The sequence below is a fragment of the Bufo gargarizans genome, chromosome 6 (assembly GCF_014858855.1).
Source record: "Bufo gargarizans isolate SCDJY-AF-19 chromosome 6, ASM1485885v1, whole genome shotgun sequence".
Taxonomy (NCBI): Eukaryota; Metazoa; Chordata; class Amphibia; order Anura; family Bufonidae; genus Bufo; species Bufo gargarizans.
The window spans coordinates 292526515-292793712 of NC_058085.1; the positions used below are offsets into that span (position 1 = coordinate 292526515).

The 267198-nt window shown below is 45.4% G+C and overlaps 1 protein-coding gene across 1 annotated transcript; it reads left to right on the forward strand.

The window, feature by feature from the left end:
- The first annotated feature begins 10450 nt into the window (after positions 1–10450).
- JMJD1C (jumonji domain containing 1C) lies at positions 10451–238670 on the forward strand. The gene is given in 27 exon segments (XM_044299158.1): positions 10451–10827; positions 97454–97618; positions 151946–152059; positions 181870–181975; positions 183590–183714; positions 186058–186201; positions 186764–186923; positions 189903–190531; positions 190533–191585; positions 195842–196011; positions 196154–198372; positions 201852–202053; positions 209340–209554; positions 213611–213763; positions 217820–217909; positions 218075–218202; positions 221574–221787; positions 222497–222702; positions 224769–225047; positions 226493–226661; positions 226764–226854; positions 227188–227318; positions 229878–230000; positions 230948–231087; positions 232818–232994; positions 233764–233895; positions 237713–238670. Coding segments are annotated over 27 exon segments (7596 nt in total). The 5' UTR covers positions 10451–10656; the 3' UTR covers positions 237803–238670.
- The last annotated feature ends 28528 nt before the right edge of the window (positions 238671–267198 follow it).

A 267198-nucleotide genomic window follows, 5' to 3' on the forward strand; every position in this document is an offset into this window, starting at 1 on the left:
AGCTCAGGAGGTGTGTCCTTTCTGCTGCAGCTTAGGAAGTGTGTACTTTCTGCTGCCGCTTAGGAAGTGTGTATTTTCTGCTGCAGCTCAGGAGGTGTGTCCTTTCTGCTGCAGCTCAGGAGGTGTGTCCTTTCTGCTGCAGCTTAGGAAGTGTGTACTTTCTGCTGCCGCTTAGGAAGTGTGTATTTTCTGCTGCAGCTCAGGAGGTGTGTCCTTTCTGCTGCAGCTCAGGAGATGTGTCCTTTCTGCTGCATCTCTCTCCTTTCATTGTACGGGGATGAGTAATGGTAACTGCCATCTCTCTGCCTCCTACAGATTCATTGTTTCTGGGTATCAGATCGCTGTTTACACAAGACTATCTGCTATCTAGAAATGATGATTTTCATTTCACCAGACGATTGGCAGCACCTTTACGCAGGGCAATTTTTGGGAATCAGCATTGCCCCAATCATCAGCCTATATAAACATCCCCTTTACAGCGCCCCCTATCTCACTTTGATCAGGGCATCCAACAGCGCAGTGATTTTCTAGAAAATGTTTTTAGCTATTTCTATTCCAATACTGTAAAAATATCATTAGGGAATTAATTACATGTACAAGACACATGCAATGAATGGGAATCAGTATTGACCATGGATTACTCCTCAGTTCATATAAGGTGTACACATCCATGTTCTGAATGAATGTGTCCAGCTACTACTTCTTAATAATAAAAATCGGGAAAGGAGTGGATGTGCCTCCTGCTTCAGAACATTCTGTCTATGTCTCGATGTAATCCCCTTCAAAGGGAAGAGTTCAGACACAATGCTGTGGGCAGATGATTGTCTGTATTATTGATGCACCTGCATCATGATGATTTGTAGCCACAGCGGCATAGTCTTATATACTTCATGGAACATTACTATTTGAGATGCAGGATCGGTTTTCCTCCTTTGTTTTCTGATGTATGCCACAGATGTTCAAGCCGACTGTGTTACTATCATATGATGGCAAATAACGGTAATATGTTTGCATGTGCAACGCGGACGGTTCAATTCTTTGCTTAAACTGTCTTATGAATCGGAATTACTTGGGTTTTTATATATTATTTGTATATATGATATTCCTAGATAGATAGATGATGCCAGCAGTCCGTGCCCATCAGCATCTCCTTTCCCCCGGAAGGCACAGATGATAGTGTACTCATCCTCCCCACTGACTTTCCGTCTGCTTCCTGGTGCTCTTTCCTTACACTGCGCATGCGCGTTCTCCTTTGCTCTTTAGGACCACCTTCTGGACCTCTAAGTATGCTTGAGCGAATGGATCTTTAGATCATAGATCTGAAGTCGATTTGTTAAAAAAACTTTGTTAACAGTAACTAAGCTTTGCTCGAGACTTCGGGGAATGACTTCAGTATTTATTTTTTATTTAAAAACCCCCATAAACATTAGACATGTATGGCTCTCTGTACTAGCTTATATAGGAGTGCTGCAAGTGGGGGACCCCTTTAAGATTTCCATGTGCACTAACAGGACATAGAGATGGGTTGTCTTTATGAGATAACTCCTTTAAGTGCACAGACGGTTTTAGGCTGGGTTCACACCTGAGCGTTTTACAGCGCGTTCAAACGCGCTGTAAAACGCTCAACACATGAAAACCAATGCTTCCCTATGGGAATGGTTCTCACCTGGGCGTTTTACAGCGCGTAGGATCGCGCTGTAAAACGCCCGACGCATAATCAAGTACTTGAGCTTCTTTGGGGCGTTTTGACGCGCGTTTGTGGCCATAGAACACTGCAGTCAATCACACAAACGCGCGTCAAACGCGCTTTTACTATTACAAAAAACGCGCGTAAAACGCGCGTTTGAGAAACGCTCAGGTGTGAACCCAGCCTTAGGGTATGGCCACACAGTCAGGTATCTGTCCTTAATACTTTCTCTCCTTCTTCCAATACTGTATCAGGAAACGTCACCATTTAGCTGTACCCTTAAGGCCCCTTTACTTGGCCTAATGGAGCAGACGATTGTCAGGAAGGAAGCATTTCTTCCCGACGGTTGCTTGCTCAACAATAGAGGAGAAAGCTGCATTTACATGCAGCGATCTCCTCCACAGTATGGGGATGAGCGATCACTAATGCCATTGCTCGCCCCCATACAGAATCATTGTTTGCCGGCAGCAGAGGCTATTTAGACGGTGGAGATCTGCAAATAATAATTTAGGTAACTGCACAAAGAATCCTATTAGGCTAAATGCACACGATTAGGATTGCGTGCAGATTTGTGTGCAGAAAATCCACACCGTAGGTCATGTACATTGTATTCTATGAATTTGAAATTCTCTTGCACACGACGTGGATTTTTTCTGTGCAGATTTTGACCTATTGTGCAGATTTTAAAATCTACAGCACGTCAATTTATTTTATTTTTCCTGTCCGGATTTTCTCCATTCCCTTCAATGTGGACAGTAAAATGCACATGCGGAATATCGGCACCAATTGATTCAAATTGACCACACGGATTTCCCTGCGAACACCTGAAGATTTCAGTGCAGATTGTCTGTACATAAATCCTGAAAGTGTGCATTTACCCTTACTCAATAAACGCGCGTTTCGCTCATTCATCGGGTAATCGGCGGTACCTTTACACTGGCAGATTATCGCTAAGGAGTGTTTATACGAATGCTTGTTAGCAATAATCTGCCTGAGCATCGGGCAGTGTAAGGCCCCTTTCACACGAGCGAGTTTTCTGCGTGGGTGTAATGCACGACGTGAACGCATTGAACCCGCACTGATTTCGGACCCATTTCTATGGGACTGTGCACACGAGCAGTGATTTTCACGCATCACTTGTGCGTTGCATGAAAATCGCAGCATGCTCTATATTCAGCGTTTTTCACTCAACGCAGGCCCCATAGAAGTGAATGGGGCTGCGTGAAAATCGCAAGCAAGTGCGGATACAGTGCGATTTTCACGCACGGTTGCTAGGAGACGATCAGAATGGGGACCCGATCAGTATTATTTTCCCTTATAACATGGTTATAAGGGAAAATAATAGCATTCTTAATACAGAATGCATAGTACAATAGTGCTGGAGGGGTTAAAAAAAAAAAAAAAGATAATATAACTCACCTTAATCCACTTGATCGTGCAGCCCGGCTTCTCTTCAGTCTTCATCTTTGCTGTGCACAGGAAAAGGACCGTCACTGCGCTTATCACATGGTCCGTCACATGATCCATCACCCAATCATGTGATGGGCCAGTGATGTCATCAAAGGTCCTTTTCCTGTGCACAGCAAAGAGGAAGACAGAAGAAAAGCCGGGCTGCGCGATCAAGTGGATTAAGGTGAGTTATATTATTTTTTTTAACCCCTCCAGCCCTATTGTACTATGCATTCTGTATTAAGAATGCTATTATTTTCCCTTACAACCATGTTATAAGGAAAAATAATACAATCTACAGAACACCTAACCCAAACAAGAACTTCTGTGAAGAAGTCCGGGTTCGGGTCTGGGTACCAAACATGCCAATTTTTCTCACTCGCCGGCAAAGCGCATTACAATGTTTTGCACCCGCGCGGAAAAAACGCAAACATGGAATGCAATCGCAGTGAAAACTGACTTGTTTTAGTGTCAAAATCGCACCATTTTCCCTGAACGCATCCGGCCCCAATCCGTAACGCCCGTGTGAAAGGGGCCTAAAGGGGCCTTTAGAAAGACGGCCACAGGCTCAAGGAGACTCGTGCACATTTTCTTTTTCACTCACGCAGATCTGTTTTAAGCAGAAGAGTTGTAATTGGGGTGTGGATGTGTAATCTGAAGCTACAGGAGGATAGTTGTGAGAAAGCCACGGTATATAATTACACTAGAAGACATTTCCAGCAGTGGATAATTGATCTGCAGAGTGCAGAGTACAGACTGGCCATAAAGCAGCCTGCATCCTGTACAAGTGCAAGGAAGCTCTGGTGCATGTAATATTTGAAAATGCAGTTCTTATGATATGAGCGATTATGCACAGATCAACTAAGGCTGGGGCTATGTGGTGATCGTGCCCGTAATACCCGTCCCATGACCAAAGACTGCTATGCAGCAGTGCAGACATTGAACCGACTCTCAAACTCCCAGACTCACAAAATATCCAGAGGTGTGTGAATCCTACACAAAGCGCCTGTACGGTTTGGAATGGCAAGCTATAGGAAATTATTACTGGAAAATACTACGGTGAACAATGATAATTATCCCCATCATTTGTGACTGCTATCTCATAGTAATCTGTATTCCCTTCATAAAACAAGGGTAGAAACAGAATGGACTGAGATTAATGCAGTCTCTGTGTGGGCCTGGCACCCTCTCTGAGTCCTCTCACGTTGTTTAGAAATGTTTGCTTTTGTCACTGAAAATGAAGAACCATTTGATCTGGAACATCTGTGGATTCTTCCAGGACGCTTACCACAATACCACATTATATCTTTTCATATACTTGGATCTTAAAAGAAATGCTGTCCTCTCTTCATAATATCTCTAATGTCATCTGACCCTGATGTACAACCTCCAATATTCATTCCACAGATGCAGCTAATGTCTACGCATCATCTGAGGACTCGCCAGTGGCAGGACATGAAGTTGCTTCAGATTCCTACAATCATATTTGTCTAATGCAGCGTTGGAGGACAGACACTAATCAGGAACTATCTCAGAGATAGGCCTCATACACACGGCCGATGTGCGGCCGTTCCGTGCAGCGGGCCGGACCTATATTTTTTTGCGGTGCAGAATCACAGAAAGAAACACCACGGAAGCACTCCGTAGCGCTTCCGGTGTTCCGTGACTCTGTACCGCATCTCCGGAAATTGCAGACCCATCCAAGAGAATGGGTCCGCATCTATGATGCGGGGTGCACACAGCCGGCGGCCGTGGATTGCCGACCCGCCGTTTGTATGAGGCCATATGGCCAAAGGTGGTTCCAGAACAAATGCACTGATTTTGACTTATATTGGTAGAGTCTGATTTCCAAGTATTAGAATGTCAGTATGTTCAGTGCACTCGGTATCGAAGCGACCCTCTGGTCCTTATCTAATGAAGACGCTCAAGTTTTTCAAAAGGAAGCAGTCACGGTGATCAGCTGATATTCAAAGGTCTGGATTATTACTACTGGGGGAAGTCATGTCTACAAAAGAAAATGTAAAAAAGAGGAATATGCACTCCTATGTTTTTTTGTGAGGTGCTGTGGTATACGGGTCTATGCCCATAGGTACTTGTATAGCGAAAACCACGCACTCTCTATATAAAGTAGGCCGAATCCACACGGCCGTGAGCGGTCCGTGGTATGCCGGGCTGGATTCCTGTTCAGAGCAGGAGCACACAACCTCATTGGTTGCTATGACGCCGTGCGCTTCATGTCGCCGCTGCACTACAGTAATACACTATATGAGTGTATTACTGTAGTGCAGCGGCGGCATGAAGCGCACGGCGTCATAGCAACCAATGACGCCGTGCGCTCCTGCTCTGAACAGGAATCCAGCCCGGCATACCACGAACCGCTCACGGCCGCGGAACACGGCCGTGTGCATTCAACCGTAGATTTATAGTGATACACTCCAAGGTTGTGCAGAATAGTGCAAATAAATAAGTAATAAAGAGAGATTGGAACTAGGTTTACAGGTGGTTGCCTGAATCCGCAGGCAGGTGTTGTCTGGTGACAGACATATATATTAAGTATCTCTAGGCTATCTATAATAGCTGTATGTCTGAGAGGTACAATGCTGGCTTCAATGAGCCGAATCTGTGACCAGTGTGAATAAACAGGTAACATTCAGAGTAACTTTAGTGTATGCTATCAGGCAAATCTGATGCCGATATAACATTCTAATGTATAATAAGGCCCCACTGAGCACATGCCAGCTTCCCTCAAGCACACAACCGGAAGTTAGGGATCCCGGGCATATTTAAAGGGAACCTGTCACCAGGATTTTGTGTATAGTGCTGAGGACATGGGTTGCTAGATGGCCGCTAGCACATCCGCAATAACCAGTCCCCATAGCTCTGTGTGCTTTTATTGTGTAAAAAAAAAAGATTTGATACATATGCAAATTAACCCGAGATGAGTCCTGTCCCAGACTCATCTCACGTTAATTTGCATATGTATCAAATCGTTTTTTTTTTACACAATAGAAGCACACAGAGCTATGGGGACTCGGTATTGCGGATGTGCTAGCGGCCATCTAGCAACCCATGTCCTTAGCTGTATACACAAAATCCTGGTGACAGGTTCCCTTTAAAGGGAACCTGTCATCAACTATATGCTGACCTCACTGAGGCTAGCATAAATTAGTGACAGAAATGCTGATCTCAGCGGTGTGTCACTCATGAGACAAAAGTAAGTGGTTGCTGAGAACCAGCATCATAATCATTGCAGCCCAGGCTCTGAAAAGAGTCCTGGTTATTCCTAATCTCCTGTTCTCCCGCCCGTCTGCTGATGATGATTGGCAGTTCTCTCCTAGAAAGAAAGGGAGAAAACTAAGTAGAGCAGGAATTCATGAATAACCAGGACTCTTCTCAGGAAGCCGTGACTCTTTTCCAGGCCCAGTCTGCAATTATTGTGATGTTGGTTCTCGGCAACCACTTACTTTTAACTTATAAATGACAGACCGCTGAAATCAACTCACCTGTCTCTACTTTATTAGTATGGGCAGCATAACGTTAATGACAGGTTCCCTTTAAGAAAGCCTGCATCTCTGCTCCATACCGCAGCTCTGTGTCATTCTACATTCCCTCACACTTCTTTCTCTTACTATACCGTGCTCCCCCTTTTCCCTCTAACCCAGGACCTGTTCCATTCATGACCTACATTGTTCTAGGCTCACTCCTCTCCACCTCGTATCTTGAGATACATTATTCTGTGCTCTTTCCTCTCCACCTCGTACCTTTATTATACATTAGAATGTTATATCCGCATCAGATGTGCCCGATAGCATACAGTAAAGTTACCTGTTTATTCACACTGGTCACAGATTAGGGTCATTGAATCCAGCATTGTACCTCTCAGACATACAGCACCTATAAATAGCCTAGAGATACTTATGTTCTCTTTTTACGTTACAGCGATAGATTGATAAAGGTCAATAACGACCGAAACGTCTCACATATCGCAGCCTCATTGGACAAGATTAACGATCCAACATACGGCAAAACCAAGAATTCAGAGCTGTGATATATATGTCTGTCACCAGAGAAGACCTGCCTGCGGACAACCACCTGTAAACCTAGCGCCAATCTCTCTTTATTCCTTATTTTTTTGCACTATTCTGCACACCCTTGGAGTGTGTCCCAATATATCTACTTTGCATACTTCATATAGAGAGTGCAGGGCTTTCTCTATACAAAAGAAGATGTGGCATTACATGTCGGCTATTCATATCAGTGGTTGCATCTATGCTAAATGGAAGTGCTAGAGCTGGAGCTGTTTTCTTAAGGGGTATTCCAGTTACACAAAGCTATCCGCTATCCACAAGATAGGGGATAACTATTAGCTAGGAGGGTACCCTACCGCTGGGACCCCCACGATCATGAGAACGGGTGCCCCTTACCCCGTGGAGCCCCTTGAAACTGAACGGATGAGCCAGTCAGGCATGTATGTGGCCACTCCAATCATTCCTATGGAAGTCCCATAGAATGTGTACTCACTCTGATCAAACCTATTACACCAGACATACTGCTTAGCAGGGTTGATCATGATGACTAAAAGGAGCCTTTATTTCTCTGCAATTAATATTACTGTTGCAGAGAAACTCTTATCTTTAGTTATATGCAAATGAGGTGCCCAGAGCACTGAGGAGCTGGCCTCGCCGCTCAGAGCACCGGTTCACCTCTCCACCAACTCCCATCACATGCACTGATCCCCACTCTAAGATCTTCACTGCACATGTGTTAATAGTACTGCTGCCAGCACATGGGCAAGATTTCAGGGCCCGGCATTGGAGCAGTGAAGATGCCTAGCCCTGTCAAATTCACTGGGAGGGGAGGTGAAGTGGTGCTCTGAGGGGCTAGTCCAACCCCTTGGTCCTCTGAGCACCTCATTCACCTATACCAAAAGATAAGAATTTGTCTGGATCTGTAATACCCATTGCAGAGAAATAAGGCTCAAGTCACTATGATCAACCCTACCTGGCAGTATGCTCATTTTAATTGGGTTGATCATGGTGACTGATGCACTTAAAGTGAATATGGCCGAGCCCGAGCTGCAATTTCAGACGCAGCTCATCAGAGACAACCCCCCTCAGTATGCGGTGATCATCTGATTACCATGGGTCTCGCTGCTGAACTCTCTGCAAGCTGCTCATTTTCTAGGGGAAAACCATGACCAACCAAGCAGAAAAACCATGACCAACCAAGCAGAAATACCATAACCAACCAAGCAGAAATACCATAACCAACCAAGCAGGAAAACCATGACCAACCAAGCAGGAAAACCATGACCAACCAAGCAGGAAAACCATGACCAACCAAGCAAGAAAACCATAACCAACCAAGCAAGAAAACCATAACCAACCAAGCAGGAAAACCATAACCAACCAAGCAGGAAAACCATGACCAACCAAGCAGGAAAACCATGACAACCAAGCAAGAAAACCATAACCAACCAAGCAGGAAAACCATGACAACCAAGCAAGAAAACCATAACCAACCAAGCAGGAAAACCATGACCAACCAAGCAGGAAAACCATGACCAACCAAGCAGGAAAACCATGACCAACCAAGCAGAAAAACCATTAACCAACCAAGCAGAAAAACCATGACCAACCAAGCAGGAAAACCATGAACAACCAAGCAGGAAGACCATGACCAACCAAGCAGGGAAACCATGACCAACCAAGCAGGAAAACCATGACCAACCAAGCATTTTGCCTTCGGTGGTCACTGCAGGAAAATGTAATATTACATATGGCCCATTCAGATCAATAGCCGTCCTTGTAATAAAAAGATGGCTCGGGTCTCCAAGAATGGGTAAAGGGTGGATCTATGTTCAGGCTCATAGAGGGTCTTGAATGGGGATCTCCCTCTACGATGCCCATATGTCCTAAAAGGACATATGGACAGGGGTCGTATTTATGAGACCACCCCTTTAAAGGTAAACGCTGCCACATAAAAACGCCAATAAAAGCAACTTACCAAAAAATCTATTCCATTCATTTGAATGGGGCGGGCATGTCCTTTGATTTCTGCAAGCCCCATTCAGGTGAATAGAACGGATCTCCAGTCCCCGAAAATTCTGCAAGAAAATCTGCAGTGCCCCTAAATGTTGGAGAAAACCATGCCAGCCTGAGAGACTAGACAGATCTAATGTTTGCACAAAGTCAGAAAATTTTCTTGGTAAGTTGCTTTTATTGGTGTTTTTTAGACTAAAAAAAGAATGCACCAGCTCCAGATGTTGCATGGAAGTCTATGGGAAATATCTTGTTGCCCCTGACACCCTCCCACTCCGCACCCGTCCTGCCCAACATGGCGTGAAACAGGTCGTGAGTTAATATTTCATTAAAATAGGGACTTGTGACAATTTTTTTTTTTTTACTAAAATTGTTGCAAGTCCCTTAATAAATGACCTCCCCCACCATGTATGACACCAGCCTAGGGGCTCATGCACACGACCGTATGTATTTTGCAGTCAGCAAAAAAACTGATACGCAAAAAATACGGATGACGTCTGTGTGCATTCCATATTTTGCGGAACGGAATAGAACAGTCCTATCCTTGTTTGCAATGCGGACAGTAATAGGACAAGTTATATTTTTTCCGGAACTGAAATAGGGAAACGGAATGCACACGGAGTAACTTCCGTTTTTTTGGGGGGGACCCATTGAAATTAATGGTTCCGCATACAGTCCGCAAAAAAAAACGGGACGGACACGGAAAGAAAATACGTTCGTGTGCATGAGCCCTTAGGAAACAGGAGCCCAGTTGTGTTGTCAGACCCCATTACCACACAGTGGACTATCTGGAAGATTGGGGGGGGGGGGGGGGGGCAGAACCCTCTCCCCCATGTTTGCACCCCTGAGGTAATAACTTTCCCACACAGAAACTCTCCAGTCTGAGGTAATGTTATCTACCACCCGCTGCCACATTGCACCATGCCCTGTGCCCTCCAGCCCTGGTGTAAACAGCCGCTGCCAGTCTGGACCTTCGTCCCGTTGCCTTCACCTCACTCGGGGTGACTGAGGTCTTTCAAGGGAAAGTCATTAATATTTCCCACCTACGATTCCCGCACTGCCTCAGCCATTGGCCGGGGCCACAATACAGCCTATGACTGGGTACGAGCCGACGCGACCCAAATGGGATTCCGCGGGGCTCGTGGCTGAGGTGACCGGGGAGAATTTCGGGGGCACTCTTTTCCAAAGCCATAGTGAAGTCTGGCGGAAGGACACAGTCTGCGCCGTGAGTCTCTTTAGCATCTGACACGGGCGGAGCGGTACGAGTGAGTGTGTGAGCGCAGCCGGCGCTCAGTGTCAGGCTGCCTCGGGCTGTGAGGGGGACACGGCAGCGGCGGCTGGAGCCGGCAAAGAGTTCACTTGAGCAGCTCCAGTCCTGTCTCCGCCGAGCCGGGGCGCAGTGTCAGTATGCGCGGCCACCGCTGATAGCAAAGACGTCTCCCTGGATCCTCTTGTCTATTCTTCCCGGGACTGGAGGCCATGGCGCTGGGAGCGCGGCCGGAGCTGGTTGGGAAGCGATTCGTGTGTGTGGTCCGAGGAGGAGAGGAACCGCCGGAGCTCGGGGAGATTGGGCAGATCGGCCGATGGGGTTGGAGAGCCGGGGTCATACGAGCCGTGTCTCACCGGGACAACAGCAACCCCGAACTATCGGTAAGAGAAGCCGTGTGTGGAGAGGGGCTCCGTGCCTGGCTCTGCGGGCACCTCTGGGGCAGGAGCCCCCTGGATGCGGCTGCTGGGGGCCACATGGTTACTTCCGATGATAAACACATGTGCAGCAAGTTCTGTCTCATGAACTCCACTCCTGGGTCCAGAGGAGGCAAAATAACCCCTTCCCAGGGCAGCACTGGCCAATTCTGCCCCGGGGGCCCCTTGCCACCTTCACATTAGCTACATTCCTGGGCTGAGATTAGGGCCACACTTTCTTCTCACTAATTAGAGGAGCCTGGAGTCCTCCTGTTTACAGGCGGCTGGTGACTGTACCTTTAGTAAGGTTGAGTTCACACACACCACGTTTTTTGCCGCCTTCTACCTTAGTGACCGGTAGTGGCATGCTGATGATGGGCATGACCCCTTTATGGGGGTAGGACGGCTGTATTATGCTATGGTGGGGGTTATTTTCTATGGGAACGTAGGGAAAGGTCAGCGTGTGAATGAGCGACTCCGAAGAGCACCCCAGTAATGGGAAACGGTGTGTAAACTGAGCTGGCACCCCACTTTGTTGACTATGTACCCCCTCCATGGACAGTTGTTGGGCCATGCCGCTACTATAGTTACTACTCTTGTTATTACAGTGTTGGGGGGCTCCCTCTGTTGTGGGGGGGGGGGGGGGGGGGAGAGGAGATAGTCGCTGACTCCATGTTTGTAGTCCACACGTGTAGTTGCCAAAGTTGTCGGTGCCCCTGATTGTGGTGCCTCGTCCCCTACTATTCCTATAACTTGGACTCTTGCACGCTGTCACACGTTGCGCCGGGGGCTTGTCTATTCTTGGGGGTTTGCACCACGTCCGGCAATTTCCTTCCATTGGGGTCACCCAAGTTTTTGTTTACGTCCTCCGTCCCTGTCCTCTCCCAGTCTTGAGCGTCACGGTCCCCATCTGGAGCTGTCGCTCTGACTTCATGTGGAGGAGACTGTGGAAACTATGGACGATGAATGAATCCGCGTGGGGGATGTGCAACTCCTGCAGGTTTGTTTTGGGGGTGCATGTGTATATTGGGGGGGATCTGGGATGTAGGCAGCTAGAACCCATGTGCTGACAGATTGTATGGGGATCTATTTTTGGGGTGCTGGTAGGGTATATGTGAAATCTATAGCATTATATGATGCCTGATTTTCTTGGGGTACAAACATTGGGGTTCTGCGCAGTGTCTGAGCACTGGATGAATGAGTGGGGGGTCCTTGGGGGCTATAGGTGCTATAGTTAATGGATCTAATCCCTAGGATTTTGTAGCAAGTGGCGGATTAGTGCCAGATATCAATGTTTGTTGTGTACTAGAAATTTCCCATTGCCCCCCCCCCCTTTCCTTTTGTGTAACAGGATAGGAAATTTCCTGCTGAATGGCAGCGTTGTAAGGGTTAAGTGTCAGTAGGCTTCATCATAAAACAGCCTCCTTTTCAATTCCAGAAGGCCCCAGAGTAGCCCCAGTTGTGATATATTACCGCCACCCCCACCCCCCAGCCTAATAGAAACAATCTGAGAAGGGGGGATGCATGGCTACAGATGTGCCCCCCCCCCCATCCATTTTCATGTGATTTACTGTAGTTTCTGCTTGTCCAGTGCTTTACATCTCCATCTCTCGAGGGGGTCTTACAGCCCTGGAAAAGCTTGTAGGAAGGGATAGAATGGAAAAGAGAGAAAAAAAGGGTCTGCAGCAGACCCGGCAGGCGCTGTATGTGCCCCTGTAGCTGGGACTGTTATTGTAAGGGGTGTAGGAATGTTCAGCAGCGCCCAGGGAGCTGGAAGCGCCGCTGATCACTGCACTACATTGTACATGGAGTCATTTCCCCCTTGTTCTGCCCGTGTCAGCCTGGGACAAGGCAGCCTATCATTCAGCCAAGACGTCTTTCCCTTCCCCCAGCATTTGCTAAGGTTCACTGAGGTCAGCAGACTTCCTTCACATTGTGTAGCTCTGTGCTCTCCGGGATACCGCCGGTGGAATCCCCAGGAAACGGTTCTGTGTGGGATTTAAGGCTTTTCCAGCCGAAAAAGGGGGACCTGGTCGAACACGCTGCTTAGGAGATCCCAGGAGCTGCTCAGCAGGCTTTATATCATCTTCAGCGAGCTGAGCTGCAATACCAGACACAGACGTTAGTCAGGAGTGGCGCTGTTTAGTAATATTCTCCTAAGAACCAGTCCAGGACTAGGAGAAAACATGGCGCCCAGGTCCCAGACCCTGTGCTTGATAAGGCTGTGTTCACATTAGCTTTGGAGTCTACACTAGGCGTATGACCGGAAAAAAGTTCTGTCATATGCGCCAAACGTATCAATAGGTGGGCATAAGAAAGACCCTGGTATACGTGGGCACTTTTATTTGTTTCATTCTCATCTGTGTGCTGTCTGTCGTTTTGGTGATGACACATTGACCCATTCATTTCTGTGGGGTCACACACTTTCGCAAATTTAGAACGTCCTATTCTGGTCTGTGTTGGCATTTATCACGTAGAGAAAGTCAGTACAAGGCACTTACTAATGTACTGTGATTGTCCATATTGCTTCCTTTGCTGGCTGGATTCATTTCTCCATCACACTATACGCTGCTCGTTTCCATGGTTACTACCACACCGCAGTCCAGCAATGGTGGTCGTGCTTGCACACTGTAAAATAAATAAATAAATCGTCAGCCTATGCGACTTGGTCTCTGCCACAAAAGAGACTGGTGCATTTTCCTATGGTGTGCAAGCACGGCCACCACTGCTGATGGATTGCAGGGTGGTCGTAACCATGGAACCGAGCAGTGTATAATGTGATGGAGAAATGGATCCAGCCAGCAAAGGATGCAATATGGACAATCGCATTACATTAGTAAGTGCCTTGTATTGACTTTCTCTATGTGATAAATGGCACTTGCTGAGGTGAGACAGCCCCGGTGATGATGGGAGTGATAATTACAGAATGCACAAGGAAAGGTTCTGTATTTTAGGGTTCTGTTTGCAGACTGGGCGCAGTATGGAGTAGTGCAGTAGATGACGCTATTCTATTCAGAGATGTACAGTAATACCACATGGTGTGTGTATATAATGGGTGCCTATATGTCACAGCCTTCCATCAGTGGTATGTGTTGGGAAATCCTCCCATCGTATACCTCCGATGTGAACAGCGCCTTATTGAATGCCAAGCGAAGTATTAACTCATCAAATGCTGTACAAGGCCCTCCTGTCACTTCTGTTCCGGGCTGTGGTATACTCTAGGTCTCTGTATTAATACATAATGTGCCCCTATCCACAGACCTTGCTGTGGTAACTGGGCACGTTCAGTGGAAGTGCCCGCTCACACACTGGCACATAAGCTGCCCGCATTGTGCTTTCACCCGTTCTCTCATTTTCACTCCTCTGCTTAACTTTCTTAAGTTTTTCTTCCCTTAGGTGCATTCATGGGCAGACGAGGGGGGTTCTGGCCCTTTTAGACAGGTAGCCTTTTGTCTTGGCCCGGCTCTTCTGTATATTCTCTGTCGTCATTCAGTCTCTGCCAGCAGCATCCTGGTATGGAGAGAGGCCAAACAGCTGGAAGGAAATTCTGTGCAGCTGGCATCTCTTAGCCGTGCGCGCCCATCCTCCTCCTCCGAGCCAGAGGCTATTGCCAAATGTAATGCTTCAGATTGTGTGTAGTAGTAAATGACTGGGTGACCTCTCATCTTTGTGCCTTCATAAACAGCGCCCGTTCCTTCTGCTTATGCCAGGGGCAGACTGAGAGATTTTTATTTTTTTATTTTTCCCTGCTGATTTAGAATATTATTTAGTTCCTAGTTTTAACATGCACTTGATGATTTCGAGGCAATGGTAATGCAGTATGCAGGTGTAGCAGGGCTGAGTTGGCAGTTTGGGTACGTATCTGGCGATAAGCTCTCGCTTTTGGTTTTGCATAGGACTGACTGTAACCCCCTCAGCTGAACCTGAATTACGAGGATAGACAAAGGAGACTGTAGGGTATTTTTGCAGCATTTATTGTGCGTCGTAGTGATTTATAATTGTATGTAAAAGTAATTTGTGGCTTTGAACATGGCTGCCTCCTTGAAGATCCGACATTGGCAGTTGCCATGGCGATGTTAGCGGCTGTAGTTTGGCCCTTGTGCCTTGCACTTACGTGCTCAGACAGTGAATGAGCTGGAATATGAAGGTAAGCGTGTTCTGCTGTTGCCTGCCTATTGTACTGTGCAGGATGGTGGCCAAGGCCGGGGTATTATATTAGTATTCACGCTGCTAAGGACATTTGGGATATTTTATTTTACAATTTGCATTGGTCTGTGACGGGGAAAAAAAAGTCTTTCACAGCAGCTTTGGTGGAAAAATGAATGGCAAGCCCCGAATCCTAGTGGCCTCCCCGTGTACCCCATCCTTGGCTTGACCGGAGTAAGGCATGTTTACCCAGTAGGTTCTGGCAGCTTCCCTGATTTGTCTGCCATTATTGCCGGCCATGTATCCTGCACCAAACCTCCCAATGAATGACGGCGCCAGGACCTCGTGTGCTGGGAGGACCTGTCGCCTCTCCTGACAGGCCCGATTTAGTATCAATTCTGGAATATCTTTCTTATGATTCTGTGTTGTGCTATCCCTATATTATTCCTGCTAGAAGTTATGAATAAATTGTTAGCAGTTTGCAATAAAGGTTCAGATGGGTGTTACCAGTTGGGGGTGGTGTCCCTGCACATCCGCTCAGTGCTGCCTGTGTCAGACTGCTTACTATGGTGTAAAACAGAAGAAGTAATACATTTCTAATCCCCTGCAGTCTCTGGTCCCCCACCGCTCTCTGGAGACCACCAATGGCATGAGGTGTCCACTCGTGGCTGACACATCCAGTCCTTGCCTATAGCGATGACATTGGCTGCAGCGGTTGCATGTTGTGCTGGGGGAGCAGGGAAGCATCCTCATGGGAGCCACTAGTAAGCAATTACTGATTTAGTTACTCTATAGCAGTGATGGCTAACCTTTGGCACTCCAGCTGTGGTAAAACTACGACTCCCAGCATGCTCCATTTATTTCTATAGAGTTCTGGGAGCAGCCAAGCAAGGGGGGCATCTTGGGAGTTGTAGTTTTACCACAGCTGGAGTGCCAAGGTTAGCCATCACTGCTGTATAGCATTGTAAGCAGTTTTTAAAGAGAAACAAAGAAAACTGCACTGTATGAACTAGTCCTAGAGGTGCAGCGTAGTCACCGCAGGCCTCTTCTGGGGTTATACCGAAGATTTCTTACAGAATTTGACGCCCTCCATTCCTTTCTTTATGTTTTATTATACAGAAAGTGGTATTTCCCAGTTTTCTTATTTTCCTTGTACCGTCGCCTCTTCATGAATAAATTTCCCTTTGTGTCATTCCTGTCATGAAAACTGGCGCTCATACCCACGACAGCGTCTTCATACGTTGTTCTCACGGTCTGTAGTACTGCCGATTACTGTCATGATGGGGACTCTACTCCCATTTGTCTCTCTGACAGAGGGCGTATGTCCACGGTCAGTCTCGGCGGTGTTACGCTCTGATGTTGATGATGCTCCTCTCGTGACAGGCAGAAATGATTTGGTGCTGATCTAATAGTCAAATTTGAGACTTCATCTTGGACCCTGGACTGGATGGAGGTCTTCAGGTACCTCGCTGCCTCTCTGTGTCCCGGGAGGTTGTGACGTCAGATGCAGCTGCAGAGAGCATTGGGGGGGGGGGGGGGGGGGGTGCATGGCGGCTTCTGTAGGGGCTGCAGCAGACAGGATCACCTCCAGGGATGAGGGTTGCATCAGGGACAGCGATTTATTTTGCCCGGCTGCTTGTATCTTGGCTGCAGTATGTGACGTGTGACCCTAATGTGTAAATGTGCATATAACATACATGAATATTGTTCACACGGGGAGCAGTGACTACAGAGAGCACAGGCTCACTAAGGCTGGTTGCTTTACTTATGAATTTATTATATAGGTGTATTTGTAGATAGATGTACGGTATATATTTTATGACCGCTTTCTCCTGGCCCAGTGGTGTGGCTCTAATTATTGGTTGTTCTTTGGCTTTTAGGCCTCTTGCACCGCAATACACGGTGCACTGGCTGTGTGCATCATGGATGCGGACCGATTCACTTGATTGGGTCTGGAGATGCGGAACGGAAGCACGGAACGGAACTCTACGGAAGCACTCGAGTGCTTTTGTGGGGTTCTGTTCCACAAAAAGATAGAACAAATGGATGGGGTTGCGATCCCCATGCTGCATCCCCACGGTCGGTGCCTGTGCATTGGGGACTGCAGTTTGCGGTTCGCAGCACATGTTCTGATTTAGGGCTCACGCACACAACTGTTGCCTGTTGCACAGTCCGCAAAACATGCAAACCAGCCTTGTACGTTCTGCATTTTGACCCATGATAACGTCTGACCCATAATAAATAGAACAGTCCCTTTTTTTTTTTTTTTTTTTTTTTTTTTTTAAAACAGCATGCCCTATCATGGGGCAGAATTATAATCAAAATGAATGGGAAGCATAAAGGTCTATTTGCAGATCCGTGTAACCTCAAGCTGAAAATGCACCTTTGTATCGAAGTGAACACCCATTAGTAAAAAAAAAGGCATAAAAACGTGCTGAATACTCCGATTCTGTTCTCACTCAGTGTTGTGTGAACTGGCCCTAAGGGTACCTGTGCACGATGCGGGTTATGTGCAGAAAAACCGCAGCGTAGTACACTACCAGCAAAGTGTAGGAGAGAGGTCGAATGTCTTGTACACGTAGCTTTTTTTTTTTTTCTTTCATGCGGTAATCGACCTGCGGTGCAAATGTTTTACATTTGCAGCGTGTCAATTGTATGTGCGGATCGTTAGTGTGAGCAAATCCGAATGTAACACTGATTTGGTGCAAGTTTACAGCGAAAAACTGGAAAATGTGCATAAGCTAAACTGGTGTCTGAACGTGGCCCTGGGTCCACTGTTTTCTATGTGCCGGCTCGGCTCGTGTTGGCACTTTCCTTATATGTAAGGTGGAGCCCCGCAGGAAGGACTTTCTGTGAGGCCATCCTCAGCCGGTGAGAATAGACTCTGCACCGCTGAGCACTTCTGCCTCTTTTAAGGATAGTTTTCCTAATGTCCAAATATAAATCCTGCTCCTGATATACGGCCAAAAAACGCAAGAACTGTAAATGATAATGAAATGTATTTCACGTGCTGTACATGCACTATTGCCCCCTTCAAGACATTTTCACTTTCTGGTGGCTGCGTCACCCTCATTAGGACACTGCTGGCTCTCTGACATCTGGGTCTCATTCTGTAGTTCCTCAGGCTTGTTTATGTTGTTCCCTATCTCTGAGAACCCCTGTGTCTTAAGGCAGGATGCAGCTCCCCGCTCGGCCGCTTCCTGCATTTCTTGTTGGCAGCCGCTAGCTCATCAAAAGAAAAAGAAAAAAGAAAAGTCTTGGCATCAATCTAATCTTTTGTTTTAACTGCTTACCAGACGGGACTTAAAAATGTAGGAAAAGGTTGAAATAGCCTTGGCTAGTCTGGTGGTCCTGCAGTGACCCCCACCCATGCATCAAACGTGACCTTGCTGCATATAATGGGCGTGAAGAAATTTGTATTGCTTTTATCACAGTGATAAATTGGCAACACTGGACCCATGGAGAAGCAGAGATGTAGGGGCGGAGCAGCCATAGACCCTACAGGGAAATTTCCTGGTGGGCCCTTACCCAAGGGGCCCTGAGAAGGGTCTGAGCCCTTCTCAGGGTATATACCGATTTGATGCTCTCAGAATTAATTTATGCAAGGGGCAATCAGGTACTTATGCTCTGGGGCCAGAAGATGCTCTCAGGATGATGATACAGCTGAATACTTGACGAGGCTGGCCATATTCTGTGTTGCGCTGGGGTATTTAGATCTGCTGGACGTGTATTTTGTGCCGCACTATGGTATTACGTGCCCAGCTTGCTTCAACCTCTGTCAATTTGGACCCGCCTACAACATGTGGCCACTTTATATTTTTTTTTGCAGGACCCTTTTAAAGAGGAGCTTTCATGGGGCCAGACATTATGAAATAAGTATTAGGTTATGTAGGGCATAAAGCAGGGATCTAAGAGTGCTTACTATTTTTCCTGGGTGCCGCTCCGTGCCCCCGCTGTGCCCCTGTTGAATTTTCCTGCCTGGTATGCTAATAAATAGCATTGGAACAGGGAGGAGGAGACTGCCCTGTTTCTCAATGGGCGTCTCCCTCTCCCAGGCTGTGCCGCGGTCCAGTCACAGCGCAGAGTGTCACAGTCAGGGAGAAAAACTCTGATGTGATTGGACCGTGGCACAACCTGGGAGAGGGAGACGCCCATTGAGAAACAGGGCAGTCTCCTCCTCCCTGTTCCAATGCTATTGATTAGCATAGCATACCAGGCAGGAGAATTCAACAGGGGCACAGCGGGGGCACGGAACGGCACCCAGGAAAAATAGTAAGCACTTAGATCCCTGCTCTATGCCTTACATAAACTGCTACTTATTTCATAATGTCCGGACCCATAAAAGGTCCAGCCTGCCCCTGCAGTAATGACAACAGCACACTAGGGGGCTGCGCCAAAAACCTGATGTATGATGTATTTTAGGCTTTCTTTGTAATGTGACTTCTTGGAGGTGTATGTCCAGGTGTATGCATTGCATTTCCTGCTTCTGCGTGATCCGTCCGCCCGCCCGCCCACTGAGGTCGACCATTTATATTGTAATAATGCAAAATCCATTTCCAGATATAGAAAACAGAATTAGGTGACTTGCAACTGGCCTCATGCGTTTTGAATGTTAGCCATTCATTATACAGAATATTGAGCTTTGTCACGCCTGGAATAAAATAGTGTAATGTGAAATACAGATGTGCAGAATCCCGGACAAACATGTGAGTCAGCAGAATGGTCTGGAACGTGACATCAGTCATTGTGAAAGTGCTTGGAGCGGTGTAGAGGCAACATTTCATTATTGTGTGGCGGTATTCCCTGCAGCTTTCCCTTTCATGAAGTCTGGGTGGAGGGGCTGTAGTCAGTGAAGTGGCAGATTTATTGCGCTCCCTTTTCCCTTCCCATACTTACCTTTCCTATATGCTCTTTAATTTCCTTAGAGGCTGACTAGGCCAAGGGGGCAAGATGTAAGTCAGATCTTGACTCTACCGGGGATCCCCAAGATGGACGATAAGAGTCTGCAAAGGAGCAGTGGACTGTCCCGAAGGTCGAGCATGCCTTCAGGGCCCAGCAAATGGCCCTGGGCACTACTGTCTCTTTATGCAGGGGTACGGTGGTACATTCTGGGGGCAGGGAAGCTTTGATTTATTTTTTTTAACCTAGGGCCCCATAATAGTATAAGTATTCTTTCTATCATTACAAGTTGCGCTGATGCACTGATGTTGCTAACATCTGGACGTTGCTCTTTTACCAAAATTTGCCAAGCGATTGCATATCAGCGAAGACTGACAGATCCTAGTTTCCATGACAATGCAGCTTTTCTAGTGCTTTAATATTTCTAGCAGATCTGGCAGGAATTCGTAGAAACTAAGCATGGCCGAACATGTGGTCCTAATCACTTGCAGGGTTTTCCTGGGTGTTTGGGTCAGCTTGGTTCCTCGGGGCAATGACTCAAGCGGTTATGCATTTCTCGAGGGGCCAGGAGTTCATTCATACTGCTGATCCTATTGTAAGATTGTGCAGTAAACAAGGGGCCCCTGGATAAGGAGACGTAAAACGTCCTGGTGTTTCCATCACTGCTCAGCTCTGGGGGGGGGGGGGGGGGATCTGTAATCTATGTCTGTCCATCTATCTTGTGCCCTGAATGAAAAATTATAGTTGGGCTTTGTTCTTTGTGAGCCTTGTTAGGCTACTTTCACACTAGCGTTGTTTTAATCCGGCGTTCAATTCCGACACTGGAACTGCCCGCCGGATCCGGAAAAACGTGTGAAAACGGATTACATTTGAATCCTGATCAGGCTTTCGATCACAATGGAAAAATGCATTGGAAAAAACGGATCCGCCATTTATGGACTTTAACTTTTTTTTCACATTTTTCGGGTTTAACATGCAAAAGCCGGATCCGTTTTGACTGAACACACAGGGCCGGATCCGGCGTTAATGCAAGTCAATGGGAAAAAAGCCTGATCAGGCGTTCAGTCAAAGTGTTCAGGCTTTTTGGCCGGAGGTAAAAATACTGCATGCTACGTTTTTCTGAAAAGCCTGATCAGTCAAAAAGACTGAACAGAAGACATCCTGATGCATCCTGAAGGACTGACTCTCCATTCAGAATGCATTAGGATAAAACTGATCAGTTCTTTTCCGGATTTGAGCCCCTAGGACGGAACTCAGCGCCGGAAAAGAAAAACGCTAGTGTGAAAGTACCCTTAGCCTCATACAGGTCCACATTTTTCAGGGCTGAGGTTTCAGAGAAATTTGAAGTGATTGGTACTAGTATAAAGTCACAAATCCAAGTTTATGATATGGCGCCCTTAGTTTTCTACAGATCCATGCCAGCTTGAGAAAAATGTGGCATGTTCCATCACATACCATGTTAAACGGAATCCGTCACCAGTTCTAGGCCTCATGCACACAACCATATGTTCAGTCCACATTTTTGCAGACCTGTTCATTTCAACGGGGTCGGCCGCAAAAGATGCGGACGGCAGCTCAGCCGTGTCTGCTTCAGTGGAACTGAGGTGCAATACCAGACACAACCCATTGACAAATGAGCTGCTGTTTTTGGAAGAAAGCAGCCAGCCCCTTTAAGATGCTGATCTCCTCTGGAATCGAGAAGAGTACTGTGCTTCATGGATGCAGGTGTAGTGGTTTATAACGTGTGCATGAGCCCGAAAGGTTTATAGGACCGTCCCAGTGCCTCTGGAGTCCTGCTGCAACGAACCGGGAAAACTCAATGGGGGTCATTTATCAAAGACCGGTGTTTTACAACAGTCTCTGAGAGCCCCTGCGCTGCCAAAGGATGCGCCTAGTTTATGACGAGGCACAGGCGCATCCACCATCCTAATTTATTTATTTGCCGGGGCTTAATGCCAAAAATGGGCAATAAATGACCCCTAAAATCTACCAAAAAAAAAAAATGCATCCCTCCTCATTGTACTCATTACACCCACTCCAGTATAGGCTCACCGTGCCGCAGTACAGGGGGTTAATGCACAGGCATTGCTTGTTCACGTGGCTTTATACTTCAATTGGCCAGGGATTTGGTGAAATTTACATTACTTCTCCTTAGTTTCTTAGTAGTTTTGATCACCTTTTTACATATGTGGATGGCAACCGATCTCTTTACATTTTGTGCATTGCTGTACGTAGGGTTGTGTAAAAGAACCTGTCCTGACGTGTGAAGACTGGAAACTCGAATCCAGAGCAGCTGTCACAGGCAACTCAGACATAGCTCATAAGGGCGATAACCGTGAGAGTTAGTTTTTTTTTTTTTTTTTTTTTTACAGAAGAATTTTTTTTATATTTTCTTGCAAAATTGGGGCAGGTTTTACAAAATGTTGCCTTCTTGCTGCAAATATCACTGCAAAAAGTGTGAAAAAGTCACATGTGAATACATCCTTACTGCACTCATACATTGTATGTTTACATTGCACACTTGTAGGAGGGAGAAAAAAATCCCAGAAGTCATCAATGCCATGCAAGACATCATCTATCCACAAGAGTACAGCGCTCGGCTCTCCATAACTCCTATAGACGTAAAAGTGGCTTTTAAAAAAAATAAAAATAAAAAAAAAATGCTGCATATTGTAACTTTTGCAGTTTTTCAAGGCGTTTTGACATCCCCTTCAGTATAGGAGAAAAGCTGCTTGAAGAAAATGCCAGTGGTAATACACACTGGGCCAGATTTCCTAATCGTGTAGATGGTGTATACTGAGACCGGCTGACCAGACCTGCACCAGATTCATCACAGGGGCTCGGGCTGGGTGACAAATGTGGAGCAGAACAGCTTGTATTAGACGCCCCTTTCCAGCAAAGCTCCACTCCTTTCGAACAAGGCAGAAAAAATTGGAGAACTCTTTGTTGTGCCACTTTTTCTACAGATTTTAGCCACAGGTACATTCGTAAGTCTGGGCCGTTATGTGCAAAAAATGCCAGAGCAAATGGCACAAAAACGACAGCATAAAAGCGCTTACCAAACCCTTATTCTGTGAATACCCTTAAAGGGGTTGTTCACTCCAGGGGACCTTTTTTGCTGACCCTTTGCGGAGGGAATCGCATTTGCCTGATCCTCGCTGCTGGGTCTCAGCTCCCCTGTTGCAGATCTCTGGTTTCAGCGGATGCTGCCGCAGCGGTGACATGAGTGTAATGCGTCACATGACGTGTGTCAAGCCGTATGTTGACAATGGGTGATTGGAAAGCTGCAATGGTGGTGGGAAGGCGAAGGAGCCCTAACTCAGGGGCAGGGATCATGTAAGCAGGTCCAGCCACGCTGGGGTCCCCCAGGGGAGAACAACCCCCTTAAAGTGGTTACCCCACCACAGGCAACCCCTTTAACATGAGTTCCAACAGCTTATTTAGCTGAAGTTGATGGGGGCTGCTCATTTTTCCTGCAGCGGCCACTTCAGGAGAAAAGTAGTATTGCATGCAAACATAGTACGTGGACCCATGCTCGAGAGTGAGAGTCCCTACTTATAAGCAGCTCTTCTCTGTGGCTGATCAGGAGGGGTTAACTGTTTATTTTTGTCGAGGAGATGACACCATAAGAGTAGATGGTTGCTTTAGTGAATTTAAAGGGAACCTGTCAACTTAAAAATGCATCTCCACCCGCCAGCAGTGCCTCATAGAAGCCCACAGTCTGATAATCGTATGTTTTATGTGCTTATTGTGCAAACGTCTCCTCGGCAGAGAAGAGTTAAATGTGTTGGCCCAAGCTCCCTTTAAAGCTTAGGGTGGAGCAGTTATTGGAAACCTAGATGGAAAGTGCACCCAGGCTGGGTTTCTCTGCCAAACTCCTGGCCTGTAATGTGCAGTCTACACTCGGCAGTGCTACCGTCCAAGTCATGGTTGCCGATCTGCCAGCGGAGGACACTCGCAAGCGTGAAAACTGTTTTCCTTTTTCCATTTTACCTCCAGACAGAAGCAGCCACCAGGAGAGCGGGGTTCTGCCCACCTGTCTCGACAGGAAGAGCAACCGCATTGACCCCAGGGTAGGGAGGAAACACTACTGACATGGTTAATTATGTTAAGCCCTTGAAGGGGTCCTCAGCTGGACTGATTTAGGGAGGCCACCCCGTGGCATTGCTGTCATAATAACAAAGCAGGGTGTAACATTTTATTTAGTCACCCTTGTGGTTTATGTGTGCGCTTAAGACTGAAGTTTATTTAACTTATTCCAGTATAATGATGATTTTATTGGTTTATGGAGTCATTGGCTGGTTCATAAAGAGGAAGTGATGGTTTATTATAACCGTATAAGACTGACAGCGCCACCTATCAGTGTCTCAGTATCATTAACGTTAGATCCACGGCCAAGTCATAAGACTTTACTAACAATCAGCTCGCTCGTTAAAGGGGTCATGCCATGATTGATATAAAATAATGAGCATCTGACCTCCTATAGTACCTGACTGTCTCTAACAAAGCTAGAACCTGCCCCGTACTTCACATGGGTTCAGAGATCTCTCCGTTCATTGCTCCAGTGGCTCTGTTACATTTATTTCATCCTGGCAGCATCTCCCTTCTCAGGGGGTGCGTCCTTTCTGCTGTAGTGTTTTCCTTGTAACTACCACAGTTTCTTACAGAAGATATGGCTGGGGAAAGGTAAAGATTGAAACTGAGCGCGTGTGACCATCTTATTGAGGTGGACAGAGCAAAAAGGAAAAGAGCAAACAGCAGGTGGCGCTATATGGATACATTGTATTAAATAGCTCAGTGGCTAGGTTAAAGTTTTAATTGCATGCAATTACAAAAGTATTTAGATCCGGAGGTCGGTTTGAAAAATGCTCGTGGTAATGCCTTTAAAAGTAAAATTGTAATATCTGTTCTAATGGGGATAAATAATTCCATTTCCTTCTATGACTTTAAAGGTAATGGACTTTTTTTTTTTTCTCCCCCACTTCCGTCTTTAATAACCCCTGTGGAGGATGTGCTTAATTTATGATGAGGTACAGGCCTTGTCATAAATTAGGCGCATCCTCCGCCAGTCCATGCGCCTAGATTTAAATCTACTCCAGCCCCTGATTTGAGCAGATTTCAATAATTGTTTAATGAATGTGGGTCCAATGGGCCCATCTCCAACACTCTTCAGTGGCTAGGGTGGCTTAGACACTCGACATGCGCCTACGTTTATTGTCTGCCTTTTTTTTTTTTTTTTTAAATGACCACCCAAAAGTAAAAAACACCCTTCTAGGGGGTACTCTCAAAGATGATTGACAATATGCAAAATAGTATGTGATGAAACTGAAGATCTGCCACTGGAAATCTGCTCTTTATAAGGGCCCATGCGCACGACCGTATGTATTTTGCGGACCCATTGAAGTGAAATGGTTCCGCATTCTGACCTGTAAAAACAAAACAAAAACTGAAAATAAATAAGTTTGTGTGCGTGAGCCCTGAAGGGGAGGTTTTACTCGGCCTGTCTTTCCGGTGACTCTGTGGCACTGGATTCAGCCTGTCTTTCCGGTGACTTCGTGGCACTGGATTCGGCCTGTCTTTCCGGCGACTCTGTGGCACTGGATTCGGCCTGTCTTTCCGGCGACTCTGTGGCACTGGATTCGGCCTGTCTTTCCGGCGACTCTGTGGCACTGGATTCGGCCTGTCTTTCCGGCGACTCTGTGGCACTGGATTCGGCCCGTCTTTCCGGCGACTCTGTGGCACTGGATTCGGCCCGTCTTTCCGGCGACTCTGTGGCACTGGATTCGGCCCGTCTTTCCGGCGACTCTGTGGCACTGGATTCGGCCCGTCTTTCCGGCGACTCTGTGGCACTGGATTCGGCCCGTCTTTCCGGCGACTCTGTGGCACTGGATTCGGCCCGTCTTTCCGGCGACTCTGTGGCACTGGATTCGGCCCGTCTTTCCGGCGACTCTGTGGCACTGGATTCGGCCCGTCTTTCCGGCGACTCTGTGGCACTGGATTCGGCCCGTCTTTCCGGCGACTCTGTGGCACTGGATTCGGCCCGTCTTTCCGGCGACTCTGTGGCACTGGATTCAGCCTGTGACTCTAATGTCTGACTCCATTCTCCTGTAGATGACAGGTGCACTTTCTACATCACCGACTCCTGTCGCAAAAACAGGGAACTGTAAAGTGAGAACTTTTACTTGGTGTGCATGTGAACATAATCCACTTTGTTTAAGGGCTTATTTGTTTTCTCAGACATAAAAGCTTCTTTTGCTTTTCACAGGAACATGAGATTTAGTGTTTTTGCTGAAGACAAGCTCTGACAGGCAGATAATGGAGACCATGTGCACGCCAATTTCTGACTAAATACGTTCAGTGTGATCGAAGGTGAAATGAATGGATCGCATTGTCCTGGGGGGAAGTTGTCGTACAGTCCTGTACATCCAGGCAGTGCACAACCCTGCACCTAAAATCACATTGATCGCCGCTCTAGTCTGTGTAGTAACCTAAGAAATGTACTTACTATGAATACTGTACTAACAGCCCAGCGACTGGCACAAGTTGGCACATGGTCTCTCAGGAGAATAGCTGGAATACCAGACCCTCAGGGGGCACAGCGTGTGATGCTTTGCTCTGGTAAAAGCCTGGAAGTGAGTCACAGCTTGAAGACCTGAATTTTTACATTCAAAAGTATGAAAAAGACGGGAGGCAGAACTCTGGTAGATCAGCAAAACGCGAACAACTTTAATCCAGTAGTGATGTCTACTACATGGCGTTCTCAGGCCTTTTCACATTGTCCTCTATGGAGAATTGGAGGCTGCACTAATGCATGTTAAAGCTCATGCACACGACTGTAGCAGGTCCGTGCCCGTAGATATGGTGAGGATCGGAAGTTTTCTGTCCATGTCTCTGCACCGCAAAAAAATTTTTGGCAGCGTGGACCGTTGGATGCGGATGCAGATGGCACATGGTCAGTGCCCGTGCATTGCAGACCACAATTTGTGGTCCGCAGCACTGCCAATGCGGACATGTCCGCGTGCACAAGTCCTTATGCATTGAACCAAGATGGATATATTTAAAGGGCTTCTGTCACCCCACTAAACCGCCTCTCAGTGCGCCTGCGCCAATTGAAGACAGGTACGGCCGCGGCGCAGGCGCAAGATTTTAAATGCAAACAGGCAGGGCCAGCAGAGAACGATCCCGTTCCCTGGCCCTGTCAATCACAATGTGGAGGGGGCGTCTTTACGATCGGAGGATGCGGCTGCTACCAGCAAGTAGCCGCCCTACTTGCTGGTAGCAAGGTAATTAGCATATTTTAAAAGCTGGTTTTAAACTAAATCTACAGGACCAAAATGATTAATTTGATCATGTAGCCATAAATCGCAGTGTAGGGATTATAAGTAAGCAAAAAAAAAGTTTTAGTGGGGTGACAGAAGCCCTTTAAAGAAATCTTCCATCTTTATATTGATGATCTATCCTCTGTTTGGGTCAGCAGTATGAGATCAGTGGGGTTCTGACACCCAGCACCCTCCTGATCATCTGGTTTCGTGGAAACGAAACAGTGGATGGAACTGGGTGCAGAAGTCTCCATTCACGGTGACGTGGCTGTTCTGCTCCCATTCAAGTGAATGTTTTCCATTTCCAATGCAATTTAAACTGACCGTGATAAATGTCGGGTTATGGTTCACCTGTATTTTCAAAAAGCCATTTGACCACTAAAATCCTTTGTACGTTTATTGCTCAGTGTGCCCTTCTGTACTTACCTTTTATTCCCATACTGCTCAAAATATACTCTAAGGGCTCGGGCATATAAACAGATTTTTTTTGTCCGTTACATTTCTTTTGTGGCCCCTGTGCGGAACCATTCATTTCAATGGGGCTACAAAAACACGGAAATGACTTGATGTGCATTGTATATCCGCAAATCTGTTCTGCTAAAAAATAGAACATGTCCTATTCTTGTAACTTTTTTGGACAAGGATAGGTATTGTCCAAAAAACAGATGTAACGCGGACGTCACACGGATGTCATTGTGTTTTTTTTTTTTGCGGATCCGTGTTTTGTGGACTGTAAAATACCTATGCTCGTGTGCATGATCCCTAAAGCTAATTGTTAAATACCCTGTCACTGCTGCGGCGCATCTATCCGCTTGGGATGTGGTTGGCGCACACAGCCCATCTACCCCTATGACTCAGATACTGCGGTGTACTTGTACTTCTGAATAACAAGCTTGCAGATAGTGACAGATTAAAATTCTGACTCTGCCCACCGACATTTTTCACCAGACACCTGGCGTCTTCAGGGGTTAAGGGCAGTACACAGTATACCACGCCATATGTCTGACAGACATGTGACATGGTGGCGGAGGATACTGGGAATCTAAGCCCCATTGATCAGATATTGATGACCTGTCCTGAGGATAGGTCATCAATAAGTACAGGTTTGGGTAACAAAATAATAAAAAATATAATAGATAAAAAGTATTAACGATCTTTACATTACCAGTACTCTGCACCCCTAGTAAAACGGGTGAAAGGACAGCTGTGGAATTTTTACATATTTTTTTTTTTTTTTTTTTTTTTCCTGTATTCTTTTACAGGGAACGGATTTTGAAAATTTTAAGCTGCTTTCGTTTTTATAAAATGTGTTTTTAAAAAGTGACAAATGCAACATGTAAACCTGCCACTAAATTCCCACCAATGCCGTTAGATTGGTCTTTAATGAATGTATCCAGGAATCCTCCCACCATGACGCCTACAGATGCGCGTGCAGTAATAGAATATGCTCTTTGTCTTGTGGGTCTGTAGATGGCCGGTATTTTGCAGTGGCGCGCGCCCCCCATTTACAGTGATGACTTGGCACAATGGAAATGATTGAGGAGGGTTTATGTTTTGCATTGAAGCAATCAGGGAAATGAAATGCAGACCTGTTCTTTCCCACTTGTCTGTATTACGCCTATATTATATCTAGCGCATTCCTTGCCGTGGCGTTGCCTTTAAATGTCTCTTTTTCCCGTCTTTTCTGAAACCTGCTTACATGGTAAAAAGTGATCTGCAGCTATTGTCACAGGCAAATGCAAGGATGACCCGGGCGCTGCTGAGCTCGCTGATTTCACACATATGGTTTGCTTTATATAGTTTACTGGAAACTTCCTGGCCCGGCTCCAGCGGAGATGAGAACGAGGAGCTGGAGCTTGTAACATGCCCGTCCAGCCTCAGCCATAATGTTTCTTGGAAAAATGTAGACGGCGCTCTCGTTCAGGGACTGTTGTGCAATACAGCCTGCATTTCTTTACCGTTCTGTACTTGTGGGTTTGTGGCTTTGGGCTACTTTCACACTCACGTTTGGTGCGGATCCGTTTGTATTATCTGTAACATAGCCCAGACAGATCAGTCATGAACTTTATTGAAAGTCAATGGGAGACGGATCCGTTTTCTATGGTGTCAGTGAAAATGGATCTGTCCCCATTGACTTATATTGTGCGTATGATCAGTTTGGCTCCATTTCATCAGACGGACACCAAAACACTGCAAGCATTAGGGCAAAACTGATCCGTTTTGGACCGCTTGTGAGAGCCCTGAACAGATCTCGCAAACTGAAAGCCAAAACGCCAGTGTGAAAGTAGACTCTCCTGATCAACCCGAGGGCACCATAGTAAACCGCCTTTACAAAAAACCCAGAAGCGAACAGAGTCTAGTATTTTTTTTCTTTCGGTCCTCGAATGAGCATACACACAGATATTTTTTCTGAATTTGAAGGATTATCTACACTGAAAAATCATTCATGTTGCGTCACTTTTCTCGGAAGACAGTGGGGTCGAGAGGGTGATGTGCTGGAGGGTCGGCAGATATTAGCGTGTAATATAACAAGAACAAACAGGCCCGCCACTTATGGCGGATTACAGCACTCTAATGGTTGTTAGAGTCAGCTTAAGGCCACAAAACTATATTCTATCCTCAAAGCAGTCTGATAATTGTCTGCTCCTGACGGGACACAGATGTATGGCAGACTGCTGGACGAGGGAAACGGAGACTCTGCAATCTACCCCATGGTCGCTCCGGCGAGACCGGGAAAGGAGCTGAAAGGAGCAGTGTGCCGCTGGAAAAAAGGATTTTGTTCCACCTAAGGCCTCGTCCACATTTCCGTTTTTCACTGACATGTGCTGTCTGCTTTTTCCATGGACAGCACACGCACCCATTGATTTAAATGTGTGTTCACATTACAGTATTATATTTTATTTTTTTACTGACTATGGGTCAGTAAAAAATTCAGAGACATGCACTACTTTGATCCGTGATGCAGACCAAGCATTCCCATAGAAGCTTATGTGTCTGTGAAAATCGCAGACACACCACGGATGGTTTTTCACTGAAGACTGATGGGAGATTCTTTGGAAATACATTTTTAGCTCAGCAGCGTTGGTGAATTACAGAAGACACATGGATGGCAAAAACGGACATATGGACCCTGCACGGACATCTTCATGGATGAAACACATAAGGCTTTTATTGGTGGACGTGTCACTGACACGGAAATGTGGACAAGCCCTAAGGCCACTCTTTTCCATAAACGGTGTCTGGAACGGAAGTACTAGATCAGGATGCGTTCAGTGAAACTCGCACCATTTTGCAAGTTCAGTCAGTTTGGTCTGCAATTGCGTTCAGTTTTTTCTGTGCGAGTGCAATGCGTTTTGATGTGTTTTTCACGCGCGTGATAAAAAACCTTAAGGTTTACAAACACCATCTCCTAGCAACCATCACTGAAAAACGCATCGCATCCGCACTTGCTTCCAGATGCAATGCGTTTTTCACTGAAGCTCCATTCACTTCTATGGGGCCAGGGCTGCATGAAAACACAGAATCTAGAACATGCTGCGTTTTTCACGCAACGCAAAACTGATGTGTGAAAAAAAGGCTCACGTACACAGACCCATTGAAATGAATGAGTCAGGATTCAGTGCGGGTGCTATGCGTTCACGTCACGCATTGCACCAGCGCGGAAAACTCGCTCATGTGAAAGGGGCCTTAGGCTAGGCCATCATTTAATAAAAGATAGACATCCCCCTTTAAGGCTCTGTTCACACTTGCGTTGTGCTGCTCTGTCACAGCAGCTAACGAAAAGGACAGCAGTGCTGGAGTAGTCAGAGGACAGCCACCGCCGCATGTTATGGGGTTCGTTGGGTTCCCCTTATGGTGTCTGGCATTTTACCCGACAAATCTGTGACAGAGGCTTCAACACGGATGTGAACAGAGCCAAAGAAAGCATGCAAACAATATAAACACTTGCATATGGGACACAGAGCCCATTAGTATTTCAAGGCTACGTTAAGGATATACGTTAATAGCAGGGACTGTACGTGTTCTTTAGGAAACACATTAACAGTGACAGAGTTTTCCTGGGTTTCCCCTTTTTACGAGGCAGCTTCATTTATAGGCCGAGCTCCTTTTTCCTTTTCCCACATTTGTGACATGCTGAAAAGCAATTAGAAGTCCCCGAAGAAAATCAGCACCTGCAGGGCTCGTCTGGCAACTGTGGACATTGCCCGCTTCTTCCTCACAATTCTCCAACCATGCGCCCCCTTCCTGCGGTCCGACTGGTGGAGTCTGAGAACAGGGATCCCAGTGTTCCCATTAAACCCCCACAAGCAGCTGAATCTGCGACATTCTTCTTTTGCCGTCTTTATACCAAAGAGCCCAAAATGAAATCACACGACATCCAGATGCGGCGGCTTCATCAGAATAATTTAATTCCTCGCATTTTCAGTCCAGATGACTCCAATTCTGGCTAATCACTTTCTCGACACCAGCGTTCCCGTACTGCTCCAGTGAGGAAGCCCTAATAATACTGGTCCTTACTGGCCTCACTGGTGCAGGCACAAACTGGGGCAAAGCATGGATTTTAACTTGTACGGGAAGGAGCGAGCTGGTTTTCTATACGATCCCCCTCCACCATTTCCTTGCACATATTCATACGTGGCGTAAAAAGTGCAGCTTTGCCACAGCGAATTTGCGTGCGGTAAATCTGCATCATTTTACACTACTAGCAATGGTAATGGGATTTTCAGAAAACTCATCCACACGCTATGAATAAATAGAAAGTGTAAAGATTTTAAATCTGCGGGGTTGTCACTTCATACTAGGGATCGACCAATATTTCAGAGCCGATACCGATAACCTGTGAAATTTCAGGCCGATAGCCGATAACTTATACGGATATTGAAAAAAAAAAATTAAATTCCTGCACAAATCTGCTGGTAAATGAACATGTTTTATAATATAAATCTAAGGGCTTGTTCACACGACCGTGTGAACCCCGTGCTGTGGACAGCAAATTGCGGTCTGCAATGCACAGGCATCGACTGTGGCCCAGCCATATAGGAATCGCGACCCCTTCACTTGAATGTGTCCGGGATCCCTCCGTTCCGCAAAAAGATTCTATCTTTTTGCGGTGCGGAGGCACAAAACGGAACCCCAGGAAGCACTCCGTAGTGCTTCTGTAGTGTTCCGTTCCTCATCTCCGGATCTGCGGACCCATTGAAGTGAATGGGACCACATCCATAATGCGGACAAGAATAGGCATTTTCTATTAAGTGCCGGCGATGTGCGGTCCGAAAAATGCGGAACGCACATTGCCGGTATCCGTGTTTTGTGGATCTGCAAAACACACACGGACGTGTGAATGGACCCTAAAACCACTTCCTTCTCGGTGCAGATCCCAGAGGTGGCACCCACATCAATGATATCCTAGTGATTTAAATTCCACTTCTCTCAGTAAATTCAACTCCATGCAAATGCTAGAAAGCTCTGTCTGCAGTTCTATGGCCCTCGACACACTGGTCATCTGTGTTCAGCATAAATAGTGCAAAATGTTCACAACCAAACGCCAATAGATACAAAACACGTTAAAAAAAAAAATACTCAGTACTTAAACTACCGTACCTCGAGAACCAAGTTTTCTGTGAACATAAGAATGAAAAATCTGTCTGGTCCGCTGATCTCCCTGCACGCTGGCAGCCTCTCAAACATCTGTTAAAGGTCAGATTTCCCCTGCGTGGAACCAATCAATAGCGCTATACAACTCTACAAGAACCAAGACAAGCCTCAAACAAAGACCACTGTTTCACAAGAAGAAGGAATTTTAACAAAAAAGTTCAACACGACATCCTATTTCCACTAACCCTTCCCCCTAGAAGAGATTTTAAAAGGAAAATTCAAAAGCCCTGCACCTTCCCCCCCCCCCCCCCCATCACGCTGGCATTAACACTTGTGCTAGATTTCTGGATGCATTCCCCTACTTTCTAGGACACCAACACTCCACCACCATCATCATCAGAAAGACGAAAGCGGTGAGGTCATTCATAACTGGACGTCCTATTCATCTCTGTGGGACTGGTCTGGGGCAGCCTGTGTGTGCTCCTGAGAACCCGCCACAGACCGGGCAATCGTGGCCAACACAACAGTGAACCAGAGGTGGTCGTACCCGCTCTGTATATTCATGGGCATCAGGAACTTTTGAGCTTAACGTGCCAACACCCATTAGCATAAGGGCTCATGCACACTATCGTATTTTCTTTCCTTTTTTTTTTTTTTTTTTTTTGTGGACCGAATGCGAAACCATTGACTTCAATGGGTCCGCAAAAAAAAAAAAAAAAAACGGAAGTTACTCTGTGCATTCTGTATGTCCGTATTTCCCTTCCGCACAAAAATAGAACATGTCCTATTATTGTCCACGTTACGGACAAGGGTAGTACTGTTCTATCGGGGCCAGCTGTTCCGTTCTGCAAAATACGGAATGCACACGGATGTCACCCGTATTTTTTGCTGATCCGTTTTTTTGCGGACCACAGAATACATACGGTCGTGTGCATGAGCCCTAAGGTCAATCAGTAATGGTAATAACCCTTTAATATAAACCTTAATAGGGACTTTATTGCTGGAAATTGATTGTAATATTATTTTAATTAAACTGCTCCTCCACAAATCCTACAGGGAACCTAAAATACAATCGCTTTTCTGAAATATCAAAGCAAAACTTCAGTATTTCTTTCTCGAGCACCTGTCCGCTCTCCTGGTACGCCTGTTTTAGCAATACTTGTCCTTCCCATTAAATCACAATTTGGGGTAAAATTTGTATAACTCTGGATTGCGCTGATCCTCTGTTATTTCTCCTAGAAATGTATGCAGACATTGACAATCATTCCTCTTTCCTAGGGCTGTGTCTCTATGCAGCCTGGCACTGGCAGCACCGATTGGACAGTGTGTAGGGAGGGGCACACCCCCATCTGGTAACACCCAGAAATAACTGAGGAACAGCACAACTCCGCTGGGAGAAAAGATGCTCTCAACCCGCTATATCACGAGGAACAGGCCGACGGGTCCTCCTTATGTGCAATATAGAGTATGGAGACCACAAAAGCCAGAATTGATATTGAATAAAAGTCACTACATACATAAAAACTTTAAGAAAGGATTTGAGTGTTCAGCAAATGAAGACTATAACCTGCGTACAATTCTCCAATACACTTTTTTGTATAAACTTCTTGGCATTTCAAGATCTGCGCTTGCAATCCGTGAACATGAACCTACACTGTTTTCTACCAATGGTTATTCAATGAGAAAACAAGGCGGCAGATATACTAGGACTGGTATAAAGTCTCAGTATAAAGTTTGGCAGCGCAGACTGCTCTCAATAAATTTGTCGCATTTGCGTCAGAAATTCAAATGTATGCCAGCTATGAGCTGGGGCGGATCTGAGCTATTCTTTGCCAGTCAGGCTGAGCTGCAGGAGGCCACGCCCCTCCAACTTTCCCTCGCCAAGCAGTAAGAGAAAAGTCTAAAATTATGGTGTGGATATGGCGAGCGCCACAATTTGTGTCCCCCCCCCCTCCCCAAATAAAGTTTTAAAAAAAAATGGGAAAAAATAGGGGGGGGGGGGGGAGAGAGAAAAGTATACATATTAAATATCGCCGCGTCCGTATCGACTGGCTCTATAAACAGATCACATGACCTAACCCCTCAGATGAACACCGTAAAAAATAAAAACTGCTAAATAAACCATTTTTTGTCACCTTACATCACAAAAAGTACAACAGCAAGCGATCAAAAAGGCGTTTGCCCACCAAAATAGTACCAATCTAACCGTCCCCTCTTCCCGCAAAGAATGAGCCCCTACCTGAGACAATCGCCCAAAAAATAAAAATAAACTATGGCTCAGAATATGGAGACACTAAAACATAATTTTTTTTTTTTGGTTTTAAAAAAGCTGTTATTGTGTAAAACGTACATAAATAAATAAAGTATACATATTAGGTATCAATCACCGCAACCTTATCGATTGGCTCTATAAAAATATCATATGACCTAACCCCTCAGATGAACACTGTAAAAAATGTAAAATAAAAACTGCTAAATAAACCATTTTTTTGTCACCTTACATCACAAAAAGTGTAATAGCAAGCGATCAAAAAGTCACACGCACCTCAAAATAGTGCCAATAAAACAGTTATCTCATCCCGCAAAAATCATACCCTACCCAAGGTAATCGCAGAAAAACTGAAAAAATTATGGCTCTGACCATTTGCTTCAAAAATGAAATCATTGTGTAAAACGTACATAAATAAAAAAAAGTATACATATTAAGTATCGCCGCATCCGTGACAACCTGGTTTATAAAAAATATCACATGATCTAACCTGTCAGATGAAGTTAGTAAATAACAAAAAATAAAAACTGTGCCAAAGCAGCTATTTCTTGTTACCTTTCCTCACAAAAAGTGTAATACAGCGCAACCAAAAATCATATGTACCCTAAACTAGTACCAACAATACTCCGACCCTATCCCTTAGTTTCTAAAATGGGGTCACTTTTTTGGAGTTTCTATTCTAGGGGTGCATCAGGGGGGCTTCAAATGGGACATGGTGTCAAAAAAAAACAGTCCAGCAAAATCTGCCTTCCAAAAGCCGTATGGCATTCCTTTCCTTCTGCGCCCTGCCGTGTGCCCGTACAGCAGTTTACAGAAACGCCCCATATGTGATCGTAAACTACAGAATCAGGGCCATAAATATTGAGTTTTGATTGGCTGTTAACCCTTGCTTTGTTACTGGGAAAAATGGATTAAAATTGAAAATTTGCCAATAACTCTTGTGGAACACCCAAAGGGTTAACGACGTTTGTAAAATCTGTTTTGAATACCTGGAGGGGTGTAGTTTATAGAATGGGGTCATTTTTGGGTGGTTTTTTATTATTTTACACAATAACAGCTTTTTTAAAACCAAAAAAAAAAATGATGTTTTAGTGTCTCCATATTCTGAGCCATAGTTTATTTTTATTTTTTGGGCGATTGTCTCAGGTAGGGGCTCATTCTTTGCGGGAAGAGGGGACGGTTAGATTGGTACTATTTTGGTGGGCAAACGCCTTTTTGATCGCTTGCTGTTGTACTTTTTGTGATGTAAGGTGACAAAAAAATGGTTTATTTAGCAGTTTTTATTTTTTACGGTGTTCATCTGAGGGGTTAGGTCATGTGATCTGTTTATAGAGCCAGTCAATACGGACGCGGCGATATTTAATATGTATACTTTTCTCTCTTCCCCCCCCCCCCCCCCTATTTTTTCCCATTTTTTTTTTTTAAACTTTATTTGGGGAGGGGGGGAGGGGGGGGGGGGGCACAAATTGTGGCGCTCGCCATATCCACACCATAATTTTAGACTTTTCTCTTACTGCTTGGCGAGGGAAAGTTGGAGGGGCGTGGCCTCCTGCAGCTCAGCCTGACTGGCAAAGAATAGCTCAGATCCGCCCCAGCTCACACAATGACTTCAGACCTGAACTGGTCCGTAAAAATTGGGTTTTTGAAAATTTCTGAAAAATTTCAAGATTTGCTTCTAAACTTCTAAGCCTTGTAACATCCCCAAAAAATTAAATATCATTCCCAAAATGATCCAAACATGAAGTAGACATATGGGGTATGCAAATTAATAACTGTTTTTGGAGTTATTACTATGTATTGTAGAAGTAGAGAAATATAATTTTTCTCAAATCTTGGTAAATTAGGTATTTTTTTAATAAATAAAAATGCATTTTTCTGACTCAATTTTACCAGTGTCATGAAGTACAATATGTGACGGAAAAAAAACAATCTCAGAATGGCCTGGCTAAGTAAAAGCGTCTTAAAGTTATCACAACATAAAGTGACACTGGTCAGATTTGCAAAAAATGGCCTGGTCCATAAGGTGAAATAAGGCTGTGTCCTGAAGGGGTTAACAATGCCTGGCCTGACAACCGATATAAGAGACTAGCGCTTTCCAGCCTTAACTCCATCCAGAGCAGCAAATAATTTCCTTTCTCCCATCTCAACATTGATCCGGTGACCTTCCACCGGATTCATCGCTGACGCGTTCCAGTAGCCACTAGAGTGACGTCTTCAATCTCTATCTTCTCCACTCGGATATAATAACCAATATATTTCAGCCTCAGACTATAGAGATCCCTCCAGGTCATTGCCATGTTTCCTGCTCCACGGCTCCATCCACTTTTATGAAATTAAATGGGAGACGTGAATAGGAGCAGCTTTTCTGTAATATCCTTCCTGAGATGGAGTCCATTCCCTGGCGTCCTTGAAGCAGTCACATGCTCTCGGTCAGATATAATGTGCCATACATAAAACTGACAGTCCAAACAAAGGGAGATATCAGTTTGCAGCAAAATGGAGGCTTTCAACTAGAGATCAGAAAGCGCCTAGAAAATCCTCTGCATCTAGAAGTACAGGAAGCCTATCGCCACCTTTAATAGTTGTCTTCTGCCAACAGCTATTCCTTCCCACTCCTATACAGATTGAGTGCGCATGTGTGGTCATTGGGGAGAAAGCCTGTGCTGCTGGATTATCTTACTAAAGGATCAGGCATGTTGAAATTCAACTGCCTGACCCTTCCATTAAGGCCTCATGCACACGGCGGTGAGCGGTCCGTGGTAACCCGGCCTAGATTCCTGATGAGAGCAGGAGCGCACGGCGTCATAGCAACCAGTGACTCAGTGCGCTCCTGCTCTCGGCAGGAATCTAGGCCGGTTTACCACGGACCGCTCACGGCGGTGTGCATGAGGCCTAAGGGTCATGCACCCAAACGTGTGCTGGTCATGCCCGTATTGCGACCCGCAAACAGCGGATCTGCAATATATGGGCACAGGCCACGTGTGCACTGTTTCACGGATGCAGACTTATTTACTAGTGTGGGTCTGCAATCTGGAAAATATAGTGCAGAGGTACAAAGCGTAAGGCCATGGATTTCGGCCCGTGCCTCTGCACCGCAAAGAAATAGAACATGCACTGTTATTTTTCGCAGTCCGTCAGTGCAGGCCACACAGACGGTGCATGAGCCCTACCTTAGGAGACTCTTATAACCTTGTGGGCCAGTCCTGGGGAAATTGGCAAGCTTGGCCAACTTTTCTCTTAAAGGAGTTGTCCCTTGAAGGATATTCTATAGTTTTTTAAAAAAGCACCTGGATCTGAATAGTTTTGTGTCACCACCAGACATCTGAGAAGCTCTGACAGACGTCTAGAACCTCCTCCCTGAGGTTCCTTTGTTTTGCTTTCATTTTCTCATCTCGTTAGCCTCTCTCAGCTGTCATGTAGTTGCACTGATTGCATCCCTTTAAATCCTTTCCCATAGTGCATCACTTTGCGGTTTATATTCCTTCCTGGAGTGTGTGCATGCTGTTCCTACTTCTGAGTCTTCTACAAGATAAGTTTTGTTCATTCATTTGTGTTTTCCAGGTGACCCTGACTCCTTCCGTGTAGGGAGCCGGTGGTCGTGTCCCCTCACTATTATAGGGTGTTCAGGTGTTATACAGTCGAGGTACGAGGATATGCGATCATCTACCATTGGGATTTTCGCATAGGCTGAGCAGCCAGGGAGAGAGCCAGGTCTGATGCAGGGCTCTCCCTTTTTGTTCCTTAGTTTTGGATCCAGTCAGTCGTATATTCATTTTGTGTTTTCTAGTTTCCTGCACACCTTCCGTGACCTTTTGTGATTGCATGTAATTAAAATGTATTATATCTACTGAGTTATTCACTGAACTCTATCTGTATGGCGCCACCTGCTGTTTACTCTTTTTCTAATTTCTCTGTCGTGCTCACGGAGATGGAAGCACATGCTCAGTTCCATCCTTCAACTGCCACCAGCTGCAGCAGAAAGGTCACACCCATGAGAATGGACCCTCCCCCCACCCCCACCCCCAAGCTGACAGCTTGAAATAACTCAAGCAGCGCTATTGGAACAATGAATGGGGAGATCTCTGGATCCATGTGAGGTACAGGGCTGTCTCTAGCTTTTTTTTTTAAAACAGATGGTCATGTACTATATCATGTATGGTTTTCATACTTGTTTTACATTATTCATGGCATAACCCTTTAAGTAATAGCCTTCCATCCTGCACAACGACTACTTAGTATAATAAGGGTTCTTGCAGAAAAAAACTAAATTAAACAACTTCATTCTACCAAAAATGCTAAAATGACAAACTGTCAATATACTTACCTTTACAATTCTTTACCATTCTTTTGCCATCAAAATTTGGGTCCATCTCTGATTACATCCGATGGGAGAAAACATCCCATATAATGACCTCACTAGACTCCTGTCGCGCAGGAATGTAGGCAGGTACCTGCGAGGGCAAGGTAAATATATAGTGTGTAGCTGAAGGGCTTGTGTCACTAATAACACTGATTACCTATTACCGAATAGGGGGATAAGCATCTGATCGACAGGGTTCCGACCACTGCGACCTCCAGCGATCACATTAACCGGGGGAGGGTGGGGTGCAAGTGCTGTGGAGCTCTGGTGCGCATGTATGACTACTGCTTCATTCACCTCTCTGGACTGCTGTAAGTGCCATATTCTGCAATCCCACAGAAGGGAACAGAGTGGTGGTCACACATGCTCACCTCCACTTCATTCCCATAGGGCAGTTCTGACCCCTTTTCTCCGAATCACTGGGGGGTCCCACCAGTTGGACTCACAGATCAAACACTTATCTCAGAGACAAAACGTAGATCTTTTTCAAGGGTTGCATGGAGGATAAGGTAGGGTTAAAGGGATTGTCCCATCTCCGATATTGGGGGGCATATATCTAGGATATGTCCGATAGGTGTGGGTACCAGAATGAAGCCAGCAAAGTCCTAGAAGGCACACCACGCATATGCGGTCACCTTCCAATCATTCCTTTGGGTGCGCCAACTCGGCTATTTCAGTCAGTCCCATAGAAGCGAATAGAGCAGTGGCCGCGCTTGCACAGTGCGCATGCCATTAGTTTCAGTGAGTCTTCCAAAAATAGCCATGCTCCCACAAGATTGAATGGACCGGGGACCTCCACCTATCAGACATTGGGGGGCATATGCTAGCAATATGCCCCCAATGTCTGAGTTGGGACAACCCCTTTAAAGAGTGGAGGAACACTATGTATGTATATGGTGTGTGTGTGTGTGTGTATATATATATATATATATATATATATATATATATATATATATATATATATATATATATATATATATATATATGTGTGTGTGTGTGTTCTGTGGTGCTCTATTTATTAGGTGTGAAAGGGATTAGATGTTACATAGGCTTTATTGACACAATAATTATTTGCAATGATAACCCTGACCACTAGGAGCGCTGTAGATAGGTTGCAAAATTATAAAATAGACAAGTTAAAGGTCTCAATTCAGCAAATGGCATTTATCATGTACAGAAATACAAGACACTTCATAATATATTGTCATTGTCCATATTGCCTCCTTTGCTGGCTTGATTCATTTTTCTATCACATTATACACCTCTCATTTCCATGGTTACAACCACTCTGCAATCCATCAGTGGTGGCCGTGCTTGCACACTATCGAAAAAAATGCCAGCCTCTCTGGTGGCCAGGACATGGCAGCAGCTCCCAGCTTTGTAGTCTCTGCGCTGCAGGGTGGTCATAGCCATGGAAACGAGCAGTGTATATAATGTGATGGAGAAATGAATCCAGTCAGCAAAGGAGGCAATATGGACAATCACAATACATTAGTAAGTGGCTTGTATTAACTTTCTCTACATAATAAATGCAATTTACTGAAGTGAGACAACCCTTTTAAAGTTGCATCTCCTGTGACTTTTTTCATATTTTGTTAGATTACAGCCTTAAGTTCAATGTTTTGTTAATCAGAATTTTATGTGATGGATCAGAACACAATAGTCTAAGTTGCTGAAGTGAAATGAGAAAAAAATATAAATAAAACTGTTGTTTAGAAATAGAAAACAGAAAATTGGCATGTGCGTATGTATTCACCCCCTTTGTTAGGAAGCCCATAAAAAGCTCTGGTGCAACCATTTACCTTCAAAAGTCACATAATTATTGAAATGTCACCTGTGTGCAATCTAAGTGTCACATGATCTGTCATTACATATACACACCTTTTTTGAAAGGCCCCAAATGCTGCAACACCTAAGCAAGAGGCATCACTAAGAAAAAACACTGCCATGAAGACCAAGGAACTCTCCAAACGAGTAAGGGACAATGTGGTTGAGAAGTACAAGTCAGGGTTAGGTTATAAAAAAATATCCAAATCTTTGATCCCCAGGAGCACCATCAAATCTATCTTTTTTTAAATCAGATGTTTCTTTATTAACATTTTTTTAGACATGTTCTATCACATCAACATGACAGGTCTTTCAGGTCGCAGACCTATACCGTATCTATCGCATATAATATATATACCATATACATTATATTACGCATATCCACGAAAGACATGACATAAATCGTCAAAGAAGCACAGATATCAAAACATATCTAGCACGAATACTAATATTTTCCATGAACAAAAAGACCCATAACCCACCCCCCTCCCATTCCCAATAAGGCAGGACACATATATAGTCACCTCTGTTATTCCAACATTCCCGGGGTGTCGGCACCACAATACCCCTCAGTAAACCATCTTCCACCATCAAGTTCCAATCCCCGATATTTCATAAGACATCACAATCCAGCAGCCATCTTCCCATACAGCCTCACTTCAATGTCAGGTAACCCATTCACCAACAAGCATCTGTATATACACCACACACCTGCTGCCACCCAATATCCTATGTATCCTCCATCCTCGCTGCATTAACCTTATCAAATCTATCTTAACCAAATGGAAAGAACACGGCAGAACAGCAAACCTGCCAAGAGACGTCCGCCCACAAAAACTCTTGGTCCGGGCAAGGAGAGCATTAATCAGAGAGGCAGCACAGAGACCTAAGGTAACCCTGGAGGAGCTGCAGAGTTCTACAGCAGAGACTGGAGTATCTGTACATAGGACGACAATAAGCCGTACGCTCCATAGAGTTGGGCTTTATGGCAGAGTGGCCAGAAGAAAGCCATTACTTTCAGCTAAAAACAAAAAGGCACGTTGTGAGTTTGCAAAAAGGCATTTGGGAGACTCCCAAAATGTATGGAGGAAGGTGCTCTGGTCTGATGAGACTAAAATTGAACTTTTTGGCCATCAAAGAAAACGCTATGTCTGGCGCAAACCCAACACATCACCCAAAGAACACAATCCCCACAGTGAAATGTGGTGGCAGCATCCTGCTGTGGGGATGGGACTGGGAAACTGGTCAGAGTTGAGGGAAAGATGGATGGTGCTAAATACAGGGATATTCTTGAGCAAAACCTGTACCACTCTGTGCGTGCTCTGAGGCTAGGACGGAGGTTCACCTTCCAGCAGGACAATGACCCCAAACACACGGCTAAAGCAACACTTGAGTGGTTTAAGGGGAAACATGTAAATGTGTTGGAATGGCCTAGTCCAGTGATGGCTAACCTTGGCACTCCAGCTGTGGTGCAACTACAACTCCCAAGATGGCCCCCCCCCCCCCCCTTGCTTGGCTGCTCTCAGAACTCTATAGAAATAAATGGAGCATGCTGGGAGTCGTAGTTTCACCACAGCTGGAGTGCCAAGGTTAGACCAACCTATAAGAAAAAACTCACATATAATGTATAGATAACACTGGGGTCTAGTATAATATACTGAGCCAACCCAAAAACAGAACCAATAACCCCAAAGAAAAGTGGGAGACACACATATAAAATATATGTAATTTATTGAGACATGATCACATAACAAACAATATATGAAACAAAAAAGGCACATGTGTACCCCCCCCCCCCCCCCCCCTGTACACTTGTGCCTTTTGTTTCATATATTGTTTATGTGATCATGTCTCAATAAATTACATATATTTTATGTGTGTGTCTCCCACTTTTCTTTGGGGTTATTGGTTCTGTTTTTGGGAGTGCCAAGGTTGGCCATCACTGGCCTAGTCAAAGCCCAGATCTCAATCCAAAAGAAAATCTGTGGTCAGACTTAAAGATTGCTGTTCACAAGCGCAAACCATCCAACCTGAAGGAGCTGGAGCAGTTTTAGGCCTATTGCACACGACCGTATGGCTTTTTCAGTGTTTTGCGGTCCGTTTTTCATGGATCCGCTGTTCCGTTTTTTGTTTCCGTTGTGTTTCCGTTCCGTTTTTCCGTATGGCATATACAGTATACAGTAATTACATAGATAAAATTGGGTTGGCCATAACATTTTCAATAGATGGTTCAGGAAAAAACTGAACGGAAACGGAAGACATACGGATGCATTTCCGTATGTGTTCCGTTTTTTTTTTGCGGATCCATTGACTTGAATGGAGCCACGGACTGTGATTTGCGGGCAATAATAGGACATGTTCTATGTTAAAACGGAACGGAAACGGAATGCATACGGAGTACATTCCGTTTTTTTTTGCAGAACCATTGAAATGAATGGTTCCGTATACGGACCGTATACGGAATGCAAAAAACGGCCAGTAAACGGGAAAAAAAAACGGCCGTGTGCAATAGGCCTTACAAGGAGGAATGGGCAGAAATCCCAGTGGTAAGATGTAGCAAATGCTCATAGTGACTTGGAGCTGTGATTGCCGCAAAAGGTGGCTCTACAAAGTATTGACTTTAGGGGATGAATAGTTATGCACATTGACTTTTTCAGTTATTTTGTCCTATTTGTTTGCTTCACAATAAAAAAAAAGGCCTCTTCATAGTTGTGGGCATGTTCTGTAAATTAAATGATGCAAATCCTCAAACAATCCATGTTAATTCCAGGTTGTGAGGCACCAAAATACGAAAAAAGTCGAGATAGGGGGGTGAATATTAATAAGGCACTGTACTAACCCTTTCCTTGGAGAACACTGCACTATGGAGTATCCTCTTCATTACCTTTATTGCCCTAGGGAACGCATGTGTTATCTTTTTACCCTTGGAAATCATCTATTCAACAAGTCCTAATATACGTTACACTGATAAGTTGTGACAAACACCCTGACCTCACCGCGGGGGTCTGTTCTAATCTGGGCGTCCCCCCCCCCCCCCATTGATTAAAAAATATAAGAGGACACGCTTTTGTCAAATGCCATTTAAAGGAAGACAGACCTATAAATGGAGGCTGTGTTTAGTCTGGGCTCTGCCCTTATCCGCTATCTGAGGAATGCTGGCTCTCACAACAAGCACCGACTGAAAGCTTCACCTACAGCAACACTGCCGAAAAATAAGAAGCACGGACCTTGTCCTGCGGCTCACGTGCAGAGTACTCAGCGCTCAGTATCGCATCCCCTGCATCAACCACATGGTGTGTACGTCCCATTGGGTCACAACACCCAACTTTCTACCTATATCAACGTATTTCTCACCAAGCACAAAGACGACATGTGTGCGCTAGGGCTGCACGATATGGGAATTTTGTGCGACTGCGATTAGGGCCCTAAAAATTGCGATAACGATATGTGATGCGATATTTTAAGGGAATTGTGCTAGAGGTCTATTTGCTTGGATTTTCCCATATGAGCCGCTGACGTGGCTGGGTGTGACATAGTTATGGGGGATCTGTGGATGACTGTGTTGTGGGGATCTGTGGATGACGCTGTCTTGTGGGGGATCTGTGGATGGCGCTGTCTTGTGGGGGATCTGTGGATGGCGCTGTCTTGTGGGGGATCTGTGGATGGCGCTGTCTTGTGGGGGATCTGTGGATGGCGCTGTCTTGTGGGGGATCTGTGGATGGCGCTGTCTTGTGGGGGATCTGTGGATGGCGCTGTCTTGTGGGGGATCTGTGGATGGCGCTGTCTTGTGGGGGATCTGTGGATGGCGCTGTGTTGTGGGGGACCTGTGGATGGCGCTGTGTTGTGGGGGACCTGTGGATGGCGCTGTGTTGTGGGGGACCTGTGGATGGCGCTGTGTTGTGGGGGACCTGTGGATGGCGCTGTGTTGTGGGGGACCTGTGGATGGCGCTGTGTTGTGGGGGACCTGTGGATGGCGCTGTGTTGTGGGGGACCTGTGGATGGCGCTGTGTTGTGGGGGACCTGTGGATGGCGCTGTGTTGTGGGGGACCTGTGGATGGCGCTGTGTTGTGGGGGACCTGTGGATGGCGCTGTGTTGTGGGGGACCTGTGGATGGCGCTGTGTTGTGGGGGACCTGTGGATGGCGCTGTGTTGTGGGGGACCTGTGGATGGCGCTGTGTTGTGGGGGACCTGTGGATGGCGCTGTGTTGTGGGGGACCTGTGGATGGCGCTGTGTTGTGGGGGACCTGTGGATGGCGCTGTGTTGTGGGGGACCTGTGGATGGCGCTGTGTTGTGGGGGACCTGTGGATGGCGCTGTGTTGTGGGGGACCTGTGGATGGCGCTGTGTTGTGGGGGACCTGTGGATGGCGCTGTGTTGTGGGGGACCTGTGGATGGCGCTGTGTTGTGGGGGACCTGTGGATGGCGCTGTGTTGTGGGGGACCTGTGGATGGCGCTGTGTTGTGGGGGACCTGTGGATGGCGCTGTGTTGTGGGGGACCTGTGGATGGCGCTGTGTTGTGGGGGACCTGTGGATGGCGCTGTGTTGTGGGGGACCTGTGGATGGCGCTGTGTTGTGGGGGATCTGTGGATGGCGCTGTGTTGTGGGGGATCTGTGGATGGCGCTGTTATAGGGGATGTGTGCTATGACACATAGGGCCATGAGGGGGGCCAGCATAAGACATATAGCATCTTATGCTGGTCCCCCTCATGGCCCTATGTGTCCCCTCATGTGTCCTAAACTGCGCACATAACTGGCTTTGCGTGTAAAGTATTTTACTAGTGTGTGTGTGTGTGTGTGTGTGTGTGTGTGTGTGTGACAATCTCTCTCCTATTGATAACAGGTCCGGCCTCTGTACTCACTGTCACGATGAATGCAATGCACTGCAGCGAGCTGGCCGGCCGGCCGGCGCGTGACTGACGTCACTTAGTAACGCTCCTCCCACTTCAGGAAGCAGGAGCGTTACTAAGTGACGTCAGTCACGCGCCGGCCGGCCAGCTCGCTGCCGCTCGCTGCAGTGCATTGCATTCATCGTGACAGTGAGTACAGAGGCCGGACCTGTTATCAATAGGAGAGAGATTGTTTCACACACTAGTAAAATACTTTACATGCAAAGGTAGTTATGTGCATGGGGCCCCTTTATATATAATCGCTGCATTTTCGGGTCGGCCAAATCGCCATAGCGCATTTGCCGATTATCGCTATTCGATTTTTTAGATTTATCGTGCAGCCCTAGTGTGCGCTAGTGTCCAACATCACACCGCCATAAAGCACAACCTGGGTTTAGTCATACAGGCCTCCTAAACTAGTGATATCACCAACCCATTACAAAGCTGACCGTACGCTTTATATAACAGTTTGCTGAATATTCAGGTGACTGACAGCTACTCCTTCCAACCCCCACCCAGTTTGCATGTGCAGGGCGAATGAGCAATTATCGGGAAGGCACCGTCCCTTCCCGATAACTGCCTGCAGATCAGTGGAGGTGAAGAGCTTCATTTAAACGCAATGATCGCCTCCGCTGTACAGGGATGAGTGATGGCTACTGCCTCTCCTCGCCCTCATACAGATTCATTGATTCCGGGCAGCAGATTGCGGTTTACACTGTACCATCTACCGCTCAGAAACAATGATTTAAAGAGGACCTTTCATGGCTCCAGACATCATTACTAGTGTGTCTGTCCGGCTATTTTGCACAACATTTTTTGTCATAATATTCAATGATGTCACACCAAGTTGGATGGATTTTTGTGCGACTGTCGCGTCACAATGCGACACCATTGACAATCATTACTGGAAACGTTATTGCTGCAGCAAATGTCATTGTGTAGTCATACTGTACATTTCCAGATGGAAAGTTGCATAAGAAGGGATGCTCTAGAATAGTCTTTGTTTGGGGACTACAGTTGTACTAAGACGACATGTGAGGAGATCCGATGGGATGGATCGCATGATCTCAGTGCAGCGATGGAACACCTGGCAGCGGCCGTGCGTGGCTGCTGTGACTACACAGGTCATCCATTCATTGCGCATTACAGACATGGTACAGGGAGCTACAGGAATAAGGCAAAGGAAACGAGAGAGGAGGGGGGAAAAAAAACCACTCCTCTCTGATGATGCCTGATGACCATCAGTACACTTATGATTTACCCTGTAACAGTTCATCACCTGGCATGTGCCATTTATAAAATTACGTTCTTCTATGGCAGAAAATAGAGCCCTGGGTGTAATGGCCGCCTGTATGCTCATAGCTGCATGCCAGGGCCACCTAGTATTTACTTACTAAACCTACCCTGAAAAGATCTAATCCTAGTACACCAAGTAATGGAGAATCTTTTTGAGTCATCGTGATCATTAAAATAATTAAAAACATCCAATAAAAATTGTGGAGGACGAAGACTAATGTTCAATGCTCAAAACTGTGATTTATCAAACCCTCAGTTCTTTGTCGTTGGTTTTTGCATTGGTGTTTCCACGCAGGACGTATTTCAGTGCCGCACATCCTCCACAGATTTTGCGGAAAAATGTTCAGGGAGTTCATTCGCAGCAGAAATGTGCATCATAAGTTGAAATGCTTTCCATTGTAGATTTTTAGCAGCTTGTGGGTAACAAGTTTGAAATCTCTTCCACTTTGCTGCTCCTATAGGCGCTGAGTATTTTCGAGTTGTAATTCTGCTGTGAAAAATCAACAGCGTATCTGCCACATGAGGCCTTTCCACTGATGGTTTACTACTGCACTAAACAAAATTATCATTGGTGGCGCAGTGCGTGCCCCCCCAGTATTAAAATCATTGGTGGTGCAGTGCGCCCCCCCCCAGTATTAAAATCATTGGTGGCAGTGGCCACAGGGTCCGCTCTTCATTGGTGGCAGTGGCGGCTTGTGATCAGAGCTCCAGCAGTGTAATCCTGGGGCTCCGATCGGTTACCATGGCAGCCAGGACGCTACGGAAGCCCTGGCTGCCACGGTAAGCTCCCTGCTGCTGTGTGTACTATGCACAGGGCAGCAGGGATAGTGTAAAGTCCTATTCATACTAATAGAGATCTATCGGGGTGAATAGAACAAGGGATTAAAAGATCTAGCCCCTAAGGGCAATAGTTATTAAATAAAAAAAGTTAAAAAAAACCCCCATCAAATTATTACGTATAAATCGCCCCCTTTCCCAATTTTACATATAAAATATATAAACATATTACATATCGCCACGTCTAAAAAGTCCAAACTAATAAAACAAACTCCAATGTGGTGAACGCCATAACAGAAAAAATTTATAAAAACTGCACGATTCAGAATTTTTTCTTTTTTTTCTTGTCAGCTTGGCCCCCCCCACAAAAAACGAGGATAGGACTGTTCAATTATGGGTCGGACGTTCCATAAAATGCGGAATGCACGCGGCTTTTTTAGTGTTTTTATTTTTTTCCGCATGGTATCGAGTATCGCAATACTTTTTTTTATGGTATCGAAACCGATTCAAAATCTTGGTATCGAAACAACCCTAGTATGTAGTGTTTGACGAATGCAGACACGCGGTCCGAAAGCTGCAATAATCACGACTTTAAGCCCATTTCATGACCACGAGCAATTAGACTATTTTATTGTACGTGTTGGAGATGTGGGCAGATTCCCAGTGTTTGCACAAATATAGTCAACGTTGCTGCCAGTTTATTGAGGAAAAACATATTTTGTTTTTGTCGCTCCGAGCTTTTGTTCCATATTAGGAACGTCCTGTGAATCAACGTGTTTTGTTAGGCCTTGGACGCGCGCCAGGGTTTGATTTGTCATTGTTGATTCAGATCTATAACCTCCGAGAGCTGCTCTGCAGGCGGAAGTGGAGGCCTCTGGCACGGCACGGGTTAACTGCGCTATTTTCTTAACTCCCTGCACTAATTGAATCCTACTCGGGAAGCTGATCATAAATACTGAATGAATATTACAATTCAAATGGCTAGTCATATCCTGGGACACACATAATTACTCTTCTGATCCCAGTAGGATACTGCAATTTTCAGTCGCCCTCCATTCTGAATACATTTGAGGATAATACGCCCGGCCATACTTGCAAGTGAAGATGACAGAGCGCGTGTTAATTAGCGAGATCAGTAGAGGAAGGAGATTGCAGATTTATTAGTTGAAGTGCATAGACTCGGCCATGATGAGGCAGATTTTTTCACAGCGAGCTTGCAGTCACATATGTTCCCCAATAAACCCCCATCGGCCCTCTTACCCATTGCCAAGAAATAAGAAAATTCAGATTCCAGCCTCGTCACCTGGTCTCTGCAGGACAAAGCCATGCAGCCCCTCGCCATTTTTCAGGAATTTTTCTTTAAACCTTTTCCCCCTATTGTTTCTGTATAATCAGCTCGTCAACCAATATGGCTGCCATCGCGTCTTCCACAGCAGCCATAGTATGGAGGGGTGAATACGTTTGAACTATGTGATGATTCAGCACGCGCTAGTAAGCATGTTTGTTCACTGTTCCCCTGTTCTTCCTCCTGGAAATGCAGGCAGTTACTTAACAGGACAGCAATTATTTATTAAAAGGCATGTGGGGTACTGCTGATACGTCCTTAAAGGGGTTGTCACTTCAGCAAATAGCATTTATCATGTAGAGAAAGTTAATACAAGGCACTTACTAATGTATTGTGATTGTCCATATTGCTTCATTTGCTGGCGGTATTATTTTTGCATCACATTATGCACTTCTTGTTTCCATGGTTACGACCACCCTGCAGTCCAGCAGCAGTGGCCATACTTGCACACTATAGGAAAAAGCACTTGCCTATGTGCAGTCCCATGGTCAGAGGCAGAGGATTTTTCCTATAGTGTGCAAGCCATGACCACTAGTGATGGATTGCAGGGTGGTCATAACCATGGAAACGAGCAGTGTATAATGTGATGAAAAAATTAATCCATCCAGCAAAAGAGGCAATATGGACAATCACAATACATTAGTAAGTGCCTTGTAATCTCTCCTTTTAACATAGTGTGTATGTGTACCTTCCAAACTAGAGCAGGCATTTAGATGGTCAGAGGACATTTGGTTTTATAACATTACCTGTTCAGAGTAAGGCCTCGTGCACACAAACGTTGTTTGTTTCCGTGTCCGTCCCGTTTTTTTTTTTTTTTTTGTGGATAGGATGCGGACCCATTCATTTTAATGGATCCGCAAAAAAATGCGGACAGCTGTCCGCATCAGTATGTCCGTTCCGTAGCCCCGTAAAAAAATAAAATAAATTGTACATGTCCTATTCTTGTCCGTTTTAGGCACTGTTACAACAGATCTGCAAAAAAAAAACAACTAATGGCATACGGATGTCATCCGTTTTTTTTGCAGACGGCAAAACGCATACAGTCGTGCGCATATAGCCTAACGCTGTGGCTTTGTGACTGCTGCTGAAGAATGGTCAAGTGATCGCGGCATGACATTGCCAGTGGTTTGGACCACCTGCCTTAGGACCAGTACGGTCTTGTGAAAGAGATGCCCAGGTCCTACACGTTTGAGGAGCCCTTCCAGAATCCGGTTGCTGTACTTGAGGTTGCGACGAGGGAAAGTTTTTCTTGTGCCCTGAAGTGCACTTTACAGTTTTGTGCAGAAGTTGAAGGCGTCTGAGTGTAACAGCTGCTTGTAAACTTACTGATCCTCTCAAGTACATTCTGTTTCTAAGGCAGAGGACAGAACAATGGCCGGGCTGACACATGATTAATATGTTTACATTCCTTTGTACATACAGGTGGAGAACCCTACTAGGCCCTGGTGTACACTGCAGTGTCCTTAAACGGGTTGTGTCACTTCAGCAAATGTCATTTATCGTGTAGAGAAAGTAAATACAAGGCACTTCCTAATATATAGTTATTATCTATATTGCTTCTGGTTGGATTCATTTTTCCATCACATTATACACTGCTCGATCCATGGTTACGACCGCCCTGCAATCCATCAGTGTCGGTCATGCTTGCACACTATAGGAAAACGTGCCAGGCTCTCTTATGGCCGGTACCGTGGGAGCTCACACAGGCTGGTGCTTTTTCCTATAGTGTGCAAGCACGGCCTCTGCTGATGGATTGCAGGGTGGTCGTAACCATGGAAACGAGAAGTGTATAATGTGATTGATTTAAAAATGAATCCAACCAGCAAAGGAAACGATATGGACAATAACAATACATGAAGTGCCTTGTATTAACGTTCTCTGTATAATAAATGCTGTTTGCTGAAGTGACACAACCCCTTCACACCAGCCTCATCTTCTGCAGCCCTTAGGGCTCATGCTGGCTCTTATGGCTGCGTTTTATACTGAGCTATGGTAGGGTAAAGAATATAAAAAATAAATAAAAAATACAAGGCTCAACCAACCAACAGCGACAAAGGCGTTGGCGAAACGTGTTCCGTTAGCCTTGTATGTTTATATTCTTTGCCCTTCTTCACTGCTGTATTTTATTTTTTTGTTATTTTCTAGTGTGGCACTGTTTTGTTCTTTGTCAATGTGCTGTTGTGCAGATTACATCTTGATTGGCGTTAAAGGGGTTGTGCAGTGGAGTAATATGTGCAGTGGAGTAATATTGATGATCATCAGTATCAGATCTGCGGAGGTCGGGCTTCCAGCTCCCCCGCCGGTCAGCTGTTTGAAGGGGTTGTGGCGCTCGTGTCAGGACGGCTTCCCCTTCAAAGCAGCGGTGCAGTGTAATTACAGCTCTTCATACCATTCATTTGAAAGGAATGAAACCGTTATAATTACACTGACACTCCGCTTCAACCCCTTCAGACAGCTGATCGTCGGGGGTGACGGAAGTCGGCCCCCACCAATCTGATATTGATGACCTTTCCTGATGTAGGTGATCAGTATAATTCAACTTCACAAAAAGGGGTTATTGAACATGAGTGGTTGACCTGTGGTGGTGCTGCTGGGTTCCTTCTCTATTGCTCCATTTGTCATGATACAAGCGGAGCAGGTCACCGCTGCAGCCAACAATTTGCTGCTGCGGTTGGTGAATGGTGATATTGGCGCATCCAGGAAGATAAAGAGCCGGCCGAGGAAGAATACAGGCCGAACCCAGCATGGACCAGGGGAGCGATGACCACCGCGGGCCAGCCACTCTGTGAGGTCTGATATAATGTTGGATAGCCCCTTTAGGTTTATTGGTGATATAATTGTAAGTGTATCCAGCCTCTGTAAGCAGGAGCCTTCTCCTTCATGTGCAGCAAACTAAAATATTCAAATTGCAAGACATTAAAGCAGTTGTAAAAAATATTGAAGGTGGGCAGGAGGTAATAAAGACAAAAATGTACATTCATCAACTGGTACAGAGGAAAACTGGCTTAGTCTACTTCCACACTGGCGTTTTGGCTTTCCGTTTGTGAGATCCGTTCAGGGCTCTCACAAGCGGTCCAAAACGGATCAGTATGCATTCTGAATGGAAAAGGATCTGCTCAGAATGTATCAGTTTTGCTCCGTTCCGTCTCAATTCCGCTTTGGAGGGGGACACAATAACGCTGCTTGGAGCGTTTTGGTGTCCGTCCGATGAAACTGAGCCTAACGGCTCACTGGCACAATAGAAAACGGATCCGTCCTCCTTTGACTTTCAGTGGTGTTCAAGACGGATCCGTCTTGGCTGTGTTAAAGATAATACAAACGGATCCGTTCTGAACGGATGCAGACGGCTGTATTTTCTGAACGGATGTGTTTGTGCAGATCCATGACGGATCCGCACCAAACGCGAGTGTGAAAGTAGCCTTAGTTAGCCATAGCAACCAATCAGATTCCAGCTTTCATTTTCCAAAAAAGTTCTGAATCTTGATTGGTTGCTATAGGCAACTAAGCCAGTTTTCCTTTATACCAGTTCTGATAAATTTCCTAAGTAAAGATATTTTTTTATTTTTAACCTATTCTCCCCCCCCGCCCTTATTTTAACTGTCTGGTACCCACTTTAAATTCTAAATCCTGATTTGTATGAAAGGTCTGAATTGCACGGAGAGCGCCAGGGATGGGACATGCCCTCAGGTCTCCTTCCTGCGGAGGATTATGCTGCAGACATGCGGTGTGAGAATGGACCAGACCGTATAGTTTACACTCCTTTAGGACTGATTATGGCCCTAAAATGCCAGGTTTCCTTGGCGGATCTAGATGAAAGCCGCCACACTGCGTCCCTCTGGCCTGCATTGGTGTTTACAGTCTTGGATTTCGTTTTCTTCCATCGCCTGCTGATTTGTGTTTTTGTCTTTTCTAATGCGGCTAATTGTATTGCTCTGAACGCCAGAATTTGTCATATTCCGGCCTTACTCCAAACTGCACCGGAGTAACAAGCGACGAGGCTCAGGCGTCTTAATAAATTGGTTGCATCTTTCCTTGTCTATGTTTAAAAAAAAAAAAACACCCAAAAACTGTTCTCTTGCGCAAAAGCGAAGATCTGTTCTCACCATTGTCCTTTTCTTGGCCAAACAGAAAAGAGAGCGACCATCTCTTTACCGGGGATAGCAGAGTTACTACCATTACTGCTGCTTGAGTTTGATCTTAAAAACGTAATCCAAAGTTAAGATAAGGATCTCCCCGGTTTAGGTGACAGTACAGTTTCTTTGAGCAAATAAAAAAGTATTCATGAGTGGATGTGACCTGACATACGGTGTAGTTAGCGATACTGTTTGAAAGAGGACCTCTCACCGCTCCTGACAGGTCGGTTTTAGCAACTACTTGGATTCCCCATGTAATAACAACCCTGGAGCATTTATTCTCTTAACTCTGCATTGTGCCATTCCTCTAGTATTCTTGTTAGAAGTTATGATTGAATTCCTAGCACCTTACAATGAAGGTCCAGAAGGATGTTACCAGTTGGGGGTGGTCCCTGCACAGTGTGACACTGGCAGCATTGATTGCATAATGTCATTGTGGAAGGACAAATCCCCAACTTGTAACAGCCATGTAGATCTTCATTGCAAACCGCTAGCAATTCACTCATAACTTCTAGCAGGAATAATAAAGCAATGTCAAGACAATAAGAACAGATGCTCCAGAATTGTTATCACAGAAGGAATGTAGTTGCTAAAATAGACATGTCAGAAGCGGTGAGAGGTCCTCACTAGAAAGCAGGCAATAATTACATTTAAGAAAAGTCATAGAAAAAAAGTTTCCTGAGATTAGTTTGTGATAATGGGAATAATGAAATAAAGTGAATGGAAATAATTTAATATGGTGTTTTTAGATCCAACATTCTGTGCCGATTTATTTTATACTGTGTCTTTTATAGAGGGGCCTAGTTCTTCAACAAATCCCTTACTTCCTTTCACGCTGCCAAATTCTGACTGTCTGCAGTCACCACTAGGGGGAGCTTAAGGGGATAATTGGATATGGTTTATGTATACAGTAAGCTCCCTCTAGTGGTAACTGCAGGAAGTCAGAATTGACGTGTGCAGAGAAGTCATAGGCCTGGATCTCTGTTTCGGAAATATGTAAAAATATGAGAACATGGTAATATAAGATAAATATATTTATGCCTCCTGCTGTTGTGTGGCTCAGAACGCCACTAATTAATTGCAGTTCCTGACAGGCTCCCTTCCTCAGGTTACGTGTAGTTGAGCTGTTTGACTTGGTGAGCGCCTCAGGCTGTGTGCAGTCATAGTTTGCAGTTTTCTGGAACTCTTCCTAATTTGTGGTTTGTTACAGGGGGTGATTAACGCTGCAGAGGAATGTATTGTCAGCTGGGTGTGGACTGGCTGCAGCATGGGGTTGTCCCATGATTAAATATTATTAGTCAGGGATCAGGCAAAACAGGACAATTTTTCAATGGCAGACAATTAAAAACTAGTGTCTAGATATTATTACATAGGTAATACGGCGCCCCCTGCTGTTCTCTTGATTTCCTGGCGGTGACCTGTAGAACCCGGCAGCGCCAAACCCAGTGAACCCCGGCAGACTGTTCTCTGCTGAAACAACCAGCTGGATATTTTCACTGGAGATGTGAAAGTAGCCTTTCCCAGCCAGTAAGGTAACTATAATCAATAGGGATCTGGCGGTACATCATGGTGTCCGGAAGTGAGCTCCGGTAGGCCCGTCTGTCGGATCAGGCTGCTGGATTACCAACGCAACTGAACAAAGTCTTATTGAGTGCCTACCACCCGTGTACATGAGGGTGCAAGTGATAGGACTGAGCTACTGAGCATGGGCGTCCAGCAGCTCTAACACACGAGGTGGACATTCTAAGAGGGAATCAGTGTAACACCAGGGGGCGCCATACCAACCCTTATGAGAGCTGTTAAGCCATTATATAAAACTATGACCAGAAAAAAGGAAAAGGATCTGAGATATGACCCCCATTGAGTGTAGTTGTGTCCGTTGGTTTACCATGATGGTGTCAGTCATTCTGCCAGGCAAAGTAGCTCAGCGTGGTGCGTTATTTAGTCCTACGTTTTTGCCAGAGTCTACTTTGTAGGACCCTAACGGAGCCTCCGCTGCAGCCCTACCTGATGTCAGAAGACAACTTGAGACGGGACACGTGTCATTTTCGGAAGAAACCAGAGCTATGTGTAATGTTGGCTCGGATGTTTTGAAGTAGTGATTTCGGTCTATGGTGGAGTTCCCCTTTTAACCTGTCTAATCTTTTGTGAACGCTCCGGACTGGTAGCCATGTGAATAATATTATTAACCCTTTGTTTGGTATGGAATTCCTGATTTCTATGACTAACTTTCTGGCGCGCTGAGAAGAGGTGGAGCGGTTATTTTTGGCCGGCCTGCCTTCAGGGCATGCACAGGCTGTCAGTCTTGCTGGCTGGAACATGTTGTAGCTGGGGGCTGTGTACTGTCTGAGAAACGCTTGTGGCGAAGTCAGATCTAAAGGAAAACAGTGGAGGCGCTTGGGAAACGCCTGAGTAAGAGTCTATTCCTTCATATTTTGGCTTTAAGGCAAATCAATAGTTGAGCGCGCATCACGGCATGATAAATAGGCTGCGGGGAGTTTCTCAGGCTTCGGCTGCTTCCCGCACTATCTGTCTTGGTGATCTGACCACGTTGGATCACTGGTGGTAATGATGCCGTCGGTGTCCCTGGTTGTGCGTAGTAAAGCTCGTCGTCATTTAGTATGCACTGCCAAATACACAGTGTTCTACTGACGTGATATTAATACATTATATAGTAAGCCATGAAGTCGGTGAGTGTCTGCTTACTGCATAGGACTCGCTGTCAGAAAAGATTGCAAAGTGCAGTCTTAACCCCTAGATTGTTGTTTCTTTTAATCTCAAATTGGAACTTTTACTACGTGTACCTAAAGGGGTTATTCAACCCCTATAATGGGCTCCAAAATGCTCAGGCACCTCATAAAGGTTATACTTACCCCCTCTCCCTGGCACCCGCGTCGCTCCTGATGCCCGCACGGCCACCACTGCATCTCCTAGTTACACGGACCAAAACAGCGGCGGCCGTGCAGGTATCGGGAGTAAAGCGGGTAAGTATAACCTTTGAGGTGCCTGGGAATTTTGGGGGACATTATAGGTGTTGGATAACCCCTTTTAATTTCTTAATGGTTGTTCTTAAAAATGTAAAACTTAATTTTAAAGAGCATCTGTCAGCAGGATCAACCCCATTAAACCAGACACTCTGTGGTAGAGTTGATCCTGCTAAGTAAAACAGTGCTTCATTTATGTGCCTCCGTTGAGAAATTTAAAAGCTATATCCATCTTTGGAGACAATTTTTTTATTTTTATGATTGCATTTTACTCATTTTGGGCTAAAATCATTTTTTTTTATTGGTCTTTATAAAAAATATTGAGCCGTTCTGTCACAAATGGTTAACAGTTTTTTAGCTGTGTGACTGGGACTTTCACTTTGTGTTGGTCATCTAATAATCCTTCTCTCTAAATGACTAAAAGGTCATAAACACTTATTTAAAGGGATTCTGTCACCTGGATTTTGGGTATAGAGCTGAGGACATGGGCTGCTAGATCGCCGCTAGCACATCCGCAATATACGGGCGTCTTCTGTATTTTGTATGTTGTGCTTTTCCTATGAGTCTCCGTGTCTTGCTGTAAAACTGGATTTTACCATTCCCTTTGTGCCTGCGGGCCGGCGCTGACAGCACTGTGCAGGGACACCCAGATGTCAATGTGCTTATACTTTTCTAGTAGTGATAAATGAGGAACAGCACAATATGGAATTGTAAGAAAAAGATGCTCCAGAATTCTTATTTGATGTGGAATGCTAGTCTTTACAGGAATGGGGACAGGTACGCTTCAAATAGATTAAAAAGCCGCACCACATTGGAAAGGTGGAGTTTGAGCGGAGCACAATAACCACAGCGCAGTCGTTCTCACAGACCTATGGCGCTGTCTTGTGGTGCCATCATTAGAAACTTTCTTTGCCTGACTATGGAGCAAGGAGATGGCTTTTCACCAAAATATTATAACTCGTAGAAGGTAAGTTGTTGGTGGTCCACTATATTATAGGCACAGGTAAAGCCATTCTCCAGTGTTATTATCCCAGCACCATACATCTTGTGACCTCAGTTAGTTTGAATCTCCTCTAAACTGTGATCACATCTCTTTATATTTGGAGTATTAGCTGGGAAAAATCTCCCGATTTTATGCTGCTTATGTCGCCCATAGGCCAATAAAACCATACAATAAATGTCTGACTTTTGTGAGAATTGGTCTATAGACTTCAGTGTCGGGGGACTAGGTGTAGACTCTTCTTGTGCTCCTAGTGTGGAGAGCTCAGGTGACACAGAGCACTATAGGACGTCACTATATATCCAGTTATGGACCTTCTCGTGTGAGGCGTGGAAGCATTCGGAGATGCATTTTGATGTGTATCTCGGTGCAATAAGGCCTAATAATAGCTAACTGGCCTCTGCGCAGCGAGTCTGCTGCGTTCAGTGCGGGGTCCAGATCTCCATGAGGACATACAGACGTGGACAAAATTGTTGGTACCCTTTGGTCAATGAAAGAAAAAGTCACAATGGTCACAGAAATAACTTTAATCTGACAAAAGTAATAATAAATTAAAATTCTATAAATGTTAACCAATGAAAGTCAGACATTGTTTTTCAACCATGCTTCAACAGAATTATGTAAAAAAATAAACTCATGAAACAGGCATGGACAAAAATGATGGTACCCCTAACTTAATATTTTGTTGCGCAACCTTTTGAGGCAATCACTGCAATCAAACGCTTCCTGTAACTGTCAATGAGACATCTGCACCTCTCAGCAGGTATTTTGGCCCACTCCTCATGAGCAAACTGCTCCAGTTGTGTCCGGTTTGAAGGGTGCCTTTTCCAGACTGCATGTTTCAGCTCCTTCCAAAGATGCTCAATAGGATTGAGGTCAGGGCTCATAGAAGGCCACTTTAGAATAGTCCAATTTTTTCCTCTTAGCCATTCTTGGGTGTTTTTAGCGGTGTGTTTTGGGTCATTGTCCTGTTGCAAGACCCATGACCTGCGACTGAGACCAAGCTTTCTGACACTGGCTAGTACATTTCTCTCTAGAATTCCTTGATAGTCTTGAGATTTCATTGTACCCTGCACAGATTCAAGACACCCTGTGCCAGACGCAGCAAAGCAGCCCCAGAACATAACAGAGCCTCCTCCATGTTTCACAGTAGGGACAGTGTTCTTTTCTTGATATGCTTCATTTTTTCGTCTGTGAACATACAGCTGATGTGCCTTGGCAAAAACTTCGATTTTTGTCTCATCTGTCCACAGGACATTCTCCCAGAAGCTTTGTGGCTTGTCAACATGTAGTTTGGCATATTCCAGTCTTGCTTTTTTATGATTCGTTTTCAACAATGGTGTCCTCCTTGGTCGTCTCCCATGTAGTCCACTTTGGCTCAAACAACGACGGATGGTGCGATCTGACACTGATGTTCCTTGAGCATGAAGTTCACCTTGAATCTCTTTAGAAGTCTTTCTAGGCTCTTTTGTTACCATTCGGATTATCCGTCTCTTAGATTTGTCATCAATTTTCCTCCTGCGGCCACGTCCAGGGAGGTTGGCTACAGTCCCATGGATCTTAAACTTATGAATAATATGTGCAACTGTACTCACAGGAACATCTAGTTGCTTGGAGATGGTCTTATAGCCTTTACCTTTAACATGCTTGTCTATAATTTTCTTTCTGATCTCTTGAGACAGCTCTTTCCTTTGCTTCCTCTGGTCCATGTCGAGTGTGGTACACACCATATCACCAAACAACACAGTGATTACCTGGAGCCATATATATAGGCCCAATGGCTGATTACAAGGTTGTAGACACCTGTGATGCTAATTAGTGGACACACCTTGAATTAACATGTCCCTTTGGTCACATTATGTTCTGTGTTTTCTAGGGGTACCATCATTTTTGTCCATGCCTGTTTCATGAGTTTATTTTTTTACATAATTCTGTTGAAGCATGGTTGAAAAACAATGTCTGACTTTCATTGGTTAACATTTATAGAATTTTAATTTATTATTACTTTTGTCAGATTAAAGTTATTTCTGTGACCATTGTGACTTTTTCTTTCATTGACCAAAGGGTACCAACAATTTTGTCCACGTCTGTAAATATTGTAATCTGTAAACACGTCGCCTGCCAAAATGGCACACATCTACTTCATGAATTTTAACGAGTGAAATGTTATCCACAGAACAGGGAGTTGAGATTAAGCTGAGCAGAAATCTGGAGAGGACAGAAAGTGAATGGCTGGTGACGCCGGAGGTGGCGGTAATTGACATGGAGGCCTTGGATTGTGTGTGAAAGCTGGTTTAGTGCGATTGCACAGTACCGTGTGGAAACGTTTCCTTCCTCCCAAGTCTACAACTTGCTCAATATCCCAGAGCTCTTCAATCGCTATTTATTGTGATGAGAAGCAGAAATGAGCAGGCTTTCTCAATACTGCGGTCTCGAATAATCGCAGGCCTTAGATTTCTGTTTGCAGACCCCTTATAATTTTGGCAAGTTCCAGGTATCCATTAGACCAAACTCGGCCGAACCCTACAAGCATCTAATGTATGTGAGCGCCTCCCATTCCTCTGCTTACAGTACAGCAAAGTCTTGTGAAACTGGCATGTACACAAGACGGCAGCTTTCGTATGACCACAGCTGTCCCTTTCTAAAAAGTCTCTGTGTAGCCTCAGCCTTAGGCCTCATGCACACGACAGTATTTTTTCACGGTCTGCAAAAACGGGGTCCGTGATCCGTGACCGTTTTTTCGTCCGTGGGTCTTCCTTGATTTTTGGAGGATCCTGGCCGTGCGGAGCCAAACGGATCCGTCCTGAATTACAATGTAAGTCAATGGGGATGGATCCGTTTGACGTTGACACAATATGGTGCAATTGAAAACTGATCCGTACCCATTGACTTTCAATGTAAAGTCTTGAGTCTTTTATACCATCGGATCAGAGTTTTCTCCAATCCGATGGTATATTTTAACTTGAAGCGTCCCCATCACCATGGGAACTCCTCTATGTTAGAAAAAGCTTTTATGCAGACAGATCTACGGATCCGTCTGTATGAAAGTAACCTACGGCCACGGATGCCAATCTTGTGTGCATCCGTGTTCTTTCACGGACCCATTGACTTGAATGGTTCCGTGAACCGTTGTCCGTCAAAAAAATAGGACCGGTCATATTTTTTTGACGGACAGGATACACGGATCACGGTCTCTGCTGCAAAACGGTGCATTTTCCGATTTTTCCACGGACCCATTCAAAGTCAATGGGTCCGCGAAAAAAAACCCAACTGAAAACAGCACAACTGCCACGGATGCACACAACGGTCGTGTGCATGAGGCCTTAAGTCTATGGCGACTGCCAGATATTCTCCCTCTGCCTCTTGTGTAGTATATGTAGCTTGTAGGTCTAGTTATTTGGTGGCAGAGAAGACCAGTTGTATGACCAGAGCTGTGCCCATCCGATAAACCAGGTAACAGATGCCATGGCATATGGGTTTTGTTAGTGGCAGAGCTTCTTGCTGACCCAGTGATGTGACACATGGGGGACAAGTGACTTCTGCAGTAACTGGATGCTGAGATCTTCAGTGGTTGCAGGGAGGTAAAGGAACTAGAATCCAGCACTGGGGATCAGTTGTGTATGATTTCCTCTGCAGGTCGAGCCGTGCTGGAAATGACTGCCTGAGAGGCCCCCTGGGGTGCACACCCCTGTGAAATCTCCACCGTGATGCATGCTTGTGACCACTGACGCCAGTGGTTGGCTGCAACAGTCATGTGAATGATGTAGGTGATGTCATTGCTGCAGGACTAAGTGATCCCACAGAGCTTCCCACTCTTAGACCATCAGACATCATATAGTACATGATAATCTCTTTCCGACAAAGTTGGAAACGGCTCAGTGCCTCACATGGATCCAGAGATCTGCCCATTCATTGCTCTATTGAAGGACTGAGCATGTGTGGCCATATCAGTAATGTTACTGACGAGGACCAAGAAATAAGGAAAGGAACAAGCAGAAGGTGGCGCTATACAAATAGATTTTATTAATTTACTCAGTGGCTATCCTAAATTTTAATTAAATGCAATTTTAACAGGAGCTCTGCGTTCGTGCCTAATCTTTTTTTTTTATTATCTAACTTCTAAGTCTACTTTCACACTGGCGTTTTGCCTTTCCGTTTTGTGAGATCCGTTCAGGGCTCTCACAAGCGATCCAAAAAATTTAATTTTTTTTTTTTGCCCTAATGCCTTCTGAATGGAAAAGAATCCGCTCAGATTGCATCAGTTTAGTCACCATTCTGCTCTGGAGACGGACACCAAAACGCTGCTTGCCGTGTTTTGCTGTCTGCCTGACGAAGCGGAGCCAAACGTTTTCTCTGACACAATCTGGCACAATAGAAAACTGATCCGTCCCCCATTGACTTTCAGTGGAGTTCATGACTGATCAGTCATGGCTATAGAAGACATAATACAACCGGATCCGTTCATGACGGATGCATGCGGTTGTATTATTGTAACTGAAGCATTTTTGCAGATCCATGACGGATCCGCAAAAAACGCTAGTGTGAAAGTGGCCTTACTTTTAATTGGAGACAGTTGAATTTGACACAGTCATGCACTTTGAAAGCGTGGAAAAACACATGAAAGGTACATGAGCTATTTGGAACGTGTTTCGGCTAACCTGCAGCCATGATTGGGAAAATATACCTTAATCCAAAAAGTGTTGTGATGTTTTCCATTGTCGAGTGGCGGTACGCACAGAGATACGGTGAACATCTCCTGTGTTAGAGATTGTTTGATGGGTCTATACAGATCTGTAACAAGTCTTGTACCGTTTCTTGGAAGTGTTTCTTTTAATACCAGGTTTATATATGAATTATATATATATATTTATTTTACCTCTTGTCTTTTACGTTAATATCACTTTAAGGCTGTGTAATTCCTCGGACTAGTGATCGGGGCGTGCACCCGATGACAGCAGTGCTTGCTTTTTTCCCATTTGACTTTAAGGCCTCGTTCACACTTCAGTGTTTGGTCAGTGATTTCCATCAGTGATTTGTGAGCCAAAACCAGGTGCAGCTCTAAACATAGAACAGGAGCAGATCTTTCCCTTCTACCTAATGTCTATGGAGGCTCGACTTCTGGTTTTGGCTCACAAATCACTGATGGAAATCACTGACCAAACACTGAAGTGTGAACTAGGCCTAATTGTTGACATCAGGATTTGCTGCTTCTCTCACAAATAATGGGTGTTGACTGGTTTTGGTGCTGGTTCTAAGATCTTTTCATTTCCTGTCAGCACTGATTTCACTGTTTGGCAACAGGTGCTGTGGGGGTAGGAGCTCTGAATGGTGGCGATGCGCGTGCCCCCGGGGCTCTGAATGGTGGCGATGCGCGTGCCCCCGGGGCTCTGAATGGTGGCGATGCGCGTGCCCCCGGGGCTCTGAATGGTGGCGATGCGCGTGCCCCCGGGGCTCTGAATGGTGGCGATGCGCGTGCCCCCGGGGCTCTGAATGGTGGCGATGCGCGTGCCCCCGGGGCTCTCCAGAACTTGATGGAAGTAGCACCACGATCAGCCGTGCACTGAATACTCAGAAGCATCAATAATACAGGTTGTGGCTGGTGTTTAGCATATTCCGCATCAAAAGATCTTATAACGAGATGGAGAATGGGAGTGATGGAACCCGCTGGATTAGCAAATTCTTGCGACTAATGCTCTCATTGGTCTCCATGGAGAGCAGTGGTCCTCACTTGTCCTGTTCTCTGGCTGAAAATGGAGACTTGGGAGTGGTGGAGTTCAGAGTTCTGACTCCTCTTTTATGACACATCCCTTTTTATCAGACTTACCACAGGCTTAGGCCTCCTGCACACAAACGTGTGCGCCCCGTGGCCGTGCTGCGGGGCTGCAATGCACGAACACCGACCGTGGGGCAGGCGCAGTGTATCGCGGACCCATTCACTTTAATGGGTCCGTGATCTGACTGTTCCGCAAAAAGGACATGTTATATCTTTTTGCGGAACGGAAGTTTTGGACGAAATCCTACGGATGCACTCTGTAGTGCTTCCGCATCTCTGGATTTGTGGACCCATTTAAGTGAATGCACGCGGAACGGTGCACGTGTATTGCAGGTCTGCAAATGCGGTCCGCAATACGGCAACGGGCATCATACGTTCGTGTGCAGGAGGCCTTATAAAAACAAGAATGAGGTTCTCGCAGTACTTTCTGTGAATAAAGCCGGTAGTGAGCATGTGTGACCACTGTCTGAGACTGCCGAGTACAGTGCTCAGCTATATTAGTCCATCACCCCATAGATGTGAATGGAGCAGTGGTCAGGCGTGTGCACTAACCCTTCATTCACTCAGTGGCCCGGTCCCAGTGTTCAGACCATCAGGTATCCTACATTTATCACCTATTCTGTGGGAAGGTGACAAGTGTTCTTCATGCACAATCAACCCAGATAACGTGTTCAAAAAGAACCTGAAATTCTCACCATAAAAATTAAATTTGACTTGAAAATGCCTCAAGGGGTTCATGACAGCTCATTGTGGGGGCAGAATTGGTAAATTGAGGTGACACAGTGGGAGACGTCCTTTCATGGGTATGTTTCCTCGTTATACCTTTACACTCTGGTTGTGTGGTAGTCACAATGTGCTCAATGGGAGTCACCTTACCTTAAGGGTTTTTCCCACACTGTAGAACATAGGTGATATTCAGTATCTGACCATGTCCCCACCAATTTATCTGACCATGTCCCCACCAATTACAAGTACAAGGGTCTTGTGCCCCCTATGAATAGAGCCGGCAAGAAGATGTGCATTGCTGTCCCATACACTTTCCATGGGACTGCTGGAAATAGCAAAGTGCTGTATTCAGAGAATTAATCAAGTGGCTGCGTACATGCTTGACCTGCTACTCCTTGGGACATGGGACACCCTCATTTTTGTGACAGATTGGGCTCCCAACAGTTAAACAACCACAGATCAGATGCATACTCTGTGAATAGGGTATTCCAAGTGTGAGAGAGAGGGAGCAGAATCTCCTGTTTCTTTATGTGCAGTCTACAGGAGACATTATAGTGCTATTCTCCTCCCGTGAGCTCAGGGGACAGCTGAGAATTAGAAATGGAGTCTGAAGAGGTGAAAACTGCTAAAAAATGTCATATTGTTGTCAGAAATAGTGCTATTCTTCATGTATACACGACACCTTATCCTGAAAAGTTATCTGCCTAGCACATTTCAGTTTTTCCAGCGCAGTGCTCGACTGCTCAGATTCCAGACTTGTGGTTAGAAGCCAGCTTTTACTCCTTAGAGGTCATTTTTCTCCCATCTGGCTGTAGCTGTTTGTGGTTGCATCTCATGAGGTTGAGCGAGGCTGAAATGTCTTCTAAACACAACTTGCTTGAATAATCACTGTTTTTGTCTTCCTAATAAATCATGGTTTGTTTTCTGACACTGGCAAGAAATCCAGCGAATGAGCGTTTACTAGCCGAGGTGATACGGTCTTATCCGGGGCTTGTATGGGTATTTCACTTGTCCTGATGCCCTGAGGGTGCAGCCCACACTTCAGGCTGCCAAGTGCTAATTTGGCAAATGACTGAGCACTATCCAGAGATTTCATTGGCTGCATAGCAGGGCGTAATCCAGCAAAGGCCGCTTGTTTCCTCTCATTCCTGTGCAGTCCTCGGCAAAACACCGCTAAATATAACACATGGGCAGGAAACACCGCCCCCCCCCCCCACCCCCGCATTTACTGGCTTAAAAATAGCAACCTGTGATTAATAATCTTTTACTTCTAAGGCTACTTTCACACTAGCGTTGTTAAAAATCCGGCGGTCAATTCTGACACCAGAACTGCCCACCGGATCTGGAAAAACGTGTGAAAACGGATTACATTTGATTCCTGATCAGGATTTTGATCACAATGAAAAAATGCATTGGAAAAAACAGATCCGCCATTTATGGACCAACTTTTTTCACATTTTTTGGGTTTAAGACGCAAAAGCCGGATCCGGTTTGACTGGACACACTGCGCCGGATCCGGCGTTAATGCAAGTCAGTGGGAAAAAGGCCGGATCCGGCGTTCAGTCAAAGTGTTCAGGGTTTTTGGCCGAAGGTAAAAATACAACATGCTACGGTTTTCTGAAAAGCCTGATCAGTCAAAAAGACTGAACTGAAGACATCCTGATGCATCCTGAACGGATTGCTCTCCATTCAGAATGCATTAGGATAAAATTGATCATTTTTTTCCCCGGATTTGAGCCCCTAGGTCGGAACTCGGCGCTGGAAAAGAAAAGCGCTAGTGTGAACGTACCCTTATATTGATGAGTTGTATTCTAACCAGTGCCAGCACACCGTGGAGGTGGCATATTTAGGATTATAACTCGAACCAAGGTTATTAAAGATTATCCAGACACCACATCACCACGTAGATGTCTGTCGTGTGGGGGATCCCTTTATCGCCCGTCCCCTCTCCTGACGTGGTTTGGATCGCTGTTTAGACCGCACGATCTGCTGGCCAGAAGCCATGATCAGTGGTACCTGCATGAACGACTGGATCACCCGAGGAACGAGAGTTTTGCTCGCTCATCGGATGATTGGCGGCACATTTACATGGCCAGATTGTTGGGAACGAACGATTATTGCTCCCAATAATCTGCCCAATTCTTGGGCCGTCTCCATGACTTGTGTTCCCCCTGAAATAACAAATAATGCTGAATTATCATCCACGATGTTCCCCTTTTATTCCTCCTAAATATTTATGAATAAGGCCGAGAGAGATGACATGAAGATCAAGATGTTATGTTATGACATCACATGTAATGTTGGTCTATAGAGTAGTTATGCGACATGCAGTGTACTACAACTCCCTAAAAAGTCTAACTCTACTATAAATACCCCAAAAAATCCAGCGTCGGTTTGGATTTATGGTTGCATGTGACTTTGCTGGGAGTTTTATTTTTATAGGCAAGTAGTCATATACAAGTTCCTCAAATTATCTTGGTCTTGCGACTTTTCTGAGACTTGCTGTCATAATAAAACTGATCCCTTAAAGGGGTATTCCCATCTTGTACATTGGGGGCATATCACTAGGATATACCCCCAATGTCTAATAGATGCAGACATCTCTGAGACCTGCACCTATACTTAGAAAGGAGCCTGCAAAGTGCCGGAGGGCGCACCACACTTGCACAGCCGCCCTCCATTCATTTTTATTGGATTGCCGAAAATAGCTGAGTTTTCTGCTCGACTATTTTTGGAATTCCAATTGAAATGAATGGGAAGCACACCACGCAATTGCCGCCACTGCTTCGTTCACTTCTATGGGTTTTACGGAAATATATGAGCCAATACTCTATTTTCTGGCACTTTGGGACCACACCAATACTTAGAATGGAGCCCGCAGAGTTGGGCCCCGCATCTGTCAGACATTGGGGGCCTATCCTAGCGATATGCCCCCAGTGTCCAAGATGGGAATATTCCTTTAAGGTCCTGTATGCCCAGAGGTTGGGGCTTCAGAATCATTTCCTCTGGTGGTCCGCCACTGAGGGTTTATATTGGTGGCCTATTCTCAGGAGATGTCATCGGTATCAGATCGGCGGGGTCCGGTTCACTTGGATGGGGTCAGCACTTGCAGTCACACTGACAACCCGCAGTGCAATCTTGAAGAGGACGCAGTGCCTGCACGAGAGCCGATACCTCTTCAAACAGCTGATTGGCTGGCATATTGGGGGTCGGACACCCGCCAATCTAATATTGATTGATCTGACCTGAGGATAGGTCATCCATATAAACCCCTGCACAACCCCTTTATATGTAATGGGGGGTCAGTAGACTGGCATGTGTAATTATTGATGCCTGTGAGCTAGTGGTATGTTTACTTCCGTGTATGGCAGCTGTGTCCACACCGGTCATTACCACGCCGCATAGCTGTACACACACCCATTTAGAGGCTGATGGGTCATACGTCAATGCATTTCCCTACCACCGCGCTGTACATTTTTCCCAACTCTATTACAGTCAAGAGTCTTGAAAACAGTTTCGCCATTGTGGCCGCTGCTGGGGATTTCGACATCGCTGTTTTGCAATGTGAAGCCTTCTTGGCAGGGTTTGGCCCTGTACAAAGGTCATTTGTTAGCACTGGGAGAATTCATAAGCCAAGTGCGCATTTTCTGTTTGCTAAGCTCTTTTCTAAACACGGTCTTAAGCAACTTTGTTCAAGTATTTAAAGGTGCATTCATCTACGAGGTCAAAATTACCAATTCAGATGGCATTCTGCTGCGCTTACATCTGTCTCGTCATCTCCAGTGGATTTATTAGCAAAGTAAACTGTCAGATCTTGGGAGCGAAGTATTAATGGAGACAGATTGCATGCCGCACACATCCCCCCGTGCTTGTGTGCGAAGAGTCATGGAGGATGGCGAATGCTGCAGGTATATAAATTATACATCCGTAGCGCCTATAGGTCTAATATATTGTAATATGTGTATCTGAATGGGAAGAAGCGTTTCCATTTAAGGCCACTTTCACATTGGTGGCAGTTCACATTTGTGGTTGACGGGGCTTGAATTCTCGTAGCCATCTTCAGCAGACCAACCTCAGTTCTGTAGCCATCAGTTGAGATATTCAATGGTTCATGTAGTGTGCAATGTATTGGTATCCGAAAAATGGAGGATAGAGTGCAACCTCCGGCACTCCAGCTGCTCTGAAACTACAACTCCCAGAATGCTGCATTCACTTCTATCAATGGAAACAGAAGAAAGGGAGACTTCTCAAGGGTGCTGCTTGCTTAAAAGAACTTCCAAATGTGTAAATGTTTGTGTAAAACTGCAACGCGTTTCGGGACTGACCTAGCCCCTCCTTCAGGCAACACATAGTCTAATTTGAGAGTTACAATGGCAGGTGTGCTTGTTGGGAGCTGTAGTTTCATAGCGGCTGGATGCTAAAGGTTGCTAATTCATTCTGTAGAATATATTAGGTATCACCCATTCTTAGGTTCCATCTTCTGATGTTTCTCAATGAAGACGAAGGTGAACTTATTCACCATATGTATAAAGGACTAATGAAGCTTTACTTCCAGATTAGTGGCTGGTATAGACTGGTGTTACTGGTTTGGTATTTACTCATGATATGGTCACTACCCCTATAAAATGCTGCCATTGTAAAATCCTGTAGACTGATCAGTCTTGTAGAAATCCTGGAGAGAAAACGGGAGTTTAGTTTCCTGCTTGGCTGGTCAATGTTCAGCTCAGGAACTTGGCCAAGGGACAGGTCTTGGTGATCTTTTTGTCCTACTGCAAACAGGTCAGAGGAGGAGGTTCTTTTACCAGCCTGCTGTCTTACAGCCAGATGCAGGACCGTAAGGGGGAGCGTGGCTCCTCTCCTGGGACACCAGATTATTATTTTTTATATATTTCTTAATTTTAGTCGTAAAATGGGACCAGATGGGTCCACAGTGAAGGAAAGCGGAATTGCTGGGATTTATTTTTTTCAAAGCTTCGCGTTTCTTTAAGAAGCACTGGAAACAGACTGGTTTGCCGGCAGTTTTAGTGCATTGATCATCTCCATGTGAAGTGAAGTAAAGTAAGGAAGTGATTATATAAGACTTCATGTTGTCAACCAGTAAGTTACCGGTTCAACCTGATCTTCCTGTTCATCGCAAAGTAGGAATTTCCATTCGGAAGAGCAGATTTTGTTGTACTGAGGTGAACCTCTCTTCCATCTTTCGCCTGTCAGGATTGTGTCCTCAGGTACCTATGGTCTCTCCAGTCTCCACCTGCACTGGTTCCCGTTTACTTGACTGGAAAATGTAACTTTCTAGTCTCCGTTTTTAACCTATTAGGCCTCATGCACACGGTCCGCAAAACGGGGTTCTGTTGTTCCGTGATCAGTGTCCGTTTTTTTCTTCCGTGTGTCTTCCGTGTGTTTTTTGGAGGATCACCAGACATGAAGGAAAGTAAAAAAATAAAGTTGTTTTGGTGTCCGCCTGGCCGTGCGGAGCCAAATGGATCCGTCCTGACTTACAATGCAAGTCAATGGGGACGGATCCGTTTGAAGTTGACACAATATGGTGCAATTGCAAACGGATCCATCCCCTATTTACCTTCAATGTAAAGTCAGGAGTCCCTATCAGAGTTTTCTCCAACCGATGGTATATTTTAACTTGAAGCTTCCCCATCACCATGGGAACGCCTCTGTTAGAATATACCATCGGATTTGAGTTACATCGTGAAAACTCAGATCCGACAGTATATTCTAACAGAGGCGTTCCCATGGTGATGGAGACGCTTCAAGTTAGAATATTTTTAAGAACTGTGGACATGACTGCCCCCTGATGCCTGGCAGCATCCGATCTCTTACAGGGGGATGTGATCTGCACAAACCCCTCAGGTGCGGCACCTAAGTGTACATATCATAGCCCCCTGTAAGAGATCAGGTGCTGTATTAAATTCATTGGTGGCCAGTGCGGGCCCCCCTCTCCCTTCCCTGTATTAAATTCATTGGTGGCCAGTGCGCCCCCCCCCCCTTCCCTTCCCTCTATTAAATTCATTGGTGGCCAGTGCGGCCACCAATTAATTTAATAAAGGGGAGGGAGGGGGGGGGGGGGCGCACTGGCCACCAATGAATTTAATACAGGGGAGGGGGGGGGGGGGGTGCACTGGACACCAATGAATTTAATAAAAAAGGGGGGGGGGGGGCGGCGCACTGGCCACCAATGAATTGAATACGGGGGAGGGAGGGGGACTGCACTGGCCACCAGTGGGGTTAATTGTGCGGATCACAGCCCCCTGTAAGAGATCGGGTGCTGCCAGGCAGCAGGGGGCAGTTATGTGCACAGTTGTTAGTATATTCTAACTTGAAGCATCCCCATCACTATGGGAACGCCTCTGTGTTAGAATATACTGTCGGATCTGAGTTTTCACAATGTGAAAACTCAGCTCTGAAAAAGCTGTATGCAGACGAATCTGCGGATCCGTCTGTGCTAAAGTAGCCTACGGACACGGATCACTGACGCGGATGGCAATCTTGTGTGCCTCCGTGTTTTTTCACGGACCCATTGACTTGAATGGGTCCGTGAACTGTTGTCCGTCAAAAAAATAGGACAGGTCCTATTTTTTTGACGGACAGGAAAACACGGATCACGGACGCGGATGACAAACGGTGCATTTTCCGAGTTGTCTGTAGCATGCTACGGTTTTATCTCCGGCGAAAAATACTGAAGACATGCCTGAATGCCCGCATGCGCAGATCGGTACAAATGTGAAAAAATACACATGACAAGCGGAGAGACTGATCCGTCCTTGCAATGCATTTGTGAGACTGATCCGTATCCGGATCCGTCTCACAAATGCTTTCAGTCAGCGGCGGATCCGACGACGGAACTGCCCGCCGGATCACACTGCCGCAAGTGTGAAAGTAGCCTTAGGCTTCAGAGTGAGGAGGCGTGTCTCTTAGTAATCCAATCTGATTGGCTGGCAGGGAGATGCTGGCTACAGCAAGTGTGTATGGGAAGTGAGGGGAAGCAGTTTTGGCCTCAGTACTGGCAGAGGAGCCATCTTGAGAAGGTCCTCATATTGTAAATGTTTAAACAGCTGTAACTAAGGGAAAAACTCAAGGAAAACTGGTATGTAAAGAAACTAAAGATTGCTTTATGCATAATGCTGCTGCAGCAGTAACATGTGCTAAAATAGAGTTTTTGATGAAAACATGACAGTTAACCTTTAAGAGCAGATACATGGACAACAGGAATGTGTAGTCTTGAGGTGACTCATACTTGTATGGCCTGTGCAGAGGGTCAATGTGGTGATTGTGCAGGGAGAGGGAGAAGGAGTGCTATGACCATCGCCTATTGTCACAAGTGTAATCCTGTATCTCTAAATATAGGTGTTGGCAGTCATTGTAGTCCTGCTTGTGATCATAATGAGATGATTACAAAAATATTTTTTTCGCTTCAGTAGAATTCTGTTACTGTGTGACGCCTTCATTCCCATGATGATTGGTGTCCTGTATGCTCACTGGTTTTTACTGTGGTCAATGACTCAAAATCTGACAAGGCAGAAAATATCAGGTTGGCAGAGGTCTGACCTTTGCACAACACGGTGATGTCCTTGTGACTCCCTGAGACATGTAAGATATGTGCAGGATCGCGTCCAGTTAGTACAGGACGATCATCCAGAAGCGTCTTTGGTTACAAGCGCTGTTGTGCACGATAGATGATCTCCGCAGCTGTTTAATATTCATCCTTTTTAGTGGAGCGGCATCGAGCCACAGACACGATCATGTTACCCAGCTAAAATTAGTTATCTAAATAGTAGTAGGTGTATGAACATGACTGGAGCTGAGCTTATACAGTTAGCACAGCGCAGCTGAATGGAGCATGTCACCGGAGCTGAGCGTCACCTTTCTGAAGGGTCCACATAGCAGTCGTATGAGCTGACGTTCTACTGCGGGCCTAATACTAATAACAGTCCTGTGCCGGCCATTCTCTGCCCCTCCAACGTGCTTTGTTTAAGGCCTCATGAACACGATCGTATCTGTTTTGTGGTCACAAAATCGCGGATTGGCAAAACACGAATGCTGGCCGTGTGCATGCCACCGTTTGTTGTCACACTCCTCTAGAAACGTCCTATCCTTTTCCACAAACCGCTCAAGAATAGGACACGTTCTATCTATTTTGTGGGGCTGCGGAACGGACATACACGGTGTGCTGCCCGGATCTTTTGCAGCCCCATTGAAATGAATGGGTCCGCATCCGATCTGGTGCGGTGCAGATAGTAATGAATGATAGTGGAGCCGTCACTAAAGTGAATATGCCACCTCGAGCGAGCCATGTTATGTACAGTTATACGTGAATAGTACTGCTGTCTCTGACCCCAGAGCAGTCATTTGTATCTCAATACTCACCCGTCATCACCCCACTGCAATAGCAAATAGTCATAAAATATATGGAGAGGACTCTTCATAATGGAGAGGACTGCGGGAGCGGGAAGTATACAGATGACCTGGAGTCAACAGCAGGCTGTTCATCTATTTCTGTACTTTATAGGAATTGGGGGTAGTGACGGTGTGGCTTACCACCACCTCTCAGAAGCAGGGTCAAGGGACCCCTGATCTCCACTTGGAGGGGGTCTTATGTGTGGGACCCTCATCTATCAGATGCTGAGTCTGTACTTGGAGCCTTGGAAAGTAATTTTGTGTGATGTCTGTGTACAAGGGCGCTTCACATTAGGCATCATGCACACATTCGTTGTTTGGGTCCACATCTGAGCCGCATTTCATGCACGCTCGGATGCAGACCCATTCACTTCAACTGGGCTGAAAAAGATGCGGACAGCACTCAGTTTGCGGTTTGCATCCGTTGCTCCGTCACTTGGCCCCGCAAAAAAAAAAATATGACCTGTCTTATACTTGTCCATTTTGCAGACAAGAATAGGCATTTCTATTGTGGGGGACCTGTTCGCATATGGGCGGCATCCGTGTTTTGCTCATCCGCAATTTGTGGACCGCAAAACACGGCATGGTCATGTGCATATAGCTTTATACTGATCCTTTATTTGGGTGTGTCCTTTTGGGAGAGCCAGTGATTTGTTCTGGCGGGAAGCAGGATTCCTTGTTGCCCGTCAGACTGCCAGATCCTGCACGTACTGGCTTGGCTCACTTAGTCTCATCCGTGCCCTCTCCTCCCAAATGTTTACCCATCCAGTGACCTGTGGTACACCCGCTTTGCTTGTGAAGGCAGGCGCCAGGAAAGGTTGTGGGGATTAGTAAAATACCCACTTGCAGCGATATTTTGGAGGGCTCATGGTACGGCTGGTGAATGATTGGTTGTGGTGTGAAATCTGATTTAGCAAAATATTGGAAAAAGTATCGGCCTGACCCGGAGCTAAATCCCCGAGTAATATGAGACCGCCCATACACACTAGTTCAGGCTACTGCTGTCTCTCCTGACTCCTCCATATATGTGCAAGCTCGGCTTACCTGAGCATGCATGTATCCTAAATGGGAAAAGTGGAGAAAGACGTCAGACACCCCTGGCAGCAGAAGGATTGGGCCGATTAAAGGGCAGCAGTCAGTATATTTGTTTGGCACCTGAAGACATGTGTGTAGGTCCCATGTTCATATGTGTCCGCATTACTGAAAAAAAGGATGTTTTAATACATGCAAATCAGCCTCTAGGAGCAACAGGGGCATTACCTTTGCACCTAGAGGCTCTGCTCTCTCTGCAACTGCTGCGCCCTCTACATTTTCATTGACTGGACCATGGAGTATCTGGTCCTGACTTCTCCTAAAGTTAATGAAAGTGCAGCAGTTGCAGAGAGAGCAGAGCCTCTAGGTGTAACGGCAACACCCCTGTTGCTCCTAGAGGCTCATTTGCATATATTAAAACTAAATTTTTCTCAGCAATGCGGGCACATATGAACATGGGTTCAGCTGTGCACATGCATGACCATGACCAGCATGGTAATGATTTAGTCAAAGAGTATAGCCGTTGGCTGAACAGTTCTCTCAAAGCAATGGCACCATGAAAACGTGAGACCAGTCCACTAGAAGTGCCCCGGCCTCAGCATGAAATATACAAAATTGTAGTTTATGTGCCACATGTGGAATGAGTTACACGATGGACCCCACTGCTTGCAATGGGGTCTGTTCAGTTTCCATCTTGCGGACCACCTTGTTACCGGACAATCTAGTTTTTGTCACCAGGTAGATTTGGCTCTCGCCATGTTCTTCCCTCTGTTCCACACCCAACCTTTGTTAGTTCCTGTCATTTACAGTCTCTAATAATTATAGTACCTCTATTGTGTGTGTTTCTTTAGTGTCATGTACCGCATCTATTTTTATCGACGTGGAATGACCCAAATTACAAGTTAATCCAGTCTGAAGAGAGACGCGGTTCCACCGACAAAGCTTGTTGACATAGTTTGATTCATAAGTATACCCGCCAGCTATTTCCTCCAGTCACCTTCTGTAGTAGTATCTCGAATACCCGTCTAGTTTAGCTTTGCTATGAAAACATGGCCGCACCCTGATAAGTCTTTAAGTCAAATATTGTCCTGCGAGGAGCCAGGAAACTCATCCGTGCGCACTTCTATTTATTAATATGTTGTCATATTCGGCGGGCCGAGGTGCATTGTGCCCTACCAGCTGTTGTGTGCCACAAGTCCTGGCCTGTACCTCCACCCTGTCAGGAGCCGTTGTGGGAGGCCGCCGGTCAGGTCTGGACAAATCTTAGCCTGGTCTAGGAGCCGGCAAGAACAGGTCATAGGACGGGGCGCCTGGTTGAGGAGGAATTTGCGCTCATTATGCCAAAAGAATAAACCTGTCCAATGAAAGCCTGGCAACCGGGGACGGGCAAGTCTCGTGCAATGGACAAACTCTGTTTACTTACATTGGGGTCTGTTGGATTCTGATGGGGAAAATGGCGATATGTGCAGAGCTATTCATCCAGTCAGAAATGATAGTATCCGTAGCCGCTAACGCAGATGTGAACTTGGCCGTAAAGGGGCTGTCCTACGAAGAATAATCCGCAGTTTACTTACCAGCACCTGGATCTGAATACTTCTGTAATTGCATGTAATTAGAAATGTTGTATAGTTAGTTGTTTACTGAAATCTATCTGTATAGCGCCACCTGCTGTTTGCGTTTTTTTTCTTCTAATTTTGCTGTCCTGCTCACTGAGACGGAAACATGTGCTCAGTTCCATCCTTCAACTGCCTCCAGTGGCAGCAGAAAGGACCCCCCCCCTTCCCCGAGCTGCTAGATTGAAATCCATGTGAGGACAGGGCTGGTTCTAGCTTTGTTAGAGAGAGATTGTCATGTAATAGATGGTGTATGATCTTCATTTTTTACATTAATCATGGGATAACCCCTTTATTGGTACTTATCATCAGGTACAAATTGTGTCCCATACTCCCCTCTCCGCGCACACTTGTGATGACGGCAGGCACCTCCCCATCAATGATCACAGCTAGGCCACCCCTTTACCTTAGCTCTGTAGGATGGTCCCAGAAGTCACAGCAAGACCTCAGCTTCCCCCATGCTGCTCGCTCCAGTGATATGCCCCCTACTGGCAGAAAGCCAATTAAGAGCTACTTTTTGCTCTGCTGACAGTGGCCAATGCAGAGCTCATGTGTGGCCAAGTATTAAAGGGGTTATCCAATCCTACAAAATGTCCCCCCTTTTGCTGGGCCCCTTACATTGAATATACTTAGGCTACTTTCACATTAGCGTGGCAGGGACGGGGACGAGCCTCCCTAGCGTCACCCACCATGGTAAAGAGGCTCGTCCCCGCCTGCCATTGGCTGCTTCTCCTCGACACCAGATGTTTCATCCGCGCACAGGGAGAAGCTGCAGCGGTGGTATGGGGACCAGGATCAGCACAGGGAGCAGGTAAGTATAGTCAATGTGAGGGGCCCAGCATATGGGGGGACATTTTATAGGATTGGATAACCCCTTTAATGGTATCTTCTTCCTGATCTTCATGTGTGGATAAGTATTAATGGCATGTTCTTCCTGATCTTCATGTGTGGATTAGTATTAGGCCTCTTTCACACTACCGTTTTTTTTCCACATTTTGCAGGCTGTTTTTTGCGTTCCGTATACGGAACAATTCATTTTAATGGTTCCGCAAAAAAAACTGAATGTACTCCATATGCATTCCATTTCCATTTTTCCGTTCCGTTGAAAGATAGAACATGTCCTATTATTGCCCGCAAATCATGTTCCATGCTCCATTCAAGTCAATGGGTCCACAAAAAAACCCAAACACATACGGAAATGCATCCCGTATGTGTTCTGTATCCGTTCCGTTTTTGCAGAACCATCTATTAAAAATGTTATGCCCAGCCCAATTTTTTCTATGTAATTACTGTATATGCCATACTGAAGAACGGAATGGGAACTGAACAACGGATCCGTGAAAAACAGACCACAAAACACTGAAATAACCATACGGTAGTGTGAAAGATGCCTTACTGGTATCTTCTTCCTGCTCTTCATGTGTGGATGAGTATTAATGGTATCATCTTCCTAATCTGCATGTGTGGATGAGTATTAATGGTATCTTCTTTCTGATCTGCATGTGTGGAGGAGTATTAATGGTATCTTCTGCCTGATCTGCATGTGTGGAGGAGTGTTAATGATATCTTCTTCCTGATCTGCATGTGTGGAGGAGTATTAATGGTATCTTCTTGCCGATCTTCCCTGGTGATGCAGAACTCTACAGGGTTCCTTCATGTTATGGATATTATTAGGGCGATGTTTCCATCTGACCTGAATTTACGTTCGCTTAGTTAGACTCCTCAACTACTGAGTGTAATATAAAATATGATGTGAATAATAAAATGATGATGTCAATCGTAAAGCTGCCTGCCGCCATTAGCGGAGCAGTCGGGTGAGAAAACGGTAAGCTCACAATGCATTTCTGGCCTCTGACTACGCTGCTTTCCTTAGGATGTGAGCGCTTTTCCAGCCTTTGTTTTGTTGCTATGGTTTGGACTCCACTGTGCAATGAGGGAAAAAGAAGGCCGTTGCCAGCACACCCTCATCGAGTTTGTAGCGTTCAGCCGTGGAGCTGTGTATCCAGCAGACAGCAACGTCTGGTTAATGGCAGTCACCCCGGCCAGGTTCATTGGAGCGCTCTTGTTAGGAAAACATTGACGTGACACAGAAACCTCGGTCTGGTTGGTCCCCCCCCCCCAATGGTGTCTACTAGTTGGCAGGATGCCGAATCTGCTTAAAGAGACCGGTCCTGTATGGAGACTCAGTATATGGCTTACAGTATAGTTTCGGAAGGCTGTTCCAGCAGAGAACAGGCTGCCAGGGCTCTCTGGATCCAGCATTGCCAGATGTTACCGCATTGCCTGCTGGCCCCCGCAGGTGTGAAACCAGCCTTACTGGAAGTACTCCATGATACGTGGACTTTTTGTTCCATGGAAAATGAATATGCAAAGAGGCATCTCCTATGAAAGAGAAGCATCTCGCCAGTGCCACCTATTGAAAGTGGCTCCCGCAAGATCTGACTTTGACTGTCAATAGGTGGCGCTGGTGAGATGGTTGTCCTTTATAGGAGATACCTCTTTGCATAGTTAGGAATTCAGTATTTTTGCTCTACCCCTGGGTTTTGGGGGATTTCCTCCATGATTGCCACTTTACAACAATAGGGGGTGGCCTGAATTGTAATGTACACCAGAGCGGTCGTGTGAATGCACACTTAGGCTGTAATATCACACACAATTTTTTATGCAGTTTTTATTTTTTAAGCCAAATATTCTAAAGGAGGGACCCCAAACTGCCTCAAAAATTTCAAGCGTGATTCAGCAAACAGCATTTATCATGTAGCGCAGTGGTCCCTAACCTTTTTTCACAGATATTTAGTATTATTACCTCCTTTTATGGCCCTACTTGGTAATCATCCCCATTTAGGTCCAAGTAGATATAATGCCCCCCCAGTAGTGCCTCTTTACATATAATGCCCCCCCAGTAGTGCCTCTTTACATATAATGCCCCCCCAGTAGTGCCTCTTTACATATGGTGCCCCCCAGTAGTGCCTATTTACATATGGTGCCCCCCAGTAGTGCCTCTTTACATATAGTGCCCCCCAGTAGTGCCTCTTTACATATAGTGCCCCCCAGTAGTGCCTCTTTATATATAGTGCCCCCAGTAGTGCCTCTCTTTATATAGTGCCCCCCAGTAGTGCCTCTTTACATATAGTGCCCCCCAGTAGTGCCTCTTTTTATATAGTGCCCCCAGTAGTGCCTATATATATATATATATATATATATATATATATATATATATATATATATATGTGTCCCTTAATAAATAATAATTATATGGTGTTGGACCCGCTTTTGCCTTCAGAACTGCCCTATATGTTGCATTGATTCAACAAGGTGCTGATAGCATTCTTTAGAAATGTTGGCCCATATTGATAGAATAGCATCTTGCAGTTGATGGAGATTTGAGGGATGCACATCCAGGGCACGAAGCTCCCGTTCCACCACATCCCAAAGATGCTCTATTGGGTTGAGATCTGGTGACTGTGGGGCCATTTTAGTACAGTGAACTCATTGTCATGTTCAAGAAACCAATTTGAAATGATTCGAGCTTTGTGACATGGTGCATTATCCTGCTGGAAGTAGCCATCAGAGGATGGGTACATGGTGGTCATGAAGGGATGGACATGGTCAGAAACAATGCTCAGGTAGCCCGTGGCATTTAAACGATGGCCAATTGGCACTAAGGGGCCTAAAGTGTGCCCAGAAAACATCCCCCACACCATTACACCACCACCACCAGCCTGCACAGTGGTAACAAGGCATGATGGATACATGTTCTCATTCTGTTTACGCCGAATTCGGACTCTACCATTAGAATGTCTCAACAGAAATTGAGACTCATCAGACCAGGCAACATTTTTCCAGTCTTCAACAGTCCAATTTTGGTGAGCTTGTGCAAATTGTAGCCTCTTTTTCCTATTTGTAGTGGAGATGAGTGGTAGCCGGTGGGGTCTTCTGCTGTTGTAGCCCACCTTTCTTTCCCATTCTGACATTGTTTGGAGTTCAGGAGATTGTCTTGACCAGGACCACAACCCTACATGCATTGAAGCAACTGCAATGTGATTGGTTGACTAGATAATCGCATTAATGAGAAATAGAACAGGTGTTCCTAATAATTCTTTAGGTGAGTGTGTGTGTGTGTGTGTGTGTGTATATAATATATATATATATTTTTTTTTATTATACATACAGTATGGTGCCTCCTCCTTGGTGCCCCAGCAGTGTTCACAAAGGAAAAAAAGAGCAAAATACTCACCTCCATCTGGCTCCCTGCGTTACAGTACAGGCGGTACTCCTGCATCGGGTCTCTGGCGGTGTGATGACGTTGTCACGGCGCCTCTGACCACAGCAGGTCACAATGATGTCAATATCGCGACCATCTTGCACCTTAGCACTGCCTCATAGGCATCAGGGCTTGAGGCCTTCAGTCTATGAGGCTTAACAACTGTGCACAGAAGCCAAAAGTTCCTGTCCCAGTCATTTAAAGAGGACCTTTCATCAGTCCAAACATAAACTAAGTAGCAGACCATTTTAGGGTTATTGCAGGGTGTCACTGCACTTATTATTTCTGTCCAGCGCTCCGTTCGCCCACCAGGGAGGAGACATCAGCTTCTCTCCCTGGGCGTTCCTTCTCCCTGGCTGTGGCGTTCTGCGCTGTGGCTGGACAGCGCTACAGCCAGGGAGAAGGAACGCCCAGGGAGAGAAGCTGATGTCTCCTCCCTGGTGGGCGAACGGAGCGCTGGACAGAAATAATAAGTGCAGTGACACCCTGCATTAACCCCTACATGTTCTGCTACTTAGTTTATTATGTTTGCACCCATGAAAGGTCCTCTTTAACACCAGCACACTTTGCGGACCAGTACCAGAGGACCTGCAGCCCGGTGGTTGGAGACCTCTGATGTCGAGGAAGTTAATACAAGGGACTTACTAATGTATTTTGATTGTTCATATTACCTACTTGCTGGCTAGGTTCATTTTTCCATCACGTTATACACTGCTCGTATCCAGGGGTTACGACCACCCTGTAATCCAGAAGTGGTGGTCGTGCTCCATTTCGAGCGCTGTGTCTCTGGTGCGCCCACTGTGTGTATACAAAGCTGCAGTAGTGACGTACAGTAGAGGTAAGTCTGTGCAGATAAAGTAGGAATCAGTGGGGCCGGCTGGAAGCATTGTTACTGAGGAATATGACGTCCTTCTCCCCTCCATCTGACATCTTAGAGACTGCTATAGACGGCCTTCTCCCCTCCATCTTAGGGACGGCTATAGACGGCTTCTCCCCTCCATCTTAAAGACCTGCTATAGACGGCCTTCTCCCCTCCCTCTTAGGGACTGCTATAGACGGCCTTCTCCCCTCCCTCTTAGGGACGGCTATGGACGGCCTTCTCCCCTCCATCTTAGAGACTGCTATAGACGGCCTTCTCCCCTCCATCTTAGAGACTGCTATAGACGGCCTTCTCCCCTCCATCTTAGAGACTGCTATAGACGGCCTTCTCCCCTCCATCTTAGAGACTGCTATAGACGGCCTTCTCCCCTCCATCTTAGAGACTGCTATAGACGGCCTTCTCCCCTCCATCTTAGAGACTGCTATAGACGGCCTTCTCCCCTCCATCTTAGAGACTGCTATAGACGGCCTTCTCCCCTCCATCTTAGGGACTGCTATAGACGGCCTTCTCCCCTCCATCTTAGGGACTGCTATAGACGGCCTTCTCCCCTCCATCTTAGGGACTGCTAAAGACGGCCTTCTCCCCTCCATCTTAGGGACTGCTATAGACGGCCTTCTCCCCTCCATCTTAGGGACTGCTAAAGACGGCCTTCTCCCCTCCATCTTAGAGACTGCTATAGACGGCCTTCTCCCCTCCATCTTAGGGACTGCTATAGATGGCCTTCTCCCCTCCATCTTAGGGACTGCTATAGATGGCCTTCTCCCCTCCATCTTAGGGACTGCTATAGACGGCCTTCTCCCCTCCATCTTAGGGACTGCTAAAGACGGCCTTCTCCCCTCCATCTTAGAGACTGCTATAGACGGCCTTCTCCCCTCCATCACATACTGTATATGTTACTTCCCATTGGTATATAGCACATGTTCCGCAGTTTCATACGACACCAATTATCCTGTCCACAGATGAACATTGTATTGCTCATTGTCTGTGGGGCAGAAGAAGACTGGGTAGAGAGACCGTCCTAATACAGGACTGCGGGGTCAGACCACACACAGGGTTTGTTTCTAGTCTGTAACCATGGAGACGCATAGGTCTGCAAAGGTGCTGTATACACAGAAAGAAATATATGGAGTGTTCTTTAATTAAGGTGATTCACAAAGATGATTTGTGCCCTAAAATAAACGGTGCAAAAGCTTACATGTCCTTAAAACCTGCCAAACAGCTACCGGCGGTATACAGGAAAATGGAGCACAGACTCTAACATCTGATTTGATGGGAGAACTCTCCCACCCCTCCTCTAATCCTCTTATTTAAACTGGAGATCAAACAGCTCATGCCTTTCTTTTCAGCTTAGCTTTTCTGAGCCTTTTGTAACATGACGGTGCTATTCATTACTCCAAGCGCTCAGAGACGTAACCGGTAAAATCGCCGGGACTTGTGAGATCCACAGTACGTAGGGACATGTTGTTAGAATTTGACTCTCCTATTCATATAAGGTGAGGGTAGAATGTACGTGGTGAACCCGACAAAACCGCGGCTATAGGGCTGTTTCACAAGAGGGAGTTTTCCGTCCGGATGCGATGCGTGTTGTGCATGACCCATACCTTCAGCATGTTCTATAATAATTGTGTGTTTCACGCAGCCCTGGCCCCTTAGAGTGGGACTTGTGTGAAAAACGGAAGGCATCCGGATGTAGTGCGTTTTTCTTTGCTGGCTGCTAGGAGGCGTAGATTGTTATCCATTTGTTTTTCGTGACACGTGTGATATAATCTGGAAGCAAAAACGCAGACGCTTAACACAATCGCAGACAAAACTGATTGAACTTATGTGCAAAAACCATCAGTTTTTCCCTGAACAGATCCTGACACAATCCGTATCGCTCGTGTGATGGAGGCCTGGCCAGGTCCGTGCGCTCAGAGCATGGTCTTCGGCTCAGGTATCAGGGCCTTTACATTTATTTTACGCTGCAGCCAGTATGTGGCCCTTTGATGGATGCAGCTGTCCCCAGCACAGTGTGAAGAGGTACACCGGAAGGTACAAAGCACCGCTCTGGGAGCCATCAGTTCTTCTGTGCCGCCTTCAGTTTTACACCCTGGAGGTGGCGCCGTTGCTATTTGCTGATGGCTTTCAGTATTCCTTGGAGTTGCACACAGCGGTATTTGTGTAAGGCTACATGCACATGACCATATGTGTTTTGCGGTCCGCAAATTGTGGATCCGCAAAAAAATAAAATAAAATGGATGACATCCGCCTTTTTTCTATTTTTTTTTTTGCAGATCCATTGTAACAATGCCTAAAACAGACAAGAATATCACATGTTCTATTTTTTTGAGGGGCTACGAAACGGACATACTGATGCGGACAGCACATTTTTTGCGGACCCATTGAAATAAATGGGTCAGCATCCCATCCGCAAAAAAACCAAAACTGACACGGAAACAAACAACGTTCGTGTGCATGAGGCCTTATAGGTATCTGCACATAGGTGTAACCTGATGGATAAGCACTGGAAGGCTTCTTTCCCAGCAATGAACACGAGATTGCAATCTCCCATTTATGAGGCTCATATCGTTGTGAAATGTAGGTCAGGTAATCGCCATCACTGTGAGCCTCCAATATTTTGTCATATTTAAAGGGAACCTGTCACCTCTACTATGCTACCCTCACTGAGCGTTTCTAAATGCCCATTGCGTTACCCTGAACATATAATTTACACTTTTTAAATTTCATTTGCAGATGAATTCAATAAGTATTCAGCATTTTTGTACTTTCCGCCTTTTATGCAAATTAACATAAGAGTCATATCTTGTGTGACCAGAGAAGAGTCATATTTTCAAGCTCTGACTCATCTCAGGTTAATTTGCATATGTATCAAATAGTTTTTTTTTTGGCACAATAAAAGCACACAGAGCTATGGGGACTGTGTATTGCAGATGTGCTAGCGGCCATCTAGCAACCCATGTCCTCAGCTCTATACCCAAAATCCAGGTGACCGGTTCCCTTTAAAGCTGACCATAGATCAATATCGGCAAAACGCTGGTTTTGGATGCACTGGCCCACCATCAAGTGTGTATGAGGGGGCTGCCCAACTCTTACCGACTGCAGATGTTGAGGCAGAGAAGGATTTATCCATTTGATTTCAGCATGCCCGATCCTTTTGTTTTTGGACAGATAGGTGTCTGGCGGCAGCAGCGTCCAGAAGACATGCACCCATGACCGAGCAGGCATGTGTAGGGAGAGATAGCTGTCGGCATTGCTGTACAGCTCTGTACTACGCCTTTTCTAAGGTGGCCATATACAGTAGATGAAGGCTGAGCTAACAGTGTGTGGGGGGGGTGTCCATTGCTCTTCCCGGATGGCAGGTGTCAGCGGGGAGCAAGAAGGATCTGCCATGTTCTGATCAATGGTTCTCAAGGGAGACCGCCTGCCGCCAGAAGTGGCTGTCGGCGACTTTCACCCTCACCCCATTGAGAACACATGCATGCCAGAGTGCGTGTGTATGGGGGGCTGGGAGGGACAGCGGTCGGCTGAACAAGCATTTGGACGGCAGCTATGAAAGGCTTCTAACCTGCTTTAGCCATGTTCCGTCTTGTGCTGTATTATGGAGATGTTCTAGATAATGGCCCCTCACTTGGTGGTGCCTAGATCCATGAGGGCCTCAGTGTGAGCCTGATCTGTCACCAATGTAATATGTATGGGTCCTTCCAGCTGTGGAGGAAACAAGAATTGAGCATGATAGATTTCTGCATGCCCAGTCTTCCATTCTACCGGCAGATAAAGGTCCCTTTACACAGGACGATCTACTAGCGGATTGTCAGGAAGGAAGCGTTCCTTCCTGACAATCTGCTGATCGCTAGTGGAGGAGACCAGTGTGTTTACATGGAGCGATCTTCTCCAGAGTATCACTAATACCATCGCTCCTCCACATAAGGACTCGTTGTTTGCCGGCAGGAGATCGTGTTTACACAGCATGAGCTGTCACTTGGAAACAAGGATTTTTTTGTGCCGCACAAACAATCCAATTACCGTACCTGATGAACAAGCGGGTAATCGGCGGTGCATTTACACTGCCAGATCATTGCTAACAAGCGTTACTATGAATGCTTGTTAGCAATAATCTGTTCAATTCTCTGCCCTTAAGCCAATACAGGAAGTGATGTGCAGATGCTTATCTCCCTCCTTTCCTAATTAAAGGGGTTGTCCCACAATAAATATTCTACAGTTTCCAAACCAGCATCTGGATCCGAATTCTTTTGTAATTGCATGTAATTAAAAATTTAGCATAGCCACTGAGTTATTCAATAAAATGTACGTGTATAGCGCCACCTGCTGGTTGCTCTTTTTCTTATTTCTTTGTCCAGCTCACTGAGAAGGCCGTATCCTTCAACTGCCTCCTGAGCTGTGATAGGTAGAGCATGGACACGCCCCCTGAGCTGCAGCAGAGAAGACACTCCCCCTGAGCTGTGATAGGTAGAGCATGGACACGCCCCCCTGAGCTGCAGCAGAGAAGACCCTCCCCCTGTGCTGCCAGCTTGATATAAATCTAGTAGAGCAATGAATGGGGAGATCTCTGGATCCATGTGAGGTTCAGGGCTGGTTCTAGCCTTGTTAGAAAGAGATTGTCATGTACTATATGAGGTCTGATTTGAATTTTTTTATATAAGTCATGGCAAATACCCTTTAAATAAACATGCATGCTCGGCCAATTGGGCCAACTATATGTGTGTAGGGGAGGGGGTCTGGAAACGCAGATTATATTTTTGGCTGTGCGCCATTCATGAATTTCAGAGCAATAAAGTCCTAATAAACGTGTGTACAGGTAACATGTGGCCCTCCATGGATGGAGAAGACATCCATTTGCATGGCTTGATTAATTTCAAAGCACCTGGAAAATTACCTCCCGGAGGTGGAAGCGCGTTTTACTGCGCAGGTTGAAAGAAAGAGGCGTCTGTTTAACTGTAATTGACATCAGCAGCTGAAACGGAGACGAGTGATTGTTATAGGCCCTATTTTCACAATGCAAATGCGTCTGCCGACCAGTTCTCTTCCTGAACCTGCTGTTACACATTTACAGAATCAAGACGATTCTTCCCCCCTCCCCCCGTCCTTTGCAGACATCTGTTGTAAAGCCGGAATACAAGCCCGGACAGTATGGCTGTTACCAGGCAACCACATCCGAGAATTCCCATTTATAATCTCTCTCCGGCCAGAAATTCATAATGCATCTCTGCCACATGTTCGGCTCAGAAATGTCACGTAAAGATCCCTGTCTTCCTTACTGTGATTATCAGACCTACTGAGCCGTGTCCGGGTCCTGTATTCAGGCGTCGCACATGATGGCGCTTGTGCTTTACCTCTCTCCATACGTTTTAGGCTACTTTCACACTGCCGTTTCTGGGTCCGCCTGTGAGATCCGTTTCAAGGCTCTGGCAAGCGGCCCAAAACAGATCAGTTCAGCCCCAATGCATTCTGAATGGATAAGGATCCGCTCAGAATGCATCAGTTTGGCTCCGTTCTGCCTTCATTCCGCTCTGGAGGCGAACACCAAAATGCTGCTTGCAGCGTCTTGATGTCCGCCTGACTATGCGGAGCCATTGGGGACTGATGCATTTACAGTGACACAATATTGGTGCAATTGTAAACTGATCCGTCCCCCATTGACTTTCAATGTAAAGTCAGGACGGGTCCGTTTGACTTAGGCCTCTTTCACACTACAGTATGTTGAATTCAGTCTTTTGCGTTCCGTTTTTCACGGATCCGTTGTTCCGTTTTTTGCTTCCGTTGTGGTTCAGTTTCCGTTCCGTTGTTCTGTTCCGTTTTTCCGTATGGCATATACAGTATACAGTAATTACATAGAAAAAATTGGGCTGGGCATAACATTTTCAATAGATGGTTCCGCAAAAAACGGAACGGATACGGAAGACATACGGATGCATTTCCGTATGTGTTCCGTTTTTTTTGCGGACCCATTGACTTGAATGGAGCCACGGACCGTGATTTGCGGCCAAATATAGGACATGTTCTATCTTTTCAACGGAACGGAAAAACGGAAATACGGAAACGGAATGCATACGGAACACATTCCGTTTTTTTGCGGAACCATTGAAATGAATGGTTCCGTATACGGACCGTATACGGAACGCAAAAAACGGACCGCAAAACGGAAAAAAAAAACGGTAGTGTGAAAGAGGCCTTACACTTAGACTTTTTTTTTTTTTTGCAGACGGATCCGTAATGAACGGATACCAGCGTTTGCATTTATAGGTGCGGATCCGTCTGTGCAGATATCAGACGGACCCGCACCTAACGCAGGTGTGAAAGTAGCCTTATCTGCATTAAAAGGTTGTCCCACAAAAAATATTCTACGTTTTTCAAAGCAGTAACTGGATTGGGATACTTTTGTAATTGCATCTCATTAAAAAGTTAGTGTAGTCACTGAGCTATTCATTGAAATGTGTCTGTATAGCGCCACCTGCTGTTTGTTCTTTTTGTTATTCCTTTGTCTACCTTGCTGAGTGGGAAGCACATGCTCAGTTCCATCGTTCAACTAAGGCTACTTTCACACTAGCGTTCGGGCGGATCCGTTCAGAACGGATCCGCCCATAATAATGCAGACGGAGGCTCCGTTCAGTACGGATCCGTCTGCATTATTTTAGCAAAAAAAAGCTAAGTGTGGAAATAGCCTGGGACGGATCCGTCCAGACTTTCAATGTAAAGTCAATGGGGGACGGATCCGCTTGAAGATTGAGCCACATTGTGGCATCTTCAAACGGATCCGTCCCCATTGACTTACATTGTAAGTCTGGACGGATCCGCACGCCTCCGCACGGCCAGGCGGACACCCGAACGCTGCAAGCAGCGTTCAGCTGTCCGCCTGTCCGTGCGGAGGCGAGCGGAGCGGAGGCTGAACGCCACCAGACTGATGCAGTCTGAGCGGATCCGCCTCCATTCAGACTGCATCAGGGGTGGACGGCTGCGTTCGGGTCCGCTCGTGAGCTCCTTCAAACGGAGCTCACGAACGGAATACCGAACGCTAGTGTGAAAGCAGCCTTACACTAGTGCTATCCCCTGTTAGGCTCCATTCACACATCCGCAAGTGTTGGACCCATTCATTCTCTATGGGGACTGAATGGATGCGGAGAGCCATATGGTGGTGCCATACCTCTCTATGGGGGTGCCAACCGGGTGTATTGCGGATCTGCAATGCACTACGGACGTGTGAATGGACCCTTAGATGCTATGACAGTTGCATGGCGAGAGCTGCTGCAGAAAGGGCACGCCCTCTGAACTGTGATAGGTTGAGAGCTGCCGTGGAAAGGACACGCCCCCTGAGCTGTGATAGGAGAACTGCAGCAAAAAGGAGACCTCACCCAGGAAGAAGACAACGGCACGTCCCTGTGAGTCAACACCCCTCCTGTGCTGCCAGCTTGATATAAATCTAGCAGAGCAATGTTTGGGGAGATCTCTGGGTCCAGGTGAGGTACAGGGCGGGTTCTAGCTTTGTTAGAAAGAGATTGTCACATACTATATGATATCATAGGACAACCCCTTTAATATGTTTATGAACAGCATGTCCACCGCTCAGAGGGGACACTCTGATCACTAGATCGTCAGGTCCTGTGAAATTGAGCCCCATGTGAAGATCCACCCCATGATGTGCTGTGCCCGTCCCCAGGCTTGTGTGTAGCGGGGAACCTGCGACTGCTCTGCGCAGGGGATGTGTCTCCGAGGGCCCGGATTTCCTATTTTCATTCTTATTTTTCTAATCTGCAGAGCGGCGCGGTGGTATTTGTTTTATTGTTCTTTGTTATATGTAAGACGGTGTTTGTATCACAGTTAATCCGATCTCCCCACTGTGCCATTTTTAATACTACTGCAGCAATTCCGTTTCTAGTTGCCTAGCAACCAGCGGCCTCATGTGGCAGTAGTTATTCTCCTAACCGCGCTCCGTGCCCCCTCGTTGCCAGGCAGACATGTGACACTGCTGACTAATATGCTGAAAAACATGGAAGGTCTTCTAGGACTTGCATAGCGCTGGTTTTCTTAGTTTGCATGCCTGGTTTACGGGAGTACGTGTGCACGGTTACGAGTTTTGTGTGATGGAAAGATGGTAGTGTCTTACTATTCGCGTTGTTCCCATTCACTACACGGAAAGCACATGTGACGATTATTCTAGTTTATCGCTTCTATTGCGATTTTAAAGGGGTCTTCCAGGAGTAGAACATCAATTACCTATATCCTATTTGCGGCTCCCCCACTGAGGACGTGACTCTCCGGTGAGCTCCGTGGCCTCCTCACAGCTTACCAAGCACAGTGCCATACATTGTATAGTGGCTGTCCTTGGTATTACAGCTAAATGGGACTGAGCTTCACATAGGCCACGTGCCCGATGAACATAACGTCATTGGCCTGGAAAGAGGCCGTAATACTCACAGGGGCGCCCCTGACTCTTTAAACAGCTGATCGGTGGGGTGCCGGAAGTTGCATATTGAGGGGTATATATATTTATACGTTCTATCTCTATTATGGATCTTGCACCCACATTAGATATTTTCGTTGTCCTTGCTACAGATACTGGTTTACTATCCGTCCATCATGGTTTCTGGGGCGCATAGTTCCTCCCACCTCTTTCTTGTGCTTGGCACCAAATAGTCAGAATTGTGGCCAAGGCTGTTGTCCGGTTTGACAAGTTATCCGGTGTATGATTAATAACATTGAGTTATCCCGTGCACCATTCCCATGTGTCACGCTCAGTCAATATAGCCAGTGCCCCCTTTAAATAATGGTTGAGACCACCCCATTAGCTACAGCAGATAGCTGCATTTAGATATGGTTCTTCTGGTAGAGCAAAGGCTAATGCCCACCGGCGCGTCGTCCACATTGCCCATCGCATTGGGCCAGGCGGTGTCGTGACCTGGAGATTGATGGGTTCTTATATAAAAGGTTGCAGTCATTTGATTGTCCCCAGTGGTCCGCTTGGTAATGTGGCGACCCTTCATTGCTGCAGTGCGGTTGTGATGGCCGACACACCCTTTGCGGAAAGTAACCAGGGAGCTGAACTAATCATCCTCTGTATTAGGCCTCATGCACACGACCGTTGCGTTTTTTGCGGTCCGCAAATTGCCGATCCACAAAACACAGAAGCTGCCCGTGTGCCTTCCACAATTTGCGGAACGGAACAGGTGGGCTATTTTAGAAATGCCTATTCTTGTCCGCAAAACGGACAAGACTAGGACATGTTATATTATTATTTTTTTTGGGCGGGGCTACGTAACCCTAAAGGCTGTCCGCATCTTTTGCGGCCTCGTTGAAGTGAATGGCTCTGCACCCGAGCTGCAAAAACTGTGGCTCGGATGCGGACCAGAGCAATGGTTGTGTGCATGAGGCCTTAACCGGAGCGTATGTGGCGCTTCGCTGGTATCTGCGGTAGATTTGTTTCTTTTCTGTTGTTTCCGCCTGGCAGCACATAAGGCGTCTGAGAACACAAGAGATTTATTTTGGTGCCGTCCATTAAACTAGACGTCTGATGGTACGGCAGCCTCTCGGGTTAGTGCAGCACGTGGGATTGGGTTGTTCCAGTCACAGTAGGTATTCGCCGCTATTCACCGCTGCTGATTGAGTGCTTGTTTACATCCTTATTACAGGCACTGCCGGCACGTTAGGCATCGTTTGTGTTGCACATTAGTAATGAGCTCACTTCTCATTTTATACGTATTATGATTTTTGAAGTGTCTGTCATCCGATCGTACGCTACATCAGTAGATCTTCTGATAAGTATTTTAATTATATTCAGGGATCAGGCACACAAATGTATATATTTTTTTTTCCCCCATGTCCTGTTTTTTTTTTTTTTTTTTGCGGCCCATATGCTGAACCATTCACTTCTATGGGTCTGGAAAAAAATAAATAAAATGCAAATGACTCAGTGTGCATTCCATTTCTGTATGCCTGCATGACCGTTCCGCCCAAAAAAATATAGAACATGTCCTATTCTTGTCTGTTTTGCGGACAAGGATAGGCGTAGTTATAATGGATACCCCCCAAAAACGTCACATGGACGTCATCCGTCTTTTTTTGCAGAACCCTGTTTTGCGGACTGCAAAATGCATACGTTTGTGGGCATGAGCTCTCATAAAAAAATTTTTTTTTATGGGAATGTTATGGCTACGTTTTTTCTTTGTTGTCTATTATAGTCTGCGGATGGCTGGTTCTCTATTACGGTGTTAATTATGACTTATAGGAAGATTTGTTGAAATAAATTCCAGAAGATTCTCCCCTCCCCCCCCCATGCAGTGTCTGCCATTTATCACTCCTGCTCAGAGGATCTCTTATGATGGAGCTGGACCAGGTCCACGATGTACGAGCTGCTGAGGTCTATGCATTCTAATCAGGACTCCCCATCCCTCACCCCTTGGGAATTTTTGGTGGGCTGACTTTGAACATTGCAGTAACAGTATCCGAGCGGTTCATTCAATATTTATTCTCATTGTGTACTGTGCTCCGCAGGACAGGTGGCTCCCGCACCTCCGCCACTGTTGCCAGTAGAAAGCCGTATACCGTGTCACCTTTGATCACCTTCACCGCCTGGAAACCCCTATCTGTCCGTGTCAGAAGCAAGAGCGCTGTGCTAAAAAATGTGTAAGCAAAGGCTGCAGAGCCTCGTCTGTTTCCTGTGGTGATAATGGTTCCTTGAAGACAGGTTGAGCAATAAAGCAAACCCTGTTTGTTAAGCTGATGCTAGGAGAATGGCTTACATTATGTTTAAAGGGTTTTATGCAAGTATAGTTTATTTTCTGAAAGCGTTGTGGACCCTTGTCGTTTTTTTTTTTTAAGCTGTGTTCTTTCTGTCAGTGAATGGAAACCTTCTTGTTTGCATCACACAGATGCACGCCCCGTTTTGTGCCTCCATGTGCTGCAGCGGATTTTCAGCCTCGAATTGTGTACAGTGGGGCAGATTTATTAATCGGATTGAGCCCCAATGCTGGCACACTTGCCATGCTCTGACGGGCGTGACTTAACATGCGACGGGATGCGCCAAAAAACACAAATGTTTTAGTGCAAAGAAAGCCAATAGGGGTGTGCACAGGTAGGCAGAAGTGTCAAAAAATGATCATCCGTCCTGAGATACTGCGTGCGGTCTGGCACGTCGTTAGACTGCCTGCCTGTATCCACACAGTCTACACTTTAGACAGGATTAGTAAATCTGCCCCCAGTGTTTCTATTAACTGCCTGTGAACGGAGATCCTGACCGTTTTAAAGGGGTTAATCGGAAATGTTTTATATTGATGGCCTATCCTCAGGAGCTACAGTGAGCTTACCAAGCACAGTGCCGTACAATGTATAGTGGCTGAGCTTGGTATTGCAGTTCAGCCCCATTTACTTGATGTGGCCTAGGTAAGCTCAGTACCTGTGACTGATGTACAGGGAGGACGCTGACCTAGGAGGAGGCCCAAGTGTTCATGGAGCAGCCGATTGTCGGGGGACGCAGGAGTTTTACCCCCCACAGATCTGATATTGATGACTTGATCTGAGGATAGACCATCAATATCAAATTTGCAGATATCCCCTTTAAGGGATTGTAACAAAGAAATGACTGGATGCTTGTTTGCTTCTAACAGACTCAAAGGGAAAGTCATCAGGAAATGGCCCGTGTAAACCAGCTTTTTAGGTTAAACATATTTTTAGTAATTTTGGTGATTCTTTTTTTCTAATTTCCCATATCGCTCTTTATTAAAAAAAAAAAGTAAACAAACTGAAATCCTATGTGCACCCAGAATAAATGGCCACATTTCCTAATCCTATAGATGGCCCTAGAAGGAAGCGTTCCTCCGCAGTATGGGGAGGAGCGATCGCTAACTTCATTGCTCTCCCCCCCCCCCCTTACAGAATCACTGATTGCCGGCAGCAGAGACCGTGTAGACACCACAATCTGCTGTCAGCAAACAAGGATTTAGGGGACCGCAGAAATGATCATTTTGCTTTTTCATCGGGTAATCGGCGGCACCTTTACACCGGCAGATTATTGCTTCTGGGTGTTCCTACGAATGCTCACAATAATCTACCTGAACATCGGACAGTGTAAAGTCGCCTTTAGGCAGTCTAGACCTGCACCAGATTTAGTGTCTCAGGCTGGATGATAAATCTGGTTCAGGGATAGACACTTATTTTTTACCTTTTATGCTAACTATTGGTTGGGACACAATTTTACTCCAGATTTTTGGTGCAAAATGTTGCAACTTTGGTAACGCCCCTTTCCACAAATTCCCTGCCCTCCCACTAAGCCCCACCCATTCTGGATACGTGAAGAATAATGGAGTTCATATTGGGTTTGCTCCAGCCGCTCTTGTTTCCACCATTATGTATGTATATGAGGTTTCATTGACTAGTGAACGCAATTCAGGGCAGAGGCAGATGTTAGTGATTTCAGACAGGGCTGTGGGATGGCGGTACAATAAGAAACAGGACAAATTCTATGTAAATTTGTCATTCCAGACTGCAGTGTAACAGGGGAATTGAAGTGTAAATGAAGAAAATTGTTCCAGATGATCTTGGCCTTGAGGGTTTTTACAGTACCTAGCGAGGCTGGAAATGTAGCGCCTTATAGCGGTGTAAATATTTCTCATTTGTGTGCGGCTTCCCATTAGTTATATTCAGGCTGGTGAGACAGATACATCAGGCCGAGTAGTGTCTTTTGTGCAAATGTTGCTTCCAAAATAACAGATCTGGCGGTATTATCCGTGGCAGACGCAGCGGTGTTGGTTGACACACTGGCAGATGGGACTAAATTTAGACACGCATTAAAGAAGAATTTCTTTCATGTAGAAGGTGAAGACCTTCTTAGCCAGAGCTGCCGGGAGTTTAAATAGCTCGGTCTCGTGTTCCTTTAGATTGGGCGTTATGCCGTGCTCCATTATGCGGCCTGTGCTCTATAGGGTTATTATTAGCAGTTATATTTTCCCTTTTGATAGAACAATTGCTTTTGTTCAAAACTTTTATTACTCAACTCTGTGGACTTCAACTGAAGGAAGAAAGAAAAAAAGATTTGATGCGTTTTTGGTACAAAAGTAAAGAAATCAAATATTTGAGTGTATAATCAAATGATTGTATGAGTGGCGTCACTCACAGCAGTTTTTTTGAAATGTCACTTTTTTGGGCGACATTTTTCATGATTTTTTTGGTGCTATATATATATTTTTTTCAACTAAATTTCTATAAGAAAATAAGAGACATACTACAAATTAGAAACTACAATTTTTTTTATTTATTTTTTAGGGGGGGGGGGGGTCAGTACCTTTTTTATTTTTTTCATTATTTTTCTTAAAATGCAGCATGCTCTAGTTATGGCCAGTGTCAGATGTGTGGCAGCATGAATTTCCATACTGAGCTCCGCTGCTTTGACTGGACCGCACAGCATTATAATGATTTACAATGCTGTGTGTCTCTGCCCGATCCCAGCTGTAAAGAATTGTACTTGCATAATGCCGTCAGTACAAATCATTACTGATGATGTCGGGCAGAGATTCACAGCATTATGCATCATTATAATGGCAGAGATACACAGCATTATAAATTATCGCTGTGCGGTCAAAGGAGCAGAGTTTGCTACGGGAATTCACGCTCCCACACGGAGCGTGTTTTACGCAATGAACGTGCTCATCTGAAACTGGCCTATGGGGTTTTCCTATAGGCTTCTCTATAGGATATAAAATCATTTTAAAAAAGGCAAGTAGTAAACATAATGAATTGAAAAAAAAAAAAAAGCACCAAAAATGCTTGCAAAAAAATGCATAAAATTCATGATGTTTTTCAAAAAGCTTGTTGTGAAGAAGATGTGATTCATTGTTTGTATGCCGGGCTCCGCAAGCTCTAAAATTCCTGACGGAAAGTGGATGTGAACATAGCCCAAGACGTGCAGAAGCTGACAGCCGTCAGTTCTAGTACAGAACACTGCCCATGTTAGGCTTGGTTCCCACATGGCATGAGAGGCGCATTGTTTAGAAAGTCGTGCTTTCGCCATGTGGGTAGAATTGAGGTCATTCCAGCTGACAGTGACAGGTGATTGTCAGGGGAAGGCATTCCTCCCGCTCTCCCACAACACATACCAGGGAAAGTGGGGGAGGAGGGAAGATCTGCTCTGTTTGTTCCCTGTGTATTTCCTTACAGCGGGGAGGGGGCCGGGCGGGCCTCACAGTCAGATGCCCCCTGGATGTGTTTACACTGACGGATAATTATTCTGGGTGCTTGGGTGGAGCTCAGGTTCGATGGACGCCTACTTCAGGCACTGTCTTCTTGTCTGAAGGCCTAAGGTTACATCTAGGCAGGAGGATTTTAATTTGTGGTTAGTTCCCTGCTGTTAGTTTTCCCAAGCCATGTATCTGTATAAAGAGGGCGCCTCACTGCAATGCCATCATCCCAAGGTTATATTGAAATTATAGCCTGTAGTCGGACATCCTTTTTTGCCATGTGCCCCGTTAGGACATGATCGGTTTATGTATAGAAGTCATCCAACCCATCCTGCAACTCAAAACTGGGAATAATAATTGGAAATACCGGGTAAAGGGCCATTAAAGAGGTTAGAGGTTGTGGCTGTTGTAAAACTACAACTCCCAGCATGCCCTAATGGCTGTAGGCTGTCCAGGCTTGCTGGGAGTTGGAGTTTTGCAACAGCTGGGCTGCAGGTTGGGCATCCCTGGTATATGCCATCAATGTCAGATAGGTGTGGGTCCCGCTGCTCCTATCTAGAGAACTGGGCCATGAGGCAAAGCAAAGCACACCACTCATTTGCAGCATGCTCTCTATTCATCACTATGGGAGTCCTGAAAATAGTCCAGTGACCTATTTTCGCAAGTCCTGTAGCAGTGAATGGTGAGCGGAGGGTGGTCGTGCTTTTGTGGTCGCTCTCTGTTCATGCTGGAGATCCTGTTGTGGAGATAGGAGTGGGTACCACGTCTGGGACCTGCTCCTGTCTGACATTGATGACATATAGTAGTGATAGGCCATCAGTGTTCCAGGTGGGACCCCAACTACCCACGCCAGCCGGTGGTTGCACAATTTTGTGGTTAAAACGCAGGTATTACTATTGGCCACAAAAGAGCTGGGTGACATTTTGGCTGCATGTGGCAGTTGTGGCGTGTCAACCCGGCTTCAGACAGGCAGATAATCTGTTACACTTGCATCCTGTAATTGTGGAGTTTTTGTATGAACATTTCTACAGTCGTTCATGGTGGATGTGGTCAATGAGCGTTTGCTTGTTTATAGGTTGATTGCCGGACTCGTTTACATGCAGCAATGATCAGGAACAAACCCTATGAGTGATCATTAGGTCGATGATCACCTGAATAAACAGTCAAGAAGATGTTCTTATCCGTGTAGTCCGCCCACTGTAAACAGTCGTAATCAGCTCTTCCATGCAGATGACTTACTTGGCAGCCGAGCTACTGCTATCCTCACCAGAGATGTGTACCCGCTATGGTTATGGTGTATATTACTACACGGACCTTACATATTCCCTTGAACGTTATGTCGGTGAGAAGACTCCTTGGCTCCTTCATGAGTTATGGAGGAACAGGACGTTTATGACCACTGCTATCTTCTGTATACGCTAGGCACCATCAACACTCATTCCTCTCTTCATTATGTATGTATTCCTTCCTCGTCCCTGACCCTTATATGCTCCTGAAGGAGATAAAGGATTTATGTGTGCATGAAGGCTGCTGCTTCTGCTTTTCTCAGCTGAGGTTTGCCAAGGCTTCCCCCTATATTTAGAAGAGTTATTTTCGGTCTCTGTGCCCAGAGGGACATTTGGCCTGCCTGACAGACTCTTGCTAATGCATTCAGTCTCCTTGCTAGACAAATGATACCGAAGGGAGCCCAGTGCTAATTCTCAGCATCCCTTTTTGGCGATCTGTCTGAATATGTAGAATTTTGTGCACTTTTGCGATTTAAATCAACACGTCAGGCTCATTGTGAATGCTGAACCAAAGCCTTGCCTGGCAGACAGCGACTAATTGGGTTTAATTAAAGTGACACGATAGGACGGCGTATTAGCAATACAATGACCCCCGACGTCGGGATTTCGAGTTGCTTGAGGGTTAATAAAACTGTATTATTTAGCGTAACGGTATCATGAACATGTAGGCAACTTGAGTTTTATAGGAACCCAAATACTTTAGACTGGTGTCCAATAAATCCTGTCCTTTTTTGACTGTATCTGGTAAGATCACATTTAACTGGGAAACAGACGGATAACATACCAGTTGTTGACCCTTTAATGTGAATTTTAGTTCTATTTTTTTTTCTGGAACCGGAGGGTACGATATTATTGAAGACACAGGCAGTACATAGGGATGCAGAATGCTGCTGTTAGGGGCTGAGGCCATGAGGACTGAAAGTGGCTAATCTGATTATAATGAACGCTGCTGCACATTTTAGTGTTTTATTAGGAACTGTTTTTCTATGAGAACTAATTGCTTTGTCAGGTAGTAAAAACATTTCATAATTATAGCTTTCATTTTTTTTTGTCTGGAAGATGACTAGGGGTAGAGCTTGGAAAATTGGGTGTAACCTGTTACTGACAGAACAGTAGTGAGAGGCCCCTGCTCCAGCCAGTTACCTTACAGCCAGACGTTTCTGGACGAGGAGGGAAATGTGTGGAACAGAAATATGTTTGAATGTATGTGATTAGAAGATTATTAGGAGCAAGTCTGTGGCTAAAGCAATGGGTGGTATCATATGCCTGGGATAATGCTGTACATGTGCGCCAATAAATGAGGTATTCCTTTACTATAAGTCGGCGTCATCTGCTCTGAAAGTTCTCCATGATCAGATCTGTTCCATGTGTTTTTGCCTTTACCTGCACACTGTTATTTCTGCTCTACCCCCTGCATAGGAATTATATATTCTACACCGTGGAGATTATAAGAGAGTTTGAACCAAGACGACGTTTCTCGCGTTCCAAGCAATACTTCTATATTTTATGCGGATATGATTTGCTATATACCGTGATTAGTCTATTGAAGCAGTGCTCTCCGTGCGGACTTACTAATGTGTCTTTGTTGTTTTTAGGTGTACGTGGAATTTGATGACCTAGAATGGGATAAACGAGAATGGGTGAAAGTGTATGAAGATTTTACAGCCTTTTTTGTGGAGTTCCAGCTGGTCTGGGCGAAGAAGAAAGACCCCAGCCAGGCTCAGGGATCAAAGGTCAAGCAAGTCCAGTGGCCTGCCTTGGTAAGAGGGAATCTTAATGACACTTCTTCAATGCCTTGTTCAGTCAAAACCCAATTGTCTTTTCCTTCTGTCGATGGAGCTTCTGGATGTTTGTTGTTCATGTTTTTGTATTGGAATGTTCAACCATTCTTTATTTGTTAGGATCCACACTTTGCAGTGTACGTCAGGAGGACTTCCCAACATAACCCCTGACAGATGCCACTGTGTAGGCATATATAAGTATACCATGTCTCTGTGTGTGTATGTGTGTATATGTATGTATGTGTATGTATGTGTATGTATGTATGTATGTGTATATATATATATATATATATATATATATATATATACAGTACACACCAAAAGTTTGGACACACCTTCTCATTCAAAGAGTTTTCTTTATTTTCATGACTATGAAAATTGTAGATTCACACTGAAGGCATCAAAACTATGAATTAACACATGTGGAATTTTATATACATGACAAAAAAGTGTGAAACAACTGAAAATATGTCATTATTCTAGGTTCTTCAAAGTAGCCACCTTTTGCTTTGATTACTGCTTTGCACACTCTTGGCATTCTCTTTTTGAGCTTCACCCCAAACCATCTCGATTGGGTTCAGGTCCGGTGACTGTGGAGGCCAGGTCATCTGGCGCAGCACCCCATCACTCTCCTTCATGGTCAAATAGCCCTTACACAGCCTGGAGGTGTGTTTGGGGTCATTGTCCTGTTGAAAAATAAATGATGGTCCAACTAAACGCAAACCGGATGGAATAGCATGCCGCTGCAAGATGGTGTGGTAACCATGCTGGTTCAGTATGCCTTCAATTTTGAATAAATCCCCAACAGTGTCACCAGCAAAGCACCCCCACACCATCGCACCTCCTCCTCTCCATGCTTTACGGTGGGAACCAGGCATGTAGAGTCCATCCGTTCACCTTTTCTGCATCGCACAAAGACACGGTGGTTGGAACCAAAGATCTCAAATTTGGACTCATCAGACCAAAGCACAGATTTCCACTGGTCTAATGTCCATTCCTTGTGTTCTTTAGCCCAAACAAGTCTCTTCTGCTTGTTGCCTGTCCTTAGCAGTGGTTTCCTAGCAGATATTCTACCATGAAGGCCTGATTCACACAGTCTCCTCTTAACAGTTGTTCTAGAGATGTGTCTGCTGCTAGAACTCTGCGTGGCATTGACCTGGTCTCTAATCTGAGCTGCTGTTAACCTGCGATTTCTGAGGCTGGTGACTCGGATGAACTTATCCTCCGCAGCAGAGGTGACTCTTGGTCTTCCTTTCCTGGGGCGGTCCGCATGTGAGCCAGTTTCTTTGTAGCGCTTGATGGTTTTTGTGACTGCACTTGGGGACACTTTTCAAAGTTTTCCCAATTTTTCGGACTGACTGACCTTCATTTCCTAAAGTAATGATGGCCACTCGTTTTTCTTTACTTAGCTGCTTTTTTCTTACCATAATACAAATTCTAACAGTCTATTTAGTAGGACTATCAGCTGTGTATCCACCTGACTTCTCCACAATGCAACTGATGGTCCCAACCCCATTTATAAGACAAGAAATCCCACTTATTAAACCTGACAGGGCACACCTATGAAGTGAAAACCATTTCAGGTGACTACCTCTTGAAGCTCATCAAGAGAATGCCAAGAGTGTGCAAAGCAGTAATCAAAGCAAAAGGTGGCTACTTTGAAGAACCTAGAATATTACACATTTTCAGTTGTTTCACACTTTTTTTGTTATGTATATAATTCCACATGTGTTAATTCATAGTTTTGATGCCTTCAGTGTGAATCTACAATTTTCATAGTCATGAAAATAAAGAAAACTCTTTGAATGAGAAGGTGTGTCCAAACTTTTGGTCTGTACTGTATGTATGTGTGTGTGTGTGTGTGTGTGTGTGTGTGTGTGTGTATATACACACACACACACACACACACACACACACACACACACACACATTGTGCTCTATGCCTCTGTATAGAGGAGTAATGTGGTCATTTACACTATTTTATATGCTCAGCACTTTTGGCAGATGTTCATGCAGGTGTGAATGTGCCCTTACCATGGCTCTGTCTTTATTGAATTGTGCAAACATTAAAATGTTTAGAATCGCTGGCCGTACAAGGTATGTGAACCGCCAAATTTTGGTGTAATGGACTGGGCTGTGCTTACAGCAGGTGCTTTCTTAGGCACGAAGCCTGAATGTTCCCCTGATTAGCAGTTGTCCGTCTGTGCTGGTCATCACCAGTTAACCCACAATCCGCTTCCACTATCTCCTTGCGGTGCTTTCTACATTCTTCTCCTCCTATCTTCTCCCACCCTTAAAGTGATTTGCCCAAACTGATGGCTTATTGTTTTAGAAATGCCATCCCTTTCTGATCGGTGAGGGTCTGTCCGCTGTAGCTCCCTGCACATCCGGTGGCCAGGAGTGCCTCTGTTCAGGTGAAAACTGAAGGGGATGTGACTCCTTTGTTTTAAGGATTGTGGGGGGTCTTCTCAATCGGAACCCCACAATTAGAAGGCATATCTTCACCGAACAAGATGAGAAACCACCAAATTGGGAAACGGGGTTCTGAAAAGCAGGCACTTCTGTATGACTTACTACAGACCTGCGGAGGACCATAAGCAATGAGTGGACTGTATGAAGTCACACGGTGTATGAAGTTCATCCGTATATTAGGAGAACATCTTGTGCATGTCATCTGAAGCAGGGAAAGTATTTCATGTGTTTGCAGTGGCACATGAGCAGAGATGCTGTTCCGTGTTGGCGGCACACTCATAGCGGTGCCTACTGAGCCCAAGCTGTGTGAGCCGCCTGCTAGCAGTGTTTTTTTTTTTTTAAGGCTTCTCTGGCCCGTTTTTATTTGGAAGGCTTCTCCTGATGACAAACCTTAGTGAGTCGGCAAGGACAGAAAAAACAATTAGGAAGACCGGGGATGAATGTCAGTAAAATGTCCTTATCTAAATCATACTGAATTTGGGAATCAGAATTTAACACCACTGTTATGTCACATAGTTGTGCAATTACAAAGCTACACAGAGCCCAATGCGGACAGTGCTTCGGGTCCTGACCATAGGGTGAGGAAACATCGTATACCATGATGTGAATTATGTAATGATGGCCTAACTGAATACCTGCTCACTTTATCTCGTTAATTGAAGAGGACCTGTCGTGTTTGATTTAGTAAATTTTTGGATCTCTCTTTAGATAACAGTGCTGGAGCATCTTTTTCTATAAGACCCCTTTCACACGTCAGTGAGTCGCGTCCATGGTGTCCGTTGACTTTAATCTGTGTATTCACACGTTAGTGGTTTTGCATGGTCTGTGGTGACACCAAGAAAGCATGCCCTATTTTGTCCGTGATAAGGAATCCCTTATGCACATCACAGTCTATGGTCCATCCGTGTTTGGTCCATGGTTTTCACAGACCACTGGTAGGAAAGGCTCTGGAAACTAGTTTTCAGCCTTGCAGTGTCTGTGGAATACGGATGACAAGCAGAGAGCATGGACCAAACATGGATCCTTAACAGACATCCTCAAGGATGACCCACTGACCATCTTGTCAGGGTTGTCATCATGGACCTGTGACGAAGGCCTAACTCTGCATGGTGCAGTTCCTTTGTTATTCCTCCCAGAAATTGACAACTCTGTGATACCAGTTGAGAGAACTAAGCAACAGATCACGAAGTGAAAGTTGTCATTACATTCAGCTGAGCTAGCCCTACAAGGCACCGTGCCTGGTGTAACAGTGATTTTCCTGGTGATAGTCTCCCTTTCAAAACAGGTTAATATACCAGAGCATCGTCAAATATCCTAGCACTACCTGGTTACCCAGAAATGGAAAGGGGGTGCTTCTGGAGATTGGGTGTGAAGACCACAGGCGTATCTGCCTCCTCAAGGGTTGTCAATTTATTCATACCTTTCCCGGAGGCGATAAACAAAGGAACTGCACAATGCAGAGGTCTAAGAAAAGGTGCTGCGAAATGATTCCATAGGGAATACAAGTATTTATTAAAATAGACCATCTCAGGAGAGGTGATGGGTCCTCTTGAAGAAGGAATCCTTCATTCTGGTGAAACCAGCACTGCACACGGAGGAATCTGCATAGAGGCTCTGTTGCAATATTCAAGCACCAGGGTGTACAACCCCCACCAGATACAGGATAATGGAAAAGTAAAATTGATTGCGACAAGAGAATGGCAATGAGCCACAAGGACAAAATGCTAATTGCTGCCTTCTTATGGAGCCCAGTGGTACATTTGTTCATTAGGAGGCTGCCGGTTGGCAGTTCAAGTACTGAGCTCCGGTAGTTGGAACGTGGAGAGACATTTGCCGTGCTCGGCACACAGCGAACCTCGAACAGGCAGTCTTTATGTCGCTCTTATTATATTGCGGTTGCACCTGGGAGTGTTGGGTTATATGCCTATACTTACAGCTAGCCCGAGACTTGCATCTTCTGCAGGTTACTATGCGTGTTCCTGACCTGCGAGTAGTTTAGAACTGGTCAGGATTCATATATAATTACCGTTGTATATTTAGCTGCAGGACAGAAAATCTTTGAAACCCACCTATATAATGTTCAGGGGCTTAAGCAGATGGTAGCGGTCTCCCATCCATGCATGTCTCTGAACATTATAGTAAAAGCCCTTTAAAGCTGTCACCCGAAGTCATGAACTTTGTAGGACTTTGTTCCCATCACATTTGTGATGTCTGCTTAGCGTATAGCAGCGAATAGTTCCTGACCTACTGCCAAATGTATCCTTAGCCCCAGTGTACCTTTTGCCCCATCCGGCTGGTATGTATCGGTACACCACAAAAACATATGGTATTCATCAAAGTGTGCTTTTCCCGATGTATGTGTCAAATAGAGCCCAAAACGGTGCTGTCAATGGGATCTAACGTATGCTTGTCTCTACTCTCCCTCGTTTTCCTGCCTTAGGGTATATTCACACCACAGTGAAAAAAACTGTAATTACAAGTGGAAAAACTGTCCATTTTTAACATTCAAAATTTTTTTCCCACTATTCCCATGAATAATGGCCATTAAAAATGACCTCCTTGAATTATATGATTGTTTTCATTCTATGAAAACAGACAAAGTAGTACGTGTCCATGGACTGCAATGGTTCTGAAATCTGCCATGTGAACGTCCCCCTTACTGTTTACATTGTGGTCGCCTGTAATGAGGTGACATCAAATGACAGCAGGCAGATGTCTTCTTCTTTAAAGCCACCTGCCTATTAGGGCTCATGCACACGGCTATTGCTTGTGCACATTCCGCAGACGGATCCAGACCTATTCAACCTGAACGGGTCCATGACCTGTCCACACAGCAAAAAAATAGAACATGTTCATGTTAAGTGAATGGGTCTGTATCCTTGATGCGGTAAAAAAAAAAAAACGGCTGGGGCCCATATATTGCAGACCCACTGTTTGCGGGCCGCAGTACGGACCCGGCCAGCACGAGCCCTTATTGTGGGGGTCCTCCTCAAGTCCTCATGCCGCCAACACAGCTCTGACCCATCAAGACATGGGGTTCACAAGACTTCCTGAAGGTGTCTACACATTACACTTTGGTTCCTGTCAAAGTCACTCAAATCCTTGAGCCAGTTCTTCCTGCTTCCAAGGCTTCAACCTCAAGAACTGACTGTTCACTTGTTGCCTAATATATCCTACCCCACAAGATAATCAGTATTTTACATGTTCCTGATAATTGCCTGATCGTCAGCGGAGATGAGAGCTGCATTTACATGCAGCAATCACCTCTTGTGTATGGGGACAATCAATCGCTTGTCTCCAGAGAAAATCAATGTTCCTGGGCAGCAGATGTTTCACCGGAAGGATGATTTTTGCTGCCGGCAGATCGATCACCCGATGAAGGAGCAACCGTTTATGGGATCCTTTTATACAGGACAATTATTGTGAATGGTCATTTATAGAAAGGCACTTCCCTGATGATCGGTGTGATTATCGGTCCTGTATAAAAGGACCTTGACTTCCCCAGTGTTGGTCATGGCTGATCGGTGTGCTTTATATTTATACGTTGTACCAGCATTACTATTGAGGTGATGGACGAGGGCACAGCTGACTTCTCCTTTAGTGCATCCCGATTGATGAATACTTCTATCCAGGACCCCGGTCAGTTTTCGTGGTTAATGTGTACCTGGGTCTGGTCTCGCTCCCGCAGTATTGACATCATTCCAGTATGTATGTGTAATTGTCTAAATGAGCTGCCATCATTAGCATTACACTGGGTGTAGATCAAGTCCCATGCGTCTTTGTCTTCATGCTCCAGTTGTACTGCCCATTTGTCAAGTAATGATGTGATGTGAGGCCATTACCTGGGATGGAGATCAGGAGAGCCCCTCGATATTGGCTTTTCCTCTGTATCATACATGTCTGGTATTTGTGATGCTTCCCGCTGTGGAGGAGCGGACAACTTTCATTTCAGCAATAAGGACGGTAGGACTTCAAAGTCTACACATCTGACCGCTATACTCCCCAATAAACAGAGCCGCCAAGCGTGTCCGTATTCCAGTAGGAAAAGGAGGAGAAGCTGCTGCTTCTTAAAGGGATATCCCATCCCATGAGTTAATGGCATATCCAGAGGAGAGCTCAGTATTTCCCCTTGCTCTCATAAGTCAGCAGAGGTGCCTGTGTATAGGGCAACCAGTCAGTACCACCAGAAAAATAGTATCTGTGGAGAAAAAACTTTTTTATACGGCCAGCTTCTTGCGTATACTGTGAATACAGTTATATGGTAATTTTTCCCTTTATCATAGACACGTAAAGCCACCTCTTAACTGCGTGGTACCTTCTGTAGCTTCTTGACTCGCCTCTACTGTTTTTGAACCAGGTAGTTTGTTCTCCACCGTAGACGTGGTCCCCCTCAGTATAGTTGGTAGCAATGTAGTGAAGATTCTCTGGGACCAATCACTAGTGAGCAGGGTGGTCATGTGACTACATGGTACCATCTTCACTCACTTGGTTTGAACCTCCTCAGATCAGGTAACAAAAAAGTACCACATTCAACTTTTAGCCTAGCAGAAAAGTGATACACTCAGGTAAAGTTAAACCAGTGTCATGCAGTGGAAAAGGACTAATGTGCAGCAAGGAGAACAGTGGTCAGAACCGCTTCTCGTCTACTTTTGTGTGGACATCACTTGGCGCAACCACGGCCACAGTGGTCAAACTAGAAACTTAATTTATTCATGTGTTTCGCAGTGTGGATACGCCTTTTTCAAGTCTGCGATAGAAGAGCAAGTCTTGGTTTCTTATATTTCTTTTTTTTCCTTTTCCACTTTCCTTTTATCATTCAATCGTCATCGATGATTTATGTCAAAGCAAACAAAGCCTCCTAAGATACAATTGTGCCAACGTTTGTGACTGAAGTTTTGTTGCAGTGCCTGTCTTGTTTTTTAAATGAATAGCACTGCAATCGAGTAGAAAAAGGCTTGATAATGGTGTACGTGTTCTCAATGATGCCACACGAGAAGGACCTTGGCGTGTATTATGTGTCTGTGGAGAAGTGGGCTTTCTATGGATTTGGTTGCTTTGGAAACTAGCATTGCAGATCTCCAGCTCTATCCCCAGTTGAGCTTTAGCAGGACCAAATAATGGAAAAACTCAAGAGCTGAACATGTGTATCTGATGCTATCGAAAGAAGGATCTTTAAGGTGTGAACCCCAAGGAATAGTATATGTTCTAGCTTTTATGCAGGACTACATACGGTGTGCTGTCCTTTTTTTTGCGGCCCCCTTAAAATAAATGGGTCTGCATCTGATCCGCAAAAAATGCAGATCAAATGTGGAACAAAAATCTGGTTTTGTGAATGGGGCCTCAAACTGCTGGCTGACGATACACTAATCTAATAAATCGGTGCAGTTATCGGGTGTGATTTTTGTGCTGTAGGGTGTGGGGGCCATGATGGAAATATGTCTGTCACCAGCAGCCTCATGGCGTTTACCCACTTGGTTAATAATTGACTAGACCATCTGTTGCTCTGATCAGAGCTCTCATGTCATTGATCTGAGGAAAGATTTCATGGGAAAGTGAAATGTCGGTCAGCAAACAAACAACAGAATACAAAAAAATTCCCCCAGGTTTCCTGGAATGAGTAGAACAAGGCAATATGGTTCTCATGTGATGTCTGATCAGCTGAGGGTACAGTAGATGGATAGATATTGGAAAACCAACATTTTATTATGCTTTTTATTTTTTAAAGGGATTTCCCTAATTTTTTTTACTAGTAATTGCTTTTCCTTAAGATAGGTTGTCACTCTCTGGCCAACAGGGGTCCGGGACCCCACACCCCTCCCAATCAGCTGTTACCAAGCAGTGCCGATGCTGGTAGTGGGCACAGTACCACAGCGCTGCTACCATTCACTTGAAGCTAGTGCAGTAACCAGCTCCATCTACCACTTATTGGACAGAGCTGCATATTTTCAACGCCATCAATCGTAAAATTCCTTAAAGGGGTTATCCAACCCCTATAAGGCCCCCGCCCCAGGCTCCTCATATAGATTATACTTACCCACTCCCCGGCACCAGTGTTGCTTCTGATCTCCGCACGGCTGCCGCTGCATCTCCCCGCCGTGCAGATCAAAACAATACTAAGATTGTAGACTAAACACAGTTGTATATATCTACAGCCACCACTAGGGGGAGCTCACTGCATACTCTTATACATTGGACCTAAAAAGGGGTATTCTGGCATTGGGATAAGAAACGTGAAAGAAGGCTGCAGAGTCCTTACACACAGAGCAGCAGTGCAATGCTAATACTACATTCTAAACCTGTAGCTCCCTATGTGCTTCCCCTCGGAGCAGCAACAGTGTTTTTAGTTTAAGCAGCAGCCATTGTGGCAGGAAGACTACAATTCCCATCATGCATTGTTGACATCTATCCCAGGTTGTTCTATCCCCTGTATTCCTCCGGCTAATGAGGAGCAAGTCTCCCCTCTTGTGCATCTCATATTGTGCTCCCTCACATTAGTTCCTAAATCCTAGAGCTAGAACGTGGCATGCTTAAAGGGGTCATCCTGCCTGAGAGCTGGCAACATCAGTGGTCTTAATCTGTGGCCATTAAAAATTACACTTGTGGGCCCTGCAGTGCTTGCGTCACCGCTTCATTCCCGACCGCTTCTGGTCCCCTGAGGGCCAAGAAGTGACCACTGTGACAAGTTACAGACCTCAGCAGTTTGCTTGAACGGCATGTTGCTGCTGTGATGTGCCGTTCAAGCAGATGTGACCACTGAGGCCGGTGATTAGCCGCAGTGGTCATGGGACTAAGCCACTTCCTGGTCCTTATTTTTTGCTCATGGGGCACAGCGAGCTATAAACATCACATTTTGGGCCAGTAAGTAGTCAGGGATTATGTGAATTTGCAGGATTTTAAGGATTTTTACTTTGTTCCATATACATTGTTTTGTAAACCGGAATACCCCTTTAAAAACAGCATAGTTTACATTAAGCTCCCATGCTCCCCCTAGTGGTATGTGAGAGCGGCCAGAATTTTATGTTTTATATCGAAGTCTATACAGCAGGACTTTTGGCTAGAAGTATCACATAGGCACGCTTCGTTCTTGCGTCTAAAAACACAGGGCCAAATAATCATTTTTGGTCACGTTGCGACCATTTTAGACATTATCTGAAGCCCAGTAGAATTGGTTGCACATTTCCTTGTGCCTTCCAGCCAGTGATGGTTAGTTTCGTAGCAGTCAGCATCTTCTTTTAGCAGTAATATTCACACTTCGTTTTTTCTTTCCGTTTTTCAGAAATGATTTGAGTCTTTGCAGGTTGTTTTTATTGCACCTTACTCGTGCTTCACATTAGATTATTATAGCAGCGAGATACGGGAATACCTTCGTGCCAAATCTGTTTGCCTCAGCCTGTGAGGAGCACTGAATAATGTATGAGCTCAAACACTCCTTTTCCAGGCACTTGCTTAATTATTAAAGGGCACACTTCTTTCAGCATGGTTCTTGACGCACTTGTTCTGCAAGTTCCAGGTGCCGCCGTCTCATCTCCTGGAATTCAGCCGTAATCACCAGTATTGTCAGGGTGGACCTTTCTCAGCCCAGCACGGGCAGTGGAAATGGGTGATTGCCAAAGTTGGAGTGAGTCTGTGAATGTTTGACATTCTGTTGTTGGGGGTCAGATCCTAAAAATGTTTTTCTGTAATATACATTAAATTGGCATGGGGATAGGTTTCAGTGACAACCTATGGAGGAGATGATGGATTAGTAAAGCACTTGAGCAAGTAAACGCATGAGCGAGCTCCAGACATAATCTGGCTTGAGGCTTCAGGCCCCATTTGTTGATTCCAGGGACTGCAGTTGAGCATTTTTCAATGCTTTAAAGGGGTTGTGTCAGCCGGGACCTCTATGGCATATTGCTGGGATATGCCATCAAAGTTAGATCCATGTGGGTCCCAATATTCGCGGCCACAACAAAGAGAAGGAGTGTGCCCTACACATGTGCAACATGCTCATCATTCATTTCTGTGAGAGCTCCGAAAAAACGTGGCGGTTTTCTGAATTACCATATAAATGAATGAAGAGCCACTCACTTCGGGAACTCCCAGAGAAATTATTTGGAAGGCGGCTCTTCCCGCTCACTTTGGGCCCATTCTGGAGATAGGTGTGGGTCACAGAGGTGGGACCCACACCTATCTGAGACACAGGCTGTGATTGGATTGGGTAAGCTTATTCTTATCACATCTTTGCCCAGTGCTCTTGCTTACCCATGTGCTTTTAGACTTCGAGGTTCACCTGGGGTCCATCTTCTGGTATCCTGGCCGATTAGCTGTCCTGCACCGAAAAAACACTGCCCACTCTGTATGGATGGAGCTGGCCACTACGGCCCTGCTCTCATTCACTTGGCAATAATTAGCTTCATCCACTAAACAGTGGACAGAGCTGCTGCAGAACAGCTTATCGGCAGGGGTACCGGGAGATAGATCTGATGACTTGTCCATCAATATAAAAATACCTATTGTATGTTAGGTGGAGATGAAAACCTATCTGCATGCCAGGAGCAGTATGGTCACTTAAAATACTTAGGGTGAGAACATGGAAATTTTGAAGTAGTTTAAGAGCTTTTTGGAGTGGTTGTTTAAACATACTCCAACAGGCCGAGGCCTGCCGAGACTATTGCTTTCCATAACTCATATTCCAGGAGAACAATTTGCTTTTGAACTTCCTACAGATGGAAAGGCAGAAAATGTTGGATGCTGTAGCCTCAGAGCTGTAGAAAAGTGTCCACCAGCCATCCCTCCTGACTCCCCCATACACAGACAGGAGAGGGCCACTTCCAGACACCTCTCCCAGAAGTTTATAAAAATTGAAATTCATAGCGCTGCTCCTTCTCTCCATGATATAATCTCCCCACACGTTAGACTATCTGTTAGCCTTTCCCGGGAAAGCAATGGGTTCGGCTGAGAGTATTATGATGTGGGGGTGGTGGGGGGCTTACACCTAGTTGTTTTTCAGATGACCGTCTTGATTGCTCCTTATGATCTCCATAGTGTATAGATGTTCTCCTGCAGTGGGATCATAGTTCTCATTAGATAGGACTATCATGCATGTTAACATGATTGGTAGAAGCGTCCCCATCTTGTACAGTGATGGCTTATTGCTAAGGCATGCCATCTTTATGATTGGTGGGGGTCCCACCTCAGGGACGTCCAGTGGTTCTGTGAATGAAAGTGCTGCAGCACTGATTTAGTGCTACGTTGTCTTCATTGTTTTCCCCTGATTTAGGCCTAAAGCCCCTTTATTCTCAGGATCAGTGGGGGTTACAGAGGTCTGATCCCTCATCACCCCATCATATAGTGGTGCTATATCCGAGCAATATGCCGTGACATTTCATGACGGTAATACTCAAGTGTAATGCAAAAAATTGCTATAGGTAGAATACATGGAAACACCATCATGTGTGACCTAAAGTTTTTAATTGCATCTTTGCAAATTAGAATAATTGTAGCTTGGAAATGGTGTGTTTTGCACATCGGTACCCTTTAAGGCATATAATATACACAATACACTACGACTGGTACCCTTTAAGGCATAGGATACACACACAGCGCACTACCACTGGTACCCTTTAAGGCATAGGATATACACAAAGCACTACAAGTGGTGCCCTTTTAAGGCATATCATATACACACAGCACTACGACTGGTACCCTTTTAAGGCATAGGATATACACACAGAACTTCGACTGGTACCCTTTAAGGCGTATAATATACACAAAGCACTACGACGGGTACCCTTTAAGGTGTATGATATACACAAAGCACTACGACTGGTACCCTTTAAGGCATAGGATATACACAAAGCACTACGACTGGTACCCTTTAAGGCGTATAATATACACAAAGCACTACGACTGGTACCCTTTAAGGCGTATAATATACACAAAGCACTACGACGGGTACCCTTTAAGGTGTATGATATACACAAAGCACTACGCCCTTTAAGGCGTATAATATACACAAAGTACTACGACGGGTACCCTTTAAGGTGTATGATATACACAAAGCACTACGACGGGTACCCTTTAAGGAGTATGATATACACACAGCCAAACTGGATGCATGTGAGTGTCCTCTTGGCACTGGCAGAGTACTATGGTTGATTCTGCAGCCCTTTATATTGCTGTTGTACGTGGTTTCCTCTGTATCCTTTTTATAGATGGGCCAAGAATTTATGTTTAATGTTATACAATCTTATATCTCTCCTTCCTCTGGTTTCTTTGGGGCGGTGGAATTTGTAGCCGGCTGTAAAGCTTTTCATTCCACATGCTGCAAAGTAATCATCGGCCTTGTTCTGAATCAACAAATCAGCCTGACACATTGTGGATGATGTGGCTTCAGCGAAGCTCTGAGGTCATTATCCAAACCAAGAAATCCTGCCCAGACAGCTCTGCCCTTGTGTGAATCATGCCGCGCTCCTGAGCCAAGATTTTCTGAATCTGAAGTCTGGGAGGCCAAGGCTCCGCAGTTTCGACATCAGGATTGTGTGTGTGCAGGTAGCATGGTATGCAGTCCTATGTAAACAGACTACCGCTGCTATTGTATTTATTTACGCTGAACGAGTCCATCTTCTTGTCACGTTATTAAACAAGCCTTGTTCTGGAGGCGGTGGTGGTTAATATTTATTGAAAATGTGTGCGCGCTGCAAAGTCTCTTCTCTTAAAGCAGCGCTGATAGAAATTCAATGTTAAATTTTCAGCGAAATATCACAGACTGATGTTCCACAGGGACTGCACCTCAAAGGGCTACATACTTGTACAGATAAGGCTACTTTCACACTGGCGTTTTTTGCTGGATCTGTCATGGTTCAGCAAAAACGCTTCCGTTACTGATAATACAACCATCTGCATCCGTTATGAATGGATCCAGTTGTATTATCTGTAACATAGCCAAGACGGATCCGTCATGAACTTCATTGAAAGTCAATGGGGGACGGATCCGTTTTCTATTGTGTCAGAGTTAAATGGATCCGTCCCCATTGGCTTGCATTGTTGGTCATGGCGGATCCGTCTTGCTCCGCATCCCATGACTAAAAGAAAACTGCGGCATGCTGTGGTTTGCTCTCCGGTCTGGGAACACAACCAAATAGAACGGAATTCATTTTGGAGCACTCCTTTCTGTTCAGTTACGTTTTGTCCCCATTGATGGATCTCAATACCAGAAAATAGAAACGCTAGTGTGAAAGTAGTCTAAGTCGCTGGATGCACTCTCCTATGGGCGTTGTGTAACCGCCTTGATACGATTCCTCACCTGAGGGTTGTGGCCAGGAGTCCCCTTTCCCAGGATCCTTTATTGGAGCCAGTATCTGGAAGAGTCATCAGTGGGGGAGAAGATGGAGGATAGTTGGCTACACTGCCCAAAGACTGTCGTAGAGATGATTTCTGGGGGTGTACTTACCTGAGGAAAGGGTCAGGCTAACCTAGAAAATTGTTTTAACTACACCAGAATACAGTGATTTTTGCATCTGACAACTCTGGGATCCTTGCTCATGCCTGTAGCGATCCGCCATCTTCTCCTTTGCTGAATTCTTCACCTAGAGAAGCTGATCATATAATAACCCTCAGCTCAGGTCATGATAGGTTTAGATGACGAGGTTTAGGATCATAGTCCCCTATGATTGCCCGTGTTCTTAGAAATTCAGAAAGATGGTCTATTGTACATAAATGGGACTTAGAAAGATATCACAGCCATCCACGTCAGATCCTTTAGTGATGATCCTCCTAAGATGGCAGGTCCTGCAGATAAGCCGTGGTAATTTAAAATGTGCACTTCCATGACAATGTGAATAGATGAGTTTGAAATGGCTGCAGCAAATGTTGGCACTTTGTCTATAAATATAATTTCTGCTGTAGCTTAAAGGGTATTCCCATCTGAGACGTTGATAACCTATTGCTAGGATAAACCATCAATGTCAGATAGGTGTAGGTCTCACTTCTGAGACCTGCTCCTATCTCTACAAGAGGCCCGCAAATTTAATGAGAGAGCACTATGCCCCCTCCGTCTGGCTCAGCAATTTCCAGCAGTCCCATTGCAGTGAATGGAGAGGTGGCTGCGCATGCACGGTACGCTCTCCATTCAACCCAATAGTTGAGCATGCTCCTTTCCTTCACTTTGCGGGCCCCTTCTGGAGATAAGTGTGGGACCTAGCCTGAGATGGGCCAACCCCTTGAAAGGAGTTTTCCAATATGAACATATAATGATTCCTGGATCATCTGAGTCAAGAGAATGGAGAGGTAGAGCTCATGCATGATGTCATGATAGCAGAGCCTAGCTACTCTTGGCCACCAGGGAGGCTTTCACGGGCAAGCACATGGCGGCTTGTTTTATTTTTCGTCTTGTCTTGACAGATTTCAATCCACGTAACTTATTTTGTTCCATCTTCTAAAGTAATAAAGCCAACGTCTTGTATTTCAGAGTTAGCACCTGTAGTAAGACAGAGGTCTCGGCTGCTTTAAAGGTTAATTGCCTGTACTGAAGGACATAGAACGGGGTCATGTATTGATTGTCTCTGCCGCATTCACCACTGCACGGTGAGAATACCAATCACAATGGATTGATGAGACCGGCTTACAGAAAGCAATTTCCATTTCTAATGTTCACAGCGCGTGGATTGTGGAGTCTGGGTTGTGAGTCACACACTCATTATGCCGGTGGAGGACAATGAGCATTGTTTACTGCCGGCTCTATAAGCGCGCCCCTACTACTAATCATAGGCAGGAAACCTGTCCGCATACTGCGAGGTGGTAAAGCCTATGGGATTACATCAGTGGACATGCACTGTAGATATGTCAGCTCAACAAGCCGAATGGAGGCAGATGTTCCTCCCGATTCCCCCCCCCCAATAGACATGTGCACTTATGTTCTGAATGGGGAGTGAGCCTCTGGCAGCGACTTATCACTTCTGAAAACAAAAAGATCGGGCATGTTGAAATCCAACATGTCCAAACCTCATCTCCCTTGACATCTATCTTCCCCGATCTTCACATACATTTGCCTGCACAACTTGACCAATCATGCACATGGAGAGAGGAGAGGGCTGTGGCCAGGGATCTATGCCAATGACTAATCTCCCTAGTTCTAATCCAACATGCTCAATTCTTACTTTTCCCGATATGAGCCTTTGGAGAGAGGCAGGAGGATGCCCATTAGATGGTCAAGCGAACCGGCCAAAATGGTTGGGCTTTGCTGATCGAGATGTAATGTATATTCCCAGCTTCACTTTTAGCAACGTTCCCAATATGACACATCTGGGTTGAAGTAGTTAAATTTGGCATTGCTCAGGGTTAATATCTGTATGGATGGAAAGGCCACAGGTCTGCTCATGTCAGCTTGGCCATATTTCATTTTGGGTTTCCTCTCTGATAGGCTGAATAAGGCGATTGAAGACCCCCAGGGTTATTAGTGTAATGAATGTATGGCACCCTTTGTTTTCTTGTAGTAACCTAGTACCTAGAATGGAGGGGGTAATTAATGGGCATGCACTCAGCCCCTTTAATGATAGACACAAGGCCCTTTACAAAAGATTTTTAATCATACATAGTCAAATATTATGACCACAATAGGGTCTAAATCATAGACAAGTGTGTATGTTATATAATCTGGATAATAAACAGGTGTACCAAGTGGTCAATGTTATTCCCACTCATTAGATAAGCTCTCACATACACAGGGTAGTCCCTCGAGAACCATACAGAAGATGGTGTAGTCCAGTAAAGTAGGCCAGGGAACAAAAAAAAAAATCCCAATCGCTGCGTTTCCCCAGTATTCTCACTGGTTCCTCAGTGGGTAATGTAATATATGGGAGTCAGTCCGATGGTGATCCAATAATCCAGTTCCTCAGTCTAATATCTCCTCCAGACAATGTCCCTGGGGTTGGGAAGTAGACCCTAGATGAGGTTCTCATGTATGGCGTCTATATGTTGCTCAAACTTGGAGCCTTATAAAGGGACATCTCTTCAAACTCCTCCACTATACGTCTGTCCTCCACTTTATACCCTCCATTCCAAAAACAGCAGAAGTGCCTTAGATTAGTTATAAATAAACATTATCCCACTGTGGGGACCATTCCTCCAATCCCCACCATTGTAACCCAGAATCATAATAGACGCCGCTTTGGAATGCATATGCGTTCCACAGCGTGGCGAAGACCGTAAATTACATCCCAAAATATATATATGTATTTCATAGGGACAGAAGATAGAATACTAATCATCAATAAGGTCCCATCCATAAGGTTGGAGATGAGAAATGATTTTTCAATACAATAATAAGGGAGGGAAAGAGAGGAGGGCGGAGGGGGAAAAAAAGAAGAGCGTCTAATTAGGTATATTACCCCAGATGTCTTACAATTGGCATAATTCCACGTTTTGTATAGTCTGCCTGTTGACTCACTCTTAAAGGTTTTTGAGACATTAATAAAAGGGCAAGGCAATACAGCCTCCAGACTTATAAGTGCCCGCTGGTCTATGATCCAACCATCGACCGTGTACATACTGTGAACCAAACGGTCCCTGAGGGATTTTCCTCTCCTAAATGTTACGCTGGGTTCACACCTGAGCGTTCGCGATAGAGCGCTCTGTATGCGCGATTGTACCGGCGTTTGCAATCGCGCATACAGAGACAAGTGAACGCCCATTGTCGCGCGTTCCCGAAAGTCTATGTACGGGAACGCGTGACAAGACGTCCCAAAGAAGCTCATGTACTTCTTGGGGCGTCGGGCGTTTTTCCTCCTCCGTAAAAACTATCCTGTCTTCCCACCAGCCCAGGCCCAGGAGCAAATTCACATAAGTGGGCGCACAGGGGCTACCCATAGCAGTGCCCCTGAGCTGGTGGTAGAACTTGGACATGAAAAGAGTCATTATGCATCAAAATAAACCTAAGTAGGTTCATTATGAATGCATTACGTGGGCGAAATTTTATGAGATTTTGACTGAATGCAGCTGTTCATTGTACTTTTGCTATATTTTTGCTCTTTTTTTAAATCTTCTTGATCTGTTAAAAAAAATAAAAAATTTGACATGCTTTACAATAATTGTGTTACATGTTCTTAATAGGCAAGAAACAGAATCCTCCCCTTCTGTATTTGTCCAATTTAATAAGTTGACGCCATTCTGTCTCTTGGAGTCTTCTGGTAGTTTTCTCCGGGGAATATCATGCCCATCTCGATGAGCTCGCCTGGCATGATGTCATGTGTGTGTTATGTCTGGAGTAGAAAGTCATCCGACGAGGCTGTGTATTGCACCAGAAATTTGGACTGACGCAGAGGCGAAGGGAAACGAACCCTCGTAAGTGCTTGCATTCTAGTTGGCTTTGTGGTCCATGGAATATAATGCAGACTGTAGGGATATCTGTTCACATGTACTGTGTAATGTGCGATTGCACTGCGCTGCCGCTGCAAGGGAGACAACGCGCAATAAAGAGGAAGCAGCGCTTGCATGGATCACCACCTCCTCTTCAAACAGCTGATTGGCGGGGGTGCCGGAACCCCGCCCATCAGATATTGATGACCCATCCTTAGGATAGGTCATCAATATATACTGCCTGCACAACCCCTTTAACTCTTGGGACAGCAGACGGTTTGTCCGCACACCGTCTCTCTCCTGACTAATCTGTTAGGGGTAAATCAGGATTTTGCGCCACGAAAAACAACCAACAGTAGCCCAGTGTGTATCCATTATCTGGATCAGAAGGATCATGCACATTGGGTTTCAATGCCTGATCCTTTTTTTCTTGCCATGAAGTACGTCTGGCAGCAGCTTTCTCGTCTCTCCCCACTGAAAATATATGCTATTGGCAAACTGAGCGTGTATGTGTGCGGGGGATCTGGGCGAGAGCAGACAGCGGACGGAGCAGCACGAGCACCTTTCTAGGGAGATAATCTTTGTATTTTTTGGTCTTTTTTTTTAATTTTATTTTATTTAGGGATAATTTATTTTGATTGTCCAAAATCTAGGTTATCTCACAGGGGTGCCCTCCAGTGTGTACAGACAAGGGGCGCACTTTAGAGCAGGTAAACATCCATTATCTATACAGTGGGAACATTCCTGACAACTGATAGCAAATGTACTCCATTGACCTCCAGTATCTCTTGGTTTAGGAAAGTTTAGAGTACCTGTCCCCTCTCCTGACATGTATTTTTAGTAACTACGCCCATCCCCTCGTCATAACAATTCTGGAGCTTCTATCCTTATGTCTCTATGGTATGCCATTCTTCTATTATTCCTGCTAGAAGTTATGGAATAATTGTCTGCAGTTTATAGTGACGGTCCAGATGGGTGTTCCTAGTTAGGGGTGTGTCCCTGCACAGTCTAAGCTGGCAGGGGGACACACCCCTCAACTGGTAACACCCATCTGGAGCTTCATGGAAATCTAGTAATTCACTTAGAACTTCGAGCAGGATTTATAAAGGAATGACACAGCATAGAGTCATAAGAGTAGATGCTACAGAATGGTTATTACATGGGGATGCCAGTAGTTGCCAGAACAGACCTGTCAGGAGAGGCGACGGGGCCTGTGCATTACTGTATGTGCTACCAAGCTATTAGAGGCAAGTAAGTAGAACATCTGTAGATAGGAACCCGTGGTACTGGTTTCCATGTTCAGGCCAGAAGACTCGTTCTTTTATGAACCGCTCCTGGCTTTGGCTTCAAAAACTGCATAAAAACCTGACTGTGGAAGCCCAGCCTCAAAAGGTACCTATTGTGGTAAGTATTTGGTATCTTAGATTTTTTGGCAAGTCCCTTCCTGCACTAGGAAAATTTCCATCGTTCCTTGATGATCTTTGTAGTCAGTGCGAGAAATATGAAATGTTTCTGAAATGTCCAAGTGGAAGTACCGTACACCGCGGCAAAAAGTTAGGACAAATGGAGCGGCTGAGCGTCTCCCAGTCGCCCAGTTCATTGTGTCTGGCAAACCGGGGATTTTTCTTCTCTGTATCCAGGTGACCATGAAATGGAGCAGTGACACTGAAAATTGTGTTATGTCTGTATTGAAGGATTACTGTGACTCACCCTGCACGAGGAGCCTTGCCTATAAAAGAGCAAAGGATAACCCTGCTCATGAATCATACTTTTCATTAACTGCAAACTTCTCAGAAAAGCCTTGCAATGTGTAAGTGAAATATCGCAACATGTAGGATGGATGCAATAGTTTATTGCTTACCGTTTACAGATTTATAGCTTCTGGAGTGTCATTTCCCATGGGCAATATGAGGCACCTCCCTCCATGAATGATTACTGAGAGGTTGTTGAATGAAGGCCTTTTAAACTTTTTTTAGTTTTTTTTATATCTTCAGCTGTCAATGCATTCAATTTAAAGGGAATCTGTCACCACAATTCTGGACTATAAGTGCAGTAATACCTAGTAATAAGGGTATGTTCACATCTGCACTACAAAATCCAGTGGAGAACAGCCTACCGGATTTCGCCATATCTGGCATTGCTGGATACTGTCGTTCACTGTTGGATCCCCATTGATTATAATGGGATCCGGATGCTTTCCGGCAAAAATGGCAGGTTTTGGCTGAACAAATACCACAGCGTTTTTTGTCCAGCCAACAGCGGTGTGAATGCTATATAGGTGATTCCACCATAGATCAAAATGTTTCATTTTCCGGTCCAATTCTGTGCTGCACCTTTGTTTTGATGCTGCATCATGGCTAACTGCTCCTGCACGCTGCTGTATTACAACATGTCCCAGACGTCTTCCCACAGATCAGATATGATCGACACTGTCTTACCATCAGACACAACAACTGCAGGGTCGGCCTGTCCATTATCATCATCAACTTGTGTAAAACAGGAAAGCTGCAGTATGCAGTGTCTTCTTTCTGACTTTAGGGTGGCTCAGTGGTTAGCATTGGTTCCTGGCTGCGCTGGGGTCCTTGGGGTTCGAATCTGACCAAGGACAACATCTGCCTGGAGTATGTATGTTCTCCCTGTGTTTGTGCAGGTTTCCACAGGACATACTGGTAGGGAAGTTAGATTGAGAGCTCCACTGGGAACAGCAAGAAATATCTGTAAGGCACTGCAGAACATGTCAGCGATATAAAAGTTTTCCCATTAAGTTCAGCTGATCGCTGTGGGTTCAGCTTCGCCAGCGCTGGTCCTCCTCTCCGCCGGCCCTTCCCTCCTCTCCGCCGGCGCCGGCCCTTCCCTCCTCTCCGCCGGCGCCGGCCCTTCCCTCCTCTCCGCCGGCGCCGGCCCTTCCCTCCTCTCCGCCGGCCCTTCCCTCCTCTCCGCCGGCCCTTCCCTCCTCTCCGCCGGCCCTTCCCTCCTCTCCGCCGGCGCCGGCCCTTCCCTCCTCTCCGCCGGCCCTTCCCTCCTCTCCGCCGGCCCTTCCCTCCTCTCCGCCGGCCCTTCCCTCCTCTCCGCCGGCCCTTCCCTCCTCTCCGCCGACCCTTCCCTCCCCCAGCCGGCCCTTCCCTCCTCTCCGCCGGCGCTGGCCCTCCAGAGAAGGAGTACTGACTAAAGTATCCACGTAGTTCAACACAAAATTCAGTAAAAAGAAATCATCGTCCAATTTTATGTGATGTAATATACATGAGGCACCAACCATCCCCCATTCTTCTTCTCTCTCATCTGAGGCGGGGGTTGAATAGGGTCATTTTTCTTAGCTGATGGGGCCACTAGCTGTCGGTTTGGTGTTTTTCTTTCGGAGGGTGTTTCCTGCCCTCTCCTTTGTTGTTCACAGTTATTATCTTCAGTAGGTTTTAGGAATTTCCTGACCACTCTACATATCCGCAAGATATTGGTTCACAATGGCTAATCGGACTAGAACTTTCTCTTTCGGAGGTGTTCCCTCTAATGTCATGTTCTGGATTAGCTCAGCAGCTTGTAAACTGTATGCACTTTGACCACAAACCATTGTCACCAAAAGGGCAGTCACTGAACATGAAACTTGTGCATTCAGATTACATATCTTAGTTTTGTTTTTCTTCCCCAGTTGAAAGCCTAATGCGCCCATCAGAGCCATTCTCAGAGGCACGCAGAGCCCCTATGGCTCCATACACCGCTGTAAGGTGCTGCACATTGGAGCTGGTTCCCCCTAGGGGTACATGTATCTAGGAGGGTATAGCTATGTAATATTGCTTCCAGTGAAACATCAAATTTATTTATTTTTTCAGTTTGATTCAGACAGAATCCCATAGACTAAACCGCTGCTGTCAGGGTAACGGCATAACACAGAATAATGAAGGGTTCATTTAAAGAGGACCTGTCACCTCTCCTGACGTGTGTTTTAGTAAGTGCATGCATTCCCCAAGAAATAACAATTCTGGAGCATCTATTCTTATGACTCTGATGTGCCATTCTTCTATTATTCCTGCTAGATATTATTAATAAAATGTTGGCAGTCTGTAATGAAGGTCCAGATGGGTGTTACCAGTTGGGGTTGTGTCTATATATAGTCTGACACTGGCAGCAGCAATTGGATAGTGTCAGACTGTGCAGGGACACCCCCAACTGGTAACACCCACCTGGATCTTCATAGCAAACTACAGGCAATTCATCCATAACTTCTAGCAGGAATAATATAGGAATGGCACAACATGGAGTCATAAGAATAGATGCTCCAGAATTGTTGTTACATGGGGGACGCATGGATCATTAAATAACAAAATGCCAGTGGAAATACATGCTTGACCATGGATTAAATATTTAGACAAGTGTGTCTGAAATAGAAAAAGTAGCCATATACCTGCTGTTGGTCAAAGGCTTGTTCGGCCTAACCTTCCCCTTCTCTTATACACTTGAACAATGGCTTATCACCCTTGATAAGTTGGGTATGTTGAAATCAGTCATGTCCAACCTGTTCTGCCATCTGCCTTCAGGATGGTCAACCGATGTCATCTGGTTAGGCTAAAATTTAAAGGGGTTTTCCAAGTGTTTTATATACTGATGACTTGTCTCAGGGGCCCCCACTGAGAAATAATAATAACAATGATCTATCCACAGTATAGGTCATCAATATCGCATCAGCAGGGGTCTGAGTCCCAGCACCCCCAGCGATCAGCTGTTTTGGGAAGCAGCTACGCTCACTGGAGCTCTGGTGAGTGCAGCGCCCTTCCGGGCACTTACCAGGCACATTGCTGTGATTGATTTTGAAGCTCATCCCCATTGACTTGAAGGGGGCTGGGTGGCAACTAGTGACCGATGTATGCTGACGTCACATGGCCTAGGAAAAGGCAGTAGTGCTCACAGAGCCCCTGATCTCTTCTAACAGCTGATCAGCTGTAGTCCTGGATGTCCTGAGGATAGGTCATTAATAATAAATCCCGGATAACCCCATTAATGTGTGTGACCGCTTATAGATGTGAGACCACTGGGGACATACATTGATTTCTCCTGTCTCCAGGAGCTGGTGCTATATAACTGGGAATAGATGAGAGTAGCATAAAGCACAACTCCTATCCCTTTAACGCTTATATGGCAGTAACAATGTCATTGGAGGATGTAGGCTGCGGCATGAAGATCTAGCAAAGCAGTTGGAGAGGAGGAGTGTGTAAATTGCCAGCCTGGAGGTGGACAGGAGTAACGTAAGAGATGTGATGACTAACGTCGACAACTATAGTTATGAGTTCATCCGTGTTGCTAACGCGTTTCTGTATTCTCCATTACAAGAGAAACTGTTGGGAAGCAAACTGTTGTGTGGGCCCCGGGTTCTGCTCTATGAGGACCCGAGAATAAGCGGTTGAAAGTTAGGACCGGTGTTCTGCAGGAAATTCTAGGACTGATGACCTTATTACTGCTTTGTATTCAGGGCGGGCGAGGCTGGGGATAATGCAGTCTGTCTGCCGTGCCGGCCTGCTCTTTTTATTCTGGCAGAGCAATACTCATGAATCAGATTTAATGGTACAGAGAGAATACTGCATGCTGAGGGGAATTGCAATCTGTGTCTCCCGCATCTGCTCGAGTCAGCAGCCAATGTATTGTACCGCAGCCCGCTCCTGTCAGAGCAGTCTGGGAAGGTTACTTAAGGGTGCAATGAGTCAAGTCAATGATCCCAACACTGGTTATTAGGAGATGAGTTGTCGTATGATGTCAGCCGGCGCCTAGCTACGTTTCAGCCACCTACCCGTCACTATTAAAAGGGAGAGACACAATAAAAACGGCTTGGAGAGTGATCGCTTTGGGCAAGGGGGCGGTCGTGAATCCAGTATTCACATGGATAAAATTGGCTGGCGAGGAAAGGAAATATGTTGGTATTGCAGTGACTAAGGGAAAATCCTGCAGCAATTTCCATGCTCCTGCATGCATGCATGCTGTCCTTGCAACCCTTGTAGTCCTATTGTATTGTACGTACATGTGTGATCAAACTACAAAAGCAGTTTCTCAACATGGTAGCAAACAAGATGGCAGTCGGTGAGAGTCATGTAAGATGCATTTCTCTTTATCCACGACCTAATGGGAAATGCAGAGCGATACCCTATATATGAAATACTGCGCACTCTGCCTTTCCTAACGTTTCCATCTTCCCCGGCTTGTTCTCCATTTGATAAGTTGTAAAAATCTCATATCATTGGATGGCAAAGAAGAACGTGCGGGGAATTGATGTGATGACATTGGCAGCGTGACAAGGTAGGATTCGGAGGGGGTGCGGTGTGCGTCCGCTGCCTGGTTCAAGGTAGACTATTCCCATGGCGAGCAAAATAGCTGTGCGGATAAAGCTGAATTTACTGGAAAGTTTCTTGGCCCGTCACCCCCATTGTTTTCACCTTCTCGTAATAAATCTCACACAATATCTCTGTGCAGCCAGTGCTCGGCACATTGTGGACAATTTCTCCAGTGCATGCGTCTCTGCTGGAAATTTAAGGTTATATTCACACTCTGCATATTTGTTGCATATATCAACATGCCATTCATCTAAGTGGAGCTTGCAGGATTCCACACGCTTGCCACCGAAACATTGAGGAGGACCTGTACGTAGGACATATTTGGGAAAGCTGTTTATTATGGAAGATTCATACCTGCTCCCTGCCACTCTGGTCCTCCACTGTGTCCATGTTCTGGTCCCTGGCTTGCATGGTCACATATTTTGCTGTAGGCGATAACTAGCTTCAGTGACGTGCCGCTTGTGGCCACATCCCTGCTGAAGCCAGTTTTTGGTTGCAGCAGAGCATGTGACATGCAGCTGCGGAACAAGTCAGGGATGGGAACATGGGCATAGTGGGGGCAGCGCGGAGGACCCGAGGGGACGGGAGCAAGTAAGTGAATCTTCTAATTATGGAGGCAGGCTCGTGGGCTTTATGTAACAAGGCATTATTTCCAGAGAACCCCTTTTAAAGGCTTGTCCTGTATATTTTAAATTGTGTAAAAAAAAAAAAAAAAACACTCTACTTTTAACCTCCTGCCTGTCCGACTGGAAGTGGTGGCCCATCACTAGACCGCTGCAGCCACTCATGGGCCATGGCCGTCACGTGCAAGAACGGCACGTCGGTGCTGAGGCTTAGCATGTGCAAATCTGCAGCAGTTCTGCCATGTCTGAATTCACCCTTGTATTAGTCACTATAAGGATTGATCTGAAAGTATATAGAACCACAGGGAATGGATTCAGTAAGTTCCAGACCACAGTGCCATAGGCACCTGGATTTCTGTATACATAGATATGTGCGTGTATGTGTAGCCATCTTCCTAAAATGTTTTGGTCTACGAGCGTACTTCTTTTAATAGGCCGTTGGAGAGAAGTGCAGGTCACACTGGGTAAGAGCCTCCCCTGCAGTATACAATAAGTGATTATATAAGATGCCGTGTCTCCGGGGCTCTTCCGCCTCTCACCCACACACAGTCTAGCAGAGGATGCTCCCCCTTCTGTCTCGCTTCACTCTGATTAACTCTGTTCAACCTGCTTTCCCTTTCTGGCTTATGTTCCCGTTTATGCTGCTTTGCATCTTTCTTATAAAGGCCAAGTGATTTTTCTTCTCCTGCGGCTGTACGTAGTGGTGACCTCCTTGGCCGCTGCGTCTGTCTTCATGTATGAGGACACATGTTGTGCGTGACACAAGGTATGTACTTTGCATTAGTAATCTGGGCAGTAGAGGCGGTATTAACACATTATGTAAGGCTGGCTGTGACAATTTGCCATGAAAAGTGATTCATTTTCTCTAGTGATTAGTGTGTTTTGTTAATGACTTTACAAGGCATCACGAATCGCGCTGTAATGGCTCCATCAAGCACTACAATACAACACCAGGTCAATTATTGGTCATTTCATGGAGTCATCGGCCCGATGACACGGATATAATCCAGCGCTTGACAGGCAAGGGTCATTTGTTAAGAACGCGGGTGAATAATTGATCTGTGTAGTATCGCTGTTATCACCCTGACGTAGACGTGAGCTATAGTAATGATCTAGGAGGAAGGGGGCAGACGATTTCCTCAACTTCCATTTCATTGCATAAAAAGACTGAGCTGTGTCAATAAACTCTACTTTATGTGGTACTGAAAGTGGAAGGGCGCACCCCAAAGCATTTGTCCTGCGTAAGTAACGTGAAGTAGACTTTAGATTTAGTGTCTCTTCAAAGGGGTTGTCCGCGTCCTTTAAAAAAAAAAGCAATGGGACTCCAAAGGGAGTAAATAAGTCTGCCCTGAGTGACATGTTTGCCTGCTGGGAGACTCAGCAGCATGTTGTATGTGTAGGACTACAAGTCCCAGCTGTACAACGACACTGCTAATACACACAGGATCTTCCCCCTACCTGCAATGCTCTGCAGAACTTCTCTTTCAGCTCCTGTGCATAGCAGAGCAATAAGCAGCAGCTGGCAGTGCAGGGGGGCGTGGCCAGCACAGTGCAGGAACATTATCAGAGCAGGGAGAGAAGCTGACATCACAGGTCATGTGACCCTCAGTGACATCTGAGAAACCAGCCACTGGAGATAGTGAGTTAATTGGAAAGCTGTTACATTTGCTTAGTTAGAAACATAGAAAGAATAAAAAAATAACTCGGACAACCCCTTTAAGTGTGCCCATACACATTAGATCAGGAATGCCCAACCTGCAGCTCTCCAGTTGTTTCAAAACTACAACTCCCAGCGTGCCCTTATATCTGTATGCTTTCCAGCCATACTGGGAGTTATAGTTTTGCAACAGCTGGAGGGCTGAATGTTGGGCATCCCTGCATTACATGGATGTCTGCCCAAAAATGTATGTACGAGGATGATGTGACTCTCAGCTGATGGCAGATTCAGGACTGGGCTGTTTTTCAACATGCCTGATTCTTTGTTCTCAAGGCAGATTAGCCTCCGTCGCAGTTGTCCATCTGAAGACTATTCCCTCTCCCTGTTGAGAAGACATGCATGCTCTACCAAGCTCCGAGTGGGAAGGGATGGAAAGTTGATTAGCTGTCGGCTGGCAACTATGGCCGCCTTTTTAGTTTATGCTTTGTTGCTCATGGTACGGTGGTCTGTGGAGCCTCTACAGGCCCATATACTGGAGCAGCGTGCTGCCGTAGTGGGCATCTGCAAGGTATCTTATTCTCCCACCGAAATACGGGGGAAATGGCTCAGAATTACAGAATATTGGCCGCTTGGCTGAGCTCATAGCTGTCTGTGAACTCTGTATTCTTAATCTGTAATGCCTGATCACCCTGGTGCAACCCCCTTCACCTCAGATCAGTGTGACATCTACTGGTGACATCACTGCTGGTCTATCTGTAACAATGCTCAAGGTCCAAACCAGCCCGGATCTCAACGGCCTTCATACTGGAGGAGGTTTATGAAAACCAGTGAAGTTCTCATAGCAACCAGTCGGATTCCAGCTTTCATTTGTCAGAAGACTGTTAGAAAATAAAACCTGTTGGTAATACAAGGCTTAAAGGGTATTTGCAGCAATTTATATACAAGATAGGTCATCGATATCTGATCGGCAAGGGTCCGACCCCCAGCACCCCCGCAGATCAGCTGTGTGAAGAGGACCGGGCCTGGTGCTGGGTGTCGGACCCCCGCCGATAAGATATTGATGACCTATCTTGTATATAAATTGCTGCACATACCCTTTAAGCCTTGTGTCAAGGAATCGAGGTGGGTATTACCAACAGGTTTTATTTTCTAACAGGCCGCTTCAAACAGCTGATCTGCGGGGGTGCTGGGTGTCGGACCCCCGCCGATAAGATAGGTCAATATAAATTGCTGCACAACCCCTTTAATGCTGACCATAGACGTGACCGTTTTGTCCTCGGACCCTTCAGCAGGCTCGGCTGTCAGTCCTATGTCTATGGGGACATGTTTGGTTCTATTTCTCCATGTGTAAATCTGGGTATTGACCAAGATAAGTGGCTTCCGAGGTGTCTTGTGGCCGCTTATCTCCCCTCCTCAATAGAAACATGATTGGCTGGCAGCTATCTTATGCCTACAGCCGTCAGTGGAGGTTAATATTGGAGAAATCTTGTGTTTTTCCATTATGCAGTTAAATGGGCCACATATATAACGTGTTATTTTTCATTATCGAGCGCCTGGCAGATAGTATCTGTGAGTACCCGTCGTGACGCAGCGCTGGATCCATCACATTGAAATGAACATGTGGCGGTGGCACCAGTTACATGGATCAGTAGAGAAATACAGAGAAAAATGAAAATGCTAAAACGCCAAGAAAAACAAGTGCAAGAGGGGAGGATTACCATGACAACGGCTCGCGCTCCCACAAACCGCTGTCCTCTATTCTGCTGCTAAGTGCAAACAAGACGGCAGGAAAAAAACCTGTCTCTCAGGGTCTGGGTAACGTTCAGACTGCTAAATAATAGATGATTTCCTCCTAGAAAAACGAGAAGTGAGAATTCTGTATCTGTCACCGTGAGGTGGGCATGGTGTGCCCGTGGGGTCTTCCAGCCGTTCTCTCCACTATGCGTCCTCTTATTTCCCCAGCCGAGGACTGTCTGCACTATATATAGCATGTAGGGCGCGCTCCGCTAAAATTCGCACTTGTGACCGTTACACATTTCCACATGAATCGCTGATTTTTGCTCATTACTGTTGCACAAATGACATTTTGCTGACGTTGATACTGTTCTATTGCAACCGTTTCCTGTTCCTAAAATACTCAGTGTTTGGCGCGTTTGCAGTTCCCATATTATGGGAACCGATCTATATGACCAGGGAAAATGAGTGACCGCTTACAGGGGTTCTTCAGGTATGGGTCATCAATATCTGATCGATGGTGGTCCGACTCCCAGCATCCCCGCCGATCAGCAGTTTGAAAGGGCTGAAGCGCTCATCCGAGGTGGTCTGAGACATACCCCTAGTCTCACCAGTAGAGCAGGGGGGTATGTGTAAGACTGTCAGACGCCCTGCAGCCACTATAGCCAAACTGTAGTCGCCTTAGTGGAGTGGAAAGAGATAGAAGCTTGTCATCCTTTGTAGCTCCTGACCAGGGGGGTTGCTGTAGGAACAGTTAGACTATGTATTCTCGAGATTAAAGCCCTGGGGCAGATTTAATGGGAGTCTATCACAGGAGAAATGTGCAAATGAAGGCAGTCCCCAAGCCACTCTGTGCACCCTTACTCCTGCATCTGTCAGTCAAAATGGAGAGGGAGGGGCTGGCAGAGGAAGCAAGGGTGCACAGAGTGGCTTGGGCCCGCCCTTGGTGCACTTAACTGCTCATTTGCATACGTACTTTTTGACAGAATGAAGCAATAGATCACTAAGTAAAAAGTATTTGCTGGCAACAGAATTCCTATAACCGTGTATTAGAAGGTATAAAATGCTGTTAAATGCTTGGACAAGACGACAGCCCTGATTTATTTAGACTGGTGCATGCTAGGCCAGTCTACCCGTGCTGCCGGAGGAGGCCTCATAGTAAATGACCCCCCTCCTCCCACACTCCTTACCGTTCACTATGCCCCATTTACTCCAGTTATTACCTTTTAACGCACTGATAAATGTGGCCATACACATTAGATTTACATTAGATGTTTATGGGGGGAGGATGGGAAAGATGATCGTCGTCTTGGCCGATACCTTTCTACGTGTGGACAGACTTACTCTCCCCTACTATTCCCCTGTGCAAGAGAGAGAGAAAATGGAGGCCGCCGCGCCTAGCAGTAGGTCTAGGTACAACGCTGTGTAATCCACAACAACCTAATCCGCTTAATAACCATAGCCGGTATCCTGGCGGGGGGCTCCTGTGCCGGCTGCACGGCAGTGTATCAGCAGTAGAGGATCCAGACAGGTAAGTAAAAAATAAAACTAAATCAGACTCTTGTATCGGCACTCAAAGGAACGCTTCTCTTGGACCCGAGATAGATAGTAAATAATCCTTTATTTAAAGGCAACGCGTTTCAATCCGCCCTTGAAACGCATTACCTTTTAATAAAGCAAGTAAGATACGCTCCTGTGACTGCACCGATACAGGGGTTCTGGTTTTTATACCTATCTACCCTTCCGGACGCCTTTAGCACCTGCCACTTCCCTAGCCGTGCCATGGGTCCCGGTCACATCCTTGTGTTGAACTCTATTTGTCCTTTGTTCAGGTATCAAAACGTGTAAAGCTTCCCGTCCTTAATTACCCCAGTTCCGTACATTTAACTTGTATGACCCTAGTGCGTTGCCAGGCAACCCGTCTCCAGCTCCATTGTAAATCCCCCGAGCGCCAACCTCATGGAGGCCGTAACCTAATACGCGTCCAGGTGACAGAGAGAGAATGAGGCAAGGAGAGCTCGGCCGGATTAGATGACTGGATGCAGACGGATCCCGCTTCATAAACCCCAGCGTTACAGATGGCTTCTTCAGTCTCCACTATTCAGACAGTGGGAATGAAGTGCGTCGGAAGGAGCGTCTCTCAGACACTGGCCAAGTCCGCACCATCCATACAGTGCAGATAAATGCAATCTCTTGTCTTTACGGCCTGGTTCACACAGGGTTAAGGCATTTTGAGGTTAACTATAGCGTTTAAAGGGATGGCTGTGCGTCTGCACTATGGAGGAAATGGTGGCCATTCAAAGTGCCACATAAAAGGCCAGATCTCCAGAGCTAGAAGCAGTTCTTTCTGAATCATAGAGGGCTCCCTAGGTGATGTTTTCCCGGGTGATCAGAATATTACATAGCTAGGGTTTGATTCTTTATCCAACCACTTCCTATTCTATGGTGAAGGTTAACACCCCTGACTCATTGCAAGGTATTTTATGCGTAATGAATGTTTCCTTTTCTACATTTCTAGTCTTGGATCTCCTTAAAGGGGTTTTCTGGTTTGCATCCACATCCTTTAAAATAATCATTTAGGAAGATAGTGGTAATTCTGTAATGTATTTATTTTACCTTTATTGCTCCTATCTTCTGTTCTGGGCTGTGGTCACATGACCTTGTCCATGCAGCTCTTTCTTATTTCCTGTGATGTGTCCATGGGCGGGGCAGTGATGGGGGAGTGTCTATGTAAATAGCTGGTGGGAGGAGCTAAAAACTAGCTGGGTGTTAGGGGCAGTGATAGGGGAGTGTCTATGTAACTGGGTGGGAGGAGCTATAAACCAGCTAGGGGGTGTTAGGGAAAGAAGTGCATCCTGGGTTTGGTTGGATACCACAACATGAAGTGCTACATACAGGATGGTTTCCATGATATGATATAAGGTCCAAATTTAAAAAAGAAAAGCATGGGGAAGGTGTACATGAGGTAAGCAACTACGTAAGCATAACTGTTAAAAGCCATAGTAATCCCACAAAACCCTTTAAGATGTGTCCTTCAGGTTTTCTGTGGCATCAAGCACTGCTGCCTGGCGTTGGTTACCATGTGCCTGCCTTACTAATGGTGGCACAGGATCCTCGGCATGAATGGTCTCTCTGGATGCCAGTATGCAGATGAATGCACGCTTCGGGCTCTTGTGTATGACCTCCAGAGGACAATACTTGATGGCACAGAACTACTGCAGGGAATGTCGAGCCTTTGGCCTACATTACGGTTAACAAGGACTGAAAGCTTTAGAAATTGAAATTGCAAAAGGAGATTGTGCTGTTCCCGAGCACGTTCATTACTGGGCTCTTTCACATCTGCGTTCTTTTCTTCCGGCATAGAGTTCCGTAGTCGGGGCTCTATGCCGGCAGAATCCTGATCAATTTTATCCTAATGCATTCTGAATGGAGTGAAATCCGTTCAGGATGCATCAGGATGTCTTCAGTTCCGGAACGGAACGTTTTTTTGGCCGGAGAAAATACCGCAGCATGCTGCGCTTTTTGCTCCGGCCAGAAATCCTGAAGACTTGCCGCAAGGCCGGATCCGGAATGAAAGCCCATTGAAAGGCATTGATCCGGATCCGGCCTTAAGCTAAACGTCGTTTCGGCGCATTGCCGGATCCGACGTTTAGCTTTTTCTGAATGGTTACCATGGCTGCCGGGACGCTAAAGTCCTGGCAGCCATGGTAAAGTGTAGTGGGGAGCGGGGGAGCAGTATACTTACCATCCGTGCGGCTCCCGGGGCGCTCCAGAGTGATGCATGGCACGTCATCCATGCGCATGGGGCGCTCTGACGTCACTCTGGAGCGCCCCGGGAGCCGCGCGGACTGTAAGTATACCTCTCCCCCGCTCCTACTATGGCAACCAGGACTTTAATAGCGTCCTGGGTGCCATATTAACACTGAAAGCATTTTGAAGACAGATCCGTCTTCAAATGCTTTCCGTACACTTGCGTTTTTCCGGATCCGGCGTGTAATTCCGGCAAGTGGAGTACACGCCGGATCCGGACAACGCAAGTGTGAAAGAGGCCTTAGAAGATCACTTCAACCTTTCTAAGGCTACTTTCACACTAGCAATTTCCAGTAGTGAGATCCGTCATAGGGGCTCAATACCGTAAAAAAAAGCTTCAGTTTTGTCCTCATTCATTGTCAATTGGGACAAAACTGAACAGAACGGAATGCTCCAAAATGCACCCGTTCCGCTTAGTTGTGTTCCCATACCGGAGAGCAGACCGCAACATGTAGTTTGCTTTCCGTCCTGGGATGCGGAGCAAGATGGATCTGGCATGACCCCCAATGCAAGTCGATGGGAACGGATCAGTTTTCTCTGACAATAGTTCATGACGGATCCGTCTTGGCAATGTTAAAATACAACCGGATCCGTTCATAACGGATGCAGACGGTTGTATTATCAGTAACGGAAGTGTTTTTGCTGAACCCTGCCGGATCCAGTAAAAACGCTAGTGTGAAAGTAGCCCAAGGGAGAACCTTCTGTTATGGTACAACCTGCAAGTATCCTGTAAATCTTTGGCACAGGATTGTAGGATATTTCCATGGATAAATTGCTGGCAGGGGCTGTGTCCCTGCACAGTCGGACTCTGGCACCACTGATTGGATAGTGTCAGGCTACAGGGACACACCCCGACTGCTTCTAGTAGGAATAATAGAGATGATGAGAGAGTGGTGACAGGTCCGTGGACTTACAGGACAGCTGCTTTCCAACAGGGGTTGCTAGAAGCACAGCCTTCTAATAGCTACGGTGCTGCCTATATACAGCATGATATATGTGGCTACAAGGAGCGGCCTACTATGTAAAGAGTAGAAGAAATGCAAATTATTCTTCGGCATAATAGATGTGAAAAATATGACGTTAGAAAGTGCAAAGTTTTAGTACAACAAATAGATTAGCTGAAAAAGTAGCCCTGCTGAACTGTGATGCGGTTTGTGGTTTTTTAGGGAAATTCTGTGCAGTTGCACAGAAAACGGAAAGAAAAATCTGCTGAAAGGGGTTATATGAGATTAGAAACTAAGATTGGCGCATTGCCCTGAAACGGCACCACTCGTGCCCGTGGGCTGGGCCTGGTTTTGCAGCTCTGGCCCATGGACAACGAGACTGGTGTATAACAGGAGCCTTAGATTTATATGTGCAGTGCAGCAGGTTCCACGCGCTGGGACTTGTAGTACTGACTGGCCCCCACACCTTCATCTTTTTTATATTAGTCTTCTAAAACAAGGAAGTTGCATTACTGCTGTATTTTATATTATGGTTTTTACAATCTGTGTTAGGGGTTGTGTCAGCTCAGACATTGATGGCATGTCACTAGGCTAGTGATGGTGAAAGGAAAGTGCACCTTCATTCATTTCTATAGGAGTTGTGGCTACTTTTGGACGTCCCATAGAAATGAATGGAGAGCACACCGTGCAAGCGTGGCCAGTGCTCCAGCTACTTCTATGGGACCGCCGGACATAGCTGAGCCAGCATTATTTTCACCAGTCCCACAGAAATGAATGGAGGGGGCTGCAGGTGCACGGCTGCTGTCCGTACACATCGGTGGTCCCATTCTGGAGATAGGCGCCTCTGGGACCCCCACCTATCTGACATTGGTGGCATATCCCTAGTCAATATACCAATATCGAAGATGAGACAATCCCTTTAAAAAAAAAAAACCTGATCTGAAATTTGCCCAAAGCTGACTTTTCTAGCTTTACAGAGGTGTGCACACCGCCCATATCATCCCTCTTTATCAGAGGGGTTAGTGACTTTAGAATTGTGTTGTAACTGGAAAGTCCCTTTTATTTTGTTTGTCTCATTGCTCACAATGGTTACGGATGGGTGCAGAATTTCTGCCAGATTTCTTTTATTGATTTTGTAACCCACTGAACGTTAGCGGAAACTTTTTTATATTGAACTCCTGACCTGTTAATATAGTTTCTTGTAAAAGTAGGGGTGGTTCTCCTCCCAGTGCAATATCATTTTTGTATGTGGCATTTATTCATATGTCACCAGCTTTAAGAGGTTGTCTCATCAAGAAAATCCTTCTGTGCGTACTGTCATATGGGTGCCATAGGAAGGGGGTCTCCTGTTTGGGACCCTCCCCTATGAACCAGAGTGGAAAACCGCTGCAGTAGAGCTGGCCTGGTCATGGCCATTCATATGAGAGAACACCTTTCATCATCTTTGCACCCCTTGCCATACATATTTGGGGTTTGATATCAATAGTTCCATTTGTAAAACTTATTGTCACAACCAGACAGCTGAGAAGCTCTGACAGAGGCCTTTCAGAACCTCCTCCTTGAGTTCTCTTTGTTGTGCTGTTCAGTTCCTCATCTTGTTAGCCTCTCTCAGCTGTCATGGAGTTGGACTGATTGCATCCCTTTAAATTCCGCCCCATAATGCATTACTGGGCGGCTTATACTACTTCCTGGAGTGTGTGTGCATGCTGATCTTGTTTTCCAGTCTGCTACAAAGTTAAGTGCTGAACATTTATCTGTTATTTTCTGTTTGCTGGATCCCAGGTGACCCTGACTCCCTCAGTGTCTGGTGTAGGGAGCCGGTGGTCGTGTCCCCTCACTATTGTAGGGTGTTCAGGGGTTATATAGTCGAGGTACGTGGATATGCAACCTTCCACCTTTCGGATCTTTGCATAGGCTGAGCAGCCAGGGAAAGTCTCAGGTCTTGTGCAGGGGTCTCCCTTTTGGTTCCTTAGCTTTGAATCCACTCAGTCATATATGCATGTTGCTTTATATTGTTTCCTGTACACCGTCCGTGACACTTATATGCAGTCATAGGTCATCACCGGGTGACCCCCTCCGATCAGCTCGCAGTAGTGCCTCGGCCTTCTCTCAGCTTTTCCTAAGCCGGTCACGTGGCCTAGGAGCAGCTCCGCGCCATTGAATTGAATGGGGCTGAGCTGCAATACCAAGCACAGCCGCTATATAATGTACAACGCTGTCCTAAGTGAGCAGAGATGAGGCCGCGGTGCTGGCAGGAGCGCTGGTGCCTTCTCAAACAGCTGAACGGCAGGGGTCCGGGGTGTCAGACCCCCACTGATCAGATACGGATGACCTAAAGGGTATTTATCAGCAGATCTGCACCTATTGCACTGGCTGTCCTGTTACATGTGCACTTGGCAGCTGAAGGCGTCTGTGTTGGTCCCGTGTTCATATGTGTCTACATAGGTTATTCTTACTGCCTGATTGGAGTCGGGAAGGAATTTTTTGAGGAACATTGGCCTTTACCTTATGGGTTTTTTATGCCGTCCTCTGGGTCACCTTTTCGGGCTAATACTGACCTGGGTGGCCGGATGTCTTTTTTCAGCCTCCCGTACTATACCGCTATGTGATTACATGCTCCTCGGTTATACTTGTATCACCGCAGTGATGAGATGCGATGTGTCATCAGCAGTTATTACAGGAAGTGCTGTAACTGAACATTTCACCGCTCCTCTGATTCATCTGGTATGTATCTCTACCACGCATACACTCCATTAATACAGCACTCAGATTATTAGACTTCTCGGTCTCCCTGCTTCCATTTGACTCACTTCTGCTTCTTAGGCCTTATGCACACGACCGTGGTGTGTTTTGCGGTCCGCAAATCCCGGATCCGCAAAACACGGATGGCGTCTGTGCACGTTCCGCAATTTGCGGAACGGCACAGACAGCCTTCAATATAAATGCCTATTCTATTCTGCAAAGAGCGGACAAGAATAGGACATGTTGTTTTTTTTTTTTTTTGCGGAGCCACGGAACGGAGCAACGGATGCGGATAGCACATGGAGTGCTGTCCGCATCTTTTGCGGCCCCATTGAAGTGAATGGGTCCACATCCGAGCCACCAAAACGGCGGCTCGGATGCGGCCCAAAACAGCGGCCGTGTGCATGAGGCCTTTTGTCTACACACTTCTAGCTTTGTTGTTACTGGACGTAAGCAAAGTAGCAGTACGGCATATAACTTACCTGCAGTATAAATGGTTTTATCCTTGCATCCATACATTTCGAACACTTTCACTATAGGCAGCTGTCTCATATAACCCCAAACTGAGCTTGCTCCCCCCTGAGTAGATCCTTCTCTCCTGTGCGGCTGACTTCCTGTGAAGTACAGGATGACATGATCACATTCCTACTGGCAACTACTCACTGCTCTCCTCTGCCTTCTACTTGTAAGAGGTTTCTCCTCGTCATCTATCACCAGCAGGAGGCAGGGGAGACGGGCTGAAGCTGTGTCGCACTGAGACGCCGCAGTGTGAATTAGGGGACAGAGGCTTTAGGACACTGGTTTATCACTGGCTGGCAAATGTGAACTGCAGGCTGCATTAGGCGAACCGTATCAGAATCCCATGAACTGAGCCGAGTTTCACATCTGCGGCACATCATAAGGTAGACGCAGTGTGTGTGAATGGAGGCGGCTGAGTGATCTGCCCGGTCACATGACCCTCCATCAGCAGCCATTTCATGGAGTGGACCTCCATTTGAACAGCACACAAGACATAACCAACAAAGGGGCATACCTTATGCAATATAATATACAAAGGCTATATTACAGTAGTAAGTGCCATATAGTCGTCTTCCATACACAGTCATCATCAGTAGCCCAGAAAGTGACCACCCCTTTAATACTCACTCATCTCTGGTTTTCCTACTTTTGTTTATTCATCTGGCAGTATGTTCTAATGAAATATCTCCTAAAAGGATATGTACAGTGTTTGAGGGATGTCTGCAGGCTAATTGCATCACTTAAGGGAGACATCATCCGCCAGTACTTCCCCCAAACCGTACGAGTTTCTTACTAATTTGGTTAATGCTGTGTAAGAAGCAGAGCCAGGAGTAGCCTTCCACCATTCACCATGTAATGATGGGAAATTCAGAGGGCAGATGGATTCCAGAGTAGTAGTGCGGGTTTTCCCTGAGCAGAAAGCATCTCGTGGAGTATTTCTAGTATCATCAGGCATTGAAATCCTTAGGAAATGCATGCGTGTGGGGGGGACTGAAGTCCTAGAGGGTAAGATTTAATCCTAGATTCACCAAGGTCCTAAATATCATCCATGTCGTCTATGCTTACAGTGTACTCCAATTACAGGATGCTGCTCAGTATTTTGCACCACTTTTGTAGACCAAATTTTGGCGCAGGCCCATTAGTAAATCTGGGCCAGTGTCTAAAACCATAAATGTGGTGCAAGGCTTGTATGGCCAGTTTCAGAATTATGGCACATTTTAACACCCCCTTCCCCCCAATTGTCTGTACTGTGTGGGCCATATTTTCGTCACACCCCGGGCACCTCCATATACTATACAGCCTACAGAATTCTATGGCTGTGGTATTACAGCTTACACTAACGGGGTGTTCTGGGCACTTAATATTAGGATAGGTCATCAATGTCAGATCCAACTCACAGGACCCCTGCCAAACAGCTGCTGTAAGGGGCCGCAGTGCTCAGTGATCACTGCGGCCTCTTCCTAGGTCAGTGACATCATCCTAAATTGGTCACGTGGCCTAAGAAGCAGCTCAGTCTCATTCAAGTGAATGGGGCTAAGCTGCTTGCAGTATCGGGCACAGCCGCTATCTGGTGATCGGCGGTGGTGCCGGGAGTCAGATCCCCCACTGATCTGATATTGATGACCTGTCCTGAGGATAGGTGATTAGTATCAAATTCCTGGAGAACCCCTTTAAGACCTCGAGCATGCGTCCTCACAACATGTGTTGATCTCCTACTACTCGAGACATTTGGACCGCACGTCATTCCTGTACGTCGAGCGCTGTGTAACCACGATTCTATTAGTGGACATGAGACTCTTACTTGAGCCACAGCCTGAGCCATGAACCAGAACTGTTATTGGAATCTATAGTTAGCGTGAAGCAGGACTTCCTTTTTATTCCAGGGTGTTATTATGCAGAAGTCCTGCCAACTCCACGCGAACAATGGGCATGTGTGAGTCACTGGCATGTCGCATACGTGTTCCGTCTTGTTTGCTATTATTAGGGCAATTTTCTGATGAATATAATTTGGAGCGCTCCATAGTGAATAGGAAGGGAATCCTAGACTAGCAATTCCTTCAGCATAGGAGGGACCCGACTACTGCCCTGCGGGCATCATTCTCAGAATACATATGGCAGCCTGGATTCTGCTGGTGCATACGTCTGTCTATGGGGGCAGCATGACTTTCTGCAGCATGACTGCTGCCTTCCATAGGAGCATATTGTAGGGCTGCTCTGCTCACAAACCTCGGGGCACATTTATTAAGGCCGGCATTTTAAAAGTCGGTCTTAATAAAGTCCATAGCTGGCGGAGGATCTGCCGAAGTTATAAAGAGGTGCGGGCCTCTCCATAACTTTGGCGCATCCAGCGCCAGTTCCAAATGTAAGACTCCTTCCTAGCTGTCTTACATTTAGTCCATTTTCTAAGCTTAAAAATGTCGAAAAGGAATGAGACGGTTCTGCGGACCCATCCCCTTCCCACAATTTTAGACCTGGGGTGAGTGGGGAGAAGTCGCAGATAGCTGCGCAACGAAGCCCCTTGTCAGTTTTTTATTTCTGGCTCCATGGCGGTGACGTACCGTATACAGTCACAGGACTGCAGCGCAGGTACATCAGCCCTTCAGTGATATTCCACTGCTCCTCTGTCTGTATATTTCTAAGCAGCACGTGAATCCATTTTATGGCGCAGTAAAACCGCCGTGCAGCAGAGGACACAGTGTTTCTTGCACAACAAGCATCCACAGGCTTCCAGCCAAGATGGTAATTGAAGGTCAGACTGTTAGCAAAGTGCAGCTCACTGAGCAGTTGGAATCTGTAGAAGCCTGATAGTGCCAGGCTACAAAGACGTCTCTGTTTTCCTGGAGGTATTATACATTCCCCTACAGATACAACGCCTCCTCTGAGCCCTTCTTTCCAGCTTATTACTGTGCCAGGGCTATAATACACGGGTAATGTGGCACATGGCAGTGTAGAGGGCGGATATCTGACCGCCTTCAGTAAACCTGCACAAATATATAAAGTCGTAAACTGCCTGATACACAGTGATCCCCCAAATACAAGCTCCCTTTACTGTGCCGACGTAATCCATGATGGATTTGTCAGCCATGTCTAGCTCCGTCAAAGCAGACTTGTTAAATAGCTGGTGAAGCTGGAAAAAGGCACCGGTCCCTCGAGCCCGGCCTGTGATCCTAAAGGGTTAATCCAGAGGAAGGAAGAGGTCATATCAAAGGTTAAAAATACCTTCCCGACTCAAAGTATGGCGATCGGGATCATCATCCCATCTCCAGAAATCTACTACCCATAACCTGCAGTATTTTTTCATTCAAGAAAGGCCCATTGACTTCAATGGCCCGTGGTCCGCAATTTGTGGACCTGTTATCATTTTGTGGGACAGACATACAGATGATCCGTGTGCTTTACGCAAAAGGATAGAACATGTCCTGTACTTGGCAGCAAAATGCAGACCACGGAGCAGTCGGTGCATGCAAATCCCATGGTGGACTTACACCTTGCAATAATTGGGCAGATTATCGTGATCGAATGTTCCTGCGAACACTTATTCCCGACAATCTGGCCGTGTAAAGGTGCAGCCGATCAGTGAGCAAAACACTTGTGCATCGGGTGATCCTGTCGTTCATACTGTGGAGGTGATCGCGGCATGTAAATTCAGCGGTCTCCTCCACTGAGCGAGCAGCCGGCTACCATAAACTTCAGGGAGTGCATGCTTGGGCCCACATTATTTTTGGGTGCCAAAGTGGCCTCCATTAAATACAGGGAATGCAGGTACCAACATGCATGCCTTGCCCACTCCACACCTCTCCTGGTGCCAGATGGGCCCCCAACGAATGCAATGAGAGTCCACCCTATACCTCTCCTGGGGCCATAAAGTCTTCCACTGAGTGAGGGAGAGCGGGCTAAGCTTTAGGGCTCGTTCACACGACCATTGGTGTCCCGTTCCCGTATTCCACGGGCACCGTTCCATTGTCATTCCGCATCACGGATGTGGACCTATTTATTTCAATGGGTCTGCAAATCCGGAGATACGGGACACTACGGAGTGCTTGCTGGGGTTCCGTTCCGTGCCTCCGCACTGCAAAAAGCTAGAACATGCTCTATCTTTTTGCGGAATGGAGGGATTGCGGAGCTATTCAAGTGAATGGGTCTGAGATCCCCATGCGCCTGCCCCACGGAAGGTGCCCGTGCATTGCGGTCACGGGCACAGGACACCAACGGTCGTGTGAACAAGCCCTAATACACTAATTAAAATCACCCTAAGGGGCAGACAGGCTGGTCAGGAGTGTAGTCTGCCCCATAGGGTGGACTCTCATTGCATTCGTTGGGTGCCACCTGGCACCAGGAGAGGTGTGGAGTGGGCCCGGCATGCATGTTGGTACCTGCGTTCCCTGGATTTAATGGAGGCCATTTTGGCACAAAAAATGAAGGTGGGCCCAGCATGCATGTGGAACCTACACTCCCTGAATTGTATGGTGGCCGTCATGGCACATAACAGGTAGAATTTAGTGTTGGGAACCCATCTTGACAGACGGGCCCAAATAATGTTGTACAAAGTGTATTTGCCAAAATCTGTCATTTCCTTGATGCCCTAGCATTAGCATCAGAGTACTCTCTGTACTTGGTGTGCAGAGCTGTTCCATTGTATCTTTTCCTTGTGTTTTCTCCTGCACATTGGGATGTGATCACTGACCCCCTTTTTTCATGTCCTATTCTCGCCCGCAATCACAGACAGGAATAGCATCTCTATCACAGTGCTGGCCGTGTGCGGTCCACAAAACGCTCCGGCCGTGGGCGTGCGCCCTTACACACAGGCCTAGCGCACACCTCCGTCATTTCCATCAGGAGTGAAGCTGCGCAGACAGGAGGTGTAAGGAAAAGATTTGCATCTGTTCTGTGGTGTGAACTAGGCCTAAAGGGCGCGGTCCGAATTAGATAAAGGGCCTCGGTCAGTAGGTTTGTACCTATGACACTGGCTGACCTGTTACATGTGCGCTCGGCAGCTGAAGACATCCGTGTTGGTCCCGTGTTCATATGTGCCTGCATTACTGAGAAAAAGGATGTTTTGATATATGCAAATGAGGATCTAGGAGCAATGGGGCGTTGCTGTTACACCTAGAGGCTCTGTTCTCTCTGCAGTAGTCCTCACATCTCTCAATCACAGAGAGAGCCGAGCCTCTAGCTGTAACAGCAAGCCCCCTGCTCCTAGAGGCTCATTGCATCTATCTGTAACAGGCCAGCAGCCAGTGACATAGGTACAGAACTGCTGACAGATGCCCTGTAACCTGTGGCTGCTGAGGTAGGACCTGTCTGCCCTCCGCAGGGAGGAGTAATGTGAGCCGCTCTGGAAGTGACTCCATCAGCACCTGTGACGGCGGAGCAGGCCCCGCCCCCGCTCTCCTCCCTCCTTCCTCCTCAGCCGCCGCCGCAGCTCCGCCTCCTCCACCCCGAGATCCGCCATCCTTCCTCGGCAACACTCAGCCCTGCGCCTCCCTGGGAAGCCCCGGCGATGCCCGCGGGGAGGACCCCACCTCCCCCTCTCGGTCACTAGGAGGCTGGTAGCCGTCTCCTGCTTGCCGCCTGTCAGCGACCTCCTCTCGGCGCGGTCCCGGTTACGATGACCCAGATCTGGGCGCTCGGCAGCGTCTCCCTGCTCGGTGACAAAAGCAGGGGCTCGTGATCCGCCGCCCTGTGCCCGCTCAGCCGTGTGGAGTCCAGCCTAGCCCGGCTGCCCGCAGTGCCCCCCCGGATTGGCAGCTGGTGACACCCGGCGCCCTCAGGTATGGAGCTTGTCTTCTTCTAGGTCACCAGCCTTCAGGCCGTGGAGGTGCTGATGGTTTCTCCCCAGCTTGTGGTCACCATCAAGGCAATGGGTTGGGATCCTAAGCCCCATGTATTAGACTCTTCATTGTGATGTGTTGTTGGCAGTGGTGCCCAAAATGTCATTGGGGTCTCGGTAGATGAAAACACGGTGCCCACCGTTTTTCCACTCGGTTAAAACGTATGGGGTCGCTGATCATTTATAGCAGCCATCGTTACGTCTATGGCCGGATTACGGTGCTGCCCATCTGCCGGCGCCTGCCGTTAACCCTTTGCTGGGGGATGTCTGATTATTTGCTGTAAGCGGACCATCTGCCGCCCTGGTGGGTATAAGGCGCTGGCAGGCAGCTCGTCTGTGCATGTGACTCCGGTTTAGCTCAGCCTGTTGGGTTCAGCCATGACTACGGTGCCGTTCACATGTTAACAAGGGCAGGGGACGTGTTGGTGGGCACCAGCCTGGGCGAGGGGGGCTACCAGCCTGGTAGGGACAGGCGGGCAGGTTTGGTGTTGTGGACTGCAGCACATGTCAGCCCTGCGTTTCCTGTGCTCGCCCCGCCGGCGTGGGCTTTTACAGGAGCTGGTTTTCTTAGACTTTCTTGAGGGTTTGCTCTGTGCTTTTTGGTTTTAGTCATGTCAGAGGAATGTGCTGCGGCTCAGAGGCCCGAACGGCGTGATGTAGTGACTGGCACAAGTGCCTGGAAGGGGTTAAACGAATACAACTAGAGCCTGCCGGCGTCAGCTTGGAGATTATACGTCGCCCATGTTTGTGTGGATTTTCTCTTGGTGCTCGGGCGTACATCTGTATTCCTAGGAAATGTGTGAGCCCTACGTGGTGCTATAGGAGTAAAGGATGCTAGTGGACCACAGCGTCTCCTCTATGTAGGGTCTAAAGATGGTCGTATTATACCATTGGATCCAGATCACAAGTAATCATAGTCGTTATCTGGATGTCTATGTGGGAATCTGGTGGCAGAATCGCTTGTGTGTCCCAAAAATAAGATTACATTAGGGGGAGGGTTCAGTAGCTAGTGCACCCCATTATCTGGTTCCTAACCTTCTGGTCAAAGGGTGGTCATCTTCTCCAGCTTGGCCTGGCTTCTAATTAATCTTTGACTAAGTAGTCCTCCTAGCTCCATCTTATACTGATTGGGTATGGACTCCCATCAGCTTTTGGGTAAGTGACCTTGGATATTCCAGATATGATTTCTCCTCACTGGTCATCAGTAGTCTATGTGGGCAGTGAGGTTCAGGGTATGGATGTTTTACCTGGTCCCCGAGAGCTTGCGTCCGACATGTACGAGCGTGAGACACCACCCTGGGTGATCTGCTCCAGTTCTGCCCAGCTGCCATGCTTTATGTGTAGGTCCCTTTTGACAGCTAGTAATTATCAAGCATGGAGATGGATCCTCGTCTTGTGTGCTCCTTGTGACCCAGCAGCAGAGGTGAAGCTCACATACATGTGAAAGGAAGTCCTATTTGCATTTCATGGACTTTAGTCGGGAAGGTAAAACTATGCTGTGCATTGCCCACTTGCTTTACTTTACCCTCTCAGATTTAGGCTGTCACACTAGTGTTTTGGCTTTCCGTTTGTGAGATCCTTTCAGGGCTCTTACAAGCGGTCTAGAACGGATCAGTTTTGCCCTAATGCATTGTGAATGGAAAAGGATCCGCTCAGAATGCATCAGTTCAGTCTCCATTCCGCTTTGGAGGCGGACACCAGCCACCACCAAGCCGGCTCCCCATAGAAGTGAATGGGAGTTTACCGCACAAGCGCGGCCCCCGCTCCCATTCATTTCTATGGGGCCGACGGAAATAGCCGGGCCAGTGCTCGGCTATTTTCGCCGGCCCCATAGAAAATGAATGGAGGGCGGCTGCGCATGCGCAGTGCGTCCTCCTTCACTTTCGGGGGCTCTGTTCTCGATATAGGTGCGGACTTCCACTTATAAAACAATGGAGGCATATCCTAGCGATATGCCCCCATTGTCCATGATGAGACAACCCCTTTAATCAAATGGCAATGTCAACTGCTCCAGACTCGGTACTTGTCTATGTGTAGCTCGCAGGACACATTAGGTGAGGCTGGATTATTTCTTTTCTCCATTTTGATTGAAGACGTTACATTGATAACCCTCTTCTCAATGCTGTAATCTATTCCATTATGACTTTATTTCCAAGAAATCCACCAAATGTGGTGTATACACATAGGCAATCCAGTTTTTTTTTTGGTGGGGGGGGGGGGTGTTAGTAATAAAGGATTAGACAGATCCCAGGTGCTAAGTAGCCTATATGTACCTAGACGATGGCTACTGGTGCCTAAAGGTGGCCACACTCAAGAAATCTTTGACTTCTGGTTTCTGGACAGCTTGGCGGTCATGGTTGGTCAGTGATTGCAGTTCAGAGTGACAGTGCCAGGAGGTTAAGACCATAAATTACCAACAATTTTCAGTTCTTCTGGTACCTTGTTCTATGATTTGCTCTGGGGTTTAATTGATAATTGTGATACAGTCAATTTGAGCATGCCCCTTGATGCAAGACCATCGTGTCGCCAATTGTTCCTCCTCAGACTATGACTGAAACAATCCAACACGTTAGATGTTGTCCTTTGGTCAGCCTCTCTTGCTTGTATCCCTGTCAAAAGAAACCAGAAAATGGTCTCTACCTGTATAACCATGTAGAACATGGACCGGGGCTGTGAGGACAAGGCCTGGTGGCTTGCTTCATTATGTGCATTTTGCATCAGAAACCTTGTCTGTTGTAACTTTGATTTTTTGGGACACTTGAAGTCAACCATGATCCTCTCCCTTACTAACAAGACTAAGGCCTCTTGCACACGAGAGTTGTGCAGACGTTCTGTGCATTAGGAACCTCAATTTGCAGTCCCCAATGCATGGGCAATGTCTGTGCGGCGGCCCGGACGGATCGAGACCCATTCAACTTAAATGGGTCCGTGATCCGTCCGCTCTCCGTAGTGCTTCTGTGGGGTTCTGATCCGTGCTTCCGTTCCGCATCTCCGTGATTGCAGACTGCATCTGTGACGCGGAGTGCACACGGCCGGTGCCCGTGTATTGCAGACCCGCGGTATGCGGCCCGCAATACGGGCACACAACGTTCATGTGCAAGAGGCCCAAGTCAAAAATCTGACTTGTGTTAAGTCCTTATGATCTGCGTACTCAAACAGCTGATCGGTGGGGGTACTAAGAGTCGGACCCCCTCTTGTCTGATATTGACCACCTATCCTGAGGATTGGTCAACAATATTTTACTCCAGGAAAACCCCTTTAAGCAATGTAAATGAGCACCATTAAACTGACAGTTTTCTGAAGAAAAGCTTAAGGCATTGACTGTAATTTAGGTTTTCTCTACCCTTCTGATTGAGGGAGTTTAGTGGATTCCCCCATAAGTGATTGAAATTGTGCCAAGTGACCATGCACGGAGACAACCAGATGTGTCTGCTTCTCTCCCAGGGGTTTATCCCTGTGGATAGAAGCTGTGGGGTCATTTACTTAGTGTATTTGTTGTTTCATGATCATGTCCTTTTGGTCTCTGGTAAGATGAAACATCTGTATATATATCCTCCCTACGTAACTGTCCTCTTTCAGACAGTGCAGATAGCAGCTTGACCTTTGACTAGGTGAGGATAGTCCCAACAACTAGGGCTGGCAAGGCTCTGCCTCTTGAACTTATCTTCAGAATGGACTCATTGACCCGTGATCAATCATTCACCATGGAATGTGCTGCAGGCTGTTGATGTGTCTAAGGACATGTTCAGCTTTTTAAAGAATTTTGGAAGGCCAGCACTGTGCCTTCTACAACCCCTACAAAATGGACTTTACCTGGAACGATGCTGCACCCTCTCCTGCTTTCTCCACCCCTTTGATTTCATGTACGTCCACTACGATTGTACACAGTGTTGGGGCACAACTGTAAGAAATTGGTCACCCTAACACTCTATATCTTTCTCTTTTATCTCTATTTTCTCTATCGGCAGGTTTCTTGATATGTAGAGGACAGCACACTGGTGGACAGAGGATCGACAGGAGGCCAGTTACTGGGAAAAACATTGGCTGAACCCACCAATTTTAGTGGGACCAGTCGACCTCTAATTTGTGTGGGGTCTCCCAACTCTTCCCCAGTGGGTTAAAAAAAAGGCGTGTTTTCAACATGCCCAATCATTTTGTTCTCAAGGGGGATAAGCCATTGTTGGGGTGTCTGATGGTGTTGATTCCTCTCTCCCAAATCATGTATCGTGGGGCCCGAATAATGAGCGTTTGGTGACCACTGTCTAAGGCTACTTTCACACTAGCGTTGTTTAAATCCGGCGTTCAATTCAGACACCGGAACTGCCCGCCGAATCCTGAAAAAACATGTGAAAACGGATTACATTTGAATCCTGATCAGGATTTTGATCACATTGGAAAAAACGTATCCGCCATTTATGGACCTTTTTTTTCACATTTTCCGGGTTTAACATGCAAAAGCCGGATCCGGTTTGACTGAACACACGGATCTGGCGTTAATGCAAGTCAATGGGAAAAAGACCGGATCCGGCGTTCAGTCAAAGTGTTCAGGATTTTTGGCCGGAGGTAAAAATACAACATGCTACGGTTTTCTGAAAAGCCTGATCAGTCAAAAAGACCGAACTGAAGACATCCTGGTGCATCCTGAACGGATTACTCTCCATTCAGAATGCATGGGGATAAAACTGATCAGTTCTTTTCCGGATTTGAGCCCCTAGGACGGAACTCAGAGTGAAAGTACCCTAAGGTGGCCACCTGTTTAGATGTCATGATTTTCATCAGCCAACACAGGGATTTGGCACAGATCTTGGAAATTTCTTGGAATTCAAATATATGTTGTAAATGCCGTTCCACAGATTATGTAATTCTTAATGTAATATTAGGCCAGCCAGCAGCTATCTCTTCCACCTTCCAGATATATGGAAGTGGGAGACAAGGGGTCAAAGATTCAAGGGTGTTGAAATCAAACACCTGATCCTTCTTTCCTCTGATATCTGCTGTTGGAGGAGTGTCTGGTGACCTCATATATCCAGGGCGTTCCTCCAACATTTTGTGTATATGGGCATCATATCATGTAGGATTAAAAAAGGCTGTTTAGAGTTTTCATGTTATCCCCTTTCCACAGAGGGGTCTAACCACTGGGACAGCCACTGATCCCGAGACCGGTGGTACAGCCACTGGTCCCCCTGTCCTGGTGGAGTGGCCGAGTGCGGCATGCTTCATTCATTGTCTGTGGGACTACCAGAGAGAGCGGAGTACAGCGCCTGGCTACTTCTGGCAGTCCCATAGAGAATGAAGGGAGTGGTAGGGCTCATTCTCTGCTTTCTGCTCCATCAGGATGAGGGAAAAGAGCCCCAGTTCACAGGAGTTGTCCCAACTGGAAAGCTCCTCTTCAGAAGGAACATGTTCCTGTATTTCACCTATAGAGATTAGTGGTGAACAGGTGAAGCTTGGCATCCATTCAAATGACCTAAAAGGTTATATGGAAAGGGCTATCCTCATGAGTCAGTCACTCTAAGAGAAAACCGTTATAAGGATGAACAGCACTCGGTGGTCTTAAAGGGGTTGTCCTGGATTAGAAAACCTGGGCTGCTTTCTTCCAAAAATAGCACCACCCCTGTCCATGGGTTGTATCAGGTATTACATCTTGGCTCCACTACAGTCAGTGGGGCAGAGCTGCGATACCGCACACAACCTGTGGACTGCTGTTTTTGGAGAAAAAAGCCACGTTTTTCTAATCCTGGACAAACCCTTTAAGGGATCACATACATCTCTGGAACATGAGCATTAATAGCCATCAAAAGCAAGAAGCTAGGTGACATAATGCTATTGTGCTGGTGGACGTAATGGTTATTTTCTGGGGCTATTATGGCAGGCCAGGTGCGGTGGGGGGCTGGGGGGTATGCAGGCTCTCCATTTTAGTAACCCTTGTGTCCTTAGACATGGCTCTTATCTCTTCTTTATGCATGTCAGTGTGTTTGTACAGTTTCCAAACAGGGCCCTTATCACTTGGGCCTTGGCCCCTTTCCTGGGACTCATTTTCCTCTGCGGCTTTAACAAATAAACAGTTTTAGAACCGCTCATTGAGTAAAAGGGAAAAAATGAGTGTTACGACATTATGTGGAAAGCTGATGACAATGGCTTTGTATGGTGCCAGACCAGCGAGCATACTGGGATATGTGGTGTACAGACTGGGAAGGTATGTGTATATATATACACACACATATATATTAATCATATTAGCAACCTCATATACTTTTAGTTCATATGATAAAAAACTGTTAAAAAGAGGGTTTGCAAAAAATGCAACATAATCGTAGGACGAGGGACACAGACGGGACTGGCGATAACCAAGAGATTCGACTATGCAGATAAAAGGCTAATCATAAAGTGCAAAGAAAGTCACAAGCCTAATACAATGGTCTGCAAGCAGTTATGCAAAATCAAGTATAGCTCAAAATAGAGCCATTACCACCCTTACTGTGCCCCACACTCCAAGATGGTGCCTACCGCAGCGCACGTTTCGGTGTGCCTTTGTCTACATAGTCAAATCTCTTATGAACAAGGCAGACATAGAGCTGGAGAAGGTTCAGAGGAGGGCAACTACACCATTTCTATGGTGCCGCACATGCATTTACATTCTCAAAAAAAAATAGAACATGCCCTACTCTTGTCCGCGATTGTGGACAAGAATAGGCATATTCTATTAGTGCCGGCAATGTGTGGTCCGCAAAAAGCGGAACACACATTGCCATAGTCAAATCTCTTGGTTATCGCCAGTCCTGTCTGTGTCCCTCGTCCTACATTTTTTTGCAAACCCTCTCTTTTTTATCATATGAACTAAAAGTATATGAGGGTGCTAATATCCGGATGTGTGAATGGAGCCTTATTCAGATTGCCTGACTGGAGTCTGGAAGGAATTTGCTTCTACCTCCCAGTTGTTGTTTTGTTGCCTTCCTCTGGATCTACTTGCAGGATATCTGTCCGTCCAGTTCGGCCTGTCATCTCTTTTCAGCCTTATAAACTGCTACACATACACCAGTCCTGCCTGTGTCCCTCGTCCTACGATGATGATGTATTTTTTGCGAACCCTCTTTTTAATGTTTTTTATCATATGAACTATTGCGATTGCGTGCGGTCTGGTAATTTTTAGAGGTTTGTGCACGAATCATTGTTTGGCCTAAAAGGAATAATACAACATATGCTATGGTTTGTTATTCTTGGTTTATGTAGGAATAGTTCGTATTAGCGACCGGCCCCTTTCAGCAGCACCAAATGACCGTCTAATATGTGTATGGGGGGCTATGCCGACTCTGCCCTGACAAGATGGGAGAAAGATCAGGCATGTTGAATTTCATCATGCCGATCCTTTGTTCTCTTGGAAGGTAAGCGAGCCAACTGTGTATATGGAGGGGGGAGGTGGAAGGGTCTGCATCTATCGCAGGTGTACGACCAGCTGTACGTGGAAGGGATGTTCTTCATGACGGAGAAGGCTGTAAATGTGAGTTGGCTGCCCATGACCCGGGTGCGTTTGTCTTCTGTCACATTTTCTCTTGAATATCTGTTGTCAGAGCGAGTTGACCTGAACGGTATCACAGGACCTGGTTAATCATTAAGAGGTTAGCACAGCTCGCCTGAAAGACAATATACGGAAAAGCACATAGGATTCAGATTACAGACATTAAACTCCTGCACTACATGTGGCATAAAAAGGGAAAAGAAAAAATAATAATCCCCCGCCCCCCCTCCCCGCTGGTTCACAGTTCCTCTCAGCTTAACAATTAAGATGGAAAATCAGTCATCCAACTATCAGAAAGGCCAAGATTTACGACCACAACACTGTGCCACAGCTGCTGCACTCGCCTGAACCTGTTTTTAGGGCCAGGTGACTGTTTCCTCCTGTGGGAATCTACTGGCTGTAAGGCCGAGCATCGGCTGACACACCAGCCTCATACACATGCCTGCCCGGCTGAGTAGGCACATCGTCTCAGGAGGAAGAAACTGATGCCAGCCACCTCTGACAGCGGCTTCTCTCACCGAGAACCAAAGGATCGGGCAGATGGAGTCCAACTGGCCCTATCCTTATCTCCTCGATATCTGCCAGCCGGGCACAGATAGGAGGCCCCTATACACACAGATCCTGCCCACATAGCTCCCACTGATGTGCATCTTATGTGTATGGCCAGCTTAAAGGGCATCTGTCAGCAGGATGAACCACATTAAAACCAGCCATAGTGCTTGGTAGAGCCGGCCCTCCTGAATAAAAATACCTATCTTCTCCCTGCATTTTAGAGGAATAAGCACTGTGTAAGTGCAATGAAGGCGGGTTCTAGTCACTCTGTGCACCCGAGCTCTTCCACTTTGCTTGTCTGTCTAAAAACCACGGGCGAATCTAAATTCCACTCGGTCACGAGGGGAATAGAGAAATAAGAGAGAGGGGGTGGGGGCGCACAATAGGGTAGTATGTTCAAAACAAAATAAATTGATTGAAAGGATAAAAGGTGCTCACCTTTTAGGGTTGTGCTAGTAGTAGACACAACTCTATTGTAGATTTATATATATAGGAGGAGTATCTTTGGGATCGGATGCCCAATCCCCCAAAGGATGCTTGTGAAAAAGGAAGTTCTGTTCAGGTGCAAAATCACTGGTTCAAGTCGGTCTCTGAAGGTGAACCTTCTTTTATTTGTATAACAGACGTACTTGAACCAGTGATTTTGCGCCTGACCAGAACTTCCTTTTCCACTCTGCTTGTTTGGACACTTCCCCCTTTACTTGATTGACGGGGCCTGGGGTCCAGGTGAAGGGGGTTATGTCCAGGAGGCAAAGCGGAGGAGCTAAGGTGCGCCTAATTTGCATATTTGTAAAAGTAATTCTCCTAAATGCAGCATTATAACTAGTTTAATAAGGTTGATCCTGCTGATGATCTGACATCTCCCCTGACAGGTCTGTTTTAGTAACTACTTGCTTCCCTGTGTAATACCAATCCTGCAGCATCTATTCTTATGACTCCATGTTGTGCCATTCCTTTATTATTCCTGCTAGAAGTTATGGATTAATTTCTAGCATTTTTCAATGAAGGTCCCGATGGGTGCTACCAGCACAGTGTGATACTGGCAGCACCGCCTGAATGGTGTCAGACTTTTGCAGGGACACCCCCCATCCCCAACTGGCAATGCCTACCTGGACCTTGACTGCAAACAGCAATTCATGCATAACTTAAAGTAAAATAAAGAAGTGGCACAATACGAGCGTAGATGCTCCATTACTTGGGGGGGATGTAAGTAGTTACTAAAACTTGACGTGTCAGGAGAGGGGACAGGTCCCCTTTAAGATTTTGTTGGGTCTGCAGATCCCCTTTCACTGGTCTGCAGCATGGCATTGGTGACTATACAGCTAGTGTGGTAAAAATGTATAGCGGTTTAATTCATTGTCCGTGCTGACATGTGATGGTTAAGATCTGTTACTTCACTTGAAAGTAGTCCTTAAATGAGTTTCCCAGAACTTGAACCTTGAGTTTCCTTGGGACAGGCCGGCGGGTTTTGATTGATGGGTCTGACCTCCATGATCCCACAGACCAACACAACAGGCTTGTCGGTATGTGTATGGTACTGGGACTCAGAAGTAAGTAGGGTCGGGCTCAGACAGGTGAGGAGATCTACCCTGGAAAAGTATCTGTATCTTGCAGATACAAAAATACATCAGGTTGTGTGCATGAGGCCTAAAAGGGAATCCACAGGGGTGAGGGGGAAGGCCCAACTGTCCTTGCCATGTTGGATATTCTCCTTTACAGACAGATCTCTGTTCGCCAGTGTCAGATGTGGAACTCTGCCCTTCACTAGAGCCCCTTGCATCATGGGCTTGTGGGGAAATAGGCATTGGGTTTGGATATGGGGATCTTTGGATGACATGTGGTTGGAGGGAGGTTGCCCAAGCTGGAGCCCTCTGCTTACTGAATAGTAGACCCTTGTGTAAGAGATTACATTGAGCTTTGTCCAGTCTCGTACATGCGCTGTCACATGTCCAGCACATGCTCTTTGAAGAATTAGGTCCATCCCCCGGACGTGCAGCCCTATGACTTTTGTTTACATGTGCGTATCTTTTAACCATTGCTTTTTCATACACGTTCTTCATCAGACAAGTTTTCTTTGCTGCAGCTTAGAAAGATGAAGGATAATTAGCTGCCTGGAATGTAGACAACCCTTGGACACACCCTTTATGTCCCAGGGCTTGGAAGCCACAGAATTTCCTGTTCTCTGCAATACAAATAATACTTCTGCTTGAAAAATGTGAAAGCTTTTCTGGCCACTTCCATTGTCATCTGTCCAGGAATCGCTCTGGGACAAAGTGAAGTGTGTCAGATAGAAGTCATCGAGGAGAGACGATGGAGTCATGATATCCATGACTTCTAATCTTCCAAATCATCACACGTTTAATTGAATTGAGACAGGTTTGGCTCAGATTGCCTGCGTTTTCTATACTTTGTGTATTTCTGAGATGGTGAGCGTTCTCCCTTGAGGCAAATCACTATTGTGGTTTTGTCACTGGCTCTTGCCTTTCACTAATGGAGTTGAGGGCAGGCTATTTGATCCTTGGCATTACGCCTCTGAAACTGAACGCACGGAGGTGTAGGTTTCAGCCAGAGACCCACTGAGATCTTAGGATAAAAACCTGACCTCTCCTCGCTCCCCTGGAGGATCAGATCCTGCATCCTCAGACAGAAACTTCTCTAATGTAGGGCATGAAATCCTCCAGAAGAGTGTATTAGCTCCTTGTAAAGAGTGTCTTACGAATTTGTACTGTCTTCACCAATTCCATATTTTTGTCTTCTGGATGGTTTTCAAGAGTTCTCTGAATTCAGTAAACGACAGTTAAATCTTCTCATAGTTGACTGCTGAATGTATTTACCATAAGTGTGGTGGGGAGTAGGACAGGGTTCCTCTGTGGTTGTCTCCACTGCACCCTGACATGTTGACTTCTAGTTCATATTAGGCTCAATAAATCCTGGTAAGCTATCTTCATTTGTCATGCTGTGATGGATCTATCATGAGAGAGATCCATTCAGAGGGGTTCCATCGACCTATAATGGGTTCCATCTTAGTTGCCATCATTTTGTCAGCAAGAATAGTGCTACAGCCTGTAGATACTTGATAGTTGGGGCAGGCTGTGAAATGGGTAAGCCAAACTTCTGATTCTCACGCCTGTATTTTTCTGTACTCTGACGCCAACCACCCAAAATTGACTTCTATTCCATGATTCCAACTCTATGGCCCTGTTTTTTTTTATAAATATGATCCTTAAAAATGTTATCCCCTCTGGACATTTATGGAGATGCCATAAATGTCCAATCGTTGTGGATCCTATCTAAATAATAGGGCCCCGTTGTCCACTGCTGTGAATGGAGGCAGGCTGCGCATGTGTAAGGGTACTTTCACACTAGAGTTTTTGTTTTCCGGTATTGAGTTCCGTAACAGGAGCTCAATACCGGAAAAAATAACTGATCTGATCTGTTTTATCCCAATGCATTCTGAATGGAGAGCAATCTGTTTAGGATGCATCAGTTCAGTCCCTTTTACATGCGCAGACCTTTAAAAATGCAAAAAATATTTAAGACCAGATCCGTTTTTCTGGATGACACCTGAGAGATGGATCCGGTATTTCAATGCATTTGTCATGCCATCAGTTTGCATTCAGATTGCCAGATCTGGCGGCGGAACTGCCTGCCGGAATCCTCTGCCACAGGTGTGAAAGTACCCTTACTCTCTCTATTCTATACTATGAGACTGCCGAAAGTACCAAGTAGGCTTCTCTATTTTCAGGAGTTCAGAATGGAGAGAGACAGTCATACTGGCGGTGCTGGAGTCTATACTTCTTTACCATCTGAAACCCAACCAAAACTGACTCCAACTCCTTTCTAGCTGGGGGTCCCACCTCCTGTGACCATTGTTTGCCTTTTCTCAGGGTCTACCTTTTTCCATAGATATGATCTGTCTCCTGCTTTGCTCTTTCTGTAACTCATATGGACTTCAATGTCAAAGCCATGTGGTTATCTGTCTATTGATTTCTGTGGGAAAAGTGGCATCTGGTGACTCCATCGTTGGAGAGCCTTATCTATGAGGCATTTAGGTACTATCCACACTGTGAAGACTCAAGATGGAAATATCTTCTTTTGGTCCAATTTTTATTCCCCCTGGTACATTTTACAAATCATTGAGTAGCATTTGGTGTAAGTTGATACTAGTGACATTTTGGTTTGGCTGAGGAACTTCTGACAATTTGGATAAAATGTAGCGTGGAGATGTCTTTAATATGTTCATTTCTTCTTTCCTTTTAGGCTTTCAAGCCCCTGGTTGGGAACGGTGCGTACAAGTCCATAACTGCAATAGAACTTCTAGTGGAGAGACATCTGGAGTTTGCAACTGAAGATAGTGCCTTTCAGCCCTATCAGGTAAGATCTGCTGATGGCATCGCCTCGCCCCGAGAGGGTGATGTATTATTAGATGTGTTTGCTGGCGGGTCCCACAGGAGAGGAGCTTGTTTGTGGCGCAGATTGGAAAGTGAAAATTAAGAAAATAAACGCATAGTCCTATGATTTATGGCCGAGCGGCTGTTTTTGGCTTTCTGCTTTCTAGGGGATGTGTTGCGTAAAGGAACTAGTAATTTATCACCCTGTGACAGATGGATAAGATTAGTAGAGGGATTAGGTTTGTCCCAGAAACCCTACTGTAACTATAGCTGACACAGGATAAGACATTGGTGTCTGTGTCTTTGCAGGTGGCTGTGCTTTCATTTTAGTCCGTTTTATGTTACAAAATGTGCTGCCGGGTGTAGATTTTTAGGGCATTCACTTAGAACGGGGCTTTTCTTTCTGGAAGACTGGACTTTATGTAACCTAGTGTGCTGTGTTTAGTAGGTTGCTTTATAAAATGTAGGCAGGGCGATTGAGTAGATTTTTCTGGGTAAGGTCCTGTTCACATCTTGTTTTTGTCTACGTCTGAGAGAGATGTGGGCTATTGACCCATTGCAAACAATCTAAGGGCTTGTTCACACGACCGTTGGTGTCCCGTTCCTGTATTACGGACTGCATTTGCGGATCCGCAATGCATGGGCACCGTTCCGTTGTCATTCCGCATCACGGATGCGAACCCATTCATTTCAATGGGTCCGCAAATCCGGAGATACGGAACACTATGGAAGCACTGCGGAGTGCTTTCTGGGGTTCCGCTCCGCAACAAGATAGAGCATGCTCTATCTTTTTGCGGAACGGAGGCATCGCGGACCCATTCAAGTGAATGGGTCTGTGATCCCCATGCTCCTGCCCCACGGAAGGTGCCCGTGCATTGCGGATCGCAATTTGCGGTCCCGGGCACAGGACACAAACGGACGTGTGAACAAGCCCTAACGCTGTGGTATATGTTTTTTTTTTTTTTTTTTTTTTTTTTTTTTTTTACTTGTTCCCTCTGCATAGGAAAAAATAGCAGACTAAGCTTTCCTATATGGTGAAAATAAGGTGTGCCAACACAGAACCGGACCAGAATATGCCAAAGGACACTCTTTTGGCATACGCTGAGTGCATGGATACGTCAGAGGAATGTGATCACAGCTTATAGGAGGAGGAATGGTCATGAGTGGTATATGCAGCAGTTATGTGATGTAGACCTGGTAGTATGGAGCAATAGATGCCAGTGTGAGAACAGCGGGCAGACTGCCGCTTCAGTAATTTGGCAACATTGCGCTGTTCAAGAGTATGGCTAAATCAGCAATTTACCTGCAATTCCTGATCTTGATCTTCCATGATACCACGCGAACGGTTGAACTTCTGGAAGTGTTGAGGTCATTTCTATCCCCGGCCTTGGACTTTTGAAGCAAATACATGCATATCATAGCTCTGATAAGACACATTGCAACATGCTACCATGTACCAACCTCTAGTGAAGGGCTAAAGGTGCTACATGGGTGCGCCAGCTGTATTAGGGTTTTCTTCATAATGCAGAGGCTGTACCAGCATGTACAGCTTTACTCTGTGCGGGTACAATGCTGTTCAGTTGTGTTTATGCATCTCCTCAGTTTTTTTTTTTTTAAACCTCACTAAGACACTGTTCACACTGCTATCTGAGGCTTGCTTCTTTGGCAACACTTTTCTTCCTACCTATGTAACTGAACCTGAAGGACCCCATTAGGAGTCGGTAGGGTTCATCGTGCATCGATGGAATCTGTCCTATGACTGATCCAGAGATTTTGCTTCTGTTATAAACCAAAGCCTCAAAAGTAGTGTGAACTCACCCTTAAAGGGGTTTTCTAAGTGATCGGTGGTGGTCCAACACCCGGCACCCCCATGGATCAGCTGTTTGAAGAGGCCATGGTGCTCCAGTGAGTGCCGCAGCTCACCAAGAGCTGTTCATCGTATAGCGGCTGTGCTTGGTTTGGCAGCCGCTATGACTATTGATATGACATCTGGCATACATCCAGGTCTGAGAACCGCCACTAGATTAGATTTAGCCTTACTGTTCCCTTCAGCCCTTGCTTTCTGACTGCAGAACTATAATTGCCAGCATACCTGTGACCGTCGGGGCACAGTGGGAGTTGTAGTTGTGCGACAGCTGGACAGCCAGAGGTTTGTGAGCACTTCCCCGAGACTGCGGTGCCAATGCTTGTCTACATGTACAAAACGGTGTGATCAGAAATACCTGTTTAAACAGTTACCAGTAAAACAAAGGCGAATCTGGTAGCCTCGAGAAAAGCAAGGCCTCCCTGCCTGAAGGCTCCATTAAAAATTGGAAGAACTCCCAATTGCGTGAGAGAGCGCTGGCTTATTCTCTGCCTGTTTTGAATCCTTCCCTCATTTCTAAATGATCTCCACCCTTGGCATCTCGGCAAGGTTTTCCCCCCTCCTTATTAAACATAAGCTATGCATTCAGCGCTCTGGTTCTCGGTCTGGATAGCAGCAGCGTCCCCCTTCCCTTGGTGTACTGTATGGCCGGGGGCTGGTTCCCGTACCGGCCGCAATAGTACATTTGGCATTGTGGCTTTGGAAAAATGAACATATGAAATTTTTAGAATTCTCATATTACATTGTGTACTTTACTTTCTTCCATGAGAATGCAGCATTAATACTACTATAATGTAGCACCGTGTTCCCCACGCAGCGGTTTGAGGACCACATGTTGCTCTCGGGGCCCCATGCCTGAGAGTTGTGCACTCTGTCATATCTTAAAGGGGTGATCACGAAAAAGATGATGATGATTTATCCTCAGGACAGGTCCTCATTATAACTTCAGCTGGGGTCCAAGTCCCGGGATCCCCACCAATCAGCTGTTTCAGGGAGCCGCTGCGCTAACCGGAGCTCTGGTGAACGTTGTGGACTCCCAACAGCTTTCCAAGGACAGCGCCATGCATTGTATAGTGGCAGTGCTTGGTATTGCAGCTCAGCCCCATGTAGTGTTATCACAGGAAGAGGCTGCAGTGCTCAAGGCCTCTCCTAACAGCTGGTTAGTGGGGATGTCGGGCGTCTCACCCACATAGATCTAATATATATATTTTCCTGGATAGTCAAACAGTCAAGGCTATATTGTACCCTGATGTTCATCCTTGTGCCTGGCATCAGTCTTGGCAGTGGATATCTTTCAGCCTACCGCTTCTCTTCAGTGGCAAAATGGAGGAAGGGTTGGTTTGTGAATGTGCTAAGTGAATAAGGCAGGCGGGCACAGCTGATGACGTCACCCGCCTACATTGGCAAGTTCCTAATGATTTGATTAGGACTATGGAGGTGATACATGACGGTCCAGTGTGTTGGACAGTGTTCAGTGTGGCTGACATACAGTATTTGAAAATGTCTAATCTGGCGGTAAAGAACTACTGGGTTTCTATTGGACTTTTAAAATCTGAGATAGACGATTGCTGCTGTTCACTGAGACCCCCAGTGATCAAACGAATGGGGGTCCTATGCCTCCTCTGTACGTATAGAGCGACAGGTTGGACTTCCAGATATAGCCAAGCACTGCTAGTAAGTGAATGGAGCAGCAGCGCACATACGCAACCCGCCACTCTGTTTATATGGCTGCCTGGGACCTCATTTCTCCTGAGATCGAGCCCCATTGATTAGATTCTTATCCCCTATTCTGCGGATAGACTATAAGTTAATGACTTGGAGCGACCCCTTTAGGGAAACCTTGTGTGGACGATTTGTCCTACAACCTGGTCTAATGGTTCAGCGGACTGCGTTTTTGCAATGCTGATGGGAGGATCAGGATTTTTCCAGCACTGTAACCATTCCTCATTTCCTTATTTCCCCCATTATTGACATATTTGCTCTAAATTTCACCCAGAGTAAGACCATTAATGCGTTAGGCTTATCATAGGATTAAATGTCAGATTTCCAAGTCGCAGAACGCCTAAGGTTTCTTAGAGCAGCAACTTTTGCAACAGTTGTAAAGTGGAGTCATGGGCGCTGTTTAATCTAAATAATCCTGGGCCTGTCTGCTGGCACATAATAGTGGCGGTAATAAAATATATTTTATGATGGCTTATGTTATCATTACTGTGTTCACGTGACTGGTGGCCTGGTTATATTTAACGCTGTTACTGGGAGAGAGAGAGATAATGCTGGCCATGAGTTCAGAAGGCTTCAGCACCCCAGCCTGCTGATAAAGTGCACCGGGAAGCAGGCCGCTTGCTTGTTTGTCCTGAAAGCGCTCTTTGTGTCCCAGTTGAGCGAGAGCCAGCGATAAGATCACACCTTATTTGTTTTACTCAGCGCCGTGATCTTTCACACTTTATCTGTGTGCTCATTTCTTCTCTGAAGGTGATCTGTTTATTGGGATATTGCAGGTCATTGTGGGTGGTTGCTGTGAACCTGAAATGACCAATGATGAGCATCCTGTAGAAGACAGTATCATTGGCCCAGAAGAAGATAGCTGACCACATATGGCCGAGCCATGTATCTGGACAACTTCATGACCATGTCCAGCCATTGAAGGGGTCATCTTAAAGACAATATCATTGGCCAAGATAGATAAAGATGACCACCCATGTCCAGGCTTTGTATGCGGTCATCTTCCTAAATGAACAGGGTTAGGCTACTTTCACACTAGCGTTCGGGGCTCCGCTTGTGAGCTCCGCTCAAAGGCTCTCACAAGCGGCCCCGAACGCTTCCGTCCAGCCCTAATGCATTCTGAGTGATGCGGATCCGCTCAGAATGCATCAGATCAGTCATCATTTTCAAACGGATCCGTCCCCCATTGACTTTCAATGTAAAGTCTGGACGGATCCGTCTGAGGCTACTTTGACACTTAGAATTTTTTTTACAATATAATGCAGACGGATCCGCTCTGAACGCAAGTGTGAAAGTAGCCTAAAATCTGGACAACTTTGAGACCATGTCCAACCTTTAGCTAAGTTCATATAGGTGCTAAAGTTATTGTATTCCGTTCCAGTATAGGATTGACTAGAAAGGGTTTCCAGCATGGATACTGGCAATCTGGCAGACAAAATACCACTGCACGCTTTTTTTTTTTTTTTTGCCACCATCTGCTTGTGAGGCTCTTGACTGAACCTCTTCCAGGGATCTGAACCTAGCCTTTGCCAGCCATGCACATGCCCTGCCATTTTCAGCTGGGCTGGCTGACCATCTGATGTATATGAAGGCCTCCTATTTCCAGTCAGTAGATGTTGGGGTTGATGAGAACTGTGCAGTTGATTTCACTCCTTTTGTTCTTGGGGAGGTAAACCCTTGCTGGAGGGATCTGGCAGCACCTGTCTGACCAGCATCCTTTTTATGGGATATTATCTTGGCTTAGACATCAACGGTTTTACTTTCTGACCATTGTTTTTTCCAATTTTCTTCCCAAGAACCAGACTCTTGGCTCCTGTAAGCACAGAAATATATTCTCACCACTTAGTATATACTATCTTTGATGTTATGGGTGCTGAGCATACAACTGATTGTTAGAACAATGGACCAGTATGGATCTGTTGAGTCTTACGCCGTTCTGGATCCCAGTGGCTTTGCTCAGTAGACATACTGCTTGGGCCTTTATTGTCTCTGTGTCAAAGGATAGGATTTTGAGCATATACCGTTTAAAGGGGTTGTCCAGCCATTGAAATATTTTAAACACAGAGCTGAAAATGCCACTTCTCGGGTCCCACACCAGGTTCTGACCTTCCTGCTCCAATGGTGTTGTGTCAACTGCAGCCAATCATTGGGCACAGCGGTTGTCTACATAGTGATTGGTTGCAATAGTCATGTGCCGTGTCAACACATCATTGTTTGAGAAGGAAGGTGGGCCAATTATCTGCACTGGAACATTGGCAGAATAGTAAGTATTACTTTAGTTGTTTTATAGCATTCTAACTTGTCTTTTTATTATAAACTAGGTGACTGGACAACCCCTTTAACAACTTGCAGCCCTGCAACCATTGTTGTGTCCTGCCTGTAGACCTCCTTCCACTGGTAACTTGTCTTCTGTTCCCTATATCGGTGGTCTCCAGCTCGAGGCTCTCGTGATGCAGCGGTCTGATACCTGGGACTGTCATTCTTTAGTTGGTATTTTTCCTCTCATAAGACCTTAAGTAACCTTGTGTTTATCTAAGGAGACCTGAGCTGCGAGATTGCTTCAGCCCTTTGTGCTTTTACACTTGGGAGGCCACATTAGTTTATTTCTGGAACACAAATCCGACTGAACTTGTAGGCACCAGCTGACTTTCTACAAGAAATAGTGTTAATATACGTTTCTACTGCTCCATAATAGGCTTGTGGAAGTAGAAGGACCTGCAAAGCAATGTTCCTGTGATCCAGGGGAGTAACTCGGCACTCCTGTTCATGGAAGGAGTAAGCGGCGCCAGTACCTGCCGCACGTGTTTGGCAGTGTAAAGGTTAACACTGCCAGGTGTATTATCTCCAAAGACAAATACCCTGAGGAAAGCTGGCTGCTGTTGCTACTTGTATGCAAAATTATAGGGTTTGGGATGGTTTATTGAACAGCAGACGTGCATATGGTTATGCAAATGTAAGTAATAATTGACTAGGGCTCACAGGAGCCATGACTGGTGACCTTTGTACAGAGCAAAGGTGTCTGCGCTGAGGTTACCACCATACAAATCAGATGGTTGGATGGTCCTGCTGAAATTGGTAGGTTTGGCCGACATTCATCTAATATGTGGCTGTCTTTGCACCCGATGCAAACCTCTAAAAGGAGGCTAAATGCCCTGTTACGCTGCCTGGTGTGTGGTGGATTAGCAAAATGCTCATTCATCAGGTGATGGGTCATTGGTGCGGTCACCGAAGTTCTCATTCACCGCCTCTCTGCTGCCGGAAAACAATGATTCTGTATGAAGATGAGCGATGACAATCACTCCGCCCCATACTGTAGGTGTTTCGCTCGTTTATCGGTTAATCGGCGGCGCCTTTACACCAGTAGACTTCAACAGTTGGCTGAAGGATTATTCAGCCGACGACTGTCTCTCCCAGCCCTCCCATACATCTGTGTGACCTGGGAGAGAGCCGGTGGCAGTAGCTTATACCCTGAGAACTAAAAAATCCAACATGCCCAATTCTTATCTCAACATCTGCCATTGGCAGAGAATCGAGAGGTCTCCTACACATATATTAGATGGTCGGGCTGACGTCTGTGGGTTCGACAGGCATGCGGTCAGTTTAAGTCACTATTTGATATCATCTATCGATTTGATAATAGTCCAGCAGGGATTTTTCTCAGTTATCTGGCCAATTTACGTATCTCTCGCGCACACAAAGTGGCTGAAAATGGCGCAGGCATGCTATTGAAATTTTAACTTAACTGCCTTGTTGTGATTGCTGAGTGTTTGATTTTTCAGGTCTTTGCTATGCTATTGGTTTACAAAACCTGCACCCATGCGGCCTTACCCTTATGGGTACTGATGAGTCTGGAGGCATACCGCTCCATCGTAAGAATGGCACTCCAGTCTTACAAGAACGCAGTAGGATTTATTTTTATTTTTTATAAATTCCTATGTGATTGTTAGCATTTGACGGCAGTGTGGGATTTTCATAGCAATGTTCTGACCCAGCGGTAGCATCCAGGGAAAGAATAGCCCGTGGTGTGGGAGGCCCTGACCTTGTGTAAGGAGACTGTCAGCCTTTTGTGTGGACGTCAGCTGCTGCTCCCGAAATATAAACCATAGGATCCTGTATTAAAATAACGTCTAGAGCCAGCACTGCTCCTATGACTTCATGATTAGGTCACGGCACAGATGTATTTGGTGCCAAACATTTCACGTAGATCTTTGTGAGTAACACAGCCCCCAAATCCTGCTGCAGCAGAGGTATTGAAAAATGAATCATGTCATTTTTTCCTTAGCTATAATTATTCTTAATTAAGAATTAACCGTCGTAGAAATGCACTGTGCGGTAGACGGGCTCTGCCGGGAGCCGGAAAGAGGGATTTAAAATGAAATGTCATTTCTTGTCTGGAATGGCGCTGTCCCAATAATGTGCTGAAAACTCATTCTGTGCCAGTGTTCCTATTCACTGATTCAAATCCTCCGAGTCCTATTGTACTTCAAAGCTTTCTCCATAAACTCCGGGGTTATCTGAGGATAGTTGTTTTGTTAGCGGTTCCACAGCAGGAATGCTGACACAAATTTTGCAATCTGTGCCTGCCCCCTGTGTAAATGAAGCGCTGCAAATAAATTAGTCGGCAACTGGCCTGTGAGTTTTCTTCTCTTTTATATCTTTTGCATCAGCATCTGCACAGTGTGCTCTTACCGGAGGTACGGGCCTACTGGGGATGGCGTAACGCTGGACTAAACGCCTTGGTGGTCTAGTTTCATCAACAGAATTGCCATATACCAATGGTGGCGTTGCTACAGCTTCAGATGGCTGTACATAGCGTGATGCAGACTGATGCCAACTCCTTAGGGACCCAGTGCAAGAATGGCATTTGGGCACCTTGACTTTCAGCTTGCAATTTTGTGTGTCCACCAAAACAGTGATGTCACAACACTTTACACGATTCAAACTTACTTGTGATGTCACGGCAGCATTCCTGTCGGAACGCCACTTATGATGTCACTGAAGCATTCCTGTCGGAACGCCACTTGTGATGTCACTGAAGCATTCCTGACTGAACGCCACTTGTGATGTCACAGCAGCATTTCTGACTGAACGCACGCCACTTGTGATGTCACAGCAGTTACCTGACTGAACGAACGCCACTTGTGATGCCACAGCAGTTACCTGACTGAACGCCACTTGTGATGCCACAGCAGTTACCTGACTGAACGCCACTTGTGATGTCACGGCAGCATTCCTGACTGAACTCCTTCTGCTGTTAATGAATATCATTAGAGATGAGCGAATTTCAGGTTATGAAATTTGTTCACGCTTCGTTTACTGGTAAAAGCAGAATTACGTTATGGATTCCGTTACCATGGACCATAAAGCAATTCTATGACGAAATGCATAACGGAATGCCTTTATTGTGGTTGCCATAGACCACTCCAGAAAATAGAGCCTTATATGTGATCAAATAAAGGCAAGAGTCATAGGCGTCTTGCCTTGAGGTTCCTGCGAGGCTGCACATATGGTATGCCCATCCGATCTTTGACATCTTGTCCTGAGGTTTCTTCAGATTATATAAAACCTATGTTCATCTGCAATGCTAGAACCATAACTATCATCCATAAAAAATGGCAGGTTGGTCTATGTACCAATTAGCCCTGAAGGCCATCTGCATGAGTTGTGATCCTTCACATACCAAAATGAGTATCCAGCAACTGCCATCTTTGTTGGGGCGTCTTATATATGGTCTTGCACTGATCAAGATGAGAATGATTTGGGCCTAATGTTGGAGTAGAAGCTCTAATATTTCTGTAGCCAGTGATCTCATTCATAAGTGGAGGGTCACAGACAAGTCATTGCTTCCTGATCCTTGACTAGGAACATCTGTGCCGACATGGGTGTCGGAGTAGAAAGCTGCTACGTCAATCACCTCCTCCTGGGAGTTTACCTCATCTGCTTTCCTTGTGAGCCGAGTTCTGGAAGAGAAAACAAACAAGATGGAGATTGCCATTTGCACCCATACAGTTCACTTCCTTTTGGCGGAATTTGTTTTTCCCACTTTTGAAGTAGATGTTTTTTTTTCCCCCCTACAAACATTCCGTTCTTGAACTCTCGTCCATTGCATTAAGTTCTCCTTTATAGGGATGCCTTCAGCCAACCAATCTGTGCAACAATTGACTGCAAGTTGGGCCATAGATGGGACATCAGGAATAATTGGGCAGGTTGTCTTTGCTGCTGGTTCAACTACATCCACAGAAAAACCAGCTAAAGCACTTATTCGCAATGTCGTCTTTGTAGCTCGCCACGTATTCTCCTCCTGTCTGGAAGTCCCCTCCCCGGTCTCATTAAGCAGAAATTATGTGGGTCAGTGACCTTTTTCTTTTCTTCCCATGACCCCTTTATCACGAGAGGGTTTGCAGCTCGTTAATTCCTGCTGATTAATTGACACTTTTGGGGCCAGTTAGGCGGTCCAGTTGCATCTTCGCGTCAGATCCATGTTAGTCACAAAGCTTAAAATTCGCTTTCTTCCAGAATGAAGCTTATTGTCGGTCTAAAGCCACTTACAGGTATCTACCTCGCAAGTCAATGTCTAACCTGTTGAAAAGCTTTGAAACATACGTCCACCAAGAGAATCAGTACCCCTTCCCAAAAGTTATGCAAGAAGCTGGCCATATACATCTTATCTATGTAGGTTGAACCTGCCATTTCGTCGGGTTAGGGCGGCCATGTAAAGTCAGTGGGGATTCCTGATTGCTGGAGTCAGGGGAGGAAAGGCTTGGGCGTGTTGGATCCTTTTGTTCTCAGGGAAGGTGGTCTGTGTGTGGCAAAGGCCTTCTCGGTGTTCAGCTAAGGCTAGTTTCACACTAGCACTAAAATCTGTTACAGGAACAGCTTGCCAGAGCACTGCTGCAACCGGTATTGCCAAAAACTGCCGGAGCACTGCCAGTCCCCATTGACTATAATGGAAACCTGACCGTTTCTGGCGTTAATGCTGAGGAAGGTGCGGAACGGAGGCACGGAACCCCCACAGAAGTACTACAGAGTGCTTCCGTGGGGCTTCTCTGTTCTATTTTTTTGTGGTGCGGAAGGATCACAGAGCCATTCAAGTTGAATGGTTCACAATGCACGGAACGGCGTCATCTGCTCTGAAAGTTCTCCATGATCAGATCTGTTCCATGTGTTTTTGCCTTTACCTGCACACTGTTATTTCTGCTCTACCCCCTGCATAGGAATTATATATTCTACACCGTGGAGATTATAAGAGAGTTTCTCGCGTTCCAAGCAATACTTCTATGTTTTATCCCTAATGCTAGAAACAGCCCAGATCCCCTTCAGGCCCCATTACAGCCAATGGGCTCCGGCAGGGAAAGGTAATATCAGACTATGCAGGATACGATGAACTCCATCAGGCGGTTCTTGTGCTGGAACAACCCGCCGGACGATTTTAATGCTTGCCTTAGTTATCTTAGTTGTGACTGGTTTATGGCTTCTCATCCAGCCAACCCGTGCCCTGCTCTGTACTGATGAGGAGCAAGTACCCCGAAACAGCTGTCTGCAGATGGGGGTCTCTTCCCTCCCTTCTCTGGACACCAATCTGGCTTTGCGAACATCTCTAATCGTGTTTCAAGGCTCCTTAAGAGGTCAGACACTCTTCTTCCTCAGGGCTCCTGCACACGAACGTATTATTTTAATTTTTTTTACCATGTCCTTTGTGTTTTATTTTAATTTTATGCGGAACCATTCACTTCAACAGGACCGGAAAATGAAATGACCCCGTGGGCCTTCCATTCTGCAAAATGCGGAATGCACACGGACGGCATTCGTGTTTTGTGGACCGCAAAACAACAATGGTCATGTGCATGAACCCTCAGAAAGAGAGCTAATTTCCATTTCCCTGAGAGCATTGCCTGCATCTCCTTATAACAGCTGGCGGTCTCCGCAAGAGGAAACCTGTCCTAAGGCCCCTTTCACATGGGTGAGTATTCTGCGCGGGTGCAATGCGCGAGTTGAACGCATTGCACCCGCACTGAATTCTGACCCATTCATTTCTGTGGGGCTGTGCGCATGAGCAGTGATTTTCACACATCACTTGTGCGTTGCGTGAAAATCGCAGAATGCTCTATATTCTGCATTTTTTACGCAACGCAGGCCCCATGCAAGTGCGGATGCGGTGCAATTTTCACACATGGTTGCTAGGTGACAATCGGGCTGGGGACCCGATCTGTATTATTTTCCCTTATAACATGGCTATAAGGGAAAATAATAGCATTCTGAACACAGAATGCAAAGTGAAATAGTGATGGAGGGGTTAAAAAATAAAATAAAATGTACTTGCCAAATCCTCTTGATCGCGTAGTTGCGGATCTCTGTCTTCTGTAATGTTGAGCTGCCAGCTAAGGACCTGTGGTGACGTCACATCACATGATCCTATCACATGGTCCCTCACCACGGTGATGAACCATGTGATTGGATCATGTGATGAGCACAGTGACGGCATCAAAGGTCCTATTCCTGTGCACAGCACAGAAGACAGAAGAGATGCCGGCTGCGCGATCAAGTGGATTAAGGTGAGTTAAATTATTTTTTAAGGGAAAATAATAGAATCTACAGAATACCTAACCCGAACTTCTGTGAAGTTCGGGTTTGGGTACCAAATATGCAGATTTTTCTCACGCACGTGCAAAACGCATTGCAATGTTTTGCACTCGTGCGGAAAAATCGTGCATGTTCCCGCAACGCCCGTGTGAAACCAGCCTAAGAGTTACAGGAATGCTGATTGGTTGAGGACACGTCCAATGACTGCTTTGGTGATGTCACCCACAGGGCAGGTTTCTGTCTAACACCTTTTCTCCTGCTAGACTGCCGATATCTTATTCTGTTGCTGCTGATGGGATAGACATTATTTTACAAGGTTTTTCATATTCCAGCTCCCAATTTCAGGTAGAACATGCTACATTTTATTGCAGGAAGCATGGGGTCACCATGTCGGAGGAACCCAGCGCAGCACCGTGCGGCTCCATAACACTCAGAAAGACTGCCGTCTTTATCCTCTTCCTCCGTCACCTCCCTATCACTTTGCTTTTGCCAAAAAAAACGATGGGGCAAAAACTGAAACTGGTGAGAGAGCGGAATTAAAAAGAACTCCAGATATCCCATCCCTCCCTGTCTGCAGCCGCGGCCTCCCCCATCTCCAGGTTATTATTCTTCTGTCATGATTGCTCCCTTGACTTGCATTTTCTTGGATCAGTGCCTGGACTTTCTGGAGACCGAAATTATACTGCCATCCTCAATCACATCAAAACAGCAGCCTTGCTCACTGAGCATAAAAGCTCTTGAATGGTAGCGGAGCTGAAATCTACCGGTCGTGATATGTGTAAAGAATAGATTTATTCGGCCTCTTTTATTATTGGTTTTATGAAGTTTTGGCGTAGATTTTAAGCGCTCTGCCCCTCCCCCAGGAGATCTCTATAGCTACCTGGTAACTACTTTTATTTCTGCTCTTTTCTGAGCCCCTGTTTTTTTGCAGGCGAGAATAGTGTGGAGAGCCTGAGAGGATTCATATTTGCCTCAAGGTTTAGTGTCGCAAACCACGCAGACGGCGTGAAGTGAGGAGATCTGGATGCGGCTCTAACCTTCCCTCAGGCACCGTTCTGTCCCCAGCTTCTTGCCTTCTAAGTCTTTGAAGCAGAGAATCTGGACCTTAATCCGTATCTGCAGCTCTTTTGTACAATATGTGGCCTTTTGGATGATAGGAACAATGATTTCTGTGCTAGGATATTATCCCCGGTGGGAATAATAATGGCCGTGAGCCCTGACTAATTCCATCATATACTAAGTTTATAGTTAGTGTTACGGCCAACTAAAGTTGGGGGGGGGGGGGGTTGATATTGAAGACCTTTCCTCAGGGTAGGGTATCAATTTTTCTATGGGTGGCGGTCAGACTGTTGGTACTTCCACTGCAGTGAGCGCTGCAGCCACACAACTTGCCAAGTACAGCGCCGTACATTGGATAGTGGCTGTACTTGGTATTGCAGCTCAGGCCTGAATTTGAAAAAGGCGAGCAACGACTAGGCTATGTGCCTGATGAACATGGCCAAGGAGGCGGCTGCACCTCTCGCCGGAGCCCCGCAGCCTGTTCAGACCTCCACCAATCAGATAATAATAACCCATCTTGATGACAAACCATCAATATCAAAATCTCAGACAACCCCTTTAATGGCCACACGATTAAGGGCATATTACCTCTCCCAACATGTCTCTTTTAGTAACTATTTACACCCTTTTGGTAATAACAATTCTGGAACATCATTACAAACTTCTATTTTGCTATTCCTCACTTTATCCTACTACAGGTTTGTCAAAGAAGTCTGCAATAAAGGTCCAACTGGGTGTTACCAGTTGGGAAATGTCACTGTGCACAGTCTGACAGCACTGATTGTATAGTGTCAGGTGCACGCCCCCCACTGGTGACACCCCCTTTTGCAGGTCATTCGTAACCTTTCAGTAGGGATAGTAGAGGAATGGCACAACGTAAAGATGCTGTAGGATTATTACATGGGGAGATGCAAGTAGTTACTAAGACCTGTCCGGAATGCTGACAGGTCCCCTTTAAATAGTGGGGTTCATGCTGCTGGGATTTTGTGACTTACCACTACCTTGCGCCCCACACGTCGCCTCATGTCCGTTAGACTGGCCGGTGGGACCAAGGCTCCTGTGGCAGTTCTGTATCGCTAATTAGAGGAACACATCATATAATGGCAGAGCGTGCTTTTGTGTCTCTTCTTTTTTGTATCATTGTCTGCAGACGTCATTCCTATTTGTGTGTGACGGCCGCTTCCCACGCCTTTTATAATATCTGGGACGCAGGGTACAAGTTGTGTAATATCCTCAGAATCTGGACGTCACTAATCCCAGAAATCTATATTCTTTCTATAACAACAGGCTTACATGTGCAGCAGGGAGCAAACCTGGAGTGACCTGAACGCCGTCAAAGCCCGACATCTAGATTTACCTGTGTACAGGGGCCCTGCTTTCTACCCTGAAGTCGTAGATGGCTACCTGCGTATTTTTAGGCTTTGCTTACAGGTGGCTGGCGCGCCGTATCGGACACGCTCTTCTGTTTGGTCACATTCCCAGTCAGATGTTGGCAGTCTCTTCCATGTCATTGAGCAGTTGAATTGCACCGTCTCTTCCAGGTGGACTGCTCGTTTTAAGATATGGTGGGTAAACACGTGGCCAGAGAAGGGTCACGGCATCCAAGTAAGGGTCAATTCACACTGTCTGAGTTTTCTCCATGTATAGCTCAGACTGCTCCCATGTTAAGAAATACAAGTGTATTTACCAGGGATCAGCAAAATCCGGTACGCCAGCTGTTCTGAAACTACAACTCCCAGAATCCTTTGTACACTTCTATGGGAGTTACTAGAATAGCAGAGTAAGTATGCATGCTGGGAGTTGTAGTTTCACAGCAGCTGGAGTGCTGAGGGTTGCTGATCCCTGGTATATACAGTATATATACCTTGTGGTATACTTTTTTCCCCCCGCAATGGCTCTGGTTAGAAAGAATAATGTACTTAACAACACTACTCTGTCCAGTCCCCAAAAAAGTTATACCGGTCTGGCGGACAAGTGCACACTCTCTTGGCCTCCGTTACGGATCATTTTGACATGTAGGTGGGGAGTAAATGAATGCATATGTGTAGGTACTTCCAGGACCACGAGCCCGGCTTCATCCCACGATGTATGGAGGATGCGCCTGAGCAGAGAGGCAGCCTCGGGCACTGTGAGCTGTCTGCGCCCAAGGCTGTCTGACTGCGCAGGAGCATGCCCCATACATAGTGGGTCGACGCTGTGCTAGGATCGCATGCCTAATGGTACGGCATGTAATCCCAGAGGTGCCCACAACATAATTAGACCGGGGAGATGAGGTGATGCAATTCTTGTAAGACTCCCCACTGGGGGCGAGATGAGATAAACACCAAAAACAGATGACCCCCTTTAAAGGGGTTGTCCCTGATTTAGACAAACTGCTTTATTCATAAACAGCTCCACACCCTTCCATGGTTTGTGTCTGGTCCGGCAGCTCCGCTCCATTGAAGGGACTGGGGTTGAATTTAATACCACACACAACCCGTGGACAGGCGTGGCGCTGTTTTTGGAAGGAACCTGGAACAGCATAGAGTGTGGTCTTGCAATGTATGTATCATGTTGCTTGGATGTCCTCGGCTCATGTTGTTGTTGTTGAGGCCGGGCGTGCGGTGTCCTCACTTGTAGGTCTATCCTAAAAGATTAATGAGTAATCTGCAGCGGAGGAGAGGTCTGTAGACTAGGAACCTGTGAATTATTCATCTGGTTGAGACACTAAATATAGAGGGTGAAAGTGTCACTTTAGAGAACATGTGACGGCACAAGTATTTGGCAGACCTCCTACATGACACATGACTGGGGGCCCACAGGGTAATCTAAAAACAGCAAGCAGAAGGAACACCTTTGTGTCATTTTTATTTGTTCATTACTTTTTGAGCTGGATCCATGTTTTAATCTGTAATATCTAGTGTTCACTTTTAGGGAAAGTCTTTACGAGCTCCTTGTAATTCTGATGTTTATGAGCTGAAGACGTGAATTCTCTGTTGCCGTCATTAAGGGGACATTTGGTTGGAAAGCACGCCTACCCCCCGGGTGACTGACATTATGTACTCCTACGCGTCTGACTTAGACGAAAGCAGTGACTTGCATAGTAAATTTAATTGCTGTAGATCCGCCACATCATTTTGTAGTGGCGGTAATCTTTTTTTTTCTTCTATTGCACCAGTATATTCCACAACGTAGTAATTAGATCATCAATGTCTATCCCAGTGGGTCTCACAATTAGATTCATATATAGCCAATTAACCTATGTTTTTGGGGTGGGATCAGCGTTCAGGACCCCATTCTTGCAAGTGTTAACCATTGAGCCTAAATTAGTGCAACCATTGATAAAGTGAGACAGATTAAAAACCCCCAGGAGGGGCAGGTGACCAGTTTATATATACTGCCGAAGCACTCACTAGTTCCACCCTAGAAGGCCCTGTGCTAGAACAGGTTATACACCTTAGAAGCCCAGTGAGCCAAAAGCAAATACACTCAGCCGAGTTCTCATAAGGCTTCATGCACGTGGCCGTACCGTTTTTTCAATAGATCACAGTCCTACCCTTGTTCGTGATACGAAAACAGAAAGAGAATAAAAAAAAACCAACAACAAACAATCGCCAATCTTGTCTAAGCCATAGATGAATACGTCTCACTATAAAGATGAGATTATTTTGCCCACGTGCACATTAAGGCCAAGAATAGTCATCAGGGGTGATTATCAGTTGATCATTTGTGTGAGCTCTCATTCCCAATAATTGCCCTGTGTTAATTTGCTGCCCGTCACCCGATGGACCTGAAAAGGCATAGGATCTTCTATGCGACGCACAAATTCTTCATCTCCCTGTGTAAACAAGGATCTGCTGGCGGCAAGTGCGACTCTGTATGGGGACGATCAATCCCACTGGCAATTATTCATCCCCATCACCCCCACCCATGATGAGGCAATTATCTGCAACATTTGAATTGTTCCCAACAATTGTCTGGGCCAGTAAAATGGCCTTTAGTCTGATGTCTGTGGACAATTCTCTCCACTGGCAGATCATGTCATTGGAGAAAAGGATCGGGCTTGTGAAATTTCAATGCCTGATCCTTCTGTCCTCTCTGGAGGTAACCTGCCAAAGGCGTCTTCCAAATAATCAGGCTGACAGCTGTTTGTGTGGGGGCCCCTTTGTACCCTCTAGGAACATCAGCCAGACAGTGAATATTGTTGTCCAGTAGTGATACACAAGTGGACCTAGACCCGCATCGGCCACAAAACAAGAACGGTCTCGCTCTTCTTGGTATGTGTGGTCTTTGTGTATTTTTCCCTGGCATGGACATTGCTATGGCATCTGGAGTGATACACGAGACTGGTAGCAGGTGCTCTGACATCGTGTTAATAGAGTCGTGTGGGATCAGTGTGTGTCTCATTGAGACTTGTCTCATGTGACCGTCCCTACAAGTGGATGATGACTAGGGCTTTAAATTGCTGTTCAGAGCTTGAACCTGTTGCTAACTAGGACTATGGTGTATTGTATCGGAAAAAAAATGTGCAAGCCTTTTTTATGCATTTCTAATATTCCCCCTTTCCCCGTTTATTTGCATATATTTTTTTAAAATGTTAGGTCCTCCAGCAACATTTTTTTTCATTTTCTCAATGCATATAAGACAAATGAAGCAGCTTTTCAGTGGGTGTTAATTACAGATTTCCTCTTACTACGGCTCCTCTGTGAATTGTGTCTCCGCGGTAACAGACGGCAAACAGACTCTGTGTAGTCTGGTCCTGCAGATATTCCCATCTATCTGTTCTCTACTTCTGTGTAACCTGTCAAATGTATTTTAACACAACGTAAGGGGTAAATGGAAGAAAGGATGAAGCTACAAGGTTGCAGGGTTAGACTAGGTAGGGAGGGATTGTGGTCTATTACCATGGAGGTGCGTGGTCTGTTTAGGAGCTGTACACACAATACAGTAGGACATTTTATACTTAAAATCTAATGCAATATTGCTTTGTTTTTCAGTTTTAGATGTACTGGGCACAGAAATTAGTTGCAAATTAGTCTTTATCCCTGTCTAAGGCCCCATGCACACTGCCGTGTTTCACAGCTGTGTGCGGGCCGTGGAACCGCGGCCTGGATCCCTCCTGAGAGCAGGAGCGCATGGCGTCACTGGTTGCTATGGCGCCGTGCGCTCCCTGCTGCTGCCGCAATACAGTAATACACTGGTATGATCTATACCAGTGTATTACTGTACTGTGCCGGCAGCAGGGAGCGCACGGCGTCATAGCAACCAGTGACGCTGTGCGCTCCTGCTCTCAGGAGGGATCCAGGCCGCGGTTCCACGGCCCGCACACGGCCGTGTGCATGGGGCCTCAGGGAAAGGTCTTCATATGTTTAATTTTTCATTAGTCCAATATGCAGTAGTATTTGATTAACCTTCTATAGCAGGGATGTTAAACTTGTGGCCCCCCAGATGCTGCAAAACTACAACTACCATCATGCCCAGACAGCCCATAGCTATCGGGTTATGCTGGGTGGGAATAGTAGATTTGCAACAGCTGGAGGCCACAAGTTTGATATCCCCGTTCTGTAGGGTTCTCTGGCCTATCTGTGTTTGGTGGACATCTGACCTCCGGGATCGACCTCCAATGACGACCAGTCAAGGGGCAGCAAAACTCCTGCATCTTGCATGTGCCACTGTCCCCGATACTGCAGCTTGTCCCGTGACGCAGTGTCCCCATTCCATCAGCGGTGCAGGGGACCACCAACACAATAAGACAGGCTTAAAAGCCCTCCCATGTGAGGACTGTCTATCAAGTCCACGTCTGCTTCCTGGGCCCTGTAAAATGAGGGTGTGGGTGCTAAAAATTGCAGTCGGCTTAAAAGACAAGTCAACCTTTAACACAGTTCAGAAGAGTAATTCCATTATACACTGGTGACTATATAATTGGCATATATGGAAATTATTCTGTGGCCTTCTCAGTCAGGTCGTGGACACAGACCTGTTTCTGGACTTGCTATCCGTCATCCCATGGCACATCATGTCTGTGAAATTGCCATGGCTGCATCAGGCACATGTAGGCCTATTTGTTCATGCAGGCACGTATACGTCCATACGTAATGTTCTCTCGCCTTCATGGGGTCTGTTTTCAGTCTCCCGCAGAGCGCTGTGAGAACGTCCCCCACAGCTATAATTACGTGGAATGGATGTGTGTAGTAGCTGCAGCCGAAATGTTCCAAGTGTGTGCTCTGAATCCTGATCCCTGGCCAGACATCTGCTGGGAACTTCAAGTCATTCCACCCAAACCCTAGTCATGTTTCAGAAAACACTGGTCGGTATTCATTTATTTATGTCCCCCTCTCACTGTTCCTAGAACAAGTAGTGGGGGGGCTGGCGGAGGAAAGAAGGAAAGATTTCGTCAAGATTTCTGCCTCCTTAAAGAGCCAGGAGCAGTTTTTTTTTGTTTGTTTTTTACCGTGTTGATCGACTAGTCCTGTGATGGTTGTAAACCTATGAACATTAACTCCTTACAACCCTGCGTGACTAGAAAGGCCTGGGATCTGTATGTTCAGAAAAAGGAGCTTTATTTTTTTGTAAAAAGCCGTTTTCACCTATGTCACCTCCATTATACTGACTGTGGTTCTCTTAGGACTCGTTGCCTATTTAGATATATTCTCCTGTCTGGGGGAGGGGGGGGGATTCCTGGCATTCTTCTTACCTTCTGCTCTATAAGATTTTCTTTCTAGTTGTCTGCTTGGTCTTTCGAGATTGCGAGTATAATGCTTGAGAATTTTGGTACACACGGTTAAGGCTCTTGCACGTGGGCGAATATGTCAGTGTCAGTCTATACTGTACTTTCCCTCCTCATGTCCCCTATCCCCCTTCTCACTGTCCTATGTCTGACTGTAAGACAACTGGCTGCAGCAGGAGCCTCCTCTTTTATGCTCGGTCTGCTGCAGGACAAAAAGACCATTAAAGTTGTTTTCCAGGCTAGTATTGATGACCTATCTTAAGGATATGTAATTAATATCACATCAGTGAGGGTGTGACACCCTGCACCCTCACCGATGAGCTGTTCCCTGTAGCCTCCAGCACTGGAGCAAGCATTTGGAACAGAAAGCACAGCTCCATTCAAAGTGTAGTGGCCATGCTGGGTACTGCAGCTCGGCTACCATTGAAGTAGATGGAGATGAGCCGCACTAACCCAGCACAAGCACTAAACTTTGAACAGAGTTGTAGTTCCTGCTCCATTGACATTGCTAACTTCAGTGCTGGAGGGTGCGGGGAATAGCTGATCGGTGAGGGTGCGGGGTGTTGGACCCCCACCAACCAGGTATTAATTGCCTATCCTGACCATAGGTCATCAAATTTAGGCCTATAGGTAAACCTTGCCCCCTTCAGTCTTCCACCAGCCAGTGGTGGAAGCAATGAGCAGGAGATTATCCCCTGCACGTTCTACAGGATTTCTTCTAGACTACCAATCTGTAGCATTTTCTGCATGCAGAAACTATGGGGCAAGGTTACCTCGTGTTTACTTGTATAGCGTTCCTTCAGAATCCAACATCTGTGAGCCCTGTTTCCTGGATTAGGAGACCTCGGTGGCATATGTTGACATTTAATGGCAATATTTCATAATTTATATTCAGCTGTAGGGATGTTTAATTGGAACAGTTATGATAAAATATTCTGAATAATTGTGCACGTCCTGGCATTATCCCCCCTTCTTAGGTTTTACTCTTACCCAGGTGCACAACGCTTCTAGAAGGCCCCTTTCACACAAGAGTTTTTCGCGTGAGCGCAATGCGTGACCTGAACTGAACTGAATCCTGACCCATTCATTTCAGTGAGTTTATGTTCATGAGCGCTTTCTTTTTTTTACGCATCAGTTCTGCATTGCGTGAAAAACGCATCATGTTCTATATTCTCCGTTTTTCATGCAGCTCTGGCCCCAAGTGAATAGGGCTTCAGTGAAAAATGCATTGCATCTGGAAGCAAGTGCGGATGCGATGCGTTTTTCACTGATGGTTGCTAGGAGATGTTGTTTGTAAACCTTCAATTTTTTATCACGCGCGTGAAAGATGCATCAAAACGCATTGCACTCGCACGGAAAAAACTTTACGCAATTGCAGACAAAACTGACTGCACTTGCTTGAAAAATACTGCGAGTTCCACTGAACGCATCCAGAACTAATCCATCACGCTCGTGTGAATGAGGCCTAAACCTCCCAATAAAATGCTGAACACGTCAGCCCAGTTGTGTAATAGGTGGTGAAGCACGTTGCAGTCATTGACCTGTCCAGTTGTAGAAAAACCTGCTGTGATGTTGTCGGCCCCGTCTTTCTGTAAATCCTCTTGTGAAAGTGCTAGTAAAGGACGCGGCTCCGTTTTTGGAGTCGCTGGCACTTGCAGCAGATAATGACTGATAGAATTGCATGCCACCACTTGTGTACCACTTGGTTAATGAGCCTTCTGGTTTATCTGCTAGAAGACATGTAAAAAGAAAAATCTAAACTGAAGTTGCTGTATAAACCTGTAAAAGCCCTGTGTGAATTGTCACACAAACAAAGGCGACCCTGAGACATTTCAAAAGCCAATATGTAAAGGTTGCGTCTCGCTGCGCCCCCAGTCTGTGCAAAGCGTGTTTCCAAAATCTCCCTAGCTGGTTACCATTTAGTTCTGCTATTTCTGTTATTGTCGGGGTCTCTAGAGCATTGGTGTAGACTGTAGTGTCACTGTGGACCATGCATGAAGACACCGAAGAATTGCCTTCCTTTCCTGTTGCACCAGTATCGTGATACGGGAGATATCTAATTCTAGGACTAGCACTGTCCGCTGCGTTTTGCACCGTCCAGTCAGCAGGAAAGACGTATGAAGCGCCATCCTTCTGTCTTGTATGAAAAATATATTCATTTGCACATCTCACTTCAGGAAATGCCATATAATGGACAATTTCTGCAGTGCTAAAGTGCATTCGGAATCGGGCCATACACATTAGATAAATGTCGGCCAAACCCCCATAATATCTAATTTGTATGGAGGCCACCTGACTCTTCCCCAAAAGCAGATGTCTGAGACGGTCAGGATCAGGCAGTTGGGTTTCAGCTGACTAGTCTTTTTGTTCTTTGTGGCTGGCAACAGTTTTTCTATTTTCACTACACGTACATGCTCAAACTGTCGACCAAAAACTCTCAAAATTGTATGGCCGGGCTTAGGCTATTTTCACGTGAGTGCAAAGCCGATACTTTTTTTTTCTCTCCCATTTTAGTGGCTCAGATCCTGGTTCAACTGTGTGTCTGTCGACCTCAACTTGTGGCATCAGAGCTTGTGATGGTGTTAGTTCAGGTTACTAGATCTGCGATCTAACATGTCCACATTATGGAGCCAAACATCGATCACCAAAGAACCTTCTAATGGTCTGAAGTTTGGTTCAGTAGACCCTTGGTAGGTCTTTGTGTTGCAGCTGTAATATAAACCTTCAGATGCAAAACCAGCCTATAACAACTGGGGTGTCAACTTCACTGAATTCCCAAACGGAGGGGTGGTGAACTGTCTATTTCTTTTAGTGGGACCTTGCTAGGAAACCTTTCTCTGAACGTTGCTTGTAAAAGTGTACACCAGCTGGATATTCTCATTCGAACCCCACCACTCCCCCCCCCCCCCGTCCCCCCCCCGTCTATGATAGAAGCATACATGCTTCATGACTGAAGCTGCATGCTATATACCGGCTCTGACGGTTGATGAACAGGTTCAGTGAAGCCTTACAGCTGTTTCACGCCTCCAGTCTGTTCGGAGGGTTCATGGTGCACCTGCTGTTGTGTTGACACTCATGCGGCTGTCACTGTATGGAGGCGGATAACCCGCTATCAGGAGCTTTCATGGTGTCACGTTGCTGATGTAGCTTTGTGTGGAATGTCCATTACTGAGCACTGCTGGCCGCCTAAATAATCTACACAAGTCATAAAGGACTGATATGGTGAAGGTTCACTGCTATCTCGTCTCCTAATGGTGTGAAGGCCATAGGACAGCTTTGCAGGTAAAGAAAGTTGTGCAATCTGCCTGAGGTTTCATCATTGCCTCTTAGTTTCATTGTTTGGCTATAAAGGAACCTTACTGGATTTTTATATTGAGAGACATGTTGGGAGAGATGTCAGATCTTTAATTATATGCTTTTTCCCCTGCATTTGAGTCAATCTATATTTTGTGGCCTCTTACATTTTTTTTAAGTTGGTTACTCATCTGTTATATGTACATGTCTAGTATCTCCTATCAATAAGATTTTTGATTAAAACATTTGCATATACAAATGAAAGAAATTCTGTATCCCCTTTGTCAAGTCAACGAAAACGCCATGAAAAATCGAGTGCTGTAGCGTGTGGTGGTCTTAGTTTACCGTCCAATCCTGACATTGACGCCCAAACTGCACATAATATTGTCAGTTTGCGTGGCCTGCAGTTGGTCAATTGTGGCAAAAGACACTTGTAGAGAGTAGTAAGGTGTCCAGACAGGCGATACCAACCATCGCTAGGCTTAGTGCAATTTTGCCTCCTGGAAATCGGGCAATTCGAGATCCATTGCATGACAACACATCCATCAGTGCTCGTGTGCATCGGTCTGATTACATTGGCTAATACCACCTGAATGTGGAAGGAAGGATCACGATTATTCACTTCTATTGATGATCAGCAGCACATCTGCCTGTGTAATCAGGGATGTGCTGCCGATAATTAGCCTCAGGTATCTTGATGAAAGATGCCCATCAGTCGTCAAACGAGCATTTTCTTATTTATCATCTGAGTGACTTCTCGATTTATATGGGCCATTATTGGGAGCGAGCATTTCCAATAACTTGCCTGAAAATCGTGTAGTCTGATAGGGCCCTTACGGCTATCTTTCCCAACATCTCCATATACATGTACGTTTGGCTCAGCCGAGCATGCGTATTTAGTTCGATAGTTGGCTGATCCGGATGAAATTTCAGTTTCTAGTTGCATTAATCTAATGTGTATGAGCAGCCGCACAGAATGTAAAAGAAATAACGGCGACTGCTTATCTCCCGGGAAAACAATAGAACGAGGCGTTAAATTGAAATGCACCCGTTCCGCCTCAGCCTTGTCTATCTGTCCCCATATACACTAGGCTACATTCACATGGCCATATGCATTTGCGGACTGTACACCGCAGATCCGCAAAATGAGGTTGTGCATCCTGCACTTTTCACAGGCCCCATTGTCAAAATGCCTATTCTTATCCTCAAAACGGACAGGTATAGGACATGTTCTATAATTTGTGGCACGGATGCAGACAGCACACAGATTGGAGCTGTATGTTCCGTGGCCCCTCTGAACTGAATGTATCCGCGCCTGTTCCAGTTATGTGAAAATTGTAACGTGTGTTGCGCGGTGCGTCTGCTGGTCACAGTGTAGGCAGTCCGGGAAGATGCGGGTCAGTTGACAGTCAGAGCTCTGCCTGTACGCCCTGCTGGAGACGGCACACACCCAGCCCGTGGTGTAGGTGTGCCTCGGACCTGTTGCATGGGTTTCATGTGACACATTAGCGAATAACTACATTACCTGTAATCACTTCCAATTATGCAGGTGACAGGTAGCAACTCTTCAGAAAGCAAGAGCTGGTGTTTTCGCTGAAGCCAGACTCTTCGCTTCCTCTCGACTTTTATTGGACATGTTCTGCTGTGTGTGCTTAAGTCACCGTTTACACAGGTAAGCGCTTCCTTGTACAGGGTCAGCTGAGTTCACAGCAAGCAGAGGTATACCGGGTCGTTAAGCAGAGAGCTGCGAGTACAGCCGTGGACAACTACCAGTGTGCTATCACATGTAAAAGCTACCATCTTTTTAAAGGGGTTTACCAGGAGTTCAATGTTGCCGTTTTAGCATCACTATAGGTAATCAATATCTGATCGGTGGTGGTCCAATCACTGCAGCCCTTCTTACAGCATACCAAGCACAGCGCCGTGCATTGTATTGTGGCTGTCCATGGTATTGCAGCTCAGGCTCATTCACTTGAACGGGACTGAGCTGCTAGGCTATATGACCCATGAGTGTTACTGGCCTAGGAGGAGCACTGTGGCCTCTAAAAACAGCTGATCAGTTGGGGTGCCAGAAGTCAAACCCCCAACTATCAGATAACCATGACCTGTCCTGAGGATAAGGTCATCAGTGTTAAACTCCTGAAAAACCCCTTTTAGTATTTTTCCCCCTTATGAGAGACAAAACATAATTTTGGGTCAGTAGAACCCCATGGCATCTGGGCCTTACATTAGTCCGCTTATTCGCAACAATGTCGGTCTATATCTAGGATACACTTAAAGGGGTTTTCCGAGAATTCTGATTTTGATGACCTAGCCTCAGAACATCTGGGACCCCCACCAATGAGTATTTTTAGGAGACCGCAGTGCCAGTGAGTGCCGCAGCTAACCAAGCACGACTCAGTCCATTGTATAGTGGCTGTGCTTGGTATTGCCTCTTCGACAGAGATGCTGGGGATTGTACCCCCATCAATTTCAGAATCTCGAACAACCCCTATAAATATGAGCCTGGATCTTCCCAGAAGCCTGTTTTACGGGGAAGGGGGGGGGGGGGGGCGCTAGCTCTGCCGTTGCCATAACTCTCACGGAGATGAGAAGATCCAGCTGCCGTAACTCGCACGGCCACCTCCCTGTTCTCTGCCAGGGTGTGGCAGACCCTTCACCGGCAGAGATGGTGTCCAGGAGCCCCTGATTTGTAAATGGCCAGAGGACCAATAGGCTGTAACCTTCAAAATTGGGCCTAGCACTTTAAGGAAACCAATGGACCTTTTGGGGTTAATGGTTGTTTTTAGTGTGAACTGAGTAAAAATGTCAGCCTCATCATCTGAATCATGTGTGAGTGCAGGATGAGTGTTCAGGCGTCGTCATCACGGGTTCCCTCACAGTTCTCCAGTCAGTATCCTATTGTGCAATAGGCAGATATTTATCATACAATCTAGATGAGCAGCGGGCTTCCTGATGTCACCGGGCCTGCCTAGACTTGTAGTTCTACAATAGCAAACTCGGCAGAGGATGCATGGTTTACACAGTGCGGGCATAGATGTGCCTGGAGGTAAAACAGCTGGCATCTGTGTGGCCTTATATTTCCTTCTAGGAATAAACTGATCCCAGGGTCATACCAGTTTGGGGGGGGGGGGGGGGGGGGGGTCCTGCAGGCTCTGATACAGTCCAATCAGTGCTACCAGTGTCGGACTGTGCAGGGGCCAAGCCTTTTTGACAAGAAGGAAGGGTAGAACCCACTTGACAATGAATTAATTTGATAGGCAGTATAACAGAAGAATGGTACAACACGGAATTATAATAGATGCTGCAGAATTCCTGTTTCATGGGGAATACAAGTATTTACTAAAGCGGACATTTCGGCAGAGGTGACAGGTCCCCTTTAAGCTTCATTCTGCTATTTATTTATTTATTTTCCCCTGCTGAAGTCACCAGTTTTGATGCGGATGTGCTTGTAGGTGTAGATTCTGAGCATTGTGGTCCTGATATTAGAGATGCACCAAGGAGATCTGAGAATACACTGTGCTGATCACTCTGCGCAGGTGCTTTTTACTACACTTTCCGTTGGGGCTCACACTTCCTGTTGAGGTAGAAGAAAGCAGCCCACATGAGGCTGTATCCCCCTGTGTATGGCCATGAAAACATCTGTGCACTGCTATTATCTGTATGGTCTCCACCTCAGAGGTGCTCAAAATGTCCTTCTGGAGATACCCATCAGTACAAGGAGAAAGGTACATGCCTGGGCCGCCTCATGTACTCGTTTACAAAAAAAAAGACCTGCAAAGCACCCTTAGGACCCTATGCACACCACCGTGATAAGCCCAATAAACCAAGTCCGTGTGTCAGCCGCAACTCCTGGCCTGCCATGGCTTCCCTGATCATACTAATTCAAGATACAGTCAGTTTGGAGCTATTGCAGTGTAATCACATGATGATGAGCGTGATTTGAGTACACAGCAATGGCCCCGTGATCAGATAGAGACTGGGTCATAAATCGCTGATGCAGCAGTCAGGCCCGGAGATGTCTGACACCGACCATGTTCCCCGAGTTGACCGCGGTCATGTGTTTCAGCCCTTAAAGAACCAGTCCTAGTGTGGATTAACGTATGCAGTATCTGGATGGAGATGACCATCTTTGATTTTGTTACATTACACTACTCTAGGAGTCGATTTGACTGGTTATAAGTGCATGTTGAAAATGTAGTCCCTTCGTGCGACTTTCTGGTTCTTAACTGTCAGATCTCACCTGGTATTGGTTCCCATCTCCAACTGTAGCAAACATGTACATGAACTGATTCCTACAGTGTATCAGTGGTTATTTCCTTTATTTTAATCTATTGACTTGTAAATTGGAAGCTCCCAATTTCTGCTCGCAGCCTCATGAACAAGCAGCGCCTCTTCAGTGAGGAATGAATGAAGCTGGCACTGGAACATTACAAGTATTCTGCTCGCTCGGAGAAGCCGGGCTTCTCAGACAAAGCCATCCTGTTCAAGGAATAGGAGCCCATTGTAGTGCCTCCCTTTATAATAGAACTGTATGCTCAAAATCAAAAGGCAGGTGGCACGGCAGCTGTAAAGGAGTATGCTAAAAATACACCACCTCCGCGCCATGTGCAGGAACTGTACTGATATCACAAGCAGCGGTTATTTCCATCGTCATAAGCAGTTTCTTGTGAGTTCCTTTTAAGACGTGTAATGTAACCGATAAAGAAAATCTGAATCCTCCCCATTTGCTGCACTTTATACCCTCTGTCCGGGGAACTTTCATTGAGGTTTCTATTAGACCCTGGGGCTGCATGTATTCGTCTGTGCGGCATGTGTATATGTATGTGGTTTTCTATGGAGGTCTAAGTATTAATGTTTCTGGGCTGCTAAAAAAATGTCAAACTGGCTCGTGGAGTGGTTTTTACTGGCGCTTAGGACCAGTTCACACGGCGGTTTTTGGTGCTGTTTTCCCGTGCGGAATGCACTGCCAAAATAAACGCCTCTAAACAGCCCCATTCATTTCAGTGAGAGTCGGGATCGTGCTCGGTCTTGGCACGGAATCTGCACTAAGGGAAGCTGGAAAAAAAACGCCCCATACACAGAAAAATTCAGTCTTGTATTGAAGTTAACACCCATTGTTTGTTTTTTTTTTTTTGTTTTTTTTTAAAGGCATCAAAACCGCTCAGAAAACATGCTGAAAAATATAAATATGCGCAGATTCCACTGTGAATTTTGTTGGCGGATTTCAAAATCTATCATGTGAACATAACCACATAGTCAGAATTGTTTTGGCCATCCCTAAAATATTCCCCTTACTGTATGTATAACATTTGGATGCCATATGAAACTGCAGAGGTCAAAACCTAAACGTAGGGGGGGGGGGAGAAAGTAACATGAGAGCTTACAATCTAATTTCCACCGCCAGGACTCGCCATGCCTACATTTTCTTGGCCTACTTTGAGGCATTTGAACATTTTCGGTGTGTTTTTTTTGTGGAATTTTGTGCAGCCACTTACATCATGTCTAGACCACGAGCCATCATCTGGCGGTGACATGGATCTTGTATGCAGAGAAATGCACGATGGCCTTATGCCACCTTCTTATCTGTATGTTGCATGTACATGGAGCGCGATGGTGGTGGACCAGGTGGCATACATGGATTATTATTGCAGAATTGCGTCTGAAATTTAGAAGCTTTACCCTCTAAAGGGGGTTTTCCAGCAAGAGAAATGTAAATGTAAAATGAGTGCACGTACTGACATGCGGTTCTGCCGTCAGCCCATGTCCTGATCACTGCATTTCCGATTTAGTGCATCTTCACAAACAACTTCTGTATTGTTCCAAAAAACAAATAAAGCTTCACAATAGTTCCTAAAAATGTCCTACCGTTTTGTATGTAAAGCTCTTTTTGGACTGTGTCTCCATGGTAACAGACAACAAGCAAAATCTGTGTAGTCGGATCCTGCAGTCATATAGCTCTGCTGCTGGCTGCCAAATATATATTCGCACAAAGTAGGGTACAAACGGAAGAAGGTATTGGGACCAGGACGTGGAATTACACCGCATAGCATGAGTTTGCTGTCTGTTACCATGGAGACGCATCTGAGCTGTAAAAGCAAAAATGGTTGGAAATTTTTAATCAAGACTTCATTTTTAATTTTAGATTTATTGCGACCATAACAAATTGTGAAGGTGTACCTAAAACAGTACATTTCCTTGAAGTACATTATGCGCCTCTTTCCTGGAAGGTGACACCGTAGCTTCTGGCAGTAGGTGTGAATGATGGGGACATAGGTAAATACTTTTTCATCATGTGGAGAAAGTTGTCTGTGTAGCATGCTGGCATACCTCAGGACGTCTAGTCGGTGGGCTATATGCAGTAGACGGCATCGTAAGCTTACTGCTAAAAATAAGTGCATTTTTCTCTCTTGGCCAACATGGTGTCTGCTGTCTGAATTCACGGCTTGTACAACAGAACTCGAGTCTGGATTCCTAGCCGGGCCCTGCATGCTCCTGTTCAGTGCCGTGCTTGTGTACACTCTGCGTCTGCGGGCGTACTAATCTGGTGGTTTTCTTGTATTTATAGGATGAAGTTGACAGTCTAAACCCAGTTCTCAGGGACAACCCCCAGCTTCACGAGGAGGTGAAAGCCTGGGTTAAAGAACACAAGGTTCAGGAGATTTTTATGCAAGGTGAGTGTTTTCTATAGTCTACGGTGCTTGAAGATTGAGCGTACACCAAATGGTACCCGTATTAACAGCTGTGCCAAAACTGAGAACAAATAGTAGCCAATGATAAGGAGATACCAAAGGATGATGCAGAAGAGAAAAGCAGCTCTTGTACATGTGAGCCAAAGCCACACAGATGCTTGTGGAACTTGGGGCATAACCGGCCTACTGTGCCTTTGGTTAGGTCCAGATGTTCCACTAGGACATCAATGTCAAACTCTTGGCCCTCCAGCCTCCTGATAACTGTAGGCTGTCCAGGCATGATGGAAGTTGTAGTTCTGCAACAGCTGGAGCCACACGTTTGACATCCCTACACTAGAACATTCTATAATCTATAATTGACTTGTAGAGCAGCCTCCTTGTTGCCATTATATGCACATTCCTTATTCACTACTATGACCTTCCTGCTCTGTATATCCATCTGCACTGGTAAGCTTGCTCAGCACAGGCAACGGCTTACCTGTAGTTCTTTATTCTACCGATGAGCCTGTTTTATGGAGTTAGTTATATATAGCAGTGTTTCCCAACCAGTGGGCCTCCAGCTGTTGCAAAACTACAACTCCCAGCATGCCTAGACAGCCTTTGGCTGTGCGGGCATGCTGGGAGTTGTAGTTTTGCAACAGCTGGAGGCACACTGGTTGGGAAACACTGATATATAGGGTTGATAAAGTGGAAGTTGATTTGGCATGTGCTCCTTCTGCAAAGTCTTCCTGTGTTAAAGGGATTGTGCAGGGGTTTCATATTGATGAACTTAATATTCAAATTAGGCTTCTGGTGCAATGAGGGTGTCGCTCACCATTATCTTGTTGCACCCAAGCTTCACTCTTTTCCTGTGGTCAGTCCCTCTCTGACTGTTTTAACATTGGCCCTGTCAATCAAAACAGTGAGGGAGGGGCTGCCCCCCCCTCCAGTGCCATCAGGCCTAAGTGGTCACATGCCATACATAGAAGCATCATGTAAGTGAGAGTGAGATCTTCCTCTGCTCCAGTGCAACCTCTCCGGTGGTGCTTTCCGGTCTTGAAGTGATTATGTTTCCAGCATCATTCATGTGACCACTGCAGCCAATCACTGGCCTCAGTGGTGATTCTTGGATGAATGGCTGGTGGCCACTAAGGTGTAATTGGCAATAGCACTGGAGCAGTGAATAAATAATGGTTATTTTTAATGTTTTACAATTTTGTGCAAATTTAAAATTTCTGAACCCCCTTAATGGCCTCAGCATGTAGAAGTGAGAAGTTACCCCATAATGGCATGGCTTCAGCCACTGAACCTGTAGGCACGTCTCCCTTCGGATTTGCTGTAATGATGGGAAGTGACCTGACAATTAGGGATTACCCACGTTGAATGCCGTCCCAAGTATTAAGTGACTAATTCTTGACTGAGTCGGCAAAAAGAAAACTGATGGTGACTTGTAGCCGGGAAGAATGTGAAGATTGAGCATTTGTTTGTGTGTCTGCTGTAAGTGTGTCACTATCTGGAAACAGGGCCCTGGGTGATGTAACTGCTGGAAGGCGATCAAGAGACCTTCTGAGACATGGATTTCCGACTCTCTAAATGTGTCCATTGTTCTTTTCATAGGACCTTATTCCTTAAACGGCTATCGAGTGAGGGTGTACAGACAAGACTCTGCCACCCAGTGGTTCACTGGTATAATTACTCACCATGACCTTTTCACCCGCACTATGATTGTTATGAATGACCAGGTAAGTGGAACATTCCTGATGACTACCTACTGTATGTATGTGGAGAACATTGCACCAGGATAAAAGTTAGGAGTGTTAATAATGCTATTAGGAATTTAGTTTCACCTGATATTTTACTAAAATTTTTTTTTTTTTTTTTTGAGCGCAGTATGGAAGAAGGGTGTCTTTCATTGCATAATTAAAGGGGTTGTTTCATCAGAACCATGCAGTCATCTGATCATTTTGGGGTTCCTCTACTTGCAGCTCCAGCAAAATCGGCTCCTGTAGCAAAGCGAGCATATCCCTTTCAGCAGCCACTGCAGGGGAAATGGAGTATGGCATTCTGATGATTAGCCGTCCATGTGATAAAAGTTCGAGTCCCCTAGAGCAGGAGCCATTCGTAGCTCTCACTTTCGCCACGCGGGGTTGGTGGGAATGATGCCTCATTACTCTGTACTCTAGGTAGAATATGTGACAACAGTTGCACAGCTTTCCTAGAGCCGAGTGAGCCTGCGGAGATGAGAGGTGGGACCAGCACATATCAGACGGTTATGACCTACCCTGTGGAAATACCCCTTTATAAAAGGATAACTGTCATATTTTCACTAAAAATAAATGTTCATATATGTTGCTGCTGCTGTGGTGATAATTCATAATCATTAATTATTGTGTTCACATACCACTTGTTTAATAAGATTCCGTCCATAGCAACTGCTCCTCACAAGACTTCTTTCTGACTATCTTCTCAAGATGGCCGCCGATGTCCTCACCCTGAGGCTAAGACTTCCCTCCCTAACTACCCAGAATTCATTCCGGTCATCTCGGGAACGCGCAGCCTCATCCCAACCAATCGGCTCCCTCCAGACTTAAACACACCCACTTCCTCCTGAGTAGTTGATCGCAAATTTTTATCGTGTATATCGGCACTATCCCGGTCTGACGGGAGCGCGCACGCAGCGTTTGGGACTGCCCACTACTACGTCCTCCGTCTTCTGTATATAGACACACCAGGCAACGCTGTGTTAGCTGCACCACTGAAATGCCTGGGAGAGGAAAGAACATGCTGCAGTTACTAGGCAATTCAATACCTATACAAAAGTATCAACTAGGGAGCTAAGGTAAACTTAGTCAGACCAATCCAGTTATATATATATAACAGTTACCCTTTAATAACAGTATAACCAGTTCTGATATGGTGGTGCAAAGAGCCCTCTACGGATCGTCCAAGAAGTTAAGTAACATGACCACACCTTCTATTTATAAGATCTGTGTAAGGCTGTGGAGGGGTCCCAAAAATTCAGTCTGCCCTTGATCAGATTCTAGCACTAGGCCATGTAGGGTCTGTTCTGAGCCATCCCTTTAAGGGGGTTGGCTGGTTACCCGTATTGATGACCAGTTTTGTCTGCTCCTTCCCTTTGAAGTGAATGGGGACGGAGGAACTGCAGTTACACGGCTCACTGCTCTGATGTCGACAGCGAGGAGGTAAACAGTGAAGAGAAGGCAGCGCTCACATGAGCACCGCATCCTCTCCAAACAGCTGATTGGCAGGGGTACCAGGAGTCGGACCCCCGCCAATCTGATATCGGAGGGTGAGTCATCAATATAGGAAACTGGCCAACCCCTTTAAGTTCACGGGCCATGTTTTAAAAGGGATTTCAGAGATTTAAATACTGATGACCTATCCTTTGGTCTTTGGGTCTGAGACCCAGGACCCCCACCGATCAGCTTTTTGTGAAGACAGTGTCACTCCTCTGAGCTCACCAGGCACAGTGCCATACATTGTATAGCAGTAGTGCTTGGTATCCCGGCCCAGCCCCATTCACTTCAGTGGTGCGGAGCTGCGCCTAGGGAACACAGAGAGAAGGCCTTCTGCACTACTGCGAGCATCAGTGCCTTCTCAAACAGCTGATCGACGGGGGCCCACGGGTATCGAACCCCCACTGACGGCCTATACAGAGTATATAAGTCGTTGAAAAATCCTTTTAAGGATATTTTTAATTCGTATAAAAATGACACTAGGTGGCACATTACCAACCACATGAGCTGCTTTAGAAAATATTCACAGTGACGTATATTATCTGATGAATTATCCCAGCAGATCATATCATCAGTCCTTTTCAGAATCCCTGGTGGTACAGAAGCAGTGAAAATAAAAGGGAGGGGGGGGGGGGGGGGGGTGTACTCCGTTCATCCAGAACTTTAAATATAATCAGTGTTTTCACTTCATTAAAACCCTGCTGCATGAAACTTCAGTAACTGAATATATGTGAAGTAATTGATGTCATTGTTTCATGCTGATTTGTGCTTTGTAGCTTTTAGTTACAGCCGTATTAATGGTCTCTTTGTTTATGCCTTTTGGCCCAGGTTCTAGAGCCACAGAATGTTGATCCTTCTATGGTTCAGATGACCTTTCTAGATGACGTTGTATACTCTCTGCTGAAAGGTGAAAATATAGGAATCACAAGTCGCCGCAGGTCGCGCTCCAACCAGAACAGCAACACAATTCATGTACGTGTTTCGGATGACATAACTGTTTGTCATAATTTTTGAACTTATTAAAGGGCATTTCCAGGATTGTAATCTTGATGACCTATAGGTCATCAGTATCTGCTCCGATCAGGATCTGACTCGCGCACCCCCTGTAGATTAGTTGTGTGAAGGTACCACAGCGCTTAGACGATTACTGAGGCCGCTTCATGGTAGTGCCAAGCACAATTTTATTACATTTGTACTTAATATGGCAGTTTAAGATCATTCACTTGAATGGGACAGCGCTTCACCAAGGCTAGGTGACTGATGGATGTGATGTCACTAGCCAAGAGTGGGACCCCACCAATCACATACTTGTGGCCCATCGTGAGGATATGTCATCTATATTAAAAGTCCAGAAAACCCCTAAACGGTGTAGTGGAATACTAGATTACGTTTTTACAGCATTATCTTCTGAGCTGCTTTCATTGTCCAGAGACCATTTGGAGAATTAATTCGAGCATTAATCGGATTGCAGCAGCACTTTTCCTTTGCACTGGTTTTTATAGTCTCACCCAGTATTTTCTGCTTTCTTTTATAGGGTCATTATACTCGTGCACAAGCAAACAGTCCCAGGCCAGCGATGAACTCCCAGAGCTCTACGAAACAGAGTCAGCACCGAAATGCTCGCTTAAACAAGAGGAAAGGTTCCGACAGCAGCATGCCGGATGAAGATAGGATTAAAGAAGAAAGATATGACGGTATGCAGACCTGTGATGGTTTGTAACCACCATCCTGAGCTGGGAAAAGGATACCACTAAGGCTCCTTTCACACTAGCGTTCGCTGGTCCGCTCGTGAGCTCCGTTTGAAGGAGCTCACGAGCGGACCCGAACGCAGCCGTCCAGCCCTGATGCAGTCTGAATGGAGCGGATCCGCTCAGACTGCATCAGTCTGGCGGCGTTCAGCCTCCGCTCCGCTCGCCTCCGCGCGGACAGCTGAACGCTGCTTGCAGCGTTCGGGTGTCCGCCTGGCCGTGCGGATCCGTCCAGACTTACAATGTAAGTCAATGGGGACGGATCCGTTTGAAGATGCCACAATATGGCTCAATCTTCAAGCGGATCCGTCCCCCATTGACTTTACATTGAAAGTCTGGACGGATCCGTCCCAGGCTATTTTCACACTTAGCTTTTTTTAGCTAATATAATGCAGACGGATCCGTTCTGAACGGAGCCTCCGTCTGCAGTATTACGATCGGATCCGTTCAGAACGGATCCGATCGAACGCTAGTGTGAAAGTAGCCTAACCTGATATGTGTGATTCCACTTCAGTATAAAAAAATAAAAAAATGTTAGATGTTATAGAATTCGTCTCGCTTTGTACATCACACTAAAATATATATATATATATATATATATATATATATATATATACACACATACATACAGTACAGACCAAAAGTTTGGACACACCTTCTCATTCAAAGAGTTTTCTTTATTTTCATGACTATGAATATTGTAGATTCACACTGAAGGCATCAAAACTATGAATTAACACATGTGGAATTATATACATAACAAAAAAGTGTGAAACAACTGAAAATGTCATATTCTAGGTTCTTCAAAGTAACAACCTTTTGCTTTGATTACTGCTTTGCACACTCTTGGCATTCTCTTGATGAGCTTCAAGAGGTAGTCACCTGAAATGGTCTTCCAACAGTCTTGAAGGAGTTCCCAGAGATGCTTAGCACTTGTTGGCCCTTTTGCCTTCACTCTGCGGTTCAGCTCACCCCAAACCATCTCGATTTGGTTCAGGTCCGGTGACTGTGGAGGCCAGGTCATCTGGCGCAGCACCCCATCACTCTCCTTTATGGTCAAATAGCCCTTACACAGCCTGGAGGTGTGTTTGGGGTCATTGTCCTGTTGAAAAATAAATGATGGTCCAACTAAACGCAAACCGGATGGAATAGCATGCCGCTACAAGTTGCTGTGGTAGCCTTGCTGGTTCAGTATGCCTTCAATTTTGAATAAATCCCCAACAGTGTCACCAGCAAAGCACCCCCACACCATCACGCCTCCTCCTCCATGCTTCACGGTGGGAACCAGGCATGTAGAGTCCATCCGTTCACCTTTTCTGCGTCGCACAAAGACACAGTGGTTGGAACCAAAGATCTCAAATTTGGACTCATCAGACCAAAGCACAGATTTCCACTGGTCTAATGTCCATTCCTTGTGTTCTTTAGCCCAAACAAGTCTCTTCTGCTTGTTGCTTGTCCTTAGCAGTGGTTTCCTAGCAGATATTCTACCATGAAGGCCTGATTCACACAGTCTCCTCTTAACAGTTGTTCTAGAGATGTGTCTGCTGCTAGAACTCTGTGTGGCATTGACCTGGTCTCTAATCTGAGCTGCTGTTAACCTGCGATTTCTGAGGCTGGTGACTCGGATGAACTTATCCTCCGCAGCAGAGGTGACTCTTGGTCTTCCTTTCCTGGGGCGGTCCGCATGTGAGCCAGTTTCTTTGTAGCGCTTTATGTTTTTGGTGACTGCACTTGGGGACACTTTCAAAGTTTTCCCAATTTTTCGGACTGACTGACCTTAATTTCTTAAAGTAATGATGGCCACTCGTTTTTCTTTACTTAGCTGCTTTTTTCTTGCCATAATACAAATTCTAACAGTCTATTCAGTAGGACTATCAGCTGTGTATCCACCTGACTTCTCCACAACGCAACTGATGGTCCCAACCCCATTTATAAGGCAAGAAATCCCACTTATTAAACCTGACAGCGCACACCTGTGAAGTGAAAACCATTTCAGGTGACTACCTCTTGAAGCTCATCAAGAGAATGCCAAGAGTGTGCAAAGCAGTAATCAAAGCAAAAGGTGGCTACTTTGAAGAACCTAGAATATGACATATTTTCAGTTGTTTCACACTTTTTTGTTATGTATATAATTCCACATGTGTTAATTCATAGTTTTGATGCCTTCAGTGTGAATCTACAATATTCATAGTCATGAAAATAAAGAAAACTCTTTGAATGAGAAGGTGTGTCCAAACTTTTGGTCTGTATGTATATGTGTGTGTATATATACATATTATTTTTTGCCACTTTGATTCATCTACCGGTGATAAATGCCCCTGACTCTGAGAGTGGCGGTTGTCACACATAAGCTCCCATGTCAAGAACACAGGGCGTGTTTTGGATGTTTCTCTATAGAACTACGTTCTTAACTGCTCCATTCTATACAGCAAAAAAAGATATATGGACTGAGGCCAAAGGGACACCCTTTTGGCCTCTGTTGGGTGACTGGTGGATACGTTTGATGTGTAAGCTTTGAGCTTGTATTGAACATCCACTGAATAAGTAGTATGAATTCTCCCCAGTGCTAGGTTCATATCTATGGCACCCTTCAGTTTTTCTGTTCCATTATAGGAACGAATAAGCAGCAAATCTGGCATATGCTGGACATCATTGTCTCCTGTCAGATCCCATTGAACATGGATTCTAGCATCATTTTTTTTTTTCTAGTATATTTGCCTGAATCTGTGATGGAGACTCCTAACTGAACCAATGCCACAGATGTGAATCCAGCCTTACAAAAAAAAAAAATTATAATTGAAATTCTAGGCAATGTCTGTATATTCGTGGGTGAGGCACATCATTTCCATGGATTCCCTAATTGAGCTACATATAAGGCACGTCATCTGGACATGCACATGGACTAATGTATATTTCTATTTGCAGAAAATGTGAAGAGGAACAAACATTTTCACAGCAAAAGGAGAAAACCAGAGGAGGATGAAAAGAAATTAATTCTGAAAAGGCTGCGCACAGACAATATTTCCGACTACTCCGAGAGCAGCGACTCAGAAAATTCAAATAAGAGAATAATGGATTCTTCCTCTGAGCAAAATTCCGAGAACGAGTTGAAAAGCAAGAACACTTCAAAGATAAATGGAGACGAAGGAAAATCCCAAAGTAGCGAGGGGGCTGAGGAACAGACACTAATAGATAGGCATTCTCACTGGGATGAAATACAGGAAGATAAAAAGCATCAAGAAGCAGAAAGGCTAAAGTCAGCCGACTTACAGCTGCAGAAAGAAAACGCTCAGTTCCTCCTCTCCGAACAGACAGCACTTTATGAGCAGAATTCCAGTAAACTGCTTATTCAAGATAGCGTGGTTGAGCGGCACAACACTAACGAATCGTCACAGACTGATCAGCTTATCAGCAAACCTCCCACGCCGAAAACGTCTGTCGTCTTAACCAATGAAAACAGTTTGGACAAAGCGCCCCAGGATAGCGGTTCAGCAAAGTTTAACGCACAGCCCAATGCTAAGAGAGAGCTACAAGGCGGTGACCCGAAGCAGTCATTTGGCGCCATCAACTATTCCAGTGCAAAAGAAGCAGGAGTCTGAACATGGCTGGAATGAGAATATTAACCATAAGTCAGATTTGGCACTTTCGGGTGTTTTAAAAACGCCCCAGTCAACTAATAAAGAGGTGAATGACCGGGAGAAGATCCACCACACCTCTGTCATCGGTAGCACATCCTTAACGGATGAACAGAAGAGGCTTCAAAAACAGACTCTGGATGCCCTGAAGACAAAGCCGCATGTTTCTGAGAATTCTAGCAAAATCAAATTTAGTTCTTCTCCAGATGTGTTGAAGTCTCGTGCCGTCCACTCTCCAGATTCAGTGAAACTCAAGTTGAACTATCACAATAGTCAGAGTTCTGGAGTCGCTAGGCCCTCTAGTAAAATGGATTGTGATATGCACAGGTCTAGCTTCCACCCAGTGACTGCGAGAGGCAGTGCCATAGAATCTACAAAGAGTCCACTTATCATAGACAAGAATGAGCATTTTACCGTTTACAGGGACCCAGCACTTGTCGGACCAGACACCGCAGCTAATCACATTTCTTCTTATTTGCACCAGCACAATTTTTCTCTTCATTCTCCAGCTCATCGAGCATGTTTACCTCCAAACAACCACCATCCAGCACTTGCAGCTAACCCTCATATGTTAACGTCCTCTTCAAGCCAAACTCCTCTGACTGCTATAAATGCCCATGCGCTGGGTAGCACATCGCACCATTCAGTCCACCATCCTCACTTACTACCTACGGTGCTACCTGGTATGCCCCCTGGGTCATTGTTGGGTGGTCACCCTCAGCTAGAGACTGCACATGCCAGCAGCCTTAGCCATTTGGCACTTGCACATCAGCAACAGCAGCAAATGTTACAGCACCAGCCACCTCATCTTCTCGGCCAAGCTCACCCTCCAGCTTCTTACAACCAGTTGGGACTTTACCCTATTATTTGGCAGTATCCAAATGGAAGTCATGCCTATTCTAGCCTAGGCTTGCCTTCCTCAAAATGGGTACACCCCGAGAACCATGTCAATGCAGAGGCTTCTATAAGAAGGGTGAGTTGTGGGCGAACCTATAGCGCTACTTTGTGTAGTAACAAGTATGACACATACACCGTTTCCGCGTTTGCTTGTCCATCTATTACGACTGTTCACATATGTGTTTAGGTTCTGCTCCACCAGGTTTTTACAGACTGACAGAAAATTGTGGTCAGCTGCCTTATTACCCTGGTTAAATATATATATATTTATATGGAACCCAAGATAAATCTGTTATCTGTAATGGGTCCAGGATTCTGTCCATACAGATTGAGATTGATTAGGTCTGCTGCGGACATAGAGCAGATTGAGTCGGCTCCATGACTAGTCATGTGTATCCATATAGCGCACTGTCCATTCACCCATGATTTACTAAGAACCAATTGAAATTCCTCAGATGTAGAGCCAACCAAAGTACGATGATGCATTTCTCCAATGTGCCCGAGTTCTAACATTGAGATTTTACTATATGGTATGCGCTATGTATGGTCAATCGCGTTGTGCTCTTTTAGTGTATGATTTGTTATCGTTTTGGTTAAAACTGCACCGTGAACTGTAAAAAGTTCTGTGGTCTCCATACTGTTCAGTCGTGGCCAAAAATTTGACACAAATTTTGATTTTCACAGAGTGCCGCTACAGTGTTTTTAGATCTTTTGTCAGATATTTCTGTTTATTGACATATCCGTCGGGTTTAGGGCTCGTGCACACACTCCCTCTTTTTTTAGTCCGCATCCGATCGGCATTTTTTGAGAATCCGATTCGGACCCATTCACATCAATGGGGCCACAAAAGATGCGGACAGCACACCATGTGCTTATCCGTATGTCTTTTTCAGTGCACTCTCAAAAAATAGAACATGTCCTATTCTTGTCTGTTCTACGGACAAGGATAGGACAGTTCTATTATGGGCCGGATGTTCCGTTCTGCAAAATGTGGAATGCACAAGGCCGATATCCATGTTTTGCAGATCCGCCAATAGGTAACCGCAAAACAGGCAACGGTTGTGTGCATGAGCCCTTATTCAAAGACTGCTTTTTCAAGACTTCTGCTATTCACCCTTGCTTGCTTATATTCGCTTCTGGAGCAGATCCTAACTGATGACCCAATCAGTTTTTGGAGTTTATCACAATTTCTGTGTTTGTTTGTCCACCTGCATTTTGAGGGTTGACCACAGGTTAACAATGGGATTGAGATCTGGGGAGTATCCTGGCCATATGTTTTGTTCATCCAGCCACTTCTCAGTCATGCTGGAAAAGACGTTGTTCATCATCAAATGTGAGTGGACGAACAAAAACACTGAAATTGTGATAATCTCCAAAAATGTGTTGACATCAGTAAGCATTTGGCCCAGAAGCTGATATCTGAAATAGAAGTGTCAACATTGGAAATATTGGGGGTCATTTACTGTTAGTCCTATGCTAGTCTGTGGCGCAAAAAAGGTTTGAAGACCCCTTTACGACTTTTTGAATGTCCCGGCAAATTTATTCACATTTACTGTTACTGTTGATTGTTGGCGAAAAACTTCTCCGGTCAGGTGCTGGTGTCGTTTTTACACCAGACGAATGGGGACTGCCAAGGTGCGCTTAAAGGGGGGTTTCCAAGACTTTTGTACTGATGGCCTATCCTGGATAAGTCATCAGTATGTGATTGGTGGAGGTCTCAAACCAGTAGTATCGAATCCCCATCAATCAACAGTATAAAATCTTGCTCTTTTCATACAGACTCCCTGCCGTCCAATGTAGGGGTTTGTACGGTCAACTGGGTTTGTAATACACATCGATTGTGAAAATGTTTGCTTTACGTTGTATTTTCATAGATCTGTTTAATGTGAAGGTGACAGACCCAAGTTAATCGCCCAGGCTGTGATATTTAGCAGTGTACCCCCTTGTGCTGTGATCCCTCCGTAACCCGGGAAAACCATTATTAGCAGAAGTGACGGACTAGACAGGTCTGAGATTCTGCAGCTTCTATCTCTCAAGAGGTCAGAAGTGGCCGTTAAAGGAAAATAAACAGGTTTTCAGCATTTAGCCACCAACTCCCAGATTCTCCACCGCACTGATTGCTAAAGAGTCTGTGGCCCTGAACTTGAACTGCCGTTTAAAGGAAAGTGGAAATAAAAAGCCTGGCATGAGGTATAGTTTGGTCCTAATAGCATCCTTCTGGAGAGGCAGGCCAATGTAAACATCTGGCCGGGATCACTTATACCTTGCATATTTTCCATATGCGGTCATATATCATTTTCCTTTTTCTGTTCTGAGCTTCGAATTACATACAGTGCCCTGAGAGTCAGTACAGTAAGGTCTGTATCAGACCTAGCGATCCTACAGGCGATTGACGGGAGAGAAGCGGTCCTTCCCGGCAATTGCCTGCTCGCTTGCTGAGGAGACCACAGCTATTACATGCAGCGATCTCCTCCTCAGTATAGGGAGGAGTGATTGCTATACCATCGCTCGTCCTCATACTGAATCGTTTTGTCGGCAGCAGTATTACACTGCAAGTTACTACGAATGATTTTGGGAACTTCAAATACTATAGAGATACCTTCTCATCTGAGTGCAGTTTTGTGTCATCTTTTGTCTGTGAGCTGCCATTTTAGTCTAGGGAAGGTTGTTCTGTTGCGGGGTCAAGAATGATCCCCCAGTGATCACTATTGTATATGCAGTCCTAAAGACCCCCATGCATGGATGGTGTCTGCAGCTCTGCATTTATTAAACCATTTATTTTAAATCAAACTAGTTGTTATTTTAGAAGCGAAATACTTATTTTTAGTGTCTTTACTATAATGGGAAGCTACATGCTCCGTGAATCCCCTTACAGCCTCATGATGAACGAGACCCTTCACAACACAGCTGAAGGGCTTGGTTTCACTTCCCGATTGTTAAGAATTCGTGTAGATTGGCATGCAACCTAAAAACACATTCAAAATCTTCTTAAAGGGGGTTTCCAGTTCCAAGACAAGGCTGTGATACTTTACCAGACCCCTGCCTCTCCCGTGCCGATGCTTCTCTGGGCTTTCACTGATCTTTGCCAGGTTTTAGCGATGTTGTGTCGTCTTTGTAGCAGGGACTACTGACTGGCACCACAATATCACTGGGACAAGGTAAACGGAGGCCAGCAGGGAGCGGGTAAGCATCTGTCCTGGAGCTGCAGAGGATTGGTGAGGTGAGTATTACGCCTCTTTTTATTTTATAGCGTTATTAGCTGTTTGTAAAGAAAAAAATTAAAGGGGTTGTCTCATCTTAGGCATTGGTGGCACGTCGCTAGGATATGCCACCAATGTCAAATAGGTTTGGGTCCCACCTCTGGGACCCGCTCCTATCTTCAGAACGGGACCCCCAAAGTGAACATAGAACAGCTGCGCATATGTGCCCACCCTCCATTTATTTCTATGGGGCTGCCCAAAATAGCCTAGTGCTGTCTTTGGCTATCTCTGGCAGTCCCATAGAAGTAAATTAAGTTGCGGCCACGCTTGCACCTTGCGATCTCCATTCATTTCTACGGGACTTCCAAAAATAGCTGAGCGCACTTACTCTATTTGCAGAACTCCCATTGAAATGAATGGAGAGTATGCCGCACATATGCGATGTGCTCTCCTTTGTTTTCGGGGGTCTGTTCTGGAGATAGGTGCGGGTTTCACCCCTGGGATTCGCGCCTATCTGACAATGATGGCAAATTCCTAGCTATATGCCACCAATGTCTTAAGATGAGACAACCCCTTTAAAGGGGTGGGGGGTTGAGTGTATGTCATACATGTGAGTATTTATTTTACGCATTTATATAGCGCTACGATATTCTGCAGCGCTTTGCAGACATTAGCATCAAGCTGTCCCCAATGGGGCTCACAATCTCAGTGTATGTAAATACTTGTAAAGGGTCATTGTGGAAATAATACAATACTTTACAAAATATCTTTAAGGGTGCCTTCACATGTGCCGGAAAAATCTGGCAGATTTTTACTCTAATTTTGGCTTGGATTACATCCCCCATTGAAATGAATGGAGACATTCTGCTTTAGAAAAGCTGCAGCACATCATTAATGACGCAGCAAATTGTTACTCCGCAGCAAAACACAATGCAGGGATTGACCCTTAGGATAACATAGGGATTGTCTTTAAGACGTGTATTTTCTAGCGGATGTTTCCACCACATGTGAAGGCACTCTCATTCTTCTGGGTTGTTCACAAATTTGCCTCTCTTCTACGGTATATTTTAACATCCTTTTTAGCATTTGGGATGAGACTGAACTGACTGCTTTATTTTATTCCTCCTTGCAGAACACTGCCAGCCCCTGGTTACATCCGCCCACGCCTGTGACGTCAGCAGATGGCTTGCTAATGGGTCACCTTCCTGTTCGTCCCTCCAGTGCTGACCCTCTTAGACCACTAAAACTGGCTGCACATTCAAGCCCACCCTTGTCTAAACCATTGACGGATCACCACAAAGAGTAGGTAGTCGTGTCCTCCCGCCTGGGTGTGTGACTAATACATTGCTATGGGCAATAATACAGATGTTTTTGCGTCTGGTATAAAACTGTGTATATTAAATTATGTAAAATCAGAAAATAATGAAATCTTATTTCTCGATAGGGACTTGGAGAAGAAGGCATTTAGTGAACCCTTGCGCTCAGTTACTTCAGCACCTGTAAAGTCTGAGCACGAACACAGCCGAACACACTTGGGCAAAGATGGCCATGTACACAGACATTACATGGAGCCTGTTCTGGGCCACAGCAAGCTGCAGCGCCCAGCTCCAGACAGTGGGGAGAGGCCGAGCAAATACAAGGAAGAGCACAGGAGAATCCTTCAGGAAAACATGGAAGCTTCCTCTTTCTCTATGAAAATGAAAGCACATGAAAACGAACGTGAGAGCTTTGCTAGAGTAACGCCCATCATGTCTTGCAGCCCAACAAGCCACTTGGTGAAACCAGAAAATAATGTGGAGCGCCCCATCTCCGATTTGTACAAAATGAAAAATTCGGTCTCTCAGAGCTTGCCACAAAGTAATTATTTCACCACCCTGTCCAATAGTGTGGTGAACGAACCGCCAAGGTCATTCCCATCCAAGGACGCCGTAAATGTGTTCCCCGAAAAGCAAAATGCCAGCCCTTCTTCAACAACTTCTTCGACTATTAACTCTTACTTGTCCTCCTTATCGAAGCCTCCTCCATTAATAAAACACCAACCCGAAGACGGAGCCGCAAGTAAGTTAAACGAGCAGCTTCCACAGCAGGTAGCAACACACACGATTACATCCTACAGAGGAGATAGCCGAAGTCCAACCCAGTTGTCCGTCTCTTCATCGAATGCACTCCGTAGCATGCCTGCCTTGCATCGGGCACCTGTTTTCCACCCTCCAATTCACCACAGCCTTGATAGGAAGGATGTTGGTTATAGCAATCTCTCTCCACCAACCCTCACTCCAGTGCAGCCTGTAACGACTGGAGCCAAAATCCAGGAACTTCAGAAACCTCCAACTCTAGTTCCCGAGCCCAAGGAGGGTGCTGCAAATTACAAGAAGAACGCAGAGAAGCCGGTCCAGGAAATCTGGAAAACAAGCGAAAAGCTAAATCATAGTAAAATTGAGTGGCTGCCAGAGAAAAATAATGTGAAGTTACCGTCCGCAACCGCATCTGTCATTGTACGCCCACCATCCAGTGCAAAGTATGAGAACGTGCCAGTAACTCAGGCAGCCCCCAAGGAAAGAGTTGTCGAAAGATCCTCAGCTGGAATCAATCAATCCGATTGCACAAAGCCTTTGGAAACCAGAGAGGCTACAAGGATTGCCCAGCCTCTTCTGAACTCAGACAGCGCTCATGTGCTCTTTGAGAAGAACGCTCACGCTCCCTCGCACAACATTCCCAGTTCCTCTGCACCTGGAACTAATATAATGTGCAGCACGAAAACTGATGTGACCACCTCTGCCCCCACGACCACGAGCGTTTCAAGTTGCAGCGGATCTGAAGTAACTTACTCTTACTCCAATGCCGTTTCAACTTGTACAGTGATCGAAAGCATCGGATCAGTATCTGGAAATCCTACCGTACCCCCAACTCAAGAGGGCACAGTCACCGCCACAACCCCAGCCACCTCAGCCAGTAGCAAGACTGCAAGTGCCATTCAGCCCAACTCCTTACATGCCGCTTCAAGTGATTTTGTTCACTTAAAAAAGCACAAGGCGGCTTTGGCTGCAGCCCAGTTGAAAAGCACCAACTCCAATGATCCGGACATCAACGCTGTGAAAAATCAGACCTTTGCAGCCTCAGGCTCTCCAGAAAACAACGCGCCCTGCAGCTCCACAAACACAACAAGCTCGACAGGCACTGGGCAGGCTTCCCAATGCAGCCAGCCAAACTATCACACAAAACTGAAGAAGGCCTGGCTTACCCGACACTCAGAAGAAGATAAAAACACTAACAGTAAGCCGGAGAGTGCTGGCATCACAATGGTCTCTGAAATCATTAAGCCTTGTACTGTTAATCTGATTGCCTCGACGTCCAGCGAGCTGCAGAATAACCTAGACCTTAGGGTGCAGGAGGACAAATCTCCCAAGGAGGATAGACTTACAAGGAGGAGGGTTAAAAGGACTTACGAATCTGGCTCCGAAACTGAGGACTCAGATGAAAGCGAGAGTAAGTCTGGACAAAGGCTGAAACGTCAGCCCAAGCCAACATACAAAAAGAAGCAAAATGATATGCAGAGGCGAAAAGGTGACACAGACAAAGAGGACGAAATCAGACCCAATGGTATTCTCAGTCGCAGTGCCAAGGAGAAAAGCAAACTGAAGTTACAGAGCAATAGTTCCAGCAGTAAGTATCAGGCGTCATGTGGAGAACGTGTTTTTATTCATACCAGGGCTCGGTTCCTTTCGTTGATTTGATCTTGGATACCGTCCACGCGCCATTCCGATTGTGTGTTTAGCTTTTCTTAGGTACAAACATTAGGAAAGACGAGAGTGACCCTGGGAATTCTTAGCAGATAGCATCAGACCTTTCCATGCCACTTCCCAATTTAAACAGTAGACCGGAGGCTATAAATACTAAGTAAGCAGTACAGTAAATACCTCTGAGGTGACAGAACTCTCTTATGTGAAACTTGATGTCTTATGTTGTTTTGGAATACTTTAGTTTTGATACCTTTTGAAATTTTCATGCATTGCTCAGTTCTGGTCTGCAGTTGCAGGCTAAGCTCAAATCGCCCTCCATTCCCTGCATGTTCAGCGTCTTTACCTGGCTTACTTTGGATTTCTGGGAAGCACTCCAGGTGCTGTCCTGTAATCGCTGTCCTGGATGCAAATTCGCTCTCATCTTTACGTTAGATGGACTTATTGCTGGAGGAGTGGAGGTGCCCATTTCAGGAAGAACCTTGGTTAATAGAGCCTTGTATGTGCTTTTTTTGTGCAGAGCTGCTAGGTGCCATTTATCGCAAAATTTTGAGGAGAGAAGTTTTGCATGTCATCTTAGATTAACCACTGTAATCTTAAAGGGGTTGGGCCATCCAGTATCCTATAGTTGTGGGTCCCACCTATAGGACCCACTCCTATTTCCAGAACAGGGACCTCGAAGTGAACAGAGAACAGCCACACGTGTGTAGTCACCCTCTGTTCTCCCCTATGGGTGTTCTGAAAATAGCAAAGCGCCGGCTCTGCTATTTCTGGCTGTTACATAGCGGCAAATAGAGAGGTGCCGTTTTTCTCTCTTTATTCACAGGTACGGGACCTTCAAAAACAGCCAAGTTCTCTTGCTCGTCTATTTTCGGAACTCCCATAGCAAGGAATGGAGAGTACGCCTTGCATGCGCTTTGTGCTCTCCTTCATTTCAGAGTCCCAGTTCTGGATATAGGAGCAGGTCCTGAGGTGGGACCTTCACCTATCTAACATTAGGATATGCCATCAGTGTCTTAGATGGGCCAACCCCTTTCAGAGACTATGGTTGACATTGGGTTTAATCTGTAGTATGTGAAGAGGACTTGTCACATCTCCTGAAATGTCCATTTTAAATACTTGAGTTCCCCATGAAGTATCAGCTTCAACTTTTTTCAATCCAATCCTTTAGCTTCAAAAAAACCTGAACTTGTGGAAACAACCTTATTCCCTATCGTGAGGCTAGGGGACTATTTATATGGAGACATCCCCTTTTTGGGGGTTTTATGGAAGAGATGAGGTAAATACTCAGAGCCCCTCTTCTCCTCTTCTAATGAAGTCATGTTGAGGAGGGGAGCTCAGTACGATGGATGCTGTAACCCCTCAGCCTCAGGATTTCATAAGAACCCCCACCATGTAGTGCACAGAACATACTTTTCTGTAACCGCATTTGGACTGAATGTTAAATTACTAAATCTTTTCATGTTTGGGGATGTGCAATTAAACCTTAAGCAAAGCCAGGCTGGGACTGAAGCAGCATTCACGGGTCCTTCCATCGCTTCATGAGTAGATGCCATACTTCTCCAGGCCGCTGTAGCAGTGCTGGGTGCTGCCGGCTAGGTTTACACTCCAGAAGTGAGTCAGTGGACTGTTTGTCTTTCTGCAGGCTATTTTCTGTGCCTATGAACTGGACGGCTGCTGGAAATATCACCGGCCCACAGCTATTTTTGTTCTGCGGGCAGTCAGTTTTGCAATTAAGATGTTGACATGAAAATTATATAATGAATGAATGCTCTGCTCCATGAGCGGCTTGTTCAGTATACTGCGTAATGGGGTCAGAACTGATTTCTGGAGTTGATATGACTTGTTTTTATTGCTTTTAGGCAGAAAATGTCATTTTTAATTAAGAAATTTTCTCATGAATGAAACCCCTGTCCAAATGTCTTATCAGGGCACATAGACATCCCAGAGAGGGAGTCCTCTAGCAGAGTGGCTCCCGATCCAGCGGAGTGGCTCCCGATCCAGCGGAGTCCTTGCACGTACAGCAGCCTGACCAGAGACTGCTCCCTCTAGCACAGGTATCGTCAATCTTCATCTCTCCAGCTGCTGTGAAACTACAACTCCCAGAATGCACATTTACTCAGCTATTCTTGTAATTCCCATAGAAGTAAAAGGAGGATTCTGGGAGTTGTAGTTTCCGAACAGCTGGAGTGCCGTGGGTTGCTGATCCCCACTCTAGCAGAATCCAATGTTTGCCAGGGTTGCTGGAAGTGGGGCTTGGAGCAATCGGCAGATCCCCTCCCACCCCCACTGGGTGCCTTTATAAAAGGGATTGTCTCAGCCCCTTTAATATATATAATGCTGCAGAGTCTGTGCTTTGTATTAGGGACAGCACGTATTGTAGTCGTTGTATGCACAGATGTTTTATAGACAGGAGGACATCTGCAGTTGAGATCTGATACTCTTGAGGTTTTACATACATGGTACTGGGATTTCTAAAATTACATGTTGAGGGGTAGGAGTCTCATGCTGCCCTATGGTTTTTGAAGATTTATAGTGCGTTTCTTCATAGTCTGATACTAGGACACACATTGACTAATTTACACAGTTCAGTAGTGCCCTGTATGTGTTGCTATGGGTACTGGCCATAGGGTGCTTCACCCAGAACCTGATTAGGGGGCATTCACATCACATTTTGTTTTCCGTTCTTCGGGAAAAAAATCTGTTATTTGGAGCATAAAGTTTGCGCTAAAAATAATTAACTGGTGCTGTAAGAAAGAAGGATTATGATCAGTTTGTGCCATGTCCATCGGAGATCTCCCCCCCCCCCCATTAAGGGCTTATGACCGTTTCCATATTTGTGGTCTGCTAATTGCAGATTCGCAAAACACAGATATCGACTGAGAGCCTGCCGCCATTTTTTTTATTTCTTCACAAATGTCCCATCTTTGTCCACAAAACGGACAAGAATAGGGCATGTTCTTTGGTCACCAACACAAACCGAAGTAGTGCATGCTTCCGTTCTTGTTTTCTACTGACTGATGTCTGAATAAACCCCCCCAAAAAAGCAATGAATGTGTGCTGTCAATGGAGAACACGGACTGCGCACAGACGTAATTCACTGACGTGTGAATAAGCCCCTAAGAGCTTTATAATTCTGAGACAATTGTATTCATGACCTTTGATAATGAAGGCTTTGGCATGTCAGCCTTGTTTCAGTGAGCGATTATATCATTTACATTCTCCAGTTCCTCCAAATAATGAGTTTTCTTGAGTTATGCCCGCCTGAGCTCCTCGCTCGTTTTCATTTCTCGTAGAAAATGATGTTTTTCTGCTAACCGCATCCTCATTAGCACCAGGTTGTGCACATGCAAATGCCACCCTTGTCTCATTTCCTTGCTGACACTTGTTGTGATGTGGTTTCAGCTGGCATACCTCGTTCAGTATTAAAAGACTGGCGGAAAGTGAAGAAACTCAAGCAGACGGGGGAATCTTTCCTGCAGGATGACTCTTGCTGTGAGATCGGGCCAAATTTACAGAAATGCAGAGAATGTCGTCTGATCCGCACCAAGAAAGGAGAAGAGTCTACACACTCCCCGGTTTTCTGCAGGTTTTATTATTTCCGCAGGTAATTGATGCTTTAGGCCCTGTTATGGTCTTAATACATTTCATCGTGGTCTAGTACGTGTACTGCAGTGGTGTTCATACTACTGTATGTATTGCCCTGTATCATTTCCTTAGAGGTCTGGAATGTATTGGATAACACTGACATAATGCTGTCAGTGTTAACCAATACATTCCAGGCCTCTAAGGGTTACATAGCATCATGAACACTCGTTCATCAGGTAGTTGTGATTTTTAAGCACAGCAATCGCTCATCCCCATTCCACAGAGGACATGTAATAGCAGCAGTGTCCTCTGCTAGCTGACGATTTCTGGGAGGGAACGCTTCCCTCCTGACAATCGTCTGTGATATTGTGGTGTCTAATACATACTTAAAGGGGTTCTCCGGGAATTAAGAAAATGAAAATACGTAAATACTACTTTATTTTAAATATATTCCCAAATGCCTTTTATTAGTTATAATGGCTTGTTTTGTCTAGGGAGCAATCAATAGGATAAATAAAATGGCCGCTGTCCTATTAGTACACACAAAACCTGTCCTAATGACATAGGAGGACAAGTTACTTCACAACACTGAGGTAAGGGGCTGCTTCATCCTCCTCTCCTACTTGTCAGGGATTATGATCCTGAATACAGTTTAATATGGTATTTAGCTGAATCTTTGTGGGAATTTAGCTTATGAGGAGACATAAAGTGCAGAAAAGATGGACAGGACAGACTGTGGTAATGGAGACTGCATACAAGTGCTGCTTCTCATTAGCCACATCTGCTCATGAACTCCATTCCTACAGAGATTCAGCTAAAGATTGTATCTGTATTCAGGATCATAATCCCTGACGAGCAGAGAGGAGGCTAAGGCAGCTCTTTACCTCAGTGTTGTGAAGTAACTTGTCCTCCTGTGTGATTAGGACGCGTTTTGTGTGTGCTAATAGGACCGCGACCATTTCTCGTGCATGGCATTGGGGGACACAGCACCATGGGTATATGTCCAACTACCACTAGGAGGCACTAGACACAAAAAGTGTTGGCTCCTCCCAGGTGGGCTATACCCTCTCCACAGGCACGAGGCTATTCAGTTTTAGTCTAGTGTCCGTAGGAGGCAGACCTGTCCTGCTTTTTTGCAGGTTCTGCTGTTTATTTTTATTCTTTTTTTCTCTCTTCCGCAGGTCGGTTTTTTTTCCACCGTTATACCTGCTGCAGGCTGGGGCTCCATCGTGTTCCACTTTAGTTGCCCCCCCTGCGGGCGCGTACTTCGGTACCATCGCCGGTCACCCAGTCCCCACGGACTGCATCCGCAGTGGCTTGCCGGCATTCCCACGGTTCCCGTGTTGAGTCTGCCGAAGGGGTGACCGTGCTGCGCCCGAAGACATCGGATGGTGAGTATATCGGATGGTGAGTATACTCCCCTGTCCCTGTGTCCCTGCCCCAGGGTTAGGTTCCCTTCTGTGGCCAGGGGGATGGGATCCACCTTAGCTGGGGGTCCTGGGGAGCCTCTTCGTTCCTCCTAGCCAACCCCCTCCCCCTCCTGGGGGGGTTATATTCATTTTTTTCCTCCCTTCTTTTCCCCCTCGGTTGGTCTTTTCTCTCCTCCCTGGCCACAGTCTCTCCCTGGCTTCCCCGCTACTTTAGTCCCCGGCTTCTGCCGGGACTAGGCCTCATCTTCTATGGCCTGTCCCCGGCTCCCAGGTGCTCTGTTTGCCCTGATCTGCCTATCCCCAGGTGTCGCTTCTCCCCCCCTACCCTACTCACCTATTTTTATGGTTCGGTGGGCCCTCTGTCGGCCGCGGTTCGCCCCGCCCCCCTTGCTCCATTCCCGGCCACCTCATAAATCGAGGCCCCGGCTTTTGGGCCTGCTAGGCCGCAATCTTCCCGGCCCCTCCCCCTTGCTTCCCGGGCTTTTCTGAGCCCCGCCCGGCCCTCGGGAGGAGCTATCTCCTCACCCTTTCCTGGGCTAACATGTTTTTTCTGTTGGAGGGGGTGGTTAACCCCTCGATTGCTTCATGTCCCCTGCAGCCCTACTGACCACCTCTTTTTTGGGGAACAGCTGCTGCTGCACCTCTTTGGGGGAACACTGCGTCCGGGTCAGGATAGACAGCCTCTGCTGGCTGCTTTTTGAGCATCTCTTCTCCCAACAGCTCCTCGGTCGCCACGTGTTTTCACGTGCGTCCGCTGTCTACAATGGCTGCCATGTGGTCATCCTGTCCCTGCTGGTGTGCAGTACCTCTTCCCAGATCCCATTGTTTTCCCTGAACAATCTTTTTGTGTAGGTTCCCCATGAATGGGTCCCTCCGTGTCAATGCCATGGGAACCTTGGCCGACTCTCCCTGGCAGTGTCGCTGGAACGCTACCAACCCAATATTGCGGCCACCTCTGCCCTCCCAGGGTCCTCCCTGCAGATGGGGCATGCTCAGTTAGGGGTACCTGCACCCGGGTTCGGCGAGGGGTAGCTCACAGTACACCCTCGGGTGGTCTCAACGGGGTCCCACCCCTCCTCGGCATCCTCGGATCCCCCCCCAGGACAGGCCTGAGGCTGGTGACGAATCCTTCCTGTCACCCCATCCGTTGCCTCTGGGGACACCTCTGCACCGATTCCCTCGGAACAGAGCATCAGGCGGTCTTCCTCCATATAGAAGCCCTCTGGGAGGTCAAGACTACGTGCACGGAGGAACCTCTCCTACCTAAACAGGGTTGGTATCCCCTCTAGTGGATTTTCGGATGGTGCTCCCCTGACCGCACAGGTATTCAACCGCACAGGTAAGGCAGCCGTCCCCGTGTTTAGCATACTGAGTCACCTACCCGGTGTCTGATACGTACGCCTTCTCCTTAACAGGGGGGTTCCTGCACCACTGCCATAGGCTGTCCCTGACAAGCCTTCCTGGTTCCCCTATACCAGGGGCTATCCTCTACACATTTGAGAGTGTTTCCGTGGGGTTCCCATCCTGGTGTTGGTGTTCGCCACTCTACCTCATTACAGGGAGTTCCTGTTCTGGGCAAGCGGTTAGCTCGGCTATCGCCTCCTGTAGGTTGGTGAGTTCAGAGCAATTGTACAGCCGCCTTGCCCCTTTTCTTAGGTAGTGTACCTACAGGAGCCATTACTCCTGGCTGGCTCTATGGTGTTCCATACAGCACTATTTCTCCCTTCCGGGTGAGATATACAGGTCGCTTCAATTGCCGTTGCAATTGCACCTGTCTGTTCCCAGCCACTTTGCTCCTGTCATAGGTGGAGTACCTACACCATCTCCTGATGCTGTAGCCGATTCCCCTGGCTTGGCGCTATGGTGTTCCATGCGACACTATTTCTCCCTTCCTGGCGAGATATACAGGCTGCCTTTAATTGCCGCTGCAATTGCGCCTGTCTGTTCCCAGCCAATTTGCTTCCTTCACAGGTAGAGTACCTACGCCATCACCGGTGCTGTAGCCGATACCTCTGGCGGGCTCTGTTGTGTTCCATGCGGCAACATTTCTCCCTACGGGCGGAATATAGAGGCCACTTTCAATTGCCGTAGAATTGCCCCTGTCCGGTTCAGTTACCTGTCTGTTCCCTGCCGCCTTGATCCCTTAACAGGTGGAGTACCTGAGCCATCTCCGGATGCGGTAGCCGTTCCTCCTGTCCGGCTTTATGGTGTTCCATGTGGCATTTTCTCTCCTTACAGGACGAGATATTGAGGCCTCCTCCTATTGCCGTGGCCATTGCACCTACCTCATCATAGTGTGCACCAAACGGCCATCTTACTCCCTTCATGGGTAGAGTCCCTGAACCGTCTCCGATGCTGCAGCCGTTCAACCTGTCTGGCTTCTAGGGTGTGCTATGCGGCCCTGTTTCTGTTGCCATTGCACCTACCTGATTGTGGTGTGCACCTGTCTTGTTCTTTGTGGTACCGTGCGGCCCTACTGGGTTCCATTGTTAACGCGGTTGCTGTTGCACCTCTCTGGGTCTAGGGTGCACCATGCGGCCACATTGCTTCGATCTTAAATGTAGTTCCTCTAACACAGCCATATTTCTACTTTACAGGTTGTGTACCTGTACCCTCCGTATGCTGTCTCATTCCCAGATGCTGTGGCTATGTTTCCACTCTCCTTAGTTGGCAACATGCAGCCACTTTCCCCATATTTTAGGCGTGTGTTTGTAGTACCCCAAGCGCTGGGCCCTGTGGTGCGGTCTGTAGCTCAGACAGTTTCTGTATCACTGGGTGTTTTCTGCCCACGGGTTCTAATCTGTGCTGCGGATGTTGGTTCCATCCATTTGGTTCTTCCATACATCTGCCACTCCTTTACTGTCGCGCTCATTGGTCTCCTTCTACCTCTCAAGGCACTGTCTGCACCAGGCCCCCTTCGTTCAGCGTGTGCATGGTTTCCATGTCTGGCAGGTGTGGGCCAGCCCAACCCCCACCTTGTCGGTCTACTGCTACTTCTGGTAGCTCCAGTATATGACTGATCTGTCTGATCCGGCGGGTGGTCCTCATTCAACCACGCTCCCTACTCCGTGGCCAGGTGGTTGTTGGCCTTCGTGCTGTAGTTGCTCTTGCCTTCTCTTTACGGTACTACGGTATGCTGTGCTCCGCGTTACCCCATGTTATAGGGGAGTACTCGCGTTGTTTCCTAATTGCTGAGCGGCCCATTCCTGGTGAAGTACAAGGATCTCCACTGGATCTTCTACCTTGTTTGGACACGTAGCTGGTGGCATCGGCCGCGGCTGCGGTTTTCTGTCTTCGCTGGATGTCCGCCACACGGAATCCTTCTGGGTCCACGGCTTTTATCATTGCTGGACGTCCTCCCTGATGGGTCAAGGACAGGACCTCTGAGCGCCACACACACCTGTCTGAATTTTCAGCTGCTTGCTCTGGTATCGGACAGGGCCCCGTAGTTCCTTTTGGGTCCAGGTGTTTTCGGTATTCCCTTGTATTTTCTGCTTAGTTGTGCTACATGGCGGAGGGGCAGTCCTCTTGGACCTTGCCGTCGTCTGCACCTGTCTGGTGCTTTCTCCCCCCTGGAAGTTTTCTGTATGCCGGTCGCAGCTGGTTTCTACATTTCTATGTAGGCTACCCCGGTTTTTTCATGGCGACTTCTGCATTCCTTATGCATATGGATGTCTGTCGTTTTGTGGTACATCCCGAGCTGCTGTACTTGCCCTCTCTGGGACAATGTTTAAGGTTTGCTGGTCAATATTCTTGGTACGGCTAGTTGTCCATGGCCTATGCCCCTTCCCCTATGGTGGTTTCTTTTCGCCTTTCCTGGATATTCTGGCTTGCGTTGTCTTCTGGTGGTTCAGTTTCTGGTTCCTTGTGAGCCCATACTGGGTACTCCTTTCTGGAGTCCCTGTCCCTGTTCATTTGAGGTCCTCTTGGGATTTGTGTCTTTTTTTCCAGCCTCCCACGTCAAGTACCTGGTATTGAGTGGTTTAGTGCTGCGGTTTGCAGTTCCACCGTATGGTCTCCTTCGGGAGGGACCTCCTCCTGTTGTAGGACCTTTCCTCTTTAGGTTTTTTGGAGTGCTCTCCTTCTACTCCCATGTCTCTCAGTCCAGTGTGTCCTGCCGAGGTTGCCTGGCCTGTATCTGGCTTCTTTTTTCCATGCTACTTCACATGCCCAGTGTTTCCTCTGGTCTTACGCTTCACGGTGATATCTTGTTTTCGGAGGCTTGCGCCTCGTCTCCTGTTTTTGGGGACGCAGGAGCTATCGTTCTTTTCCTGGTTTTTTACCTACAACCCCCTCCTTCTCCAGGGTTGGCGGTTTCCTCTAGCAGCCTTGGGTTTTCACCTTTACATGGGGCGCTTAGCTTCTTTCCTGGCCTTGCGGTGAGGGGAGTCCCCTCCCTTCACATGTGAGCCTTGCTATGGCTCCCCCACTCGTTTGGTTTTCAGTGCTTCCCTGTTTCTTTTCTCCCCTGGCCTTTCAGGGGATGGCCACAGGTTTTTTTTTTTTGGGTCTGGAACAATGTAGAGCGTTGGGTAGTTTCACCACGCGGTGCTGTCCTGATTTTTTCTCCAGCCCTTGGCTGCGCTCTGTTTCCTTTTGCCACCTTCTTGCATTTGGGATTTTCTTCCAGTCATTTGTCCTGGGGTGCTGGCAGTCTTCCCTGCTTCTTCTGAGGTTTCTTCCTTGTTATGGAACCTCTTGCCCATCTCGTGTTTTTCCCGTTGGGTCACATGGTTCTCCTGCACCTGTATGCCCAACCGGTGGCGCGTCTCTTCTTTTCCCTCCCTCAGGGACTGCTTTGGGACGTCCCATGGTGCTGTGTCCCCCAATGCCATGCACGAGAAAATTGGATTTTTTGTACTCACCGTAAAATCCTTTTCTCGTAGTAGGCATTGGGGGACACAGATCCCTCCCTATGTTTTTTCTTCCGCTTCTCCGGGCTGGTCTCTTGATCTTTCCCGGTACGGGAGTTGTTGGTTCCTTGCTTTTCTTCTCTCTCCTACTGCTTTTGGTACAAACTGAATAGCCTCGTGCCTGTGGAGAGGGTATAGCCCACCTGGGAGGAGCCAACACTTTTTGTGTCTAGTGCCTCCTAGTGGTAGTTGGACATATACCCATGGTGCTGTGTCCCCCAATGCCTACTACGAGAAAAGGATTTTACGGTGAGTACAAAAAATCCAATTTTTGTTTGTCCTAATGATTGCTCCCCAGACAAATCAAGCCATTATAACTAATGAATGGTATTTGGAAATATATTTATAATGGAGTAATATTTAAGTATTTAGATTTTTCTTTATTCCTGGGGAACCCCTTTTAAGTCATGTGTCGGTGAAGTGATGAGTTCAGTTGTATAGTCACAGGAGATAAAAAAATAGTAGACTCGCCTAAGAAAAGGGCATAATACATAACCATTCTTTACCACAAAGTATAAATGTCTATAAAATAGGGTTTTATTGAATACTGCGGTGGATGGAAAAAAAAACTTGCAGTGTATTCCAAAGCTCTCTTTTTCTAAATTGCCTTCAGATGTCATGAAATCCGTACAACAAACCATTGAGAACATCCAAATCCCGAGAATACTCTGTTCTTTACAGTGATTCCAGAATAACACGTCCTGTTCCCTGAAATAAGGGCCGGCCACTGCTGGCTTCCTCTGTGTAGTAATGTGTTGTATCTGCCCAGAAGGGCCTGGTTTGGTTTAAAGTAAACACATTCGATGTGTATTAGAAGCCATAGAAACCCAGAATGTTCTGCTTTATCTTTGCCGTCACCATCCAGCACATGATGGAAAGTTAAGACAGAGATGGATGGTCCGCGCTCGCACAGGGCACAGTGCTGCTGGCACTGAAACAATTATTTTTCTGCTGTGTTCCAGGTTATCGTTCAGTAAGAATGGCGTTGTTAGAATAGATGGATTCTCTACCCCTGACCAGTATGATGATGAAGCACTGAGTTTATGGACGCACGAAAACTATGAAGATGATGAATTGGACCTCGAATCCATTAAGTATATCTTGGGTTACATCGGCGATAAATTCTGTCAGATGGTGACGTCGGAGAAAGCTGCTATGTCTTGGGTGAAGAAGGATGGTACGTGCAGCCTCACACTGTGTGTGTATCGACTGACGCGTTTTTCTCTACAGTCAGATTCTCGCATCCAGATCACACATTGGTTCTCTGTACATAGGACATGTGGGAAAAGTCTGCAACTATATCCATGACACTAGCCGGGAAGATGAATGGACTCTGCCAGATGAGGCTAGAGGGTTTACAAAACGATGGCTGCAAATTTAATTCTGCTTGTACGTCTGAAAAAGAAAGACGACAATATTGTGGTCATTAGTCAGAATTATTTCACGCTGCACTGTAGTAGCATCTTGGCCAAACTAAAGATCAGGCAGGAAATGCAGGGGCCTAAGGCGACCGCCGCCTGTGCCTTGATTGAGGAAATAACATTCGCTCTGATGCTAGAACGTAGCGTGAATAACCCAGCAATATTTAGTGGTCCCTCTAGACATGAAAGTATAATCCTGCTTCTAAGTGCTTCTACGAGACATTTCCCTCCTGCTCCCTATAAAAAAAATACAGTATTGTTGATGCCGATGTGAAGATAAGAAAGACAGATTTTTCCTATAGCTAAAAAAGGGGGAAATAAATTGCATGAATAATTTATAGTAATACATTTTGTAGATCGGGTTTTGTTTCCTTTATTAAACCTTTTTATTTCAGAGTACAATTTGAGTAGTAAGTATATCTGATGAGAACAGAACTTTCGATTACCGTTTTTTTTGGGGGGGGGGTTAAAAATAAGGCAGAAAAGTGCAGAATGCTATTATGGAAAGACAGCCTGCCTGTCAAATAAGAGTTTCCTAATGAGAAAAGGCTAAACTGGGTGACCTTTGAAGACAGGAAAAACATGGAAATTAGTGGAGCCCCTCACGAGAATATTTTTCATCAAAATAAGGCCTCATGCACATAGGAGTGTTAAAGTTCCATTCTTTTGAGTAAGGGCTCATTCACACGACCGTATGCCCTCCGAGACATACAGTCCGTGAGCGAGCCATATGTCCCAGAGGGGCACACATCGTGCGCACAGCATCATAGGTTACTATGATGCTGTGCGCATCGTGCCGCCCGCGGGACTATTGTCCCGCACTCATATGATATAGTAACCTATGATGCTGTGCGCACGATGTATGCCCCTCTGGGACATATGGCCCGCTCACGGACTGTATGTCTCGGGCATACAGTCGTGTGCATGAGCCCTAATATGGAGCCATTATAGGACACCTATAGATGTGTGTGGCACCCTGCTTCTGACATGCATTCCACATGAATCCGACAGAAAAAGATTGTGGTTTGTGCCATAGAACATAATTTTACTGTACCAGATGGAGTGTTCTATAAAGGGGTTGTCTGGGTTCAGAGCTGAACCCGGACATACCCACATCTTCACCCCTCCGGCCCCTTTGATATCAGCATCGGAGTAGTTCATGCTCTGATGCTCTCCCTTGATTTGCGCTGGATCGGGCAGGGCAATGGCTTGTTTGTTTACCTCTGCACACTGCTAGACAAAATGCTTTCACCTAGCAGTGTATTTGGTGACGTCACCATTTCTAATAGGCCGGCTTTACCCCTGCCCTAGCTGTTTTACAGGCTAGGGCAGCGCTAAAGCCCGCCCATCAGTGCCGGTGCCATTACCGGGCTCAATGCTGTGCGGAAGCCTCTGCCTGGCAGTCCCTATGGAGAGCCCGGTACGTCCCCGGGCGATTTATCACAGGGAAAAAGAGCATCAGAGCATGCCATGCTCCAATGCTAATATACAGGTCCTTCTCAAAAAATTAGCATATTGTGATAAAGTTCATTATTTTCTGTAATGTACTGATAAACATTAGACTTTCATATATTTTAGATTCATTACACACCAACTGAAGTAGTTCAAGCCTTTTATTGTTTTAATATTGATGATTTTGGCATACAGCTCATGAAAACCCAAATTTCCTATCTAAAAAAATTAGCATATTTCATCCGACCAATAAAAGAAAAGTGTTTTTAATACAAAAAAAAGTCAACCTTCAAAAAATTATGTTCAGTTCTGCACTCAATACTTGGTCGGGAATCCTTTTGCAGAAATGACTGCTTCAATGTGGCGTGGCATGGAGGCAATCAGCCTGTGGCACTGCTGAGGTGTTATGGAGGCCCAGGATGCTTCGATAGCGGCCTTAAGCTCATCCAGAGTGTTGGGTCTCGCGTCTCTCAACTTTCTCTTCCCAATATCCCACAGATTCTCTATGGGGTTCAGGTCAGGAGAGTTGGCAGGCCAATTGAGCACAGTAATACCATGGTCAGTAAACCATTTACCAGTGGTTTTGGCACTGTGAGCAGGTGCCAGGTCGTGCTGAAAAATGAAATCTTCATCTCCATAAAGCTTTTCAGCAGATGGAAGCATGAAGTGCTCCAAAATCTCCTGATAGCGGCTGCATTGACCCTGCCCTTGATAAAACACAGTGGACCAACACCAGCAGCTGACATGGCACCCCAGACCATCACTGACTGTGGGTACTTGACACTGGACTTCAGGCATTTTGGCATTTCCCTCTCCCCAGTCTTCCTCCAGACTCTGGCACCTTGATTTCCGAATGACATGCAACAGTCCAGTACTGCTTCTCTGTAGCCCAGGTCAGGCGCTTCTGCCGCTGTTTCTGGTTCAAAAGTGGCTTGACCTGGGGAATGCGGCACCTGTAGCCCATTTCCTGCACACGCCTGTACACTGGTGGCTCTGGATGTTTCTACTCCAGACTCAGTCCACTGCTTCCGCAGGTCCCCCAAGGTCTGGAATCGGTCCTTCTCCACAATCTTCCTCAGGGTCCGGTCACCTCTTCTCGTTGTGCAGCGTTTTCTGCCACACTTTTTCCTTCCCACAGACTTCCCACTGAGGTGCCTTGATACAGCACTCTGGGAACAGCCTATTCGGTCAGACATTTCTTTCTGTGTCTTACCCTCTTGCTTGAGGGTGTCAATGATGGCCTTCTGGACAGCAGTCAGGTCGGCAGTCTTACCCATGATTGCGGTTTTGAGTAATGAACCAGGCTGGGAGTTTTTAAAAGCCTCAGGAATCTTTTGCAGGTGTTTAGAGTTAATTAGTTGATTCAGATGATTAGGTTAATAGCTCATTTAGAGAACCTTTTCATGATATGCTAATTTTTTGAGATAGGAATTTTGGGTTTTCATGAGCTGTATGCCAAAATCATCAATATTAAAACAATAAAAGGCTTGAACTACTTCAGTTGGTGTGTAATGAATCTAAAATATATGAAAGTCTAATGTTTATCAGTACATTACAGAAAATAATGAACTTTATCACAATATGCTAATTTTTTTAGAAGGACCTGTAAGTAGGGCTGCCTGTGTGAAAATGTGGGTATGTCCGGGTTCAGCTCTGAACCCAGACAACACCTTTAACAGTCTTTTAGGACTTTTAGCATGGAAGTGATTTATGGGAAAACCACTTGACTGCGGCAGAGCTGCTTCCGTTACGTTGTCTGATTTGTTTAAACAATACAGTCCACTTTACTTGTCATGAAATTTACATAAAATGTAAAATAACCTCCTTAAAACACAACGAAGACCAGAGGCCTATAGATTGACAATCGTTTCCAGTGACGGGCACAGGGAATTTCTTTTCCCAGCTATTGCCCTTTGCTGGCTGGGAAAATGTTTTCTTGCCTCATGGCCAGTTCAGTCAATAAAAAACTATGAAGAGATTTAATTTTCTGCAGTTCACGAATATATTAGCCTGTATACTGTGAAGCCAGTTGGACAGCGACCCGGTCTGTTGAGTGGCCACACGTAATTAAGTGCACGGCTAGAAACCGAAAAAGCTGCAAACTATCATTCAAATTTGAGGGAGCCCACAACGATACAGATTTGTCCTTGGATTGCAGAGTATATACGCTTGAGCGTTTGTATCTGACATCTTGGTGGTCGTCATCTTTGTATCTGAGGCACGTTCTGTGCAGCTGATAGGTTTCTGGGCATATTTTCTGTCTATCAACCAAGGTCAGTGACCAGAAAAAAAAAAGCCCATAAAGCAAATGTTTGTACAGAGCAGATGTTCATGTTTTTCTAAACCATTCTGCATTTCAGCAAAAATAGCCTGGAAGAGAGCGGTGCGAGGAGTACGCGAGATGTGCGATGCCTGTGAAGCCACCTTGTTCAACATTCACTGGGTCTGCCAAAAATGTGGATTTGTGGTCTGTCTGGACTGTTACAAGGCGAAGGAAAGGAAAAGTTCTCGAGGTTAGTTTGCATGAAGCACTCCATTCTGTGGCGTGTTTACCCAGCAGAAATGCTTAGGAAGCAGTCCGCTGCACAGATCCTATCGCTCGTGAATTGCTGTTTCTGTAGGGGAGAAGTACAGTAAGACGTTTCAGAGCTTCCCTATTTGTTTCCAGCTTTTTGGGAGAAAGAAGTTCTGCCGTTTCATGGTTTTGTCTAATAAAAATGTAGCTTAAGGGTCTGAGGTGTAGACGACAAAGTCCTTCCTTTGTGATTTAACATGCTTTACTGGCTCAACACTAGTTCAGTATAAATTGCATATGGTCTGTCATATGTGGTTTGGAATGGGGCCACTTTGCGCTGAAACTGGTTTCTTTTATGGCACATTCCAGCTGAAGAATTGGATTAACCACTTAACAGTTTTGACAGAGCTCTGCTCGGGCTTTGAGAAAGAGATTTAACAGTTCAGCCAGAGCTGAACTTTAGCTGCTCATATCTCGGGATTAGTAGCAGCTAGAGATATGGGTCTTCAGTTATAGATATGGGACTGCCATTTCAAGCTTTCAAACCAGAATCACAGCATTATTATCTGCACTACATTGGGAGTTAAAAATGGAGTCAGGAGTGAAACAGTGAAACCTACTTTTACTTTAACGTTCAGCTGCGTTCACTGCCATACCGATTTCTAACCGCTATATCTGCAGATCTCTATCTGCTACCAATCCAGAGATATTAAAAAAACAGCCCCCCTCTCTTCATTCTGGAGGAAGAGGGGGCATTAGAAGCTGACAGCCTGCAAGAGGAAAGAAACAAATATAAAAAAATAAAATAACCCACAGAACAAAGTTATCATGTTACTTATACCACACAGTGAATGTCTTAAATAAATTCCACAACATGTTAACATTTCTGTTTATCTATCCCCCTAAAAATGAAAGAAGTTATTTAATACACTATGTACCCCAAAATGGTTCCCCAGAAAACTACAACTTATGCCGCAAAATCCAGAAAAGCGTTTAGAAGAAGAAAATTAAAAAGTTATTGCAATTGTGTCCCCAGAGTTGTGCGCCAATAAAGACCTTTTCAGGAGGCTTTCTCCAATTTTAATGTGACTATTAGGAGTTTAAAACAAGATTACTGGGGTTACATCTTGAACACAACCCCACGAAGAGCCACTCTGCTCAAGCAACTCCTGCTCTGGAGGGCTTACTGTCCCCCTGTTATATGGACAACCGTTAACAACTTAAATGGCCACTGTGTAATGCTGCAGGTGAAATGACTCGCTGACCCTCGCCTCTCCCAGCAAAACCCAACTGGTGAGGCAGCCTCTTTAAAGGGCACCAGTCAGCGGGTTTGTACCTATGAAACTGACTGTTGTTTTATATATGCAAATGAGCCTAGAGACATAGTCCTCTCTACAACTGCCGCGTCCTCTGCACTTTGACAGGACCAGGCAATGAAAACATCATCACACCTGGTCCTGTCAATCAAAGTGCAGAGGACGAGACCGCTGCAGAGACCTGAGCCTTCTGGAGTAACGGCAACGCCCCCATTGCTCCTAGAGGCTCATTTGCATATATTAAAACATTACTTTTCTCAGCAATGTGGGCACGTATGAACATGGGAACAACACAGATGCCTTCGGCTGCAAAGTGCACATGTAACATGTCTGTGAAGGTTCTCATTTATCCAGGTCATGGTATATCTGTAAAGAATAAATCAAGGCAACTGGACGTACTGTAGATTTCTTGAAAACGTTTCACTCGTTCTTCCAACGAGCTTTCTCAATTCTGAGTGACTGTACAATAATTCTCTGGGAATAAATATGTAACTGAATCCACATCTGGTAATTATACCCAGCATGGGGTCAGAGGTCATTATACCCAGCATGGGGTCAGAGGTCATTATACCCAGCATGGGGTCAAAGGTGTTGATTCCATTATCCTAATTGGAGTCAGTAGGTGATAATGACCTCCCAGAAAAAGGTGTCAAGACAGCATTGTATGTGGCAGACAATAGATGTCTAACCCCCCTCCCCGCCTCTATTCAAGCTTGGCTTCTCCATTTTTACGTAGATGGCCTCGTTTATACCAATCGGCCTCTTTATCCAAAACACGTACTTGACTGTCTTCAAAGGTGTGACCTGTTTCTTCTAGATGTAAGTACACGGCTGAATCTTGACCAGAGTTTTTTTGGATAAGGAGGCCGATTGGTACAAACGAGGTGTGAAGGAGGTCATCTATGTAAAAATGGAGAAGCCAAGCTTGAATAGAGGCGGGGGGGGGGGGGGGGGGGGGGTTAGACATCTATTCTCTGCCACATACAATGCTGTCTTGACTCCTTTGTCTGGGAAGTCTTTATAACCTACTGACTCCAATTAGGATAATGGCATCAACACCTTTGACCTCATGCTGGGTATAATGACCTCTGACCTGGGTATAATTACCAGTTGTTCATTCAGTTATATTTATTCCCAGAGAATTATTGTACAGTCACTCAGAATTGAGAGCTTGTTTTTCAAGAAATCTACAGTACGTCCAGTTGCCTGGATTTATTCTTTACAGATATGCACATGTAACAGGTCAGCCAGTGTCATAGACACAAATCTGTTGACAGATGCCCTTTGTATGGGGCCCTTCTTCATGTACATGGTCTTGTACTGCATACACTGTCTCTAGCCAGTTATGATGCTGTTTTTTGAAGAAAAAAAAAAAGACCCATTTTTTTTACCCTTTAAAAATGTTTGATAACAGTTCTAGGCCTTGAGTTGCTTTCATCCATTAACGTCGGCTAAGAATATCTTATTACCACATGTGCCCGTGCACATAGCGTCCTGCACCTCAGTAGTGACCTGCTGTCAAGATGTCAGGAGTATAAAGTGAGAAGATATGATTGGGTACATTAATAAATCGCGCTGAGTTTTTACAGGGTCGGCAGATTTTAATCAAATTAACACATGAATCCATACTATGGTAAATAGAATTGATTAAATCCCTGTAAGTTTAATGGCCTGTGAATTCTGTCAGAAGGATAGTAAAAATGGGTAAAGAGGTTCCAGCGCCCGGAGCGGCGGTGTAAATTACCTGTCAAAATACTATGATTTAGTGGAGACATCTCAGGACATGGCGTGTCGTTGTAAATAACCCAGTAGGGATGTTCATTGATCCAAGGGCACCTTGTCCAGACTGGCAGCTTATGATTTTGGCAATTGCCAAGATTGATAGATTAAGTCTTAAAAATGTTCTCACAATATTCAAAGGAACAAATCCCTGTTTAGGTGGCCGTAGATGACCCCCATGTCCCAGCAACACTGAACTCCACCTTTTTTAAAGGGATTGTGCAGGTATACTCCTGCCTAATATATTGGGTTTTTAGAGATGCCACTGCACCTTGGGCAGAGCTGTTACCCGGGCACCATCTAAGGACTGTTGAGTATCGTGCACAGAGGTCCCATTACTTAGAATGGGACATTTCCAAGATACTTGCTGGACATCAGACTGTTACCTCCGCACGTGCTCCGTCCACTATCCGCCGGCGTTTCTCCATACCTGATGACAGATCGGACAAGACAGTATACCTGCAAAAACCTTTCCATTGCACTGGCAGCATCACTGTAAAGAAGAATCAATCAGGCACCAATCAGAGCTCTATTGACTGAAGCTGCAATACAATTTTTCTGTTAGTTCCTATAGTTCATATGTGGTTTTTTTTTTTTTTTTTTTTGGGGGGGGGGGGGGGGGGCAATATTGAGCAACTTTAACCGCTGCAGCTGCTCCATGTGCCCACCACAAAATGTAATTTCAGTAATTCACATCTGCTGTGCACACATTTTACTTTATTTCTGGTCTTGCCTTGGGGCTAATGCATACAGACCTGCCAATGTACATTGGGTCTGTTGGTCACCAAATGTGGTGCCACTGTGAGAGGAGGCGATCTCTGTCCTATGACATGAGGTGGAGAATTGAACAGTCTTTTTTTGTCCACTACTAGATTTATAATATAAAAAAAAAAGGCAGTCCCATTGACAGGGCTCGTATGTTGGCTGCAGGGTATTTTCACGCTCTTGTGTCCTTCCAGATAAAGAGTTGTACACCTGGTTGAAATGCGTAAAAGGACAGCCACACGATTACAAGCACCTAATGCCTACCCAGATCATCCCCAGCTCTGGTAAGTTCCTTTCCCATGGTTAGAAATGTCAAGAAATTGATCCAGCTTCTGGAAGCTCAGATATCTTATTATCTAGACGTTTTTAGTCTCTTTTGGCTTAAAAAAAAATAACATTTTATTCAGTGATTTAAATCTTTGTGTTTTATGTCTTTGATTTTGCTGCAGTTCTGACAGATCTTCTTGAGGCCATGCACATCCTTCGAGACAAGTTTGGGATTAAATCGCACTGCCAGTGCACAGGGAAACAAGCCTCACAAAGCAACAAGTTCCCGGCCATGAACGGAGTGTCGCAGGTGAGGCCGCATTCGCCATGCTGTTCAAAATTTAGCACACTAGTCACATCAATTCTGTCTGGCCAGTGAACACAAGTGGATAGGAGTATTGCATTTACAGTAGCATCTCACTGTTACTGAGCTGACTCCTGTCCATCGGTCTGTCCAACATCTTCTCACAAGAGCATAGTGCAGGGCAGCCTTCGACCCAACATGTAAGTTTGAAGGGCAGTGATGTTAGAAGGGGCAATTAGATGGGCTGTTTGCCAGCCCTGAACTTCCTCCACTGTAGAGAGTCGGTGACTGTAGGTATGATTGGTGGCACAGGCAAGCACTGCATTAGTAGTTTCAGTCCCAAGGCTACTGTACATTCCCTGAAGCTATTGTACACAAACTACCAGCGTAGACACAATGTGGCCTTGACAAGAGCTGCTGCACATGCGTGTCTATGCGCGGCCCCTGCCCCCAGAGAGTGCAATGTAAAACCCCTGACAATGAGCAGTTTATGATGGGATGAAATAAAGGGATTAAAGACCGTAAAGGAGGCAATTTGGAGACATAGAATACTTTAGTAATTGCTTTGTATTAACATTTTTGGCATGGTAATTGCCATTTGATGAATTGAGACAACTCTTTTAAAGGGGTTCTCTGGGAATTAAGAAAATGAAAATAGTTAAAGATTAGGCTACTTTCACACTGGCATTTTGAATTCCGTTTGTGAGATCCGTTTCAGGGATCTCAAACGGTTCAAAACGGATCAGTTCAGCCCCAATGCATTCTGAATGGATAAGGATCCATTCAGAGTGCATCAGTTTGGCTCGATTCCACTCTGGATGCGGACTCAAAAATGCTGCTTGCAGCGTTTTGGTGTCTGTCTGACGAAACTGAGCCAAACTGATCCGTCCTGACTTGCAATGTAAGTCAATGGGGACGGATCCGTTTTTATTGACACAATATGCTGCAATTGAAAACGGATCCATCCCCCATTGACTTTCAATGTAAGTCATGACAGAATAATGCAAACGGATCCGTTCTGAACAGATACAAGTGTTTGCATTATAGGTGCGGATCCGTCTGTGCAGATTCCAGACGTATCCGCACCTAACGCAGGTGTGAAAGTAGCCTTACTTTATTATAAATATATTCCCAAATACATTTCATTAGTTATAGTGGCTTGTTTTGTCTGGGTGCAGTATCAGGGGAAATAAAGTGGCCGCCGTTCTATTAGTACACACAAAACCTGTCCTAATCACGCAGCAGGGCAAGTTACTTCACCTTCAGCTCAGTGAAGTAACTTGTCCTGCTGTGTGATTAGGACAAGTTTTGTGTGTACTATTAGGATGGCGACCATTTTATTTTCTCTAATAATTGCTCCCTACACACAATAAACCATTACAACTAATGAAATGTATGAGAGTATATTTATATTTATAATAAAGTAATATTTAATTATTTTTATTTTCTTAATTCCCGGAGAACCGCTATAACTATCGCCTAATAAATATTTAGCAAGTCATTTGCATTCGAAATATGTGCAACAAGGCAAGACGATAATTGCTTGTAGGTTGTGACAAACAATCTTTCAGTCAGGTTGGAAGATCCTATCAATGGAAAATGAACAGTTTATCGATCGCAGTTTATTCACTGCACACTTTTACACCCAAGGAGAATCTCTCAAATATGAACGATTATAGGAAAATTCATGCAATAATCGCTGTCTAATACAGTCTTAGGTATTACACACATTAATGGAAGTATCTGAGATAATAAAAAAATCTCAGACAACCTTTAGAAAAGATTAAAGGGGTTATCTGAGATGCATCTGCCATCCTGTGCGGCCGCCACTTCTGCTAAAGCGGTAGCACGAGATTCAGACTCTTGCATCCACTGCAGGTTGTAATCCCAGACTGGGATCATATGCTGAATGTATGGCATGTGATCCTGGAAGTGGCGGCTGTACAGGATCGCAGCGACATCTCGGATAACCCCTTTAAGATTAAAAAGAAAAGGTTTTAACAGTGATAATCGCCCTCTTTTTCAGCGCTGGTATTTGTGGTACTGGTTCGGCCCTCCTCATGCTTTTTGATGGCATGCCTGGATGCTGCACATGACCACTGCAGTCAATCACTGTCCTCGCAAAAGACAGTGATTGGCTGCAGCGGTGAAGTGTCGGTGACATGTCAGGATAGTATGACTTGTTTTTTCTTCTATTGAAAGCTACTCTAGGGATTGTCCAAGGGTTTTGAACTATCTCGGTAACAACCTCTAAGACTTAGACATTGCGGTTACTATATTCAGCCTCACTTGAAATAATGTTCTCACTGACGTACAGTAGATATTAGGGAGCCCAGAGTCGTTAGGGGATTCTTTAGCAGTATATTTGAGTCCTACTGGGTGTGGGTCGTGGAAGTTTAGTACAGAAAGTCTGAACTGAAAGGTTTGCTGACGAGGATATTTCCATGCAAACTGAAATAATAGGAAACACTTGGGTTCAGACTACATTGCTCACTGCAGAAAAGTAATCTTTTCTTGGTTTTTGGCCAAGTCATTCTTGTTGAAAACTTCATTTTGGTATTTCGCTTCTTGTCCTGCTGATTCATCTCTTACCAGCGATTGTTGATGGCATCATGAATCGTTGGTTTATCTAGAACACACAGATCTCACACAGTGGCAGCTAAAATAAGATTTGTAGGATACTATATGTACAGTAACACATTCCATAGAACATAATGACAAGTAGTTCCCAGGCTTTGGTACCGTCATGCACCTTCATTGTATGGATTAGCCGCATAGTCTGACACAGTCCTGGCGGTCTGCTGTATGGACAAATTCTTAAAGAAATTCCATACTAGTAAGTGAAGACCTATTGTAAGGATATGCCGATCCAAAAACTCGGACTCCCGCCTATCACAAGAATGTGGTAAGTGGTGCCATGCGCTGCAGTAGCTGATGCTGTTATTTTCACGATCTTGGTGGGTTCCAGCAGTTGGATATGCCCAGATCACGTTACTGGTATAGTAATTGCTAGTATATTGTTAGTATATAACTGTGGAGCCACTTCATAAGAAAACTGTTTAATAAGGCAGCGTTCACATCTACGGCAGCACATCCAGCAGAAAGCAGCCTGACAGATTTCATTGTATCCGACATTGCCGGATTCTACAGTTTACCGCCGGATCCCCATTGACTATCATGAGGTCAGGCGTGCAAGTTTTTCGTCCGGCTAACAGTCGACATTTGCACCGGATCAGCTTGCCGCAGATGTGACCATGGCCTAACTTTCCATATAATTTTGTAGGGCGAATTTTAGGTTGCCAGGAAGAAAGAAGATGGGATGGTAAATATGAAGCGATTTTATGTCACCGATTTAACGGTCGTGTTTAATATTTTAGGTATTACAAAATGTCCTGAATCACAGTAACAAGATCTCTCTGAGCTTGCCAGAATCACAACAGCACAGCCCTTCTCAGAAGCCCGAAACCAATGGCAATGCAAGCCCAGGAAGCGACACGAGCTCAGACAGCAAGTTGGCATCCCCAGAATCTCATTCCTCACTGCACTGGCTGGCAGATCTGGCAGAACAAAAGTCGAGAGAAGAAAAGAAAGGTACGTTTTTAGTAACCAGTCTCTCCGTAATAAAACAAGTACATACATATATACCTCTTGTATGTTTAGTGTCAGGCTAGACTTTACTGTATATCACAGAAAACGAAATAACTTCCCCAAAAATGTAACCTTTATTCCTACAATTAAAAAGATCCCAAAAATATAACCAAGGAAAAGCCCAGGAGAAAACCCTACAAAGTCTCTATTCCACCCTACCTAAGAGCAGAGCAGCTACCCTGAAAAGGGCGATCCCATTGTCGTCTTTGTTGTCCTTTAAAAAAAAAAAAAAAAAAAAACCTGTGCACTGGGGTATCCAAGTAAGGAATGGGGATCGAAAAAAAAGTACTTCTATTTATGTATACTAACATACCTATGTACACATGAAATGGGAAGGGAGGTTTTTAATTGTTCTGATATCTCAGGATATTAGCTATTACTTTTTTGGGGTTCATCAGAGGCTGTTACTATAGAGAAACAGGGGATAGTTGGTAAATTGAGACAAGATATCACCTCCCCAGATAAATATTTCAAGGACTAGATGAAGCGAGACTCGTACGTGTATGTTATATGCAAAAATAATATGGCAGTATGTAAACCCTAGCTCAACTCGGTGTGAGGCGCCAGCCTGCCCAGGAATGCAGGAGGCACTAGACTTTACTGTACAAAGATGAATTTATTTTTGCACTGACCGGAGTATATTCTATTGCAGAGAATAAAGAGGTCCCTGTGACAAAACTTATCAAAGAAGAACAAGATAATGAAACGGCAAACCCCAAATCCTCCTCTCCTGCAACACAAACTAGTGAGCCGGGCTCCACCCTGCGGGACCTGCTCACCACCACTGCCGGCAAACTACGTCTGGGATCCACTGACGCCGGCATTGCCTTTGCACCAGTTTACTCGGTAGGAAATCCAGTAAGTGCAAAAAGCACAGATTTGTTAGAAAGTTACTGTGAATGCTTGTATTCTGGGCACATCCATGTTGAAATGATTTGAATTGCAGAAATCATGGGTAGACAGATATGCTGAGAGAGGAAAGTTATTCTCTTGGCAAAACTCTTCGCAGACTTGGGCTACTTGCCAAAGACAACCAAGAACTTGGAAGTGACCTGCAAACAAAGTTGTCTTTGAATGGGAAATGTGATGCAGTATTTAACATTTAATTGGCGAAGACTAGTGGAATCGGGTTTGAAAACTAGTACAGGGAGCAGCAAAACATTCCCAGGCAGTAGCAAACCAAGCCATGTATGCATGATATATGTCCGTATTTACTGCACAGTGCTGGATGTGTGCATGTGTCATAGTTAGAAATGCTGTTTTTGTATGTTTTAGGCTATGCCTATATCCTGGTCAAGGCTCATCGTCCTATACATTTAATTTTGGTCCCCATGAATGTCATGTGTGCATCTGAATAAAAATGGCTGCTCATAAATACGTTTGCAAGTGGCAGATTTATTACAGAAGTTTTGGCGAATGTAATTTTGATTCGTACCTGGAAACGGGTTGTTTCTGCAGTGTGTATAGATTTCTGCAATTCAGAACAGGATGTCACAGAAATTTCTGCAACAAATCTGTGTGTAAATATACCCTTAAAGGGCATCTGTCGGCAGATTTGTACCTATGACACTGACCTGTTACATGTGCACTTGGCAGCTGAAGGCATCTGTGTTGGTTCCATGTTTTTATGTGCCCGCATTACTGAGAAAAATGGGCCGTTACACCAAGAGGCTCAGCTGCCTGCAACTAGCGTGCCCTCTGCACTTTGACAGGGTGATTACGGCTGCGGAGGGTGTGGCAGTTGCAGAGAGAGCAGAGCCTCTATGTGTAATGTTAACGCCCCCTAGAAGCTCCTTTGCATATATAAAAACATCATTTTTCTCACCCATGCGGGAACGTATGAACATGGGAGCAACACGGATGCCTTCAGCTGCCAACTTAGCTATGTTTCATAGGTAAAAGCCTTCCATGTAAAAATCTGCTGACAGATGCTTTTAAGGGTTCTGTCAGCATCTGTCAAAAACCCTCACTGAAAAAAATTCTCCCTACAGACTTGCTTAGGCAAACCACGCGCATTTATTGACACCTAAGGTTCTTTAAAAACCTTTCCTCCACCTAAAGTTTGAAAACCTGTGAAAGTAAGGCCTTTTGCACACAAATGTTTTTTTTTACACGTTCCGTTTTTTGCGTTCCGTTTCAACAGATCCTCAAAAAAACAGAAGGTACTTTGTATGCTTTCCGTTTTTCTGTTTCCTTCAAAGATAGAACATGTCCTATTATTGTCCGCATAACGGACAAGGATGGTATTGTTCTATCAGTGGCCAGCTGTTCCGTTCCACAAAAAACGGAATGCACATGGACATTATCCGTATTTTTTGCGGACCGCAAAATACTGAAAAAGCCATACAGTCGTGTGCAAGAGGCCTAAATCAGTGTCTACCCAAAATAGTGTCTCTTAGGGCTGTTTCACACGAATGAGTCCATTGCGGGAATCGCGCTCAGTGTGTGAGTGTGATCCTCCGCTCTGGACTTGCAGGAGCGCACATAGTAACCTAAAGCTGTCAGTATGATTCTGTAGAAATAAGGTCAAGCAGAGACACATAGCATTATAAATCATGATAATGCCGTGCGCTCCTGCAAGTCCAGAGCAGAGGATCACACTCGCACACGGAGCGTTATTCCCACAATGGACTCACTCGTGTGAAACAGCCCTTATACCATATGTGGCCCACTTAGTATAAAAAGAATGTAAATATTCACAAGGGAATTACTAGCAGCCATGGATACTCCTGGGGATGGGGCAGGATGCATTCTGGTGCCGATTGCTTCTGCTGAATTACTTGTAGGTTGTTGATTTCTGCATAGGGGAACTCACAAAATAGCACTTAATAAAAAAAAAAGTCATGTTCCTAAGCCTTTTCAAGTCTTCAAACTATTATGGAATTTTGTAAGAGTCAAATATTCTTGTCTTTTTGAAATACCAGAGCGGTAAAAGCGGAAGGTCCATGCCAAACATCTTGGATGACATCATTGCATCAGTGGTTGAAAATAAAATTCCTGCCACAAGACCACCGAAACCCAGCATAAAATCAGAGCCAAAAGAGGAAATTTCGGAGAGCCACAAGCCACCCCTGGACGAGAAGACAAGAACACACAGTGATATTCCACATTCTTGGATCTGTGATCGGCACATTTTATGGTTAAGCGATCATAGGCATAACAGCAACTGGAAGCTCTTCAGAGAGTGCTGGAAGCAGGGGAAGGTTAGTGATTCACACACGGGGACTGGCGAGGGATATTTAATGCACATTAAAATGCTTTTCTAATTTTATGTAAGTAAAGCTTAAATGGGTTTTCCTGAAATAGAAAAAACATGCCACACCTGTCCATTGTTGTATCTTGTATTGCAGCTCTGCTCCATGGGAGTGAATAGGGCTGAGCTGTAATACCATCCTCAACCTGTGGACAGGTGTGGTGCTGTTTTTGGAGGAAAGTGGGAATATTTTTCTAATAGTGGACAGCCCTTTTAAAACTTGTGTATCGAAACAATTGACAGCTATCTAATGTACTCCATTCCTTAGTTTGTATGATATCTGCTTGCTATCTTGATCACATACAACTGGCACAGGTACAAAACTTCAATACGCCATTCTCCTGTATCAGTTGGATGTTATCTATATTTGTTTTCATCCTCTAGGTTCATTGGCCACAAGCAGAGATTTTGTAAATGACAAGAAATTGGAATCCAGAGTTTCATAACTTTTTCTTTATATTCACTTCTCCTGTCCTAACTATTAAGCTATATCCTTGTTTTATATAAGGCGTCATGCACAGGAGATACAAGGTGCACAGGCTGCAGTCCTTAATATGAGACCTTATATCAGTCTGTGTGGTGCCTCAGTATTCTCCCCTAAAAACATTACATAGAGGGGGGAATGTGGTGTTGGGGGGAGACGTCAAGTACAGCATGACACATATAGGGTGTACAAGCCCTTAAAATACTAAGCTGTGGAGCTCAACTGACATACAGCTAGATTATATGTAATTGGCTAGACTTCTTCACCTGTAAGAAGCGCCCACCTGCCATGTGATTTTCAGGGCTGGTCATCCTGCTTGGCCCTGTCAGTCTTCCGCATGCGCCGCTGCCGAAGCTCAAGCTTCGGGAGCAGCTACTGCACACACGCCGTTACACTTCTGGGTATATGTGTGTGCATAAAATGCATGATTTCTAAGCTCTGAGAAGTCAGTACATCACCATATAATCGGGCTGAATGGAGAGAACTGAGATGTTCTCGGCCATCTGTTTACATCCTCACACCCGACAGTTTCCAAGCGACAGCACAGAGACATTTCCATAAGCATATTAATACTGTAATAAACTGCATACAAATTCTAGAAAGAGCAAGCAACTGGACTAAGTGAGTCCGTCTACAAGGGTATGTTCACATGGGGAAGATTTGCACATGGAGTTCTGCAAGTCTCAATCCCCCTTTGTGTGATTAATACTACACTTGCAAGATTGTGGTATAGAAAGTCATACACTGATTGTAAATTGGCTCAAACATAAAGATTTTACCATGTTAATAGTCCAGTCTATGGACCAGGAGGATCCAAAACCAATGTCATTGCTTCATCATTGAGCTCTGAACGCCTTTCTTAGCAATTGGAGCTTTCAGTCTTTGTAATCTGTGATTTATTTTTCTCCTAGACTGTTGTAGTGTCTGGAAATCATAAAAGAATGAACCCAAATCTGTGGAAATGTGAGGCAATCAGCCATGACTTTGGGGACCACCAAGGAGATCTTCTCAACTGCAAGGAGGGAGTGGTGTCGAGCGGGAATGTAAAGGAGTTCTGGGATGGATTTGAGGAGGTCTCCAGTAAGTTCTGCTAGACTGCACTAACAAATTAATAAGCGCCTCATTTTCTGACAGTTGTAAATTGGCCTCCTAATTGTTCTTTGTTTCTCCCCCCTCAAACAGAACGACAGAAACTTAAAAACGGAGAGACTATCCTTCTGAAACTGAAAGATCAGCCTTCTGGAGAAGACTTCAAAAATATGATGCTTGCCAGGTAATAGCCCTGATGCTTTGGCTTGACATCGGCAGGAGATTTTATTACTTGACTCTTTTAGTAAATGGAGACATTGGGGCAGGGTAGATCGGTATGCACCAGAAGTGTAAATCTGTTCCAGCATGTGTCCTTCTTGGAGAACTGCTGGTAGGAACTGTCTGGGCTGCTAGTTCACAAATTATGACCTGAACGGTCTCTCGGATTACATTCATCTACCCTGGAGGCCAATATTTTAGGACTATGGCATGTATTGAAACAATGCATGGTGTTAGGAAGTATTTGCATTATTTTTGCTGAAACCAGACATTAACGCCTGTATATTATTTCCCCTAGACATGAAGATTTTTTTAGGATGCTCCCAGTCCCAGAATACTGCAACCCAGATGGGAAATTCAACCTCGCCTCCCATATGCCAACATTCTTTGTACGTCCAGACTTGGGCCCAAGGATGTGTAGTGCATTTGGTGAGTTCATGCTTCATTTATAACTCTGCTTGATCGAATTAATGTTTACATTCCAGGCACTAAAGATGTATTTCTGATTTTTTATATTAATGACTTATTTTCCAGGTAGGTCCTCACCATCAGGTTGGTGGGGGTTCGACAGCTGGCACATTTGGGCAGGTGCCAGAAACTAAACAGTGGAAGGAGCTGGAAGCTCTGTGGCCACTGCAGCTTGGCTCCCATTTAAACGAATGGGATGGAGATGTAAAACAGCTACTACAAAGTGGGGAGCAGGGGGGAGGCCCTTTGACCTCTTCCCCCTGTATGCTTTTTATGTCTTTATTGATCATCACCTTCCAAGAGCTATAACTTTTTTAATTTTCCTTCTCTGTAGCCGTGTAAAGGGCCTTTTTTTTGCGGGACACATAACTAACTGATTAAGGCTACTTTCACATTTGCGTTCAGAACGGATCCGTCTGCATTATATTGTGAAAGTAGCCGCAGACGGATCCGTCCAGACTTTACATTGAAAGTCAATGGGGGACGGACCCGTTTGAAAATTGAGCCATATTGTGTCAAATTCAAACTGATCCGTCCCCATTGACTTACATTGTAAGTCTGGACGGATCCGTTTGCCTCCGCACGGCCAGGCGGACACCCGAACGCTGCAAGCAGCGTTCGGGTGTCCGCCTGCTGAGCGGAGCGGAGGACAGACGGTGCCAGACTGATGCATTCTGAGCGGATCTGCATCCACTCAGAATGTATTAGGGCTGGACGGATCCGTTCGGGGCCGCTTGTGAGAACCTTTAAACGGAACTCACAAGCGGAGCCCCGAACGCAAATATGAAAGTAGCCTAACCTTTATTAACTGTATGTGGGGGGTTACACCAGTACTGCCACTGAGTTTTTGTTGTAAAGTTTGCGGCATTCACTTTTCTGCATAATTAACTTTTATTCTCTGGGTCAGTAAAGTTACAGCAATATGAAAAATGTTTTAAAGTGATTCTGTCACCAGGATTTACCCTATAGAGATATTTATATGTGCCCATCAGTCTCCTTGTTTTGTATTAAATGATCCCACTCTTACTGCTCTGTGTGTCTTTTATTAGTCAAAAAAGCGATTTTATTGCTATGTAGATTTCCTTGATAAGGAGCCCAGGGGGTTGTCCCACGATCCGTTGGAGCCTGGACGGGCACATCGCTCCAGTGCCCAGCACCGCCTACCAATTCATTTATTCACTGCACTTGCCCTGACGTCATTCCTTCCAAGCGATGTAATCTCGCGTGCGCAGGGAGCCGGCGCATGCGCAGTTGGAGCGACGAAGCCAGTGCCAGGCACAGACTACTGTGTACACTGCGCCTGCGCGAGATTACGGTGCTTGGAAGGAATGACGTCAGGGCAAGTGCAGTGAATAAATGAATTGGTAGGCGGTGCCGGGCTCCGGAACGATGGACACGGCCGGGCTCCAACGGATCGTGGGACAACCCCTTGGGCTCCTTATCAAGGTAATCTACATGGCAATAAAATCGCTTTTTTGACAAATAAAAGACACACAGAGCAGTAAGAGTGGGATCATTTAATACAAAACAAGGAGACTGATGGGAACATATAAATATCTCTATAGGGTAAATCCTGGTGACAGAATCCCTTTAAGTTTACAACTTTTCACAATAAAACCCTTTAAAAAAAAAACAAAAAAACAAACAAACATAACAATACCTGTAACTTTTTTTCTTTTTCTTTCTATGGTGCTGTGTGAGGGCTTTATTTTTGTGGTCCAGCTTGTACTGTACCCTAGTATCATTTTAGAATATATAATACTTTGATCTCTTTTTATTCAGTTATTTTCGTGGTGAATATGCAAAAAACAGCAATTTGGGCATTTTGTTGTTGTGGTTTGTTTATTTATGACGTTCAACATGCAGGATAAATCGCATGGTAATTGTTGTGGGGTTATTAAGGCTGCTGTAATAACAAATATATGGAGATTTTACTTTGGCGAATTTTTTAAATAAAAAAAAATGCTTTTTTTTTAACTTTATTTAATAAAACCTTTTTTTTTATCGTTTAGTAGTTCCACAATGGGACTTTAACAGGCAATCTTCTGATCGCTTCTATAATACACTGCACTGCTTATGGAGTCCAGTGTATTACACTGTTTGTGCTATACTGACAGACATCAGGAGGATATGCCAGAGAAGAGCAGCCGGATGGGCATACACTGCAGGCAGGCCTGAGGGAGAGGCAAGACCCACGCAGCACTTATTCTAGGCCGCCATAAAATAAAGCCCATTTATGACTGCTGTAAAAACACCTAATGGCGGTCATTAAGGTGTTAAACATCTAATTGGCGGAAGTAGAGTCAGTCTGTTCCCACTACAATCTAATATTTCTGACCTATCCTCTCCTGCAGGTTAGCGGTGAAGGGCATTGCCTAAATTCTTAGTGCAGAAGGCAGAGAATAAGAAGCTTGTGATGTGTAACCTCTAATTACAGCTGGATATGGCTAGGACTGCTGCTGAATCTGCACAGTGATCGGCACATTCAATTTCAACCTTTTTCTCTCTTTGTGAATACAGGAGTGGTTGCCACCAAGGATCATGACACTGGTACAACAAACCTTCATATAGAAGTGTCAGATATGGTGAACATCCTAGTCTATGTCGGTGTGGTGAAGGGCAACGTGGCTGCTAGTAAATCAGGTATGTAGATTCCTTCTCTAAAGACCATTGATTAGGCAAGAGCTGCATGTGCTATGCAATACAGAACAAGGGCAGACACCTAGCGTGACCGCTCGTCCTGCACAGGCGCACGAGCGCCGCGTGACATGTCAATACATCTTTAGGGTGATTGTGGTGTAAAGAAAAACTGGCTTAGTTGTCCATAGCAACCAATCAGATTCCAGCCTTCACTCCCTAAAGGAGCTATGAAAAATGTAAGGTGGGATCTAATTGGTTGTTATGGGCAACTCAGCTTTCCTCTTCACCAGTTTTTATAAATCTCCCCTAATGTGTCATCAAAAAATGACCTATTGTTAAAATCAAGTTGATTACGTTCAACATATTTTTAAATGATTTTCGGTTTATTTATAATTTAATTTTCCGTGTCACTATCTGTATTTAAAAACCATCTTTAAAATACTGCCGTTTTCTCACTAGCCACTAAGCCTAATAATAGGCACCACTTCATCTGTACATATCACTTGTCAGCAGTCATCTCATAATCATTATAGGCAGGAAACTGCCAGGACTGATGGCCCTGCCCCTCCTCTCAGTGGCAAGGGTGGCGTAGAAATGCACCATGCTTCTAAATTTAAGTACATGGACATTCAAAATGGAGCCAATCAACTGTTTTACACCAGTTTCTGGCACAGGTTAGTCCTAATAAGGGACCCCCAATATGTATTACGCTATGGAGGAAGTATTCAGAATATGAAAATCTGCTGCTAGTGAAAAGAATGCAGTCTGCTTCACTACAAGTGCAAGGGTTGTAGCTTTTTCACAGACCTTTTGGAAGATCAAAGCCGTGAAGCAGTGTCTGGGTGCTTTATCCAGCTCCTTCTCCCCCTTCCTCCGTGCAGTGCTTTTCACAGATATCTGATCATAGAATATACCAGCGAGTCCAAATTCAACCAATGTTCTGGTTTCAGGTGTAGTAAAGAAGTTTGAGGAAGAGGACATGGATGAGAGTTTGACAAAAAGACTGAAGGACACCACCGAGGTTCCCGGGTCTCTCTGGCACATTTACGAGACTAAAGACGCAGATAAAATCAGAGAGTTTTTACATAAGGTGAAGACATCCTCACGACTTGCATGGTTTTTGTATTTTCTGTTGTATTTCCATGATTCTGTTAGGGCTGTATTAGACAGCTTGATTCTTCAGGCGATTGTCAGGAAGGAAGCGGTCCTTCCCGGCAATCGCCTGCTTGCTAGCGGAGGAGACCGCTGCTATTACATGCAATGATCTCCTCCACAGCATGTCTAGTTGTTTGCCCGCAGCAGATCGTGATTACACAGCATGATCTGCCGCCAGCAAACAGGGATTTTTAAGCATGCAGTATTGCATGCGGTGGCAGTAATAGACTGCCAGATCATTGCTAACGTGCGTTCCGACGAACGCTTGTTAATATACAGGTAAAACTTGAAAAATTAGAATATCATGCAAAATTCATTTATTTCAGTAATGCAACTTAAAAGGTGAAACTAACATATGTGATAGACTCATTACATGCTAAGCGAGATATTTCAAGCTTTTGTTTGTTATAATTTGGATGATTATGGCCTACAACCAGGGTGGATTTAAATCAGATATTTTTTTTTTTTATATATATATAAAATGCTTTTTGAGGAAAATATATTACCATTCAAAGGCTATTCCATCATGAAATAAAGATTTGTTTTTTAATTATGTAGAATAAGGCTGTATATGTTAAATTTTTTTTGGTAAATAAATTCCATTAATCCATTCACAATGTCATGCTCTTCCAGAGGTTTTTATAAGATTATTGGGCAGTTTCTCTGTCTACAAGATATTATCACAGATGCTTGGTTTACTTTTGCAGTTCTCAAAACTGAATTTGACTCAGCAGAGATCACATGCCTCTTAACAGCAAAAATGTTATAACATGAACAAAGTTAAGAAAAATACCTTAATCCTAACTTCTACAAACCTATGAATGCAGAATCAAACTAATATGAAAAGATGTTATTCTAAAAATCTTCATCTACTTGCGTATTATAAGTTATACCAGCAAGAATTAGTCTTTATGTAGAAAACTATGATTTAAATTAAGCCTTACTGACTAGTGATTTAAATCAAATCCACCCTGCTTACAACTTATGAAACCCCAAAGTCACAATCTCGGGTCCCCTTTGCTCAGGGGGTATGGATTAATTAGCTGACTACAGGGTGACACTTTGAGCCTAGAATATTGAACCTTTTCACAAAATTCTAATTTTAAGCTGCATTAATGTAATTCCTTTTAATTTGCATTACTGAAATAAATGGACTTTTGCACGATATATCACGATCTATCACTATAGGAATAGTTAGACCTCTATAAATCCATTATATAACATCTAAACCTTATTCTCATGGTATCTTAATATTAAGCTGTTACTTGTGAGGGATCCAGTGAGTCACTTGAATTATAAAAAAACACACAAAAAAAACACACTACAAACATCAATATTCTTCTGAGCGCACCAGCAGGAGATCTGCACGGGGACTGCCAGTACTGTAGTACAGTTTCTGCCATAACTTTACTTGAGAATGTTTCCTATGACAAAATCCTGTGTCACTTCTAAGAATTTCCATTTTAGTACATTTTTTATTTTTTGTTATTGAAGGCTAAAATATTCTGAAGCAACATGTCTTCACAGGAGACTACAGCTTGGAACGGGATCCTGTTATGTTTTTGGCTTGAGTAGTACAATGGGGAAGAAGTAGATACTGCTGTATGATATTTAGCGTGCCATAGCAATAAAAGTGGACATGTCTTACTCTTCATGTCTTTGTAGGCTGCAAAAGAGCAATGCCTTGAAATCCTTCCTGACCATGACCCAATACGAGACCAGAACTGGTACCTGAATAAGAAACTCCGCCAAAGTCTCTTAGAGGATTATGGTGTAAAGAGCCACACACTGGTCCAGTTCCTTGGTGATGCAGTCATACTGCCTGCAGGAGCCATTTATCAGGTGAAGTATTGAATTCTATTTATATTCCATGTCTAAATCCTGATGGCTTGCAATATACTGGTTTATTGTACCCCTCCACTGACTGCAAGTAGCAGCCAGTCATGTTGCGACTACAGTCTCGCCAGCGCTTTTGCTGGTATCAGAACATGATTGATTCCCTGCAGCCTCTGCATAGATTTCACAATGAAGGTTGATTTGCACGGACATATTAGAGCTTGGTACATAGGGGCCATACTGTACTTCCGTTTGGCTCACATCTCAAATGGAGGCCTACAAAGGTGGCAAGTTCTAGTAAATGCATAGATCTTGGTCTCATGCACATAAATGTATTTTTACCCTTCCCCCCCCTCGGCGAGTTGGATGCAGACCCATTCACTTCAATGCGGCTGCGAAATATGCATATCGTGTCCATAGCCGTATGTCGTTCCGTGGCACCCACAAATATAGAACATTCCTCTGTTTTATAGACAAGGATAGAGGTGTTCTGTAGAGGCCAGGACATTCCACTCTGCAAGATGCAGAACGCACACGGCTATGGTCATGTGCATGAGCCCGTACAGAGATGATCACCTCTAAATCACTACCTTCTTAGAGGAGAACATTGCATTTTCTGCAAAGTAGTTGGAATGCCACGTACCGCTCCAAAGGCTAGCATGTGCATTATAGTGCTATATGCAGCAATCCAGACCACATACCCACTATGTCCATGATGTGGGTGATCAATGATTGGACACTTACACTTTTTGTTTTGCTCTTTCCCCTGTGACAGGTGCAAAATTTTCACAGCTGCATCCAAGTGACTCAAGACTTCGTGTCCCCAGAACATCTTGTTCACTCATTTCATTTAACTCAAGAGCTGAGGCTTTCTAAAGAAGAAATCAATTTTGATGATAAATTGCAGGTAAGATGCGTACAGACATCGTGTTCTGCAGTCCTCACTTAAATTGGCAAGAGAACCCTCATTTTCTACCGATTATTTTACAACAAATATAAATGCCTAGCAGAAAAAAAAGGGTTTTTAGCTGGTGCACGCGCTTGATTCATGGTGTCCATGTCCTGCTGTTGAAGTGAAGGTCACAAAGTAGTATAAAAGAGGAAAGGACAAGTAGAAGTTATTCTGAAAACTGGAATATGACAGCATCTTCTATGTGCAGCAGATAGATGACAGAATGACCCATGTCAAGAACTGGATCAGAGCAAAGAGATATTCACTGTATGTATACCATTCAGTCAAAGGAATGGTCTTCTAACACACACACTGTCCGTGATACCTGCTCAAGAAGTTTGGTACTGTAGTGAGCCCTTCTGCCCAACTATAGAATCACTTCTCCATTTCCAGACTGCAGAGAACACAGGGGTTACTTCCCTCCTGATCTTTAAGGCCTCATGCACATGACCGTTCTGGTTATTTTTGCGATCTGAAAAACACGGAAGCCGCCCGTGTGCCTTCCGCAATTTGCGGAATGGATCAGGCGGCCCATTGTAGAAATGCCTATTCTTGTCCGCAAAACGGACAAGAATAGGACATGTTATATTTTTATTGCGGGGCCACGGAACGGATCAAAGGATGCGGACCATAACGACGGTCGTGTGCATGAGGCCTTAGGCTGTGTTCACATACAGTCAGGTCCATAAATATTGGGACATCAACACAATTCTAACATTTTTGGCTCTATACACCACCAAAATGGATTTGAAATGAAACAAACAAGATGTGCTTTAACTGCAGACTTTCAGCTTTAATTTGAGTATTTACATCTAAATCAGGTGAACGGTGTAGGAATTACAACAGTTTGCATATGTGCCTCCCACTTGTTAAGGGACCAAAAGTAATGGGACAATTGGCTTCTCAGCTGTTCCATGGCCGGGTGTGGGTCTATTCCCTCATTATCCCAATTACAATGAGCAGATAAAAGGTCCAGAGTTCATTTCAAGTGTGCTATTTGCATTTGGAATCTGTTGCTGTCAACTCTCAAGATGAGATGCAAAGAGCTGTCACTATCAGTGAAGCAAGTCATCATTAGGCTGAAAAAACAAAACAAACCCATCAGAGAGATAGCAAAAACATTAGCCGTGGCCAAAACAACTGTTTGAAACATCCTTTAAAAGAAGGAACGCACTGGTGAGCTCAGCAACACCAAAAGACCCGGAAGACCACAGAAAACAACCGTGATGGATGACTGAAGAATTCTTTCCCTGGTGAAGAAAACACCCTTCACAACAGCTGGCCAGAGCAAGAACACTCTCCAGGAGGTAGGTGTATGTGTGTCAAAGTCAAAAATCAAGAGAAGACTTCACCAGAGTGAATACAGAGGGTTCACCACAAGATGTAAACCACTGGTGAGTCTCAAAAACAGGAAGGCCAGATTAGAGTTTGCCAAACGTTATCTAAAAAAGCCTTCACAGTTCTGGAACAACATCCTATGAACAGATGAGACCAAGATCAACTTGTACCAGAGAGATGGGAAGAGAAGAGTATGGAGAAGGAAAGGAACTGCTCATGATCCTAAGCATACTACCTCATCAGTGAAGCGTGGTAGTGTCATCGTGTGGGCATGTATGGCTGCCAATGGAACTGGTTCTCTTGTGTTTATTGATGATGCGACTGCTGACAAAAGCAGCAGGATGAATTCTGAAGTGTTTCGGGCAATATTATCTGCTCATATTCAGCCAAATGCTTCAGAAGTCATTGGACACAGTGCTTCACAGTGCAGATGGACAATGACTAGTGTTGAGCGAACTTGTGTTTTAAGTTCGGCGTCTAAAGTTCGGGTTCGGGTTATCAAAGTATCCCGTTATGGATTCTGCTACCACGGACTATAACGGAATTTAGAATCCATAACGGGATACTTCGATAACCCGAACCTGAACTTTAGACGCCGAACTTAAAACAAAAGTTCGCTCAACACTAACAATGACCCAAAGGATGCTGCAAAAGCAACCAAAGAGTTTTTTAAGGGAAAGAAGTGGAATGTTATGCAATGGCCAAGTCAGTCACCTGACCTGAATCCGATTGAGCATGCATTTCACTTGCTGAAGACAAAACTGAAGGGAAAATGCCCCAAGGACAAGCAGTAACTGAAGACAGTTGCAGTAGAGGCCTGGAAGAGCATCACCAGGGATGAAACCCAGCGTCTGGTGATGTCTATGCGTTCCAGACTTCAGGCTGTAATTGACTGCAAAGGATTTGCAGCCAAGTATTAAAAAGTGAAAGTTTGATTTTATTATGTTCCATTACTTTTGGTCCCTTAAAGGGAACCTGTCACCAGTTTTATGGTGTCCTAACTAAGGGCAACATAAATAAGTGACTGATTCGCTTAGCAAAATGCTGGGTCACTTTCTTTAATTGACCCAGTCAATCTGCCAACATCTTGTATTGAAAAGCCCCAGCTGATAATGATGAGTCATGAATATTCATGAGCTCCTGACTCTCCCCGCCTACCTGCTGCTCAATGACAGTTTGTTTCCATATGAATCAGCAGCAGGTGGGCAGGGGAGTGGCTATAGCTCTGAATTAAATATACGCCGGACTCCATGACATCATGCTGGACTCGAATCAGCTCATTAGCATGCAGCATCTTTGTGTGTATATTATGAGGTAACCATCTGTCACACCAGCAAGTGAATACATCTAAGGCACTTTTTACTAGTTAATGATTGTATATAATTAGTTAGATTATAATCAAATATCCACATGACAGGTTCCCTTTAACAAGTGGGAGGCACATATGCATACTGTTGTAATTCCTACACTGGTCACCTGATTTGGATGTAAATACCCTCAAATTAAAGCTGACAGTCTGCCGTTAAGCACATCTTGTTTGTTTCATTTCAAATCCATTGTGGTGGTGTATAGAGCCAAAAATGTTAGAATTGTCGATGTCCCAATATTTATGGACCTGACTGTACATGCAGTGCCATTTTTCCTGTCAAACCAACTGATCACATTGGGGGCCAGTGTCCGCTGTACAACAGATCCAGCTCTGTGATCTAGTTTCAGATTGAGGAAACCATGGTGCAGATGTGAACAGAGCCTTACATTTTTGGGCTTGCAGAGATGTGGGTCTGTAGTGTGTGAGGGAGGGCTGAATTCCCAGGACACACATAATTATTAATTTCTTAGAGTCCAGGAAAGGATCAGAATTGGAGAGGATAATAAGGTGCTGTGCACACATCAATGGATGATTTTGTTGCAGCAGTTTTTGTGACTGAAAATCTGTTCCATGTCTCCAAATTGGGTCTGTTTTGGTGGCAGGCACATATGATTTTTGCCAGCTCCACTTCGGTGAATGGTGCAGTCTCTGAAGTACGGCCACATGTAGGTTAAATGCTGTTGTTTTAGACAGCAGAATTGCGTGCAGAAAATCCACGGTATTCACAGTAGCAGCAGAGTGGATGAGATTTTTATTTTTTTTAAATATAACCCCCCCCCCCCCAAATCCACAGCATGTGAACTTATGTTGTGGCTATCTTCTGTGGATTTCGCTGTTTGCAATGCCGAGGGTGATATCTGCAGCAAATCATCAACATTTCCAAACCAAATCCTGCCCTACTTAGAGCAGATTTTTATTCCTGTGGTTTTTGCCCATAGGTGGCCGTACTATTAGGGAGGATTGCATGAAAAGCTTGTCATTATGCGGTCAGGCTGTCATATTTAAATAAAGTGTAGCTTACAGGATTTATCATAAGACATACTTACTTGATTTTCTGCACCTCAGGTTAAAAACATCTTGTACCATTCAGTCAAAGAAATGGTAAAATCATTGAAGATTCACGAAGAGGAAATGGAAGACATGGAAGAGTCTTAGTTTATAGTTTTTTTTGTTTGTTCCAACTGGAGTTGAAGAGATTCTTGTGCTGGGAGAGAAAAAGGACACTGGGCGACCCGCTTTTATATCTTCAGTGCCAAGAAACTCTTCTCCAAGTATTTGCTTGTTACTGACACCACACCAGTATAACACGATCACGGCAGATGTGATCAGCCTCCCCCGCAGGGCGGGAAGGTCATTACAGGCCTCCCCAGCGCTGCTGGAGGTAGCACGATTGGAGCCATCAGACTGTGCTACAATGTATCATACTGTATATTAAAAGTTTGTGAAAAAAGAAAAAAATGTCAGATTTAAATGTATTTATTTTTTTGAGAAAAAGAAAAGAAAACAAAAAGTTCTACGCTATATTGTTGATCAAATGTAAATGTGACTTGTATAGTTTGCTAAAAATAATTTGGATATTTTTCACTACATTGACACAATAACTGTGAGGGTAAACAGAAATCACCAGCTATTGCCTGCATTTGGAAGCATTCATAACATAATCTGAAAGATTACTGCCAAATAACTGTAAACTTTGTATATTATAAAATATAACACGGTATTAAAAAGAAGACACTTCAATGATTTATTGAAGCCTACTCAATGTATAATTAGACATTTAAAGAAGATGTAATTTATTTGAAACAAGTTGTCTCATTTTGGTAAAATTTATGTGACATTTTGAAGCTAAATATTAAAACTTAATATGCTATGTAAATATATACATATATACATTCAATGATGTATTTTTTTAAAACATTGGCTTGCTTTAATTTGTTAAAAGTGCAAGTGTTCCACATGCTTTGTACATTGAAGTTCAAAGGGGTTTTACATTTTCCATTAAAAAGAATTTCTCAGATGTTGACTTGTAGCACGTGTGTATGTGGTGTAATGTGCGTCCCTGCGGAGGCAGAAGACTGGACTGGTTACTCGTGTGGAAGCTTATCTCTAAAAATTCCAACATCCAAGGATACTTTCAACCTTTCCCCCCATTGGAGATGTTATCATGGCTGTGATTTTTAGGTCACTGAGTAGCTCCACCATGGTGGTCCTGGTGCATACAGCTCCAGTTCAGTATATCATAGTTAGATGGTTTACACTTCTATGATTTGGAGCACAATTTCTCGTAAGAGAGACTGAGATGGTTTATTATCCCCCACACAGTAGTTTTAATCTTTATTTATATAGTACCAACATAATCCACAGCGCCTTACATTCAGGGGGTTCATGTACAAACAAAATCTAAGATTGGCAGCCTTCTGATGGAGCGCCGTCAGTCATCCTGTGTGGGTAGGGTTATCAGGGCTCTCACTTTCTCAGCTAGGAGTTCTGTCAGGATTTACTCTTTCATCATGTGTGCGTGAGATTTCACATAATCGCTAAATAATTCACCATTGTTGATTCCCCTCTCTATAAAAATCACAATTTAAGAGCCTTTTTTAACCCCTTAAAAGAGTTGTCTCACATCAGCAAATAGCATTTATTATTGTAGAGAAATTAAATACAAGCTACTTCCTAATGTATTGTTATTATCCATATTGCTTCCTTTGCTGGCTGGATTCATTTTTACACTATTATACACTGCTTGTTTCCTTTTGATATGACCACCTTGCAATCCATCAGTATAGGAAACGGCCTCTCTGGTGGCTGAGACTATGGGAGCGCACATAGGCTGTTACTTTTTCCAACAGTGTGCAAGCACGGCCACCGGTACTGGATTGCAGGGTGGCTGTAACCATGGAAACAGGCAGTTTATAATGTAGTGGAAAAATGAATCCAGCCAGCAAAGTTAGCAATATGGATAACAATACATTAGGAACTGCCTTGTTTTAACTTGTTCTACATGATGAATGCCATTTGCTGAAGTGAAACAGTCGTATCTTGTATTTATGGCTGTGCTTCAGTGGAAGATTGTAGCGCTGTGTGCGGCAGTGCCGATCCATAAGCATTTGCCTATTAGGTAATGTCAGAGGTCATAGGTTGGCTGTTAGTAAGGAAATAATGCTGTGAAATACTATGTATTTCAAAACAGAATTGATGAGACAAATCACTGCTTCAAGTCCCTTAGGACAAAAAATGGAGAAAAAAGTAAATAACAGTAAATAAGTAAAAAAAAAAAAAAAAAAAAAACACCATAAAATGCAAACATATTTGGTGCCAATCAAATTGTCGAAACCTATAGAATAAAATAATGTTTTACTTAACCATTTTCAACCAGTAAACAGCAAGTGGCAGAACTGCTGTATTCATATGCATTCCAACCCCCAAATAAAAAATTATATATATATAATGGTATTGCCTTTTTCGTATAACCCCATAGAATAAAGTTTGAGAAAGAAAACGATTCCAGCACTTGGAGATAGAAGATAAAAAAATATATATTTATTGAAATCCATTCAAATAATCCATGTGCAATATCCATGGGGATATATTTTTCTTTGTTGCATATGGATTATTTTAATGTATTTCAATAAAGAACATTTTTATTTTTTCAATAAGTGCTGGAATAGTTTTTTCTCCTTATTGGGCTTTTACTTGCTTCACCAGGATCCGAGCACTGAGATATATTATGGTGGGGAGCTGATTGCGTTTGTGCTGTTGTTTATCTCATATAAAACTTAGATTATTTTTACCACCTGGTAAACAGAAATTCTGTGTACCCCAAAATTAAAAATACAGCTTGTCCTGCAAAAAAAAAAAAAAAAGGTTGCACCACTATATCAATAGAAAAATAAAAAAGGCTCATAAATATGACCATAAAAAGAAAAAAGTTACTTGCTTGCCAACATCGAAAAGATACTGTGGGACATTAAGGAGTTAAGCATAAGTAATGATTTTTGGTATTTTGCAGAATATGTTTCTACCACATTTTTCTATAAAAAAAAAAAATCACCTTTTAACACAAACCAAACCTTGTTCTTGGTTAAATTATGCATTGTGATCTCCTTGAGATCATCTTCAGCAGCTGCCATCTTATACTTTACAAAACCTATATGCGCAAAGTAAAAATCTGACAGCAGCACCATCTTACTGCTCCAGTAAATGACAGTGGTTAGTGGAAAGGATGAAGCCCAATTGTGGGGGCTGCATTCGCTTTTGCTCGACTTTGATCCAGTCGAGAGTACATTGTCGCTTTCATCCCACTTCAAAGTGTTACTTTGTGACCTTTCAAGGAGACTTTCACAGAGCGGCAGTACTTTCATTTTCCAGCCAGCTCTATAGTAATCATTGTTCCTACAGTATGTACTATGACACTCCACTGAGTAAAGGTTTTTAGCCTACACCTTACTAGAAATGCACATGGTGCCATTATACAAGCCATCCATCTCAGCAGCCCCAAGGAAGATTACAGAAAAGCGCATTTCCTAAATCTGGTATTTCATTCTAGCTGTGGTGCCTACAGCTGCTGCCACATGTTCAGGTTTTTTTTATGCATTTTTTTTTTTTCTATCTTTTGCAAATGCGGAAGCGGAGAGCACATAGTTTGCTCTCCGCTTCACGTCCGGGCCCATAGAGAATGAATAGGTCTGCACTCGTTCCGCAAAATTGCGGAACGGGTGCGGACCCTTTTGCGGACGTGTGAATGGACCCTTAAATCAGTGACATTATAATTCTTATTTGATGCAGTTTTTGAAGTCGAAAGCAGGAGTCAATTCTAAAAAGAGAAGTCGTATCTGCCCTTAAGGCCTTATTCACACAGTGTTCGGTCATTGATTGTGAGCCAAAGATTAGGTACGGATCTTTCCCTGATCTCTGTGTAGACTCCTGGTTGGAAATCACGGATGTGTGAATAAGGGATAAAGCTGTACAGTCCTGGCCAAAAGTTTTGAGAATGACACAAATATTAGTTTTCACAAAGTTTGCTGCTAAACTGCTTTTAGATCTTTGTTTCGGTTGTTTCTGTGATGTAGTGAAATATAATTACACGCACTTCATACGTTTCAAAGGCTTTTATCGACAATTACATGACATTTATGCAAAGAGTCAGTATTTGCAGTGTTGGCCCTTCTTTTTCAGGACCTCTGCTATTCGACTGGGCATGCTCTCAATCAACTTCTGGGCCCATTCCTGACTGATAGCAACCCATTCTTTCATAATCACTTCTTGGAGTTTGTCAGAATTAGTGGGTTTTTGTTTGTCCACCCGCCTCTTGAGGATTGACCACAAGTTCTCAATGGGATTAAGATCTGGGGAGTTTCCAGACCATGGACCCAAAATGTCAACGTTTTGGTCCCCGAGCCACTTAGTGATCACTTTTGCCTTTTGGCACGGTGCTCCATCGTGCTGGAAAATGCATTGTTCTTCACCAAACTATTGTTGGAAGAAGCTGCTGATGGAGGGTGTTTTGGTACCATTCTTTATTCATGGCTGTGTTTTGGGGCAAAATTGTGAGTGAGCCCACTTCCTTGGATGAGAAGCAACCCCACACATGAATGGTCTCAGGATGCTTTACTGTTGGCATGACACAGGACTGATGGTAGCACTCACCTTTTCTTCTCCGGACAAGCCTTTTTTCTGATGCCCCAAACAATCGGAAAGAGGCTTCATCGGAGAATATGACTTTGCCCCAGTCCTCAGCAGTCCATTCACCATATTTTCTGCAGAAGATCAATCTGTCCCTGATGTTTTTTTTGGAGAGAAGTGGCTTCTTTGCTGCCCTTCTTGACACCAGGCCATCTTCCAAAAGTCTTCGCCTCACTGTGCGTGCAGATGGGCTCACACCTGCCTGCTGCCATTCCTGAGCAAGCTCTGCACTGGTGGCACTCCGATCCCGCAGCTGAACCCTCTTTAGGAGACGATCCTGGCGCTTGCTGGACTTTCTTGGATGCCCTGAAGCCTTCTTAACAAGAATTTAACCTCTTTCCTTGAAGTTCTTGATGATCCTATAAATTGTTGATTGAGGTGCAATCTTAGTAGCCACAATATCCTTGCCTGTGAAGCCATTTTTTATGCAAGTCATTGCTTAAAAAAACAAGGTGTCCAAGATAGCAGTTTACTTATTATCATTATTATTATTGGACACATATATGCATTGTAAGGCAGCCTCTAATATGTTAATTAAAGGGGTTTCTGTGGCTAGAACACAAAAAATATAATGGAATACAACAATAACAGTAAGACAATTGGGCATGAAAAAGTTAACATTTTCTATATTGGCCATTTCTATTCTTTACAATGCATCTGCAACTAAATATCACTTGAATACATCTGAATGTTTGTAGTAGGTGTAATCTCTATTCAGATTAATGGACAGACACATCTCATAACTTGAGATTTCTGAGGAGTGACCAGATCAGTAGCAGCATAGTGCAGTGTGTCAAACTTTTTTTTTCCCACTCTGTTAACTCTGCACAGTCCCTTTAGTGCCGCCTCACAACAGAATGCTCCCTTAGTTCACCTTCAAAGTAGTGATGCCCCCTGTAGTGCCCCACTCAGTACTGCCTCTTTACTGTCCCTTTACAGTAAGAATGACCCTTAGCGCCCCCTTGTATAAATAACATAAAGTACTTACCTAGCCCCGTTCCCTGATGACCAGAGCACCTCATTTGCCGGCCTGTACTCTCACTGCATCCAGCCTGCTGGGGAGCACACACGCCGGCAAACTGTTGTTCAACTGTATACTCATCCACTCCAATCTGAGACTGTCCTGCTGGATCCCGGATGGTCAGGAGGTATGGACGAAAACATTTCTGCAACAAATCTGTCACGTGAACAGGGACGGATTGGCCATAGACCTTACCGGGAAATTTCCTGGTGGGCCGATGCCTAGGGGGCTGCCGGGTCCCTCCTCATGGACGGCCAGTGGAAGTTTTTGGGGATGTACTTTGTGTTGCTGGCAGTATTTTGTGATGGACTGTGGTATTTGGCTCTATTGGGGGTGGTATAATGTGCCTCAATATGGTATTGCTGGCCCTGCCTTCCATCAATTTGGACCCGACTAGATAACGGGGCCACTTTTAGTATTTTTCCAGGGCCATTTAAGTTCCCAGTCCACCCCTGCACGTGAACATACACTAGTGCTGCAGGCATCTTCTGAAGAAGAACAGGGGTCTGAAGCACAATGTACATTCATTTAGTAAGATTCTAATTAGAATCCTGAATGGCAAGAGCACAATCATGTATTACTAGAGCCAACAGGTCTAATGTCTGGTCTCCTCATAAGGCTAAAATGGGCTCTTAGAGTAAAGGCCTTTATCAGCCTTGAATCAAATAAAAAGTCTTTACGCTTTAGAACATCTATAGCGTAAAAGAGGAAAATATATACGGTGCAACTGAAAACAGTACTGTACTTATCTGGTAAAACAGTAGATTCTGTAAAATTACATAAAAGCGTCTTCGCAGCTTTGAAATAATAGGACTCTATTTCAGACATCAAAAGACTTGAGGACTAAAAAGAGATATGCAGGCGGACATATTTTCCTTTTATGTGATGGATCAGAAAAAAATGATCAGGTGCCAATGCAGTATGTCACCACTAGATGTCAGTAAAAACCTAAATGATTTAAATTTGCCACGCATACAATGCATGAATAGAAACAATAGCGCAGGATGCATTTCTCCAGATAAACATAGATCTGTGGTGCATACCCAATGGCTGCATATATATAGCTGGTGCATAGAGATACATTATTGTACATAAGTGCATACCCAATGGCTGCATATGCCGCACTTCGCAACAATATATATTGTATTGAAACAGCCAATACAAATCAATATATTTATTGAATATAATAAGCAACACAAAACAGATAGGACATCACTGCAGGTCATATATGCAGTGTGATACCAGAAGTCCGTCTGTCCAATTATTACAGGGGCATCACAAAAAAGTAGATACTAACTCATTCCAGAGAAACCATTGCTAATAGCAGTTACCCCTATTGAAACGCGCAATACACATCGTATCTGTTTTCTGTGGCTCGTTTTTAATTATTTATATGGGCAATACAGATATTTATATTCGCACCAGTCACATCATTCTGACCACTTCCTACTTTTGACACCGGCAGCAAGAAGCTCATGAAGGAAGTCCTGTGATGTGAGCTGGTTTGGTGGGTATATAAGGTATCTGCTAGGCCAGGGGTCAGCAACCATCTGCACTCCAGGTGTTGTGAAACTACATCTCCCATCATGCACACTTGCTTGGCTATCTCTGAACATCCACAGAATTGAAAGGATCATGCTGGAAGTTGTAGTTTCACAACAGCTGGAGTGCCGAAGGTTGCTGATCCCTGTGCTAGGCTTTCTGCACACATTTCCCTCATTGCTATCATGATTATTGGCTTTCGGACCAAGGATGGCAGTATTTCTGAAACTGCACAGTTTGTGAACTATTCATATGTTGCTGTGGTGAAAAATGTACCGTGAGTGGACAAATGGCACCATTGCGGATAAGCAATGTGGAAATTAGGGAGCACCACATGCAACCGATGTGAGGTGAATGTCATCTGTGAAGGTGCACGAGGGCTACAGTGGAGCAGCTCACTACCAAAATGAGCCAGGGGGCTACCAAATGGTCTGAGGAATGTTTTTGTGGCATTTTCTGGGGATCCATGTGGATGTGGAAGGCACTCTTAAACGATTTGGGAATGAATAATCCATTCTTGCAGATCATGTACACCCATACATGCTGATTGTCTTCACTGGGGTGGATGGGATCTTCCAGCAAGACAATGCGACATGTCACGTGGCTAGAAATGTCTGACACAGCTTGGTGGAGCATGATCAAGACTTCCAAGTTCTACCCTGGCCCCCTAATTCCCCAGACTTGAACACAGCTGAGCCCATCTGTGGGACCACCTCGATCAAGTAGGGGAATTTATTAAGATCTCCACAATACTGGTGTAGAACAGTCTGGAGATTACTCTCACAAGCGGCCCCAAACGGATCAGTTTAGCCCCAATGCATTCTGAGTGGATGCGGATCCATTCAGAATGCATCAGTTTGGCTCCGTTCCGCCTGGCGGTGCTGAACCAAACGGATCCATCCTGACTTATAATGTAAGTCAATGGGGACGGACCCGTTTACATTAACACAATATTGGTGCAATTGTAAACGGATCCGTCCCCCATTGACTTTTAATGTAAAGTCAGGACGGATCAGTTTGACTTACACTAAGGGTCCATTCACACTTCCGCAAATTTCGTTCCGCATTTTGCGGAACGGAATTGCGGACCCATTCATTTCTATGGGGCAGTACAATGTGCACCACAGAGCAATCTCTTCTGAAAACCGTAAATTCTACGTACAGTGCAAGCTCTATGCTACATTCAAAAATCTGTTCTAGCAGGATCAGATTTCGTCAGCCTAAGAAGTGGACGCTGCTCTAAAATGGTCTGCCTGACAAAATTAGGCAGATCTGAGTAAATGTAATAAGCCAGTCTAATGTCAGACATAACCTACCCAGGGTATGTATGGCGGATCTTAAGCTCATTGTTCCTTCCAGAATTTTAGTAATAAATACTCAACTTTCCTGATCTCATTAGTGTAAACATCTCAGGACATCCTGAAAAATCTCGGAATAGACATTATATTTCTCATTAAAGGAAAGCTCATAACAGACACTGTAAACCGATTACACAGACCGATTGAGCAAGCGATTGTTGGGAGGGCAGCGTTCCATCCCGGCAATCACCTGCTAGCAAGTGAGGAGACCGCTTCTATTACATGCAGCAATCTCCTCTGCAGCATGGGGAGGAGTGATCGTTATGCCATCGGTCATCCCCATGCTGTCTAGTGCTTTGCCGGTGGCAGATCGTAATTAGACAGCACGATCTGCCGCCAGCAAACAATGATTTTTAAGCGTGCTTAAAAATCACATTTGCCCAATGGAAAAGCGTTTGCTCGTTCATTGGGCAATAAGCGTCCAGTATTACACTGCAAGATCGCTAACGAGCGTTCATACGAACGGTCATTAGCGATCATCTGCCAAAAAAATCGGCAGGTGTAATACAGCCTTCAGGAGAAGACCTGATTATGGATACCAAAGAACAATGCTTTGGAGTAAAGTATGTTAATACCATTAGCAAAAACTCTGTCAGGGAGGAATCTAAAGTACCAATCCAATAATGACTCTTGTCATGGCAAGACAGAAATAACCTTTTTAGGCTAGGTATGTATATGCAACCTCATTCAGAGGTCTAAACGGAGGTGAACTTCAAACTTTAAGGACTAAGACCAAGTCCTATTTTGACACAGATCTGTGTATGGAAGGCCACATCTTAGCAAACCTTTTAGGAACCTTTTCATCAAGAACTCTTGTGACAAGAATAAACTCAAAGAATAGAAATGGCCAAAATGTTTTACTTTTTAGTTTGATACAGTCAGGTTTTCCTGCAGAAAGCCTAAGAGGCTGATAATCTGTGGTGTAGAACTAGTAGAATTCAGGCAGAATGGATTCATCTGATCCTTGTGTAAGCCTTTAAAGTGGATTGAGAACGGGCTATGACAAGGTCACCATGACCAGTGGCTGCCTAGTTTAGTCTCCCTAGGTCCTGACAGAGTTGATTGCTCTAGACACACACCATTTGCACTGGTGGAAGTCTTTGGTAGAATCATGCAGGCCTCTAGATGGTAATAGGTCCTGGCAGAGTTTAGTGCCCCAGGCACACACAATCTGCAGTGGGGAAAGTCTCCAGTTACACCCTTGACTCATTTGAAGTTGAAAAATATGACCTTTTGATAGATTCAGACCTAAAGTATTGCAAGGTCTTCATAACGATCAGAGAGGCATCTAAATAGTAATAGAGGTTGGTCAACCTTCAGGCTGTCATAATTAATCTTTTCAGATTTTGGCATAGTTTAGTACCCTTGACACCCAAGATCTGCACAGGGGAAAGTCTTAGTAACTACCTCTTTGGCCCAAATGGTATGATGTCTGTACCATGGCCTGGTCTAGCCCGATCTTTATCAATACCCTAGGTATCAAGAAAACCGGAGGGAAAATATAGACCAGCCTGAACCTCCAAGGAATGGACAGGATATCCGCTGACAGATAAAAAGAAAAGAATGTTTCCATCTTGGCATCGAACCTGATTGCCCTGAGATAAATCTGCTATACCTTGACTCTGTTGGTCAGCAAGAGTGTTGAGGGAACCTCAAATAAATGTAGCAGACAGATGGATCAGGTTTAGTTCTTTCCATGCCATGATCCTTTTGTTTTGGTTTCTTACCTCAGAATGAATATTCCCTTCTCTATTCTTAGCCATCTCAGAGGAGGGAAACAGTTTATCCTGAATTCTTCATCAGAACAATACACTGACAGGGATTACGAAGCTTAGAGTTTTCCTAAAACAAGAGAGATGAGTGAATTGAAGTTGACAAATTTCAGGAAAAATTAGATTTGCACCGAATGCGAATTTCCTCACGATTCATAGTAACGAATCACATTTTTCCTAAAATGGCTGCTGCACGTGTGAGGACATGGAGAAAGGAAGTCTGGGAAGGCGGGATCACCCATACTGACATGCATGCAGCCAATCAGCAGCCAGCCATCCCTGTGATGTCACAGCCATATAAATCCGGCAGTCATCTTAGATTCTGCCATTCACCAGCATACTTGCAAGGAGAGACGTGTCTGCAGGCGCTAGGGACAGTGATAGAAAAATCATCATTGTGCTGAAAAAAAAAGATTTGTGTAGGGAAAGGATAGGGAGGAATTATTCCACAGCATTTATGTAGAACAGGGTTCAGTAGGGGAGGTTACAGCCTGGGTAATAGTAACAATCCTATTACACCTTGCTGCACTGACTGGGGACCCAAATTACCATTATACAGCTCTGTAACTCCAGCAAACCGTTCTTATTACGGTGCAAGTGCTGTTTGATGTAGGCATTAACAGGGTTTATTACAAGGAAATATTTCCTGTCTTATTTGCCCTTGTGCGGTGCAGTTATAAGTTCTAAAGCATTTTTTGGCTTTTATTAGTGGGGAAAAGGGGCTTGTGGTGAAGTGTGAAAATGACAGCCCTTTTTGTTGTGTATTAGTGGCAAAAGTAAAATATATTTGCTGCTCAGCGGTGCAGTTATATGTTATAAAGCCCTTTTTTGCAAGTATTAGTGGAAAAAGGAAAAATATCTTTGCCGCATAGCGGTGCAGTTATCTGTTTTAAAGCACTTTTTTGCGCGTATTAGTGGAAAAAGGAAAAATATCTTTGCCGATCAGCGGTGCAGTGAGATAGTTTACAGCCCAGTTTGCCGTGTATTATTGGCGAAATACAAATATATTTGCCGTTCGTGGTTGTAGTTATCTGTTGAAAAGCCTTTTGTGTAAAAATAGAAAAAAACTTGGGCCTAATTGCCGTTCAGCGGTGCAGCGAGATATTCTAAAGCACTGTTTTCTGTGTATTAGTGGCAAAATAAAAAATATTTTATCTAACATTTGGTTATTTGATCTAACAGTATGTCAGGCAGAGAAGTGCCAGGCCCTGCACAGGGGAGTGTCAGAGGCCTAAATGTTTCTGGCGAAGGCAGAGGTTGCAGCATTCCATCAGCAATTGATCACCGAAGTGATTGCCAAGAGACAACAGTATGCGTGAACTCATCCAATGGCGCAGAAGCTAAATGTGCTCCTGGCCAAGTTGCTGGTGCTGCAGTCCCTCCCTTTCCAAGTGATGGACTCTGCACCTTTCAGAGAACTGATGGCTTGTGCCGAGCCGAGGTGGAGAGTCCCAAGCTGTCATTTCTTTGCCTAAAAGGCAGTACCAGCCCTGCACACACATGTAGAACAGAAGGTGGACCAGTCCTTGAGCCTATCGGTGTCTGCGCTATAACTACGGTCAGGGACAATACATGTCCTTTACGTCCCACTGGGTGAATGTGGTTCCTGCACAGCCACACCAGCAACTTGGCCGGCTGACGCCGCTTCCCCCTCTATGTTGCCACGCCATTGGTCCAGCGACAATTTCCGCCTCTGCCTCCTCAATCTCCACCCTGTCCTCAGCCTCCACTTCACTGACAATGCACAGTGCCCCTCCAGCATACCACATGTGCAGGGCATGGTGGTGTCACGCTGTTCTGCACCTGGTTTGCCTGGGTGAACGGAGTCACACAGGGGAGGAACTGCTCCATGTCGTTCAGCAAGAAATCGAATCCAGGTTTTCTCCACGACAACTGAAAATCGGAACCATGGTGACCGACAACGGGAAGAACATAGTGTCGGCGCTGTGTCAAGGAGGGCTGAGCCATGTGCCCTGCATGGCACACGTGTTCAATCTGGTTGTCAAGCAGTTCCTGAAGTCTTCCACCCATCTGCAAGACATCCTAAAAATGGACAGGAAACTTTGCAGGCACTTCAGGCACTTCAGCCACTCGTACACCACAAAGCACACCCTCCTTGAGCTGCAGCAGCAGTACAGCATCCCCCAACATAGGCTGATATGCGACGTTTTCACCTATTGGAACTCCACCCTCCATATGATGAACCGGCTATACGAACAGAGAAAGGCCATCAACGATTTCCTGATGATCCAAGTGAACAGGAGTACTCCCCTGTGTAACTTTAATGTCAGCCAGTGGCAGCTCATGCGTGACACCTGCCTTTTGCTCAGGCCCTTTCAGGATGCCATGCTATTGGTCAGTCGCCAGGAATACGGGATGTACGACGTCATTCCACTGCTTCATGTTCTGGAACAGATGAGATGCTGCTACATATGGCTGGTCAGGGGAATGGAGACGTGGCGCTTAGATCTCATGGCCACATGAGCCCTGTGGGGGCTGAACTGGAGGAGGAGGACATTGGAGCACAAGCAATGTGTAGCGAAATGGGTGGTTTTGCTACACAGGTGACAGGAGAGGAGGAGCAGGAGCAGTCAGAGCACCTACAGGGAGATATTGAAGATGAGGCAGAGGACCCAGATACACCATGGCAGTATGCAGTGGAGATGGAGGCAGGGAGTCCCTCCGAGTCACTTGTGCAAATGGCCCGATACATGCTCACTTGCTTGGGTAGTGACATCCAAATTGTCACCATTCAGCAGAGGGATGACTTCTAGCTCTCCACCTTGTTGGACCCTCGCTACCGGTCAAAAATGGGGGCCTTTTTTACGCCCGCTGAGAGAGAGGACAAACTGAACTACTATAGAGACATCCTATGTAGTCAGTTGGCTGCTGCCTATCTGCGCCATAGTCCATCCTCTCGCAGGTCTGACAGGGGGTGCCCTCTGCGCTCACGTTCCACTGCCATGGCTGCTAGGGAGGGGGGGGGAGAAGCTCCATCAGCAGCAGCCTGAGTCTAGAGTCGCTGATGAGTAGCTTTCTTCACCCGCATAGTGAAGAAAGTACTCACCAGTAGCAGCAGGTAGACCTAGAGCAGGACCTGAACCAGCAGGTGGTGGCATACAAGAACCGCTGGACTACTGGGCAGCCAAACTGAATTTGTGGCTGCAATTGGCCGAGTTTACCCTGGAAAAGCTGTCCTGCCCGGCCAGTAGTGTGGCATCAGAGCAGGTGTTTAGTGCGGCGGGGGCCATAGTTGCCCCAAGAAGAACTCGTTGTCCACCAAAAAGGTGGCAAGACTAACCTTTGTCAAGATGAATCAGGCGTGGATCAGCCAGGATTTCCACCCACCAAAGCCTGATGCATCAGTCTAGATCAGGGATCAGCAACCTTCGGCACTCCAGCTGTTGTGAAACTACAATTCCCAGCATGCTCCATTCATTTCTATGTGAGTTCTTAGAAGAGCAGAGTAAGTATGCATGCTGGGAGTTGTAGTTTCACAACAGCTGGAGTGCCGGAGGTTGCCTACCCCTGGTCTAGATCATCCATGGTGCCACACAGACTGGTTTCTTCTGGCTACCTGCCTCAGCTACTATTCTTTTTTGTATAATTGTCTTTTTATTAAAGTATCATTTGCAACAAACCATACAAGTGTATTATTCATTTTTTGTATAGAAGACAAAAAGTCTAGTAAGATATTTTTCAAATGAAAAACACTAAACCACTTAGTAGAGGTGGCCTTATAACATAACATAGCATAGACATAGGATCATATAGTTATCTATTGAATTTGCCAATCATTATAGTACTAATAGTACATTAGATTACATGCTGTTCGAAGGAGAAAAAAAATTGGTTAGGAAAGGGGTAATATAGTCCTTAGGTGCGTGCATCAATATACTCATCCCATATCTGCCAGGTTTGATCGAACCTTTCAATCTGGTTAGTCATGAGAGCTGCCATCTTTCTGATGTCTATGAACCTAGATATAAGGTCTAATTGGGTGGGTTGGTCTGTTCTTTTCTAGAAACTGGCAACAAGACGCCTGGCTGCCGTAAGTATCTGTAAGGGTACTTTCACACTAGTGTTATTCTTTTCCGGCATAGAGTTCCATCACAGGGGCTCTATACCGGAAAAGAACTGATCAGGCATATCCCCATGCATTCTGAATAGAGAGTAATCTGTTCAGTTTGCATCAGGATGTCTTCAGTTCAGTCGTTTTGACTGATCAGGCAAAAGAGAAAGCCATAGCATGCTACGGTTTTATCTCTAGCAAAAAAACCTGAAGACATGCCTGAATGCCGGATCCGGCATTTTTTCCCATAGGAATGTATTATTATTCAAAATACCGGACTGCTGTATCCGTCCTTCCTGTCTGCGCATGCACAGACCGGTAAAAATGTGAAAAAAGATACAAGACGGATCCGTCTGTCCGCATGAGAAGCAGAGAGACGGATCAGTCCTTGCAATGCATTTGTGAGATGCATCCGGATCTGTCTCACAAATGCTTTCAGTCAGCGGCAGATCGGCGGATCCGGCGAGCAGTTCCGGCGACGGAACTGCCCGCTGGATCACACTGCCGCAAGTGTGAAAGTAGCCTAATGTTAATAGAAATGTATACTTTTTTAAAGGCCTGGAAGGCAAATTCAATAGATAAAAGTAAGGATCTAAAGGGAACTCAATGTCCAATAGTTGGAGAAGGATATCCTGTGTTGTTCTCCAAAATGGACGTATCAAAGAGCATTCCCCAAAAATATGTAGGTGAGATCCCACTTCTGCCCCGCACCTCCAACACCTGTCTGAAATTTTAGGATCAAGATGTCTCAGTAGTTGCGGGGTATGATACCAAAACATTAATAGTTTGTATACACTCACCTAAGGAATTATTAGGAACACCTGTTCTATTTCTCATTAATGCGATTATCTAGTCAACCAATCACATGGCAGTTGCTTCAATGCATGTAGGGTTGTGGTCCTGGTCAAGACAATCTCCTGAACTACAAACTGAATGTCAGAATGGGAAAGAAAGGTGATTTAAGCAATTTTGAGCGTGGCATGGTTGTTGGTGCCAGACGGGCCGGTCTGAGTATTTCACAATCTGCTCAGTTACTGGGATTTTCACGCACAACCATTTCTAGGGTTTACAAAGAAAAGGGAAAAACATCCAGTATGCTGCAGTCCTGTGGGCGAAAATGCCTTGTTGATGCTAGAGGTCAGAGGAGAATGGGCTGACTGAATCAAGCTGATAGAAGAGCAACGTTGACTGAAATAACCACTCGTTACAACCGAGGTATGCAGCAAAGCATTTGTGAAGCCACAACACGCACAACCTTGAGGCGGATGGGCTACAACAGCAGAAGACCCCACCGGGTACCACTCATCTCCACTACAAATAGGAAAAAGAGGCTCCAATTTGCACGAGCTCACCAAAATTGGACTGTTGAAGACTGGAAAAATGTTGCCTGGTCTGATGAGTCTCGATTTCTGTTGAGACATTCAAATGGTAGAGTCCGAATTTGGCGTAAACAGAATGAGAACATGTATCCATCATGCCTTGTTACCACTGTGCAGGCTGGTGGTGGTGGTGTAATGGTGTGGGGGATGTTTTCTGGGCACACTTTAGGCCCCTTTGTGCCAATTGGCCATCATTTAAATGCCACGGGCTACCTGAGCATTGTTTCTGACCATGTCCATCCCTTCATGACCACCATGTGCCCATCCGCTGATGGCTACTTCCAGCAGGATAATGCACCATGTCACAAAGCTCGAATCATTTCAAATTAGTTTCTTGAACCATGACAATGAGTTCACTGTACTAAAATGGCCCCCACAGTCACCAGATCTCAACCCAATAGAGCATCTTTGGGATGTGGTGGAACGGGAGCTTCGTGCCCTGGATGTGCATCCCTCAAATCTCCATCAACTGCAAGATGCTATCCTATCAATATGGGCCAACATTTCTAAAGAATGCTATCAGCACCTTGTTGAATCAATACCACGTAGAATTAAGGCAGTTCTGAAGGCAAAAGGGGGTCCAACACCGTATTAGTATGGTGTTCCTAATAATTCTTGAGGTGAGTGTATATTAAGAGTTCTCTCTATGAGTAATGCAGGTAGAGGTCAATGTCGCTCTTTTCCAAATTAATTTCCACTCATCCGGGGAAACACTGAGATTCAGAAGTGTTTCCCACTTGGATATGTATGAGTGTCTTGTAGGTGCGGGACAGGACAAGGAGGAAAGAATAACAAAAATCTCGGGAATAAGTCCCTTAGTTGAATCCGATAGTTTGCACAACTTCTCAAACTGTGTTGGGGTAGAAACCTGAGATGAGTTGAACAGACTAGTGAACAGGTGTTGTATTTGCAAGTATTGGTATCTAGAAGATTCTGATAGTTGAAATATAGTTTTAAGGGTATCGAATGGTAAAAGTCATAAAGTTCTGTAATCTACCATGTCTGCAAAGCGGAATAACTTACTAGAGAACCAAGGCCTAAAAAAGCGGGGCGCAGGCCTGTCTGGAATAATGGATTAAATAAAAACTATGTCATAGAGGACCTATCAGACGCAAGGGGGAATCTCTGCATGCATGTCCTCCATATATTATATGTAAGGGACATTGGCCCTAGTAATTTAGGCATTAGCGTAGGTGGTATCTGAGACCATAATAAAGAGTTGGGATGCACAGGAGCAATTCATAGTTATTCTATTTCCATCCACCTGGAGTATGCATAAAGGTTTGACCATGCCGGGAGACGCCTCAGGTGTGTAGCCCAGTAGTACCTGGTAATGTCTGGGACCGCCAGTCCGCCCTGTGTACTAATGGCTGTGAAAGTGCTACATGCTATTCTATGCCTTTTCCCGTTCCATATGAATCGTTATATGGAGGACTGGAGGGCTCGTAATTGTTTTCCGGGAATGGGAACCGGGAGTGTTTCCAGTAAATATAATAGATTAGGTAAAATGGACATTTTGATACTTGCTATACGACCAAATAAGGAAATTGACAAAGACATCCATTTATTCATAAGGACTTTGCGTTCTTGAAAGAGAGGAGGGAAGTTATAAGTATATATCGAAGAGTAAGAGTACTTTCACACTAGTGTTATTCTTTTCCGGCATAGAGTTCCGTCACAGGGGCTCAATACTGAAAAAGATCTGATCAGGCATATCCCCATGCATTCTGAATGGAGAGTAATACGTTCAGTTTGCATCAGGATGTCTTCAGTTCAGTCGTTTTGACTGATCAGGCAAAAGATAAAACCTTAGCATGCCACGGTTTTATCTCCGGCGAAAAAAACTGAAGACTTTCCTGAATGCCGGATCCGGCATTTTTTGCCATAGGAATGTATTAGGAGTGTATTCAAAATACTGGATTGCTGGATCCGTCCTTCCTGTCTGCGCATGCGCAGACCGGTAAAAATGTGAAAAAATATACAAGACGGATCCGTCTGTCCGCATGACAAGTGGAGAGACGGATTCGTTCTTGCAATGCATTTGTGAGATGGATCCGCATCCAGATGCGTCTCACAAATGCTTTCAGTCACATCTAGATCGGCGGATCCGGCGGGCAGTTCTGACGATGGAACTGTCCGCCAGATCACACTGCCGCAAGTGTGAAAATAGCCTAAGTCTGAGTTATCAGGATATAAAGTCAACACTACAAAAACTAAAGCCCTGCCACTGAATCTCCCATCTGACAGATTGATCACTCTACAGACTAATTTCCATTTTCGTTGGAATGAGAAGACTATGCTATTTAGGTGTACAATTGGCTACTTTCACACTCGCGTTTTGGCTTTCCGTTTGTGAGACCCATTCAGCGCTCTCACTAGCGGTCCAAAATGGATCAGTTTGCATTTTAATGCATTCTGAATGGAAAAGGATCCGCTCAGAATGCATCAGTTCAGTCTGCTTGCAGCACACAATGCAAGTCAATAGGGCACACAATGCAAGTCAATAGGGACGGATCAGTTTTCTCTGACACAATCTGGCACAATAGAAAACTAATCCGACCTCCATTGACTTTCATTGGTGTTCATGACGGGTCTGTCTTGGCTATGTTACAGATAATACAAACGGATCCAGAACGGTTGTATTATCTGAACGGATCCATCCATGAAGGATCAGCACAAAACACGAGTGTGAAGGATATCATCTGCAAAGCTCACTTGGTCCTTATGTATTAATTGAGGAAGCCAATATGAGAGTCGGTTAGCAAGGATTTTAGTGGAGATTTTTAGATTGGAGTTAAGGAGAGCTGTGGGGCGGTAATTAGAACAATCTAATGGATCTTTACCCGGCTTTGGAATAAGGGTTATGTAAGAATGTGACATCGTAACAGGTATTGGTGATCTTTGCAGGAAGGAATTGAATAATGCTAACATATGTGACTCAAGAATAGAGGAAAATTTTTAGTAATAGAGATAAGGTAAGCCATCTGGTCTGGGGGCCTTATTATTAGGGAGTTGTTTTATCACCTCTTGAATCTCTTCAGCTGTAACCAGAGCATTAAGCGAGTTTAAAGCTTCTTTTGATACCTTAGGTAGATTGCATTGGTTCAGAAAGGAGGAGAACAAATTCCCACGTTCCACCAGATCAGAGGGCACTTGCTGCGGGAGGGAGTACAGAGAGGCATAGAACTTTTGGACAACATTTGAAATAACCTTGGGGTTGTATACTATACTGTAAGAAGTTCAATAGCCGAAGGCTATAAAGTTCCTGTTTCTGGCCTGTTTTAAAACTTAACCTTTAATAATATAATCCTAAAATATATAGTTCAACAATAAGATATGAAGCGGCACTCGCAATCCTCCGCTGGGCCCCGGTGTATAGGAATCGACCACAGCTCAGCCTCCTTATTCCAAGACACTATCGGTGGTGCTCAGCCCTAATAGAGTGTGATGATACAGATACAACCATGTAGAGAAATGAAGAAGGGCGGCACTCACCAGTGTACGAACTTTGATTGTTGCTTTATTCAGTAAGTTGCAATAGGCGGCATCGGGCAGGACGCCAAAAGCTTCACACAGGTAAGACAGCGTCGGCAGTTTCGCGCTTGACGCGCTTCGTAATAGCAAGCGATCAAAAAGTCGTATGCCCCCCAAAATAGTGCCAATCTAACCGTCATCTCATACCACAAAAATGATACCCTACCTAAGACAATCCCCCAAAATTGATATTATTGTGTAAAACTTAAAAAAATAAAAGAAAGCATACATATTAGGTTTCGCCACGTCCGTAATGAACAGCTCTATAAAAAAATCATATGACATATGACAAATAATCACTTAGGTGAACACTTTCAAAAAAATAAAATAAAAACTGTGCGAAAAAAACATTTGTTTTGTCACCTTACGAAACTCCCAAAAAGGGTCACTTTTTGGGAGTTTCTACTCTAGGGGTGCATCAGGGGGCTTCAAATGGGACATGGTGTCTAAAAACCAATCCAGCAAAATCTGCTTTCTAAAAACCAAATGGCGTTCCTTTCCTTCTGCGCTGTGCTGTGTGCCCGTACAGCAGTTTACAACCACATATGGGGTGTTTCTGTAAACTGCAGAATCAGAGTAATACATTTTTAGTTTTGTTTGGCTGTTAACCCTTGCTTTCTGCTCTGATTTAAAACATAACATTTATTGCATTTTTATTAAGAGTAGTATAGATAGGGAAGAAAGAAAATGGTTAAAAATTAAAGTGCTGGTGAACTCTGCGGCTGGGGATATAAATTGCTTGGCTTATAGACACTGCCTCCCTATATGTATCTATTCGTATCATGGGATTATTTCAACAGATTATTTTCAGATCTCTGCTTTCCGACATATTTGTCCTACAAGCTGGGATCTTTAATCTGTGTCCCTATATGTTGTATACGGAGGATCAGTATTGTCTATTATTATTTGCCTATACCTAGCTATTTGAACTTAAAGAGGACCTTTTACCAGAATTAAACTTCTAAAGTAACTATACAGGCATGTAGAGCGGCGCCCGGGGACCCCCCTGCACTTACTGTTATACCTGGGCCCCGCTCCGTTCTCCCGTAATTGCCTCCGGTATCTTTACAGTTAGGCTCCACCCAGGGGAACCTGCCGGCGCCTCCTTCTCCCATGCTGCAGCGCTGGCCAATCACAGCGCTCAGCTCATAGCCTGAGAGGCTTTTTTCTCTCTCAGGCTATGAGCTGAGCGCTGTGATTACGGTCTGGTTTATCACGGCATCACCAGTGTACGCAGTGCTGCCTGACTACCATTCTTTCGTCTCCCTGTACCAGTAAAAAAGAAAAGGCCATCAAAATCTGCCTTCCAGAAACCATATGGTGTTTCTTTCCTTCTGGTGGCATGGCGTCACTCAAATATGCCCGATCACGAGGCTGTAATATTGCCTCTGTATGTCCCCTATAGTGTAAGTGGTGGAGCCAGGGATAAATTCCCCAGCCGTGGTGGAAAGCAGCGATGCAGCTGCCTGATAGGGAGTGCTCTGAGTGGAGTCTCGCAGCAGAGGTGAGGCTCGCGGTCCCGCGCTTCTCGTACTAGTAATGGCGGATGGCAGGGACAGGCCACAGTTAGTTACCTCAGCTCAGATATGTGTCAAGCTTTCTGCTCCTCAATTTGGGTCCCAGTGGGTCCTTGGGCTTCGTGGGGAGCAGTTTCTTTCCCATGGGATGCGATCCCTGGGCTTATGGACCTCCTGATGATAGTGTGTCAGTGGAGCTCGTCTTTCACGCAGCCATTTTCTCAGACATCCAGGCCACGCCCCCTCAGCTACTATTTTGATGCTGACACCCGCCTGGTGCACACATCTGATGCCAAGTACTCCTTCTTTCACCCACCATCTTCAGCAGGTACTGGTATTGCCACCCACCTTCATACTGTCACCTTGCCACTCTGTGGCCTCCTGATGCTGCCGCCACCTACAGACTCTGTAATTGGGCCACTCTGTGGTCTCCTCATGCTGCTTTCACCTCACCACTATGTCACCTTGCCTCTCTGTGGTCCTCTCATTCTGCCGCCACCTCCACTCGATGTCACCTTGCCACTCTGTGGCCTCCTGATGCTGCCGCCACCTACAGACTCTGTGATTACGCCTAAGTGTTATTGCAGTCATCATATTGCAGTCATCATGAAACTGCCCTCTCGTTACCCCTTAGCCAATCGAAGAGCAGCTCATGTCCACGGACACTGTTTCATCAGCTCTCGCCCCGATCACAGAGCATCTGAGGCATAATGAAACTGCCCTCTCGTTACCCCTCAGCCAATCGAAGTGCAGCTCATGTCCACAGACACTACTTCATCAGCTCTCGCCCAATCACAGAGCATCTGAGACATAATGAAACTGCCCTCTCGTTACCCCTCAGCCAATCGAAGTGCAGTTCAGCATCATCAGCTCCCAGAGAGCCTATATGACTGAATGAGCTGGTTTAGCATATATCGATTGGCACAGCGGTGAGGATAGTGTGGCGGTGCACGCGTCCTAGGGCTGGCGTTCCATGCAGATAACAGGAGGACCGGCAGTCGCTGTTAGTCAGTGAGTTGTGACAATAAATAGAGCAATTCTATAGACTAACAGCGAGTGCCGGTCCTCCTTTCCTGTTATCTGAATGAGCTGGTTTGTGATTGGCTGAGAGATGATATGGAAGCATCTATGCACCTAAATCATGGATGTCAAACTCATGGCCCTCCAGATGTTGCAAAACTACAACTCCCATCATTCCCTGATAGCTGTAGTATGCCCAGGCATGATGGGAGTTGTAGTTTTGCAACAGCTGGAGGGCCACGAGTTTGACATCCCTGACCTAAATTGTCAGGAGCCTAGGAGATAGAGTAATATAGCCTGCAGTTCTATAAAGGGCCACTGGTAGTTAACACCTTCACTACCTTGAATAATCTGTCTTGTCTGAGACTCCAGAGAAAAATAGCAGTGGACGAGTAATGCAAGATACTTGTTCGTTCTCTGTCACTGCTCCATGCTTTACACTGCATCTCTGCTTGTTTATATGCTGTGTGCAAGCACCAGCTCTGATGGAAATCTGTACATGGAGAAATTATGACGTTACAGGATGGACAGAACTACGAATAATAGAATCATCACGGTGGAACAGAAAAGGGGAAATGTGGGGAGGTGTGGCGGTGGAGATGCCTGCAGCAGGCAGAGTACCGGGGAATGGGCGGTGTAAGGCTGAGTTCACACGAGCGTGACAGATTTGGTCCGGATGCGTTCAGGGTGCGTTCAGTTAAACTCGCACCATTTTGCAAGCAAGTTCAGTCAGTTTTGGCTGCAATTGCGTTTAGTTGTTCAGTTTTTTCCGCGCGGATGCAATGCGTTTTGATGCATTTTTCACGCGCGTGATAAAAAACTGAATGTTTACAAACAACATCTCCTAGCAACCATCAGTGAAAAACGCATTGCATCCGCACTTGCTTGCAGATGCAATGCTTATTAACGCAGCCCCATTCACTAATATGGAGCCAGGGCTGCGTTAAAAACGCAGAATATAGAACATGCTGCGATTTTAAAGCATTGCAGAAGTGATGCATGAAAAAAAATGCTCATGTGCACAGCCCCATTGAAATGAATGGGTCAGGATTCAGTGCAGGTGCAATGCGTTCACCTACTGCATTGCACCCGCGCGGAAATCTCGCCCGTGTGAACTCAGCCTAAGAAGCAATAAGGACAGGCGTAAAGTTTTATTTTCAACATGTAATTAAAACAATTATTGTATTTGGAATCATTGGTGCTTAAAACCATTTAACGCGGTGAAGGATTAAGATGATTGTCTCAGGAGCCGCACTTCCTGTTTCTACTGTAAATGAGCTTCAAATTAAAGTCTTAAATATCTTATATATTTTAGGTGACAAAGGATTTGCTGGCTGACGACCAAAAATCCAAATTATTAATATCCTGCCCATTACACTTAGTATAGAGCTTTCACAACAGCATGCTGAGACAGCGAATCCGGGGTCTCCTCGTACTGCCGTCACCCCCAAACGCTAGAGCCAGCTATTTAGCGGTCACAGAGCAAATATCCATGTATACAGAGCAACAGGAAGAAATCCTTCCAGTCACTGTATCCGACTAATGTGATATATTGTAATGTAAAGTAATCAAATGTAATGGAGTAGTATGTAGCGTAATATAATCTAATATATAAAGCTGAGTGTGTGTGTGCATTAACAATCACGAAATTTGGCACACAGGTACATCAGGTGTCCGGGGCGGTTTTAGACTGGGTCTCAGCTCTCTAGGACGTACTGTTCCTGGGATAGTCCCAAAAAATGCATTAGCCAATAGAAGCCTGGTCACATGACCCTATCAGCCAATAGAAGCTTGCAGGCCCTTAGTCTCCACATAAACACAGTTTTACACCAGGTTTCCATAACAACCCAGCCATTTTTCTTCACTGCTGTAGGAGAGCTTTAAAGGTAATCTGTCACCAGGATAATCGCTATTGAAGTAAAGCCATGGCCTGATAGCACTTAGTATCTTATTTCCAGATGTGTCTTTGTTCCAGCAATAGATGTTTTTATCCTCTGAAAATCCAGTTTATTTGGTATGCAAATGAGCCAGTAAGGTGCCCAGCGGGGCGTCATTCTTGCAGGAAGGAGTCCAGGCACGCCTCCTGCCACAATGTGGCCACCCACCCCTCCTACATCACATTCAAGCCATAACTCTGCCCCCATTTTCCCTGCTCCCAGCATGAGGGCGTGCTTGGGCACTAGCAGGAGGCGTGCCTGGGCTCCTTCCTGCACGAGTGACGCCCCTCTGGGCACCTTACTGGCTCATTTACATACCAAATAAACTGGATTTTCAGAAGATAGAAAACATCTATTGCTGAAACAAGGGCACGTCTAGAAATAAGGTACTAAGTGCTATTAGGCCACGGCTTTACTTCAATAGTGATTATCCTGGTGACAGATTTCCTTTAAAGAGTCAGGGTGCTGTGGATTATACTGCTAAGGGAGCGGAGTGCTGTGGAGGTCACAGTTCGGGGCAGGTAGGGTGGCAATTTAGGCCACTCTCAAAAGATGGACTTAAAACCCTGCCCCTGACCCAGTTAGGCCACGACCACTCCGCAGCCAACTGGGATTGAAAAAATGAAAGTAAAAATCTACTTCCGTCAGCTGCAGGGGTGGGAGGGAGGAGGACTTTCTCCCTGCAGCTTACACTTAGACAGTACAGAGTGAGCTGTTCAAAAGGACATCCCTGGGTCTGTCCAGGCCCTGCGCCACAGATCTGCTAGTGTCTGCTGTACCTAACCATGCTATTGTAATCCCTTTCTCTGCAGCGGTTACCCTAAAAAACAAAGCGCTCCATCCAGTACACTCAGGTGTGAACCCTAAGGGAAAGGGGTTGTCTGGTCTAGGATCCTATGACAACCCCAATGAACTTATACCAGACAGTTTTTTTTTAAATTGGCTGCAGGTTCAGACCATTGAGGTTGTCCTAGGCTTCAGGGACATGAGCCTCCTGTGATGCGCCAAAATTATAAAAAGTGCTCCTCTTGATAATTTTGTTGCGTCTTACACCGCATTAAAGACCACCATATAAAGCACCAGTTCTAGGAAATGTCCCCCCCATGTGTTTAGAAAGTCTTGTACGCCAATTTTATTTCCCATTTGTTTAACCACTGACTTGCGTCCTGCGGGCGGCCGGGTTATTCCTTCCTGTTTTGTTAACAGCATCTTATATACCTGCTACCTGGTCCTCTGGTGGTCCCTTTTGCTTGGATCGACCACCAGAGGACACAGGCAGCTCTGTAATAAGTAGCACCAAGCACCACACTACACTACACCCCCCCTCCTGTCACTTATTAACCCCTGATCACCCCCCTGTCATTGATCACCCCCATGTAAGGCTCCATTCAGACGTCCATAAGTGTTTTGCGGATCCGCAACACGGACACCGCGGATCTGCAAAACACGGACACCGGCAATGTGCTTTCCGCATTTTGCGGATCCGCACATTGCCAGAACTATATAGAAAATGCCTTTTCTTGGCCGCAATTGTGGACAAGAATAGGACATGTTCTATAGGCTCTACAAAAAACCCAGTGTTCGCCCGATCAGGCCTGATCTTGTGCGCACATGTGCGTTCAGTCCGCCCACCGCAGTGACAGAATTTTTTTTTTCTGATCACTGCAAAAACACCGTAAAATCGCTGCGGCGCTATAAAGATCACTTTTGAGGGGCATGGCGAGTTCATTGAATATTTTTTTTTTGGGCACAAGTTAGCGGAAATCTTTTTTTGTTTTTTTCTTACAAAGTCTCATATTCCACTAACTTGTGACAAAAAAGAAAGTCTCACATGAACTCACCATACCCCCATGGAATCCAAATGCGTATTTTTTTTTTGATATTTATATTCCAGACTTCTTCTCACGCTTTAGGGCCCCTAAAATGCCAGGGCAGTATAAATACCCCATAAGTGACCCCATTTTGGAAAGAAGACACCCCAAGGTATTCCGTGAGGGGCATGGTGAGTTCCTAGAATATTTTTTTCTCTTACAAAATAATTTTCCGCTAACTTGTGCCCAAAAAAAATATATTCTAGGAACTCGCAATGCCCTTCACGGAATACCTTGGGGTGTCTTCTTTCCAAAATGGGGTCACATGTGGGGTATTTATACTGCCCTGGCATTTTAGGGGCCCTAAAGCGTGAGAAGAAGTCTGGAATCCAAATGCCTAAAAATGCCCTCATAAAAGGTACTCATTGGAATTTGGGCCCCTTTGCGCACCTAGGCTGCAAAAAAGTGTCACACACGTGGTATCACCGTACTCAGGAGAAGTAGGGCAATGTGTTTTGGGGTGTATTTTTATATATACCCATACTGTGTGTGAGAAATATCTCTGTAAATGACAACTGTTTAATTTTTTTTATACAAAGTTGTCAATTTACAGAGATATTTCTCTCACCCAGCATGGGTATATGTAAAAATACACCCCAAAACACATTGCCCTACTTCTCCTGAGTACGGCGATACCACATGTGTGACACTTTTTTGCAGCCTAGGTGCGTAAAGGGGCCAAAATTCACAGGGCATTTTTTACGCATTTGGATTCCAAACTACTTCTCACGCTTTAGGTCCCCTAAAATGCCAGGGCAGTATAAATACCCCACAAGTGATCCCATTTTGGAAAGAATACACCCCAAGGTATTCCGTGAGGGGTATGGTGAGTTCATGTAAAATTTTATTTTTTGTCACAAGTTAGTGGAATATGAGACTTTGTAAGAAAAAATTAATAAAAAAATAAATCATTTTCCGCTAACTTGTGACAAAAAATAAAAACTTCCATGAACTCACTATGCCCATCAGCTAATACCTTAGAGTGTCTACTTTCCGAAATGGGGTCATTTGTGGGGTGTTTCTACTGTCTGGGCATTGTAGAACCTCAGGAAACATGACAGGTGCTCAGAAAGTCAAAGTGCGTAAATTCACATTTTTGCACCATAGTTTGTAAACGCTATAACTTTTACCAAAACCAATAAATATACACTTATTGCATTATTTTTTTTATCAAAGACATGTAGAACAATAAATTTAGAGAAAAATGTATATAGAAATGTAGTTTTAATTGAAAACTTTTACAACAGAAAGTGAAAAATTTCGTTTTTTTGCCAAAACTTTGGTCAATTTTGATTAATATCAAAAAAAGTAAAAATTTCTGCATCAATAAAATACCACCAAATGAAAGCTCTATTAGTGAGAAGAAAAGGAGGTAAAATTCATTTGGGTGGTAAGTTGCATGACCAAGCAAACCGTGAAAGTAGTGTAGTGCAGAATTGTAAAAAGTGGTCTGGTCAGTTTAAGCTAGGGGGCCTGAGCTGGTTAAAGTCGTCCTCCTTCCTATATAGAGATTTAGCTGTATCTATAGCCACCTTCATAGTGCTGCAATGACAAACAATCTCACACTAATAAAATAAAGCTGGTTAACGTTTGTGAATTATATATTAATCACAGCTTGATGAACGTATTTAAAGAAAATAAATCTTTTAATACGTTCATCAGGCTGTGATAATATAATCTGCAATGACAAACAGCCTAAAATTAGTTTCAGTAGTTTTACTAGTATATAATATTAATAATAATAATAATAATAATAATATAAAACCGCACACCTTCTTGTTTTCATTTATTCTTTTCACTATATATATATATATATATATATATATATATATATATATACTACATACACACACACACACACACACACAAAAATAAGTAGCCGCACACCACTAAATGCACTAAGGGTGGGTAAACAGGTGAATGTGTGAACAGGGTTAAATACATGACTACCATACTTACTATTAAGCGGAGTAGAAGCTCTTAGCGCATACAATTGATCAAAAATATGTCGGCCCCATCTACCAAACGTCAAGGTGGCTTCTCATCAGATGAGATCCACGGATCCGCAAAACACGGACACCGGCAATGTGCGTTCTGCATTATGCAGACCACTCATCGCCGGCACTTAATAGAAAATGCCTAATCTTGTCCGCAATTGGACAAGAATAGGACATGTTCTATTTTTTTTCGGGATCGGAATTGCGGACCCGGAAGTGTGGGTCCGCATTTCCGGATCCGGGCAGCACATCGTGCAGCCCTATAGAAATGAATTGGTCCGCAATTCCGTTCTGCAAAATGCGGAACAGAATTGCGGACGTGTGAATGGACCCTAAGGCCTCATGCACACGACAGTATTTTTTCACGGTCCACAAAACGGGGTTCCGTTGTTCCGTGATCCGTGTCTGTTTTTTCTTCCGTGTGTCTTCCGTGATTTTGGGAGGATCACCAGACATGAAGGAAAGTTAAAAAAAAAAGTCGGTGCAATTGCAAACGGATCCGTCCCCCATTGACTTTCAATGTAAAGTCAGGAGTCCCTATCGGAGTTTTCTACAATCCGATGGTATATTTTAACTTGAAGCGTCCCCATCACCATAGGAACGTCTCTATGTTAGAATATACCATCGGATTTGAGTTACATCGTGAAAACTCAGATCCGACAGTATATTCTAACACAGAGGCGTTCCCATGGTGATGGGGACGCTTCAAGTTAGAATATACTAAGAACTGTGTACATGACTGCCCCCTGCTGCCTGGCAGCATCCGATCTCTCACAGGGGGCTGTGATCCGCACAATTAACCCCTCAGGTGCCGCACCTGAGGGGTTAATTGAGTGTATCATAGCCCTCTGTAAGAGATCAAGGGCTGCCAGGCAGCAAGGGGCAGACCCCCCTCCCTCCCCAGTTTTAAATTCATTGGTGGCCAGTGCGGCCCCCCCCCCTCCCTCCCTCTACTGTATTAATTTCATTGGTGGCCAGTGCAGCCGTCCCCCCCCCCCCCCCCCGGCCCCCCCTCTACTGGATTAATTTCATTGGTGGCAAGTGTGGCCTCCCCTCTCCCCTCCCCCATCATTGGTGGCAGCGGAGAGTTCCGATCGGAGACCCAGTTTAATCGCTGGGGCTCCGATTGGTAACCATGGCAACCAGGACGCTACTGCAGTCCTGGCTGCCATGATTACTTAGCAATATTAGAAGCATTATACTTACCTGCTGCGCTGTCTGTGACCGGCCGGGCGCTCCTCCTACTGGTAAGTGACAGGTCTGTGCGGCGCATTGCTAAAGCACAGATCTGTCACTTACCAGTAGGAGGAGCGCCCAGCTGGTCACAGACAGCGCAGCAGGTAAGTATAATGCTTCTAATATTGCTAAGCCCGCACTGGCCACCAATGAAATTAATACAGTAGAGGGAGGGAGGGGGGGGCCGCACTGGCCACCAATTAATTTAAAACTGGGGAAGGAGGGGGGTCTGCCCCCTGCTGCCTGGCAGCACCTGATCTCTTACAGGGGGCTATGATACGCACAATTAACCGTCTGTATGAAAGTAGCCTACGGATACGGATCACTGACGCGGATGACAATCTTGTGTGCATCCGTGTTTTTTCACGGACCCATTGACTTGAATGGGTCTGTGAACCGTTGTCCGTCAAAACAAATAGGACAGGTCATATTTTTTTGACGGACAGGAAACACGGATCACGGACGCGGATGAACAACAATGCATTTTCCAAGTTTTCAACTGACCCATTGAAAGTCAATGGGTCCGCAGAAAATCACGGAAAGCGGAACAACCGACACGGATGCACACAATGGTCGTGTGCATGAGGCCTAACACGGAGTGTCCAGCTCCATT